A 219,125-nucleotide genomic window follows, 5' to 3' on the forward strand; every position below is an offset into this window, starting at 1 on the left:
GTTCATGCACATTTAATGGCCTATATTGGGGGCAAAGGCCCTCTGTGCTCAGGGGTTCCTGCAACGCACCCAAATCCCACAAACAGCACCTGTCATATGAATTTGGGGAAGTGGGTTAACCTTGCAAAAGAGTCATTTACCATCACATTCTCAGGGGGTTTTCACATAGTTAACAAACTCCCGCAACAGCTAGAAATCGGGAGGAAGAAAATGCTTCTAAAACCATGCGCTTAAAAGTAATTGGATTGTTAACAACAGTGACCCTTAAACACTCTCTCTTTCTTTATGTATATGTGTATATAATTTTTTGAAAGTTGTTGCTATAACACCTGGCGAACAATTCAATCCATTTTGCACTTCACAAAATCCCCACACATTAGGATATTTGATTTCCATTCCATCAGAAATCGGTATAAAAATATTTCAAGTGCTCTGCCAATATTAAGAGCACTCCTGTAGCCACACACACGCTGCAATTTTGAGTTATTGCTTCTCCTCACATATTTTTTTCATTTACAAGTATTTTGCTTTGCTGCTTTTCTTTTCCGTTATATTATCCAGGGCAATTTAACAATACTGGAGATCATCAAACTTTATGCCTTGGAATTTAGATGTCGTTATGATTCTGGCAGGGCACTTTCAAAATTATTAACTTTTCACCAATACTTTACAGCAGAGTAATGGATTTTCCATTGCTGGTCCCTCAGTGGACAGTGCCAGGCCTGTTAAAATATATTTCGTTACAGCAAACTGAATGGTTGACTGAAATGCAGGAGAAAAGTAAATCAAGCCAAGGTACATGAGAATGGAAAGTGAGCATCATTGTCCACCTGGAACGCAATCTCAACTCTCCCCAAAGTTGTGGTTTTATTATAAAGCAAGATTCTGGTCCTCATGTCTCACGGGGAACATGGCTGTAAGGAACATTTACACAGCTTTGTGTGAGGGTTTCCTTCAGAGATCCACAGTGGTTTATCTCTTGACCATGTTTCTGGTCCTCAATCAATCAAATGTTTATTCGGCTTTATGCCCATCATAAAGCACAACACACAAAACAAATAAAATAAAACAGCGGTCTCGTACAAGCCGCAAGTAATATAACACAATTCACAGCTCACAAGGACAAATATTGGCAATTCAAAAGAAAAATTTAAGATTAAGATTAAAAATTTAGACACTCCGCTAAAATCAATATCTGATGTCATTATCGAAAATTCTTATAACTATCAATAATCAGCTAACATTCCATTCCGTCTCTTGTACGAGAGGACGGCTGTTAGGAATTTAGCAACCTGTAGGGTAATATAAGGATCCACATCTTGAAGAGCCCAGGCAAGCTGTAGGTCTACTGGTTTGTCAGCCATAGGCTGGATTATGGAGTTTAGTATACTAGCACGAACTGAACTGTACATAGGGCAGATAAACATAACATGATGTAAAGATTCAGATGTTTTCATTTCACAAGTCCTCATTGTTTTGAAGAAAATGAGCATGCTGTCAGATGGAGAGGGAGGAAGCTTTGAGCCACGTTTGAGGCAAGATGTGTGCACTTTTCAGTGTATCTGGAGGCTAGGAGGACCATTCACCAAGAGACGACACTTAAAACTAGGGAGAGAAAAACTCAACAGTCCAAATTCTAGGAACATATACATAGTCTAAGAACAGGCCAATTGTCAGGGCCAGACCAGGGTTGCGGGCAGCCTATGCTTGAAAGCAGGACTGGGGAGAGGGGAGAAAATGTTCTACAACTAGGTTGCTTGCAAATAAGGACTCCCACTGCTGCAATGGGGCTTTCTCCTCTTCCCTTCTGCCACAAACCCTCCAAATTGGCGGTCTGTCTACCGACTCCCAGAGAAACTCTCTTTGCAACGTAGCCTGCATGCGCTGTAAAGGTAAAGGGACCCCTGACCATTAGGTCCATTAGGTCCAGTTGTGGCCGACTCTGGGGTTGCGGCACCCATCTCGCTTTACTGGCCGAGGGAGCCGGCATACAGCTTCCAGGTCACGTGGCCAGCATGACTAAGCCACTTCTGGCAAACCAGAGCAGCGCACGGAAATACCGTTTACCTTCCTGCTGGAGTGGTACCTACTTATCTACTTGCACTTGACGTGCTTTCGAACTGCTAGACTGGCAGGAGCTGGGACTGAGCAACGGGGGCTCACCCTGTCGCGGGGATTCGAACCGCCGACCTTCTGATCGGCAAATCCTAGGCTCAGTGGTTTAACCCACAGCGCCACCCACGTCCCATGCATGTGCTGAGACCATAGCAAATAGTTGTGGTTGTTGAGCCGTTCAAATGGCAACGTCATCGGATAAGCCATTTCATCCGAGCAGTGTTCCACAACAAACAGGAACCAGCTACTCACAGCTTACAACTCCAGAGAGCGATCCGCAACATCCAGCTTCCAAACACTCCAGCTTGTGTGTCTCTTTAGCAATTCCAGACGTCCAGTCATCCAGGACACGCAGGTCTTGCCGGGTCAGCGTCTGGCATCAACACACACACGGCACAGCTACCACTGATCACCTCCGGCCAGTCCTCGCCAACTCCTTTGCTAGAAATCTGGGAGACTGTTGACCCAGGCATCCACAACTTCAGAAACTTCAGAAACACTCTGCAACTGATCTGCTGCCCATAACCTATTGGTGTTTCACAAATTTGACCTGTTGCAGGACCTTAGCCAGACCTTAGCAGAGCATATGCAGAGTTCCAGAAAGCAATCAGTTACGGGCAGGATGGATGAGCAGGAGCCAGATGCTGCTACTAGTAACTTGGTTACTTAGATGTCTTTATTATTTACAGCAGACTCCACAAGTTACTATATACAAGAACAGAAAATGGATCTTAACTAGCTCCTTCTTAACAAACTCCAAATGACTCTCAGACTCCACACTGACCAACAAACTATCCAGTCAGTAAGGTCATAAGTCATCATGCCTGTGTGAGACCTCAACCAATGGTGGAGCTGTATCCAAGGTCTCATATCTCTAGGTGGAATAACTCCTCTCTGCTCAGTCATCCTTGGCTTTTGGCCAATGCTTAATTGACTCTGTGTGAAGCTGCACAGAATGGCACGTAGTCAAAAATCCCAACAGAACCTTCAGAATAGTGTGCAGAGGGAAGAGATGGGAGATTGTTCTGCCAAGAATCGTGAAATGCCTGCGCTGATTGCGTGATTGGAAGAGTGTGACATTGATTCCCACCCTTCGGATAGTCATGCATCCTACTTTGTAAAGGACAGTCCTCTGCACGACGGACTGTCAGGTCCAAGGCTGCTTCACAGACCAAGAACCTGGAGAAGACTTGCACCGATGGGCCTTGAACCTGCCCATCATGACTGAGCAGGCAGGTAGGTAACCTGGATTCCATTTCCATGTAAATTAGATATTTGCATCTATACACATGGATTAGCATATGTTGGCTTGCATGCGCTTTGGTGCGTGCCCTCTTTTGTCCTTGGGGGAAAAGTTTGCACAAGGGGAAAGCACCATTGCTCAGTGACGCAGAAGGCCCCAGAAGGCCTCAGTCCCTGGCATCTCTAGGTAGGGATGTCTGAAACCCTTGAGAGTCACTGTCAGTCAGTGAAGACAACACTGACCTCAATGGACCAATGGCTTGACTCAGAGCAATGCAGCTTCCTGTGTCCCTCGTTTGTAGAAACATTTACTCTTTTGGGGGAGGTGGGGATGTGCAGTCGTCCACCTTACAGTGAACCTGAGCAACCGCCATGAATCCCTTGCCAAACATAATCTGAAGATTCCTTCGTTTCAGGTGTATTTTTCTAGTAATGTGCAGAAATCCCTTCCGTAAGCGAAATCTGCAGTGGGGATCCAGAGTGACAGCAGGGCAGCGCTTTCTCCCTCCTTCCCGACTTGGGCTGATTTTATTCAATTTACCCGCAACTGCGCTCTGCTATTACCTTGTTCATCGTGCAGATCTATGCATTTTACCATAGGAGAAAAACACCTGCCTTGTGTTGCTGACGGATGGGCCTTTGATATGGAAGCAAAAAGCCTCAAATCACAGGTAATCACCTGCTTCAATTTAATCCTGTTGCACGCGGAGAGGAGATATCCTTCCCACCTCACTTCTCTCCTTTTCTTCTTCCCACTGAGTAAATCGGCAGAGGCTAATCAGGTATCTGGGGTGGCTAGTAAAAGGATTGAAGGCGTCTTTCACATTAGCTGAAGATGCCAGAGAGTGGCAAAGAAAGGAACAGCGTCAGGCAGTGAAGGCCAGTCCATTAGGCCACCAACCTTACTCATATCCAGTCCAGTGGGGGGGGGGGACTGCCTGACAATTGCCTCCTCCCAAATCTTATTGTTGCCCTTGTAGAACTGAGCAGGGAGAGAGGAGAAAGGCAGGACTAGAATTACCGTATTTTCCCATCTATAAGACGCCCCTGTTAACAGAGAAATCTGAGGGCTCCCTTGGACAAAAAACAAGGACACCACCCAGGAATACCAGAGCAAAACAGCGGCCAGTAGGCTTGGTCTTTATTGAAGACTGTTGCAACAGGACTCCCACCTGCCACAAGGTGAAACAAGATGGAAGCTCTGAACAGAAGAGAACCCAAACTTTTATTAGCTGCTAATCCCCATGTTACTCCCCCCCCCCAAACTACATCACTCATACATCACGGTTACATCATGAAAGGGGAGGTCTGGTGGCAGTAATCTAAGCATCCTGGACCCTGCCCCATGGTTCTCCTTGCCCTCCACCAAACACCCATCAAGTGTAACAAAATAGATATTTACATTTCCCTGTTTCCCAGCGAAGTTAATCACACCCTTTCGTCTTCATCTGGGTTTGTTTTTTCTGGAATGGCTACCTGTCTGGCAGTCAGGTATCAGGATGCCAGGGATTATCACTCAGGCAGAGGGGCTGCTGAGTAGCTGAGCTCACATGTCTATATGAATTTCCCTGTGAGCCAGTACATATATACATTTACCGGTGAATTGTTACATTTGGTATTGAGGCCCTTTGAATAGATAGGAAGAAACTGTGATGAAATGTTTTGTGGGGACAAATCACAAGAGTCACAAAAGCGATTGTGCTGGTTTTGGTAGTGGGCTATATGTGCATGATATCTGCTGGAGGGGCAACCCCCCAACCTATACATAAATTCCTGCAACACCCCCATGTATAAGACCTCACCCTATTTTGAGGGACTCAATTTTAAGAAAATGAGGGGAGATGACACAAAGTTGTTGTGCCCCTCCCCCCATGCAGCTGAAACACTCCCTAGATAATTTCCTGCACACAGCGGCGGCAGCCAGTTGGCCAGGGGGCAACTTCCCCTGATACCACTGCATGCAGGAAATGATCCAGGGAGTGCTTCCTGCACACAGCAGCATCAGGTGAAGTTGCGCTCATACCAGCCAGCGCCCCCAGATCACTCCTCACTCGCTGAGGCATCGGGGGAAGCTGCTTCTGCCCCCATGCCACTATCCGTGTATTGGATGACCCCAGTTTTTTGACATGGTTTTTGAGTCAAAACCTCATCCATTACATGGAAAAATATGGTAGTTGGGCATCCCTGTCATTGGATCTGGCGCCACCTACTGTTGGCCTCCTTGCCATCTGCCCTGCCAGTCCCACCTTTGGCCAGTGCCTTTTGCTTTTCCTACACAGCCAACTTCCCAAAATGCAGCTCTAATTTTATCTGAGAGCACTGACAGCCAATGTGGTGTAGAGGTTAGAGCGCTGGATCGCCACTTGGGAGAGACCAGGGTTCAAATCCACCCACAGCCATGATATAGCCAGGGAGTGTATGTGAATTTTCACCCATCGTTGGGTGAGCATCTTGGGTGGAAATAGAAACCTTAGCGAGAGAAACAGAATTAATAATAATAATAATAATAATAATAATAATAATAATAATAATAATAATAATAATAATTTATTTATACCTTGCCCATCTGACTGGGTCTCCCCAGCCACTCTGGGCGGCTTCCAGCAGAATATTAAAATACAATGATTCACCAAATATTAAAAGCTTCCCTAAACAGGGCTGCCTTCAGATGTCTTCTCAAAGTCCAATAGTTGTTTATTTCTTTGACATCTGATGAGAGGGCATTCCACAGGGCAGGTGCCACTACCGAGAAGGCCCTCTGCCTGGTTGCCTGTAACTTAGCTTCTCGCAGCAAGGGAACCGCCAGAAGACCCTCGGCGGTGGACCTCAGTGTCGGGGAAGAATGATGGGGGTGGAGACACTCCTTCAGGTATACTGGACCGAGGCTGTTTAGGGCTTTAAAGGTCAGCACCAACACTTTGAATTGTGCTTGGAAATGTACTGGGAGCCAATGTAAGTCTTTCAAGACTGGTTTTATGTGGTCTCGGCAGCTGCTCCCAGTCACCAGTCTAGTTGCCGCATTCTGGATTAGTTGTAGTTTCCGGGTCACCTTCAAATGTAGCCCCACGTACAGCACATTGCAGTAGTCCAAGTGGGAAACAACTAGAGCATGCACCACTCTGGCGAGACATTCTGCGGGCAGGTAGGGTCTCAGCTTGTATACCAGATGGAGCTGGTAGACAGCTGCCCTGGACACAGAATTGACCTGTGCTTTCATGGACAGCTGTGAGTCCAATGACTCCCAGACTGAGCACCTGGTCCTCCAGAGGCACAGTTGCCCCATTCAGGACCAGGGAGTCCCCCACACCCGCCCGCCCTGTCCCCCCAAAACAGTACTTCTGTCTTGTCAGGATTCAACCTCAATCTGATCAACCTTAGCAGTGATCGGGGAGGAATGACTACTGAGAGGAGCAGAGAGAGAAGAAATGCCATGGTGCACTTGCAGCAACACAACTGGATGCCTTCCTCTGCCCCAACTGCAACAAAACATGTCTCTCCTGCATTGGTCTCTACAGCCGCAACAGGTAATGTAACCTTCCAACAGTTTGACTTCATCTCCAAAGGGACACTCTTCCATGGCTCGAGTGACGGTTAGGCATTGGTAGGGGTATTGTTATACAGATTAAAAGGGGGGAGGGAGGAAGCGCCATCACCTTTCCCCCAAATCAAAGGGTAGTCTGGTAAAGGATTCTGGGGGCCGTGGCCTCATCCTAAGCCTATGGAGGTGTGGGCCTACGGCACGCCCCTGATCGGTGACTCCGGGGGAGCTCCTAGTTGATGTGCATCAGCAGGACACCCCCTACTGGTGGTTAACCCTTGCCGGTCTTCATCCAAGCGGGCTGAAGCCGGTTAGCTGATAGGACCAATGCCTAAGCCAATACCCCTCAATTCCTGTAATCAACAAAGTTGTGGCCTAATTTGACCCATTAACCTTAAATTCTGGTGTCTTGTGTCTTTATTTCCCGGGGGGGGGGGGGGGCCTCGCAAGGCAACAGCCATCTATACCTGTGTGAGGCATGTGCAATTTTGTGTATCCTGAGTCCATGAAGTTACCTAAGCACAGCCCCTGGGTGGCTCACGCCCTGCGTACACCAACCTTCCAGTTTATCATGGCCTCTCATGTCAAAAACATCAGAAGTTCTGTTGGGCAAATGAAGCTTATTTCCCTGGATTCTTCCCCAAAGCTATCATTTTGCTCTTTCTTCCCTTCAATGAGTCTCAGTGCAGTAATTCAAGCCACAGGTTCTCAACTGGTATCCTCCATTTTAAAAAAAAGATTGGAAATTACATTTAAATATCAGTACGGGAAATCTGATGAAGTCAACACACGTGTCTGGCTGAGATTCCAAAGGTTGGGCTGTATAATTTCATGATCGCATAATTCTATGCCATCAAGCTATCAAATACTGACACTCCTGAAGCAGTATATCTTTGCCTCTTTGGAGGGAAAACCCCCTCCCCATGAAAACCTAAGATTATTTAGCTAAAGAGACTTGTATTGCTTGTTTTAGCCACTGGAGCGTGTTCTGGGGGCATCACTCTGGTCCTTGCATGCAGGTAGAAACAGGATACATAATAAAGTACAGTGGTACCTCGGGTTAAGTACTTAATTCGTTCAGGAGGTCCGTTCTTTTTTATATAATAATATTTATTGAAAAAAGAGTTTTTTAAAATTACAAAGAAGACAAAATTACAAAGAAAAAGACAAAAATAGAAAAAAACCATCATTTTCAAATTCTCCACTTTCATTACCTTCTTTCCATGACCTCCTCCTCCTCCCATCTCTTGTATCTTGATTAATAATTGTCACAGCAAATCCTTTCCATAATTCATAATATTCTGTCATTACATTGCCTTACTCTATTTTCATCTTATTTTATAAAAAACCTTAAAACTTAATATTTAAATCTTATTTTTACCAGCTTCTCATAACCATTACCTTTTTACCTAATTCTTTAAACATTTTTACAAGAGCCAAGTAATTTCATTTCAACATTTTTCCAACGTTCATAAAACATTTCTAATTAAAAAAAAAGAGAATAAAAACAATCCAATCTTCTTCCAGCGTCCCCTCCCCCCGGTCTTGGGATTGTCGGTCCTTTTTATCCCATTAGTCTGGCACATTAACCTGGTGATCTTATATCCGAGGCCTTCAAATCTCTTCCATGTCCCTTCCGCAGCTCTTCTTCATATTTTCCTTTCACTCGTGGGAACTCCAGCTTGGTAGTGTTTTTGACCCTTTTCAACAAATCAGCCCCTTTCCCATAGTCCAGACTAGACTCCATGTAGTATTTTAAAACATGTTTCAAATTCCCTCCAAAATTGGAAGTCCCAACAGCTCCAAACCTCTGACTGCCCATTGCCAGGCTCGGAAAGTCCAAACATCCCTGCATAGGGGGGTCAGTCCAACCCCCCATTTCCAAATCAATCCAAACTTTGTCTTTCCAAATCTGGTTTTTTCCAAATTCATTTGTCAAATCCAAAGGCTCATTTTCCTGCTGGGCCAAAAGTCCCTCCATCTCTGGCGCCCAAGATTCTGCAGCATCCTCTTCTATCATCTGCTCTGTCAGGACACACTCCTGTTTAAGTTCCTGGGTAGGCTCCATATAATTTCCCACTACCTGTTCAAATGTTCTGGCCGCATTAGTCATCAAATCCGTCTTCTGACTTAACTGGTCCAATAGGGCATTTATTTTAGAGAAAGCACCCAACAGTGCTTCTGATAACATTGTCCTGCAAGGTCACAAGTCCTTTTTTTTTAAAAAAAAAGATATTTATTAAAGTTTCCAATTTTTTACAAACAAAGGAAAAAACAAACATAAAAATATTAAAAAAACTTAAATTTCACAACTTATTTTCTTGTGACTTATTTCCCTGACCTCCTCATACCTCCCCTTCTTGTATGCCCAGTTTGAGTTGTTTATACAGCAAATCCTTATCTCAACATCTTAAATTATTGTAGCTTTAAATTCTTGCTTACAAAAAGAAAGTCGTTTTATCATAGTTACAGCTTGAAACCACTTTATTTCAATCCAGCATCATTCAACATTCCTTAATTTTACAATATTTTTGTAGATAGTCCTTGAATTTTTTCCAATCTTCTTCTGCCGACTCTTCTCCCTGGTCCCGGATTATGCCAGTCATTTCTGCCAGTCCCATACAGTCAATCAGCTTCATCTGCCATTCTTCCAAAGTAGGTAGGTCTTGTGTCTTCCAATACTTTGCGATGAGTATTCTTGCTGCTGTTGTGGTGTACATGAAAAAAGTTCTATCCTTCTTTAGCACCAATTGGCCAACTATGCCCAGGAGAAAGGCCTCTGGTTTCTTCAGGAAGGTATATTTAAATACCTTTTTCAGTTCATTATATATCATCTCCCAGAAAGCCTTAATCCTTGGGCACGTCCACCAAAGGTGAAAGAATGTACCTTCAGTTTCTTTACATTTCCAACATTTATTATCGGGCAAATGATAGATTTTTGCAAGCTTGACTGGGGTCATGTACCACCTATATATCATTTTCATAATATTTTCTCTCAAGGCATTACATGCCGTAAATTTCATTCCGGTGGTCCACAACTGTTCCCAGTCAGCAAACATAATATTATGTCCAACATCTTGTGCCCATTTAATCATGACCAATTTAACTGTTTCATCCTGAGTATTCCATTTCAACAGCAAGTTATACATTTTTGACAAAATCTTAGCTTTAGGTTCTAACAGTTCTGTTTCCAATTTAGATTTTTCCACCTGGAAACCAATTCTTTTATCCTGGTTGTAAGCCTCCATTATCTGGTAATGGAGTACCAAATTAAAATAATTTTTTAAGTCCAATTCCTTTCTAATCGCCAGTTCTTATTTGAAGTCCAATTGTTCAATGTTTGAGTACTCACGGATGGTTACTTTAGATGCCAAATTTTCCCAGGAAAAAGGCAGCGCTCTCTGGCAACGGCTGTGCAGCTTCGCTCCACGGAAATAGCAGTTGACTCACAGCACTGCGCCACTTCCCCCTCTTCGCTTCGGAGCCCGTTAGTGGGTTCCTTTGCGGGTTGGGGGGGCACTAAAGGTGCCCGCCGAGTCCCACGGTCACAGGCTTCATCCGCCTGTGATTTCTGAAAGGGTCCCCGCTTCGCCGCAGCGGAAAAGACCCGTTTCGTGCGGAGCTGGTCCCTCCCTCCAGTTCAGAGGGAGTCCGCCATTGCCGATGGCGCCACCCCAGAAGTCGGAGGTCCGTTCTTAACCTGAAACTGTTCTTAACCTGAAGCACCACTTTAGCTAATGGGGCCTCCCACTGCAGCCACGCCGCTGGAGCACGATTTCTGTTCTCATCCTGAAGCAAAGTTCTTAACGTGAAGCACTATTTCTGGGTTAGCGGAGTCTGCAACCTGAAGCGTATGTAACCCAAGGTACCACTGTATTAAATATCTCATTGGACAAAATGAAATACCGTATTTTTTGCTCCATAAGACACACTTTTTCCTCTCTTAAAATCTAAGGGGAAATGTCTGTGCGTCTTATGGAGCGAATGTGTGGTCCCTGGGGCTGGCGGGGGGGTGGGGGGAACCCGGGCTTCCCTCACCAGCCCCGACAAGCTCTGGGAGCAGCGGAAAGGCTGCGCACAGCCTTCCCACTGCTCCCCGGGGCTGGCGGTGAGGGAAGCTCGGCTTTCCCCACCGCCAGCCCCACAAGCTTCAGGAGGCTTCCGGAGGCTTCAGGATGCCTTCTGCTGAAGCCTGGAGTGTGAGAGGGTCACCCCCTCGCTTTCCAGGCTTCAAAAATAGCTGCCTGAAGCCTCCGGAGCACAACAGTAGCTCCCGCTGCACTCCAGAGACTTCGGGTTCCTTTCGTGAAGGGTAGGTGCCCCTTCAACTAAGGCGCAGCGCCCCTTCAGCTAAGCGGGAGAAGAAATGGAAGGGCTCCGTTTCTCCTGCTGCTTCACTTAAGGGGCGCTGTGCAGAGAGGGGGAGAATTTTTTTTTCTTGTTCTCCCCCTCTAAAACAAGGTGCGTCCTATGGTCGGGTGCGTCCTATAGAGCGAAAAATACGGTGAGCTCATTTTGCCCAATATGATACAAGCAAAGGAGTGGGCCCCAATAAAAAAGACTAGGTTTTGTACCCAAAATGATCTCTTGCAGTGAACAATGTGAAAGAAAGTGGAATGGGGAATGATCTGACTACAAATCCCCTGATGCAGTGCAACTTCGACATGGGTGAGATAACTCAATTTGTTTCTAAGATTAAAGCAGGCATAGGCAAACTCGGCTCTCCAGATGTTTTGGGACTACAGCTCCCACGACCCCTAGCTAACAGGACCAGTGGTCAAGGATGATGGGAATTGTAATCCCAAAGCATCTGGAGGGCCGAGTTTGCCTATGCCTAGATTAAAGTCTTCCAGTCGCATGATGCAGTGTGACATTATGTAAAAAAAAAATTCCTTCGTAAGAATGCCTGAGAGCTTATCCACATTTACCTTTTATCCTGCTCTTTCCATGCAGAGGTCCACACTTTAACCTTCTGTGTCCAAACGCAACCCCCCCCCTCTTCCCCTCGGAAACCTGCTCTTTAAAGCTGAATTGGAACAAATGTCAATTCAGGTTTTCTACAGTGGTGGAAGTGATCCCACTCCTGCCACCACTAAGATGCAAAAGTCGATGGGACACCAAGAGGAGAAGGACTTTCTCTTTCTCATGACCCCCTGCAGCTGTCACCAAGGAAAAGAAGTCTATACTGCTCTGGCTCCTGCTGGAGTACGGGGTCAGGTTTAAGGTGCTGGTTTTGACCTTTGAAGCCCTATACAGCCTAGGACCCACGTACCTATAGTACCGCCTCTCCTGGTATGTCCCACGGAGGACCTTAAGGTCCACAAATGACAACACTTTGGAGGTCCCAAGTCGCAAGGTGGTTAGGTTGGTCTCAACTAGGGCCAGGGCCTTTTCAGTACTGGCCCTGACTTGGTGGAACGCTCTGTTCCAAGAGACTAGGGCCCTGCGGGACTTGACATCTTTCCGCAGGGCCTGCAAGATAGAGCTGTTCCGCCTGGCCTTTGGTTTGGACTCAGTCTGACCCTTGTGTTTCCCTCCCCTTATGGTCTTGATCTATCGGCTACTTTTAAGAAGAGGTTGCATTTTAAATTGCATTTTAACCTGTATTTTAAATTGGGTCCCCCCCTCCCTTCCCCTATTATGTTTTTACTGTGATTTTATTGGTGTTAGGCACCCTGAGCCCAGCTCTGGCCGGGGAGGGCGGGTATAAAATTATCATCATCATCATCATCATTAGTTTCCATCTAGCCCACCCCCCCATGCAGACCATTCCCCCTTTCAGCAACATCTGTAGATCTGGCACCCAACATCTGGAAACACCAGGCTAGGGAAGTCCATGCAAAGCGTAAAGAATCAAGGAATTACTGTGCTGTCTGAGACTCACGTTGACCAACATCTGATTGTCTTTGCCGGTTTATAATTCTCACTACAGGGACACTGCCAACCACCCAGACATATACACTGTCCAAATGAAATTATCTTTCCACCGAGCTGAGCAATTTCAGGTACCAGTATATCTTGCCTAGTAGTCTCAAGGATGATGTTGGCAAGGTTGGGGGGGGCAGTTTTCACTGATTAATAATATCTCCATCTGCAAATGGATTTCGACTCCTTGCAGATGGGTCCTTGGTTGGCTGTGAATTGATTTCACAGCTAGCTGGGGCGACCTCGCTTTGAAATGGTCACTGCCACTCCGTTGCGGGTGGGTCCTAAACTCAGGAGCAGCAGGCATATCACGGCAAACAAGTACCCAGGGCATCATTCTTCCAGATTAAAAGTGGAAACCTATTCCCACCCTGCAATCAAAGGAGTTTTTGCCATCGTAGATACCAATACAGAACTCATTCGCTGAAGGTGGCTCCTTACGTAGCCAACACGGAACCATCCATGGTCAAAAAGGAAGGATTGGCAGGCTTGCAGGGATAATGAGCTTTGCAAAAGTGTGTGCGTGCACACACACGCACAAAAACACACACAGAGCAGAAAAACAATTTGCAACTTCTCAAAACGAAACAGGGAAATGTACAAACATCTGAATGAAGATTAAGCATGCTTTGTGGTCATGGAATGCTGATTAATAATAATAATAATAATAATAATAATAATAATAATAATAATGCAATCTATGTTACCTAATACAAAATTATTAATTTGTTCAAATTATTGTCACCCAATAAATTAATAATATATGCAATGTATTTGTCATCTAATAGAGTCATACCTCGGGTTACAGAGGATTCAGGTTGTGCGTTTTCGGGTTACGGATGTGCCGAAACCCGGAAGTACAGCAACGGGTTACTTCTGGGTTTTGGCGCTCGCGCATGCACAAAAATACTAAATCGCGCTTTGCGCATGTGCAGAAGCGCCGAATCACAACCCGTGCGTGCGCAGATGCAGCACTGCGGGTTGCGAACGTGCATCCTGCACGGATCACGTTCGCAACCCGAGCATCCATTGTAAGTCACGTAATGCAAAATTATTAATTTATTCAGTTTGTCACTTAATAAAGAAATAATGTATGTGATTTATTTGTCATCTATTGCAAAGAATTGATAATAATAATTTGGTAAATTTTTTGGTCAACAAATAAACTGCTGCTGTTGTCCTGTTGCGTTTCATAGAATCGTAGTATTGTGGAGTTGGAAAGGATCCCGAGGTCATTTGGTCCAACCCCCTGCAATTCAGGAATCTTAGCTAAAGCATCCATGACAGATGGCCAGCCAACCTCTGCTTAAAAACCTCCAAGGAAGGAGAGCCCACCACCTCCCTAAGGAGACTGCTCCATAGTCAAGCAGCTCTTATTGTCAGAAAGTTCTTCCTGATGTTGACGCAGAATCTCCTTTCTTTTTTCTAACTTTTTTATTATAAATTTTATTAGTATTTTCCACAAAACAACACAAAAAATATCGAAAAAAATACACAAAACACAAAACCCACATCCAAAAAACAAAACAAATCCATATCTTACAAGTTAATAATACTAAAAAGAAACACTAAACACTAAAAAGAAAAACATTGACTTCCACCAATCCCACAGCACCTCCTTTATCTCTCATTGTGTCTTCCTGTTTTCCTGATCATCTCTAGCCTAGCATCTAGATATAAATCCCTCTTTCTTATCCTTTCACTTCACAAGGTTATTCCAGACTCAGCCAGATTTCTGTCCTCGAACCTTGGCTTTTGAGGTATTCATTTAAGACACTCCCATTCTTTTTTTACTTCACTTTTTGGTTTTGGTCTTCTTATGTCTGTCGATTTGGCTAATTCTAAATATTCTGAAAGCTTACATAACCACTCTCCCCTAGTGGGTAACTGATTCCCTTTCCAATACTTAGCCACCAGGATTCTTGCTGCAGACATCGCGTATAAGAAAAATTTTGTTTTGTCTTTTGGAATATCATCATTTAAAATTCCAAAAAGGAAGGCCTCTGGCCTTTTACTATAGGATATTCTTAGTATTCAGAATCTCCTTTTTTTTTGTAACTTGAATCCAGTGGTTTAGGTCCTAACCTCTGGAGCAGGAGCAAAACCACTGGTCCACCTAGCTCACTGCTGCTCACTCACACTGACTGGCAGCCCCTCTCCCAAATTCCAGGCAGGGGAAATTCCTATGTGGAGATGACAGGAACTGAACCGGGTACCTTCTGCATACAAAGCAGATGTTCTAGAACTGAGCACCAGCCCTTCCCAGTCCAGGAAGCCTGTTCCATCAGCTCTGTAAATAGGCCAGAGAATATTTTGTGCTGTTTGTCGGTGTCAATATTTTAAAATGGTAAACTGCCTTGGCAGAAAGGCAGTCTATAAATGGCAATAAATAAAAAGATTTTCCCCTCCTTTTTTTTCCCCTCCTTTTTTTTAAGACTGCAGCTTAAATTATTACTTTACAAACCCCTGCCCTGGTTAGCATCTCACAAAACATCCTTTAATGTGAGAGATGTTTCTGCTACATTAAATCAATCTGAAAAAAAGCCAAATCAACCATAACTCTTAAATGATGCATGGCAAGGTATTTCTTTAATTAGCCATAAACTTAATTGATTAGTCTTCTCTAGAAGAGGAATGGGAAATGGAAAACACACACACACAAACACACACACACTGGTGGAAAGCAACCTCGTAAACCTTTGAATGAAAGGGACTGTCTCCTTTTGATAAGTGCCAAATTAATCTTCATAAATGGCCATAATTACTAGAGACTGGGCCTCTGCCAAGTCCATCCATAATAAAAAAGAGTGAAATTATGCAATTGATTGTATCCACCGTCATCTCTCTGGGGTATTCAGACAAGCTTTGACCCTGGCGACAAAAACGAGGAACTAAAATGTTCATGTCGAGGAATGTGCTGCATGTATTAAAGCTTTGCTCTTTGTTTATACGCCGCCTCCCAACTCCCAGAGGACCTTCAGAGTGGCAATATACTCTTTTCTTCAGGGGGAGCTGGTGAGCCCATCAGAAGAGCGGAGGGGAAATTTAATTTGGATACTGATGACGTGAGCAGTCAGATAGGGGCTATCTGAGAGAGTGCAGGCAGGGATCGTCTGTGGGTTGGACAAGTGCCTGTGGTTAGAGACGGAGATTTATGATGAGAACCAGGAACCTGGGATTAGAGCTAAAGGCCTGGGATTGGTGATGTGCATTACAGCTAGGAATCTGGGAGCAGAACTAGGAACCTAGGATTGGAGCTAGGGGTTGGGGATTAGAGATAGGCATTTGGGGATTAGAGAGAGGGATCTAGGATTAGAGAGAAGAGATTTAGGATTAGAAATAGGAACCTGGGATTAGAGACAGGGACCTGGGATTAGTGATGGGGATTACAACCTCTGCTGTGGGAATACAGGGAGAAATTTATCCAACCACACACCTCTAATAGCAGTCATGTTCCCCAGCACCCATTTTACATGAGGGTTTTTGTCCCCAGGACTTGTGCTTCATCCTGGCCTCCCTGTAAAATCTATGTTTGTTGGCTCTGGCCTCACCCGCCACTGCCGTATGGCCCTTGGAAACCTTCCCAAAAGGAAACATGACCCTCAGGTTGAAAAAAGTTCCCCATCCCTGTTCAGGAATTATAGAGTGTTGACATATAAAACAGGCTTCCTCAACCTCAGCCCTCCAGATGTTTTTGGCCTACAACTCCCATGATCCCTAGCTAGCAGGACCAGTGGTCAGGGATGATGGGAACTGTAGTCTCAAAACATCTGGAGGGCCGAGGTTGGGGAAGCCTGATATAGAACCTGGATTATTCCTGCTTTAGGCCTCGTTTTTCTCGGGTATCATGCCAGGCAGTTCTGAACAAGTCCAGCAAGATTTTCCTTTTGGTCTGGTCCAGCAGATCATCTTCTTTTGTCTTTATGGATCTCAGCAAACTTGTAAAGCCACAATGCGCTTTCTTGGTGTTCAACAGCAGAAGGCGGAGCATCAAAAACTACAGAGGACAGAATACCTGCAGCATACTTTTTTATTCACCCTAGAACACAGGTTCCCCGCACATGGGCTTTTGTAAACATTTCCAAATGAAGGTACTTGAATTATAGAAAACCAAAGGCGCCTTTTCCATTCCAATGTTTGAATACTCTTAAAAATTAATCACCTCCTCACCAAAAATAAAAAAGTTGGAAAACCATTTGTTATTAGGTAAAGTTGACTCCCATTTGCCAGAACTCCGCAATTTCTGTGCAAAATATTGTTTTTTATGTGGTTGAAAATTAGGCCCTGTGAGAAATAGAGAACATTTGAGCGAGGTACATGCGAAATGAAATAAAGGCTCTTGCTTTCATTAGGTTAATTAAGAAGGCTAGGAAAATGAGTGAGGGAACCCAATAGTTTCTATGGCACACCCCTCTGCTGATAAGCTCAAGGCAGATTTACGTCAGGGGTGGAGAACCTGCGGCCCTTCAGAATGTTTGGGGCTACATCTCCTATCATCCCTGACCACTCTTCAAGCTGGCTGAAGCTGATGGGAGCTGGGGGTCCAACTTCAGGAGGGTCAAATGTTCCCTCTTCCTGATTTCTATACAAGAGCCTTGTCCTCCACAAGATGGGGTTTTAATGGAGAACCAGTTTGGCTAGCAGTCAGTGTAGATTCTTGGGCCTTGTTTTGGCACACAGACTGCCAAGGTCCCACCACAAAGAACTTCCATCCATCTTGGGCGTCTACTCCAAATTGGCTGTGCCCTTCAGAATGTCCATCCAACCTAGCTCAAATTACACTTTCAAATACTTATAGTTTCTACTCCCATCCGCGCCATCAGCTTTTAAATGGGAAAGTGACCTAAAAATGAGGGGACAGCAACAGATTTGCTTATTCACAGCACACAATATATCCCAAACACTTGAGTACATTTCAACTCCTACCTAAGAAAGGATAAATTCTCAAGGCGTGAGGCAACAGAAAAGAAAGGAAGAAAAAGGAAAGACTCTGATACCAGCTCAGTTTCCTGCCACAAAATGATTTAACGGATAGAAATGAGACAGCAACAGAAGGACCACCACGTTGCACAGCGAGGCCTGTTCATTACAGTAGTTTCATAACTTTTGCCGCGGAAAATACCACGTAGGTTGAAGTCGCTTCCCTTTTTGGACAACACAGGAATAAAAAAATTCCACACCACTTCATTCCCATATAACCAACACCAACAGAGACTTCTCACCCCCATCCACACCGACACTTCCGTTTTAAGAAAGGGGAACATTATTTCTGGGGAAATGGCAAGCAACCTTCTTTTGCTCATTTCCTTCAAAGTCATTCTTCAAAGAAATTAAACGTCTCCTTAGTAGGCAGTCATTCATCGCTTCTGTATCCAAAAGCTAATCGTCCCCAGCTTCAACAGACTGAAGGAAACAGCTTCGAATAAGTTCGCTGCATCTTCTGTGCATCTTCTGTGCCCAAGGGTAACACACTTGAAAAATTGAGCTTGCGCCATGTCTCTGGGCACTGGGCAAGACAAGGCCATCTTGCTAACATAAGGCACTTACCTACTTTTACAGGGGGAGGAAGAAAGAGGGCTGAGGCAAGAATGCAATGTTAACATGCAAGTTTAAAGAAAATGTTTCCTGGCGACCAATGGCCACTGTATTAGCATTTAAGACCTCTGAGATGGATGGTTCATCTGATGTCAAACGTCGGTCATAAAAGCTGCTCTTTCCTTGCAGATGTCAGGTCCGCACACTGGCGGGAGGTCTGTTAGTCCGGGATCTTTGGCGGTCGTATCTGACAGACACAATAAGGAAAAGGAGAAGGGTTGCTCCTTGAATAGCAACCAGCAGAAAAAAGTAGTAGTTTAAATGGCACCCATTAATGTTACCTATGGGGAAAAGGGAGAAAGAGAGAGACAAGGTAAGTTCATGCCATTACACGAAGTAATGCCATTCCACGTAGCTGGAACACAGAAACATTTTGCCAAAAGAGAAACACTAATGCTAGCTTTACAGTGAGGTTGGCTGGTTTTCCTGCGGGCAAATCACAGCTCATGTCAGGGGTCGGCAAGGCTCCACTCCTGTGGAGATCATCAGTGGGCCGGACTGGTGCAGCGCTGGAAATCGCTTCTGCGCATGCCCAGACACCGAAAATCACACCTGCGCAGAAGTGATTTCCAAAGAAAAAATGGTGCAGCCCAAACTATATGAATCAGAACCATGCGGAGATTTCTAGACCGCCCAGGAGCTGGATCCAGAACCCATTCGGGCTGGAACTGGCCTGCGGACCTTAGGTTGCCGACCTCTGTCTTATGTGCATTTAACACCCACGATTCCAAGCATATGCGCTCCGCTGCCGCTCTATCCCAGCCTTTTTCTTCTGCCTGCATCTCTCTCCGCCTTCTCTGTTTGCTTCCCTCCTCCTCCTTTCCGTCGGTCCAAAAACTACACCTGACCAGGCAAGTCCTGCCTGGCAAGCCTGCAAGGCTAACAGCTCTGGGAGTGGAGATGATGCAAGATTTCGAACCCACAATGATCTCACAAGGCTCTATGCTCCAGGTCCACTAGGGGCCTAAAGCTTCCCCATACCTCTGGCCCTTCCCCTCCTTGGCCACCTTATAGAAAGTGGGATGGCTAGCTGTGGGGCAGCTCTCCCCACCCCCCAATGCAGACTAGGCACGCTCCCCATTTCCACCTATGCAGGGTAGAGGGATGCATAGGTAACAGCTACAAAGGTGGCTGGTCTTCAGTCGCTCACGAGGAGAAAGGGAAGCCATGGAGACATGAGGAGGCCTCCCTGCAGGGCTCCCCTCGCCCCTTGCCAGCCAAGGAAAAAGCAATTTTAGCTATACATGATTTTCGTACATGCGCATAATCCTTGGACCCGAACCCCTGCGGATGACGCGGGTTGCCTGTATTCTTGGGAGCTGCTTGAGTTTCTAGAGAGCCCATGGGCTAAAGTATTTTCTTTCTGCAAAAGCTGTCCCTCAATAGGAAACTGTGTTTTTTAATCATACTGGAACAGTCTAGCAGTTTCCTTTTCTTGGAACCATGTGAAAACTTTCCTGAAATCTTGCTTTTCAATTAAGACACTTCAGTTCACCTGCACAGGGCTTGAACTCAGCTTTCCTTCAAAACTAGGGTTTAGTTTCCTAAATTAGGAAAGCTCATTGGTTGAAAATTACGCTTCTCTTAAGGAAACTTTGTTTGCTAATGTTGCATGTCCACACACGGCTCAACATGGACAGAGTCCAATAGACCTCAGGAGGACTACCCAACTGGTTCATTATAGTTATTACTTAGAACTGGGCAGGGACCAGGGTGGTGGGGCGTCAGAAAAAAATCTGTACTCATCAATCCTTGTTTGTGCATACATGTCAAGTTGAAATTACTTTAATTACGTAAAACGTAAGATTCAATTAAATGGATTTATAATTGCAAGCTCTAGGAAGAGCCCAAAGGGGCTTTGCACTTGACATGAAAAAACAACAGTGCAGTTCATCCGAAGAGGACGAGTCTTTTAAAAGTAGCAATTTCCCTTTTACAGGTCAGGATGTTAACGCCATGAAAATCTCCATTTTTTAAACTCCAGAAATAATTTAATTGTTTCATGGGGGCTGGGTTGGCACTTGAGTGTTTGTGGGTAAATTAAGTGGTGAGGGGGAGCTTAAGAAACACAGTGATTTGAGCCAACACAGTTAACACTGCGCTGCTGGGGCGTGTGGAGGAAATTGGATCAATCGGCCGGGGGAAATGATTCTGCCTGGGTTAGGCCTCCTGGCTCGGAGCCCTCTATGAGGCTCCACCAATGTCGCAACACAGCGGTCCTCAAAGTGGATGGTGGTGGGATTACTCGGGGGGGGGATTACCTGGGGGTGCTAAGAGGCAAGGGGGCAGCAGAAGGGTACTGGAGATGCCAGTGACTATCAGATTTTGAAAAGCTGGCATCAATGGATCACGTTCACCCATTTTGTTGAATTCATTAAGCTAGACAGTTTGGGTTGGATTTTGAATACCGTATTTTTCGCTCTATAAGATGCACCCGACCATAAGGCGCACCTAGTTTTTAGAGGGGGGAAACAAGAAAGCAACGCAAAGCCTCTTGAGAGAAGAGGCTTTGCGTGGCTATCCCTGAAGCCAGAAGAGCAAACTTCTGGGATAGCTGCGCAGCCTCTTCAGGGCAGCGGGATGAAGGCTCCCCACTCCCCTGAAGAGGCTGCGCGCGGCTAAGCCAGAAGCTAGAACAGCGAGAGGAAGCACTGTGCAGCGATCCCTCTCACTGTTCTGGCTTCTGGGATAGCCGTTCCCTTGGAAGCATCGCAACAGCACCTTCATTACATACTTTTAGGCGCATGGTGTCCTGTGGCATAAACAGCAGGAGGCCAGACAAGACTCTCCTGCTGGTCTTTGTTCACAGCCCTGCAGGTAGGAACAGAGCCACCGTAGCTCAGTGCTACTGAGACCCATCCAGCAGGGTCAGTCCAGAAGGATATTATAGCCAATGGTTCTGAAGGCCACTGAGAGATTGAGCAGCAGTGGCAGCAGCAGCGGCAGCAGCAGGACACTCCTCCTGTCCTTCCATATTGGACTACTTGGACTACTGCAATGCGCTCTACGTGGGGCTACCTTTGAAGGTGACCTGGAAACTGCAACTAATCCAGAATGCGGCAGCTAGACTGGTGACTGGGGGCGGCCGCCGAGACCATATAACACCGGTCTTGAAAGACCTACATTGGCTCCCGGTACGTTTTGGAGCACAAATCAAAGTATTGGTGCTGACCTTTAAAGCCCTAAACGACCTCGGCTCAGTATACCTGAAGGAGCATCTCCACCCCCATCGTTCTGCCTGGACACTGAGGTCCAGTGCCAAGGGCTTTCTGGCAGTTCCCTCACTGCGAGAAGTGAGGTTACAAGGAACCAGGCAGAGGGCCTTCTTGGTAGTGGTGCCCGCCCTGTGGAATGCCCTCCCATCATATGTCAAGGAAATAAACAACTATCTGACTTTTAGAAGACATCTGAAGGCAGCTCTGTTTAGGGAAGCTTTTAATGTTTGATGTCTGGGAATGGTTGTGTTTTTAATATTCTGTTGGGAGCTGCCCAGAGTGGCTGGGGAAACCTGGCCATTTGGGCGAGGTATGTATGTATGTATGTATGTATGTATGTATGTATAAATAAATTAATAAAATTAATAATAGCAATAATAATAATAAAGTTCATCCATCAGAATGACAGAGGCTGATTTGGCCTCCAACCAGGCCTGAACTCAGGCTAGCATGGATTCAGATAGTCCGTCTCATCTGGCAATATCTGAAGCTATTCCCCCACAACCCTCTCAGTCGCCTTTCCCCAGGAAGGAAGGAGGGATCCGCAACCAGAAGATAGTAGTTACAATCCCTTGGTTGGTCTATAACCAGCTAGTTTGCTCAGAGGGCACCCAAATAAAGGAGAACCCCAGTGTCAACTGCTTTGCTCAGCGAACAATTTCTCCAGAACAGCCTCTAACAGCACTCTAAAGATAGTAACAAACGAACCAGCGTTGTTATATGGGGTGGGGGGTAGAATTATTACAGGGTCGTTTTGGAATTTCTGTTGTAATCATTGCTCAGCTTTTAAAATGCCTCCTCTGGCGAAGGTTGCCAGTGAAAATTGCAGCTTTGAAAAAACAGCCGTGCCTAAGATAGGAAAGTCTTTAAAATTAACAGCTTTAGGAATAAGCACTCTGCTCTCTAACATGCTGGAACAAAAATAAACAAATAAATAAATAATAAACAAACACATGAATAACTTACCCAAATCTGTGTGATTACTCATCCAGCCAATCGCTGTAATAGACACCAAAGCCAGAAGCCCTGATCCAACAAAAGACCCAATTCCGGAAAAAAAGAAAAAGAGACCCATAATAGCACTCTGCATAGATTTGGGAGCAGCAGAATATGCAAATTCCAGACCTGGAACAAAAGAACAAAAGGGGAGAGGCATGAAGGCAAATTCTATCCATTATTTTGGGGAACCTTTTTTCACGAGTATAAAGGCCATGAAGACACGGGCTCAAAACCTGTGGACCCACAATTATTATTCATCACACATTATCTGTAATGTTTACAGCACATTCCAAGACAGTGAGCAACAGATATAATTAGAGGTTTATTTTTATCAGCCCCAGCAAGCATGGCCAACAACCAGGGGTGACTGGAGCTGTAGTTCAGTAAGCATCTGGAAGGCCAAAGGTTCCTCACACCTGATTTACATCATAAAAGGTTGAAATGCGCAATAAAACCACAACATTAGCAATACAGTCATACCTCCGCTTACGTATCCCTCTGGATATGTAAACTTCGGGATGCGAACGCGGCAAACACGGAAGTATTTTTCCGGGCTTCCACGCATACGCAGAAGCGCTCTATGTGCCGTGCACAAGTGCAGAAGCACTAAACCGTGCCGCACGCATGCGCAGAAGCAGTCCTCTGTTTGCGAATTCCTCGGAATGTGGCCGGACCTCCGGACCGGATCCCGTTCGCAACTGGAAGTACCACTGTACCATGAAGTCAGCAGCTGAAAATATATATCAGGTGATATAAGTAATAAAACTGCTGCTTTCCCCTTATGGGGGTACCCAAGAGCGCATATAGAGTCCTTTTGTAGGTTCTCTATTGGGAGGAGAAAATAACAGAGGCCAACCAGAGAATAGTGAGAAGCAAAGCAGCTAGTAAGCCTGATCTTTATTAAAGCTGTTGCAACAAGGTGCTCCATAGGAGAGAGGAGGAGGAGGACCCAGAGCCATGCTATGAGAAAAATCCAACCCTGCTTTGAGGGGCCTGGATTAGGTGGCCGTGTAAGGACCACCTGCCAGCAGAGTGATGGAGTATGCTCCCTCTTCCACAGGTGGGCAGGAGTGCGTCCCTGCCAGCTGCAGCTAGCGGAAACCCCATTGTGAAAAGGATCCATTGGATATGCTGAGCTTGTCCTACTGTCATCATGTGATGTGACAACATCAGGGCCAACCGAGGTCTGGTTTTTATGCCAGCACTAGGCTCACCCAGCGATGTGCCTCTGCCCCCAGCCTTCTGCCATGTGCAGCATGGCTGCAGATGTGGTGGTGGCTCTGATGCTCAATGAAGTCCCACTGAGCTGGTGGTGATAAGCTTGGATTGCTCCCTGAAGCAATTCTGGTACAGGGAGAGGCGCTCCGGGTCTTTGGGTTCCAAGCTCTTTACACCTTTAAAGGTTAAGCACCTTAAGGGACGCGGGTGGCGCTGTGGTCTAAATCACAGAGCCTAGGGCTTGCTGATCAGAAGGCTGGTGGTTCGAATCCCTGCGATGGGGTGAGCTCCCGTTGCTCGGTCCCTGCTCCTGCCAACCTAGCAGTTTGAAAGCACACCAGTGCAAGTAGATAAATAGGTACCGCTCCGGCAGGAAGGTAAATGGCGTTTCTGTGCGCTGCTCTGGTTTGCCAGAAGCAGCTTAGTCATGCTGGCCACATGACTTGGAAGCTGTCTGTGGACAAACACCGGCTCCCTCAACCAGTAAAGCGAGATGAACACTGCAACCCCACAACTGGACTTAACGGTCAGGGGTCCCTTTACCTTTACCAAGCACCTTGAATAGGCAGCCAGTGCATTTCTTTTAAGACTGGTGTAATATGACCAAGCCTCCAGTTAAAAACCCTGGCAAACACGTTCTGCAGTCGCTGAAGCTTCTGGGTCACCTTCAAGGGAAGCCCCATGTGTAAGGTGAAGGTAAAGGTCCCCTGGACAGTTAAGTCCAGTCAAAGGAGACTATGGATTGTGGCGCTCATCTCGCTTTCAGGCCGAGGGAGCCGGCGTTTGTCTACAGACAGCTTTCGGGGTCATGTGGCCAGCAGGACTAAACCGCTTCTGGTGTAACGGGACACCATGACGGAAACCAGAGTGTATGGAAACGCCATTTACCTTCCTGCCGCAGCGGTACCTATTTATCTACGTGCACTGGTGTGCTTTTGAACTGCTAGGTTGGCAAGAGCTGAGACAGAGCAATGGGAGCTTACCCCATCGCACTGACCTTCTGATTCACAAGACCAAGAAGCTCAGTGGTTTAGACCACAGCGCCACCCGAGCCTCATGCGTAACACATTTGCAGCAACCCTCCCTTTGGGTGGGAGGTGCCAGCCTTAACATCCTCGCCAATACAATGGGTGTGTTAATGACCTACCTTTGCAGGCCAGTTGTAAAGAACTAGATTGCTACTGTGAAGCATGTTAAACACTATGCTATAGAATGTAAAACTTAAGGACCAAAACACTTTGGTTTAAGGGTTTAAACCTCACATATTTACTCATGTGCCAAAAGCATGGAAGGGATAAGTTAAGGCAACTGCCTTAACTGCCATGTAGACATTGCTTCGATTATACACACTTACAACTCAGCCTCTGTGCACCTATTTCTCTTCCTTTGCAAGAAGGAATGCTCCTAGTAATATGCAGAATGCACAGCCCTCCATAGAGGCTTTTAAAACATCAGCCTGACCTTACGTCAGCCCCGAACCCCAACTTTTGTTCAACTTAGGGGTTTTTTTTTAGGGAAGGCTCATGCCATTGTTTCTGACAATTGGATAAGCTTGCTGGAGAAGTTGAGAGTCCAACGGCATCTTGGAAGGACACAGATTCCCCATCACTGCTCTGCAACTGCAGCAAAGATTATCCAGGTGCCTCTGACTTTGCAAACAGGATTGCAGACGAAAGACGATGCCTGCATTTCTAAAAGCCTCAGAAGTTGAGCTCGTATTGCTGGATAAAAGACTGCTATAAACAGAGCCTGGTTTCTACTCCGTACGAAATCTGGGCTCTTTGTGCAAAGGAAAGGACACGTGCGTTTCAAAGCAAGGAATGTGTCATAATTGCTGCAATTCAACTTATTATGCAAATTGAAGGGCTTAACGGAACAGCGCAATGGAGAGCCCCATCAAAACATTCAGCACTCCGCCATTCTCCCAGAATATCCAACCAAAGCATTCGACAATCTGCCACTCTCCCAGAATATCTGACTCCCATCTCCGAGGTGCTGAGCTTCTCATTATTTGCCTTTTAGCTCAGATAACCACCAGAAGATTGAAACAAAAGCTTTGTAGAGCAACTGGAAGAGGGGTGGACAAATGTCAAAAAGCAATTAAGAGCGGCAGGGAGTCTCCAGTTCAAACACGAACTCTTGTGTTTTATCCCAACACTCCGGCTGCAGAGGATTCGAAAGCGGAAGCATGTTGCATGCTGGAAGAAAACTTAAAATAACTACGCATGCTGCCAGACAGTTTTCCAAGCACAATTCAAAAGCACCAGTGCCTACTTTTAAAATCCACCCTGCAAAAAGGTGGGACAAGCTTTCTATTTCTGGGGTCGGCATTAGGGAGACGTTTCTGATTCTAAGAGCTGTTTGACAGTGGGACGGGCTCCCTCGGAAGGGGAACTCTCCTTTGTTTGAGGTTTTTATACAGAGGTGGGATGACCATATGCCGGTGATTCTTTAGCTGCGATTCCTGCATTTCAGGGAATTGGACGAGATGACCCCAGGGGGTCATTTCGAGTTTAACAGTTACACTCATACCTCGGGTTACAGCCGCTTCAGGTTGTGTTTTTTCAGGTTATGGACTGCCGAAACCTGGAAGTACCGGAACAGGTTACTTCCGGGTTTTGGGGGGTCACGCATGTGCAGATGCGCTAAATCACACTTTGCACATGCGCAGAAGTGCCAAATTGCAACCCACACGTGCGCGACCCCCAAAACCCGGAAGTAACCCGCATGGATCACGTTCGCAACCCGAGCGTCCACTGTATTTGATTCTATATGCTTCTTTAACACAGTGTTTTTCAAACACTGTTCCGCGGCACACTAGTATGCCGCGAGATGTTGCCTGGTGTGCCGTGGGGAAAATTGAAAAATTTGAAAGATTTTTTTTTTAAAAAGTCAAATTTTCGCCCACTAGGCGGGCGCCGGACTGTGTCCACCCTATTTTCCATCCGTCCTGGGTGGGGATCAGATCGGATGGGATCGGATGAGAACGGACAGGCGGTCCGCTCTCATCCGATTCCCCATAGAGAGCAGTGGGGCTCTGACATCTCCCTCTCCACACACAGTGCGGAGACGGAGCTGTCATCCGCCAGCTCAGCGGGGATCAGCGGATCAATACCCGCTGAGCAGAGAACGGTCCGCAACGTTCGATTCCAGCCAGAATATCAGCTTTGTGTTCAGCCAAACAGGCCCAGGTTGCGCACTGAATAAAGTATTTTATAATTTTTCATATTTCTGTTTACTTACTATTTCATAATAAAGTAATTATAAAATACTTTCTTTGTGTTTATTTGATTCCTATTCAAGAGAATTACTTTATATATAGTCGATATAGGCACAGAGTTAAATTTTTTAACATTTTCTAATGGTGGTGTGCCTCGTGATTTTTTTCATGAAACAAGTGTGCCTTTGCCCAAAAAAGGTTGAAAAACACTGCTTTAACAGAACCTCAAGGTCCACCACCAACAACATAGGAAACTGCCCTATACAGAGTCAGACCATTGCTTCCATTTGGCTCAGTACGGCCAGGAAATTCCCTGTGTTGCAAAAACAGAAAACTCTAAACAACCACAAGCAACATGCGGCTAATAATGATCTAACAAAATATTATTAACATTATACTGTTTCACAGTTCATAAGCAGAAAATATGTCATCCTTGCATAAAGTCACTAAGTAATCAGAGTCAAATAAATGGTCCATGCACAGAATCAGAAAGTGAGATCAGTCAGTATCAAAACATGCTGAGATGAAGGCAAATTGTCTTTCAACAGTCAAAATCCTACAGAAGTGCGGTGATGAGGGCTCCAAGTGTAGAACAGTTTTTCCGGATAACGAACTGTTTCAATAATGATTCTTCGTCAGCAAATAAGTTGCCCCTACAGGTACTTCAAATAGCAGTGGATCAGCAATCACTTAACTATGTAGTAAGCTGAGGGGATGGTTCAGAGAGAGGCCGGCTTTAAAAGGGATTTAGACAAAGTCATGGAGCGTAAGGCTATCGGTGGCCACAAGCCTCAATGGCTGTCTTCTGCTTCCGCCGTGGGAGGCAGTATGCCTCTGAATGCCACTTGCCTCGGAGAGGAAGTTGTTGCACCCAGATCTAAATAAAGGAAGGCCCTGCAACATCTACATCGTCTCGCATATAAAGATGATCAAGCATTGAAGATGGGAAGGTGTACCATGGGAACAGATTGGGCCACATGCTCCCTGTGGACTCTTTGTGCAGCGCCAAATGCCAGTTTTAGAGCCTTGCAATGACAAGCTTGAGATCTGGTTTCTTCCCATTTATTGTAGCTCATTGGGTGCAGAGGGCAGTCAGGAAATAGCAAGAGATCTGTTGTGAATGGCAAAGTGGCAAACTAGCTGCCTAAGCAACAGCTCCATCTCTATTTGCGATTCTCAGCAACCGGTATCCAGTGGTTGACTGTCTCCAGCCCTGCATCGCCATTGCGGTTTGTATTCACCGCCCATTAATAATAATAATAATAATAATAATAATAATAATAATAATAATTTATTTGTACCCCGCCCATCTGGCTGGGTTTCCTCAGCCACTCTAGGCAGCTTCCAACAAAGATTAAAGATACATTAAAATGTCACACATTAAAAACTTCCCTGGACAGGGCTGCCTTCAGATGTCTTCTAAATGTCAGGTAGTTGTTTATCTCTTTGACATCTGGTGGGAGGGCGTTCCACAGGGCGGGCGCCACTACCGAGAAGGCCCTCTGCCTGGTTCCCTGTAGCTTTGCTTCTCGCAATGAGGGAACTGCCAGAAGGCCCTCAGTGCTGGACCTCAGCGTCTGGGCAGAACGACGGGGGTGGAGATGCTCCTTCAGGTATACTGGACCCAAGTCATTTAGAGCTTTCAAGGTCAGCACCAACACTTTGAATTGTGCTTGGAAACGCACTGGGAGCCAATGTAGGTCTTTCAAGACCGGTGTTATGTGATCTCGGTGGCTGCTCCCAGTCACCAGTCTAGCTGTCACATTCTGGATTAGTTGTAGTTTCTGGGTCACCTTCAAAGGTAGCCCCATGTAGAGCGCATTGCAGTAGTCCAAGCGAGAGATAACTAGAGCATGCACCACTCTGGCAAGACAGTCCACGGGCAGGTAAGGTCTCAGCCTGCGTACCAGATGGAGCTGGTAAGACAGCTGCCCTGGATATAGAATTGACCTGCGCATCCATGGACAGCTGTGAGTAAGGGCATTAAGATGAGGAAACAAAACCTGGTTGGTTTTTCTCACAGCCTGATGGTGCTCAGATTGTGGTAACACGCAGGTGAGCTCTTCCACTGAAGGTTGGCTTTTCCATCCCTGCAGAATGCCTCCAGGCTAAAAGATGATAGGCCCATCAGTATTGGCATTTCGCCAGCTCTTGAAGACACACCAGTTTAGGCAAGGCTTCCTCTGAACTGGACCTTCCTAATTACTTATTTTATTTATTTATTTTCCGTATAATTTTTATTAGTTTTTCCTTTTATAACACAACAAATCCAACCTTGCAATAACAAAAAAAAATACTCTTTGCTCTGCCGAGCTTGTGACTTCCCTCTGTCCCTTCCCTCTGTCCCTCTGGTTTTTTTTTATTTTCAGATCTTTGTATCACACTTTAAATTATCAATTTCTGACCTTAATATCCTTGTAGTCAACTCTATCTCTTTGGTCTGAAAAGTTTTAAAGTTTATCGTTGCCGGATTTATTTCAGTCCCGCTAGTGTCCACATTTCTAAAATAATTCTTCATATACCAAATAAATTTATTCCAGTCTCTTCGAAATTTGCGACCAAAGACCCAATTACTTATTTTAATCACACTTTTAACTGTTCAATTGCTAAGCCTTTTAACAAGCTTGTTTTGTTGCAAATTTTAATCACAGATATTTTATATATTTTCTTGGAACTGTACCATTATGTATTTTAATTATTATGGATTTTATAGTGGCTTTAAAAAAAAATAAAAAACAAAAAAAATGGGAGGCATACATTTTCTCTCCCCTCCCTTGATTTCACCCTCACAACAACCCCTTAAGGTAGGCTAGGCTGAGAGACAGTGTCTAGTCCACAGTCAACCTGACCCTTTTGGTATGAATTGTGGGATAACCTGAACAAATCCCAAGGCCCTGGAAGGACAATTCTCGCTTTTTGAACTGGGATACAAAACAGAACCAAATGTTTGTCCAGAAACAACTTTAAAAAGACATGTGGTATAACTCTGCAGCATAATATACCCACCACATTGAAGTTTTTGTAAGCAGAAATATAAAAAATGTATAAACATTAAAAAGCAAAGCGACAGGGGCTGAAATTTCTGAGGACAGAACAGTTTTTTTCCACATTTTCTTTCTGTAGCGAAGAGGATCTAAAATCCTGACACCTAGTGGCTTCATTGTAGAACTACTGAGAGAAAAAGTTAACTTTTACAAGTTTCTGCCAGTATTCCCTCATGGAAGCAAATGAAGTGGCTTTTCTTCAGATGAGGCATCCAAGGAATTTTTAGGGAAGCCAAAATGCAATTCCATTGGCCGCATTTTGGGAAATGGGTAGGTGGGGAGAGCCACACATTCTCCTGGCCTTGAAATGTATTATTAATACCGCCATGGTGGTATGTGTTTACAGAAGTTAGCCTAATTCTACATTAATTGCTCCAGCTGCTTTTGCCCCTGCCCAATGGCTGCCGTGTGGCCCCCGGAAGGTCGCCCAGTAAGGAAAATGGCCCTCTGACTGAAAAATGGTTTCCAAGCCCCGATTTACGCAGCCCGAAGTGGTGTTAAATGCCTAGTGCAGATGGGGCCATCTACATTGCCAGATCTGCAGATCTGTCCCTCCAAAGGCCTGCTCAAAACAACACCCTGAGGTGTTGTCCTAAAAAGTCATCTCCTAAGAAGGTCGTCTCCTAAAAAGGTAGACCATGAAGAGCTTTGGGGCATGCGAGTAACAAGTTTCTGTGGCCACCAAGTTCATATCTGCTTTGATAATAAAGATTGTGCGGTGGTACATGACCCCAGTCAAGCTTGCAAAAATTTATCATTTGCCCAATAATAAATGTTGGAAATGTAAAGAAACTGAAGGTACATTCTTTCACCTTTGGTGGACGTGCCCAAAGATTAAGGCTTTCTGGGAAATGATATATAATATCTGAAAAAACCAGAGGCCTTTCTCTTGGGCATCGTCAGCCAATCGGTGTCAAAGAAGGATAGAACTTTCTTTTTGTATGCAACGACAGCAGCAAGAATACTTATTGCAAAGTATTGGAAGATGCAAGATTTGCCCACTTTGGAAGAATGGCAGATGAAGCTGATTGACTGTATGGGACTGGCAGAAATGACTGGCAGAATCCGTGACCAGGGAGAAGAGTCGGCAGAAGAAGACTGGAAAAAATTTAAGGACTATTTACAAAAATATTGTAAAATTAAGGAATGTTGAATGATGCTGGATCGAAATTAAGTGGTTTCTAGCTGTAATGGCAAAAGGAATTTGATAAAATGGTTTTCTTTTATTCAAAGTTATAATAATCTAAGATGTTGGAGAGAAAATAAGGTGTTTTCTTTTCTTTCTAAGCTGTAATGCTTTGAGATAAGGATTTGCTGTATAAATAATTTGAACTGGATATACAAGACGGGGAGGTATGAGGAGGTCGGGGAAATATGCTATGAGAAAATAAGTTGTGAAATTTGTGTGTTTTTGTTTTTTATGTTTGCTTTTTTCTTTTTGTTTGTAAAAAATTGGAAACTAATAAATATTTTTTTTAAATTTTTTTAAAAAAAAGATAATAAAGATTGTGCAAGGAGGTAACACGGCGGAGTATAAAAATCAAGATACACGTGGCAGAAAGCCCCGAAAGCGGTCTTCTCCCTGTCCCCCCCAACCCCCCGGGTTGAAGAAGGTGCACTGATACCAAACTTGGCTCACGTGGGGTGGGGGAGACAATAATCTGACTTGCTGGAGTCCCCAAGACAGTTGGATAGCGCCCTGTACGCCTCCTTCCAGCAACCCCTGTAGCCAAGCTGGTGCCAAACTGCATTTTGCTGCGCTTTCCTTTGGACAATGTCAATGAGGCCGAGGAGGGGGGGGCTTGTCATCCAGGCAGCCCAGGACCTCCAGATATACCCCCCAGGCTTGTGCCCCTGGGAGGTCACTTCAGTGCTGTGGTTTGACTTTGCCCCCGGTGGCATACTCCATTGAGATGTGTAATGGGTATGAGTTACTTGTGCGTAAACTGCCACCTTTCTGGGGCTTAATTGCCTTGGTTAAACCGTTCTGACTGCACAGCCCATCTCCGTGTGGCTGTCTCAGTCGCTGGCAGAATCTGTCTGTGGGCGTTTCCTAAACCTTTTCCAGCATAAAAGCTGTCTGACTCCCAGTTGCCTCCTCCTCTCACTGCGCGGAAGTCTTCTGCGCAGGGAGGGCGTGGGTAGTGGAGGGCCTGTGCTCTCCTCACTGATGTCCAGAGAAGAATCCCGGAGCTCTCCCTCCGCTTCCCCCATTTGCCCCCCTTTATCCCTGGTGTTGCGCTGATTTCCTTCCTCCTCTACCGAGCTGCTTCTCCCCCTGGTGCTGGGTCCTTCACCCGCAGAATCTGGGAGCCTCCCCTTCACCTCTCGCTCTGATGTCAGTTCCCTGACAAGATGGATGCCAAAGTTTTAATTCTATCCATGTTTAGCTGTTTGTTGTTTTAAGTTTTTAGCAATTCTTGCTTTTACCTGTAAGCTTTTATCTGCTTTTATCCTGTCAGTGGAAAAGGTGGGGTATAAAGGTATCATAATAATAAATTAAGTTTGTTTTTTTAATGAATATAACGAAGGCAGCCTTGTATCAGGTGTTATCTTGGCTTGGGGCGGAGGGTGCACCGTTGCCCCACACTCCCGGGCTGCTTCCTGGGGGGAGCCTCCCAAGAGCTGTCAAAAAGAACAGGGAAGGGGGGAATGCTGTTGGCAAAGCGGAGCAGCTCCCCCCAGGAAGCATCCCAGGAACGTGGGGCAATGGCGCGCAGCCCGCCCGCGACTCCCAAGCTGTCAAAATGAAGGAGGAAGAGGAGATTCCTGTTGGCAAAGTGGCGCAACTCCCCCCCCCCCGGCAGCTTTGGGAAAGCTTGGGAATCACGGGTGCACGGCGAACCGTTGTCCCACAACCCCAATGGCCCTCCTAGGAAGCTGTTTCAGCAGCACATCATAAGGTCGTGATTATAAGCCACACTGTAACTTTTCCAGATCGGAATTTGGAAAAAAGTGTGGCTTATAATTGGGCCAATATGGTACAGTGGTACCTCGGGATGCGAACGGGATCCGTTCCAGAGCCCTGTTCGCATCCTGAATGGAACGTAAGATGAGACGGCGCATCTGCGCATGCACGGGTCGCACCTTGCCGCTTCCATGCATGTGTGTGACGTCATTTTGAGTGTCTGCGCATGCGCGAGTGGTGAAACCCAGAAGTAACGCGCTCCGTTACTTCTGGGTTGCCGTGGAGTGCAACCCGAAAGCGCTCAACCTGAAGCACATTCAACCCGAGGTATGACCGTACTTATTTTAAAGGTGAAGATGTACTCAATCAAAGGGACATTGTTTTTATTCATCAACCAAACTAAACTTAAATGTTCAAGATTAACAACTAAACTTTACTTCGGGGGGGGGGCTTTAAAAACGAGGCACAGAATATCAATTTTTGGGGGCATTCTTTGTTTTTGGCTCATGGTGATTCTGGTGTCGAGTGTTGAGGGGGAGTAAAAAGGAAGAGAGAGGAGCAGAGAAAAGAGAGCAACAGTTATTAAATTCGACGTCTACGCAAAACAACATGCATGTGAAACGGAGGCACAAAGCTGGAGCTATTTCTTGCTTTGCTTTTGCTAATGAGCCCTGAATGTGTGTGAAACAGACCAGAAAATGAGATTTTACGGCCACGCTCCCTCCTCCCGTTTGTGCATTCCACGAAAAAGAAGGAGAGAGAAAAGAGAATAAAATCAATAGGAGCCTGTACTGCTGGACACTACATGAAACCGGCAGGGGACGGAAATACTCAAGGACACTTGCCTCTTGGGCTAGAGCAGCGAATTTCAAGCTACGCACTGGCAACATCTGCAGCCATGGAGCCATCTAGCCTTGTGCCATCTGCATTAACTGACAGTGGCTCCCAAAGTCAGCAAAAGTCGTTGCCATCACCTGATCTCTTTTAAAACAAAAACAAACCTGAGGCTGCCAGGGATTGACCCTTAGACCATGGGTAGGCAACCTAAGGCCCGTGGGCTGGATCTGGCCCCATCACCTTCTCAATCCAGCCTGTGGACGGTCCGGGAATCAGAGTGTTTTTACATGAGTAGAACGTGTGCTTTTATTTAAAATGAATCTCTGGGTTATTTGTGGGGCATAGGAATTTGTCCATTTATTATTTTTTTTCAAAATATAGTATGGCCCTGCACAAGGACTGAGGGACAGTGGACCGCCCCCCGCTGAAAAAGTTTGCTGACCCCTACCTTAGACCACTAAACACATGTTCCAGCATTGATCTACGGCCCCTCCTTCTTGCGAGGCTCCCCTATTCCTCCCTTCCTTCCAAAGGAGCCCAGGACGACACACAAGAGGACATGAAACCTCTTAAAAGCAGTTCTAATACAGTGGTACCTCGGGTTAAGTACTTAATTCGTTCCGGAGGTCCGTTCTTAACCAGAAACTGTTCTTAACCTGAAGCACCACTTTAGCTAATGGGGCCTCCTGCTGCCGCCGTGCCGCCAGAGCACGATTTCTGTTCTCATCCTGAAGCAAAGTTCTTAACCCGAGGTACTATTTCTGGGTTAGCGAAGTCTGTAACCTGAAGCGTATGTAACCCGAGGTACCACTGTACATTGTGCCAATGCAGGAAATCAACTCCTACAACATCCCTGCGAGGTGGTCACCTCACCCAACCTCTGCTTAAGCAGCTCTAGCGAAAGAGAGCCCACCAAAGACCATCATCCCACCATCAAAGCTACTTGTGTCCTATGGGCAATCTTGCTAAGAGATAGGCTAGATCTTTCTCTTCCTCTCCCCCACCCCCTTGTAAATTGAATCCATTGGTTCGGATCCAGCACTGCACTGTCAACTGCCAAGGGGCAGGGGCAGCCCCCCGAGATGTCAGGCTGAGAATCCCCTCTCCTCGCAGGTCTTACAACTTGAATGGGGTTTCCAGGGACCGAACCCTGGACCTTGATGACATCGCACAAAACAGGGCTTCAACGTTATCAACATTATTACAGTGGTACCTTGGGTTACAGATGCTTCAGGTTACAGACACTTCAGGTTACAGACTCCGCTAACCCAGAAATAGTACCTCAGGTTAAGAACTTTGCTTCAGGATGAGAACAGAAATTGTGTGGCAGCGGGAGGCCCCATTAGCTAAAGTGGTACCTCAGTTTCAGGTTAAGAATGGACCTCCAAAACAAATTAAGTTCTTAACCCGAGGTACCACTGTATTATTATTGTTGTTGTTGTTGTTGTTTACTATATTTGCATACTGCCCTTTATCCGAAGATGACAGGGCTCTTCACAACATAAAAAAATTGAGAACACCAATTACATAATAAAAACAAAAACAAAAAACCTCCTCAATATCCCCCTCTCCCACAAATGCGTTTAAAATAACTGCCAAGTGGGAAATGCTGCAAATACACAGAATGAGCTTTCTTCCCCCAACCAGCAATCCCTAAAAGCAGCTTCGTAAAAGTATGAAATGGAAACAAGAGCCCAGGGAAGGTGAGAGAGCTTTTAAATCAGGCGTGGGGAAGCTTTTCCAGTCTGAGGGCCACATTACTTTCTAAGCAAAGTTCCAAGGGCCGCATGCTGGCGGTGGGCGGGGCACAGGCAAAAGTGGGCGGGGCGTGAAATTTGAGCTCTGCATCTCGCACAGCAGGCTAGTTTTTATAACACCATTCTCGATCCCCCGTCCGGATAAGCAAGAGGCGTTCCCCAGAGCTGAGAGACACGTTTCCGGCCAGAGAAAACACATTCGATGTGGGAAGCTGGGAGAGAGTAGCCCATGTGGCCTGGGGAGAGTTTATTATTATTATTTTCTTGTTTTACAGAAGTAAGTGTAATGTCTCTCGTATTTTTTCCACGTAACATTTTTACAAATCCATTTCATTTGTTGGGACATTAGGAAGAAAAGGGGTGGAGGGGGGGAAATGGGTGGGGGTGGGGTCGGGTAGCGATGTTTCTATTATGCTTAATGTATGTAGGGTTTGGTGTCAGCGTTGCTTGTGCTGTTCACTTGTGTTCCTGCCAATCACAAACGAACAACCACACCCTAGGCCTGGGGAGAGTTTTGAGGGCCACACAGAGAGGAAGGCAGGGGTGGGGTGGGGTCTCCCCGTGGCCGGAGACTCCTCAGTCAACGGGATGAAATGGCCGTACAAGAAAGAGCCGCAAGACCTTTCCGCGCTCCCCTTCCCAAACTCACCCGAAATGCTTGCAAATATCTCGCTGAACCCAATCAGGAGGTATTGAGGGATCTGCCACCAGACCGACATATCGGCCGCATGATAGACTGCGTTCCCAATCGTCTGATTGATAGTACTGACCTTCACGATCTTCAGCCTGTTGCTTTCCAATATTCCTGGAAGAGAGGGGGAAATGCAATATGGAGCTTCACATTTATTACATTTTTTTTAAAAAATCCCACCCTTCCTCCTAGATCAGGGGTAAAAGGCAAAGGGACCCCTGACCATTAGGTCCAGTCATGGACGACTCTGGGGTTGCAGCGCTCATCTCGCTTTACAGGCCAAGGGAGCCGGTGTTTGTCCGCAGTTTTTCCGGGTCATGTGGCCAGCATGACTAAACCGCGTCTGGCGAACCAGAGCAGCGCATGGAAATGCCGTTTACCTTCCCACCTGAGCGGTACCTATTTATCTACTTGCACTTTGATGTGCTTTTGAACTGCTAGGTTGGCAGGAGCAGGGACTGAGCAATGGGAGCTCACTCTGTTGCGGGGATTTGAACCGCCAACCTTCTGATCGGCAAGCCCTAGGCTCTGTGGTTTAGACCACCGCGTCCCTCAGAGATTGGGGTGGGGAACCTTATTTTAGCCGGTGGGCTGCATACACTTCTGCGCAAACCTTCTGGGGCCCCCATCCTGGTAGTGGGCAGTACAAGAGGGGAAAGAGGGCAGGGCAATTAATGCAAATTTTACCTTTGCCTGGTAAAGGTAAAGGGACCCCTGACCATTAGGTCCAGTCATGACCGGCTCTGGGGATGCGGCGCTCATCTCGCTTTATTGGCCGAGGGAGCCGGCGTACAGCTTCCGGGTCATGTGGCCAGCATGACTAAGCCGCTTCTGGCGAACCAGAGCAGAGCACGGAAACGCCGTTTACCTTCCCGCCGGAGCAGTACCTATTTATCTACTTGCACTTTGACGTGCTTTTGAACTGCTAGGTTGGCAGGAGCAGGGACCGAGCAATGGGAGCTCACCCCGTCGCGGGGATTCGAACCGCCGACCTTCTGATCGGCAAGTCCTAGGCTCAGTGGTTTAACCCACAGCACCACCCGCGTCCCACCTTTGCCTGGTAGTTTCCACACACACACACACACACCCTTTCGCAGCTGAAGCACACATTCCAGCAAGGCAATAACACTTTAGGGGTGTGTGAAGCAGGGCTGGTGACAGGTGTGGTCTGGGGAGCATCCCAAGGGTCAGAAGAGAGATGTGGAGGTCCCCATTCGGCCCCTGAGCCCGAGGTTCCCCGCCTGTGCTTGGAGTGGTGAATGTCATTTCCCCCACTTCTATATTTTGTCCACCTAACAACCCTGCGAGGTAGGGCCAGAGCTTCATAGCCAAGTGGGGGGTGCAACCCGATTAACCTAACTTGCTTCAGCTGAGTAAATACAATTCAGACACAATGAATAAACGTTTTTAACACGAGAGCTCGCTGATCAGGTCCATCTAGTCCAGAATCCTGTTCTCACAAGGGTCAACAGGATGCCTGTGAGGAACCTACAAGCTGGATTTGAGCACAAAAGGACTCTCCCCCTCCTGCGGTTTACAGCCACCGATAATCAGGTGCGTTGTTGCCGCAGATTGTGGAGGCACAGTGTGATGGCCGGGGAATCTGATTCAGAGGCTGAACCTGAGGAATCCCAGCCTGCACAGGAGTCCCCACCTCCAGGGCAGGGGCTTGAATCTGAAGGGCCCTCACCTGTGCCAGATCCTCAGGAGCAGACACCGGATGAATCCGCTCTGGCTCCTGAGGGGCTGGAGGACCCATTGCCTGCAGGTGCTCCACTCTCAGCCCTGTCAGGGGAAGGTGAGGCTGCCTCTGGGTCCAGTAACCCTCCAGCCGCTCCTGAGCTGCAGAGGCTCAGGGCAGAGAGGCGGAGGGAACTAAGTTCTCTCAGGAGGAGTGCTCGCCTCCAGGCCAGGCCACGCGAGGCACCTGTGGACCGGGGCCGCCCTATGCCTCGGAGGAGATAAAGGCCAGCCCGCCCAGTCCCAGGTTGCGGGAGCAACATCGTTGGTAACCTGTTCCTGCCGGCACCCTGACCTGCTCGCCTGAGTTCCTGACCACGCCCGGCTCCTTGCTTTGGACCTCACTTCGCCCCTGACGGACAGCCTCCTTACCCTTACACCGCACGGTAACCCCCCGCCCCAGGACCAGCACACACAGCAGAGCCATTGTGCTTAACACTCATCAACAGCCCTCTCCTCCATAAATTTGTCTAATCCTCTTTTAAAGCCATCCACTTTGGTGGTCATTGCTGCCTCCTGGGGCAGAGAGTTCCAGAGTTTAACTATGCGCCACGTGAAGAAGTCCTTTCTGTCCTGAATTTCCCAACGTTCAACTTCATTGTTGTCCACAAGTCCCAGCGTTAAGAGGGAGAAAATCTTTTCTCCATCCACTTTCTCTGTGCCATCCGCAAGTTTATGAAGTTCTACCATCTCACATTTTCCTCACCTTCCCTCTAAACCAGCGGTTCTCAACCTGTGGGTCCCCAGATGTTGTTGGACTACAACTCCCATCATCCCTGACCACTGGTCATGCTGGCTAGAAATGATGGGAGTTGTAGTCCAACAACATCTGGGGACCCACAGGTTGAGAAACACTGCTCTAAACTAAAAAGTCCCAAACTCCGCAGCTTTTCTTCACAGGGGCATCACTTCACTCCCTTGATCATTTCTGAACCTTTGCCAACTCTACAGTATCCTTTCACAGGTGAGGAAACCAGAACTGTACGCCGTATTCCAAATGCAGACACACCACAGATTTATACACTGGTACCTCAGGTTTCATACGCTTCAGGTTACATATGCTTCAGGTTACATACGCTTCAGGTTTCAGACTCCGCTAACCCAGAAATAGTACCTCGGGTTAAGAACTTTGCTTCAGGATGAGAACAGAAATCATGCTCCGGCAGTGCGGCAGCAGTGGGAGGTCCCATTAGCTAAAGTGGTGCTTCAGGTTAAGAACAGTTTCAGGTTAAGAACGCACCTCCAGAATGTATTAAGTACTTAACCTGAGGTACCACTGTATAACGGCATTATGCTACTGGCAGTTTTATTTTCACTTCCTTTCCCCATGGAATTTGATTTATTTTTTAAAGTTGCTGCAGACTGCAAAGACTGACTTCTTCATGGATCCATCTATTATGACCCCAAGCTCTTGTTCCTGATCCACCAGCTCATGAGCGTTTAGGTGAAATTAAGATTTTGTTTGCCCTGACATGCACCGCTTTACACTTTTTTACACTGAATTGCATTTGCCACTCATTCATTCAGTTTGGAAAGGTATTTTTGTTTTATGGACCCTGAGCAATTTAGTGTCGTCAGCAAACTTGGCTCCTTCCTCACTGCTCACTCCAAACTCTTTAGAGCGTTTATGAAAACCTTTATGACCTTTTGCCTGCAGAATGTCCCGTGTTGAATCCCTGGGGTCTCCAGAAAGGGCTGGGAAAAACTCCTGGCTGATACCCTGGAGAGCTGCTGCCAAGTCAGTGTGGACAATACTGAGTTAGATTTATCCATGGTCTGACTCTGTGTTCCTATAAGAAGTTAGGCAAGTGAGCTGGCACCCTGGATCCGCTGCTTCTTCACAGTTTGAAAAGAACGGATCTGCTTGCCTTACAAGAGGATTAGCTGAACTAAGCAACCACAGCTTAAATTATGTTTTCTCACATCCACATGCAGAAAATACTGTAAGCACACCAAAGGAAACAAGAACAAAAACAGCCAGGAAAAGAAGCACATTTTTGGGAAATTCCAGTTTCCTGCACCACAGGATTCTGGAGTTATTGTATTCTCGTTTTATTAACCAGAATTACACAAATCCGTCCCTCGTCCCATGTGGATTAGCTTGCAGCTACTGATGCAAACAGACATCATTTGGAATAAAGGCCATCTCATTATGGCTAGCAGAACACACACCCACCCGGTACAAAGTCAAAGCAGAGCATCAACAGATGCTGGCGACCTGTATTATTTGGTGGGAGAAAAAACCCGAAATCCAGTGCTTGCTGGTTTTATGCAAATGCTGGACTACAGCGATTTTGCAAAAGCAAGAGATAAATCCCTTTTGATTCCTATGAATACTAAAACCCGCACAAAAATGAGGTTTGCCAGCTGTACAGCATGATTCAGAAGTCACTGGATAAAGTACCACAACCCTAAACCTGCTTACTGCGAGTAAAGCCCAATTGAATTCAACAGGACATACTTCCGAGGAGACGGCCTCAAAGGAGTGTGTCTGCCCAGCACAGAAGACCATGGGCTGTGGGCCTCGTGGGACCTGCCCCCTGCCTCTTCTACCTGGCTTCAGATGTGGCTCTACAGATTCATTGATTTACTGCAGCCTTGGAAGCTGAGGCGGCCAGAAGATCTTTGGGTTAGGGTATGCTGCTTTTGGTTGCTGTTATGGCCCCAGCTATTTGGAATGCTTTAAAATGCTTCTAATGCGCCAGAGTGGTGCATGCTCTAGTTATCTCCCACTTGAACTACTGCAATGCGCTCTATGTGGGGCTACCTTTGAAGGTGACCCGGAAACTGCAATTAATCCAGAATGCGGCAGCTAGACTGGTGACTGGGAGTGGCCGCCGGGACCATATAACACCGGCCCTGAGAGATCTGCATTGGCTCCCAGTATGTTTCCGAGCACAATTCAAAGTGTTGGTGCTGACCTTGAAAGCCCTAAACGGCCTTGGTCCTGTATACCTGAAGGAGCGTCTCCACCCCAATCGTTCAGCCCGGACACGGAGGTCCAGCGCCGACGGCCTTCCAGCGGTTCCCTCATTGTGAGAAGTGTGGTTACAAGGAACCAGACAGAGGGCCTTCTTGGTAGTGGCACCCGCCCTGTGGAACGCCCTCCCATCAGATGTCAAGGAAATAAGCAGCTATCCTATTTTTAAAGGACATCTGAAGGCAGTCCTGTTTAGGGAAGTTTTTAATATTTAATGCTGTATTGTTTTTAACACTCGATTGGGAGCCGCCCAGAGTGGCTGGGGAAACTCAGCCAGATGGGCAGGGTATAAATAAACTATTATTATTATTATTATTATTATTATTATTATTATTATTATTATTATTAATTGCTTGTGTTCAAATAAGGGCTCTTGGTGGGATGTTCCTGGGAGAAGAAGAGAGCAGGGGGTCCCCCAATCTCAGTGGTTTGGGGTGGGGGGAGGTATGGCGTGTGAGATGGACAAGGGGCACGGGGCACAGTGACTATGCCGTGTGCCAGCTCCTCCTCCAAGCTGGGAAATTGCAGTTGTCCTGTCAGCCAGCCCTCAGGTCTGTGACTGCTGTTGTTGTTGAATGTCAGGTTGGCCTCAGAATAAGATCTCCCCCACCCATTATGGATGAGGAAGCTGATCTGGGCAGGAAGAGGGTGATCTGTCAGTGGGCAACATTGACATCAGTCGCTTGTCATGGTCACATCATGAGAACGGGCCTTTTCTTAAATTGCTTCCCTGTTTGGGGGCTGTTCTCCCCAGAAAAGTTCAGCTGGCGTCTTCATGATACAACTTTAGGCACCAGGAGAAACTGTTCCTCTTTAGCCAGGCTGATTGACATCTGATGATCTTTTAAAATGTGTTGTGGAAGCGGGGATTGCTGGGCTGTTTTGGTTTTTATTGTGCATTTTCTGTTTTTTTTAATTGTAATTTTATGTTGCAAACTGCCCTGAGATCTACAGGTATAGTGCAGTATACAAATCTAATTAACTAACTAACTACCTAATTAAGTACAGTGGTACCTCGCAAGACGAATGCCTCGCAAGACAAAAAACTCGCTAGACGAAAGGTTTTTCCGTTTTCGATTTGCCTCGCAAGACGAATTTCCCTATGGGCTTGCTTCACAAGATGAAAACGTCTCGCGACTTTGTTTCCTTTGTCTAAAAACCGTTAAAACCAAGGGTGCTTAGCTTGAACAGCTGCAGTTGCGACTTGACTTCGAGGAGCAACTGTTAGCACGTGGTTTGGTAGCCTTTTCTCAGACTTTGCTCACTTTTGAAGCTTTTCCAAAACTTTTCCAGAACTTCTCTTGCATCCATTTGGTAAGTTAAACTTTTAAAACTTTTTTGGGAGGTTTTGGATTTTGGGTTGGGGTGTTTGGGATTCAAGGACTTGGTGTTGTGGGGGGGTTTGCGATAATCTGGGAGCTTGTGGGGCTTTTTTGGGAATTTTTATGATTTTCTGTGACCATTGAGCCAGTTTGTTTTTTTTCAAATTTTTTTCCTGAGTTTGAATTTCTGAGTGCTGGCTGGCTGGGGGAACAGTTGGAGAGGTTTCTGCAGGAATCTGGGAGCTTGTGGGGCTTTTTTGGGAATTTTTATGATTTTCTGTGACCATTGGGCCACTCTGCTTTTTTTAAAAAAAAAAAAAATCTGGATTTGAATTTCTGTGTGGTGGGTGGCTGGGGGAACAGTTGAGGAGGGGGTTCTTCAGCAAGAAGCAAAGAATGGAAGAGGAGCCTTCTTCGAGTGATCCCCCAGAGTCTTAGAAAATGTACTGTACACTTTGTTGATTTTTAAATGTTTTTCTGTCATGTTTATAAAGTTAATTTATTTTCCCTTCAATTTTTGAACTGCTCTTTACAGTATGTGTGACTTTAAAGAGCAGTTAATAAACTGTTGTTGTACCAAATTTGGCTTTGTTTAGACTTTTTTTGACCATAGGAACGCATTAATTGATTTTCAATGCATTCCTATGGGATTTCGTGATTCGCAAGACGAAAAATTCGCTAGACGACAAAACTTGCGGAACGAATTAATTTCGTCTTGCGGGGCACCACTGTAATTAATAACATACATGGTTAGAATTGCACTGTTAATCACTTTTTGTTTTGTTTCCAGTGGTGAGCTGCCTTATCACGAACCGGAAGACCCAGTTACAGTATCCTGGCGCATATATATTTGCAGTGTAAGGCAGGAGTGGTGAACCTCTGTCCCTCTAGGTGGTCTACAATTCCCATCATCCCATCCAACGGTCAGAGATGATGGAGACTGGAGTCCAACAACATCTGGGGGGGGGGGCGCAGGTTCCCGATTCCTGACGTAAAGAGTGTCTCCACTTTCATCCTTTTTTAAAAAATTAAAATAAAGCCAAAACCAAATCGCCATGCTGCAGATATCAACTACAGGAGGAAAACCAGCCTCCTTCAACATTGGTGCTGTGCTTCAAGAATAAAGAGGAAGCGGAGGCGAATTGCGTTTCACATTTCTATGCAGCTGGGGCAATGTCTGAAAAAGACAGTTCCCTTTCCCCCTCTTCAAATTTTATGCCAGTCATGTGAAGCAGGAAACACTGCTTGCACACTGGTAACATGTGCCGATCTGTGGCCACCACCTGGCAGCAGCAGGGGCAAATGGAGGCGGAGGAAGAGGAAGTGGAAAACCAGTAGCCCCGAACTGGAGAACAAGCAGGCAGCCTCCTCTGGCTTCTGAGATCGGCCAAGGGACTCCTAGGAGGCTGTCGCTGCTGCCTCAAGGCAATGGGGGAACCAACCTGAGCCTATCCATCAGCTAGAGCAGGCTTCCTCAACCTTGGCCCTCCAGATGTTTTGAGACTACAATTCCCATCATCCCTGACCACTGGTCCTGCTAGCTAAGGATCATGGGAGTTGTACGCCAAAAACATCTGGAGGGACGAGGTTGAGGAAGGCTGAGCTAGAGGAGATCGAGGGATCCTTGATACCACCTGATCCTTTCCTGAATCTCTGGCTCCAACATCCAGTTGTCCTGGAACTGCAGGAACAAAGCGTCACTCTGCCCCCTCCATCAGCCGAAGGAGCGAGAGGGACCCAGTGCTGCACAGACAAGAGAGCAATGACACTAGTCATGCAATAGCTATGTTCTACCTCCATGGTTGGAGGTATTATGCCTCTGAACACCAGTTGCTGAAAACCACAGGTAGGCAGAGTGCTGTTGCATGGGGACATCTGGTTGGCCACTGTGAGAAGGGGATGCTGGTCAAGCTAGGCCACATGGCTCCTGCTTTCATTATTATCTATTAAATCTGTTGGGTCATTTCATCTTGCCCAGGGCAACCCACAGGAACTTTATTGTTGTTTAGTTGTTTAGTCATGTCCAACTCTTCTTGACCCCATGGACCAGAGCACACCAGGTACGCCTGTCTTCCACTGCCTCCCGCAGTTTGGTCAGACTCATGCTACTAGCTTCGAGAACAATGTCCAACCATTTCGTCCTCTGTCGTCCCCTTCTCCTTGTGCTCCCAATCTTTCCCAACATCAGGGTCTTTTCCAGGGAGTCTTCTCTTCTCATAAGGTGGCCAAAGTACTGGAGCCTCAGCTTCAGGATCTGTCCTTCTAGTGAGCACTCAGGGCTGATTTCCTTCAGAATGGAGAGGTTTGATCTTTTTGCAGTCCATGGGACTCTCAAGAGTCTCCTCCAGCACCATAATTCAAAAGCATCAATTCTTCGGCGATCAGCCTTCTTTATGGTCCAGCTCTCACTTCCATACATCACTACTTTGAAAACCATAGTTTACAGCCCATCATACAGGAAACAAACCCCACGTAGATACATTAAAACCAAGAGGAAAGAGAAATATTTTAAAAACATCACACCCACTTCTAGAAGGCCATAGAGCAGGCTTCCTCAACCTTGGCCCTCCAGATGTTTTTGGCCTACAACTCCCATGATCCCTAGCTAGCAGGGCCAGTGATCAGGGATGCTGGGAATTGTAGTCTCAAAACATCTGGAGGGCCAAGGATTTAGATTTTTCTGTTTTCTCTTTTATGCTGGTTTTAACATATGCATTTGTTTGCTTGTATACTGTAAGTCACTTTGCATTATCTTGTTGGTGTTTAAAAACACCCAGATGATAATAATAATAAATGTTTCTGCCATTTGTGTCCAGGGCAGCTGTTTACCAGCTCCATCTGGTACGTAGGCTGAGACCCTATCTGCCTGCGGACTGTCTCGTCAGAGTGGTGCGTGCTCTGGTTATCTCCCGCTTGGACTACTGCAATGCACTCTACGTGGGGCTACCTTTGAAGGTGACTCGGAAACTACAACTAATCCAGAATGCAGCAGCTAGACTGGTGACTGGGAGCGGCCGCCGAGACCATATAACACCGGTCTTGAAAGACCTGCATTGGCTCCCAGTACGTTTCCGAGCACAATTCAAAGTGTTGGTGCTGACCTTTAAAGCCCTAAACGGCCGCGGTCCAGTATACCTGAAGGAGCGTCTCCACCCCCATCATTCTGCCCGGACGCTGAGGTCCAGCGCCGAGGGCCTTCTGGCGGTTCCCTCATTGCGAGAAGCAAAGCTACAGGGAACCAGGCAGAGGGCCTTCTCGGTAGTGGCGCCCGCCCTGTGGAACGCCCTTCCAGCAGATGTCAAAGCGATAAACAACTACCTGACATTCAGGAGACATCTTAAGGCAGCCCTGTTCAGGGAAGTTTTTAACGTGTGATATTTTATTGTATTTTTTGTTTTGATGGAAGCCGCCCAGAGTGGCTGGGGAGGCCCAGCCAGATGGGCGGGGTATAAATAATAAATTATTATTATTATTATTATTATTATTATTATTATTATTATTATTAGTTGAAAGTTTTTCTTTTCTCTCCATGCCTTCCTGAATTCAGCTGCACTCCTAACTATGTCTACTCAGCAGTAAGCCCTATTGAATTCAATGGGGCTTGCTCCCAGGTAAATGGGGTTAGGATTGCAGCCTTAATCTATTTTCTTTCTGCAGTTCTTAATTCTTGCTGGATTTTACTTTTTAATGCTGTTTTATGATCTGGTATCATGCTTTACATTCTATTTCTGGGCTCTGCTTGGGTATTCAGCAAATGTAGAGCCACTGAGAAATTCTGAAATGAAATGAACAAATTAATACTCTTTCCCTAGAAGTGAAGCAAACCCCAACAATGTCTTCTTTGTTGAATACTTTCCTTTCCTCACAAAGCCTTTCAAAATTAGTTTATTTTGTTTCTGTAGGGTTGTGATTGTTGTTTAAAAAAACTTCTGATGAGTGGTGTAGTCAATGGAAAGTTGGACTTCAGCTTGCAGAAGCCCGAATTCGAATTCCTGTCCAGGCACTAAGTTCCTTGTGCATGCACACCCACCCAGTATTTACTGCCCTGCCTCCTACGGAGGGATAAAAAAATATGTCCATGATGATAATTTCACCTGACACGCTACATCCTCTTTCCTCTTTCTTTTTTTTTTTTTTTTTAATAAATTTTTATTAGTTTTACAGAATTTTAAAAAACAAACAAACACTTAAAAAGACAAACATACACGTATAATTTCATGACATATTTTCATAAACCTCTTTTCTGGGACTTCCCCATACCCCCCCTTTCTGCATCCCAATGTCCATAATTTTATAGCAACTCCCAATTATTACTTTCCAACCTCTGTCATCTTAGTCATCTCTATATTCTGACCTTATATCACTGTATCCCTTTGTTCCTGAAAGCCACAACACTCTAACATTCATTAAGTTTATAATAGTCCTTAAGATAACTTTTGAATTTTCTCCATTCTTCTTCCGCCGTCTCTTTTCCTTGGTCACGGATTCTGCCTGTCATCTCGGCCAATGTCATATAGTCCATCACTTTCATCTGCCATTCTTCCAGAGTGGGTAGATCTTGTGTCTTCCAGTATTTTGCAATGAGTATTCTTGCTGCTGTTGTAGCATACATAAAGAATGTTCTGTCCCTCTTTGGCACCAATTGGCCGACAATGCCCAAGAGAAAGGCCTCTGGTTTTTTAGGAAAAGTACATTTGAGTACCTTTTTCATTTCATTATAGATCATTTCCCAGAAAGCCTTAATCTTCGGGCATGTCCACCAAAGGTGATAAAAGGTACCTTCAGTCTCTTTACATTTCCAACATTTGTTATCGGGCAGATGATAAATTTTTGCCAGTTTGACTGGGGTCATGTACCACCTGTATACCATTTTCATAATATTTTCCTTTAAGGCATTACACGCCGTAAATTTGATACCGGTGTTCCATAACCATTCCCAGTCATCTGACATGATGTTGTGACCAACATCCTGTGCCCACTTAATCATAGCTGATTTGACTGTTTCATCCTGTGTATTCCATTTCAGCAACAAGTTATACATTCTAGATAAATTCTTAGTACTGGGTTCTAACAATTCGGTTTCTAATTTTGATTTTTCCATCTGGAAGCCAATTTTCCTGTCCTGTTTGAAAAATTCCATTATTTGATGGTATTGAAACCAATTTTGTACCTTATGCTTCAGTTTCTCATAACTTTGCAATTTAAACTTATCTCCATCTTGTTCCAAGATTTTCCTCTTTCTTTTTTGGTTGTTCGAAGTAGCAATGCACTAAGTTTCAAGATACGATCGAAGACGCTTCTTTACCATTTAAAGTTTGGGATTAAATTTTTGCCGTAATTGTTTTAAAAGGCTGCAAACGGAGTTGATTTTCCAGCTGAGTAGTCTTAAATACCGCTGCTAAGAATTTACAATGTAAGCCACGAAAGTAAGCACCGCCAACGTTCATTAAATCTAATCAGTCGCATTCTCACACAATTTATAAGATATTCTGAAATAATCGAAAGCCTCTAATAGGTGTTGCAAATTGCATCGGGGAGGGCGGGCGCTCAGGGGATGTGGCGGCTGGGTGGGGTGGGTGGGGAAGGCAAAGGTGGCGCCGCTGGATTTTGCCTGAATAGAAGAACCCAAATGAAGTTGCTGCCCCGCGAGAAAACGTGTGCTACCGGATCGTTTGCCCAATCAATAAGCAGCCAAACTGATGTCGTGCTGGATTAGCACCCGGAGAAAAATGAGGCGGGATAAAATAATTTTGTTTGCTGAAGTTATACGGACCTCAGCAAGTTGTGTTGCCTAGGTACAGGGAATTGACTAAAATTAAAAGCACAAATTTCTTGTAGCAGAGGGATAAAAGAAATAAAAGAAACCCCCAAAAGATAAAAGTTCAAACGACTTTGCAGCAGGAACTTGGCTTGCCCACATATCAAAACGACCTTGTCCCTAATAAGGTAACTACCTCTTCTCATTGAGAGAGAAGCCTTAATGGCCCTATAAAGTGTCCCTCGCTCTGATATACTGGGAGGATTACAAACCCTCAAGATTAATTTATTTAACACTATAACGCTTTATCAATACGTTCCTTGTGGTGGGTACCAGGTGAAGGCATGAGCAGTCTATGAAGCACTGCGGAAAGGTGCTGAGCATGTGGAAATTATTCTCAGTAAGTAGATCATTTACACATCCTACAAAGGCATCATTGTTTTCTTCTTGACTAAGTTGCAGAATTAGAGAAGATTAAGGCACAGGACTGGTGAAACAAATACAGTGACACAGGTGTTGCTAGGGGTCTATGTATGGGCCCAAAATATTCCTAGGTGGGCAAAGAATTTGGGAGGAACCGAATTGGGGGGGGTGATCTTGGTTACTGGGTAGGTGGATGTTAACCTTTCTTGGAAGGGGAAATAAATGTTAACATGACTTTATCTGGAGATGATTGGAGTAATGGATAGGAGTAACGGAAGAGGAATTGAAATGATTTGGAGCAGGGTCTCCAAAGAGATAAAAGAAAGGACTTCTTTACATGGGATTTGAAGTGATGGACACCAACTTGGATGGCTTCAAAACAGAATTAGACAAATTCATGGAGCAATAAGGCTCTCAGTGGTTTACCAGCCAGTGTTGGGAGGAAGAAGGCCTCAGGACAACAGCTGCTGGGAACCCTAAGTGGGGAAAACACTTTTGTGCTTGTGGGATTCTCAGAGGCTTCTGGTCAGAAACCAAGACACAAAGTGTTGAACTTGATAGGCTTTTGGTCTGATGCTGGTGTGACGTATCACATCTTTTAATCCCATTTTCTAGATGTTCCGGGCAGCCGCCAAATGACCGTTCAACCAGCGGCACTCTCAGCCGTCCCTCCCCTCTCTCACCTGCAGCAAACGCAGAGCACATCACAAAGAACATGCCGACCGCAATCCTCTTCAGCGACGACGGGAGCAGGCCGTGCCTCTTCAAGATGGGGTCGACCACTTTGTCCTTCAAAGGTATTAATATGAGGATAAGCACAGCGTCAAACATGGTCAGCCAAGCTGCAGGGAACTGGGGGAGAAAGGGGAGGAGAGAGATGGAACAAAGTTGTAAGAGCATAATGAGAGCCCGGATCGCTGGATCAGGCCAGAAGGCCCATCTAAACAACTACCTGACATTTAGAAGACATCTGAAGGCAGCCCTGTTCAGGGAAGTTTTTAATGTGTGGTATTTTAATGTATTTTTAATCTTTGTTGGAAGCCACCAGAGTGGCTGGGGAAACCCAGCCAGATGGGCAGGGTACAAATAATAAATTGTTGTTGTTGTTCTGGTTATCTCTTGCTTGGACTACTGCAATGCGCTCTATGTGTGGCTACCTTTGAAGGTGACCCGGAAACTACAACTAATCCAGAATGCGGCAGCTAGACTGGTGACTGGGAGCTGCCGCCGAGACCATATAACACTGGGTCTTGAAAGACCTACATTGGCTCCCAGTACGTTTCCAAGCACAATTCAAAGTGTTGCTGCTGACCTTTAAAGCCCTAAACGGCCTCGGTCCAGTATACCTGAAGGAGCGTCTCCACCTCCATTGCTCTGCCCGGACACTGAGGTCCAGTGCCAAGGGCCTTCTGGCGGTTCCCTCACTGCGAGAAGCCAAGTTACAGGGAACCAGACAGAGGGCCTTCTCGGTAGTGGCACCTGCCCTGTGGAATGCCGTCCCACCAGATGTCAAAGAGAAAAATAACTACCAAACTTTTAGAAGACATCTGAAGGCAGCCCTGTTTATCGAAGCTTTTAAAGTTTAATAGGTTATTGTATTTTAGTGTTTTGTTGGAAGCTGCCCAGAGTGGCTGGGGAAACCCAGCCAGATGGGCGGGGTATAAATAATAAACTATTATTATATTGTTGTTGTTGTTATTACTATCACTATTATTATCATCTAGTCCTGCATCCTGATCTCACAGTGGCCAATCAGATGCCCAAAATGAGAAGTCCACGAGCAGGATCTGAGTATCTCTCCCCAATTTTGCTCCACATTCCACAGTAGAATGGAACCCACGGAGGTTCTCCTGGCTCCATCATTATATATCATTAAGTGCAAGGCAAGCCCCACCCCCTTTTACCAGGTCTTTGGCTTTTAATTATCTATGTTCTTCTGTTTACGAGAGGGTGGGGTGTTTTAACCAGCTTTTAAAAAAATGAATTGCCTTCTCGATTTTGCTCTGCTTTCCTTTTTTCATGGTTTTAATGCATCTATCTGTAAGGTTCTTTGAGTTACTTTGCTAAAAAAAAGAGAAAGGATGAATTTAATGAAATAATAATAATAATAGCACTAATATCTCTGCCCATTTTCAATGGTTCTCCAAAGGGAAAAGGAGGATGGACACTGTTCCTGTGTGTGTGTGTCATCGTTCTTAACAGTCCCGGAGGGGATCATAATTTTAATGGTTCCAGGACCAGAAGTGATTCAGAATCAGTTTCTGGACAGCCATAGATCATAAGGAACATTATACATTATCGCTACCAATTTAAGGGGAAGGAGGACACACCCCTCTGTACAGTGGAACGAGGGGCATTAATTTTCATCGTTAAGATTTCACTGCTTGACTCAGCCTGGAATCTCGTTAACGGAACAGGACTGTCACGCAAGGGGCTGAGATTCCATTAAGCCCTATTAATCACCAGAACACCTGTCTGCAGAATTATGGACTACGCCACTCACATCTGATAAACAAAGCCCTGTAAATTATTGAAATAAACACACACAAAGATGGCTTTTAAACAGCCATCAGAGCTTATATTAATGGCGGGTGGAACAGGAAGCAGTCAGTTATGCATTCCCTGCTGATCCCCCCCTTGGCTTCAGAAACCACACGTTCCCCTACATGGTTTTGCTTAACCGTTTTCTCATTGCTAGAAAGTCCCCCCCCCCCAAGTGTCTAAGGGTTTTGGATCTTGCACTGCTGTTATCACCATCATTTATCCCAAGCATAGGAACCTGTGTCCTTCCCAGATGTTGATGGACTCCAGCTCCCATCGTCCAAGCTGGCTGGAGATGATGGGAGTTGGGAATCCAACAACCTCCAGAGGGCTGCAGGTTCTCCGCCTCTGAGCCTGCTGCTGGAAATCTACCGTAATTTTTGCTCTATAAGACTCACTCCCCCCCCCCCCCGAAAAGTAAGGGGAACTGTGTGAGTGTCTTATGGAGCGAATGCAGGCTGCGCAGCTATCCCAGAAGCCAGAACAGCAAGAGGGATTTGCTGCTTTCACCGCGTAGCGATCCCTTTTGCTGTTCTGGCTTCTGAGATTCAGAATATTTTTTTTCTTGTTTTCCTCCTTCAAAAACTAGGTGCGTCTTGTGGTCTAGTGCCTCTTATAGAGCGAAAAATACGGTGCTTTAATACAGAACAACAAACCCCTGTGTTGCAAACTTAACACAACAAACAGCACAAGCAAAACGAAGACCAGTATACTAGATAGCACTGTAGTTCTTATTGCATAATATACATGATTTAGTACAACAAAAACAAAATGTGTACACTTGTAAATTCTCTAATATATTTGAAAACAAATGAACACATGTCTGTCAATCTTTGAAAGTCCGTAAAAGTATAATAAGTCTATGGTTGAAACAAAGCGATAGATGCTATCCTGTGGGCTGAGCGGTAAAACTTTTTTTAGGCGTTCATGGTGCCAAAGTAGTAAGTGAATAACAACGTAGGACAGTGATCCCGGATAATCTGACTGTTTCGCTGGAATCTTCTTCAGCACAACCCATAGATTAGAAAAATGCACAAGGAGCAGTGGTCATGAGGATACAGTCAGATTATCCATGTTCATTTGTTTTCAAATATATTAGGAAATCTACTTTAAAACACAAGAGCAAATGCACATTTGCACTAGCTCTTTGCACCATGAGAAACTCTGGGAACATACCAAGAAAAGCAGGCAGATGGGTCTGAGCACAACATCTCAAGTGGATTACTGTTTATTAACTTATTAATCATATGTATACACTGCTTTCCCTCAAACAAGCTCAATGTGGCATGCACATATTTTCTCACACCCAAGAGAATCTTACTGCCTAGATCAGAACCCAGAACCTGCAGTTCTACTAAGAATTCCTTGGTCCTTTTCACATGTATTACTGGCGCTCTAAGGAACATGAAACAAAACCCCAAAGGAAACCAGCCATGTCTGAAGTCTGCCCTAGTTCATAAAAGCTGATGCCACAGTAAAGCTGCCCCTGTCTGCGGTGTCAAAAGATTCTGAATTTGCATTCAGATCAAACCACCAAAACTTTAAATTTAATTAAGGCAGAACAAAATAGCACGTTGCATTTCACTTTAAAAAACAAAACAAAATGCAAAAAAATTCCCCAACTTTCATTATTAAGAACCCTAGGGCTATTTCGACAAAATGTGAGAAAGAAATGCCATTTAAATTATCAATCAGAATGCTGGGATTATTGCTCCATCATCTAGGCGCTGAATTCTGAACGATTTGAGTAAACACCTCAATTTTTTGAAGGCAGCACATTAAAGGCCAGAGATCCGGCCATTTTGGAAGACTGGCATTTGAGAGCACTTTCATGTTACTGCTTCCTTTTTTAAAACAACAACCCACTAGCATAGTATTGGCTGTTGGCTTTAAACATTTTGAGTTACACTTTATCTGCCCAAAAGAGAAAGCTTGATGAAAGAGTACATTTTTTGACTTGTGCATGAGAAAAAATAGCTTATATTTTTTAAAAAAACCAAACAAACCAAGGGGTGGAGCCAAACTGGCCCAATGAGACCTGCACATGTTTGTGGGGCACAGATTACTAGTTGACCATTTTTTTGGGGGGGTGGACAAAAAACAGGAGGGGGGATGGAAAGGAGTATTCTAGAAAATGGCCATTGCTGGCTGGCATCCTTAATAGGAGCAGTATTTTGTTGTACGCCTGATTTGTACTTGATTAATTATTGATTGTTCAACCCTGGGGTGGGTAACCTAAGGACCAGGGGCTGAATGTAGCCCCCAAAACATTACTCTCTGGCCCTTGGAGTTATTTACAGCTGCATTCCTCCATCCCAGGCTAGACCCCTCACCACCGCTGAGTGTTTTGCCTACCTGAAATGTGTCCTTGAAATTGTGACAATGCCTCTTGGTTTTCTATATGGGGGATAGGGAGGGGCTGCAAGTATGTGTAGGAACTAGCCTACCATACAGTATTAAAGTAAAAACAACATTCATTGCTTGGCCTATTTTTGTCTCTGGTCCTGTTCACCACTCGTATGCAACCCCCCTCCCAGGATGTCCAGAAGGAAATGTGTCTCTCAGGCTGAAAAACAGTCCCCACTCCTGTTGGACCTCCTAGCATCCAAGGCCCACAACAGATGCTCAACACGCAAGTTCTTGCAGAGGTTGGGCTCTATAGCTAGGAAAGAGCTGTAGTCCAGCCACATCTGGCAGGCCATAGGTTCCTCTCCCCTCCTTTAGTAGCAAAAACTCTGGGGCTGTACCTCACACACCATGACAGCCAGAACCCGTCATGGAAGTGGAAACCCCTGTCCATTTGGGCCTGAAAGAATCAGGTGTGACACCTTTCTCAGGGGTGGGGAGAGCACAATGCTAGGAGTTTGGTGGGTTGATGCAACTGCTTACGTGAATTTGGAAGTACCCATCGGGTTTAAAGGGATGCGGGTGACGCTGTGGGTTAAACCACAGAGCCTAGGACTTGCCGATCAAAAGGTCGGCAGTTCGAATCCCCGCAACGGGGTGAGCTCTCATTGCTTGGTCCCTACTCCTGCCAACCTAGCAGTTCGAAAGCACGTCAAAGTGCAAGTAGATAAACAGGTACCACTTCAGTGGGAGGTAAACAGCGTTTCTGTGTGCTGCTCTGGTTCTCCAGAAGCGGCTTAGTCATGCTGGCCACATGACCCAGAAGCTGTACGCCGGCTCCCTCGGCCAATAAAGCGAGAAGAGAACCGCAACCCCAGAGTCGGTCACGACTGGACCTAATTGTCAGGGGTCCCTTTACCTTTACCTTTCCCAGGTTTAAAACAAGTCCAATGAAGTAAAATAAAAAACCCAAACAGAATTTAAAGTCGAAATACAGGCCTAGGGGTTTGGTGGGTTGATGCTGGTTGCAACATCAGGCTTAAAACGAGTCTTAATAAAACCCCAGCCACTCAGAATTCAAAGTTGAAATACAAGCCTGAAACTTACACACTCAGAACTTTATTTACAACTTTGGAAGTTTTGCCCACCCACCTTGAAGTTCAGTGGCTCCTTGAGATACAGTTCTTCCAAATTGCTCAGAACTGCTGACATGTTAATATTAAGCAGGTTAGGTTTTTTGATCAAACGCCTCATTTATGAATACTGCATTAAAACCACCATACATTATGAATTTGGGTTATTAGGGTGATAGGGAGGTGAGCTGAACCATTTAGGAAGGGGGGACGAGCCTAGAACGAGGGGTCACCCACAGAGACAGCAGCCCCCCTGGCCCTTCCAACTTCTGTGCCTTCCCAACAAAACTGATTAATCATTCAGCAACCTGCAAGAACGGTGTGGGTACAAGGCTCCCTGTGTGTAACATGGGCACAATCCTGATGTGTGCCAGTGGAGTTTGAATTTCTACTTTATTAAAATGGGCACTACGCGGGGCTGCCCTTGAAGCTGTCCCAGAAACTCCAGCGGGTGCAGAATGCTGCAGCGAGGCTCCTCACGGGGTCTCTGCCATGGGAGCATATTCACCCAGTGCTTTTCCAGCTGCATTGGCTCCCGGTGGAGTACAGGGTCAGATTTAAGGTGCTGGTTTTGACTTTTAAAGCCTTTCACGGCCTAGGATCCTTGTACCTAGGGGATCGCCTCTCCTGGTATGCCCCACAGAGGACCTTAAGGTCCATAAATAGCAACACTCTAAAGGTCCCGGGCCCTAAGGAAGTTAGATTAGCCTCAACCAGAGCCAGGGTCTTCTCAACACTGGCTCCGATCTGGTGGAACGCTCTGTCTCTTGAGACCAGGACCCTGCGGGATCTGATCTCTTTCCGCAGGGCCTGTAAGACAGAGTTGTTCCACCTGGCCTTTGGCTCAGAATCAGTTTGATTCCCTCCCCCTTTTTCTTTTTCCTTTCTCCTCCTATGATTAGATTGCTCCCTAATTGTTTTAACATTGTATCTTAATCTTTAAATTTGTATTTTAATCAACTTGTTTTTATTATTGGTTGTTAGCCGTCTTGGCTGGGGAGGATGGGGTATAAATTATTATTATTATTATTATTATTATTATTATTATTATTATTATTATTATTATTACCACACATGCCAGTCCAGATATGTATAGAGAGAGAGATATGCAGAGATAAGCGATAGAGGTAAAGATATATCTGGGGAAGAGCCTGAGGGAATGATCCTAGACAATCCCATGGATGTCTGCCAGTGTCCATTTGCATGCATCCTGGAACCAAAAAGAGGCATCTGCTGAGCTTTCTCCTCACGGAGCTACCATTCCCAGAGTTCCCTGGGGAGAGGCACTCTACGTGGGGCTACCTTTGAAGGTTACTCGGAAACTACAACTAATCCCAAATGCGGCAGCTAGACTGATGACTGGGAGTGGCCGTCGGGACCACATAACACCAGTCCTAAAGGATCTTCACTGGCTCCCAGTATGTTTCCGAGTACAATTCAAAGTGTTGGTGCTGACCTTTACAGCCCTGAATGGCCTCGGTCCAGTATACCTGAAGGAGCATCTCCACCCCCATCGTTCTGCCCGGAAACTGGGGTCCAGCGCCGAGGGCCTTCTGGCGGTTCCCTCATTGCCAGAAGTGAGGTTACAGGGAGCCAGGCAGAGGGCCTTCTTGGTAGTGGCGCCCACCCTGTGGAACGCCCTCCCATCAGATGTCAAGGAAATAAACAACTATCTGATTTTAGAAGACATCTGTAGGCAGTCCTGTTTTGGTAAGTTTTTAAGGACTGATGTTTTTATTATGTTTTTATGTTGCAAGCCGCCCAGAGTGGCTGGGGAAACCCAGACAGACGGGTGGGGTATAAATATTATTATTAATTGTTAAATCACTCTGTCATTCTAGCTCTGTGAGGGTGATAAAGGTCTCCTAGCACTCTTAACAAACTGCAGTCCCCCCCCAAAAAAAAATTCTTTGGGGAAAGCCAGGGTGGTTATGATTCTGCTTTAAATGCATATTGCAGATGGGGCTTAATAGATAAGGGTTCTTTAAAAGGTAGGATGGTACCATTTATTAGAATCATAGAGTTGGAAGAGACCACAAGGGCCATCGAGTCCAACCCCCTGCCAAGCAGGAAACACCATCAGAGCACTCCTGACATATGGTTGTCAAGCCTCTGCTTAAAGACCTCCAAAGAAGGAGACTCCACCACACTCCTTGGCAGCAAATTCCACTGCCGAACAGCTCTTACTGTCAGGAAGTTCTTCCTAATGTTTAGGTGGAATCTTCTTTCTTGTAGTTTGGATCCATTGCTCCGTGTCCGCTTCTCTGGAGCAGCAGAAAACAACCTTTCTCCCTCCTCTATGTGACATCCTTTTATATATTTGAACAGTATGACTGAACACTCTCCTATGCTTTTTGAGAATCAGTAAATTAGTGTTGTCTCTTATCTCTGCCTACAGTTACAACAAAGGAGGAGGAGGTCACTCTGGAAGAGATCACATCTCGGGCCGCTAAATGGCAGAGCCTGCTCTCCTTTCTGTTTTGATTCTTCGCCATACTTCCCCCCGCCCAATCCCACCTGCATGCTATGAAACTGTAACCCAGGAAGCCAACCTGCAGGGAAACAGGGCTATCCACATGACCACTTACCGTATGGCTGTTTGAGGTGCTGTTTGAAAACTGGGGGATTCTCAAGTGCAGGCTTTGGAGGACATACGTTGTCTGCATCTGAAGTGAAAGAAAGGAAATTGTTTGTATTCTGCTGGAAGTCGGAACATGTGCCCCTCCAAGATGTCAATGGACTATACCAGGCATAGGAAAACTCCGGCCCTCCAGATGGTTTGGGACTATAGTTCCCAACATCCCTGACCACTGGTCCTGTTACCTAGGGATGATGGGAGTTGTAGTCCCAAAACATCTGGAGGGCTGGAGTTTGCCTATGCCTGGACTATACCTCATCCATCATCCCTGACCATTGGGCCATGATGGACGGAAGAGGAGGGCCCTGGAGTCTATGAACACCCAGAGTGCCACAGGCCCCCCATCCCTGACCAGGGTCCCATCAATGACTCTTTACAGAGTGCAGGGTCCCTGCCCCAAGCAGCTTACAGTCTATTGGCTGATGTCAACATGGGAAGCAAATACTTGCTTGTCCCTAGAAACACACACTTTTTCTCCTTGAAAGCAACTGATTTGCAAACAGACCCAGACGTCGTTGGGCTTCCCTGCAATCTATTTTGTGCTCTTGCCCCTTTTTGTACTTCTTTTAGACGCGGCAGCCATTTTGCGTCAAGCCACACTCCTGCGGCAGCCATTTTATGACTGGCACCCGCGACTCCATCTCAAAACGTCAAGGACTTTCGCCCTCTGCACTAACAGCCAAAGACTGTTTAGGTGGCAAATCTAGCCCCCTTGCTGCTCTTGACATACAGGAACCAAAAACCGAATTGGGCCCTGTTCACCAACCTGAAAATAGACCGTCCAGTAAGGTATGAGGGCCAGGAAGACTGGAATGATTTTGACCAGCGCTTTCACATCCTCAACTTTATCTTCCCTGAATGGCCCTCCATGGGATGATTTGGCCATCTCGAAGAGGCTTTGTTTGGGAGCTGGTTGATGAAGTACCCCTTGGGTGTCTCTGCTTGAAAGAAGGAAGAAGGGAGATGGATCCAAAAAGGACTGCAACACAGCAAAACTGGAAATTTTGGGAAACCTGTATAGTATGCTAGCAGCCCCATCCCCAGTGTTGCTTGGGAGTTCTAAGAAACAAACAGACAAAATCAGGGCAGTTTGGAAATCAGTGTTTACAACTATCATACAAAATTGGGTTTAAAATCAGTGCAGCTTTGAAAGGTTCAGTCTGCCATCTTGGCTCAAAAATGGCATCCAAACACTCCCAAAGCCAAAGATGTTTTCTAAGTTTTCTCCAATATGGGTGCACAGCATCTAAAAACTCCCTCTCTCTCTCTCTCTCTCTCTCTCTCTCTCTCTCTCTCTCTCTCTTTTGAGACAGAGACTCTGCAGCAGCAACCAGCTGACGTTCTTCTCCATCCAGTGTTTGCAGAATATTCCTCTTAAACCTATTTATGCTACTGCTGCCTTTTCAATCTTCCAAAGTGTGCTTTATTGCATGGCTGCTAATTGCTCATTCTTCTCAACATTATGTATTTTTTTTACAATTTATTACTTTATGGGTCGTTAATCTGCCTTCAATTATCTTAGACATAGGCAGGACATTCCTTTTGATAACAAGCAAACACTCATGCTTATTTAATCGGGCCACTAAGCTCGCCTAAGATTTCTTTCCCTTGGAGAGAACAATGTGTGTGTGTGAATGCATCCGTATGAATCAGTTTCCCAACACCCTGTCACATTCTAGGGTAGGTTTGGCCCTCTGGCTGCTGCTGAACTACAACTCCCATCAGGTCCCAGGAAGGACAGACCCCAACCTGGCCTTAAGAGATCTCCACATGGTCGCTACCGGACCCACACCAGTCACAAAACGCGCCTGGGGAATTTCGAACACTGCCTAGAAGGAGGAAATCTCAGCTACATACCTGTTGCTGGAGTATTCCTCAGGCCTCTTCCGGGAACAACACGAATAGGCCAGAATCTTAAACATGTCTGTGAAGGCGCTGCCGTCAGGGGGCTTTGTGATGAAGAAGCTCTGGCCACAGAGAAACACGACGAAGGACACCCCGATGCAAACAGCTGGGATGATGTAGCCGATGACAAAACTCACGTTCTGCTGGATGTACGCGATGCCTCCCAAGGATACGATGGCCCCCAAGTTTATGCTCCAATAAAACCAGTTGAAAAACCTTCGTGTGGCTTCGGGGCCCCGGTCTTTGACCTGCACGAGAGTTTGTTGTCGTTCTTAAATCTCCTCCGTAAAAAAGGCAACCTACAAGTCAATAACTATTTGCCAAAACAAAGGCCTAATCAAGAGCAATGCATTCCCATTCAGTTTTAATTGCATTCGTGATGCTTCTGAAAATCCAGGAGGGTCAGAGAAAGTGGTGGGGTTTTTTTGGGAGGGGGACTAGTTGTGTTTGTTGGTTACTATGTTGTGTAGGTTTGTGGTTTTATACAGGCAAGGCCCCATTTATACCTGTTCAACACGCGCTCAGTCATGCGCCGTCCCCGAAAGCAATCCCAAATCATCGCAAAAAGGGGCGGAACGGGGTGCTTGCAGGCTTGCGGCGGTGCTTCAAATATACGTGATTTCACTGAGCCGTGTGGTGCCTTGGGACATAACCCCACACTAAATGGGGGTTGCCTGTCTTGTAAAACATCCTGTGATCTTCAAACGGCGGGCAGTATAGAAAATAACAAGCAAGTCAGTATTAACTTGGTGATGTTTCTAGGAACCCACCCAAGATTAAGAATCTAAGGATGCATTCAGACTTGGGGTTCACTGCCTTAGTTTTCCTGGTGATCACACTAGTACTGTTGCCAAGCTTTCTAATGTACCTTTTGCACTGCCTTAACTATTTGCCTTATGAAACTGCAGCTGTCTGATTGATCTACAGAGCCACGGCACACTAAATTTCATCCACACCAGCAAGGCACCACAGCAGATGTCATCAGACATGTCACCTTCTCTTATGCCCATGTGTGCTTCTGTTCCCCATGAAAATGGGGGGAAGGATCTGCATGCCGGAAAATAAGTCCCCCAAATTTTGTCACATGCTGTGAGCCAAAACAGCAGGAAAGTTGCAGCACATGATTTTGCAGGGTTAACATGGGCGATGAGCTTCTGCTAGATTCCTAGAAGTGGATTTCACAATGTGTGAAAGATCACGTGAAACGTGGAAATGGTCAGGTAAGGAAATGTCAGGAGTAAAAGTGCTGTCTGAATGCAGTCTAAGAACAGCCCGGCTTTTCTAATTGGGTTTATCTGCCCCATCTGCAGAGAGATTAAAGTGCCATAACAGCAGGACTCCAACAGATACCACAGTCCTCTAAGCAGCCCCTTTCTAGTAGGGAATTGCTTCCGATGTTCAAAAGCACATATCTGGTGACTAGATTGAAATCTACAGCTTGATGAGCCTGATCACATGGTTGTCAACCACTGGTGTTTTTTGTTTTCCATCTAAGAACACCACCAATTGTTGGATAGCTTTTAAACCAGGGGCTGGGAGCCTGTTGCCTTCCCGATGTGTTCGACTCCAGCCAGCATGGCTAATGGTCAGCAATGATGGGAGCTGCATTCCAGCAACGCCTTGAGGGCTGCAGGTCCCCCCACTCTTGACCAAAGGCTTTTAAAACACATGACTTCCTCCAAAGAACCCTGAGAAGTGTCGTTTGAAGGTGCTGGGATTTGTAGCTCTGTGAGGGCCAACGGGTGTCTCCTAACAGTCTCAGCACCCATTCTGAACTACAGTTCCCAGGAATCTTTGGGAGAAGTGATGACAGCCCATTTGAAGGTGGCTACCATACCTTCTGAGAGCTGGACCATAAAGAAGACTGATCACTGAAGAATTGATGCTTTTGAATTATGGTGCTGGAGGAGACTCTGGAGAGTCCCATGGACTGCAAGAAGATCAAACCTCTCCATTCTGAAGGAAATCAGCCCTGAGTGCTCACTGGAAGGACAGATCCTGAAGCTGAGGCTCCAATAATTTGGCCACCTCATGAGAAGAGAAGACTCCCTGGAAAAGACCCTGATGTTGGGAAAGATGGAGGGCACAAGGAGAAGGGGATGACAGAGGATGAGATGGTTGGATAGTGTTCTCGAAACTACCAACATGAGTTTGGCCAAACTGTGGGAGGCAGTGGAAGACAGGAGTGCCTGGCGTGCTCTGGTCCAGGGGGTCACGAAGAGTCGGACACAACTAAATGACTAAACAAGAACAACAACAACCATACCTTCTATTCTCCACCCTAAACATACCCAACCATGGCTTCCAGGCACTTGGATAATCCTGGTCGCCTTCCTCTGTACATCTTCCAGCTTGTCAGTACCCTTCTTAAACTGTGGTGCCGAGAACTGAACACAGTACTCCAGATGTGGTCTGACCAAGGCAGAACTATTACATCCTCTGATCTGGACATTATACATCTCTTGATGCAGCCTAGATTAGCATTAGCGCTTTTCTTTTTGGACGCTGTATTAAGCTGTTGACATGCAGTTCGGTAACTGAACTTTCCTCCTTACAAAAACCCAAGTTGCGCACACACAGACTAGCAAGGCAGGGAGAAGAAAGCTAGATCAGAACATTTATCAGGAATTGGGACTTTTTCAGCCTGAGGGCTGCATGCTTTGCAGGTGACCATCTGGGGACAACATCCCAGTGGTGGGCAGAGGCAGAAGTGTGCCAAGTGCTGAACATAAATTTTACCTTTTGTACCGCTGTGGGTTAAACCACAGAGCCTAGGACTTGCCGATCAGAAGGTCGGCAGTTCGAATCCCCGTGACGGGGTGAGCTCACGTTGCTCGGTCCCTGCTCCTGCCAACCTAGCAGTTCGAAAGCACGTCAAAGTGCAAGTAGATAAATAGGTACCGCTCCGGCGGGAAGGTAAACGCCGTTTCCATGCGCTGCTCTGGTTTGCCAGAAGCGGCTCAGTCATGCTGGCCACATGACCCGGAAGCTGTACGCCGGCTCCTTCGGCCAGTAAAGCGAGATGAGCGCCGCAACCCCAGAGTTGGAGCTAACAGTCAGGGGTCCCTTTACCTTTTTTACCATAAGCTGGTTTCTATCCACACTGCCCCATCCCTCTCCATTCCCCATGCAGGCAATCAAGAGGCATGACCAGAATTTGGACACATCCCGGTCAGGCAAAAACACTCAAGGAGGGTGCAAAGCAAGGGGCAGTGAGCATGTGGCCTGAGGAGAGTATACCAAGGGCCCAAGGTTTCCCAACCCTATTCTAAGAGGAAAAATACAGGGGAGCGTTCAATCCCAAATCAGAACCTGCAGGAAGTCAGAGTGACAGTGATTTTGCAGGGTTTCAGACTGGAATCTCTCTCCCCTCCCAAACCTGGGGGTGGCAGGGAATGCATGCAGGTGCTCTACCACCCTTTGTTTCTGCCACCTCGGCGAAAGTAAGACCGCAGCGATTCCGGGAAGCCACTGAGGAGCAGCTGTGCAGCAACTCCCCGCGAGGAGGAACTGAGAGATGCAAAATATAGTTCCCTGCTGACCAGAGTTTATAGCGCTGCCGTAAATCTCCCAACATTTCACAGCTGAAACGAGGCTCAGACCTGCGTGCGCTTAAAGCAGCCGTATCTTTGCAAGAACCGCGCTAGCTGGGCATCTCACCCACCCCTCCCCAAATCCATGTTGTGAGGTGTCTGCACTGCCTGCTGTCCGGAATATGACTTGGCTATGCAATGGCTGGCTGGCTGGCTTATGAAGGTGGTTCTCTTAACAGGGGTTCAGATGAATGCCCCCCCATATGCAGGAACGAAGCATGAAAGCTACATGGGGCTTCACACCCTGAGTCACCCACCCTTCTCTCCCGTTGCTGGATGTGTGATTGTCACATCACATGTCTGTGTTTACATTCCATGCTTGGAAAGTGTGGGAAACAGAAGCCAGTCCTATCTCTTCCGTTGCATTGTACTTTTTTTTTTTTTACCTTTTCTCTCTCTTTTGGAGAAGATGTGAGAGGACGCCATGATTGCTTTGTCCTGTAAAAAGGTAAAGGTAAAGGGAACCTGACCATTAGGTCCAGTCGTGGCCGACTCTGGGGTTGCGGCGCTCATCTCGCTTTATTGGCCGAGGGAGCGGTGTGCAGCTTCCGGGTCATGTGGCCAGCATGACTAAGCCTCTTCTGGCAAACCAGAGCAGCGCATGGAAACGCCGTTTACCTTCCCGCCGGAGCGGTACCTATTTATCTACTTGCACTCTGATGTGCTTTCCAACTGCTAGGTTGGCAGGAGCAGGGACAGAGCAACGGGAGCTCACCCCGTTGTCGGGTCCTAGGCTTTCTGGTTTAACCCACAGCGCCACCCGTGTCCGCTTTGTCCTGTATATATTGCTTAATAAATTACTTAAATGCCACACCTCATAGCCTCAGCTTCCAGCTTTACTCTGCTGTTTGAGTGTGCACATATTTTTGGTTATGTGTTGCTGCTGCGCACCTGTTGGAGGAAGGACAGCAAGGAGGGAGCCAGTCTAGCTTCTCCAGGGAGGTAGTGCCAAAGTCTGGGAGCAGCCACCAAGAAGGCCCTCTCTCACAAGGGTCATCTAGTCCAACCCCCTAAAATGCAGGAATCATGGCGACAGAATCCCTGACAGATGGCCATTCAACCTCTGCTTAAAAACTTCCAACGAAGGAGCACCTTTGGAGGTGATCCATTCTACTGTCAAACAGCTCTTATGTTTGAAGATGGCTCTCATATCACCTCTTGGGCTTCTTCACAGTAAGCCTACCAAACTCCCCCATCCATTCCGCAAAAGGCTTGATTTCCAGACCCCTTCATCATCTTGGTCACCCACCACCCTCAAAGCAAGTTCCAGCTTGTCAGCATCCTTTCAAAATTCCTGGAACCTCCTTGCCCCAGACATTATAATGTAGGAGAGGGTGATAAATAGAAATTATGATGGAATATAATAAATAATAACAATAACAACAACAACAACAACAACAACAACAACAACAACAACAACAATAATAATAATAATAAATTTTATTTATATCCCGCCCTCCCCAGCCGAAGCCGGGCTCAGGGCGGCTAACAACAATCAACAACAACGGCAGCTGAAGATACTTTGCTAATGCGCCTTTGCACTGCATTCCTCTACTCAGCACATGCCCAAAATATGTCTGAGATTCACAGGCCATCTCTGTTTAGGATGAATCACCCCTTAAGACAACATTTGTTACAGGGATAGACATACACAGAGAGAGCCCAAGATGCCATTTTTAAACAGAGATGTATGCTTGGAACTGATGACTAACTGAAGTTCTTATGCCCAGTCATTGCACCAGTTGCTAAATTTCCTGAGTTTCCATCTTAGCAAGGAAAAAAAAAATGAAATGAAATGCAGAATTCAGAACGATCTTCCTGCTGAATCATCCCTGGGGATCTATTTTGCTCAAACCTTCAAGCTTTTCCAGTTATGCAATACTTGCATTTAGCAGAGCAACATGATATTAAGGCCAGGCCACGCTCCATAACAAGCATGACTTGCTTTTAATCGAATTAAAGTGTCCCGTTTCCTCCAGCTTGGCACCCGTGCCAAGGAGGCTGGGTGAAAAGCAAACCCGGGATGGTTGCTGGGTAGACGCCATTGCTTGTAGCACGGTTGTTGTTTATTTCTGCATTTAGCAACATTCATGGAAGAAGAGCCCTGTGTCACCCGGGTGATTACACCCAATTTTCCCCACTCATTGGTTCCAATGAATTGGGTTACAAAAATATGGTGGACAGGAGAAAGGGAAGGAAATAGAGAAGGCGCAAGCTGCATTTTTAAAGCAGTGCTTTTCAAACTTTGTTCTGAGACTCCTTACTGAGAAGATGAGCAACAGCAGTGCAGGCGAGCAGTTAAAAGTTAGGCAGTGTACACACTAAATCTTTAGAGCAGATTCGAAGCACATTCCCCCGCCCCTCAAAGGATTATGGGTGCTGTAGTTTACCTCTCACAGAACATGCTCTGGGTGCAGGAATTTGTTTAAAGTTCCAGAACTAAATTGCACTCAGCCCGTTTTACACAAAAGTTAGAATTATTCACTGCAACAGTTTAATCTTATGTAGGGTTTGCTCCTTAGCCTTTTATTGTCCTGAAATTATTCCACAGGGCAGCAAAGGTTTAGGATCCATTTTCCCTCTCCTAGATGGGCTACCTTCCCAGGTGGATGATGGTGATGATGATTTATTGAATTTATATACCGCCCTATACCTGGAGGTCTCAGGGCAGTTCACAGAAAAAAAATCAAAATACAGTGGTGCCTCGCAAGACGAAATTCGTTCCGCGAGTTTTGTCGTCTTGCGATTTTTTTCGTCTTGCGAAGCACGGTGTCGGGAAAGTTTTGGAAAAGCTTCAAAAATCACCAAAGTCTTTAAAAACCTCAAAAAAGGCTACCACACCGCGTTCTATGAGTTGCTCCTCGAAGTCAAGTCGCAACTGTATTAACGGTGTTAAGAAAAAGGAAACAAACTTGCAAGACGTTTCCGTCTTGCGAAGCAAGCCCATAGGGGAAATCGTCTTGCGAAGCAGCTCAAAAAACAAAAAACCCTTTCGTCTAGCGGGTTTTTTGTCTTGCGAGGCATTCGTCTTGCGAGGTACCACTGTATAAAACCATGAAATATATAATCAAAATAAAAATGACCACCCAATCACACACACACCATGAATGAGTCCCCTCTATGGCACATGCAGAAACCTCTTTCATGGCCAGGGGTCAGCAAACTTTTTCAGCAGGGGGCCGGTCCACTGCCCCTCAGACCTTGTGGGGGGCTGGACTATGCTTTGAAAAAACTAATGAACGAATTCCTATGCCCCACAAATAACCCAGAGATGCATTTTAAATAAAAGGACATATTCTACTCATGTAAAAACACGCTGATTCCCGGACCATCTGCTAGCCAGATTGAGAAGGCGATTGGGCCGGATCCGGCCCCCGGGCCTTAGTTTGCCCACCCATGTTCAAGACAGTTGGGCCCACTATTAGTCTTCTCCGCTCAATCTGCCAGAGCCTGTCTTCACATAAATAATAATAATGATGAACTAATTAATAACGAATTGATGCTTTTGAATTATGTTGCTGGAGGAGACTCTTGAGAGTCCCATGGACTGCAAGAAGCTCAAACCTCTCCATTCTTAAGGAAATCAGCCCTGAGCGCTCAGTGGAAGGACAGATCCTGAAGCTGAGGCTCCAAGACTTTGGCCACCTCATGAGAAGAGAAGACTCCCTGGAAAAGACCCTGATGTTGGGAAAGATGGAGGGCACAAGGAGAAGAGGACGACAGAGGACGAGATGGTGGGACAGTGTTCTTGAAGCTACCAACACGAGTCTGACCAAAATGCGGGAGGCAGTGGAAGACAGGAGTGCCTGGCGTGCTCTGGTCCATGGGGTCACGAAGAGTCGGACATGACTAAACAACAACAACAACAACAATTAATAATGAGACGAGTGCAGCGACCGTTCCCCATTCATTTCAGCGGTGCTGCAGAAGTTGCTGCCTGATTGGCCAGAGCTGAACATTCAGACTGGCATGTCTTATCTTTTAAGGACAGTTTCGCTTCCTCACAGGCGAATGGGCTAAATTCAGAATTGCAAGAGATGGGGGGGGGGGAATCAAAATGTGTCACACAGAAGAACAGGAAATGGACAGAGTGCAATGCTGCTCAAAAAAGGGAAGCAGGCGATGAAGAGGGCATCACAGTCCCAAGCCTATTTTTTGAGAACAAAGCTCTTTATCTGAGTCAACCCTTCACATCAGGACACATTCCTGGAAATGTAGGCAGGTGGAGATGTTCGAATATATTTATTTTATGTAACATGCCCCACGGACGCCATGACTAATGTACAATTTGTCCTGCCGCTTGTCAGGTAAAAGCAGTGATTTTTGTGTCCAGGAAACCTGGGTTCAAATCTCAAGCCGGCAAAGAAAGAAGCATTTTAACAGGCCAGATTGTCAGATGCTCCACACTGTTTTCTCTTTATGTTCTGTATTAGTTTTTTGTGTTTTTTTACATATTTATAGTCCCTTTTCTTTATTTTTATCTTATGTGCTTGCACACACATTTCCAGCATTAGAAAACTACAGTAAAATATTTTCAAAACCCCTAAGTCATACTGTGGTTAGGTATTTGAATTACAGTGGTACCTCGGGTTAAGTACTTAATTCGTTCTGGAGGTCTGTTCTTAATCTGAAACAGTTCTTAACCTGAAGCACCACTTTAGCTAATGGGGCCTCCTACTGCTGCTGTTCTGCCGGTGCACAATTTCTGTTCTCATCCTGAAGCAAAGTTCTTAACCTGAAGCACTATTTCTGGGTTAGTGGAGTCTGTAACCTGAAGCATATGTAACCCGAGGTACCACTGTATGTTGGTGGGGCAGGGGAGAACTCTGTAATATCCACACTAGTTGTAAGTCATTCCTTCTCCCAAGAAGATTCTGGGAATTGTAGTTCGATGAGAATGGCAAAGAGCCACCGCAGAATTCACAAGTCTCAGAAGCTACAAATTCCAGGATACTTTGCTGGAAGACACGACAGTTAAAGTGACCTTCAGAGAGAAGGATGGGAGGCTTATGCTATAATAGTAGTAGTAATAATAATAATAATAATAATAATAATAATAATAATAATAATAATTTATACCCCGCCCATCTGGCTGGGTTTCCCCACATAATCACATAAATCCACATTAGTTAATTTATGAGAGCGAAATTAAGTTTATTTGTTTTTTTTTATAACCCAACAGTGTTGCGCACATATAAAATGGCACATGAACGATGTTGAAAAGATTTAGCAGTTCTTCGCACATCTATCCCGAAAACTCCAGGGAACACCCAATCGATTAACCAACAGGGTTGGGAAGTGGAATTAAAGAAATGAAACACACACAGCAACAATGGAAATGGAGAAGTCAGGTCCTTAAAGTGTGATTTATGGTTGAAACTAAGAAGTGTGCGTACGGGGGACCGTATTTCAGCGGCAGAGCACGTGTGTCGAATGCACAAGGCTCCAGGTTCAATCTCTGGCATTTCTGACTAAATACAACAACAGATCATGTAGGAATTGATGGGGAAAGACCCTCATTTAGCGGTTCTTGTTTACCTGTAATCTCCCTTGAGTCTCTGTCAGGAGAAAAGGTGGGGAATAACAACAACAACAACAACTAGATCAGAGATGGGGAACCTACGTCCAGCCATGTCCCATTCTGAAAATCATGCCTGAATCAGCATACTGTTCCCAATGAAGTAGTTCTCTCGCGCTCTCTCTCTATATATATATGCAGGGCAGTTTAAACTAGTCTCAAAATGACAAGCACACAAATGAACTTCTGCAATCACATAAAAAGGTAAAGGGACCCCTGACCATTAGGTCCAGTCGTGGCCGACTCTGGGGTTGCGGCGCTCATCTCACTTTATTGGCCGAGGGAACCGGCGAACAGCTTCCGGGTCATGTGGCCAGCAGGACTAAGCCGCTTCTGGTGAACCAGAGCAGCGCACGGAAATACCGTTTACCTTCCCGCCGGAGCGGTACCTATTTATCTACTTGCACTTTGACATGCTTTCAAACTGCAATGTTGCCAGGAGCAGGGACTGAGCAATGGGAGCTCACCCCGTCGCAGGGATTCAAACCGCTGACCTTCTGATCAGCAAGTCCTAGGCTCTGTGGTTTAACCCACAGCACCACCCGCGTCCTGTATGTGCAATCACATACTGATCCCTCAATTCCTGAGACTGCAATAATGAAAGGGAACAATAGAAGATCCCCTCTCGGCCAGCCTTTCCCAGAGGTCCTCCAGATGGGAACTGGAGTTCAGCAACATCTGGGGGGCACCAGTTTGGGAAAGGCAGGTCTAGGCTTTGCTTGGAAGAGATTCAAGGTGATCCTTGCACAGCTACCAACAAATCAGCCTTGCAGGAACTCAAGTCTTTATTCCAAGGAAGAGTCATCAATGAAAATACATTTGGTTGCTCCTGGGAGGTGGAGAAGACCCTTTTGAACAAACCAAACCACAGTGCTGGTTTTTCATGAAACAAGGCAGGGAAAGAAAGGGTATATGAAAATCCAAGGATGAAAATTACGCCCTAAATTCTCCATGGTGCACTCCAGTAATAATCACTCGTGTTTGCATCCACCATTTTGAAGTTCTGATTAAAGTGACCACCGACATTATTTCTCTCTTGACACAAGCACCCATCTCCTGGGAATAGATGGGATTTTCAAAAACCTTTCACAGGTCAAACCTGTAGTGGAAGTTACTATGCCTCATTGATTAACAAGTGGTATTTGGGGCTCGGGGGCCAGAGCTATGCCAGAGCAATAAACTATTCTGGACACCAACAAAACAAATCAACTTTTGACTGTTCCAAGATGGAAGGGCAATGATCTAATTCGTGAGACTCAAGGTATCCTATGGGCATTTGATGTGCTAAGATGGGCAGAATTCCAACACAAAAATACAGAAAATAAAATGTCTGATTAGAAAGGGACCGAACCCACACACACATACTTGCACACCATGTATCAGCCATGACACTGATGTCCAAAAAGCATTATGCCACATGGTATGAAAACGGAGGAAGGCACATTATATTAAAAAGGCTATTGGCTTATCTAGCTCAGTACTGTCCACAAACACGGACAGCAGCTCTCTACGGCTTTCTACAGAAGGTGTTCCCACCCCTACCTGGAGCTGCTGGGAACTGAACCTAGGACCTTCTGCGTGCTAAGTAGGTGCTATACCTCATATGTGGTGGGACTGTAGGAAAAAATAATAATAATAGGGAAATGATATATAATGAGTTGAAGAAAATGCTCTGTGATGGGATGATGAGCTGCTTGTGCGTAAAATCGTAGTCCCTCAGAGTTTGTTCAAGTCCACAAACCTCTGTCTGTGACGGAGCCCCTCAGACATGGCTCCTCTAGTCACTCGCAGATTCCGACAGTGGCTGCTTTCGGAATCGCTTCCAACATAAAAGCTCCTTAACGGAAACACGTCTTCTGGACTCACGGCGTGACAGTTTCCGGCGAGGAGTGGGTCTCCCTATGGGAGGTCCAGAAACCTCCCCACTGTTCTCACTGGACGTGTCCCTGAGCCCTCCCTCTTGCTCGCTTTCCCTCAGAGACCCACCTCTCCCCCTGCTGGTTCCTGCTTCCGCTGCTGGGTCTCTCCCAACCTCCGTGAGCCCTTCCACCACCTGTCCCTCCGATGGCAGTTCCCTGACATGCTCCAACTAACATTTGTCAAAAACCTGAAACATTTTTGTTAGGGATTGTAGGAAAAGTCCTGCCAAGGGAACTGAAAAATATCTTTATGAATGCGGACAACAGCGGCAAGAGAGCCAGTGTGGTGTAGTGGTTAAGAGCGGTAGTCTCGTAATCTGGGGAACCGGATTCGCGTCTCCGCTCCTCCACATGCAGCTGCTGGGTGACCTTGGGCCAGTCACACTTCTCTGAAGTCTCTCAGCCCCACTCACCTCACAGAGTGTTTGTTGTGGGGGAGGAAGGGAAAGGAGAATGTTAGCCGCTTTGAGACTCCTGAAGGGGAGTGAAAGGTGGGATATCAAATCCAAACTCTTCTTCTTCTTCTTCTTCTTCTTCTTCTTAATAGCACAAGGATGGAAGAACAAGGAAATCCCAACCAAAGAACTGTGGCAAGAGAAATTGATGGACTACGCAGAATTGGCAAAACTGACACACAAACTACATGACAAGGATAACTGTGATTTTAAAGATGAATGGGAACCCTTTACAAAGTATTTAAAGAAACAACAAAATGAACTGGACTCCTTGGCAGGTTTGGCAAGATCTACCAGCTTGAGGGCGTCAGTTCCACTGTCCAACAGCTCTTACCAACAGATAGTTCTTCCCAATGTCTTGTTGGAATTTACCTTTCTTATACAGTGGTACCTCGGGTTACATACGCTTCAGGTTACAGACTCCGCTAACCCAGAAATAGTACCTCGGGTTAAGAACTTTACTTCAGGATGAGAACAGAAATCATGCTCCAGCGACGCGGCAGCAGCAGGAGGCCCCATTAGCTAATGTGGTGCTTCAGGTTAAGAACAGTTTCAGGTTAAGAATGGATCTCCGGAACGAATTAAGTACTTAACCCAAGGTACCACTGTAATTTGAACCCATTGGTCCAGGTCCTACCCTCTGGAGCAGCAGAAATCAAGCCTGATCCATCGGCACACCTTCCAGCACGGCCTTCGCTGATTCAAGATGTGATTATGTGCTCACTGCCCAATCTTTTGCATGTCTAGCAAAAAAATAAGCCACCTCAAATTCAGAGTTAACTTGCTCCTAGGCAAACATGTGCAGAAATGCAAGCAAAGAATGTTTTTGCTAGATCAGACGGGCCTTTAGTCTGAGCCATCAAGTTCCTGTGTTCATGGTTATCCTCTTATGCGTAGGGTTTCTGTGGACATGATTCGAAGGCTACTTCCCCTGAACAACTTACTGTACTTCAGTTGTGATGGGGCAGCTTTGTTTTAAATCTGGGTCAAACGGTTAAGTTCACACTGCACCTTCCTTCATAGGAAAGACTGCATGTTCAGTTGGATGAAAGACAGACCTCACTCACCCTGTCTTTCCCTTGTAAAAAACCCAAAAATTTTCTCATCTTTATCTCTTGAGAGTCCAATGCAGCAAGAGGAAAACCCAAGGCAATTGGGCGGCAAAGAGTAGAAAACAATGGGGTAGAAGAAACAGGTTAATATCCAATAGTTTATTATCCTATTAACTATCCACTCCTTCATTAAACTATTTCCTGTTTGCTTCCTGCTCAAGTCCCACTTCCCTCCCTGGGGATTCTCGAAAGCCACCCGGTTTATAATCCAGCTAGCATTCTTTTGTTTGAACTGTTATGTGCTCAGTATGCACCGTATTATTCAATCAAGATTATTTGGAGCATGTCATCTTCCTTTTCTTTCCCTGCCTCCCTTTCAATCACGGCCGTCTGAGGAGATCTGAGCAAATCAAAAACTTCCTCCTATCATTGCAAACACAAGTCCGTAGAACAAAGGCTTTGTGTCCTTTGTTGTGTGTGTTGCAAGACATACGCAACCACTGACTTTTCTGCTTGCTGAGATTCTGCTGGTGAAAGAGCATGATGGGGTTTTTTTTTTATTTGCACAGAGCCTTTTCCCAAACAGGAAGAAAATACCTATGTCTTACAAGTTGATGTGTGTACATGTACACATACAAGCTGGTTATGCAAAGGAAATTCCACTTGAAGTGTTGAGTGAATGTCACGTGGAGCCAAAGACCATAGGGATTAATTTGATGTGCCTCTCCCAACCTGGTGCTATCTATGTTTTATGCTACAACTCCCATTTTGACCTGTTGAAGTCCACAACATCCTGAGTCTGCCATATTAGCAAGCCCTGGTTTAGACTTGCATTTCTTGAGCAATGTGGGTCATGGGCTCACTGCCAGAAGGACACGTGAAAAGGATCTGAGGTCTGAGTAGACCCCAGGCTTCAAATGAGTCAACAGTGTGATGCAGCAGCCAAAAAAGCTAATGTTGTTCTAGGCTGCATCAACAGAAGCCTAATGTCCTGATCAAGGGAATTAACAGTCCTGCTCTACTCTGCCTTGGTCAGACCCCACTTGGAGTGCTGTGTCCTGTTCTGGGTACTGCAGTTTAAAAAGGATAGGGACAAGTTGGACCGTGTGCAGACAGAGGAGGGCAACCAAGATGACTAAGGGTCTGCAAGCCAAGCCTATTGAGGAGTTGGCTATGTTCAACCTGGAGAAGAGGAGAATGAGAGTCATCTTCAAATAACTACAGTGGATGCTCAGGTTGTGAATGTGATCCATGCAGGAGGCACGTTCACAACCCGCAGCGTTCGCAACCCACAGTGTCATGTCTGTGCATGCACGGGTTGAGATTCGGCGCTTCTGCGCATGCGCAACCGCCAAAACCCGGAAGTAACTTGTTCCAGTACTTTCGGGTTTCGACAGGTCCGTAATCCAAAAACACGCAACCTGAAGCATCTGTAACCTGAGGTATGACTGTACAGTGGTACCTCGGGTTACAGGTGCTTCAGGTTACAGACGCTTCAGGTTCATAGCTGTCAACCTTCCCTTTTTTTGGAGGGAAATTCCCTTATTCCAGCGCCGTTTCCCGCTGCTACCCCGGATTGTTAGATATCCAGCAGACTGTCCCTGGAACAAGTGAGGCTGTTGATCCCTTATTTTCGAGGCTGCTGATCCCTTATTTTCAAATCTGAAAGTTGACAGCTATGTTCAGGTTACAGACTCCGCTAACCCAGAAATAGTACCTCGGGTTAAGAACTTTGCTTCAGGATGAGAACAGAAATTGCGCAGCAGTGGGAGGCCCCATTAGCTAAAGTGGTACCTCAGGTTAAGAATGGTTTCAGGTTAAGAACAGACCTCCAGAAAGAATTAAGTTCTTAACCCATCCCAAGGTACCACTGTAAAGGGTTGTTACATAGAGGATAGAGCCAGCTCAGGAACCCCGGGAACAGCTTCAACTGGCCAGCTAAACCAGCAGAGGGGAGTCGATGGGTCTCAAACCCCTTGGTGACTTTGGGGATTGAGCAGACAAGACCAACAGCAGGTCCAAAGGTCAAAGAAGGCAGTTTCTGCATGTGCTGTAAAGGGAAGTGAGGGGCAGGTGGGGCTCATCTACCTGGGAAGGAAGCCCATGTAGGGGAAGGAAAACTGTGGTCATCATCAGGAGAAGAACAGGCTAAGGAGTAAACACAACACAAATCCAGAGTGCAGTCCCTAAGTTGGCTGGATGGCGCCTTGTACTCCTCCTTCCAGCGGTTTGACTTTGGAGGCACACTCCATTGTCTCTTGAGGCTGAGGGATGCCAACCAATACCTATTCTAATATTATCAAATAGATGACAACATTTTGCATCAAGTTTTCAAGATTAGGAGGATTAGCAGATTCCTGAAAGCTTGAAAAATCCTCGTACCCTGAGATGCCAGGGACTGAACCTGGAGCTTTTTGCACGTCAAGGGCTGGTCTATGGTCTTTCCCATGAGACCTGGAAAAGTGACAGCAAGGTGGAACCGGCAGCCCTGGGCTAGCCAAACTAATGACATGGGTCAACAGAAGCCAGATCCATACATACACCATCAGCAATATCGAGTCAGGAAATCCATCTAACGTAAGAACTAAAGACGAACCTTGCTAGATCAGGCCAGTGGCCCAGCTAGCCCAGAATCCTGTTCTCCCAGTAGCCAACCAGATGCTTCTGGGAAGCCTGCGAGTTCAACATCATGCTTCCTCAAACTTGGCTCCAGATGTTTTGAGACTACAATTCCCATCATCCCTGACCACTGGTCCTGCTAGCTAGGGATCATGGGAGTTGTAGGCTGAAAACATCTGGAGGGCCGAGTTTGAGGAAGCCTGTTCAACATGAACACAAGACACTCTCCCCTCCTGCAATGCTATTCAGATACCTCTGACACTGGAAGCAGAACATCCTCATTGTGGCTACTATCTTCTTTGCACTTTCTGCACACCATGTATAACTTTATAAACTTGTACGCATCTTGCTTGCCCTTTCTCTACACAAGGAAAGTCCAAAATGCTGCAACCTCTGCTCACAAGGGAACTTGCTCCATCTCCTCGATCATCTGTGCTTTGCTGGTGTCAACAGATATGACCTCACCGCAAGGCGCAAGTGGGGGACCTTTTTCACCCCAAAGCGTCACAGTATCTTCTGATGCCAGTGCAGAAGGTGACCAGAGCAACAAACGTCCCCCCTTCCATACAATAAGTGACTTCCTGCATACACTCTTATCTATCCAAACAAGCAAGAGGCGTGATCAGAGTTCAGGGGCCACATTCCAACTCCAGGCAAAAACATGAATGGAGAGCGCAGAGCAGGGCCAAGAACAGATGTGGCTAGGGAGGGCCTGAAGCAAGTTTCGGAGGACCATGCTTCATTCATCTTCCCTATAGCAAAGTGTAGCTTCCTTATCAACAGCAAAGACCAGCTTCCTTGGCAGATAGCCTCGCCTCACAAATACCCATTTGATCACTTCCATCTGCAAATCTGGGTTGTTACAGGTGCCCCATAATACTCATTACACATTTTTTTAGAAAGGTAAAAAATGACAGCACCCACACTTTGGAACTCCCTGCCTATCGACGTCAAGCAAGCTCCTTTTCTGTACCACAATTTTTTGGTGTCCGATATAACCACTTTGTCTGATACTTTTGACACATTTTTGGTGTCTGATATAACCGCTTTGTTCAGACACATAGAGGTGTCTTAATCTGCTTTTTCACCTTAATTATTTTTAATAAATTATTTTTATTTATCTAAACATCTTAAAACAGTCGCTCTTGAGTGAAATACTGAACTGCTTTATTCTCCAGGAAACGGCATTATTATTATTATTTGCAGCCTTGCGGCATGCAGCACAAATCTCTTGGAAACAAAAAAAAGGTAAATTAAAAATACTGGACCTGGTCGGCTCCGAAGGGCGTGATGTTGGCCTTGACGGAGCCCACGCTGACTCCCACGAGAACCAGTCCCACGAAGCTGGCCACCAGGCAATAGCGGTTGGCTCCCTGCAGCTGGCACGGGGTGTGGGTGATGTTGGGCAAAACAGGCACAGAGCAGTTCTCTACGATCCGCAGGGGCATCTCCCCGCAGAGCCACTGGCGGGTGGTGGAGTAAGCCATGGCAGGGAAGATCAGCATGCCCAGCAGGTAGACCGCCATACTGAACAGGATGGTGGGGAACTTGCCCAGCAGGGCGTCCGCCAACCAGCCCCCGAAGGGCGATACCAAGTAGGTGACGCCCATGAAGAGCAGCAAGGCCTGGCTGGCTTGGGTGCCCTCCCAGTTGTAGGGCACCCCATTGAGGAAAAGCACCAGGTTCGAGGTGATGCCGTAGAATGCCACTCGCTCCAGCATCTCCGCCAGCAGCACCGCAGCACAGGCCAGGCGCCGGCCACGGAAGGCGCTGGCGCTGGGGGAGCTGGGGGGCCCCCGGTGGTCGCCCCCTCCTAAGAGGGGGCTCCTCTCCATTGAATCTTCCATGGGGCGCCGGGAAATCTAAACAACACGGCCAAACTCCAGTGCAATGGAAACACCTTCCAGTCTAAGGGACTAAGCCCACTTACAGCTAGCCTGACCCCCCCCCCAAAAAAAAACCCTCCAACTTGCTCACACTCTCAGGGGCCTTCCAACCCCCTGACCCAACTGCTCCCCAAATCTGCTAATCCAGAACTCTGCAAGCCCAGATCTACCTAAACTGCCCAGAACCTGTCTCAGCTTTGGGGTTCCTGTGGAAGGCGGGGGGGGGGTTTCTTTTTTTTCTTTCAGGGCAGGGCTAACTTCTGGATCCCCCACTCCCCCCCCCGGCTCTCAGCTGTTCCCCATAAAACCCCTTCCTTGCTCCACCCACCCGACCCCAAACTACCCCACCCGGGATTCGAACTCGTGACTTCGCCCCGCTCAGGGCGCCTCCCTCGGCGCGGCTGCTCCGCTACCCCTGCCCTCCCCGCCGCGCCTGCCGAACCGAACCCCGCCGAACCCTCGCGCTCGGCGGCCCTTCCGAGCTCCGCGCTGCCCTCCCTCCCTCCGCCCGCCAACTTCTCTCGGCTGTTGGAATGCCCAGGTCCTCCTCCCCCTCCCGACCAGGGCTGGGGATTCGCGCTCGCTGATTGGCCGCGCCGCGCGGTCGCTCACAGAAGGGAGGCCCTTCCAGGTTCAGCCCTCACGTGGTTAGCCGCAGCAAAATAGAACGCTCCGGGGAGGGAGGAGGGGGAATATGCTAATTGAGGCAGGTGCGAGCGAACGGGGGCGTGGCTTGGCTCGCCCAATGCCCTTGCTTTTCATGGTGGGGTTTTTTTTGTCAATGACAACTCGCGGTCTTATCAATGGAATGAGCGTTGCCGCGTGAGTTACTGTCGCAATACCCTAGTCACGCTTTTTCTTCGAAGTGAACCAAGAGGGCTGGTTTGTTTTTTAAGTACTCATTTATTTACTTTTGTAAAATGTGACTTATAAATTAACGTGCATGCCGAGATACATTTGGGAAAGCAAAACAGAGAGCAGGTAATTGTTCTGAACTCTCAGGTGCGAGAACGTACTGCATTTGGAAAAAAATGCCAGTTGCTGTCGAAAAATAGCGGGAGGCTGTTCCTGAGTTTACACCTAGCTTGCAAGCTTGCCAAACACGTCTGGCTGGCTATTCTGAGCGCTTTTTGACTGGTTACCTGTTCACCCAGTTTTCTATTCAAATACTATTTCGTGGTTGGTTAAATGGGAAGGGAACCTGTAACCCTCAAGGTGTTGCTGAACTACAAACTTCCATCAGCTCTGGCCATGCTTACTGGGGCTGATTTGATTTGATTTACTATATTTCTATACCTCTTGATACACATGAATCACAAAACAGCTTACAAACAAACAACAATAACACAATAGAACATGTTTATTTCAAATTTATATTTTTGACTTTTGTATTGGGTAAGATTCTTATAAGGTGTGTGATCTTTGTTGTCTATATTGTGGTTTCTTCGGCTTGTAAACTGCCTTGTGCATAGTAATCTAGTAAGGCGGTATACAAATTAAAAGTGGGGAAAAATGAAGTGGAAACATAAATCATGCAGAATAATTAACAAATCGTCAGTAAAACAGTTACAGTATATAAAACACTATTAACAAAACAGGTAAAAAATAAGCTAAACAACACAACTACAGCAAAAGTCATATTATAGGATTCATAAAATACTACAGCATTCATAATATTTAAAACAATATTAACCACAATAACAAATAGCAATAAAAAAATAAACTAAGCAGAACCTCGGAAGGGCCAGAGTCTCCCCACAACTGCTCTATAGAGATCTGGCACCTTGCTCCCATATGGTTCATAATGCAAACCCATAAAGCGTCCCCTCTCTTCTGCGTAATAGCTCTGTCCAACACCGCCAAGCCCAAATCACCTTTTGAAAGATGGAAGCGGAACGGAATGTCCTGAATCTTGTTTCCAGGGAGTTCCCTGTGGGAGGCAACTACAAACGCCTCGCTGATTACCATAGAGCAGAGAAGAAAGGATGGCCGCGTGAGATGCCTAGAAGAGCCGGCAGCAGGTTTCCGGTACCCAACACGAGGGAACGAAGGCGAGAGGGACGTGGCCGGAAGTAGGGCAAGGGAGACAGCTGGGCTCAGCCAGGGCCATGCGGTTGCTCATGCTGGGGGCTCTGCGAGCCCACACCGGGAACGGCACCACCGCGAGGAGGATCCAGTAAGTGCTCCCCGCGCCTCGGGGAGGGGCTCGAGGCACCGGAGCTCCCGCAATAACGGGCAGGCAGGAGTTCGTTAGGTGAATTAGGCTTGCCGCATGCATTTATGTCGTATTTGAGGGTTGCAACATTTACAATAAACAAATTTTCCGGGAGACTCGCAGTGTCTTTTGCAGGCAGAGATCCGTCAGGTGAAGCTGTTGGTCTTTGCATCTCCACACAGACACCCCCACACAGAGTGGAAGTCTTCAACCTCAGATATGCAGATGACACAACCTTGATGGCAGAAAGTGAGGAGGAATTAAAGAACCCTTTAATGAGGGTGAAGGAGGCGAGTGCAAAATATGGTTTGAAACTCAACATAAAAAACAAACTAAGATCCTGGCCACTGGTCCCATCACCTCCTGGCAAATAGAAGGGGAAGAAATGGAGGCAGTGAGAGATTTTACTTTCTTGGGCTCCATGATCACTGCAGATGGTGACAGCAGCCGCGAAATTAAAAGACACTTGCTTTGTGGGAGAAAAGCAATGACAAACCTAGACAGCACCTTAAAAAGCAGAGACATCACCTTGCCAACAAAGGTCCGTATAGTTAAAGCTATGGTTTTCCCAGTAGTGATGTATGGAAGTGAGAGCTGGACCATAAAGAAGGCTGATCACCAAATAATTTATGCTTTTGAATTATGGTGCTGGAGGAGACTCTTGAGAGTCCCATGGACTGCAAGAAGATCAAACCTATCCATTCTGAAGGAAATCAGCCCTGAGTGCTCACTGGAAGGACAGATTCTGAAGCTGAGGCTCCAATACTTTGGCCACCTCATGAGAAGAGAAGACTCCCTGGAAAGATGGAGGGCACAAGGAGAAGGGGATGACAGAGGACAAAGATGGTTGGATAGTGTTCTCGAAGCTACCAACATGACCAATCTGCAGGAGGCACTGGAAGACAGGAGTGCCTGGCGTGCTCTGGTCCATGGGGGTCACGAAGAGTCGGACACGACTAAACAACAACAAAAGTAGAGGCAAGCAGAAGTCACAACTAAAGCATTCATGACAGGTGGCCATCCAGCCTCTGCTTAAAAACCTCCAAGGAAGAAGAGTCCACCACCTCTCATGGGAGCCTGTTCCACCATCAAACACCTCTTACTGTCAGAAAGACAGTGTAGATTTTTGCATCCTTTTATGTTACACATATGCTGTTTGCTTCTCTGCATCTACACACACACACACACACACACACACACTGAGTTTCAGTCTGTAATATTTTGCAGTTTTGTGATCAAGTAGCAGCTGATCTATGGAGTGTGTGTGTGTGTGTGTTTGTGTGTATTGTATTGTATGCACACCAGACATTTAAAGCACACAAACTCCCCTATAGTTTGCCGTTCATAGAGCTACTGTTCTAATCACCCTTAGCTAGCTGTAGTTTCTAGTACAGTAGTTCCAGGAGACTTGTCCATCCACTATACCACACTGGTATAAACTGCATTTCCGTGCGCTGCTCTGGTTCACCAGAAGTGGCTTAGTCATGCTGGCCACATGACCCAGAAACTGTCTATGGACAAACGCCGGCTCCCTCGGCCTATAGAGTGAGATGAGTGCCGCAACGCCAGAGTCGTCCGCAACTGGACCTAATGGTCAGGGGTACCTTTACCTTTATACCACACTGGATTCCACCCAAAGTTACTGAGATGGAGAGAAGCACCTTGTCTGTGCTGTTTGGCACTGTGGAAAGTTTCTAGCAGATATGTAATGTTAAACTCCGATCTTATTCCATTTTCTTCTGTGCCTGTAGGGATCACCTAAAAGCTGCTGGTCACTCATGTACCCTCGTGGATATCTCTTCCTGTAAATCCCCGTTGGCAGTTTCAAATCTCATTCCCTCCGAGAACTTTGAGGCAGCTCTGGGCATTCATCTTTATAAAGCAGGCAGACTTCTGCAAGGTACTGCGGTTTCTGATTTTGTGTGTATTTCGGGTGTTACTGCCATTGTTTTCCCATTTGGGAAAAAGCAAAATCTTCCTACAACCTTTTGCATATTTGTACCTGGTAGAAATTGTCTCCCCAACCTTGTGGCCTCCAAATGTTCTTGCATGACAGACCCCATCAATCCAGCTAGCGTTGTTTGTCATCAATGTTTGGATACCGACTGCCATTTTGAATCAAGATGGTGGACCAAAACATTGCTTTGGGGTGACTGCCCATTTGGGGACATAGTTTCAGCTACAGATATAGCCATCAAAGTTGGCATGAGAGTTCCCAAGATGGGGAAAGCAAACTTCACTATGGTGGAGGACGCCATTTTGAATCAAGAGGGTGGACCAAAACGTCACTTTAGCGTGACTGCACCCATTGGCATAGGCTTGGCCACCTCAGTAAGTGGTTGCCAAACTCAACATGAGATTTCTTGAGGTGGCAGTCTTTGTCGGCATTTGGACAACAGGAGCCAATTTGAATCAAGATGTAACTTTGGTGTGACATCGCTTGATATTTGGTGTAACAGGTCCAAACTCACAAATCAGTCTATGCATTTTAAAATTGCAATGTTTTATGGTTTCCACTAATTCCTTGGTAGTGCCAGGCACTACCCATTAGTAGAGTTATGAAGTGTGAGGATGAACTGTGACGTCTGTGTGGCATTGCAGCTAGAGTGTTGGACTAGGGCATGGGAGACGAGGGTTCGAATCACCACTTGGCCTTGAAGCTCCACTGGGCGACCTCAGGGACCATTCACATTCTCTCAGCCTAATCTCCCTCGCAGGATTCTTGTAAGAATAAAATAGAGAGGGTTGAAGAGTGTGTGCCATCTTGAGCTCCTTTGAGAAAAGGTGGGATATATAAATATAATAAATAAACAAACTTTGTGATATAGGATGCCTCCTACTGGGTGGGAAAACCATACAATAATTGGGCAAGCCTGGGTCAACTAGAGCAGTGTTTCCCAAACGTTTTTGGGCAACGGCACACCTGTTTACCGGAAAAAAATCTCGCGGCACACCACCATTAAAGCCCCGCCCCGTGACGTCAGCGCGCAGCGTCACGCCGGGAGGGAGGCACAAAAGTGAAAGTTTTTTCCCTCCCCCTTGCCGGGGTGGGAGGAGGCAGCAGAGCGAGGGACTGAGGGACGGCGGCAGCTGAGGCGGCCACCCCTCGACGCCGTCCCAAAAGCCGCCAAAAAGCCCTAAAAAAAGAGGAGCAGCACAAAAAACACACCACACACGGGGGGCGTGTTCTAATTCGCTTCTAACTCCGGGTTAGAGCGCAGCACGTGGAGGATGGGTGGGGAAAGAGAGAGGAGGCGCACTGATAGAACGCCAGGCACGGGGGCCGCCAGGGAGAGCCAGCGCGCGCCCCACCCCGGACGCTCGCGGCCACCGCCATCCCTCCCTCCCAGGGAAGGCGGGATTAGAGCAAGCGCCCGGGCAGCAAGAAGCGCGCGCGCGCCGGCCCTGCCCTGGATCCCTCAGAACCGCCAGTCTCTGGGAAAGTGGGCGTGGCTTCAGAACTCTCAGGCAGCAGCACCCGCCGCCCGGCAAGGCTTCCCATTGGGAGGCGCGAATGCTTTAGTGGGCGGGGATTGGTGCAAATATAGGCAGGGCGGGCTGAGAGGAGGAGCCGCCGCCGAGGAGCAGCGACACCAGCAGCGTTTCCTCTCCCCCCTCCCCTCCCGTGTCAACAAGCGGGGCGCCTGCGCCGGGGGTTTGCGCGTCAGGCAGGCAGCCAGCGAGAGCCCCGCGCTGGGCGGCCGCTGCTCGCCGCTGCCGCCCCGCGTCTCGCCGCCCGACTCGCCCGCCTCCCTCCCACGGCACACTAGGCAACGTCTGGCGGCACACTAGTGTGCCGCGGAACACCGGTTGGGAAACACTGAACTAGAGCATACATCACATGTCCTCCTTCTGATTTATTTTTAACAAGCATTTATCCAGAATTTAAAAGCAGCCGTGTTACTAATTAGTGACCATCCCATTGCTATTTGTTAGCTTAATGAGGTGTAAAACTGCTACTTAATTGTATTTGCTTCCCCACCTTCCAGAGCTTAAAAGAATGTAAAGCTTAATGCTTTGCCATCCTGATCGGTTGCAGGAAAAGAGTGTTGGCTGCTGGGGTTCATTCTGCTTTAATTGGCAGCGGGTGTGGCAGAGGGGCCAGATCTGAGGAGATGCTGGAGCTTTTGGGTTTTGGATGGAGAGAGTAGGGATCCCTCAGCAGCTAGAGAACTTTACTTGACTCTGGCTGCAATCCCACACACGCTTACTAAGGAGCAAGCCCTGTTGAAGCTGATAGGACTTATTTCTGATTTGCACATGGAGAGTTGCACTGTAAGATATGGAACCACAAAATGTACTTTCCACTCCAATTTTAGCTCATTGGTTGATTGGCAGACAGTACTGAGTGCTGGCTTCTGTCAGGGCAAACGGCATTCTAATTGCTGGTTCTAAATGTGTTTTGATGATGATATTCATTTATTTGCTGCCCATCTGACTGGGCTACCCCAGCCACTCTGGGCAACTTCCAACAAATTAAAACACAGTAAGACATCAAACATTAAAAACTTCCCTATAATGATGAATTTTAAGTATTGTTTTAAACTTTTTGTTTTTATGACTTTGTTTTTAAGAGTTATACTTTTAAACATAGTAAGCCACCTTGAATCCCATCTAGGGAGAAAGGTGGGATATAAATATATTGAACAACAACAACAGGAGTAATCAGGCTGGCTCATTTCATAGAAATCTCTTAGAAAGGTATCTGCATATTTTGTTTCGTTACTTTCTAAGAGGGCTAGAGACCCCCCTTTTTTAAATGAAATCTCAGCATCTGGGGGACACCAACGAAGGCCTTTCTGGGTGCCATGGCATCCGTGGCTGCTGGGTTGGCAAGCCACGGGGTACTTTTCTCATGGTTGCCAAAACTTACCTGCCATAAAAGAGATACTGGAAGGACACATGCCAAACACAGGATTTTTTTATATATGTATTTAAAATGGAATCTTTTCTTCATTATCGGAATGTAAAATTCTGATAGGGTGCCCAGACTTGTAATATGTATAATTTGACATTGGGCTTAAAATATAATTTAATCATTAGGCGGCCATTGCAAAGGCAGTGTAGGAAGACCAGAAGAAGAAGAAGAAGAAGTCTCAATTAAATTTAATCAAATTAACCCTTGCACCTCTGGGCTTTTTGCAGGCAGCGGGATTCCTTTTGGAATCATCTTTGGTGGAACCGACATCAATGAAGATGCCAAGTGTGACGAAAAGGCCAAAGTGATGGGGAGAGTGTTGGAGGAAGCCAGGTAGAGGAACGAGCCAGATTCGATTACTACCTTGGGTAGTAATATAGCCAGTCTGTGTTATTCCTTCTTTGCCCTTCTCCCCATCTCGGATATCTTATCCATATTTCTTGATTATGAGGATGTTGTTGTTTACATAGTGTCTTCCCTCCCTCAGCCTAAATTTACCGCCTTAATTTTTGCGCTGGCAGCAGCAGAACAAAGTGAGAGGGAAATAGAGGGAGGAAATGATAGTTTAAAATGGATAAAAGGGACCCCTGACCATTAGGTCCAATCGCGGACAACTCTGGGATTGCGGCGCTCATCTCACTTTACTAGCCGAGGGAGCCAGCGTTTGTCCTCAGACAGCTTCTGGGTTTACCTTCCCGCTGGAGTTTACCTTCCCGCTGGAGCAAAATACTCACTACAAACAGCTCTCTGTATGAGCACCTTGTGACAAACCATCACCCGATTTGGTTTAATTAATATTTAAGCCAAGGGGGATTTGAGGTTTGCTTAACCCAAATCTGTCCACTGCTTTCCAGCTGAAGAAACAGCGGAATTTGAGTGATGCCGCTCCTTAAACCGTCATGTGATAGGATGTTCAAAGATACATTTTTTTTTGAAGGCAAGGTTTTCTGAATTTTGGCTTCGTGTTGCTAAAATTAGCCGATTACCACAGGGTACCCTGAGTTTGCCGATGAAACAATGTTTGTGTTGCCATTTGGTAGCACATATCTTTGCAAGATGGGGTTTTCAGCTGCTGTGAGGACAGAATGCTGTAGCAGGCTATGTATCAAATGATCTTGAGAGTGTGTCTGACAACCGTCTAACCCCCGCGTTGACCTACTTGTCGGCAAAATGTGAACTGAATTTTGGAAGACTTAGGATGGGTAAAAGGAAGTCCGTCTTCATGGGGCACATGGCTAAACTCTGGAACTGGCTCCCCCAGGAAGGGGTGGTGACCATCAACTTGAATGGCTTTGAAAGAGGATTAGACATATTCATAGAGGAGAGACCCATTGATGGCTACTACTTCATGAGGGATGGGACGCGGGTGGCGCTGTGTGTTAAACCACAGAGCTTAGGACTTGCCGATCAGAAGGTTGGCGGTTCGAATCCCCGCGACAGGGTGAGCTCCCGTTGCTTGGTCCCTGCTCCTGCCAACCTAGCAGTTCGAAAGCACATCAACGTTGAAGTAGATAAATAGATACCGCTCTGGCGGGAAGGTAAACAGCGTTTCTGTGCACTGCTCTGGTTCGCCAGAAGCGGCTTAGTCATGCTGGCCACATGACCCGGAAGCTGTACGCCGGCTCCCTTAGCCAATAAAGCGAGATGAGTGCCACAAGTCCAGAGTCGGCCATGACTGGACCTAATAGTCAGGGGTCCCTTTACCTTTACCTTTACTTCATGATGGATACGTTGTACCTCCACAATTGGAGACAGCAATGCTTCTAAAATACCCATTGCTGGAAGCCACAGGAGGAGAGAGTGTTCATGCACTTGATTCCTGCTTGCTGATTTCCCACAGTCATCCAGCTGGCCACTGTGAGACCAGGAAACTAGATGAGCCACTGGTCTGATCCAGCAGGATCCACTTATGTATTCTGCCATCCCAGTGATACTTCCCCAAATGGGCTTCTGTCATGAACATTAACTGTTAAAAATATTCATAATTCGTTATAGCTTAACACGGCTAGTATAACTGTATGTTTTTGGAATAAATTTTTATAGCTTATGAAGCAATATCCCACAATCCCATGATTGGTGTTCTCAAATTCCCATTTAAAAAAAAGGTGGATAATGTTGCAAGAACTGTAGATATTTCAACAAATTCCACATTAATGGAGGCATTAAGTAAATTTATGTGTGGGTGCCTCGAGTAATGGTTATAAAACAGGCAAATGCAGTAAAAAACCTATGAAACCAATGGCTGCTGAAGACCTAAAGTCCAGAATTTGTGTGACAATAAATCGATGGTTCGCCATACCTAGTAAATTTGGACTTCTGGGCCACCGTACTGAAAAGGTTGGGAACCACAGCTAGAGGAGAGCAGGGCTCTGAAGTTGTTTCAGCAGCCACCAGACTGAGCCCTATTTCCATAGCTGTCAACCGTCCCTTATTTGGCGGGAAAGTCCCTTATCCCAGCGCTGTGTCCCGCCGCTTTCCCTTGTTGATGATGTCCCTTAAATTTCCCGGGTTTCAAAGGAAGTAGCTCCTCTCCCTCCCTGCCTGCCGGCCAGGGAGGAGGGAAGCTCCAACTGTGTTGCTTGGCTGCGTTGCTCACCCAATAAGGAGTCTAAGAACGACTGGGGGGTGGAGCTTGCATGCCTTGTGCCGATCAAATCAGCTGCGTTGCCTGGGGACTCGCCTTTGCTCAGCGCTTCCCAGCGGAGAGGTGACGGTGGTTTCCCTTGCTGCATCCCCTTTGCCGGGTTGCTGCGCTGTGGGAACCACCGCTTGAGGCTTCATTTGGCTGCTGGCTGGGCTTTCTGCCTTTGGCTCAGAGGGGCTCAGAAGTTGAACATACCTGTGCTTGCAAAATCCCTTGTTTTGGCTCCTGATCCCTTATTTTCAAGGCTGCTGGTCCCTTATTTTCAAGGCTGCTGGTCCCTTATTTTCAAATCTGTAAGTTGACAGCTATGCCTATTTCTACACAGACTGGCAGCAACTCTCTAGGCTTTCATGACATGTGTCTGTCTCGAAAAGCTGGGGATTAAACCTGGGACCTTCTGCACGCAGAGCATATGTTCTACCAGTGAGACACAGCCCTTTCCTTTCCAGTAACTGAGCGTGGGGTGCCAGTACAAACTACTGGCGGAACTGTGTGATTTACCTGCTACATATTCCGCCAGATTCTGTAAGGGTGAGGAGGTGGGAGCAGAAGCTCATTCTGCTTCATAAAAGAGCATGCCATTGTTCCGTTTTATTTTATTTTAATCAAACTCTTCTTAAATGTTGGTGATTCTCCCTGAGGGCATATTTTTTAATTTGACAGTCTTATCATCACTGGACAGGCCATGAGCCACAGTTTCCCTCCAACTCAAGGACGTGATAGACGGGAGATACAATTTGCACTGAAAAGAATTTGGAGCAAGGTGTTTGAGCGAAAGTCCATGTCTTTGGCTAGGTTTTTGATCATCTTTAAAGCTCTTGGGTTTTAGCATAGGCTGTCTAGTGTGACGATTAACCTCCTGAGAAAAGCCTGAGGCCAAGCAGCCTCTGCTTATTTCAGAACAATAGGCAAACCTTATAAGATCAGAGGAAGATGCTGCCTTGTACTGAATTTGCCCATTTTGCTCAGAATTGCCTGCACGGACTGGCAGGGTTTCCAGCAGGAAATCTTTCCCAGCCCCAGCGGCAGATGCCATTGGGAAATGAACCTGGGACTTCCTGCATGCAAGACAGGTGTTTTGCCCCTGAGCTATGGCCCTTGCCGTGCCATTACGCGAAGCACAAGCAAAATAAAAAGAGAAAGGTCAAAGCAGAATGCCAGCAGAAGGTAAAGAATATTTGAAAGAACGAGGAAGGTGAAAGAGAAGTCTGTATACAAGTGTGAGTGTCTAAAACAGAGCTTTCCAAACTTTTCATGTTGGTGACACACTTTTTAGATATGCATCATTTTGCATCACAGTAATTTAGTTTTTTGGGACGCGGGTGGTGCTGTGGGTTAAACCACAGAGCCTAGGACTTGTCGATCAGAAGGTCGGCAGTTCGAATCCCCACGACGGGGTGAGCTCCCATTGCTCAGTCCCTGCTCCTGCCAACCTAGCAGTTCGAAAGCACATCAAAGTGCAAGTAGATAAATAGGTACCGCTCCGGCAGGAAGGTAAATGGCGTTTCTGTGTGCTGCTCTGGTTCACCAGAAGCGGCTTAGTCCTGGTGGCCACATGACCCGGAAGCTGTACGCCGGCTCCCTCGGCCAATAAAGTGAGATGAGTGCTGCAACCCCAGAGTCGGTCACGGCTGGACCTAATAGTCAGGGGTCCCTTTACCTTTTTAATTCAGTTTTACTAGCAAACCGGAGGTTAAACTAAGCCCTTTCCAGCCCTGGGAGGAGCGTGGGAAGCGTTTGTGCAACACAACTACACACTACACACGACACACTAATGTGCCACGGCAAACAGTTTGGACAGCTCTGGTCTAAATCATTGGGTCCTGATTTGACCTCCCTTTATTCTTAATGCCTCTAGGTTTGCAGTGTCCTTCACAGAGTCAATGAAGGAAGCAGCTGCAGTGTATTGGGTACGTAATTATGGCGTTTTCAGTCATATCTCCAGAGCGTTGCCCTAAAATGTGGGTTTGTGGGGACTCTGTGGCCCTCAGCTGTTGCTGGACTACAACTCCCATCATCCTTGGGTGTTGGCCACCTGGTCAGATGGATGGGTGGCTCCTCGTGGAGAAAATGGTTGCTGCTGGTTGCTGGAAATAGAGCAATACCATGAAGACCACAGGTCCATCTAGAGTTGTCTACGTGGACTTGGAATCGTAGAAGTGGAGAGTTGGAAGGGGCCCCAAGAGCCATCTAGAGCAAGCCAAGGCGATCATGCCAGGGTGAACATGTCTGAGGCTGATGGCTCTTCAGGTACACAACATCAAACTGAGGTTTAGGGTTGCCTCTTGACTGGTCTACTGGCTTTTGTATGCAGTGGCTATAAAACATGCCTGACATAAAGAGGGATTTGGTTTAGAGAGCCCTAGAGAAGGCAGATTTACTTTCCATATAAATACAGTATTTGATAGCAATCACAGACAGGGCTTTAATTTATTTTGATACAGTTGAAAAACCCTACTCCAGATAAGTACACTCTTCCTCTATGATTCTCTGCCTTCAACACAAATTACGCCTCCTTTTGTTGGCAACCGTCCTCTATCCATCAAACTGCAACCTTCATTATTTCTTCTTGTTTTATTCCCCACCTCCCACTCCTTCCAAGAGGACACACACACACACACACACACCATCTTTCTCTGTGCAACAGACACTTGCTAGTGGATGCTATGAAATGTTGCTGGTATGTTAGCATTTATTTTTTAAGGCTGCTTTTGAGCTAAGCTGGTAACTGTGTCAAATCACAAAATTGGTTGATGGAGACCATAAATAGCAAGTAAAGTTATTTTTCAAGCTTCCCGTTCTCCCCTGCTCCTGAGCTTGCTCTGGCGCTCCTTTCTAGAAGGAGCCAAACCCATTTGAAATTCTCTTCTTTGGGATGCACTTACAGGGGGTCAACAAACCTTTCTGACCTGTGTGCAAACCAGAGGAGCCATCTTGGTTGCTGCACACACATACACAACACAACCAATCAGCCATTTCAACTTAATTTGTTGGGCGCAGCAGAATGCTTCTTTCGTGACTCATTTTAGCATGGGGGGCACCCTTTGGGTGGGTGGAAGGCCTCTGTGGGGCACATTCTGTGGGTACCAGGTTGGTGACCCCTGCAAAGTTTTCACTGTCAACATTCTGAAGCCAATGGTGAGCTACATTTTTGGAGGTCTGGTTGGCTTATTCTTTATATTTTATCTGAATATTTTATACCTCATCTTTAAGGGTAAAACCCTCGCAATTTTTAACTTTAAAAACAAAAGATCTATAGCACCTCTCAAGAGTGAAATCCTAGAAATCAATGTGCAATCGTAAAATATGAAAATATAACAAATGAAAATTATCTCTTGATTTGGTAGAACGTAGTCCCACATTCTTAAAAGTAGCCGCCAGATGTTTGGGGGATGGATAGGGAAAATATTAGAAAAATAGCAAAAGTACTTCGGAACAACCTCCACCACAGCCTCGGGGCCACTCTGGAAAAAGCCCTGCTCCTAACAATATCTGATGTCGTCACATTGACAATTGAAAAATGCTCTGAGCAGGAAGCCAGCATCTCCGTTGCAGAGGGAGGTAAAGAAAGCAACCATTTTAAAGTGCTGCATCTCAATCTCCTCCTGCAGGTGTTTTAGGGAGAGTGGTTTCTGAAACACAACCATTTCGTGTGTATATGTGTACTGTAAATATTTTCTTGCCTTTGCTTCACTCAGTTAAACTAACTTGCTTTCCCTTAATGCCTCTGTTTTTAAGCCTCGTGCCAGGAACAAAATATATGTTCAAGCTCAAGGTAAGTGTTCTAAGTTTCCTATTTCTGCAGAGATAAAGTATGTCATGGGTGTGGTTTATGAATCATGGCCATCTTCTTATTAGTTGTGTGTGTGTGTGTGTGTGTGTGTGTATGTGTGTGTGTGTGTGTGTGTGTGTGTGTGTGTATATATATATATATATATATATATAAAATGATTTTCAGTTTTATACATTTCAATAATTTTCCAGTCATTTTAACATTTCAAAACTTGACTTCCTTCCCCCTCTTTCTGCGGTTCCTTAAAATTATTTTTAATATTTTCTGCATATCCAAATTAACTTAATTTGATCATTTATTCATCTACTTTAAATATATACTCTTATCAAACTGCAGGTTATTACAATAATCCTGCCAACGTTTTTTGTGTTTTGTTTTTTTTTAATAATTTTTATTAACAGGCCAATCACATCACATTATCATATCACATTAGTTCCAAATTATACAGCCAAATTTTAAATTTTGTTGGGGGTGCCCATACATCAAGCTCCACTCGAGTCCAAAACAGCATCATTTATCTTACTGCTTTCATTAGATAGTCCTTTATTACTTCCTTTCTCTTCTTGTTGTTATCATAAATTCCTTTCTTTGCGATCTCTGATGATTTTCACAAGCAGGTTGAAAACTGGCATTCTATGTGGATTTTTGTACTCTTCCAAAAATCATATCGGTCAGGGACAGCCTCTGTACAACGCTTCCATACACAAGATTAGTCTCCGATCTGTCCTTTATTTTTCAAATAAATCAAATGAGTCTGGGGGCTCTGTCAGGTCAAACTTGCATTCCAACATTCCTTCTCATTCGAACAGTCCTGATTCTCCTCCCCCAGTCCTTCTTCCTCTGACAAGCCTGTCTTAGCGAGACGCCATATTTTAACTGCGTCATAAGAATTTTCCACTTTTCTCACTATTCTCCAGTCTTCTTTCCTGTTTTAATCCATCCCACATAGTTCTTAAAATCCTGCCTGTGATTCATAAAAATGCAACGATCTTGTTTCTATCTGGGGTGAAGGGTTATTTATGTCACATCATGCTGGGGGGAAAAAAAGAGTTTTTCCTCCACCCCACCCCCCTTCGTTCCAAACATACAGTCTCCTTGTGGTAAATCATCAGAAGATTTACTTATCCGTCCGTCACTCCTGGTCGCAGAGATCCATAAATCAGCAGTCTTATCTTCGAGCTTTACTTGATGTATGTGCTTTCAGCTTCGTTTCCAATCGTATTTTTCCAATTATAATTCCAGCTGAAGCAACCAGCATGCGCTGATTGGAATCGGCATCAGGAAGATCTGACTTCACCGAGGGCCTGTGCCAAGTGTTCGGCACCCCCATCACTCGTATCAGGGGGTGCATTGTGAACACCGCTGGCAGGGCAGAGCCCCCCCCCCACATCCTGGGGGGGGGGGCTTAGGAAGGCTGCATACTTCCCATAGCAGCCCCTTAGTACCTCGTATGGGTCAGAGAGATGTTATTGTCAGCCATCTTCCAACGCGCCACCTGGTGGCCCCCAATCCTGCCAACGTTCTTATCTGTTTACAGTTTGTTTGTAAATATTCAATAAACCATTTCCATTCTTTTATTAAAAAAAAGTTTGTTATCTTGATTTCTTATTTTTCTGGTAAGTTTCACCATTTCTGCATATTCCATAAGTTTTTGTATCCATTCTTCTTTCGCTGGGACTTCTTCCTTGCATTTTTGGGCAAGTAACATTCTTGCCGCTGTAGTCGCATATATTAATAACTTTCTGTACAGTTTGGGTAGTTCTGTCTATATAATTCCCAAAAGGAAAGCTTCTGGTTTTGGTTTTTTTACAAATGTTATTTTAAATGTCTTTTTCAATTCATTATATATCATTTCCCAGTAAGGTTTAACCTTGCTACAAGACCACCACATATTATGAAAAGAACCTTCTTTCTCTTTACATTTCCTACACTTATTTGATTTTGATTTATACATTTTTGCCAATTTACTTGGTGTTAGATACCATCGAGATATCATTTTCATATAATTTTCTCTTAGACCATAACATGCTGTAAATTTTATATCTGCATTCCATATTGTGGAATCATGGCCACCTTCACACCCCCTTGAGTGTTTTTGCCTGGGTGAGAAATGTCCTTGTACTCTTATTGTGCCTTTTGCTTGCTTGGATAGAGGCTAGAGAGGGGTTTGTAGATGCCTGAACAGTGGAACCTCTACTTACGGACATAATCCATTCCAGAGGTCCATCTGCTGGTTGAAATGGTACGCTAGAAAAGGCGTCTTGTGTGCGCGCGCTGCTTCTGTGCACACACAAATGGCAGAAGCCGCTTCTGCGCTTGCTTGAATCTCAGCTTCCAGGTTTGCCACGGACACAACTTGAAACATCCGTTACAAGGCGTATGTAAGTTGAAGTTCCACTGTAGAAACTAGCCCCTTGTATAAAGGTGAAGTTTGTGCCTGTTGCTCCACCCACATTTGCCTTTGGCCACGCTTACCGCTGGCATACATTGTGGCCCTTGCAAGGTTTCCCAGAGCAGAATTCAGCCCTCAGGGCTGAAAAGTGTTCTCCGCCCCTCTAGAGGATGCTGTAATAGCCGCTCACATAAAAGGTGTCATGAAGAGAGGAGGTGTTAAGGATGCCTCTGTTGATGGCTGGTATAGCATTTCTGATTTTAGTGACAATGAAATCCCCATCTTCATGCATTTGAAAGAGTAGCGATTGGCAAGGACAGCCAGCGTGGCTTCTTCCAGATGTGGCTGGATTGCAGCTGCCATCATCCTTGACCATTGGTCATGTTAGCTAGGGCTGATGGGAGTTGGGAGTGCAACAGGCTCTGGAGGGATACTGGTTCCCCAACTCTTATCTACAAGCCCCAGCACATTGAACAGTTTCTGGAAGGGAAGAGGAATGGATGAAGCTTGCCTGCCGTGGATTACTTTCCATGAACTATTTAATGCACGTCTGCTTGTTTTTATGATTATTATCAGGAATTGTGACCACCTGCAACGCTTCTTTCAACTGGAAGAGATTTCTGCAGTCTGAAGGTAAAAAGAAAGCAAACCAACCCCATTCCCAGTCTCCTTGCTCTGTCCTATCTGTCCTTGTGTCAGGGCAAGTGCTGGGAGCAGGTCAGCAAAGGTGTCAGCGAAGTTTTATTCGAAAAACGAAACAGCTCAGGCCTAGTGAGCACAGAACTCTTCCCAGTAGATCTTGTCCCAAGGAGGCAGTTGCAAGGACTGAAGGTCCCTGCCTTCCCACCACTCTCCAAGTCTCCTCGTCCCCCAAGTCCTTCCCAAACAGTCTGAGACTCTGCCACCTTGTCCGTCTCTTCTCCACCTTCTTCGTACCTCTTCAGGTTCTCAGAGACCAGTGGGGAGGGGAGCTGGTCGCAGCAGGAGAGGGAGACCCCCTGGCTTCTTCAGCAGCCTGTCTGATCTCTGCCTCTTTACAAAAATGCAAACGCAACACGCTGGCTAATAACTGTTAGTAAATATATAATCGGTATGACGTCATTCAAAATATACGAATAAGCCGCTTCTAAACAATATATATATATATCATACAACACATCTCACAAAATATACAAGTAACTGCAAGTTGTTATGTGTATCAGAGTCAAACCAAGATTCAGACAACCAATGAATAGCGAGGAATGCCAAACCATCTCTCAGTAATAATAATAATAATAATAATAATAATAATAATAATAATAATAATAATAATAAATTTATTATTTATACCCCGCCCATCCGGCTTAGTTTCCCCAGCCACTCTGGGTGGCTTCTAATCGAGTGTTAAAAACAATACAGCATTAAATATTAAAAACTTCCCTAAACAGGGCTGCCTTCAGATGTCTTTTAAAGATAGGATAGCTGCTTATTTCCTTCACATTTGAAGGGAGGGTGTTCCACAGGGTGGGCACCACTACCGAGAACGCCCTCTGTCTGGTTCCCTGTAACCTCGCAATGAGGGAACAGCCAGAAGGCCCTCGGCGATGGATCTCAGTGTCCGAGCTGAACGATGGGGGTGGAGACGCTCCTTCAGGTTTACTGGACCAAGGCCATTTAGGGCTTTAAAGGTCGGCACCAACACTTTGAATTGTGCTCGGAAACGTACTGGGAGCCAATGTAGGTCTTTCAAGACCGGTGTTATGTGGTCTCGGCGGCCACTCCCAGTCACCAGTCTAACTGCCGCATTCTGGATTAATTGCAGTTTCCGGGTCACCTTCAAAGGTAGCCCCACGTAGAGTGCATTCCAGTAGTCCAAGCGGGAGATAACTCAAAGGAAGACGTCTCACAAAAGTCTCAAAAGGACAGTGCATCCGGAATAGTTCAACTGTTTCGGAATGAAGTCTTCATCAGCGAATAATTATCAGTGAAATACACATACTAGTGAAGATCATACTAGTGGCTCCGTCTTCCTTTGAGACTTTTGAGAGACGTCTTCCTTTGAGAGACGGTTTGGTGTTCCTTGCTATTCATTGGTTGTTTGAATCTTCGTTTGACTCTGATACACATAACAACTTGCAGTTACTTGTATATTTTGTGAGATGTGTTGTATGATATACATATTGTTTTGAAGTGGCTTATTCATATATTTTGAATGACGACATACCGATTATATATTCACTAACAGTTATTAGCCAGCGTGTTTCGTTTGCATTTTTGTAGATTGTCACATTTTGCAACACAGGGGTATGTGTTTGTTCTGATCTCTGCCTCCTGGCACCCCTGCTCTCCAGCCTCCGCTTCTGCCACAGCCTTTTCCTGCTCACTAAAGTGTTCCTTCTTCGGCTTCTGACATTTCCTCCTCCCAGTCTTCTCCCTCTGACCACTCATTGTCACCCCACCACCAACAGCCGGCTCTGTACCTTCTTCCAGAGAAGCCAGCAGTGGTGTAGTGGTTAAGAGCAGTGGACTCGTAATCTGGTGAACCGGGTTCGCTTCCCTGCTCCTCCACATGCAGCTGCTGGGTGACCTTGGGCTAGTCACACTTCTCTGAAGTCTCTCAGCCTCACTCACCTCACAGAGTGTTTGTTGTGGGGGAGGAAGGGAAAGGAGAATGTTAGCCGCTTTGAGACTCCTTAAGGAGAGTGAAAGGCGGGATATCAAGTCCAAACTCCTCCTCCTCCTCCTCCTCCTCCTCCTCCTCCTCCTCCTCCTCCTCCTCTTCTTCTTCTTCTTCTTCTTCTCCTCCTCCTCCTCCTCCTCCTCCTCCTCCTCCTTCTTCCCCCTTGGACGTTGCCCAGCTGGTGTCTCCCACTACCCTTCTGCATCCAGTACAGGTGCCAAATCCTTGAATGCACAGGTGGTGACAGGGATAGAGCCAGTTGTGCAAAGTCCTGGACAGGAAACAGGGTCTCCAATCCCAGTGTGGTTCCTGGGCGACTCAAATGGCTCTAAATTTTGCTGTTACCCCTGTGTAGGCCAGCTAAATTGGCAAAACAAATTGAAAACTTGTTTCTGAATGGATCTTTTTAGGCCCCTAGTTAGAATTCCCTTCTTCTCCTTCTTTTCATCCTGAGTTTTCATAATTAATGTCCATAACTTTCATTTAAGTAGCGTAAAACAAAGCTCCTTTTGAGAGAGCCTGAATTGAAAGCTAAACAGAGGCCGTCTCTTCTGAGTCCGCGACAGCTCCAACTAGCAATGGCGGAAATTGATTTTTCTCCCTCTAAACCACAGTGAAAATAGTGTCGGGAGGGAGGGAGGGAGCGTGAGCTGGTGCCAGCTTTTCATCCAGCGATTTCTTAAAAAAATAGAAATGGTGTAGCTTTTTAAAAAAGCATAAATAGATAAAATCCTCCCTGAAATGTATGTGTCTGCAAACTGAAGGGAGTTCACTCACTAGTCTGAATAATCTCCACGCAACCTTTCCAAGAAGGCCTAGATGAAATAATGATTTCTGAGGGGGCGGAGAGGCGACGCGTCAGTATGAATCAATAGGGCTTGCTTGGTCCATGTTTCAGTCATTTATTGCCGCGGTAGTCAACATGGTGCCCTCCACATGTTGTTGGGCTTAGAACGCCTATCAGCCTTGTTTACAACAGCCAGTTGTGGCCTTAAAATCATAGAATTGCCGAGTTCAAAGGGACCAAGGGGGTCATCTAGTCTGACCCCTGCAGTGTAGGAATCTTTGGTGCTACGTGGGGCTCAAACCCACGACCCTGAGATTAAGAGCCTTATGCTATCCCAGGTCTTCCCTGGATGGTGGACAATAGGTGTGTAGTCCCAACAACATTTGCAAGGTTCTGTGTGAGCTACCCTCAATTTATAGTCTATGCTATGAGACTCTCCCTGGAGGCTGAGCTAACTTTAGAAGTAGGGGCAGAAAGTAGACACAGTGTTGGGGTGGCCGTGGAGATTTGTGCACATGTCCTGTTTGTGTGGGATGCAGGTGGCACTGTGGTCTAAACCACTGAGCCTAAGGCTTGCCAATCAGAAGGTCGGCAGTTTGAATCCCCGCGACAGGGTGAGCTCCCATTGCTCTGTCCCTGCTCCTGCCAACCTAGCAGTTTGAAAGCCCGTCAACAAGTAGGGCCCTAGTCTCTTGTGATAGAGTGTTCCACCAAGTCGGGGCCAGTACTGAAAAGGCCCTGGCCCTAGTTGAGACCAATCTAACCACCTTGCAACCTGGGACCTCCAAAGTGTTGTCATTTGTGGACCTTAAGGTCCTCCGTGGTGCATACCAGGAGAGGCGGTCCTGTAGGTACGTGGGTCCTAGGCTGCATAGGGCTTTAAAGGTCAAAACCAGCACCTTAAACTTATAGTGAGTTAAACCACTGATCCATCTAGCATAGGATGTTCTGCACCAGTGGTGGTGTTGGACTCCAACTCCCATCTGCCCCAGGGGCCCTGGCCGATGATCACAGATGACAGGAGCTCTAATCTAAAATTGGAAGGCCCCAGGTTCCTCAGCCCTGGTCTGCTGTGGTCATGATGCACAGGTTCTCCAGGGTTCCAGGCAGGAATTTTTCTCAGTGCTGCCTGGAGATTAAGCATGGGACCTTCTTCGTACAAAGCAAACACTCTCCTGCTGAGCCAAAGCTCTTCTGGAGGGGAAATTATATTAAGGCACAATCCAGGCACTAACTAACTTAGCTTTGACAAGTTGGCAGCATCTTTTTATTAAAGTAATCATATTTCCCTCCCAAATTTCTCTGCTTCCCTGAAGCCCTCCCGAGCCATCTAATGTACATGCATAAAACATTAAAGCCAAAACATTTTATTCCAATAAAACTAAGCCTTATAAAAATAATAAATTTCATAGCTGAGCACAGTGCTCGTATAATGTGAATCTAAATTGTTTAGGGCAGAAATGGGGACCTCCGGATGTTGTAGGACTCCAACTCCCATGACCCCCCAGCCAACATGGCCAAAGGGATGACCATTCCTTTGATCTCTCCCCCAACTCTCCTGCTTTAATTACCTTGTTATTTTAATGAGATTTTTTTTATAGTGCCTTTTAATTTGGATGATTTATCTCATGATGCTTGTGTCACTGGTTTTTATACTTGTGAACCCCAAGGGTCCTCTAGTCCAATGCAGGAATCTCAACTAAAGCATCCAAGACTAGTGGCCATCCAACCTCTGCTTAAAAAAACCCAATGAATGAAGTCCACCACCTCCCAAGGGAGTCCATTCCACTATCAAACAGCTCTTACTTTCAGAAAGTTCTTCCTGGTGTTTAGTTGAATCTCCTTTTGTGGACCTTGAAGTCATTGGTTCTTGTAATGGGTATGAGTTACTCGTGCGTAAACTGGTGCCTTTCTCGGCTAATTTGCCTTGTTAAACCTTTCTGACTGCACAGCCCTTTCTCATCGTGGCTGCCTCAGTTGCTGGCAGAATCCGTCAGTGGGCGTTTCTTGAACCTCTTCCAACATAAAAGTTGTTTGACACCCAGTCTCCTCCTCCTCTCACTGCGCGGGAGTCTTCTGCGCAGGGAAGGCATGGGTAGCGGAGGACCTGGGCTCTCCTCACTGATGTCCAGTGAAGAGTCCTGGAGCCCTCTCTCCACTTCCCCTGTCTGCCTCCCTTTATCCCTGGTGTTGCGCTGATTGGCTTCCCCCTCTCCTGAGCTGTTTCTCCCCCTGCTGCTGGGTCCTTCGCCAGCATCATCTGGGAGCCTCCCCTTCGCCTCTCGCTCCGATGTCAGTTCCCTGACAGTTCTTGTCCTCCCCTCTAGAGCAGGAGAAAACCTTAACAAGTCGATTAACAAGTTTCCATACCACAATGTAGTGGTCCTACGTGGCTTTAGTTGTTGTCCTTTACATTGGGCTTAAGCACACAGAATTTTAGCAGGCCAGATGCGATAATCCAGGCGTTGGGTCATAGTTCCCGGAGTGTGGCCGGGTGGGCAGGAATGGTGCAGCCGCCTAGATCTGGTCGATGTTGATGTGAAACTGCTGGGGATGCCGCCTTGAGTTTTGTCATGGAAAAACAGTGGAGCATAAACGGCAGCTCACAAAATGAAGGCTGGAATACTGGTTTATTTCAGCAAAGCCTCCTCACCCGAAACGACAACGAACTAGCGAATGATTCTCTTGCCATCAGCAGAGGATTGGCTAGGGTTGCGAGGGCGATTTTCAGTATTTCACTCTGGGGAAGTTTAAAGGAAAAACATTTTAGCAGCCCACTCATCAATCCCGGCTCACAGAGTGTGCAGCCTCCTTTCCATTACGAATGAACTGCGAGTGCTCAATTGCTTTATCACGGCGGCAAATGTGTGTCATTATTCAGAAGCAGTGTCCAATTCTTAAATTGAGCATTGTGAGGTTATTTCGTTCCCAGTAAATCATAGCGCGTGTCTGGGAACGAAAAGAATAAAAATGGATAATTTTCAGAAGCTGGATGATTTGTCTCTGGGGAGCTGTGCCTGGATGATGATTGGATCCCGAATCTGGCTGTTTTGTGTGATTAAAGGAACCGGCAACAGAAGAACGGAGAAAAGGGTACAGGGGTTTGTGGGGGTGGGGAGATCCCAAATGTGCATATATTACTTCCAGTGGCACCGCATACAGCAAAAATAAACACAGAGCTTTCTGAGGGCATGTTGGCCTTCTAAATTACTTATAGATGAAATGCATGATCATCAGATTCATGTGGCTTTTTTGTTTCCTGGCAGGTAGAGCAGCTGCTTTCATACCAGGCATCTCCAGGTAGCATTGGAACATTCTCCTTGTCTGAAACCCTGGAGAGACATTGGTAGTCAGTGTAGACCCAGGAGTGGGCAACCTGGGGCCCGGGATCTCAATTCAGCCCTCCATGTTTTTCTTTCAAGTCCTGGAGACTCATCTCAGGCCACGGCTCCACCGCAGTGGTGCCTCTTGCTCACCTGGGTGAGGGATGGAGAGAGGCAGGGGTTTGTATGCAGGTATAGATACCTTAGGGACGCGGGTGGCGCTGCTGTGGGTAAAACCTCAGCACCTAGGACTTGCCGATCATATGGTCGGCGGTTCGAATCCCCACGGCGGGGTGCACTCCCGCGGTTCGGTCCCAGCTCCTGCCCACCTAGCAATTTGAAAGCACTCTTAAGTGCAAGTAGATAAATAGGTACCGCTTTATAACGGGAAAGTAAACGGCGTTTCCGTGTGCCGCGCTGGTGCCGGCTCGCCAGAGCAGCTTCGTCACGCTGGCCACGTGACCTGGAAGTGTCTCCGGACAGCGCTGGCCCCCGGTCTCTTAAGCGAGATGGGCGTGCAACCCCAGAGTCGGTCACAACTGGCCTGTACGTGCAGGGATACCTTTACCTTTACCTTTATAGATACCTTAGACCAGTGTTTCCCAAACTTTTTTGGGCAATGGCACACCTGTTTACTGAAAAAAAATCTCGCGGCACACCACCATTAAAGCCCCGCCCCGTGACGTCAGCGCGCAGCGTCACGCCGGGAGGGACGCACGAAAGTGAAAGTTTTTTCCCTCCCCCCTCAGTCCCTCGCTCGGAATTCAGCTCGTTTGGGGCATCGCTCCGGCTGCTCCCTCTCCCGCCGCGCAGGAGCGATGCCTCTCTCTGGCTCTCCCTCCGCGCAGGCTGAGGGAGGGAGGGAGGTGCGCGTGTGACCCGTCTCTGCTGGGAGACCAAACCCAGCGAGGCAGAGTCGCGCGGAGGCGCCCAGGCAGCGCTGCCGGCTGCGAGGAGGAGCGCCAGGCAGCAGCAGGAGGCGCGGCCTCTCCTCGCCGCCGCCGCCCCGCCTCTCGCCGCCCGACTCGCCCGCCTCCCTCCAGGCATCTCGCGGCACACCAGCCGATGTCTCACGGCACACTCGTGTGCCGCGGAACACCGGTTGGGAAACACTGCCTTAGACTTCTGCATGGCGGCAATGTAGTTGGTGCTGGAATGAATTAGGTCAGTTTAAATGAAGTTCACTGAATTAGTTCAGCAATCTCTGAATGTCACCCGAAAGCAGCTCCTATTATTGCCATGAATTAAGTTCATTTGGGCGTAGAACCTGGAACGATCCTTTGTTTGTCTTCAAGTTCATTCTCCTTAAAGAACAACAACAGTTTGCAGCACCTAAAATGGTCACAGCAATCTGCCACAAGTATGACTTTTCCCAACCATGTAATGGAAGGACCTAAGTTTTAGAAGTGGAGGGAAATCTTATGAGAAATTGATCAAAAAGCTTATTTTGGTACTGCCGGGGGTGGGGAGTCTTTTGGAGCTTGAAAACACCAGAACATAAAACAACCGATATGGTCCAAGGTAGAATTCTCAGCAAGGTGCCCTCCTCTCACTTTTGTAGATGTTCAGTGAACACTTTGAAATGTTAGAAGGGAGATGAAAGGGCCTGTTTCTTTAAGGAGGAATGAAAGGCTCAGGGTTGTTCAAAGGGAACACAGGAACAGAGAGGTGATGTAACCCCTGCCATCAGGTTCAAGAGTTGTGTAGCTTCTGAAGAAGAGAAAACCCAGACAAGGAAAGCTTGGGATGCATCAGACCTGGGATAGCTTCCTTTAGAAAATCAACATGGTTTTGGAACGCTGCTGAAAATAATGAACTAAAACGGGAGAGTTTTATTTCTTGAGCAAGAAGATGGGTATGTTGGTGGACTCCAACTCCCAGAAGACCTGGGTAGCACGGCCACTGGTCAAGGATTATGGTTGTTGCGTTGAGGAACACAGGTTCCCTATTCAAACCTACAGTAACCCCCCAAAACTGCTGTGGCATGTGTCTTACGTTACATAGGACAGAGGTCTTCTACTGGTCCAGACTCAAGACCCAGCTCTGGCTCCCAATGTGCACCAAGGGATCCACTTTTACATGCTCACTTTTGATTTATAGTTAATGGTACTAAGGTACATTGTTAATCCTGAAATGGTGATTCACAAAGACCAATATGGCAGCAACCGCTTGCCGCAACCTATCTGGGATGGCCTTGCAACCCCCTGGTTCGTCCTAACCTGTGTTGAAGACCCATGACATAGCAGATACATCTCTGAAGGGCTGTTTGGTCCAAGTGCAGTTTAACTATGCAGAAGTGCAAGCAGGAGCCTTGGAGTGGGCCACCAACAGTCTTTATTTAATTATGAATGGCATGGAGAAAGTGGATTGAGAAGATGTTTTCCTCCCTCACTCATAAAACTAGAACCTATAGACATCAATGAAGCTGAATGTTGGAAGGTTCAGGACAGAGAAAAGAAATGACTTCTTCATGCAGCTCATGGACAACTCTGGATCTCGCTCCCCCATGAGACAGTGATGGCCACCAGCCTGGGTGGCTTCAGAAGAGGAGGAGAGGGTTATCAATGGCCACGATGGCTCTGCTCTACCTCCACAGCTGGATGTAAGTTCCCAAATGCCAGTTGCTGGAAGTTGCAGGAGGGGAGAACAGGTTGCTGCACTAGATGGACCATTGGCCTGATCCCGCAGCCTATTCTGATGTTCTTAAAGGTAAAGGTAAAGGTAAAGGACCCCTGACAGTTAAGTCCAGTCGCAGACAACTCTGGGGTTGCTGTGCTCATCTCGCTTTACAGGCTGAGGGAGCTGGCGTTTGTCCTCAAAGAGTTTTTCTGGGTTATGTGGCAGCATGACTAAGCCGCTTCTGGCGAAACCAGAGCAGCGCACGGAAACGCCGTTTACCTTCCCGCCGGAGCGGTACCTATTTATCTACTTGCACTTTTTGGCATGCTTTCAAACTGCTAGGTTGGCAGGAGCTGGGAGCTCACCCCACCACAGGGATTCGAACCGCCGACCTTCTGATCAGCAATCCCAAGAGGCTCAGTGGTTTAGACCATAACGTCACCCGCGTCCCAATGTTCTTAAGTGCCTCTAAATCTGTACAAGTGTGGACTCTCTGACTGATAAAGAACCCTGCATGGCCAGCATTCCTGATCACCTTCAGAACTTCTACTGGAACTTTACCCCAAGGCCTACCGACTGGTCAATCCATCGCAGTATTGCTGCTGTAAGTGTCAGCAGTTCTGCAGGTTCTCAGGCAGAATCCACCAACTTCCTATTCTTTTTCTTCATGCGCCAAGATGCCCAACGAACTTCAGAAAACCCAGTTGAAGGTGATGGGTTGATCTCCCCTACCATCTGGTATTTGTCACTAATGCACGAATCTTCCACTACAGGCGGCAACCATTTCACACGGGGGCTTCCTTCCTCCTGCATACATCAGCGGAGCACATATAAGCACACCCTGTCCTGCACACACACATTCACACTGTTCTGCCTTATTCTGGGTCATTGCCTGTACACAGAGAGAAGCTAGGGCTCTCAAACCACTGTTTTCTCCAGCAGCCACTTCCTGGGTCGATTGTTTAGGCAGCTGGGTACGTCTCTTGGTTTTTAAGAAACCTTGTATGTTCTCTTATCGGGAGTATGGTAAGGCAAGCCGCTGTGTAAAACCTCAAATGGGACAAAACATCTTGTATTTTCTTTTCTTTGAGCCGACAGGGAGAGAGAGACGAAGAAAACCCATATATATATGGGATTTATCTTAAGATAAGATAAATCTCTCCCCAGCAGTTCCATTTACTTGCAGCGAGTTTCTCTTTGATATCGCTAAGTTGCATGGAAGCCTGTAGGGCCCGCAGTCAGATTAACGATCTGTAAGGAGTGTTTTGTAAGAGTTTTATCTGTGATTTCTCAAACAGACTTTTTCTTTTTAAAAAAATAAAATAAAATTATTTGGCATGCATGCAGGGATGGCATTAAGAGAGTGCTGCTCCAAAGCCCTTTTTAAAAGGGGCGCTTCTGTTCTGCTCCGTACTTTCCGTTTAAAAAAAAAAAAAAGAGTAGAAAGTGTTATTTCGGCAGTCCTATAGGAATTATTCTTGATATACTATTTTGATTGTGTTTACAAAGCTTGGAGGATTACATCCAGGAAAAGTAAAAGTCTGCTTTTTCAGCGGGAACAGAGTAAGCCGTACAAATACTGCATGTCTTAATTCAGACTAAGAAAGCAAAGCAAATTCTACAGCGGGGATACGTGATCAGAGATTCAGGGCTGCCTCTGGAAATGGTATGTCTGCCTCAAGTTCTTCCCCACTTCCTGCAACACAGGTGTGGTGAACTTTTGGGCCAGGGGGTCAAATGTACCCCTCCACAACTCACGTATCTACCCTTTAGGACTCTCTGTCCTGGCTCTCGCTGGATAAAGAACTACAGAACTTCAGGCTACAGGAGGAGGAGGAGGAGTTTGGATTTGATATCCCGCCTTTCACTCCCCTTCAGGAGTCTCAAAGCGGCTAACAATCTCCTTTCCCTTCCTCCCCCACAACAAACACTCTGTGAGGTGAGTGGGGCTGAGAGACTTCAAAGAAGTGTGACTGGCCCAAGGTCACCCAGCAGCTGCATGTGGAGGAGCGGAGACGCGAACCCGGTTCCCCAGATTACGAGACTAACCCAGAAATAGTGCTTCAGGTTAAGAACTTTGCTTCAGGATGAGAACAGAAATCGTGCTCTGGCGGTGCGGCAGCCCCATTAGCTAAAGTGGTGCTTCAGGTTAAGAACAGTTTCAGGTTAAGTACGGACCTCCAGAACGAATTAAGTACTTAATCTGAGGTACCACTGTACTGTGTCTAGACAACACAAGGGTTAAAAAGCACAGTGGGTGATATGCCATCGGGTGATAAGCGTAGCTAAGCAATATGAGACATGGAGCCAGTGGTTGACATGACCCAAAGTCTTTGCTTTGAAAGAGTGGGGCAGGTACAGCTTTAGTGTGGCAAGCAAGGCAAAAGGTAAAGGATCCTTGGACTGTTCAGTCCAGTCAAAGGCGCCTATGGAGTTGTGGTGCTCATTTCGCGTTCAGGCCAAGGGAGTCAGTGTTTGTCCACAGACAGCTTTCCGGGTCATGTGGCCAGCAGGACTAAACCATTTCTGGCGCAACAGAACACCATGATGAAAGCCAGAGGGCATGGAAACACTGTTTATCTTCCCGCTGCAGCGGTACCAATTTATCTACTTGCACTGGCGTGCTTTCGAACTGCTAGGTTGGCAAGAGCTTGGGACCAAGCAACGGGAGTTCACCACGTCGCAGGGATTTGAACCGCCAACCTTCTGATCGGCAAGTCCAAGAGGCTCAGTGGTTTAGACCACAGCGATGGGCACTCCTTTGGGCAGATTGTACCATTACCCTCAGAGGCACGCTTAGCCTGTACAGTGGTACCTCGGGTTACAGGCGCTTCAGGTTACAGACTCCGCTAACCCAGAAATAGTACCTCAGGTTAAGAACTTTGATTCAGGATGAGAGCAGAAATTGTGTGGCAGCGGCGTAGCGGCAGTGGGAGGCCCCATTAGCTAAAGTGTTACCTCAGGTTAAGAACAGTTTCAGGTTAAGAACGGACCTCCAGAACGAATTAAGTTCTTAACCCGAGGTACCACTGTAGTAGAAACTGGGCTTTTAGTGTTGCAGATCCAGCTCTCTGAAATCAGTCACTAATCAAAATCTGGCAGGCACCTACTGAGTACATTTTGATTCTTTGTTTAGGAAAACTTTCCCTGGGGTGTAACCCACTTATTTGTGGAAGATCAGTTTTATATTTGATGAAATGCTTTCTTTGTTTTTGAAGTCTGTATGTATGTATGGTTTTAAAAAACCAGAATTCCCATGGGACTAGAATTCCCATCATCCCTGACCACTGGTCCTGTTAGCTAAGGATGATGGGAATTGTAGTCCCAAACATCTGGAGGGCCAGAGGTTGCCTATACCTGTCTTAGAGCATTATTCTGTGCTTTCTTTTTTTGCTCTGTATACCACTTTGATGGCTTTATGCCTTGAAGGGCTCCATAAATGTGTTTCTTACTATTAATGCCCCCCTTAGTTCCCCTCCCCCCAAAAAACTAAAAAGCCCCAAATGCTGTAACCTTTCCTCGTAGGGGGAGTTATTCCAGCCCCTTTAGCATTTTGGTTGTCCTTTTCTACACACACACATGTGTGTGTGTACACAGAGGAAAGTTATGTGAGTCTTTTCGGACCAGTTTTGTTAAGATTAGCCCGGGTGGCTGTCAAAATAGCTTGGGGGGGGGGCTTCAAGGGGAAGCACTTGCTAGGAACAGAATAATTTATTTGTTTGTTGCGTTTTTAAAACCCACCATTTTCTAGTTAATTTTAATTGAATGTTTTCAACATAAAAGTTGAAAGTTTTCTACAATAAAAGCCAAACCTGTCTAAAGACAAAGAATAACGACAAACCAAAACAAGGAGAAAGAAAAATCAAGAAACAGAGACAGAAAAGTTAGGAAAAGAAGACATCCACTTTGGGCTCCAGGGAGGGTCTCTTCACAAGCCATGGGTGATCTCCAGCTCTCTCCTGCCATTTATGGTGCCATGCTTATATGTGATTATGTGTGGGTCGATTGTGCAGACACCCAGGGTCAGATTTAGGTTTGATGAGGCCCTAAGCTACTGAAGGTAATGGGGCCCTTGATATGTCCAGCTGTCCTTTGTCAACAGCAAATTGTCACTGTTTTTTGTGTTGAATTTATGCTATATGGTAATTTATGGACCTAAGGTAAAGGTAAAGGGACCCCTGACCATTAGGTCCAGTCGTGGCTGACTCTGGGGTTGTGGTGCTCATCTCGCTTTATTGGCCGAGGGAGCCGGCGTACAGCTTCCGGGTCATGTGGCCAGCATGACTAAGCCGCCTCTGGCAAGCCAGAGCAGCGCACGGAAACACCGTTTACCTTCCCTCCGGAGCGGTACCTATTTATCTACTTGCACTTTTTGGCATGCTTTCAAACTGCTAGGTTGGCAAGAGCTGGGAGCTCACCCCGTTGCGGGGATTCGAACCGCCGACCTTCTGATCGGCAAGTCCTAGGCTCTGTGGTTTCACCCACAGTGCCACCCGCATCCCATTTAGGGACCTAATAGGTATCTAAAGCCATTTGTATGTAACAAAATATGTATTTTATCAAAGTAATTATTGAAAAAAAATTCTTTACATTTTTGGGGGGGCCCAAGAGAGTGGGGCCCTAAGCTATAGCTTGTTTGGCTTATACATAAATCCGGCACTGCATACACCTGTATAGAGGAGCTTGACTATACCCCAGAATCTTAAATGGCGAGAAGCCTACAGATGTGCAGGGGTTAATGCTGTTGACAGTCCAGATTAATTCAATGTGCATGGAGCCCAGCGGAGTCTCCATCCAAGCCGAATGCCTATAACATACGTATAATTAAAATTTCAAGCAGGGTGCTTTGGTGATAGGCATGGGCTGACCCTTCCTTTCTTGAGCAATTTCACACCTGCAAATTTGGATTGCGACTCACAGCAGGGCCCAAACGGAGGAAGGTGCAAGATGAGCGTCAAGCGTCACGGCGGACTTTGTCATCACAAGCAGAGTGCTTGCTTTCATTGTAGCTGTGCTGCCAGGGAGGACAAAGGAGAATGATCAGTGAATGTCAGGGCTGCAAGGGAGGTTAACTTGGAAGTTAGCTTTTCAGGTAAAGGTAAAGGGACCCCTGACCATTAGGTCCAGTCGTGGACGACTCTGGAGTTGAGGTGCTCATCTCACTTTATTGGCCGAGGGAGCTGGCGTACAGCTTCCGGGTCATGTGGCCAGAATGACTAAGCCGCTTCTGGTGAAACAGAGCAGCTCACAGAAACGCTGTTTACCTTCCCGCCAGAGTGGTACCTATTTATCTACTTGCACTTTGATGTGCTTTCAAACTGCTAGGCTGGCAGGAGCAGGGACCGAGCAACGGGAGCTCACCGCATCGCGGGGATTTGAACCGCTGACCTTCTGATCTGCAAGTCCTAGGCTCTGTGGTTTAACCCACAGCGCCACCCGCGTCCCAGCTTTTCAGGTAGAAACCATTAATGCAGCTGCAGCTCAGGGGATTAGATCTGTTCCAGATGTTCATTTGAAACTCCACCTATTCTGGTTTTGTAGAAGCTGAGCTACACCCATTCCGCGATCCACCAGCTGCACAGGAATGGCATGGAATATAAACTAAGAGCAGAATCCAGTCTTCCTAAAAGTCTCTCTTTTTTCCTAAGGCTAAGTTTCTGTGAATGTGACCTACATGTTTTGAAAGTATATTGTGATAAGCCACAGCACTTCTGGGGTGTGGAGAAGCCTGTCTACCTCCCTATTGCAGCGGCTCTTGCTTCTTGATGCTTCTGTTCAGAGGCCTTAACACCTGTGGTGGCTATTCTGGGGTAAAAAAATCACCAGTCCTTTGCCATCTCATGGGGGCGGGGAGGTGGGTTACCTCCTTGAACTGCAAGAAGAATAAAAAACTTTAAAATGGTTGCTAGTTAAAAGAAAGAGAAGGGAGCTTTCTTATGTTAATAGATGCTAGAGTCGTCTGTGCTAAAATACTGAGGGGAAGTGTCAGTATTGAAAGAATGGTTATTAAAAATTAAGGAATTTATCTGCTGTGAGCAAAATTGTGTAAAGGGAAGATAGCAAAAGAAAAGAAATAAATAAACCAGTTTGGAGACTGTGTTGGTATTTTTAAAATATTGAACTGCCATTAAGAATAGCTGTTCTCCTTTCTTATAAAAGAAATGCAGTTTTGAGCTTTAGAAATATTTTGATTACCTTTTTATTTCTTTTTTTGCTGTTTAGTCAAACATTTTGTAATTGTGTTTGGACTCGGAGAATGTGTGTGTGTGGGGGGATATATACCCTCAAACAAGAAAATTAAAATGTGAATCAAATACCTCCTTTAAAATCACCTTTTCGGTTGTCTGGAGCTTATATGATGGAGCCGGCCTATTCAGATGGAAGCCAAACGGAAATGTTGTGAAGATGAAAGCATTTTAAAATCCCCGGCTTGATTTTTAATTTTCAAAAGCGATATTGCTGGAACGTGCTACCAATCCCTGGTGACATTTAGGGAAACGAGCTTTCGGGAACTACTTCAGTAGCTCGGGGTGGTTGATATTCCTGCGTTTCATGGCTGTTTTGAAAAAGATCACAAAGGTTTTAGGAAATTAAGAGGCAGGAAACTTACTGGCAGAGGGTTATTTGCTGGGTTGTCTTTTTTTTTTTAGGACAACACAGGGAGAAAATGATGCAATGGGAGAGAGATGATCGGGGGGAGAGCTTTCCCAGTTTATCTAAGGAGGAGGAAACCTCCAGATGCTGCTGTACTACAACTCCCATCATCCCTGACCATTAGCCATGCAGGCAGGCATCTGAAGGGAATCAGCACAGCAACATCTGGAATGCCACAGGTTCCTCACCTGTGGAATTATCTGTAGCATTCCTGCCAAGGCCAGCAGAAAGTTTGGGGGAGACAGTGGAACAGCGCTAGTGCTTTTCCCCCCGGGGGTACGCAGACCCCTGAACGTTTTGTGAATCTAAGTTTGGCCTCATTGAGGGGCAGTATTTCAGTATGAGTAGGAACGTGAGAGTACCCCTAAACATTTTTTAATAATAATAATAATATATTATTTATACCCCACCCATCTGGCTGGGCTTCCCCAGCCACTCTGGGTGGCTTCCAACAAAATATTAAAATACAATAACCTATTAAACATTAAAAGCTTCCCTAAACAGGGCTGCCTTCAGATGTCTTCTAAAAGTTTGGTAGTTGTTGTTCTCTTTGACATCTGGTGGGAGGGCGTTCCACAGGGCGGGTACCACTACCCAGAAGGCCCTCTGCCTGGTTCCCTGTAGCTTTGCTTCTCGCAGTGAGGGAACCACCAGAAGGCCCTCGGCGCTGGACCTCAGTGTCCAGGCAGAACAATAGGGGTGGAGACGCTCCTTCAGGTATACTGGGCTGAGGCCATTTAGGGCTTTAAAGGTCAGCACCAACACTTTGAATTGTGCCTGGAAATGTACTGGGAGCCAATGTAGGTCTTTCAGGACTGGTGTTATGTGGTCTCGGCGGCCGCTCCTAGTCACCAGTCTAGCTGCCGCATTCTGGATTAGTTGTAGTTTCCGGGCCACCTTCAGAGGTAGCCCCACATAGAGCACATTGCAGTAATCCAAGTGGGAGATAACCAGAGCACACACCACTCTTGCAAGACAGTCAGCGGGCAGATAGGGTCTTGTCCTGCGTACCAGATGGAGCTGGTAGACAGCTGCCTTGGACACAGAATTGACCTGCGACTCCATGGACAGCTGCGAGTCCAAAATGACTCCCAGGCTGCGCACCTGGTCCTTCAGGGGCACAGTTACACCATTCAGGACCACACCTGCCCGCCTCCTGTCCCCCAAAAACAGTACTTCTGTCTTGTCAGGATTCAACCTCAATCTTTTTTTAGAAATGAAAAAAGCACTGAACAATGCTGTGCAGTGTGCCCCACCCATTAGCCCCACATGCAACCAGAGATGACCCGGCAGTTGCACCCCTGTAATGAACAGTGGAGGAAAGCCCATAGCTCAGGGGTAGATCGTCTGCTTTGCATGCAAGAAGGTCCCTGGCACAGGGCTTGGAATGTCCCTTACCCAGGAGAGCTGCTGTCTATCAGCATGGACAGCGCTGGGCTTGATGGACCAATGGTCTGGCTCAGCCTTATAAAGAAACTGGCTTTATACTACCAATGGCTACTAGCTGCAAGGGCTATGGTACCTCAGAGGTAGTAGGCCTCTGAATGCCTGTTGCTGGAAATCGCAGGCGGGAAGAATGCTGCTCTGCTCAGGTCCTGATTGTGGGCTGCGCATGGTCCTCTGGTTGGCCAGTGTGAGAACAGGATGATGGACTAGACGGGCCATTGGCCGAATCCAGCAGGGCTCTTCTTACATTCCCTAACTCTGTGTCAGGTGTGCGTGCAGGAGCCAGGCCCTGTGACCAATAGGACTGGGGCCTTCCTAAGTTTGTTCTGGAGAGGCAAGGCACGGCCACACAGGTGAGGCCGATTGGTAACTCACAGCACCTGGTGGCAAGAGCCGGGAAGGGATATAAGGTCAGCATTTTCCCTTCGGCTCTTTGCCACAGAACCCCTTCACTGCCTTGCTGTGTTTGGTTCCTTGACTCCTTGCTTCTTGATCCTCGGACCCTTGACTTCATGACCCCTTGCTTCTTGATCCTTGGACCCCTGACTTTGTGACTCCTGGCTTCTTGATCCTCGGACCCTTGACTTTGTAACTCATTGCTTCCTGACCCTCGGACCCTTGGCTTCTTCACTCCCGGCTCTCTGACCCTTGGACTCTTGGCTTCCCGACTCCTGGCTTCTGGACTCCCGTTCCTTCTCCCACCCTGCCATCTTGCCCCCGGTCCCGACGTCCCCAGCCGGGACTTTGATCGCCCGTGAACCAGACCATGACACTCTGAAGCTTATTCCAACCCCGCTCCTATCTCAACTGTTGCCTTCTCAAGCTGCCTCAGACTTTGCCATTCCCTTTATGTTCTGTCCCTTCTCTTTCGTCTTTAAACATGATGGGGTGTGTGTGTTATTTTATTTTTTGAATTTCATACCTCAACTGGACTGACATTGACTCGAGTGGCACTTTGAAAAACTTCCCTTGGCAGATTATTACTATTATTAATTTTTTTAAAAAAAGAATGCATTTGAAGCACGACGAAGAGCATAGATTGCTATCTTCAGTAGATTTCCCTCTCATGTTAACAACTGAAATGTCAGGTGTAGTGTTGAGGGAGCTGATTGGCAGGCAGTGGTGAAGGATTCGGAGAGGGATGTTTTTAATTTTCAGAGCTGTTCTGATTTTCAGGATGTGGAAGCTCTCTTGTTATCTCTGGCCACACACCCATAAAGCACATATAGTAGGGGTTGCCAACCTTTCACACATGGGCACCAGTGCTTTCCATGGAAGGCCCATGAAAGGTCTCCGTAAATAAGTCCTCAGAAATCTATGCTGCTCAGTTTCTGCTTCCATTGGCTCATCAGTGGAAGCCGTGGATCATACAATTGCTCTCCTTACTATTCTGAGCAGAAGAGAGGTGGAAAGAGCTTTTTTTCGTAAGTGAGCATGGCAGTGGCTGATTTAATTGCCTCCCTCCTCTCTGCCCCCTTCATTCATTGGGGAGAAAATCTACACCACTTTATGCTCCTCCCTGCTCTTTCAGATGCGGCAGCCGTTTGGTGCAATACCACAAAGACCCCTTTGGCAGCCATTTTGTGACTGGCACCCACAGCACTTCTGCAAAATTCCACATGTGCCTGCTAGCCCGACAAAGGTTGATGGCCCACCCTGTGGTTCCATCTTTGTCCTGTTCTGCCAGATCTTTAGGGCTCAGCAGAGCCAGTGTGGTGTAGTGGTTAAGAGCGGTGGACTCGTAATCTGGTGAACCGGGTTCGCCTCTCCGCTCCTCCACATGCAGCTGCTGGGTGACCTTGGGCTAGTCACACTTCTCTGAAGTCTCTCAGCCTCACTCACCTCACAGAGTGTTTGGGGGAGGAAGGGAAAGGAGAATGTTAGCCGCTTTGAGACTCCTTCGGGTAGTGATAAAGCAGGATATCAAATCCAAACTCTTCTTCAGCAGAGGAGTTGAGGTAGCAAAGCAGGTCAAGTCAGCTCTGGGAGCAGGTCATCAAAGTCCAGACAAGTCTCTCTAAGCATGTCAGGAGCCTGGGCAGTCCCAGTAGGCCCTACTGGCTGAGACTTGTCTCAGCCAAGCACTGGGGCTACCCAAGGCTTTGTCTATGCATCAGTTGGCCCTGTGTCCTTGAGGAACTGGCTGTGGTGACTTCAAGGCCCCATGTCTCATTCAACAGGATTAGGATGTCATTGGGTGCTCACTATCCAAGTCCAAGGATGGTGGGAAAGCTAAGAGGAAGGGTGGAACCATAACTTTCCTGATTTCTGTATTTCACATTTCCAGGCATGTTTAAGCTTTCTTGACATTCTTGATTATTATTATTAATACAGGGATTCTCCAGGACAGCAGCAGTCTGCGCCTCTTCCTCTTGATATGTGGTCTGAGAAGAGTCAAGGATCCTCTTTATTTAGTGGATGCTTTTGCAGGTTGGTACCCCCTTTCTTTCTTTTTTGCTTTGTAGCAAATGCAGGATTGGTTTTGATTCATTATGTTTCTGTGATTCTGTTCATTTAAAGGGATCCCAAAGAGGCTTACAAACGATAAATAATGATAGCATGATGGAACGTAATAGAACATCACAGACACAGCACAAAACATTTAGAATAATTAACAAATTGTCCGTGAAACAATGACACTCTGTTAAACTGTGTTAACAAAGCAATAACTAAAAAATAAATTCAGGTAGCTGCATTGATCTGACACAGCCGAAATAAATAAAAAATTGTGCAGTAGCACCTTATAGACCAACTAAGTTTGTTCTGGTATAAGCTTTCGTGTTTCTCTGTCTTGTGATTCCTGGTGTCAGATTTATGTCCATTTATCCTTTGGCGTAGGGTTTGTCCAGTTTGCCCAATACAGTGGTACCTCGGGTTAAGTACTTAATTCATTCCAGAAGTCTGTTCTTAACCTGAAACTGTTCTTAACCTGAAGCACCACTTTAGCTAATGGGGCCTCCTGCTGCCGCCGCACCGCCAGAGCATGATTTCTGTTCTCATCCTGAAACAAAGTTCTTAACCCGAAGTACTATTTCTGGGTTAGTGGAGTCTGTAACCTGAAGCGTATGTAACCAGAGGTACCACTGTATAGAGAGCTGAAGGGCACTGTTGGCATTTGATGGCATACACAATGTTAGAAGATGAGCAATTAAATAGGCCTGAGATAGTCTATAAGGTGCTACTGGACAATTTTAAATTTTTTTTTATTTCAACTAAAAAAAAAGCTAAGCATCACAATTAAAGCAAAATTCACGTTATATGATTAACAAATCAATACAGTGTTTATAATCTACAAGGCAATATCAACAAAGCAGCAGCCCAAAAACAAACTAGCACTGTTAAGTTCATACATACACTCTCCACACCCCCATGACCATAGTTGTCAACTTACAGATATAAAAATAAGGGACCAGCAGCCTTGAAAATAAGGGATCAGCAGCCAAAATAAGGGATTTTCAGAAAGCATGTATGTTCAACTTCTGAGCCCCTCCGAGCCAAAGGCAGAAAGCCCAGCCAGCAGCCAAACGAAGCCTCAAGCAGTGGTTCCCACAGCGCAGCAACCCGGCGAAGGGGATGCAGCAAGGAAAACCACCGTCACCTCTCTGCTTGGAAGCGCTGAGCAAAGGCGAGTCCCAAGGCAACACAGCTGATTTGATCGGCACAAGGCATACAAGCTCCACCCCCCCAGTCATTCTTAGACTCCTTATTGGGTGAGCAGTGCAGCCAAGCAACACAGTTGGAGCCTCCCTCCTCCCTGGCCAGCAGGCAGGGAGGGAGAGGAGCTGCTTCCTTTGAAACCCGGGAAATTTAAGGGACATCATCAATAAGGGACAGCAGCGGGACACGGCACTGGGATAAGGGACTTTCCCGTGGTTGACAGCTATGCCCATGACTCATAATCTTTCCCTCTATTCAGTCCGTTAAAGAGACACATACGCATTATATTCATGGCAGCAGCTCCCTTGTGAAAGGTTCCTTGGGCTGGAGGTGGAGCAGCGTCTCCTGATGGCAAACAGAGTCTCTCCAACCCCCACCCCCCATAGTTCTTCCTCTGGAAACAGCTCCTTTATGAAGGCTCCTAAGGTGGGGGGGCAAGGCAGGTGGGAAAAGCTATTACCTGCTGGCCAGCACCAAATCTTTCTCCTCCTGCCCTTGATAGTCCCACTTGGCTCAGTAGTTCCTGCCCCAGCCCTTCTCCAACCTGATGTCCTCCTGAGGTTGCTGGACTCCCATCAGCCCAAAGCAGTCTGCTAGTAGGGTCTGGTGGGATCTGAAACCTTGAAGGGCACCAGGTTGGGGGGAGGCTGGCACAACAAGAAATGAGGTCCAAGTGATCAGGTTGGGCAAGGCCATGGGATATTTTTTTAAAGGAAAGCTCAAGAAGTCTACTGAACACAGAATCAGGGGCAAGGACTGGATGGCAGTGTGTTTGCATATGTGTGTGTGTGTGTGAGAGAGAGAGAGACAGAGAGAGAGAGAGACAGAGAGAGAGAGAAGAAAGAGAGAAATGGAGGAGACAGGCTTCAGGGAGACAGCTCTGAGCACAAGCATTTACACTTGTACTGAAGAGAAACCACGAAAGTGACAAGGCTTCGGAACTGACCCTCAGCAAGAGAACATTGATTAAGCAGTGAATTTAATCATCAGACTAATCCAGTCTCTCTGCACTGAAGCTGAGCTGTAAATTCTGCTCACTAAATATGAACATGGGGTAGTAATCCACTTCGCTGCTACATAGGGCTGTCACCTGACTGAAGAAATCTTAGCAGGCTGGTTGTGTGAGGTTCAGTCAATTAATTGGCCAGATGTTCGTACTTTTGCAGATGAAGGAAGCAGAACCACTGGGGTGTGTGCGTGGAGAGGCATAGATAATGTGTGTGCGCTTGTCACTGCAGGCAGCATCCAGGAAGAGATGTTCTCATGTACGAGTGTGAGACAGGAGGGAAGATGCCTCTGCTAGAACTATACTAAAATAAGTAACAACTTGTTTATTAATTTATTGGGACAGAACATTGTTTTTCTTTAGAACTAGCAGCCTCGTGCCTGGTGTTGCTTAGGAATTCTTAAGGGACAAAAAAAAAAAAATTGGTATGGTTTTGGAATCTGGTTTTAAATCAATGCAGTTTTGACAGGTTCAGTCCTCCATCTTGATTCAAAATGGCATCCAATTTTATCCAAGCATAGATGAAAACTTGCTTCTTGAACCCAGGAAGCATAATGCAAAATACCAACTCTTATGAGATGTCCAAATGCATAAAGCAAATGAGCAAACAATTTTCCGAAATATATACAGTGGTGCCCCGCAAGACGAATGCCTCGCAAGACGAAAAACTCGCTAGACGAAAGAGTTTTCCGTTTTTTGAGTCGTTCCGCAAGACGAATTTCCCTATGGGCTTGCTTCGCAAGACGAAACGTCTTGCGAGTTCTTGCGAGTTTGTTTCCTTTTTCTTAAAGCCGCTAAGCCGTTAATAGCCGCTAAGCCGTTAATAGCCGCTAATAGCCGCTAATAGCCGTGCTTCGCAAGACGAAAAAACCGCAAGACAAAGAGACTCGCGGAACGGATTAATTTCGTCTTGCGAGGCACCACTGTAGTAGACTGTTGTTTTATTCACATGCAGCTTTGATTGATTGAATAATTCATTAAGATGTATATGATTTGATCAAGTAAGATTTCTTTAACTGAGCTACAGGAGGGCCAGAATACCATGGCTAGGAGAGAGAGCAAGTAGGTCCTGTATCTGAAGGAGCTCTGCACAATGTAAGGCAATTGGAAAAATCACAGTGTCTTGGCCTCAGTCCCCCAGCTGTGAATTGGGCATAATGGCTGTCGGGTTTGCCAGAATGATTGATACATCAGCACAACAGTGATTGCGAAGAGCTTTCCAGTATCGCGTCTGCTATGGAAATGCAGAGTTCAGCTCCTGTTACCCTGACCAGTGCTTCTGTGTTCATTGACTTTTCACGAGTGCCTCTCTCCAGAAACAGCAAAATAACTTTGTGGTTGATTAATTAATTAATTTTATTATTTTTTTAAAAAAAATAATATTTATTACTTTTTCAAAAAAAATTAAACACTAAAAGAAAAGAAAAAACACATACAATACAATACATTAAACTAACAGAACAATACAACAACAATAAAATAAATCAAACAATTTCACTATCCCATCTTTCATTCACTTATTTCCACGACCTCCTCACACCTCCCTTTTTGTATTCCACTTCTGTTAATTATTTCAGCAATTCCTTTCCATCTTCCCCTGTTTTCTATCCTATAATTATCTTAACTCATTCTAACCTTATTTTTTCCTTTAATACTCTATTAATCTATTTATACTTAATTCCTTAATTAATTAATTAATTTTAAGCCTGCTGCCCAGTAGGTTGGGGGCACCTTCCTTTTTTTTTTTTTAATGAGTCAAAATTTGCATAAACCAATTAACTGATGGATTGCCCGAGTTTCTCTTTACAATGCCCTAACCAGAACAATATGACGCTTATTTTCCTGTAACCAGAACTCTCTCCTGTTGTTTGATAGAATGGCACCGAGAGGAGCCCAGCACACACCTGATTATAATTGGACCCGCAGTAAGTTTCCCTGCTTTCTTTGTAAGCCTTCTTTCTAAATATAAATTCTTTGCGTGAATTTGTTTTCATGTGCTATGGCAGGCACGTGCTGTTAAGTCTATAGCCCCCCACTGAGAAGGAGTCATCCCTCAAAACTGCTGTGTGGGGCTTCCACCAGAATGTCTTGCTAGATTATGCCCCGTGGGTCAGATCTATCTGCCCTTAAGGTAGTGTTACCAGATGTCCCCTGTTCCTGGGGACAGTCCCCGGATTTGCAAATCTGTCCCCCGAAAACATGGCAGCGGCAGCCTCAGCAGCCCGGAGCCAGCCTGGTAGCACAGTTGGCTCTGGCTGGCTTCGGGAGCTGCTCGCTGCCTGCCATTTTTCCTCGCTGGAAGTTCCCATATGATCAGTGGCGTAGCGTGGGGGGTGCAGGGGGGGCCGGCCGCACCGGGCGCAACATCTGGGGGTTAGGGTTAGGGGGCGCAAATCCACGGGTTAAGGGGCGCAAATTACTTGCCTTGCCCCGGGTGCTGACAACCCACGCTACGCCACTGCATATGATGTGTATTGTGCGCAACACATCATATGGGGACTTCCAGAGAGGAAAAATGGTGGGCGCCACGGCAGTGGGCAACGAGTAGCTCCTGAAGCCAGCCAGAGCCAACTGTGCTAACAGGCTGACTCCGGGCTGCTGACTGCTACTGCCGCCGCCACTTCCAAAGGGGAACCAGGGACGTCCGGCGGTACAGATCTCCTGCCCCCTGCCCCCTTTGTTTTGAATGATCAGGGGAGGCTCGGGAGTCGTGGCCAGCTGGCTGTTGCCCAGTTTTTTAAAAACTCTGCGCATTTATGTTTCACAGGGTGCAAAAGAAGGGCTTTGCACGTTTATACAATATGCATGTGTGCTTGGGCCCAGGGTCTTTTGCCTCACCATCCCCACTACTGTCTCGCTGTTGCTACTCAGCTTCAAAAAAAAAGAAAGAAAAAAAAGAAGGGGGGGTCCCTGGATTCATTGAAAAAAATCTGATAACCATACCTTAAGGTCACACTAAACCAAGGATTGCCAACCTGGTGCTCATACGTGCCAATGTACCCACTAGTACCTCCTATGGCACCCGCATAAGGTGTCAGCAGGTGTCCCCTCAAAAACCCATAATGTTCCTTCTACTCACTTCCAGTTTGCACAATTGTATTTTTTGTTTTTAGGCCATCTGAAAATGTTAGAGTAAAATATAACCCACTAAACTGTCTCTACTCCTCATAGAATCTACTCCTCATAGAAGTTTTTTTTTAAAAAAAAAAGTTTAGTGGGGGTAGGATAGCCACAAGAGACCCAAAATCACCTGATGTAACCTCTGTGTTTCTTTTTAATATATATATATATATATATATATATATATATATATATATATATATGTAGGTTTTGGTGTCTTCGGGTGTCTTCCCGTGTAAGAGTTGGGGTGTCTAGGCGACGTTTCGACGAGGTCTCACTCGTCATCTTCAGGCTGGTGCTTTCGGCTTCTTGTTACTAGAACAAGAAGCCGAAAGCACCAGCCTGAAGATGACGAGTGAGACCTCGTCGAAACGTCGCCTAGACACCCCAACTCTTACACGGGAAGACACCCGAAGACACCAAAACCTACATTCCTGTACCCGTGAAAATCTACGAAAGCATATATATATATATATATATATATATATATATATATATATATATATATTATTTATAAAATTTTTAAATATAACAATAAAGGAAAAACATTCCATTCGAAATATACATCCAATTTTCATTTTTCCACTTTCAGACTTCCTTCGGTCTATCTGGAAATTTTTCATATTATCACAATTATTCACATTTCTTCCATCTATATTGTTTTTGTTGTTGTTTTTAACCAAATTAATCTTAACAATTATTATAAAACAATATTTCTTTCCATTATTATCACAGAGCTTCTTGAAAACCTACAAACGTAATTGGCCTTCACATATATTTTTAATATACTCTGTAAATTTATTCCAGTCTTCGGTAAATCTCTGGTCTCGCCGGTTCCGAATTCTCCCCATTAGCTTGTCTAATTCAGCGTATTCCATCAACTTCATTCTCCATTCTTCTTTCGTCGGGATTTCTTCCTGTTTCCATTTTTGTGCCACCAAAATTCTTGCCGCTGTTACTGCATATAAAAACAACTTCTCATCCTTCTTTTTTATGTCATTTCTTAGTATTCCTAACAGAAAAGTTTCTGGTTTCTTAACAAAGGTATATTTCAACATTTTTTTCCAATTCATTATAAATCATTTCCCAGAAACCTTTCATTTTTTTACATTCCCACCACATATGATAGAATGTTCCTTCTTTCTCCTGACATTTCCAAAATTTATTACTAACTTTATACATCTTTCCAAGTTTTACTGGTGTAAGATACCATCTGTATAACATTTTCATAACATTTTCTTTTAATGTAGTACATGCAGTAAATTTCATTCCTTCTTTCCACAATCTTATCCAATCATCAAATTGAATATTATAACCAAAGTCTTTGGCCCACTGAATCATTGCAATTTTAACCTCTTCATCCTTAGTATGCCACTCAAGTAATAATTTATACATTTTAGATAAAATTTTGACATCATTATTCACAATTTCTTTTTGAAATCTAGATTTTTCATCTTGAAAACCTCTCTCCAGCATCTCTTTTTTAAACATCGCATTCACTTGGAAGTAATGTAGCCAATCAAACACATATTCTTTAACTTCATCATATGGTTTCAATTTCCATTTATTTCCTTCTTTTGTAATTAAATTCTCATATGTAATCCAACTCCCCGTCATATTGATCTTCTTAACACTCATTACCTCCAATGGCGACAGCCAGAATGGAGTTTTAAACTCTAATAAATTTTTGTATCTATTCCATACTTCAATCAGCGGACCTTGGAAAATGTGATTTTCAAAACCTTTATGCACTCTTTTTTCCTCATACCATAAATATGTGTGCCAACCAAATCTATTATCATATCTGTCAGAGCTGCTTCAAGATCCTAGCTCACAGAGGATCACGCTAGCCAGCGGTCATTAAGTAAAAGTCTTTATTGAATTACAGTTTCCATTCTCACGCTGCTGTCTGCAACTCTACGTCTACTAGCTAGATCGGCGAGGCTCCGTCTGAGTCTCCGCCCCGTGCGCACCAACTTAATATCCTAGCTTTGCTCCACCTTTTCCTCCTGACTGTCCTCCTCTGGGTCCCTCTACCCCCCGGGGCTTCTTCCTTCCGGGACTCTTCTGACGCTGACCCGGACCCTTCTGCCTCCTTGCGCCGGGCTTTAGGACCTGGTTCCCTTTCGGGGCTGCTCACTGCGCCGCCTTCCTCTGCATTTGAACTTGGCGCGCGCGCCCAACCTTCCACTTTCCTCTTAACCGTTTCTTCGCTCCCCGATGGAGGTGTGGCCACTCCTGACTCCTGCCCTCCCTCCTGTGGTGAGCTGCCAGCGCTTCCCCCCTGGCTCCTTTCCTCTTCCCTGCTTCCTGGCGGTGACGCTGGTCCCGATTTCCAGCTGCTCCCCCCTGAGTCTCCTCTGGCTCTATCTTCCTGGGGTGCCTCCCTAGACTCCCCCCTTGCCCTGGCCACTGGTGCTCCTTTCTGTGAATCCTCTGATTCACTGGAAAGACTGGGAGATCTCGGGTCGTCGTCATCACTCATCCTTTCCTCTGTCTCCTCCCCTTCGCTCTCTGTTTCCTCCCTTGCCCGTGCCTCTGCACCTAAACCCCTGACATCCATCCCCCCCTCGAAGCCCCCCAGTCCCCCCTCCCCTCCTTCCGGTGCTGGAGCTGGGGGCTGCTGTTGCAAAGGGACGAACGTCGGATATCGGTCGCTTCCCGTGGCAGGCCTCCATCGGAACTCTTCCGGGTCTTCCTCTCTGCTCTCGTTGACGACAGTCACCTCCTCTTCCATCTCTGTGCCGCCGTGCTCGAAACCAGGGTCGTCCCCGAAAATGTCCATGTCCGTCTCTCCCGCACTTCCTCCAGGCGGCGTTGCTCGGCCGGAACAGTCCAGCCACTTCCTGCGGAACTGCTCCTCCGGCCTATCGTCCCACCAATACGAGGGTTCTGAGACAGATCCCGAGGGTGACCCCTCCGGGGAACGGACGTCTCGTGTTGGTTCCTCGTCCGAGTCGAACCCCCTGAACGTGCTGTCCGAAAGCGTGGGCGTGAAAAGCCAGTCGTCGAAAAAGTCTGCTGGCATAGGTCTATGTGGGAAGAGGGCATGAAACTCGTCTTTGAGCAGAGGTTCGTCTAAAGCGTAGCCCGGCACCCAGCTGTTCGCACTGGCCGGGGTGCCCTCCCTGGCGAGAAAGTATTCTACTCCTTCTTCCCCCCATCTGGAGTCCAAAATCTCCGTGACTTCGTTGATGCGCTCCTCCTGTGCCACTCCCGCGTGCCCCGTTCCTTCTCTGAGCGGACTCGGCGCCGTTCCGTGTTCCTGGAACCTGTGCGGTGCCTTGTAGGGAGTGAGCACCGATCTGTGGAACACCGGATGCATTCTGGAACCCTCCGGAAGCGCCAGCCTGAAAGCCACCGGGTTGACCTGCTCTTCGACTTGGTATGGCCCCAGTTGTTTATGCCCTAGTTTCTTCTTGGCCAACGACCTGGCCGGCACTGCGTGGGCTGCTAACCAGACCCAGTCTCCCACGTGGAGCTCTTCGCCAACCCTTCTGTGTTTGTCCGCTTGTACCTTGTATGCGTGTTTAGCCAGCTCCAGGTGGCGCCGCAGCTGATCGTGGACTTCCTGCAGCTCCGACGCGAACGCATCTGCTGACTGCGGCTCCCCTTCTCCCCTGCATTCCAGTCCCGGGAAGGTTCTAGGGTGCCGCCCGTTGTTGGCGAAGAACGGCGTGACGCCCGTGGACACGTGCTTCGTGTTGTTGTAGGCAAACTCTGCAAGCGGCAGGTAATCCACCCACGTCGCAGGCTGTTGGTTTGCATAACATCTCAGGTACTGCTGCATGATGGCATTGGCTCGCTCCGCTTGCCCGTTGGTCTGCGGGTGTCTCGCCGACGCCAGATTGATCTTGACGTTTAGGAAGCCCATCAGCTTCTGCCAGAAGTTCGAGATGAACTGCCGCCCGCGGTCGGACAGAATAGACCGTGGCAGACCGTGAACCTTGAACACGTGGTCTATGAACAGTTTGGCGGTTTGCTCTGCCGTGGCCACCTTAGCACACGGAATGAAATGCGCCATCTTGGAGAACAGGTCCACAACCACCAACACTGCCGTCTTGCCCCTTGAGCTGGGCAGATCCGTGACAAAGTCCAGAGCCACCCTTTCCCAAGGTTCGACCGGAGTTTGCAGCGGCTCCAACAGTCCAGCCGGCGGTTTGTGCACCGGCTTTGCCCTCTGGCAGGTGTCACACCTCGCCACGTAGTCTGCGACCTCCCTTCTCATTCCAGGCCACCAGAAATCCCTGGCTACTAATTCCACCGTCTTCTCCTTGCCAAAGTGCCCGGCCGTGGGTGCGTCGTGCAGCTGCTGTAGCACCTTGGCTCGAAGTTCGTCACCCGGCACGTAGATGGCCCCTTTACGGATGAGCAATCCATCTCGTAGCTGGAAACCGTCGGCCGCTGCCTTGCCCCCTCGCACCTCTGCCATCTTCGTTTGTGCGAAGGAGTCCCCCTGCAACGCTCGCCGCACCGCCTCTAGGTCCACGGTCGCCGCGGCGCACGCCCACACTGTCGGTGCAAAGATGTGCATGGCGGCCGCTGGTGTTGCGTCCTCCAGATACTGTGGCTTGCGGGAGAGAGCGTCTGCCATGATGTTGGTGTCCCCCGGGACATACTCTATTCGGAAGTCGAAGTCCGCAAAGAACTCAGCCCAACGTATCTGCCTCTGGTTCAGGAACTGTGCCGTGCGCCAGTGTTCCAGATTCTTGTGGTCCGTGCAAACCTGCACCGTGTGCTTGGCGCCGATCAGAAAGTGCCTCCACGCCTTGAACGCTGCATGAATGGCCAGCAACTCCCTGTCCCATATGGTGTAGTTCTGCTCGGACTTGCTGAGCTTCCTGGAGTAAAACGCTCCCGGCCGCCACACGCCCTGCGGGTCCTTCTGCAGCAGGACCGCCCCCACTGCTCTGTCCGAAGCGTCTGTCTCCACCCTCATCGGCATGCTGGGGTTGACATGAAGCAACTGCTCTTCCGACGCGAAGAGACGCTTGAGGGCCTGAAAGGACTGCTCCGCCTGCTCTGTCCAGATGAACTTCTTCTTCTTGGAGCTAAGGGTGTCAGTGATGGCCGCCGTCTGCATCGCGAAGCCCTTGATAAACTTGCGATAGAAGTTCGCAAAGCCGACAAACCGTTGGACCTCCTTCCGGTTGCGTGGGCTCTTCCAATCCAACACTGCTCGAACCTTGGCGCTGTCCATGGCGAGCCCCTTGTGAGACAGCTTGTAGCCCAGAAAATCCACCTCCGGCACGTCAAATTGGCACTTCTCCAGCTTGGCGTAGAGCCTGTGTTGCTTTAGCCTGCCCAGCACTTCCTTGACGTGCTTGTCATGTTCTTGCTGCGACTCCGAAAAGATCAGGATGTCATCCAAGAAACAGACGCACGTCTTGTAGAGAAGTCCCGCCAACACGTGATGCATAAATGCTTGAAAAACGTGAGCGCCATTTTGCAGTCCAAAAGGCATAACTCTGTATTCGTAGGTACCCAGTGGCGTGAACATGGCTGTCTTCCACTCATCACCCTCCCGCATGCGAATGAGGTTGTACGCCCCCCGCAGGTCCAACTTGGTGAACACCTTTCCCTTCCGTACCGTCGCCAGGAGGTCGTCGATGCGGGGCATGGGGAAGTCCGACGGCTTGGTCACACTGTTCAAAATCCTGTAATCCACTACGAGTCTTTTTTGGGGCGTGTCTCGCTTCTTAACAAAGAATACAGGACTGCCCCCCGCTGCCTTAGACTCCCGGATTAAACCGCGCTCCAAATTATGATCGATGAAGTCTTTGAGTTCCTGCAGTTCGTCCTCAGACATGGAATACAGCTTCCCTTTAGGCAGCGCCGCCCCCGGCAGCAGGTCGATTTTGCAGTCATATGGTCTGTGAGGGGGTAGCCTGTCCGCCTCCTTCTCGCAGAAAACTTCCAGAAATTCTGCGTACTTGTGGGGAATCGCTTGCAGCGTGCCTAGCAGCAGCTGTGACTCCTCTTCCTCTCCTTCCTGCCTGGGTACGATGCAGTGTTCAGCACAAAAGGAAGAGCCGAAGACCAGCTGCCTCTGGAACCAAGCCATCGTTGGGCTGTGCTTGTCCAGCCAACTCATGCCCAATACAATGGGCGTGTCAGACAGTTGAGTGACGTTGAAGCTGATGACTTCCCTGTGATTCCCAAGTCGCATCACCATTGGTGGCGTCTGCTTCACCACTTGCCCCCCTAGCAGCTCCCTGCCATCCACCGTGACAACCTGCAGGGGCAGTGTGGCCGGCAGCAACTGCACAGCGTGCCTGTCGACAAATTCCTGCCCTATAAAGTCCGCGTTGCTGCCGGAGTCGATGGTGATTGGCACGTCCATGGTGATTCCATTGGGCAGCTGGAGAGATGCTGTGAGCCTCACTACTGGTTTGGGCGGGAGGGGGTTCACTGGCTGTAAAATTTCTGGGGACTGCGTCACTAACACGTCTGGCTGGGCCCCAGTGCCTCTTCCTCCAGCCAGACATCGTCGTTTCCCTGCTGTGGTCCTCCCTGCTGCGTTGCTGCAGTCACCATTGCTGAGGCTGCAGTAAGCTTGTGGGGCCTCTGGGGACACTCTTTCGCCATATGCCCTGGCTGCTCACAGACGTAACACTTCCTGGTCCCTCTAGGAGGCTTCGCCTTCACTGCTGCCGGTGCTAGGGCTCTGGTTGCTGACTGAGCCCTTGCACCTCCAACCTCCATAGGTTCGGCTCCTCCTCCTGGCGGAGGCGTGGATTGCGCCCGCGCTGCTTCTCTGGGAAAGAAGGAGGGGCCCCCGGCTGGTTCGCGCCCTCCACGTCCTTCGTCCTTGCTCCACGGACGTCCTTCCAGCCTCACCCCCACTGCCAGTGCCCTCTGAACGACCTCCTGGGTGGTTCGGGGTCTCTCCCCCCTCGCTATCTCATCTTTAATCGAGTTGTGCAGTCCCTCCCAAAAGAGGTCTCTTACAGGAGCCGAATCTCTGTCCCATTCCAGGGCGCTGACCAAGGCGAAAAAGCGGGCGTGATACTGTCTGACGCTGGCCCTCCCTTGTCTCAGCCCATGCACCTCCTTCCGTGCAAGATCAATGTCAATACTTGATAAGAAACACCCATCCATCGCTTTAATAAAGGCATCCGCATTCTGGAGCGCCGGATCGTTATCTCTCCATAAATTGCGCAACCATGCTTTCGCCTCCCCATGCAGATGGGACATGATGAACCCCACTCTCTCCTGTTCATCTCTAAAGTCTTTATGCAACAGTTGCAGTGCGCACAGTACGTCGGCTCTAAAGTTGGGATACTGTTGCAGGTTCCCATCGAAGTGAGAGAGCAGCCCGCCTGTCCGTCTCGCCAACCCAATTCCCTCCTGCCGGGGTGTTTGCTTTGCCAGTACGTCTAACCTGACCTGGAGATCCCTGCAGGCGGCAGCTGCCTCGTCCTCTCTCTTCCTGGATGCGAGAACCTCGGCGTTCAGTTGTGCCACTGCTTTTCTGAGGTCCTCTATCTGCTGCTCAGCCGTCATGTCTCCTGCCGTTCGTGAGCTCGCTAGTGGGCGCCTGTTTCTCTCCCCTCCTCAAGGCTGCAGATGCCCACAATGTAGAGACGGAGCCTACTGTCAGAGCTGCTTCAAGATCCTAGCTCACAGAGGATCACGCTAGCCAGCGGTCATTAAGTAAAAGTCTTTATTGAATTACAGTTTCCATTCTCACGCTGCTGTCTGCAACTCTACGTCTACTAGCTAGATCGGCGAGGCTCCGTCTGAGTCTCCGCCCCGTGCGCACCAACTTAATATCCTAGCTTTGCTCCACCTTTTCCTCCTGACTGTCCTCCTCTGGGTCCCTCTACCCCCCGGGGCTTCTTCCTTCCGGGACTCTTCTGACGCTGACCCGGACCCTTCTGCCTCCTTGCGCCGGGCTTTAGGACCTGGTTCCCTTTCGGGGCTGCTCACTGCGCCGCCTTCCTCTGCATTTGAACTTGGCGCGCGCGCCCAACCTTCCACTTTCCTCTTAACCGTTTCTTCGCTCCCCGATGGAGGTGTGGCCACTCCTGACTCCTGCCCTCCCTCCTGTGGTGAGCTGCCAGCGCTTCCCCCCTGGCTCCTTTCCTCTTCCCTGCTTCCTGGCGGTGACGCTGGTCCCGATTTCCAGCTGCTCCCCCCTGAGTCTCCTCTGGCTCTATCTTCCTGGGGTGCCTCCCTAGACTCCCCCCTTGCCCTGGCCACTGGTGCTCCTTTCTGTGAATCCTCTGATTCACTGGAAAGACTGGGAGATCTCGGGTCGTCGTCATCACTCATCCTTTCCTCTGTCTCCTCCCCTTCGCTCTCTGTTTCCTCCCTTGCCCGTGCCTCTGCACCTAAACCCCTGACAATATCCTTCTAAATCCAGAAGTTCTGAATTTTCCAACTTTATCCATTCTTTCACCCAGCAAAGACATGCAGCCTCGAAATATAACTTTAGGTCTGGCAGGGCAAAGCCTCCTCTATCTTTTGCATCCATTAAAATCTTAAATTTTATTCTAGGCTTCTTGCCCTGCCAGACATATCTTGATAATACTCTTTGCCATTCTTTAAATATCGTCACACCTTTAATTATTGGTATTGATAGAAATAAAAACAACATTTTTGTTAGCACATTCATTTTTACCGTTGCAATCTGTCAGGGAACTGACATCAGAGCAGAGGGGGGAGGCGAGGCTTCCAGACTCTGCAGGAGAGGGAACGAGTAAGGGTAGAGAGAGAACGTCATCTGGGGAAGAAAGTCCAGGTGACACCAGGAAGAAGGGAGAGGGAGAGAGCATCTCGGAGGTGAGGCTCCGAGACTCTACCAGTGAAGTCAGTGAGGAGGGTGGAGGACCACCACTAGGCACGCCCACTCTGCGCAGAAGGCTTCCGCGCAGAGAGGCGAGGCGAAGGTTGTCCGTTAAGGAATTCTTATGCTGGAGGAAGTTTAGGAGACGCCCACTCACGGATTCTTCGAGCGACTGAGCAGCAGCACCCAAGCTGCTCAGTCAGGGAAAGACACAACCGCCCCTAAGCAGTTTGGAACAGCTAGAGGTTTACACACAAGCAACCCCAATTCCCGTGACAGCAATCCGTGAGTCTCTTACGTTGCTTGTGTGCAAGAGAACCGGGGTACAGTCATGAGTCAAACCGGAGGAGCCGGCGCAGGAGAGGGGGCCAAAGGAGGACAGAGTCTGGAAGAGAGAAACCGAGACTTGGAGCAGCAACTGGCTCTACTAGCGGCGCGGCTGGATGAAAGGAGGACACATGATGCCCAGGGGAAAATTACCCCCATCGCAAGAAAGGTACCGGGACTTGTGCAGAAGTTTGGGGGCAACCCCAGAGATTATAACGCTTTTAAGACAGAAGTGCAGTATGCGCTGGAGCTGCAGTACGATGACTTTGCCGACGATGGGGGAAGAGTCGCTTTCGTGGTGGGGCACCTGGAGGGGCGGGCCAGAGATTGGGTTCGACCCTTAATGGTGGCAGAGAACGCGGCCTTGAAGGACCTGAGAAAGTTCTTTAGCGCGATGGATCACATGTTCTCGAGCGATGTTGAACTGAGTGTGACGCGCAAAGAACTGATGGGGTGCAAACAAGGAAACCAGTCAGTGAGAGAGTACTGGTCGAGATTTGCTATGCTGATCCATAAACTTGGGTGGGATCTGAGTTCGGAACCATTACAAATGTTATTTGAGGAGGGCTTATCCCCTTGGGTGAGAGACGAACTTTCCCGCTCACCCCGCCCGGAATTGATGGACCAGCTGACCAAGTTGGCGCTCGCTGTGGGAGTCCGGCAAGAGACGCACGCTCTGGAAAGGCGGGATGGGAGAGCAGAGCGTTGGCATGACAACCGCATTCCAGACATGCCAGCGTCTACTGTGCCGCCCGAGGAGCCAATGGAGATTGGAGGAGCGAGCGCGTGCGGATTTTCAAACTCCAGCGAGGGGCGTAAGAAGGAGGGGAAAACCAGTAAGAGGTGTTTCCTATGCCAGCAGCCGGGACATTTTGCCAGAGCGTGCCCTCAGAAGAAGGCGTGGCAAGGAATGGTGGGGGCAGTGGGGAATGAGGAGGAAAAGAAGGAGGCACCGGGAAACGGCAATGCTTGGCTGCAGGAAGGCGGGCACAGCAGCCAGGCGAGCAATCAGTAGAAGTGCCCAAACCAGATCCTCCCCGAGCAGCCATCACCATAGAGGTGGTGCTAGAACTCCCAAACGGACACCCCATCAAGGTGAAGGCGCTGCTGGATTCAGGCAGCTCGTGCAACTTCTTTAGCAAGGATTTTGCGCTAGAACACCAACTACAGGTGGTGCCTCTAGAACATCCCCTGCAAGTAACCACGATTGATGGGAGAGAACTTTTGGGAGGGGAAGTAACCCACCAGACCCCTCCCATGAAAATGACAGTTTCCAGACACACTGAGACCATTGCCTTTCACGTAGCCACCTTAGCAGGACCACCTATCATACTGGGAATGAGTTGGCTGGCACTGCACGACCCAGTAGTAGGGTGGCACCAGCGGACAGTCACCTTTGGGTCAGCTCACTGCGTAGAGCATTGCCACGAAGGGGAAACCCCGAGGATGGCAGTAGCCAGGGTGGCAGGGATGGTGGTGGGAGAAAAGGGGAGAGTACCACCTCAGTATGCAGACCTGGAAGAAGTCTTCAGCGAGAGAGAGGCGGATAGACTACCCCCTCACCGGCCCTTTGACTGTCAGATCAACCTACTCCCAGGGGCTCAGTTACCAGTGGGTAAGCTGTACGCCATGTCAGACAGGGAGATGCAGGAGTTGCGGAAGTTCATTGACAAAAATCTGAAGAGGGGCTTTATACGTGAATCAAGGGCGGTGGGGGGCAGTCCAGTGTTCTTTGTGGACAAAAGAGACTCCAAAGAGCCCCGCTTGGTCGTAGATTACAGGTCCGTGAACCGGGTGTCGGAACTGGTGACCTTCCCAATGCCCAGGATTGATGACATTTTGGCCAGGGTAAGTAAAGGGAAGGTTTTTACCAAGTTGGACCTTCGAGGGGCGTACAATTTGATAAGGATGAGGGAGGGGGATGAATGGAAAACCACGATGTTCACCCCTCTGGGAGCCTTTGAGTATCTCATTATGCCCTTCAGATTACAATCGGGATCCAGCACATTTCAAGCTTTCATGCACCACGTGCTGGGGTCCCTGCTGTACAAGAATTGTGTGGCCTTCCTGGACGACGTACTTATCTACTCAGAGAACGAGAAGCAGCATGTGAAAGATGTCAGAGAAGTGCTGAAAAGGCTGCAGGAGCATCAGCTGTGGGTCAAACTGGAGAAGTGCCAATTCCATGCACGAGAGGTGGAGTTCCTGGGCTACAGGTTGTCAGACAAAGGTCTGGCAATGGACCCAGGCAAGGTGCAGGCCGTGCTAGAATGGAAGCCTCCCAAGAACCGGAAGGACGTGCAGAGGTTCTTGGGGTTTGCAAATTTTTACAGGAAGTTTATCAAGAACTTCGCCCATCTAACAGCACCCATAACGGATTGTCTCAGCAGCAAGAAGAAGTTCGAATGGACGGAGGAGGCCCAACGTTCCTTTGAAAAGCTTAAGAAGGCGTTCGCGTCGGAAGAGCAGCTCCTACACGTGGATCTGCGGAAGCTGATGAGGCTAGAGACGGACGCATCAGACAGAGCTGTAGGAGGCATATTGCTCCAGCAGGGAAATGAGGAGTGGAAAACGTGTGCCTTCTTTTTCAGGAAGCTTAACAAGTCAGAGCAAAACTACACAGTGTACGATCGAGAACTGCTGGCAATTCACGAGGCTTTTCGACGGTGGAGACATTTTCTTATAGGCGCACAGCACAAGGTCCAGGTGTGTACTGACCACAAGAACCTGGAATATTGGAGAACGGCGAGAGTGCTGAACCAGCGACAGGTGCGGTGGGCTCAGGAGTTTTCCAAGTTTAATTTTGAAATTAGGTACGTGCCTGGGAAGGAAAATGTCAGAGCAGACGCCCTCTCCCGCAAGCCCGAATACGAGGAAGGGGAGGGAAGTCCAGAGGCGTGTTATGTCATACCTGAGGACAAATGGGTGTGTGGGGGAGTGTTCGTAGGGAGGCAAGAGCTGGCCGGGTTGACGAGGGATGATCAGTATGCACAAACCAAAATCAGGGAAATTGGTATCACTGGGGAAACTCGGGGGGGGGGTTGAAGTAAAGGATGGGGCACTGTACTATAAGGGTGCATTGTACATACCTGAGGGGGATTTGAGGAGCAGAATACTCAAACAGCTGCATGACAACCCCACGGCAGGACATTTTGGCCAACATAAAACAATGCTACTGGTCACCAGGCAGTTTTGGTGGCCACGAGTGAGAGAAGATGTGAAGGAGTATGTACGCGGGTGCCAGTGCTGCCAGAGAGCGAAGGGGGAGAGGACAGCACCTGCGGGGTTACTGGAGCCCTTACCAACACCAGAGAGGCCATGGGAGGTGGTATCAATTGACTTTATTTACCCAAAGCCAGGGGGAAAACGGCAGTAATGGTGGTAGTGGACTTGATGACCAAAATGTGCCATTTTATTGCGTGCTCGCATGCGGTGACTGCAGAAGAAACAGCCAAGCTGTTTGTAGAGCATGTTTTCAGGTTGCATGGCGCCCCCTTGAGGATTTTATCCGACAGAGGCCGGCAATTCACATCCAGATTCTGGAGGAAGCTTATGAGTCTGCTGGACGTTGAGGTTGGTTTCTCAACGGCCCGGCATCCAGAAACCAACGGACAGGCAGAGAGAGCGAACAGCGTGCTGCAACAATATCTACGCTGCTACGTCAACGAGAGGGAGAAGGATTGGGTGGACAAATTAGCGCTGGCTGAGTTTGCATACAATAACGCAGAACAGGTGTCCACAGGGATGAGTCCGTTTATGGCAAATTACGGGTGTCACCCCAGGGCTTTCCCAGGGGAAGGGGAGGGAAGTTGGAGTGTTCCCGCAGCTGAAAAATTTGTGGAAGAGATGGAGGTTTTACACCAACAGCTTAAGTTAAACCTGGAAAGGGCCAAAGAAGAGTACAAGAGGCAGGCAGACAAGCACCGGAGGGAGGGAGAAAACATAAGAGTGGGGGACCAGGTGTGGTTATCCACCAAAGGGTTACCGTTCAAAGGAGGGTGCAAGAAGCTACGGCCAAAGAGACTGGGACCGTTCGAAGTAGCCCAGCAAGTTAATCCGGTGGCCTTTAGGCTCAAATTGCCATCTCACATGAAACTGCACCCCGTGTTCCACAGGTCCTTACTCTCACCGTTCAGGGAAGGGAGGGAATTTCTGGGTCAGCAAAATGAAACACCCTTGCATCCACAGATGGAGGAAAGGGAACTCAGTGGCCATGCAGCTGAAATTCTCGATTCCAGGTGGAAAGGGGGGCGGGTGGAGTATTTGGTGGCGTGGGAGGGGGAGCCAGCAGAGGAAAACGCATGGGTCCCAGCAGAAGAGATGAGGGATGAGTATCTGCAGGAGGAGTTTCATAGCAGGTACCCGAGAAAGCCCCAACCACCAGAGAGGTTCTGGGGGGAGCAATTTGGCACCACCGATGAGGAGGAAGAGTTTGCGGGTTTTCCCACCTCCGAAGAGGAGGGAGGGGATTTGTCCGAAGAAGAATCCGACTGGGGAGATTGGGGAGAGAGAAGAGACAGCAGCAAATGGAGAGGGGTGTTTGAATCATCAGATGGAGAGGAGAGTTCCTTCTGAGGGTTTCCTGCATCACCGTCAGAGGGAAGGACGGGGGGGTGGAGGGCCCTGGGAGGGAGGTGGATGTCAGGGAACTGACATCAGAGCAGAGGGGGGAGGCGAGGCTTCCAGACTCTGCAGGAGAGGGAACGAGTAAGGGTAGAGAGAGAACGTCATCTGGGGAAGAAAGTCCAGGTGACACCAGGAAGAAGGGAGAGGGAGAGAGCATCTCAGAGGTGAGGCTCCGAGACTCTACCAGTCAGTGAGGAGGGTGGAGGACCACCACTAGGCACGCCCACTCTGCGCAGAAGGCTTCCGCGCAGAGAGGCGAGGCGAAGGTTGTCCGTTAAGGAATTCTTATGCTGGAGGAAATTTAGGAGACACCCACTCACGGATTCTTCGAGCGACTGAACAGCAGCACCCAAGCTGCTCAGTCAGGGAAAGACACAACCGCCCCTAAGCAGTTTGGAACAGCTAGAGGTTTACACACAAGCAACCACAATTCCCGTGACACAATCCTTCCCCAAAATGACAACTTCATTCTTCCCCACACTTCCAGGTCCTTCCTAATCTTATTCCAAACTGGTACATAATTATTTTGAAAAAGATCAATACTCTTGGGCGTTAATATGATCCCAAGATATTTAACTTTCTTAACCACTTCCATATCTGTTTGTTGCTGAATTCTTTCTATTATCTCTTGATCCATATTTTTAACCATTATTTTCGTTTTACTCTTATTTAATTTGAAACCGGCAACTTGTCCAAATTGCTCTATCTCTTCTAACACTTCCTTAACACTTTTAATAGGGTCTTCTATTGTTATAACCAAATCATCAGCAAAGGCTTTTACCTTATATTCCTTACAACCAACTCTTACACCTTTTATCAGTTCATTACTTCTTAGTGCTCTCAACAAGACTTCCAGGACCGATATGAATAACAATGGTGATAAGGGACACCCTTGTCTTGTACCCTTGGTTATAGCAATATCTTCTGTCAATACCTTATTAACAATTAATTTTGCTCTTTGTTCAGAATATATTGCCTTTACACCATTCACAAATGATTGACCCATCTCCATAAATTCCAGATTCTTTAACGTAAACTCCCAAGAAATATTATCAAATGCCTTTTCCGCATCAACAAATATCAACATCGCTTGCTTATCTTTCTTGTTAGTCAGATATTCTATTATATTTATTATGTTTCTTATATTGTCTTTCATCTGCCTCCCTGGCAGAAATCCTGTTTGGTCCTTATGAATCAATTCCTTTAACATCTTTTTCATTCTATTTTCCAAAATGTTAGCAAATATTTTATAATCATTGTTCAGTAGGGAAATTGGCCTATAATTTTTAACTTGAGTTAAATCTGAATCCTGCTTGGGAGCAATCTCTGCGTTTCACGGTATGGAGTTGTCCTTCAATCAGCTTGACGAAGCGGCTACCCAAACATAAATGAAGGCACAACACATAGGCTAATAACTGTTAAATCGTATGTAATAGAATATCATTCAAATGGTAGAAATGAATCTATTGGAGTTCATATATGCAGTGTAACAGACTAGTGGCGCAGAACGTCAAGCAAGGTGTTCAAGATAGGTGTCAAAGGTCAGTCTCACAATGGTTATTCAACGGTTTCAACAAAAGATGACTCAAACGTCTAAAAAGTAAGGTTTTCGCTAATGTTTTTCAAAAGTTCCAATGTAAGACGTCCCAAAAGTCTCAAGGGCAGTGTTTCTGGAATGATACTACTGTTTCGTGATAGTCTACACCAGCTGAAAATACAATACAAAGCATACAACCAATGAATGATGACAGAACTGAGAGCCAGTGTGGTGTAGTGGTTAAGAGTGATAGACTTGTAATCTGGGGAACCGGGTTCACGTCTCTGCTCCTCCACATGCAGCTGCTGGGTGACCTTGGGCTAGTCACACTTCTTTGAAGTCTCTCAGCCTCACACACCTCACAGAGTGTTTGTTGTGGGGGAGGAAGGGAAAGGAGAATGTTAGCCACTTTGAGACTCCTTCGGGTAGTGATAAAGTGGAATATCAAATCCAAACTCTTCTACTTGCATGCACATTGTATATTGAAACAGAATATACAAAACAAGTTTGTTAACCTGTGGGACTCATTGCCCTTGGATGTTCCGAGTGCCGGTAACATCACTGAGTCCGCAAAAAGACCAAGCCACACGCTCACACATGACAAATTTTTATTTTGTAGTTTAAAAGCAAATGCAACAGTCCCAAACCGGATTGGAACCACAAGGCAGAGAGAGAGAGAGAGAAAAGAAAGAACATTTCATTTGTGCTGTTTCCTGTTTTAAAAATCAGACTCCCCCGCCCCAGCTGCAGTTTGGCTCCATCTGGGCTGTTTGCTCTTTTGAAATGTAGATCGTCCTTCTTGACCTCTGTACCAAGCAGGATCAAACATGTCCTATGACAGCTACCAACAGCTCATCTCTGTGTTCTGGCTATTTTGAAGCCATTCCTGCCGGTCTTGCATTTGCACATAATTAACAGATGTCAGCTGGTAGCAGACGACTGAGATTTCTGTCTGGCAAGAGTCTGCACAGAATTCCAGCTGACAATGGAAGTGGCCGGGGAGATAAGCCCCTGGTAAAACAGATTTACTGGAATCCAGCGAGAAACTTTGCAGTGCTAAGAAAGTTTGAAGTCGAGGGCAGTGGGGTGGGAAGAGAAGTAATGGAAAACAAATGCCCTTCAGGTTAAATTCTCCAGGGTAGGTTCTCCAATGCAGCAACTAATATCAGAGTTAATTCCCGCCCCTCCGGGGGGGATCTAAGGGGGCAGAAGAGGGAATTCTTTATACAGTGGTGCCCCACAAGACGAATGCCTCGCAAGACGGAAAACTCGCTAGACGAAAGAGTTTTCCGTTTTGGAGGTGCTTCGCAAAACGAATCTCCTATGGGCTTGCTTCGCAAGACGACAATGTCTTGCGAGTTCCTGCTGGTTTTTTTCTCCTTCCCCCCCTTTTTCTAAGCCGCTAAGCCGCTTATCAGCTGATCCGCTAAGCAGATAAGCCGCTAAAAGCCGCTAATAGCGCTAATAGCGCTAATCCTTCAATGGGCTTGCTTCGCAAGATGAAAAAAACCGCTAGACGAAGAGAATCACAAAATGGATTCTTTTCGTCTTGCGAGGCACCACTGTATCAATAATATAATTTTATATACAGTGGTACCTCTGGTACGTTCTGGACCCCTGTTCACATCCAGAAGCGAACGCAACCCATGTCCGCGGGTCACGATTTGCCGCTTCCGCGCATGCGTGTGACATCATTTTGGTCTGCGCATGCACAAGCGGCGAAACCCGGAAGTAACATGCTCCGTTACTTCCGGGTCGCCGCAGCACACAACCCAAAAATACTTATCCCGAAGCTACTTCAACCCGAAGTGTGACTGTATACTCAAGCACTCTGATGATAAATTCTCAATAGGCCAAATCCTGTGCGGTATATTTCGACACGGGCCGAGTGTGTTTCCACACAAAGATCTCCCTCAATTATGGTTTGCATTTCTATATATGAAATTCTGTGATTGTTTTTAATTGCAGAGGCTTTCTTTTTAAAAACAAGTAAATGTGAAGTCGCTTCGAGATATTTCATGGGAAGCGATGTAATAAAATGGGTTTAAATAAATAAATAAACTGACAGGCTCCCCCCACGCCCAATAAAACATGAAAGAAAAGGAAGACGCTTCGAGATATTTCATGGGAAGCGATGTAATAAAATGGGTTTAAATAAATAAATAAACTGACAGGCTCCCCCCACCCCCAATAAAACATGAAAGAAAAGGAAGACGGTTTTCCAGGCCAAGTTTGTATCAATGGCCACATTAAAGAAGAATAATTTGTTTATCCAGGATGGTTGTTTGCAACTGGAGGGGGAGGGCTTGAAGTGAATCCTCCTCTGAAGTTTTGCGTTTAAGAGAGCCCACGCCTATTGATTTGTCATGTTCGGTCATGTTTCTTTGATGCTGTATTAGGCCACTGATGCGATTTGTGCCTTCCAGTCTCCTGCCGCATTAGGAAGAGCGCTCTCTGCTTCTGAATCTGGCAACACTGCCTGCCATGGAAGGGTTTGGAGAGGGAAACCCAGCTGCTTGTGGAGGTTCATAGGAAGCTGCCTTACATTGCTCTGCATAGCTCAGTATTGCCTACACAAACTGGCAGCAGCTCTCCAGAGTTTCTGGCAGGGATGCTCTCCCCGCCCTACCTGGAGATGCCAGGGATTGAACCTGGGACCTTCTGCTTGCAAGTCAGAAGCTCTACCCCTGAGCCGTGGCACTTCCCCAAGACGGAGTTGTTCATGTTGCTTATTCATTTAAAAGTAAAGGGACCCCTGACCATTAGGTCCAGTCGTGGCCGACTCTGGGGTTGCTGTGCTCATCTTGCTTTATTGGCTGAGGGAGCCGGCGTACAGCTTCTGGGTCATGTGGCCAGCATGACTAAGCCGCTTCTGGCGAACCAGAGCAGCACACGGAAACGCCGTTTACCTTCCCGCCAGAGTGGTACCTATTTATCTACTTGTACATGACGTGCTTTCGAACTGCTAGGTTGGCAGGAGCAGGGACCAAACAACAGGAGCTCACCCCGTCGTGGGGATTCGAACCTCCGACCTTCTGATCGGCAAGTCCTAGGCTCAGTGGTTTAACCCACAGCGCCACCCGCGTCCCTGGAGCTTATTCATTTACATACTGCTTAATTGCCAAGGTGGCTTCTAAGATCAAAGCATTTAGAGCAGGAAAACAACTCAGTCAAATCATTAAACATCCACACTTTAAAATGTGCAGTAAAACAAGCCAGTTGAAACAGAAGGTACCAGTCCACTTGGCGGAGCTCAGGATTCCAGTTTAAAAAGAAAAGTGGATCTCGCAAGCATGAAGCCTGCTCATGCTTGCTCCCATCCACTGGGAAGTTAGGACACAGGGTGATTCTAAATACCAGTTTCTGGAAACCATCAGAGGGGAGAGACTTTCTCTTGTGCTCATCAGGTCCAGTTTGCATGCATATGGTTGGCCACTGCGAGAACAGGAGGCAGGCTTTGATGGGCCCTGATCCAGCAGGGCTTTTCTTACATTCTCAGGTTCTTTCTCCCTTCAGCGTCTGTTTTTGGATACAAGAGTGTGCATGTATTTATTCTTATGCAAACACACGCACACCATATCTTCCTGGGGATATCAACCCCGCTTGCAAGGTTTGGCAGCCTGATAGCCTGGAAACTGCACTGTTCGCCCCCTTCTGTCATTTATTCCCCCTGCCCTCCCCAGGCCTGAAATGCATCTCTGATGCAAAACGAATGCAATTTCCCCTCTCTTATTAACTTGTCTCTTAGAACCTTCAGCTCCTATATTTTCATTAGAACATTGAGTTGTCTTATTACCTTCCTGCTTTTCATTGTGCTGGTTATTCTTCTTTCTTTCTTTTTAATCTCTGTTTCTTTCCACTCTGATACACTGCAAGATTTGAAAGCGAACTGGGGTGGAAGAGAAAATTGGGAGCAAGTATAATGTGGTTTGTGTTTCCGATGCCTTCAGACGCAGCCTGTGAAAGATTTCAGGCACTTCACTTTACATCTGCTTCACTTTCCCCAGAAACAAACAGGCGCATCCCATCTTAGCCCCACAAATTTGGAAAATTTCTCAAAACATTTATATATCCTAAAGTTTAATTGCACACCTTCTTTTTTCTTTCATTTTTTGGGGGAAAGTTTCTGAAAATGCTTAAACTGCAGCAGCACAGGGATTGGTAAAAAAAAAGAAGAAGAAACCAAACCAAGTGAAACAGCTTTGTAGTGGATGAGATTATTTACTTATTTGTAAGGCATTTCTGCATGGTGATTTGACTCTGCCAAGGCATTTTGTGACTATTAAACACCAATGTTGTTCAAGAGAGCATCTGCAACAGAAGAAAACAGGCTTTGAAACCCTATCTGAATGAAATTTAAACTCATTAAAACCCTGGTGGAACAAGAATGTCTTGGGCTGCATTCCTGGGGGGCCATAAGATGAAGAAGAAGACAAAGAGTTTGGATTTGATATCCCGCTTTATCACTACCCGAAAGAGTCTCAAAGCGGCTAACATTCTCCTTTCCCTTCCTCCCCCACAACAAACACTCTGTGAGGTGAGTGGGGCTGAGAGACCTCAGAGAAGTGTGACTTCTCTGAAGCAGCTGCATGTGGAGGAGCGGGGAAGCGAACCCGGTTCACCAGATTATGAGTCCACCGCCCTTAACCACTACACCACACTGGCTCAGCCAGATGAATCAGTTCCTGTGCTCCCCAAGGCCCATGGGATCTCCCCAGGGAAGGAGAGAGAGAGAGCCACCATCTTGGAGGCAAATCTCACCTCCCTTTGCTTCTTCAGTGAGACACTGGATAGGTTCACAGCCAGTGCTCACCCATTGTAGAACAGGGTAGAAAGGAAATTACATGCCAGTGTTGGAGGTGCTGGGAAATACGAGCTCCCTCATTTCCTCCCACACCACCCTGGAGCAATAAATGTCTGTTAGAGATGGGTACAAACGAAGTAGGAAGGGACGCGGGTGGCGCTGTGGGATAAACCACAGAGCCTAGGACTTGCCGATCAGAAGGTCGGCGGGGTGAGCTCCCGTTGCTCGGTCCCTGCTCCTGCCAACCTAGCAGTTCGAAAGCACGTCAAAGTGCAAGTAGATCAATAGGTACTGCTCCATGCGCTGCTCTGGTTTGCCAGAAGCGGCTTAGTCATGCTGGCCCCATGACCTGGAAGCTGCATGCCAGCTCCCTCAGCCAATAAAGCAAGATGAGCACCGCAACCCCAGAGTCGGCCACGACTGGACTTAATGGTCAGGGGTCCCTTTACCTTTACCTTTACAAACGAAGTAAGAGGAAGCAGAAGAAATGCTTGTCAAATCTGAAAGTTCTTCACCTGTAGCTTTGGGATGGGCAAGGCTCTCGCATCCAATTTTAGGCTAAACCCCTAGACCTGGCATAATTTTGGGTTTTTTTTAAGGCCAGAACAAAAAAGAAAGGGGGGGAGTGCCCTCCTCCCTGCCAGCATGGGCCCAGCAGAACATTAAAAAAGGCAGATCCAGCCACCTTTGGTTCTCCTTGTCCACTGACTGTCAGGAGGTCCTACACACAAGTAGGAATCCGGCAGAGACACATGCCTTGCTGGCATGTTCTCTCCCTCCTGGTCATTCGTTTGGGAGCTTCAAAAGCTTTCTCCTGCTCAAACATCTCAGCGACTGATACCAAAAGGCATCATCACACTTCAGGATCAGCAGAGTAGAGGCAAAAAATGGGGTAGAAGAGTGAACTAAATTTTACTTTTACACTTACGCATTCCACCAGACAAGTGAGAAGCAGTATCAGAGTTCAAGCACACTTTCAATCCAGGCAAAAACATTCAAGGAAGGTTCAAAGCAGAGCCAGTGATCTAGGTGTGTGGTGTGGGGAAAGCCCCAAGGGCCAGATGAAGGGGCCCGGAGGGCCACATTTTGCCTGAGTCCTAGAGTTCCCCACCCCTGGTATCCAGCAAAACTGCAACCTCAGCCCATTAATATTTTCCCAATGTGGAGGATGATTTGCTATTCATAAGTTTCCTGTGTTTTATTTCCCCTGTCGTAGGTTGATCCACTGTTTGCAGAGGAAGTCAAAGAGAAAATTAAAAGGTAGGCTCCTAATTTGGAGATTTTTAAAAAAAATAAATAGAAAAATATATAGCTATATTTATTTCCCCCGAATTCTCTTTGCAAACAAATCTCTTTCCATGTTGCTCAGATTTACTTGAGAAGCTCGATTCCTACTGAGACCTCCTATGTTCACTTCAGTTTGAGGTGGCGATTTTACTGAAGCATACATTTTCTGGCTCAGAATTATGAGTGTTAAGGGCTCGTAACATTCACCTTGAATATAAGACAAGCATTATGACCCCATACCGTATTTTTCGCACCATAGGACGCACTTTTTCCCTCCTAAAAAGCAAGGGAAAATGTGTGTGCGTCCTATGGAGCGAATGCAGGCTTTCGCTGAAGCCTGGAGAGTGAGAGGGGTCGGTGCGCACCGACTCCTCTCGCTCTCCAGGCTTCAGGAAGCTATCTGCTAGCAGAGGGAGACCCAGCTCTCCCACCGCTAGCGGAGCGCTGCATTAATCCCGAAGCTTGGGGCGTGCGGAGCTCAGCACGCCCCAAGCTTCTGGGTGCCGGCAAGGTCTCCGCTAGCCCTGGGAGAGCCCCGCGACGTCGCACGGCTCTCCCAGGGCTAGCGGACCACTGCGCTAATCCCGAAGTTTGGGGCGTGCGGAGCTGAGCGCGCCCCAAGCTTCTGGGTGCCGGCAAGGTCTCCGCTAGCCCTGGGAGAGCCCCGCGATGTCGCGCGGCTCTCCCAGGGCTAGCGGACCACTGCGCTAATCCCGAAGCTTGGGGCGTGCGGAGCTCAGCACGCCCCAAGCTTCTGGGTGACGGCAAGGTCTCCGCTAGCCCTGGGAGAGCCCCGCGACGTCGCGCGGCTCTCCCAGGGCTAGCGGACCACTGCGCTAATCCCGAAGCTTGGGGCGTGCGGAGCTGAGCGCGCCCCAAGCTTCTGGGTGCCGGCAAGGTCTCCGCTAGCCCTGGGAGAGCCCCGCGACGTCGCGCGGCTCTCCCAGGGCTAGCGGACCACTGCGCTAATCCCGAAGCTTGGGGCGTGCGGAGCTCAGCACGCCCCAAGCTTCTGGGTGCCGGCAAGGTCTCCGCTAGCCCTGGGAGAGCCCCGCGACGTCGCGCGGCTCTCCCAGGGCTAGCGGACCACTGCGCTAATCCCGAAGCTTGGGGCGTGCGGAGCTCAGCACGCCCCAAGCTTCTGGGTGCCGGCAAGGTCTCCGCTAGCCCTGGGAGAGCCCCGCGACGTCGCGCGGCTCTCCCAGGGCTAGCGGACCACTGCGCTAATCCCGAAGTTTGGGGCGTGCGGAGCTGAGCGCGCCCCAAGCTTCTGGGTGCTGGCAAGGTCTCCGCTAGCCCTGGGAGAGCCCCGCGACGTCGCGCGGCTCTCCCAGGGCTAGCGGACCACTGCGCTAATCCCGAAGTTTGGGGCGTGCGGAGCTGAGCGCGCCCCAAGCTTCTGGGTGCTGGCAAGGTCTCCGCTAGCCCTGGGAGAGCCCCGCGACGTCGCACGGCTCTCCCAGGGCTAGCGGACCACTGCGCTAATCCCGAAGCTTGGGGCGTGCGGAGCTCAGCGCGCCCTAAGCTTCTGGGTGCTGGCAAGGTCTCCGCTAGCCCTGGGAGAGCCCCGCGACGTCGCGGGGCTCTCCCAGGGCTAGCGGAGACCTTGCCGGCGCCCAGAAGCTTGGGGCACGCTGAGCTCCGCACGCCCCAAGCTTCGGGATTAGCGCTCCGCTAGCCGTGTCTAGGCTGCGGATAGCAGCCTGCTTCCCGGAGCGTCGGGCGCCCTGAAAGCAGAGCTCCCGGCGCTTTGGGAACACATCCGCAGCATGGGGACCCTTGCAGGAGCTCCCCGCAAGCTTCCCCACGCTGCGGATAGCAGCCTGCCGCCCGGCGGGTGGGGCACCCTGAAGCAGAGCGCCCCTCGCGCCAGGCATACATCCGCAGCGTGGGGAGCCCTGCAGCAGTTCCCCACAAGGCTCCCCAAGCTGCGGATAGCAGCCTGCCGCCCGGCGGGTAGGGCGCCCTGAAGCAGAGCGCCCCGCGCGCTAGGCAGACATCAGCCAGCCCCACAAGCTCGGGGGACAGCAGGGAGGCGCAGCGCCACTATCCCGCTGTTCCTCGACCTGGTTCGGTTTCCCTGACCTGCTTTTGGGGGGGAAATAAAGGGAAATTTTTTTTCCTTTATTTCCCCCCAAAAAAACTAGGCGCGTCCTATGGTCCGGTGCGTCCAATCGTGCGAAAAATACGGTAATTCTTCTCTGGCTTGGATTTTCACCCAAGTTGGAAAAGGCAAAGCAGAATGCCAGCTGATAGATAACTCTAAAAAGAGCTCTGAAAAAGAGGCTTCTGAGCAAAATTAGCCATTTATAATCCAAAATTGAAATCCAAAATGTTTACGTTTCAGTTTATGGTGGGGGAGCTGCAGGGGAGGTTGGGAACATTTCAGGAGAAGGGAGATTAATCCTGTCTTACTGCTACATTGGAAGGTGTGTGTGTTAAGTATTTGTTTATTTTGATATAGCACCACCAAAGTATGTGGCACATTTTATGTAGATGTTACTGAATTTATTGGGAGGGGCCACAGATTAGCGCTAGAGCATCTGCTTTGTGCACAGAAATCCCCAGGTTTCATCCCCAGCTCAGCCTTAAATCTTTCTGCCATCCAATATCTCCAGACAACTCTGAAGTCCAGTGTCTGGAGGCCAACTAACAGACCCAACCATCTTTGCTTGGTAGGGCGGACGGGGTGCATTTGCTCCAGGAGATCTCTCAAGAAGACCTGCACGCTCTTGTGAAAATATGCTTTGCCGTTGTCAACAGTTCCATTTCGGAGGGGATGTCGGCCATGATCTTAGAGGTAATTGCATCTGAACATTGACCTTCATGTTGAACGTTCCCTTGCTCGGCTGGTTCCCTGTCTGCCTTCCAAAGCCCGCAAAACACAAGGGCTTCCTCTAAAACATTATGCAGGAACAGTTAGCAACTCACAGTTTCAGCCGGCCTGTGAAATTAACAAATGCTCAGCAGGTGAGGAATGGGAAGCTGTGGCCTTCGTCTTGTTGTTTGTCAGTCTCAATCAAAATCGTCAGTCGTCAGGAGCGATGGGAGCTGTTGTCCAGCAATATCTAGAGCAGGCATAGGCAAACTTAGCCCTCCAGCTGTTTTGGGACTTCAACTCCCATCACCCTAGCTAACAGGACCAGTGGCCAGAGATGGTGGGAGTTGTAGTCCCAAAACATCTGGAGGGCCGAGTTTGCCTATGCCTGATGCAGAGAGACAACCTCCTTCCTTATAGTCCATCTCAGGTGCCAAGATCAGCAAAGGGGGCCCTCTTGGTACTTCCAGCACCCTCAGAAGTCCAGGGGGTGGCTACAACCTAGGACAGAGCCTTCTCTGTGGCATCCCCAAAATTGTGACATTCCCTCTGTGTATAGATGCACCTGGCATCTTCATGATGTAGCTTTTGTTGGATGCTGAAGACACACCACTTTACCCTGGCATTTGACATCAGAGAGAGAGAGAGGGAGAGAGAAATGAACCTACCTTTGTTTTCTTGACAAAGATTTCTTTTAACTGATTTATTTGTAACTCACCCCAGTAAAAAGTAATGGACCCCTGACCATTAGGTCCAGTCGCGACCGACTCTGGGGTTGCTGCACTGATCTCGCTTTATTGGCCGAGGGAGCCGGCATACAGCTTCCAGGTCATGTGGCCAGCATGACTAAGCCATTTCTGGAGAACCAGAGCAGCACACGGAAACGCTGTTTACCTTCCCGCCGGAGCAGTACCTATTTATCTACTTGCACTTTTGACATGCTTTCGAACTACTAGGTTGGCAGGAGCAGGGACCGAGCAACGGGAGCTCACCCTGTCGCGGGGATTCGAACCGCCGACCTTCTGATCGTCAAGTCCTAGGCTCTGTGGTTTAACCCACAGCGCCACCCGCGCCCCATACTCACCCCAGTAACCTCATTCAAATTTGGGGCTCGCAAAATCAACAGGCCTCCCCTGTCCCAAAATTGTAGAGTTGGAAGGGATCCCAAGGGGATCCCACCTAGTCCAATCTTCTGCACTGCAATCATCACAGCTAATGCATCCATGATATTTGGCCATCCAATCTCTGTTCAGCCTTCCAAGGGAGTCCATTCCATTATTAAACAGCTCTTGCCGTCAGTGAAGGCACAGTGTTGGGTGCAGGGCCAGCAAGCAATTCTACTTGTGTGTCATAATGCCTGAACAATGCTTGTTATGTGTAATATTTCTACATCTATATTTACATAATAGTGGCCATGCTTTGCGTGATTTATTTTGGCTTGACTTTTCATCTCTCCTGCCCTGTTTTAGTAAGCAGAGCCCCGCCTTGTTTCTTGATAATCCTATCGCTAATTTTTTTTAATCATCTTACTGTAACGATGGACAGAAGCAAGGTATTCTTGCGTATTAAGAATTCATAGCAGCTCTCTTGGGAGACTGAGCGTCCCAGCTTTTTGAGAAAAGAGGAGTTTCTAGGCCTCACAATGATATCAAGTCACATTCACAAAGTAGGGTTGGTCCTAAAAAATGCCAAAGGCCACTGTAAAAAGATGTGTCTTCAGCAGCAGCTGGAAATGGTACAAATCTGCATAGTGAAAGGCCAGGAACAGGTCTATGGGGAAGGAGGTCCACAACTTAGTGGCAGGAGCAAACCAGCAGTAAATCACACTGAGCAAGTGGAGTTAACTCTTTATTATCAAGTAGAGTTATCTCCATAGGAATGTCAGGCCTAATGAGCACAGCAACTCTTCTTTGGTAGGTCTTGCCCCTATGAGGCAGTTGCGGAGGCTGAAGATGTGCACCTTCCCACAGCTGTCTAATTCTCCTCCTTTCCTGGGTTTTCCCCAAGCAATCTGATACTACCTGCCAGCCTTTGCTCTTCCCACTTCATGCCTCTCCTGGTCCTATGAGACCACGGGGAGGCGAGGTTGTTGCAGCAGGAGGGGGAGACACCCTGGTTCCTCTCAGCCTCTTGGCCAGCTTTCTGCCCTGCTTCTCCTTCTGGACTTCTCTATGCAACAGACTCTTCCTGCTCACTAAACCCTGTTACCTCTTCAGCTTCTGACACCTCCTCCTCCCCCCAGCCTTCTCTCTCTTCTCCCTCTGCCCATTCATTGTTGTCCCACCACCAAACCCCTGGCTATGGGCCTTCTCCCCTTGGCAGTTCCCCAGCTGGTTCCTCCCACCACTTCTCTGTGTCCAACCATTCCATGTCCCTTAGAGGCTGCTACAGAGAACGTTCTCTCCTCCCCCCCCCAAAAAAAAGAGACTTTGGAGCTTGGTAGAACAACCACAGGGTCTTCTTCCATCAGCCTTAGCACCCAAGAGGGTCTGTAGGAAAGGAGGTGTTTTTTCCGGGTATTTGGGGCCTAAGTCATTTGGGGCCATAGCTGTCAACCGTCCCTTATTTGGCAGGAAAGTCCCTTATCCCAGCGCCGTGTCCCGCTGCTGTCCCTTATTGATGATGTCCCTTAAATTTCCCGGGTTTCAAAGGAAGCAGCTCCTCTCCCTCCCTCCCTGCCGGCCAGGGAGGAGGGAGGCTCCAACTGTGTTGCTTGGCTGTGTTGCTCACCCAATAAGGAGTCTAAGAACGACTGGGGGGTGGAGCTTGCATGCCTTGTGCCGATCAAATCGGCCACGTTGCCTGGGGATTCACCTTTGCTCAGCGCTTCCCAGCGGAGAGGTGACGGTGGTTTTCCTTGCTGCATCCCCTTTGCCGGGTTGCTGTGCTGTGGGAACCACCGCTTGAGGCTTTGTTTCACTTCTGGTTGACTAAAATCCCTTATTTTGGCTGCTGATTCCTTATTTTCGAGGCTGCTGGTCCCTTATTTTCAAATCTGTAAGTTGACAGCTATGTTTGGGGCTTTAAACACTAATGAAAGCACCTTGACTTACACTTGAAAAGAAAAAAAAGTTTTTAAATTCAGGGGAAAAGAAAAAATGGGGTGGGGGTGGGGGGGAAAGCTCAAATCTCCAGTTTCTTTCAACACTTTCCTCTAATCAGCCTTCCAAAGGCCAAAGGGTCTCGAGGGTTCCCTACCTGAGAAGCTTGGAAATAAAATCTGGATCATCGCCGACAGGCCAGATCCCCTTGTGCTAAACTACCTTTCTCAGAAAAGAAGTGCAAAACATTCATGCACGGAGTGGGAATGGATGATGGAGAAAACAGAACTTCCCCCATTCCATAAGGAAAATAATTACTTTACGTTCCTGTTGGATCATGCCATAGTTGCAATTTCTGGCCACGCTTCTGATTTCCAATCAAGCTGTGTTGGTCCAAAAGTGGTCCAGGTGCAAGAACACCATTTTCTTGCCTACTCACTAAAAGATTCATCAACACCCCTAATGCCTTTCAACAGACCTTATCTGGATTGTCTCTCCAATCCGTTGCTGGGTTGAATGGGGCTGCAAAACCAGAAGGAGGGAGAGAATTTCTGCCTAGCCTTATTAAAAACAAATAGATAAATAAATCACCACCAGCTTCACATTCACCTTCTAGTAAAGGCTCTAAAATATAGGCACTTCAAAGTATTAGTATCACACAATATTTCAGAATTTATTGGGGGCAGGGAGGAGGTGACTAAGGTGTTCTATTTTGGCTAGATTTATTCATTCATTTTTGGGATGTGGGTGGCGCTGTGGGTTAAACCACAGAGCCTAGGACTTGCCGATCAGAAGGTCGGTGGTTCGAATCCCCGCGACAGGGTGAGCTCCCATTGCTCGGTCCCTGCTCCTGCCAACCTAGCAGTTTGAAAGCACGTCAAAGTGCAAGTATATAAGTAGGTACCGCTCCGGCGGGAAGGTAAACAGCATTTCCGTGCGCTGCTCTGGTTCGCCATGCTTAGTCATGCTGGCCACATGACCCGAAAGCTGTATGCCGGCTCCCTCGGCCAATAAAGCAGATGAGCGCCACAACCCCAGAGTCAGCCACGACTGGACCTAATGGTCAGGGGTCGCTTTACCTTTATTCATTCATTTCTAAGGTTGTTATAAGGGACAATTTGGCTCTGTACCACTTCCTTTTCTTTAGGGATCACCCTCCCTGAAGTAGGAAATTCATAAGTGGTGAAGCCGCCCATTTCTCAAGCCTTCTCATTACCATTTTGTGTTCTTTTTGGTAAAGGATTATTTTGTCCATTTTTCCCATGGGCGATACTCTTGGCCCTGACAGTGAAGTAGCACCATCTGCCTAGAAAGGAAAGAGAAGATAGCTCTTGAACAACAGTGCTATTTTAATAAGGAGAAAAAACAGCAACCCTACCTGAGATGGTCAACAGGAGGAATGACCATCTGTCAAAACCTTGTTTTCATTAACCAGGGCTGAAAAACTGCTCCAGAAAATGAAAGTGAAGCCTCAGACAGTTCTTGGACTCCACTGATTAAAAAAATAAATTCAGGACCATCTTGTTCAGCCAACACTACTTCCCTGGGTGGATTTGAGCTATGAGGGCATCCAACCTTGTATCAAGAGGGTTTGGTGGACTCATAAGAAGAGCTCTGCTGTGGGTTAGATCAAAAGCCCATCTAGGACTAGGACACTTCTTACAGTGGCCACCTCTCTTCTAAAAAACCCCACAAATTGTGGGTCAAGTGCAAGTGGATCAGAAAAGCATATTCATGGAAGCATAAATGTCAGCCAGGCAAAGAGACAGGTTTGTTTATGGTTGAGTCAGATCAGGAAGAACCTTCTTTGATAAATGGGGTGCAGCCAAGCTAAGACCTGAGCGTGACCTATCTGCCTCCAGGTTGTGTTTAAAGTGACTCACCACACGAGATGCTGGTCCACAGATTCAAGGGGTTCCTGGTTCAAATTCTGATGCAAATGCACACTCAGTGGGGAAAGAGATTCCCCAAAGACTCCATCCTGCTTCTGTTATGTACCCTCACTTTCCTTATTTTCAGTGCTATTTTTCTAGAAAAAGAGGTGGCAGTACTCACCATTAACCCCTCCCTCTTTGCGTGGCAAGTTCCTGCCTCTCCCCTGTGAAATAAAGACACATGAGACAATCATTTAAGGTTAATGGCTAAAATGGCCACAACTTGATTGGTTACAGGTAATGAGTGGTAAGGGGCGCGGGTGGCGCTGTGGGTAAAACCTCAGTGGCTAGGGCTTGCCGATCGAAAGGTCGGCGGTTCGAATCCCCGCGGCGGGGTGCGCTCCCGTTGCTCAGTCCAGCGCCTGCCAACCTAGCAGTTCGAAAGCACTCCCGGGTGCAAGTAGATAAATAGGGACCGCTTACAAGCGGGAAGGTAAACGGCGTTTCCGTGTGCGGCTCTGGTTCGCCAGAGCAGCTTCGTCACACTGGCCACGTGACCCGGAAGTGTCTCCGGGCAGCGCTGGCCCCGGGCCTCTTGAGTGAGATGGGCGCACAACCCTAGAGTCTGTCAAGACTGGCCCGTACGGGCAGGGGTACCTTTACCTTTACCTTTAATGAGTGGTATTGGTTTAGGCATTGGTCCTACTCGACTAACCAGCTTCAGCCTGTTCGCTTGAAGTCCAGGAAGGGTTAACCACCAGTAGGGGGAGTCCTGCTGATGCACATCAACTAGGGACTCCCCCGGGGTCACTGCTCGGGGGTGTGCCTTGGGCCCTCACCTCCATAGGTTTCGGACGGGGCGACGGCCCCCCGGAATCCTTTACCGGACTACCCTTCAACATGCGGGGGAGGTGATGGCTCTCCCCCCCTTCATCTACATAACAATACCCCTACCAGTGCCTAACCACCAATGCCGAGGAAGTTATGACGATTTGCTACGAGGTAGGAGAAAAACCAAGTGGCTGGTGCCAATTTGCCAAGTGGAAATAATTCCTACCAGGCCCCTTAACGGCGACCAACCGAAGTCCATAGCAAGGTCGAACGGAAAACCTAAAGGGAGGGAGGGTGGGAAACCCGATGAGCTGAGGCGGCAAAAGAGGGCAGTTCCTGGCCGTGCCAGTGTATATGCTCTAAGCCACGCCCCCCAGGCCAGCTGATTGGCTGGCCTGGGTATGACGCGGCCAGGGATTCCTTCAATCGTGGGGGTGCTGAGAGCCAGCCCCCACACATGTGGAGGGGGCGTGAAGCCCGCAACTCCACCTCCTCTCAATTTTGGAAGTGGCTTTCTCTTAGAATGGCAATGGCACCTGCCTGAGAGGTGCCAGAACTCACCTGAGAAGTGCTGAAACTGAGATCTGGCAATTTCCTCCTGAAAAAAAGCCCTGCTTGTTTTATGCATATCCTTTGTCACTCCCAAGTGTCTGGGCTGAAATTACCACTCACCCCATTCCCAGTTTTATGCTCCCCATTGGAAGACTGAAAATTTGTTGGTGTCCCGGCCCTCCCCGTCCAGTGAAGAACTCAGACTCACAAATCTGGTTCTGCGAGAGGCTTTGATTTTCAGATCAGATCAGTGCATTAGGCGAGTGTCAGCTTACAGAAATAAAGAGCAAGTGCAAGAGACGTTAAATGCATGGCGCTAAGCGTGAGCTAAAGCATTAATCCAACAAGCGCCACATGCCCTCACCTTCCTTGTGAAGATTGGGGCAGGCACAGCTATTTGTGCAGCAAGCGACTGGAGTCTCACCACTGTGCAATCCAACAGAGACACCAATTCCAGTAGGTTGGCTAAATGAGGTTTGTCCACTCCATCAGACATATCTTAGGTCTCTAGAACAGACACCTATCCCCCAACCCACTGGGAACCTAAAAGAAGTTTTTGCCTGGTTGCTCAGAAAGGGATCTGACCCGCAGACTGAAAATAATCCCTAGTCCTGCCTTAACGCCTCCCTTTGCTGAAAGGAATTCAGGCTGAGATGATGGCAGTTAGAACCATCACTGGAGCAAACTTCATAGAATCACCCTTCTCCCTTCCTAATAGTCAAAGAAATCATGGAATTCTAGAGCCTGCAATGCCATTTGTGGCTGTTCTGGCTGCCTCAGCATAGGCAGTGAAAAAATGCTTGAGCAAAGTCCCTCTGCTTACTGGCAAACACGTGCCATTGAAGTCAGTGGGGCTCACTTCTGCGTAGATAAGTTTAGCACCACACTGTTAGCCAATTAATCAATGAAACAGAGCCGTCCTTCCCACTAATGTGTTTGTGCGCCAGTGTGCAGGCAAGCTCAAGTAATCCACTTTTTCTGTTTTCTACCCATCCACCCCAAGAAAACCCCCAAACTTGTCATGCTTTCCTTCCGGGCCGATTACACCATAGGGAAATCACGTCCCCCACGATAATGACAGTAATTAAAAGCACATTCTCTCCTAAGTGCCAGTGAATCGGTATGGATTGAACAACCTGGAGAGTGGATTTCTTTCTGTTGTCTGACACCGCAGTAATTTGTACAAGATGAGCCATTAAGCGCTCAAAGGCACCACATGTTTTTCAGGATTTCTGAGGCTGGCGGCGGTAATTAAAATTTCAGGTCGGGCGGGGGGGGGGGTGTTCCACTTGACAAGTGCGCAAGCGGGCTCCGTGCGCTTCCCCAGAGATATCGAGGATTTACCTCATGCCATTCTATGCTCCGGTGGTTGCTGGAAATTTCTGTCCCTCATGAAGATTAACCTCTGGCAGATCCGCCAGTGCTCTCGAGCCCAAATAAACCCAGATGATGTATTCATAAGCACACAAGAAGACCCGTGCTGGATCAGACCAGTGGCCCATCAGTTCCATAATCCTGCTGTCACAGCAGCCAAACAGATTCCCCAACAAGAAGCCTGTGTTCAGAACCCTGCTCCACAATCTTCTGCAAATTTCCAGCTCTACCTAACTAACCCTAAGCCTTTTCTCCTCTGTGTGGTTCACTAGGCAATGGATTTAAATGTTCCAGTGATGGCAAGGAATATCCCAGGGAATGCTGCAATAATCGCGCACAAGACAACTGGGCTGCTATACTCAAACCCCCAGGTAAAAAAAAGAAGTAATGACCCAATGCACACTTGCATTGAGAGTCATGTTGTGTAACAACTAGAGCAGGGGTCAGCAACCTTTTTCAGCCATGGGCCGGTCCACCGTCCCTCAGACCATATGGTGGGCCAGACTATATTTTTTTTTTGGGGGGGGGTGAACAAATTCCTATGCCCCACAAATAACCCAGAGATGCATTTTAAATAAAAGGACACATTCTACTTATGTAAAAAAACACTGATTCCTGGACCATCCGCAGGCCGGATTGAGAAAGCGATTAGGCCGCATCTGGCCCATGGGCCTTAGGTTGCCTATCCCTGATCTAGAGTGTTGGACTAGGACCTGGGAGACCAGGGTTCAAATTCCCACTCAGCCATGAAGCTCTCTGGATGACCTTGAGCCCGTCACTCTCAGCCTGACCTACCTCAAAGGGTTGTCATTAGGATAAAATGGGGAGGAGAACTCCATGTGCCACCTTGAACTCCTTTCAGGAAATGTGGGGTATAAATGCAATCAATAATAATAATAATTAATAATAATTAATGCTGGAATTTAAACCTACATAGGTTGGGGTTATGGTATTCAGTAGTGAAGGATATGATCACCATTGATATCAAATGACACGTAATTCATGTTGGGTTCCCTCCTATTTGTATTGTGTTTCCTTTGCACTGAAGTGAATGACGTGGAATAATGTAATAATTACATAATAATTACCCATCTTCATTGTGACTAGCACTGTTCTGCTGTAATTCGGTTTCCAACAAAAACCGTTGTTCACCTCACTTTCTGTATTATTATGTAATTTATTTCATAAAGTTCCGCCACAACAGACAGCAAGCCAAATGACATATTTTCATCAGAAGCCGAACTGTAGCAGAATGGAAGTGCTGCTGTATGTGACAAACATGCCTCAGAATGGAAATCGACACCTTCTTACCTCCCTACTTTTAGGGGAAGAGAGTTCTGCATCCTTAAATCAGTTTCCCACAAGACCGCTGAGCAGTTCTACATCAGACACTCCAGGGTATTTGAGGAAACCTCAGATGGCGGGCAGCTTTGAAAACCTGGCCGCTGCCAGCAAATAAACCTGTGGCCAGGGAAACAGATTTGTGGGGAGGTCAAAGCAATACCAACTCCAGCAAGGGCAGGGTGGGTTTATTGCCAGTGGGGCAATAGCAGCTACTTATTGCCTTATTGGGTTTATTGCCAGTGGGTACTAGCAGCTACTTAAGAATGGTGATGGGAGAGATGGAAGTCTCTAGGGAAGACCTTGGACAATACCTTTTCACTTGAAAGGGGCCTGAAGGATAGATCACATTTTAAAGAATGGGGAAGGTGTGGTTCCAAAGTAGAACACCTTATATGCCTGCAGAAGGCACCAGGTACATCTCCAGGTAGGACTTTGCAAGATCCCCTGTCTGAAACCTAGAGAGCCCCTAGTGGTCAGCGCAGACAGTACTGGGCTGGATGGACCGATGATGATGATGATGATGATGATATATTAAATTTGTTATTCACTTTATCTTGCCCAAGGCAACCCACAGCAACCAAGCAATCAACAAACGAGCAACCACACAGAGAAACATTAAAACCAAAGGGAAACTGAAATGCGTTAAAAACAACTAAAAGGCCACAGAGATTTAAATGCCAAAGGCCTGGTTATAGAGTAAATCTTTTGCCTGTCGCTGAAATATATATAAGAATGGCACAGGTGAACCTCCCTGGGGAGTTGTTGTTGTTGTTTAGTCATGTCCGACTCTTCGTGACCCCATGGACCAGAGCACACCAGGCAATCCTGTCTTCCACTGCCTCCCGCAGTTTGGTCAAACTCATGCTGGTAGCTTCGAGAACACTGTCCAACCATCTTGTCCTCTGTCGTCCCCTTCTTCTTGTGCCCTCCATCTTTCCCAACATCAGGGTCTTTTCCAGGGAGTCTTCTCTTCTCATGAGGTGGCCAAAATATTGGAGCCTCAGCTTCAGGATCTGTCCTTCCAGTGAGCACTCAGGGCTGATGTCCTTCAGAATGGAGAGGTCTGATCTTCTTGCAGTCCATGGGACTCTCAAGAGTCTCCTCCAGTGCCATAATTCAAAAGCATTAATTCTTCAGTGATCAGCCAATCTTTATGGTCCAGCTCTCACTTCCATCACTACTGGGAAAACCATAGCAGTCCACAAATGGGGAGCCACCACAGAACAGGCCTGTTCTTGTGTCGCCACCCTCTAGATCTCTTGTGGAGGAGGCACACGAGGAAGACACTCTGTGCCACTGAGGCCACTCAAGCATGGATTCAGAAGTACCCCCCAAGCTATGTACCTGCAACCACATCAAGAGCAGGCAATATCCCATCCATCCAGTCTTGGTCCAAGGGGTCCAATATATAAGGCAGCTTCCTATGTTCTGATATTCCACAGCTCCCATCTGGTTAGCGTTTAGTATTCTAAAGGCAACTGGCACCCAGGTAGCAGCAAAACCCAACTATCACTTTGATTTTAAGTCCCCAGCATGTCTCCTTCGCACACAACCTATGCTTTTGAAGCTTCACCCTATATCCCAATTAACTGGTGGTCTTAATTAGGCTTGGAAAGGAGGGGCGTGTGAGAGTACTAATCCTGTTGATTCTATAAATTAAATTTTGGCCTCCAAAAATCAGCTAAGTGCAATAATAACGTGCTCCGCAAAGAAAAGAAAAATCCCAACGCCAACAGATTAAATAAAACTGCAGAGTGTAAAATGCATTTTTGTTCAGAGTGCCTATGATTAATGCATACTATTAAGTCAAGTCTGAGGAAGGTAGATTCTCTGTTTTCATTAGACTTTGGCAGTCGCGCTTCCCTTACCCCTGACCCTCCTTCCACCCCCTCTTCCGATAAAACGATTGTGCCTAACATTTTTCTCCCTGGAGAGTTCATTGTTCCCCGCGGTCTTCACAAATGAATCTCTTTGTTAACAAATGCAATTGGTTTTTCCGGGAAAAAGGTACTTGTATCAACGTGGAACTCACCTCCGCACCCCTGGTGTGCGTTGGAGAGACAGAACGGCTTGATCTCAGGCAGAGGTTGCTTATTGCCCATAGATCTTGAGTCTGCAAGTTCGGCTAGTCCTTCGTGGCCTCCATACTCGAATGTTCCTGAACATTAAACAACTTTGGATACTGGTCTCACACCTCCTTCATATATGCATGCCCCAAATGTGGGGAGAGACTGGATCCAGCTGGTGGGCCAGATCCTGATCTCCCCCACCCTCCCCTAGGTTTATTGTGGGGGTGACACTGGTGGAGAGATGCCATTGTGCAATTGATAGCCACAACAGAATCCTCCCTGACCACCAGCCCTGCCTTTTTATTTGAGGAAGAAGGATTCCGCGCTGAAAGAGTTTTAGACCATCCCTTGACCTTCGCTGGAAAGGAGAACCTGCCAAAGTTTGAAAAGCAAGTTCTGTTTCAGGGGTGGCAAACCTCAGGTCCTTGGTCCATATGTGGCCCTCCATGCTCTCTGTCTGGCCCTCAGGATTCTCCCCAGGCCACGCCCCTCACCGGCCTGCACTGCACCTTCTTGACTGTTTTTTGCCTCCCTGGAATGTGTTGTTTTATTCATTTGCATGTATCTGTGTGTGTCATTTTTTTCTGCACAAAAGCATACAGAAGCAAAGATTATGTGTTCTGAAAACTGTTATTCTTGCAGAACATATCCTATTATGATTCCATTCTTTGTAAGTATCCAATACATTTTAATCATCAGTGCTATTCTTTCTGCATTTGCTACCTTTTATCTCACCTGCGAAGAAATGTTAAAGCTATTGTATGTGATAATTCTGCTCCGTATATGTCATAAAAGGAGACCCTAATCTTTCAGATTGCCCCTGCGTTTGCCTCCTTCCCTCGCTGGGTCGTATTGTGCTTCCATTCTCTTTTTACTGTTGGCATCTTAGAAGAAAATGTTCTTGAACTTGTGATAATGGCTCTTCCTGGCTTGGATGGAGGACAGAGAAGCGTGTTTATAGACACATTGGACCAACCTGCCCCAACCTGGTGCCCTTCAGATGTTTTAGGCACAACTCACACAATCCCATCCAGCATAATCAGGCTGTCAGAAGCAGTCGCCCAAAACATCTCAAGGGAGCCAGGTTGGGCTCAGGCTTCTACGTGGCTGGAATTGAGCCAGCTTCAAAGTGGTAAGAGTTGAATTCATTAAACCCCCATTTTTCTCTCTGTTCCGTGGCAGGCAGCCCCTGGAAAGCCCTTCCCCTTAACCTGCTCTCTTCCATAGACCAGAGGCAGAACACCTGCTTTTCATGCAGGAGGCCCCAGGTTAGGTCCATGGCATCTTCAGGTAGGTCGGGAAACGCCACGGCCTCAAATCCTGAAGAACCACTTGCTGGTCCATGTAGACAATACTGCACTTGATGATCTGACAATCTGTAAGGCAGCTGTTCCTGTTCCCTTGCAACATGGCAAGTTTATAGAGTGTAATCTCCTTTGGATCCTTTTGGATATTGGCAGTGGGATAATAACAACAGCTGTTTCTCACCTTTTCAGGAGTTTGTCCAGCTGTCTAAAAGCCTGATCGGCGACCCATTTCTGCACAAAGAGATTGTGATGAAGGCAAAGGAGTATGTCACAAAGCACCACTCATGGGAACACGAAAGGAAAGCGTATCAGAACCTTGTGTTGATGCTTCAGTGACACACTTTGCATCAAGATACAGGAACCCAGCATGGATGGATCAAACCAGCCAAGCCAATCTGATTTTTGTGATTAATGACACTTACTGATTCCGCCCTCGCCTCTGTATCACCTGCTCTCTGTAGTACCAGTTGAAATGTAGCATACAGTGGACACTAGAATGATTGCGGGGCGGGGGGGGGGTTTCCATGAGAGTACAATATTCACAGATATGGATAATCAGTGATGTATCAATATGATACGTTTTCTTGGAATTATATGCATGCACACCTATGCGTAACACATTCAAATGCAAACACATGCACACTAGGAATGCCGTTGGATCGTGGAAATCATTCTCGATTTGACTTATGGGCCTAGTTCCAGAGAAAGCAAGTTAGGCATTAGTCCCATTGAAATGAGGAGGTTGAGTTAATTACAATTGTTTCATTCATGTCCTTTTAATTTCCATAGGACTTCAGTGGCCATGGTTCGTTTACTGACCCTTAATCAGTTTACATGTTTACTGACCCTTAATGAGTTTATCCATCGATTAGAAAGAGCATGTGTGTAAAAACACTTGTTTTAGAGGGGGGGGGGAGCAGAACTTTCCTCCCAGTGCTAATAACAGCAGGGGAGGAGTTAAACTCTAGTTCTGCAGTCTCAATAGTTATGACTCTTCCCCCACCACATCCACGGTTTCTGTTTTGTTTTTTTATGTGCCCTTAAGCTGGGCCATAACAAACACTTTAAAAGGGTGTCTCTCTTGGGTGTAACTGAACAGATGCCATACAGCAAAGACATACGGCTGCTTTGACTTTGCGCCTGCCAAGACATTCCACTAACAATGTTGGTTGGGGCAAGGGTGTCACTCTGACATGTCCACCGGGGGGGGGCGTATTTATATTGATCGATGTCCACATCTTGAGTTGGAGTTTATTTCTTCAAGTTGATGTTTACACCAACTTCACATTTCCTGGAAGCTGGTCGCTACCTCAGAATATATAATAATTGCAATACTGCATTTCTGTGGAACCTCATAAATCTCCTTCGTGTTTGGCCGTGGGAAGCTCATGCTCCATAGAAGGGAAGTGGCGAGTAATTTGCATTCAGTACTTTGTGCAAATTCCGGGTGCTTTATTTTATTATTTTTGTCCTCTGAATCGCACAGTCGTTGGCACCATTGAGCACATTGTAATAGGACTCTGCATTTGCAAAAGGGAATTAAAGGAGGGCTCTTGTGCCTACAGATCTGGAAAAAAGCAATTGTGATTCATTTCCCAGCGGTAGAAGTAATGCCTTTGTTTCTCCCTCCACTTTGCCATCGCCACCAACCCCCACCCCCCAAAAAAAATCTGGCTATGAGATATCTATCTATCTATAGCTATCTCTCTATCTCTCTATCTCTCTATCTATCTATCTATCTATCTATCTATCTATCTATCTATCTATCTGTTTTATGAAGCTTTAAGTACATCCTGTTAGGGAAACTATACAGTGGTGCCCCGCAAGACGAATGCCTCGCAAGACAGAAAACTCGCTAGACGAAAGAGTTTTCCGTTTTGGAGGTGCTTCGCAAAACGAATCTCCTATGGGCTTGCTTCGCAAGACGACAATGCCTTGCGAGTTCCTGCTGGTTTCCCCCCCCCCCTTTTCTAAGCCGCTAAGCCGCTTATCAGCTGATCCGATCAGCAGATAAGCCGCTAAAAGCCGCTAAAAGCGCTAATAGCGCTAATCCGCTAATCCGTCAATGGGCTTCCTTCACAAGACGAAAAAACCGCTAGACGAAGAGAATCACAGAACGGATTCTTTTCGTCTTGCGAGGCACCACTGTACTTGAAGACCCTGTATTGGAGGGAGTCAAGCACAATGAGTTATTCCTTGTGATTAGTAAAATGTGATTGGCAAGGGGGGACGTGACTGTGCACAGTGATTTCTGTAAAACTTGCGTTTCCATGGGCATCAAGGGACTTTATCATATCATGTAGGGTGGATTTGATTTAAATCGAGCCGATTCAAATCACGATTTAAATCACTCATCAGTAAGACTTGATTTAAAACGTTTTTTTGTTTTTTGTTTACAGAAAGACTCATTCCTGCTGGTATAATCTTAATGTTTACATCCAGATAAAGGTTTCATTTTTGGAATAATAAATTTTCAGAGTAGTTTTTACAATTATATCAAAAATTACTGATTTGGTTATACTATTAGAAATACATAGACAGATAATTATGAAATTATTGTGAGGTTTAATAAGTTAACTGTTTATATTTGGACCACTTTTCTGCTGTACTTTATTGGAAGGAGAAAAATAATATTTAGTAACAATTTAAACAATTTATTTAACTAAAACAATGACATTATAGCATATGTATCCATGTTTGTTAACTGATGTGGTTAAACGATATTTTTTAAAAAAACAACTTAGACTGAGTTGTAGCACACATGAAAAACTTAAAACAAATCCTTATTTCCTGATGAATAGCCTTTGGACTATAATGTAACTTAAATTGAAAACAATCTTTAGAAATATTTTTTCTTCCAAAAGCATTTTATTTAAAAAATCTGATTTAAATTTAAAAAATCCAATTTTTTAAATTTTTTTTTTACCCACCCTGGTATCATGGCACCTGAGCCTGGACTTGGTAGGAGCAAAAATGAGTGCTGTGGATCAGGGAACTGTTTTCCAACCAAGGGAATACAGCCATTGTCATGGACTGGTTGGACCCTGAGGAATGGTGGGAGGAACCAGCTAGGGAAGGGGAACCCCTCCCTGTCTCCCAGAAGCAGTAGAGGGAAGAAATGAGCGGAGCAGTGGCAGGCTCCACGCAGGCGCAGTCTCCAATTGCTTGGGGAAACAACCCTGGAGTGCAGGGAAGTTTGATGGCTTTGGAGATGCAGGGACTTCCAGTCTCAGCAACTGATTCATAGTGCAAGACCTACTGGGGATGAAATGCTGTGCTCATGAGGCGTGACACTCAGCCACGTCTGTGAAGATGGTTTTGCTAAGAAAGAGTCGACTCCAACTTGAGTGGCGTGATTTACTGCCGGCTGGCTTTTTGGCAGCCACTTGCAGGGACTACCAACTAGTGATGGGCATAGCCAGATTGAGAAAGTGGGCAAAGAGATGTGACCTTTGGCTTTTGCGGCATAGGCTGCATTCAAGCCAAACACATCTATCTACACCATGGGTAGGCAAACTAAGGCCCAGTGGCCGGATCTGGCCCAACTGCCTTCTAAATCCGGCCCACGGAGTGTCCGAGAATCAGCATGTTTTTACATGAGTAGAATGTGTCCTTTTATTTAAAATGCATCTCTGGGTTATTTGTGGTGCCTGCCTAGTGTTTTTACATGCGTAGAATGTGTGCTTTTATTTAAAATGCATCTCTGGGTTATTTGTGGGACATAGGAATTTGTTCATTCCCCCCCCCCAAATACAGTGGTACCTCGGGTTACATACGCTTCAGGTTACAGACTCCGTTAACCCAGAAATAGTACCTCGGGTTAAGAACTTTGCTTCAGGATAAGAACAGAAATCGCGCGGCGGCGGCACGGCAGCAGCAGGAGGCCCCATTAGCTAAAGTGGTGCTTCAGGTTAAGAACAGTTTCAGGTTAAGAACGGACCTCCGGAACTAATTAAGTACGTAACCAGAGGTACCACTGTATAGTCCGGTCCACCACATGGTCTGAGGGCTAGTGGACCAGCCCCCTGCTGGAAAAGTTTGCTGACATATCTTTTTCCACCCATGCAATCAAGATCACAGTTCAAGGGCACATTCCAGCCACAGAATGTGGGGGGCCAGCTGGAAAGAGTCCCTTGCCGCAGACAATTAGATGAGCCACATTTCTAACTTGGTATAAGGCAGCTTCTCGTGTCCCTCCAGCTAGCCTGACCTGTAGACGGGTACACCTACATGGCTGCACCGTGGCTCCACTCAGTGGCAAATGCTATAGACTAACTTAAGAGGTACACAGCCAGCAAGGCGGTCTGTGGTGGGTTCCATCAGGATCATCTACAGTGGTACCTCGCAAGACGAATGTCTCGCAAGACAAAAAACGCGCAAGACGAAAGAGTTTTCCGTTTTTTTAGTCGTTCCGCAAGACACATTTCCCTATGGGCTTGCTTCGCAAGACGAAACGTCTTGCGAGTTCTTGCGAGTTTGTTTCCTTTTTCTTAAAGCCGCTAAGCCGTTAATAGCCACTAATAGCCGTGCTTCGCAAGACGAAAAAACCGCAAGACGAAGAGACTCGCGGAACGGATTAATTTCGTCTTGCGAGGCACCACTGTATGTTGGGGTGGTCCCACTGGGACTGGCAGGGCAGAAGGCAGAGCTGATGACAGATAGAGCCAACTAATTCTAGTTTTGCCCCCATCCTGCTCCCTGCTGAGTTCTGCAAGGGCAGCACTGAGTCTAAGGTGGTGGAGGAAGCCGACAGTAAGGCCAGCCTCTGGAATGGGTGAAAGCAGGCAGGTGGGTGCCAGCTGAAGCAGACTGGTGTCGGTGGGACAGGGCCACATTTTCCCAAATGCACCAGCCTCCACTGCTTGACTGAAAAGATCGGTAGGATTCTGGCCTAATCAGAGCACAGTCTCTATTGTCTTTTATTTATGATTTTCAGTTACAGTATAGGCATTTCAATCATTCTAACATTTCAAAACTTGACTTCCTCTTTTTTCTGTGGTTCCTTAAATTTATTTTTTTACATTTCCTGCATATTCTAAATTAACTTATTCTTTTATTCATCTACTTTAAATATATGCTCTTATGAAACTGTAGGTTATTACAATAGTCCAGCCAATGTCCTTATCTGTTTGCAGTATGTTTGTAAATATTCAATAAACTATTTCCATTCTTTTATAAATCGTTTATTATCTTCATTTCTTATTTTTCTGGTAAGTTTCACCATTTCTGCATATTCCATACATTTTTGTATCCATTCTTCTTTCCATTTTTGGGCAAATAACATAGTCGCATACATGAATAAATTTCTATACAAAATAAAAAAATTCCTTCCAGTAGCACCTTAAAGACCAACTAAGTTAGTTCTTGGTATGAGCTTTTGTGTGCATGCACACTTCTTCAGATACACTGAAACAGAAGTTGCCAGATCCTTCTATATAGAGAGAAGGTGGGGAGGGGTATTACTCAGAAGGGTGGTGGGAATGGGAGATTGGCAGATAGCTGAGATGAGCCTGTTGACGACTCTTAACGACTGCAATAGGTCTTACAGGAAAAGGCAAGGGGTGAGAAGGTGAAAAATGGCTAAGTCATGTATAATGAGATAAGAATCCAATGTCTTTGTTCAGACCAGGTCTCTCCATGGTTTTAAGTTTGGTAATGAGTTGCAATTCAGCAGCTTCTCTTTCCAGTCTATTTCTGAAATTCCTTTGTAGTAAAACAGCTACTTTGAGATCTTGTATAGAATGTCCTGGGAGATTGAAGTGTTCTCCTACTGGTTTCTCTGTTTTGTGATTCTTGATGTCTATACAGTTTGGGTAGTTCTGTCCCTATAATTCCCAAAAGGAAGGCTGCTGGGTTTTTTTACAAATGTTATTTTAAACATTAACATTAAATGTTATTTTAAACATCTTTTTCAATTCAATATATATCATTTCCCAGTAAGCTCAAGCCTTACTGCAAGACCACCACATATGATAAAAAAAACCTTTGTTTTTGCATTTCGAACACTTACTTGATTTATACATTTTTTTCCAATTTACTTGGCGTTAGATACCATCTATATAACATTTTCATATAATTTTCTCTTAAACCATAGCATGGTGTAAATTTTATATCCATATTCCACGGTCGTTACGATGAGAGCCAGTGTGGTGTAGTGGTTAAGAGCGGTAGTCTCGTAATCTGGTGAACCGGGTTCGCATCTCCGCTCCTCCACATGCAGCTGCTGGGTGACCTTGGGCTAGTCACACTTCTTTGAAGTCTCTCAGCCCCACTCACCTCACAGAGTGTTTGTTGTGGGGGAGGAAGGGAAAGGAGAATGTTAGCCGCTTTGAGACTCCTTCGGGTAGTGATAAAGCAGGATATCAAATCCAAACTCCTCCTCTTCTTCTTCCATATCTGTAATATAACCAATATCTAATGCCCAATGTGTCATTGAAGATTTTACTTGCTCATCCTTTTGTCTCCCATTCCAATGATATCTAATACTTTTAAGACAGCACTTTGACATTACATTCCAACAGATCTCTCTCCAGTTGTGATATTTGTTCTATTTTAGATGCTTGTTGAGGACATGATTCTTTCAGTAAGACTTTCCGCAACCAATGCTGGTTGCTGGTTCCTTGCCCTGATTGCTGGCCTGCGTCCACAGGCAGTGGCGTAGCGTGGGTTGTCAGCACCCGGGGCAAGGCAAGTAATTTGCGCCCCCTAACCCGTGGATTTGCGCCCCCTAACCCTAACCCCCAGATGTTGCGCCCGGTGCGGCCGGCCCCCCCTGCACCCCCCACGCTACGCCACTGTCCACAGGCTCCATGTCACACCAGGTTGTTGGACCAGGGAACCTTTTGAATTTCCCAGAATGCCACTAATCACCCTGGGGCATCGTGGGAAATGAAAATCTCAAAAGCCAGACCAAGGAAGGCCTTTGTTCTCCCAGTTCATATCTCTATTGAAATTGATTTTATATTTGTGTGTGTGTGTGTCTCTGTGTGTAATTGTTGCTTTTCATTGTTTTACATGTAATCGTGCAGATTTTGTTTTGTTTTGAAATTATTTTTAGAGATAAAGTTGTTTTAACTGCTTTGATCTATGTAGTTGTTGTGACGTGGGTTTTGTGATTTCAGCTCTCTTGACATAATATGCTGGAGACAGTTCTCTAGTAACACTTCTTTATTAAGGCAAACAAGACTGAAGCCTGAGGAGGGGAAAGCTACATTTATAGGGACAGGGGACTAATTAGGAAGGATACATTTTGGAGGGAACAATATCAGGCAATCACAGTCCTGCCTTTTGGAGGAAACCAATAAGACAGAGGATCCAAATACAGCAGCTTAAATGAACCAATAGTAGCTGTACCCTTTGAAACCAAAAGGCAGTTACTTTACCCTAATGCAAATACAGACAATAATAATACAGATATAAAAACCTTTGACTCAATACACAACAGTTGTTCTGTATCTGTTTTCGTTGCACCATAAATTGCTCCAAGACGCTTCACAGGAAGCGATTCATAAATAATAATAATAATTTCCCAGGAAAGCTAAGCAGAAACCAGATTTAATTACGAGGCTAGCAGAGTGGGTAGAGATTGCCTCTCACAAGTGGGAACAGACAGCGAGCCCTACCCATAATTCCCTGCAACACTCAGGGCCTCTTGAATGAACAATACCAAGGTTGGAAAGGTTCCCTGGGGACAGGGAGTTTGAAAGCCACTGATTTACGGAGTTGATTATCGTCTTCTGTTTCTAACTACTGACAATTGCAGAAGCTTAATAACAAGAAAAAAGAGCTTGTCTCCTTAAGACTGGGCAGTAACTACCTTTTTTTCCCCTTGTGGCAGCTCATTGTTAATTTGGGATCGCTGAGCCATCCATTAAGACTTTAAATCACTCCAGTCAATTTTGGATTGGAAGTGGCATCCCTGAGGAGTGGTGCTTAATCCGCCAAGCCATCCAGACAGTCGTGCGCACATACACAAAAGTCAGTATGTAACAAGCCAGGCTCTGGCAGGTATCTGGCACCCTGGATCAATTGACAAGCACTCTGGGTTCGAAGGTGATGTAAAAGGAAGATGCTAATTGTGAGGAGTTTAAATTGCAGCTTAATTTATGGCAGGGAGGAGGTGAGATTCAAGGAAGATTGCGAGCATTCCTTTGCAGTGGGATAGGGGCTCAGAGCCAGCACTTGGCATCCTCCAGCATTGCCATAGGGCCTGCCCCATGTGCCTGCCCTGCCAACCCCCATGAGCTTTGTTTTTTGCAGGGGAGGGCAGGAAGGCCTGGGCCCAGCTCTCAAGGTTTCCATTTCCCACAATGCCCCAAAGTGACCTTCCATCAGAGGCATGCTGGGAAATCAAAATGGTGGCTAGGTTCAGCAATAGAGCTTTTTCCATCAGTGCAGATCTATGGGAGTAGGCGCTCGTGATCTTTGGCGGAGGAAGAGGGGGGCAGAGGGAGCGCACCGCCCCTGGCAGCGCGATCCCGGTGGGGTGCCATTACGGCTGCCCTCCTGCCCACGCTGGATGCCACGCCCCTGCAGGCAGCACATCACACCCCCAGCATGTGCACCACGCCCCATGGGCGGTGCGCCACACCCCCAGAACGCATGCCATGCCCCCGTGACGCATACCATGCCCCCTAGGACACGCACCAGCCACACCCCCGTCTGCTATCTGCCACTGCTCCTGATGTCAGCAGCAGGGAACCTGTGTGGTCATCCAGCTGTTATTGGCCAGCAGATTCTATCACCCCTCACACAAAGACATGTTGGCTAGGACTGATCGAAGTTCAAATCCAGAAATGTCTGGAAGACATTGTGTTGGCAAGGGAGAGAAATTTGGCTTGGTTTGCATTTGGTTTGCAGTAATTCACATTACCTGAAACAATCTTGTTCCAATGAGCACTTCCAAGGCATGAGCTGCTGCTTTGCAGTAGCTGCATCTAAGAGAGGAATGACCAAAAGGGCAAAAAGAGGAGCTGGCCTAGAAAGTTGCTTTGTGAGTGGGCTGGAGGCTGGAGGGGAGATGTTGGGAGACCCGGCAGGGACAGAGACATGCCTCCCTCTGTGCTTCAGCCACAGCAGTGACAGATTGGGGCATTAATGCTGTGAGCCCCTCCATCCTGTTCTCAAGTTGTAAATAAAGGTAAAGGAACCCCTGACCATTAGGCCCAGTCGTGGCCGACTCTGGGGTTGTGGCGCTCATCTCGCTTTATTGTCCAAAGGAGCCAGCGTACAGCTTCTGGGTCATATGGCCAGCAGGACTAAGCCACTTCTGGAGAACCAGAGCAGCGCATGGAAACGCCATTTACCTTCCCGCCAGAGCCGTACCTATTTATCTACTTGTACTTTGATGTGCTTTCAAACTGCTAGGTTGGCAGGAGCAGGGACCGAGCAACGGGAACTCACCCCGTTGTGGGGATTCATACCGCCAACCTTCTGATCGGCAAGTTCTAGGCTCTGTGGTTTAACCCGCAGCGCCATCCGCATCCCAAAATATATTTCTAAATAAATTCATATAATAATAATAAATAATAATAATAAATTTTATTTATATCCCGCCCTCCCCAGCCAAAGCCGGGCTCAGGGCGGCTAACAACAATCAAATAATCAGTCAAATAATCACACAATCTGAAAATATTTCATTATAAAAATTAATTAAATCAAATTGATGGCAACCAATTAAGCAAAATTCTGAGCAGGTTGCCAGAGGAGGGAGTCAGGCTGCGGCCTGACCAAAAGCCTGGCGGAACAACTCTGTCTTGCAGGCCCTGCGGAAAGATGTCAGGTCCCGCAGGGCCCTAGTCTCTTGTGACAGAGCATTCCACCAGTTTGGAGCCGCAGTGTCTTAAAAGGCACTGTAGTTTCCACTGACCTTCCTTCCAAGGAAACTGAGCCCTGGCTAAGTACACAACCCTACTGGCATGTGGAAGGAATGCGGCTCTCAGTCTGAAAAAACTTCCCTACCCTCAGTGTCACTGGAATTTAGTCTAAATGATTAGGATTATGTATTCTTTCTAAGGAGCAGGTGGGGCTTGTCCACCTGGGAAGCTAGCCCATCTAGGAGAAGGAAAACTCAGGTCCTAAAACTCTGCTGCCTTGCAGGATATCTTGGGTAGAAGAAAAGGCTAAGGCAGGGGTAGGCAACCTAAGGCCCGGGGGCTGGATGCGGCCCAATTACCTTCTCAATCCAGCCCGTGGACGGTCCGGGAAAACCACTTCCACCCTGCAGAGGAGGTGGGATTGCGGGCTTCATGGCCCCACCACGCCCAGCCCCGTGCGATTGGGGGGATTCCCGGCCGTGTCACATCCTGGCTGGCCAATCGGCTGGCTCTGGGGGCGTGGCCTGCCCTATTTAAGGCAGGACACGGCCAGGGATCTCCCTCTTTCCCCGCCTGCCAGCTGTTCCTGTTTTTCCCACCCTCCTACCCTATAAGATTTTCGTCCCTTGACCTTGTTATGAACCTTGGTTGGTCGCCATTGAGGGGCCTGGTAGGAATTTTTTTCACTTGGCAAACTGGCACCAGCCACTTGGTTTTTCACCTACCTCGTAGCAAATCATCACAGCTTTCTGGGTATTGACAGTTAGGTATTGGTATAGTTCTGTAGATGGAAGAGGGGAGGAAGCGCCATCACCTGCCCCGCAAATTGAAGGGTAGTCCGATAAAGGATTCCAGGGGCGTGGCCCTGTCCGAAGCCTAGGGAGGTCAGGGCCTAAGGCACACCCCCTAGCGGTGACCCCGGGGAGTTCCTAGTTGATGTGCATCAGCAGGCCTCCCCCTATTGGTGGTTAACTCTTCCTGGACTTCAAGCAGATGGGCTGAAGTCGGATATAGTCTGTTAGGACCAATGCCTAAGCCAATACCGCTCATCACCTGTAACCAATAAAGTTGTGGGCTTATTTAGCCCATTAACCTTAATAATTGTGCCATGTGTCTTTATTTCCACGGGGGGGGGGGGACTCGCCACGCAATCAGTGTGTTTTTACATGAGGAGAATGTGTGCTTTTATTTAAAAGACATCTCGGGGTTATTTGTGGGGCATAGGAATTCGTTCATATTTTTTTCCCAAAATATAGTCCAGCCCCCCCACATAGTCTGAGGGACGGCCCACAGCTGAAAAAGTTTGCTGACCCCTGGGCTAAGGAGTAAACCCTACACGAATCCAGAATGGAGTCCCTAAGATGGTTGGTTGGCGCCTTGTAGCAACTCCTGCAGCCAAGCTGGTTCCTAACATATTGCTCTGCTTTCCTTTGGGCCACATCAGTGAGGCTGAATGGGGGAGTATAGTTGTCTGGGCAGCCCAGGACCTCCATCTATGCTGCCCAGGCTTGCGCCCTAAGCAGGTCACTTCAGTGCTGCTAACGCAGCAGTTTGACTTCACCCTTGGAGGCACACTCCATTGTCTTTTGAAGCTGACGGATGCCAACCATGTACTCTTTCTGACACCAAACCTTTTCCTTTTATATGGTCTTTCTCTCTCTCTCTCTCTCTCTCTCTCTCTCTCTCTCTCTCTCTCTCACACACACACACACACACACACACACACACACACACACACAAGCATCGACTCTTGCCCATTTTCATTTGTGTGTGGGTACATCAGCACACATATTCTTCAACACAAGTCCAGCAATAATTCTAACCTCACTTGATAGAGGTCACCTCTTTCATTAGTCTGATTCCATCACATTTCATCAGCAGCCACAACCAAGGGGGGCGGGGGGAGAAGTCGCTGGCCTCGTATGACTTCAAAAGCTAATAATGAAAAGTTTTTGTGGCAGGGGTCAGCAAGGAGGCAAGCGCAAACCGAGCCCTGCTGATGGGGTAGCAAATGGGCAGGGGGTTTAGAAGTCTCATGTGCCCAGGCGCCTGATCCCTGCAACCTGAATAAGTGGTGCAATTGGAGCGGTTGCTGAAATAGAGCAGCTTGGCAGCATTTCTCAAAATCTGCATCACTGAGTTGTGGTCAAAGGTGTGTTGGTCCACATGCCCAAAAACTGGAAAGCATTAAGAACATCGGATGAGCCCTTCTGGTCTTGACCAGGCTAAAGGCCAATCCAGCCAAGCAGCCTTTTCTTCTCAGTGACCAGTCAGATGTCTCCAAAAAGCCCTCAAGCCGGGCATGAAGACGAAAGCTGCACAGGGAACAGGGATTCCTGCTGTGGACTTCCCATAGGTGCCTGGTGGGCCACTATGACAACAAGATTCTGGACTAGCTGCTCCACCGGCCTGATCCAGAAATACTTTTCTTATGTGACAAGTGGCATACTGTCTCAGAGCATCATGACCCACCTCTCTGGTCTGTGAAATTTAAGCAGGAGTTTTGAAACATTTCTTTCTAGTCATGAGGTCTAGCAACTTGCTTTTCTAGATGAAAACGGAGAGGCTTCTTGAAAACTCTGGTTATAATGTCATGCAGTGGTACCTCTAGTTACGAACTTAATTCGTTCCGGAGGTCCATTCATAACCTGAAACTGTTCTTAACCTGAGGTACTACTTTAGCTAATGGGGCCTCCCATTGCCGCCACACAATTTCCATTCTTATCCTGGGGCAAAGTTCTTAACCCGAGGTACTACTTCTGGATTAGCAGAGTTTGTAGCCTGAAGTGTTTGTAACGCGAAGCGTTTGTAACCTGAGGTACCACTGTACAGTGGTACCTCTAGTTACGAACTTAATTCGTTCTGGAGGTCAATTCATAACCTGAAACTGTTCTTAACTAGAGGTATGCTTTTGCTAATGGGGCCTCTTGCTGCCGCTGCGCTGCCGGCACACAATTTCCGTTCTCATCCTGGGGCAAAGTTCTCAACTCGAGGTAACTCTTCCAGGTTAGCAGAGTTTGTAACCTGAGGCATTTGTAAACTGAGGCATTCGTAACTCGAGGTACCACTGTATTCTGTATTTCCCTGTAAAAAGGCATTCTACACACATCCTGGTGCATTTTGATTCATTTCTTTTTTTAAAAAAAGTATTTTCCATAAATTTTGATTAGGAAACGAGCCTAACGTCGGAGTCCGCTTTTCCCTGCCTCTGCCATGCTTAAAACATATTCTGTTTGCTGCAAAAACATTGTTCCAGGTTGCTTGCCAGTCCACTAGCTCCCATCCTCCTGACTATTTTTAGCAAGGCCAAAAGTCCCCCATGGCGTTGTAATTATCCCAATCAGATACATCAAGAGACTGTACGGCTTGAGAACATTTTGCTTCGTTTGACACATGCAAATCAGATCCATTTGGCCTGGATGCTTTTCACTTGGGTGGGGTGAGGGGACATGGGAGGGGAAGAGAGAAAAACAGCACGGGTTTGCTACGTTCAGGTAGCAAATTTGGGAATCCCATCAAATGAGTGGGGGAGATTTATGCAATAGCTCTCCAGTCGAATTGGGGGGTCCTCCCCCCTCATTTTCTCTTTTTTAAATGTTTAATAAGTCCTATTGCTTCAGCCATCTATTTTATTTCATTTTATTGTGAGACCCACTTCTTCTGAATTTATGTTGTCCTGTCCTGTTCTTTTTGTTGTTGTTTAGTCGTTTAGTCGTGTCCGACTCTTCGTGACCCCCTGGACCAGAGCACGCCAGGCACTTCTGTCTTCCACTGCCTCCCGCAGTTTGGTCAAAACTCATGCTGGTGGCTTCGAGAACACTGTCCAACCATCTCGCCCTCTGTCGTGCCCTTCTCCTTGTGCCCTCCATCTTTCCCAACATCAGGGTCTTTTCCAGGGAGTCTTCTCTTCTCATGAGGTGGCCAAAGTATTGGAGCCTCAGGATCTGTCCTTCCAGTGAGCACTCAGGGCTGATTTCCTTCAGAATGGAGAGGTTTGATCTTCTTGCAGTCCATGGGACTCTCAAGAGTCTCCTCCAGCACCATAATTCAAAAGCATCAATTCTTCGGCGATCAGCCTTCTTTATGGTTCCATACATCACTACTGGGAAAACCATAGCTTTAACTATACGAACAGGATGTCTCTGCAGCTACTTAGTTGGAACATAAATGGCGGGAATTCTCCGGAAAAAAGAAGGAGGATATTTCATATCCTAAAAAAAGAACAATTGGATGTAATATGCCTTCAAGAAACACATGTGACTAGGCTCCATAGGAAAGTATTAATCAATAAAAGACTTGGCCAAGAATTTATCTCATCAGACAAAGTTAAAAAAAGAGGCGTTGTAATTTATGCAAAGGAGAACCTGTCACCAAAATTTCTATTCAAAGATGATCATGGAAGAATTCTCGCAATTGAAATCCAAACACAAGGGGGAAAGATTTTGATATTAGGAGTTTATGCGCCAAATGATGGAAAATCAGAATTCTGTAAGAAGCTGCATGAGACAATGATGGACTATTTGGACTATTCTAACATTATTGTGATGGGAGATATGAATGGGGTGGTGTCTACAAATATGGACAAATCCCAAAATCAAAACTTAACAACAGACGGCAGACTCCCTAAAACTTTTTTTGAAATGACAGACAATATGGACTTGATTGACATTTGGAGGACAAGGAACCCCTTGGGTAAAGAAGGAACCTTCTTCTCTGAGGCCCACTTGTCATGGACACGAATTGACCAAATTTGGATATCTAGAGGGCTGGCCCCGAAAACAAGAAAAGTGGAAATCTGCCCAAAAACCTGCTCCGACCATAATGCCTTAAAAATGGAATTGAGACTTTTCCCAACTGGATCCTTCAGATGGAGAATGAATGACACCTTGCTAAGAGATCAAGAGATTGTTAAGAAGGCCCAAAAAACGCTAAAGGACTACTTTGAAATAAATCTGAACACTACGGTGGAGAAAAGAACAATCTGGGATGCAAGTAAAGCTGTAATGAGAGGGTTTCTGATACAACAGAATACAATAAAGAGAAAATTTTGGAATGGAAAAAAGGAAAAAATTTTAGAGAAAATAAGTGAAGGAGAGAAAAAGTTGAGAACCAAACCGAAGTCAAAAGAGGTGCTAAGAGAGATCAAATTCCATCAAGCACAATATTCGAAACTGATCAATCAAGAGATTGAGTGGAAAATTAAACAAATGAAGCAGAGATCGTTTGAATCAGCAAATAAATGTGGAAAGTTGCTAGCTTGGCAGCTGAAAAAAAGACAAAAGTTAAATACGGTTACAAACTTGGAGATTCAAGGAAAAATAGTTCAGAAACCAGAAGAAATAAGAAAGTGCTTCCACAGATACTTCAAAGAGCTTTACGCACAGGGGCCTCAGAAAGAACCGGAAATAGATCAATTTTTGAGGATAAATGGACTACCTAAAATAAGCCAAGATAAAAGATCAATTCTTAACAGCAAAATAACTCAACAGGAAATTGAAGGAGCCATCCAGAACATGCAGCCGGGCAAATCTCCAGGCCCGGATGGACTTACCTCCAAATATTATAAGACTTTGAAAGACTTCTTGATACAACCGTTGTTGGAGGTTTGCAACCAGATCATGGAGGGGAGAAAGGCACCGGAAACGTGGAAAGAAGCATTCATCACATTGATTCCCAAGTCAGAAAGGGAAAAGACTCAGCTTAAGAACTACCGTCCCATCTCACTCCTGAATGTGGATTACAAAATATTTGCAGACATTTTAGCAAATAGACTTAAAAATGTACTAAATGAAGTAATTCACAAGGACCAAGCAGGCTTTCTCCCTGGTAGACATATGTCTGACAACACCAGGAACATTATTGATATATTGGAGTTGTTGCGAATTAGAAACACAAGGGCTGCTTTAATCTTTATTGATGCGGAGAAAGCATTTGACAACATTTCTTGGATGTTTATGAAGAAAAACTTGAAAGGGATGGGAGTGGGACGGGGGTTTGAAAATGGATTAGAAGCAATCTACTCAGAACAAAAAGCTAAACTGATAGTGAACAATGTGGTATCGGAGGAACTCCAAATTGAAAAAGGGACACGACAGGGGTGCCCTTTATCCCCTCTGCTATTTATTTCTGTTCTGGAGGTATTGCTGAATATGATCAGGGAGGACCAGTTGGTGCAGGGTATAGTGGTCGGAGCGAAAGAATACAAACTGAAAGCTTTTGCAGATGACCTAGTCATCACAGTACAGGAGCCAGAGTCTAGCACAAAAAGAGTTCTTGAACTTATTTTGGAGTTTGGTCGGGTGGCGGGATTCAAGCTAAACAAACAAAAAACTAAGGTTTTGGCCAAAAATTTGACGCCTACAGAGATAGAGGGGTACCAGAAAGAGACAGAGCTAAGTGTGGTTAAAAAAGTGAAATACCTGGGGGTATCTTTGTCCACCAAAAACTTAAATCTATTTAAAGATAATTATGAAAAATGTTGGTCGGAAATTAAAAAAGACTTGGATATTTGGTCAAGATTGAAACTTACCTTGTCAGGCCGAATCGCAGCTATAAAGATGTGTGTTTTGCCAAAAATGTTATTTTTATTTCAAACCCTCCAGGTCGTGGACAGAATGGAATGTTTTGGAAAATGGCAGAAGGATATCTCTAAGTTTGTCTGGCAGGGCAAAAAGCCCCGAATTAAATTCAAAATACTAACTGACTCAAAAGAAAGAGGGGGGTTTGCCCTGCCGGATTTAAGGTTGTACTATGAGGCTGCAGCCTTCTGCTGGTTGAAGGATTGGTTTCTGTTGGAAAACACCGATGTCCTAGATCTGGAAGGGTTTGACAATGTTTATGGTTGGCATGCATACTTGTGGTATGACAAGGCGAAGGTTCATAAACCCGAAAGTAAAGGCCTTCTGGGAAATGATACATAATGAGCTGAAAAAGGTATTCAGATATACCTTTTCTAAGAAACCAGAGGCCTTTCTTCTGGGCATGGTGGACCGGAAGGTGCCAAAGAAGGACAGAACCTTGTTTATGTATGCAACCACAGCAGCTAGGATTCTTATTGCAAAGTTCTGGAAGACACCAGATTTACCCACACTGGAGGACTGGCAGACGCAGCTGATGGACTACATGGAGTTGGCAGAAATGACTGGCAGAATTCGAGATCTGAGCGAAGAAACAATGGAGGAGGACTGGAAAAAATTTAAGGACTATTTGCAAAAATATTATAAGTTGTTTGAATGTTAAGATTGTGCACGATCAAGAAACGTTATGCTTCTGCAATTTATTTAAGTAAATGATAAAGTAAGTATTGATGGAAAAAAAAACGAGACAAATTAAGCGGAAAGCCAGGAACAGGCTATTTCCGCCACCCGAATGCCCCCCTGGACTCAGGCACGGGCACAACCCCCTCACAAGGGTTGACCAAACCATCGAGTCCCTGGATTCCTTTAATGGAATACCCATCACATAGGGATGGTGAGAGCATTCTCCTACCCCTATCACCTGAACCAGAGCCTATCTGCAACCTTACAAGTTGTGACGAGTTGCTATGCGGCAGGCGAAACCCAAATGGCACCAGCCAATCAGCCAAGTGGAGAAAAACCCTGCCGTGCCCCTGTCCCAACGACAGACAACACATGACAGCATAGCAAGGTCAAGTGCACAGCCCTAAATATAGGGAGAGGTGGGCGGGTGTTCCGATGCACGCACCGAAAGAGGAAGCTCTGGGTCACGTGCATAGGTATATAGGTCCCTTGATAATAATAATAATAATAATAATAATAATAATAATAATAATAATAATAATTATTTATTATTTATACCCCGCCCATCTATATTAAAAACTTCCCTGAACAGGGCTGGCTTAAGATGTCTTCTGAATGTCAGGTAATTATTTATCTCTTTGACATCTGATGGGAGGCCGTTCCACAGGGCGGGCGCCACTACCGAGAAGGCCCTCTGCCTGGTTCCCTGTAGCCTCACTTCTCGCAATGAGGGAACCACCAGAAGGCCCTCGGCGCTGGATCTCAGTGTCCGGGCTGAATGATGGGGGTGGAGATGCTCCTTCAGGTATACAGGACCGAGGCCGTTTAGGGCTTTAAAGGTCAGCACCAACACTTTGAATTGTGCTCGGAAACGTACTGGGAGCCAATGCAGATCTCTCAGAACCGGTGTTATGTGGTCCTGGCGGCCACTCCCAGTCACCAGTCTAGCTGCCGCATTTTGGATTAATTGCAGTTTTCGGGTCACCTTCAAAGGTAGCCCCACGTAGAGCGTGTTGCAGTAGTCCAAGCAGGAGATAACTAGAGCATGCACCACTCTGGCGAGACAGTTCGCGGGCAGGTAGGGTCTTAGCCTGCGTACCAGGTGGAGCTGGTAGACAGCTGCCCTGGACACAGAGTTAACCTGTGCCTCCATGGACAGCTGTGAGTCCAAAATGACTCCCAGGCTGCGCACCTGGTCCTTCAGGGGCACAGTTACCCCATTCAAGACCAGGGAATCCCCCACACCAACCCGCTCCCTGTCCCCCAAAAACAGTACTTCTGTCTTGTCAGGATTCAACCTCAATCTGTTAGCCGCCATCCATCCTCCAACCACCTCCAGGCACTCACACAGGACCTTCACCGCCTTCACTGGTTCTGATTTAAAGGAGAGGTAGAGCTGGGTGTCATCTGCATACTGATGAACACCCAGTCCAAACCCCCTGATGATCTCTCCCAGCGGCTTCATATAGATATTAAAAAACATGGGGGAGAGGACAGAACCCTGAGGCACCGCACAAGTGAGAGCCCAGGGGTCTGAACACTCATCCCCCACCAATACTTTCTGGACACGGCCCAGGATGAAGGAGCGGAACCACTGTATGACAGTGCCCCCAGCTCCCAGCCCCTCTAGACGGTCCAGAAGAATGTTATGGTTGATGGTGTCAAAGGCCGCTGAGAGATCCAGCAGAACTAGGAAACAGCTCTCACCTTTGTCCCTAGCCCGCCGGAGATCATCAACCAGTGCGACCAAGGCAGTTTCAGTCCCATGGTGAGGCCTGAATCACGATTGGAAGGGATCCAAATGGTCCGTTTAGTCTGTGTCCCATTGGCCTGATTAAATCAAGGGACCCACCAATCGGGTGTTGTGGCTACTCAATCGAACCCACCCACAACACAGGGTTTGGTTGCCAGGTCTCACAACAACACATGCCCTCTTTAAGGGAGGACCCGATTTATACTTTAAGGCTGAACTACAGTTACAGTGTGACTTCTGCAGCAGAGCTCTAACATGTGCCTTCAGACTATCCCTGGGTTCTGCTACAGTGATCTGTTGCCCCAAGTATCCGTATTTATTTATTTTTTAAGTTTCCAGTCTTCTCACAGGGGCCTACGCAGGCATTGCTGTCCTGCAGGCTCCACAGACAGTAAACTGCTAATGGCAGTCCTCTCTTGACCCTGTCCGAACACCGCTCTCTGATCGCGGAAGTGATTAACAGCTGGAAATAGCCTGGCAGGAGTTGCGACCCCATGGACTTGTGCTCTGATGTGATCCGAGAACATACATTTGCATCACAGCCGGGCCCTGAATGGCTGTTATTTCACCCTTCCGCCTTCCCTCCCCCTCCTGTGAGCTCTGTCCACTCTCTGCTCCCCCCTCCAGAGACCTGCACAGTGACAGCTGCGACGCCGCTCTGCCATCTAGTGCAACAAGGCAAAATAGAGAGGGAAAGGAAGACCAGTTGTAGAGTTATGCATGTCATGTGCCAAGATGCCAAAAAAGTTCAGGAGCAGTGGGGTGCCGGATGCAGGTTTAGCTTCCTAAGGTTTAATTTTTTAAATCACGTTCATGAAATTGTGTGAAACGCCTGCTGAAATCTCAGAAGCCAATGAGGGAATAGAATAAGGTCGGCAGTGAGTGAGGCTTTCCGCCTCGTATAGATCCTTTCCCCTCCCACTGTCTGCCAAACACAGAATCGATAACTTGCAAAATAAATGCTTTAGAGCAAGAGGAATGATGTGGATTTGCTCAATTTATACCTTGCTCTCTAATTCTGACGTTCATGTACGGGTGCTTAAGTAGCCATGATACACACACACACACACACACACACACACACACACACACACCACACGAGGCAAGGACAGCAGACTTGCAGGAGCTTCTGCAAAGTTTGTGGAAGCATAGACACGCACTCACAGAGAAAAAAAACAACTTAGGGAGGGAGTCTAATGGGGGAACCTTGCAAAACAGCCCAACAGCTTGGCTGTTTTGTTTTGAAGACAGATTTCCCCTTCCCAGCCCACAAAGAACAAAATATTTCCATGCCAGAAACGTACCTGAACAAAATCTCTCCTGGACTCTCCTGGGGTAAGGAGTTCTGCAAAGTGGACATCATAACCAAGAAAACCACACAGATAAGGACATACAAGAACATGTAAATGTCTTTCTTTACAAGGGACCCTGCCCAACTCTAGACTTTGCAGGAGTGTGGACAGGATACTATTTATTAGGGCTGTGCATGAATTCTAAATCTCAAGCCAAAACAGGGTGTTTTGGAGGAATTTGGAGTTTCTCTGAGGCTATGATCTCCCAGATCCTAGTCTGAGCACTCTAACCACTGCACCTTGCTCGCTCTTGCCTGGCTGGAGAACAAAGAGGTGGAAAGGTAAGACTTTGCATTCATTGCTCTGCCGACTTTTGCATTTAGCCCCACCCACCACTGCATGTGAGGGATGTGGGTGGCGCTGTGGGTTAAACCACAGAGCCTAGAGCTTGCCGATCAGAAGGTCAGCGGTTTGAATCCCCGCGACGGGGTGAGCTCCCATTGCTTGGTCCCTGCTCCTGCCAACCTAGCAGTTCAAAAGCACGTCCAAGTGCAAGTAGATAAATAGGTACCTCTCCAGTGGGAAGGTAAACGGTGTTTCCGTGTGCTGCTCTGGTTTGCCAGAAGTGGCTTAGTCATGCTGGCCACATGACCTGGAAGCTGTACGTTGGCTCCCTCGGCCAATAAAGCGAGATGAGCGCCGCAACCCCAGAGTCGTCTGTGACTGGACCTAACGGTCAGGGGTCCCTTTACCTTTACCAGTGCATGTGAGCCCCCAAAGGATACCCCAGAAGGGAATGTGACAGCTCAGTCGGTACAGCTTGAGACTCTTAATGTCACGTTTGTGGGTTTGAGTCTCACAAATGGGGCAAAAAGATTGCGGGGGGGGGGCTGGACTAGATGCCCCTCCAAGTCCCTTCCAGCTACACAACCCAACTCCAGCCATATGCTGTGCTTCTTTCTGCATGCACACAAAATGAGCTACTTCTCTTCTTAAATTGCCACCTGGTCTAACAATTAAATTACTGGGGATATTTAAATCTTGTCATTGATGGATAGGTTTGAAAACTGCCGGTTTTCTGTTGCCTGCCTCCCTCTTCCTCCCTCCCTCTGCTCCCCACCCCCTATTGCAGAAGGTGGGAAACCACCTACAATCAATAAATCAAATAAAGCCCTCGTCTTGCCTCCCTTTCAGGAGGAAAGTCAACCCGGTTGTTTATGACGGTTATTACATTATCTGCAGCAGTCAGGCGGGTGGCGGCAAGGGGGGGAGGGGAAAGCGAGGGGGACGTTCCAAAGGGAATTTAATGAAGTGGTTCCAAATATTGTATCAAAATAAATGAAGTGAATAATGAAAGCGCCCGTCCCAGGTCCCTTTGACGACAAATAACCATTGTGCGAGCTCTCGGAGATGGGAGAGATGGATGGGTGAATTTGAAGGCGCCACTGTGGCACATTGTAGAATGGGGAACAATAGGCAGCATTGAATGATGATGTATTTCAGACCAGTCTTTCTTCATGTCTGGGCAGAAAATGATGGAGGAGGAGGAGATGGCAGTTGGGAATGATGACCTTAGCCTTTTTTCATCACCACAGGCAATCTGGAATATGAAGCCAATAGAAAGATGAGTTAGGGGAAGCCTTCCTTGTTGGTGTCAGGGCTAGTCCACCCATGAGGCAGAGTGAAGCAGCCACCTTGGGCCCCAAAAGTGCTGCCCCCGCAGGCACCACAGCTGCCCCACTTCTATTGTCACCAGCAGAGAAGGGGGTTCTCTTTCCAAAATATGCTCCATGCTAAGCCACAGACCTCCCTGGTTTTGGTCTCTGGGCCTCCTTGAATGCTTTTGCCTGGCTAGGATCAGTCATTGAGATGTGAGCATGCTTGCTGGCATGGGCGATGGAGGTGTTCGTAGAAACGTCTGCTCTTTATTCAGCTCATAGTGGTGAGAAGGAATGGAAGTTCCCCCAGAATGTCTGCTTTATATACATTATTTACACAATGGGCCCCACGTGATTGGCTAATTCCGGGATTCACCTGTAGGCCAATCAGGTTGCGGATTCACTTCCACCTGGGGCTGGATTGGGTGGCTCCTGTGGACCAATCAGACTGCTGCGTTCTGAATCCTATTGCTTTAGGGCCAATCAGACTGCTGTATTTTGGATCCTATTCAACTCAGTACATAACAGTCTGGCTTTTTCATACAGCGGCAAGAGTCGCATTGTTGTTCCACCTGCTTTGGCCTCTGGCCCCATCTGTCATTGGCATGTGTCCCCGAGAGGTTGCCCATGAGCAAATGTGGCCCGTGGGCTGAAAAAGCATTCCCTGCCCTTGCTTTCATTCTGCCTGTTGACCAGTTGGCACCTGTCTGTCTCAGGAGACAATGTGGGACTGTGCCTATGGGGATGAAGTCAATCTGCTGGAGGTCACAGCGCAGGGGTGCCATCTTGCCCTCAGGTGTGTGTGTGTCGTCACATATTTGTATTGTGGCAGTGACCGCTGGCTCCTTTCCCTCCTCCTCTTCTACTGAATTTGGTCCAGTAACAGATATTTGAGCAGGGGTGTGATTTGCTGACAGGATCTTGCCCCTGTCAGCAATTGTACTGCAGTATTCTGCATTAACTGCAGTTTCCAGACCAAATGCTAACAAGTTCCCCACGTAGAATGCATCACAGTAACCCAGACTTTGGCACAGCTATCCCAGTCCAGGGACTGACCAAGATGTTGCTGTAGGGCAAAGTTGGAGGGCAGTAATTTGGGCCAGATTGTTTTATTTCAGGGAATGTTGATCCCTGGACTAGCCAGAAGAGGTTCTCCTCCCCTAAAAAAGAGAGAAAAACATGTTCCACCCTCGGCTGAGTTTTCTTTAGCCTAACCCTGTTCCACTTTGCTGTCAGCTCACCCCCCCCCCAATTTCCCCTCTGAAGCGATCACACTAAGAACCTTAGCAGAGCATTCCTGAAAATTCAGAAAAGGGGATTTTCCGACAAGCATTAGGAAAATTAAACTTCTCAAGAGCTGCCTCAATCTGGCAAGCTATTTTGAGCTTCCCCAAAGTACAGTGAGTGAAATTGTTGACCAGGGAGGGTTGTGGGGGGATCAGAGGAAGAAAAGTGTAATAAGCAAAAAATGAGGAATTAAGATCAGAAACCCTCGTCCCTGGGCTTCCGTGGGGCTGAGGTCTAATCGCTCCCCACTGCCCACACAGTGGTAGGTAGCACCTTCAGAGATCAATGCTCTGTGGCTGTATTAGAGAAAAGAAAGTCAAAAACCCTCTGGGTGAGCAGACTGGGAGCGAAGGCTGGGGCTTGGTCAATAACATCTCACAGCAAAGCGCCGAATCCGTGAATCTTTCAGGGCCTGTTCAGAAGGGAAGTCAACAGAACTAGGCCAAGGCAAAGTCATAAAACAACATGGTCCAAAGATGTGGGGGTGGGGAGAAGAATGGGGGAGATAGCTAGGTTGGCCATATTCTGAAGAGCAAAAACCCAGACACATTTGGGGGACACACCCCACCATCCCACATCTCTGTCGCTTGCCCCCTCACTGATGCCTTCCTCGCCCGCCTGCTCTCCGCCTCCCTCCCTCCCCTCTCTTATCTTTACTGTATTTGGCCTCCTGCTCATGAGACGCTGCATCTCCAGGTGATGGGAGTTTGAGTGGCCCTGGGAAGGCCATGCAACGCCTAGCAGCTGCCGGAAACAACATGAGGCCAAGCACGGCCCCATGAAGGCGCCCTCTTTGTCGTCCTTCCCAGGGGCGTGGTGCCATTCACCAGTGACCATGGGAGTGTGTGAAGACACACACCAGGCAGGGGCATAAGCGCAGTCACCTGGCCCTCGCCGCCACCAGGTGGGTGCTCGCATGTCGGACAGGTACAGAGGATGTTCTCTGGTACCTCCCATGCCTTGCCACTGGTGCTTCTACTGGCATGTGAAGACCTTGTTCCATCAGGCTTTGGGGAAATGACTTTTAATGGTGTTCTGTTTTGGTTGTGATTGTCTTTTTTTTTTTTTATATATAAAGTTTTATTGCTTTTTTCCAGGGTAAAAGAAAGGTATATCATCCATAGCACATCAAAAGCAGTTTTACAGAAAGGAAAAAAAGTTATAAAAGAAGAAAAAGAAAAGATTCACTTTTTCACATCCATTTTCATGATCGATCAGACTTCCCCACGTCCCCCATCCCCTGTTTTCTTCACAATAAAAATAAACAGCAAATTAATACCTTATTTCATATGTTTTTGTGTTTTCATTTAGTTATATAGTCCACAATTTATACATTTCGAAATCTTAACTTAATTTTCAACGTTTACCAAATTCAATACTGAAGCATGTTTTTCCAGAACATTTAGCAAATTCTCAACATTCATATAGCTTATAATATTTTTGTAAATAGTCCTTAAATTTTTTCCAGTCCTCTTCCACGGCGTCTTCTCCCATGTCTCGGATTCTGCCTGTCATTTCAGCTAATTCCATATAGTCCATCAGCTGCAAATGCCATTCTTCCAGCGTGGGTAACTCCTGTGCCTTCCAGTGTTTAGCTATAAGAATTCTTGCTGCTGTGGTTGCATATAAAAAGAAAGTTCTATCTTTTTTTAACACTCTCTGGCCCACAATGCCCAGGAGGAAGGCCTCTGGTTTCTTGTGAAAGGTGTATTTAAACACCTTTTTCAACTCGTTATAGATCATTTCCCAGAAGGCCTTCACCCTCGGGCATGTCCACCAGAGGTGAAAAAAGGTTCCCTCAGCTTCCTTACATTTCCAACATTTATTGTCAGACAAATGATATATCTTTGCAAGTTTGACTGGGGTCATGTACCACCTGTATACCATTTTCATAATGTTTTCCTTTAAGGCAGTACATGCCGTAAATTTCATACCGGTGGTCCATAACCTTTCCCAGTCTTCAGACATAATGTTGTACCCGATGTCTTGTGCCCATTTTATCATAGCTGATTTAACTATCTCATCTTGGGTGTTCCACTTAAGCAGCAAATTATACATTCTTGAAAGCACTTTCGTCTTAGGTTCAAGTAATTCTGTCTCTAATTTTGATTTTTCCACCTGGAAACCAATTTTTTTGTCTTTTTTAAAAATCTCTAAAATTTGGGCATAATGAAACCAATCTCGCACCTTTCCTTTCAGTTTTTCAAAACTCTGCAACCTCCAAGTGTCACCATCTCTTTCAATTATCTCACAATATTTCAACCAGCCAGTCTCCATATTACGAAATTTTACAGCCTTAGCCTCCACCGGTGATAGCCACCTCGGAGTCTTACTTTCGAATAAGTCTTTGTATTTAGTCCAGACAATGAGTAGAGCTTTCCTGACAATATGGTTTTTAAACAGTTTATGAGACTTTGCCTTGTCGTACCAGAGATATGCATGCCATCCAAAAGCATTACTATGCCCTTCCAGATCTAGGACATCAGTGTTTTCTAACAAGAACCAATCTTTCAACCAGCAGAGGGATGCAGCTTCATAGTACAGTCTTAAGTCCGGCAGGGCAAACCCCCCTCTTTCCTTTGCATCTGTTAATATTTTAAATTTTATTCGGGGCTTTTTGCCCTGCCAGACAAACTTCGCAATGTCCCTCTGCCACTTTCCAAAACATTCCACTCTGTCCACGATCTGAAGGGTTTGAAACAGAAACAACATTCTTGGCAATACATTCATCTTGACTGCAGCTATTCTGCCCGACAAGGTAAGTCTCAGTCTCGACCATATTTCTAAATCCTTTTTAATTTCCGACCAACATTTTACATAATTATCTTTAAACAGATTCAAATTTCTCCCAGTCAGGTTAACCCCCAGGTATTTCACTTTTGGAACAACATTTAATTCTGTTTCCTTCTGAAACCCATCTATTTCTGAAGGTGTCAGATTTTTAGCCAAAACCTTGGTTTTTTGTTTGTTCAGCTTAAATCCCGCCACCCGACCAAATTCAGAAATTAGTTCTAAGGCTCTTTTTGTACTAGCTTCTGGCTCCTGTAATGTCAAAACCAGGTCATCTGCAAAGGCCTTCAATTTGTATTGTTTTTCCCCGACCTGTATTCCTTCCACCCGCTGGTCCTTCCTAATCATATTCAGCAACACCTCCAGGACAGAAATAAATAACAAGGGTGATAAGGGGCACCCCTGTCGTGTCCCTTTTTCAATTTTAAACTCTTCAGTCACCACGTTGTTTACTATCAGTTTAGCTTTTTGCTCTGAATAGATTGCTTCAATACCATTTTGAAATGCCCTTCCCACTCCCATCCCTTCCAAATTTTTCTTCATAAATTTCCAAGATATGTTATCAAAGGCTTTCTCGGCATCTATAAATATCAAAACTGCCTTCGTGTTCAGATTTGTCTGTAATAACTCCAAAACATCAATGATATTCCTAGTGTTGTCAGACATATGCCTGCCAGGGAGAAAGCCTGCTTGATCTTTATGAATTACTTCATTTAAGACTTTTTTCAATCTGTTTGCCAAAATGTTAGTAAAAATTTTGTAATCCACATTTAGGAGTGAGATAGGGCGATAATTCCTGAGTTGAGTCTTTTCAGATTCTAATTTAGGAATCAAGGTGATGAATGCCTCTTTCCACGATTCGGGTGCCCCCTTTCCTTCCATAATTTGGTTACATACCTCCATTAATGGCTGAACCAAATATTCCTTCAATGTCTTGTAGTATTTGGAGGTAAGCCCATCTGGACCTGGAGATTTGCCTAATTGCATGTTCTGAATGGCACTTTCAATCTCCTGTTGTGTTATTTTGTAATTCAGGGCTGTTTGCTTGTCTTGTGTTAATTTTTGGAGGCCATAACTTCCTAGAAAATTATCTATCTCAGTCTCCACTTGGGGTCCTTGAGTAAACAATTTTCTAAAATATCTCTGGAAGCACTTTCTAATATCTTCTGGTTTCTGAATACATTCTCCCTCAACCTCTAGATTGGTAACAAAGTTCAACTTTTGTCTCTTTTTCAGCTGCCATGCCAGCAGCTTCCCACATTTATTTGCCGATTCGAATGATCTTTGTTTCATTTGTTTAATTTTCCATTCAACTTCTTGATTTATCAATTTTGCATATTGTGCTTGATGGAATTTTATTTCTCTTAAAACTTCTTTTGATTTTGGGTTTAGTCTCAACTTTTTCTCGCCATCTCTTATCTTCTCCAAGATCTTATCTTTTTTACCATTCCAGAGTTTTTTCTTGATAGAGTTTTGCTGTATCAGAAATCCTCTCATCACAGCTTTACTTGCGTCCCAGATTGTTTTCTTTTCCACCAAAGTATTCAAATTTATTTCGAAGTAATCTTTCAACGTTTTTTGGGCCTTCTTCACAATCTCCTGATCTCTAAACAAATAGTCATTCATTCTCCATCTGAAGGATCCAGCTGGTGTAAGTCTTAAATCTATTTTCAAGGCGTTGTGGTCGGAGCAAGTTTTAGGGCAGATCTCGACTTTTTTTATCTTAGGTGCCAGTCCTCTAGATGTCCAAATCTGGTCGATTCTTGTCCACGAAAGATGGGCCTCAGAGAAAAAAGTTCCCTCTTTACCTAGAGGGTTCTTTGTTCTCCAGATGTCAATCAAGTCCATATTGTCTGTAAGTTCAAAAAAGGTCTTTGGGAGTCTGCCATCTTTAGTCAAGTTCTGATTTTGGGACTTATCCATATATGTGGAGACAACTCCATTCATATCACCCATCAGGATGATATTAGTATAATCAATATAGTCCAACATTGTCTCATGTAGCTTCTTATAAAATTCCGATTTTCCATCGTTTGGTGCATAAATTCCTACAATCAAAAATTTCTCTCCTTGTGCTTGAATTTCAATCGCCAAAATTCTTCCTTGTTCATCTTTAAAGATCAATTTTGGTGCTAGGGCCTCCTTTGCATAAATCACTACTCCTCTTTTTTTTACTTTATCTGATGAGATAAATTCTTGGCCTAGTCTCTTGTTAATTAGTACTCTCCTATGGAGCCTAGTCACATGTGTTTCTTGAAGGCAAATAATATCTAATTGTTCTTTTCTCAAAATATGAAAAATCTTTTTCCTTCTTTCGGGAGAATTTGCGCCATTAATGTTCCAACTAAGAAGCTGTAGAGACATCTTGGACTAATTATTTACCTGCTGGGGTGTCTCCTTTTTCGTTTTTGTCTGGAGGTGGAACCGGATTCAATCCAGGCGGAGGAGGTGGCCAGGCACCTGCTATTCCTTTCCGAAGGTCTTCCCCGTGGTCGTTTAGGAACTTTTCTTGCTCCTCTGCTGTTCTGATTCTTACCCTCACCCCTTTCAAAGTAAAAGATAATCCTTGAGGGAATTCCCACCTGTATGGGATTGTGTTGTTTCTTAGTAAGCTTGCTAGGTCTTTATATGTAGCTCTTAAGTCCAGAAGTTGTTTTGGTATATCTCTAAAGATTTCTGCCTTTTTTCCCTGGATCACCAATGGATTTTTAAAATGCAAGCCGAGTATGGTTTCTTTTTCTTGCCTAGATCTGAAAATGATCAGGCAATCTCTTGGTTTATCCTTCTTAGCCACTCTTCCTAGTCTAAAAGCGGTGACAATTTTAAAGTCTTTTTCCTCTGCCACACCCCAGAATTTGGATAATTCTATTGTCAAAAAACCAGTCAAATCCTCCTTTTCTGATTCTGGGATGTTTCTAATTCTGAGGTTATTTTCCCTATTTTTCAGCTCTGCAAGGGACAGGTACACTTGTTGTTCAGTCACCTGTCTACTCAGTGGTCTGACTTCGCCTCTTAATTCCTCTATCCTCTTTTTATTTTCGTCTGCTTTTGTATTTGCTTCCTGTGCTAGTTTCCGATTTTCTGTTGCAGTCTTTTCAATATTATCTATGGCCTGAGAGTTTTTAGAAACTTGGTCTGTCAATTTGTTAATTGAGGCTGTTACCTGGTCAAGTTTAGCAGCTTGTTCATCAAACCTAAGTGCTTGTTCATCCGCTTTCTTGTTCAGTGCTGCCAGCTGTTCCAATATTTCTTTAGAGACAGAGTCTATCCCCCCAGCAGCCATCTCTCCAAGAGTAGGCTGTATAGCTTGTCCTTCCTGCAGACCTGTCACAATTGGGACAGATGATCTGCGTGGCTGCACAGGCAAAGTTAATTGCAAAAGTTCAGTTTGTTTTGCTTTTTTTCTTTCTGCAGCCCTTGTTTTTGCTGTGCCACTCATTCCACAGCTGTCCCAGTATCAAGGTCAAATTGTAAATCCCATGGGAAAATTAATTCCAGAAAAAGTAAACATCCAGGCAGGAAAATTCCAAGACTAGTAGCAGTTCTCAGAGACTATTAAATCCACAATCCAGCAGGGGGAGCTCCCTGAAAGTTAGGGAGAAGGATAGGAAATTTCCACCAAAAGTTCCCTTACACACAAAAGAAAAAATATTATCCAAAACGAGGGGGGGAACCCCTCTCCTTAAGTTTAAACTGCAGAGAATAAAAGTTCTTTACCAAGGTGCTTGCAACAGTTCCTTTTCCCGCTTACAAAGTAGCCCAATGTTCCTTCTAACTTTGTCTACAGTTACTGCAGACCGATGTTACTTGTATCCAGTCAGACCGAGAGCAGGGTTTCAAAAATTTGTAATCCACAAGGTAAAAGAAAGAGGAACATAAATTTGTCTCTTATAAAACTGTTATGTCCTTTCTTTAACTCTTAATCAATCAAGGTCGAATTTGCAGATAAATTCCAACTCTTTTAAGATTCCTTTCAGCGCTTCAGCTTTAAAGGGGCTTTGCTCAATACTTTAAACAGAGCCGGGAGACTGACTTCCTTTTTAGCGTCTCCCGCTTTCAGCCAAATTTCTCCAAATTTAGTTCGTAGAAAGCTTCAAATTTCCTACTCACGAGTAAGTTGTTTCAGTTCGATTGTTGAAGGAAGAAAGGTCAGCGCTGATCAGCAGCAGCCGCGCGGCTTCACTTCCGCGGAAAGAGCGATGGATCCACAGCACCGCTACCCCCTCCACGTTCAGAAACCCCTTACGGGGTCCCTTCTGCGTTTCGGAGGTCGCTCCTGGTGCCCGCCGAATCCCACGGCCACTGGCTCACTCTACCAGTGGTTTTTCTTCATGGGTCGTCGCTGTGCCGCAGCGCACGACCCTTTTCCGCGGAGCCCCTCTTCAGCAGCTGAAGAGGACCGCCATTGCTGAGCGCGCCGCCTCCGGAAGTCGTGATTGTCTATCTGTATGATATATGATATACGTTTTCCCCCCTATATTTTTAGCTGTTCTTATTTTAACTGTAATCCGCCTTGAGTCCCTGTCAGAAAAAAGTGGGACATGAATAAATATATACAGTGGTACCTTGGTTCTCAAACGCCTTAGTACTCAAGCAACTTGAAACCCAAACACTGCAAACCCGGAAGTAAGTGTTCCACTTTATGAACTTTTTTCGGAAGCCGAACATGCTCCCTTTTGAGTGCCACACTTCCGTTTTGAGTGTTACGCTGAGGTCTGTCTGTTGTTTTTGCTATTTATTTTGCGTTTTTGTTTCTGCGGCTCTTTTTGTGTGTATGTGTGACTGTGGAGCCCAGTTCAGCCACTGATTGATTGATTGATTGTGTGACTGTAGTTCATTGTTTATTGCTTTCCTTTTATGGATCAGTGGTCTCGTTAGATAGTAAAATTCATGTTAAATTGCTGTTTTAGGGGTTGTTTTTAAAAGTCTGAAAGGATTAATCCATTTTGCATTACTTTCTGTGGGGAAGCGTGCTTTGGTTTTGGAACACTTTGGTTTTGGAACGGACTTCTGGAACAGATTAAGTTTGAGAACCAAGGTACCACTGTAATGATGATGTTGATGATTTTTGAAAACATTGCTGTTTACCCAGGCATCTGACGACAGAAATATACTGTTCCTAGCAACCCTGGGATCACTGTTTGAGATTTTAAAAATAGAATATTCTTAACCGTAACTGGTTTTAGAATGTCTTGACTGTTTATGGAACGGTTTTGTTTTGTTTTGTTGTTTTTAAAATAAATTCTTTTATTATGGATGTGTTTGCAATCCTGGGTTCATTTGGGAGGAAGCATGGATATAAATTAAATATGCAAATGAGTAGTAACACTGACCCTGCAGAGTTGCAAGAGCACAACCAATTGAAAAAATGTTAATTATACAGAAGGTATTGGAGCTTGTCGTATCTACATCTGAGTTTTCACAAATTTTAAAAAACTTTGTGATTGGCCAAGGCATCCATTTGGGTCTTGGATGAGGTTCTAGCCAATGACAGGAAGTCAACTGCTTCTCCAAAGCCCCATTGTGCTGTGGGAGCAGAGAGGCTCAGTGGTAAATCTAACTGAGTGTGTAGCGAGTGTGTAGGCAGAGAGAGAGGTTCTCCATAAAGAATGACACATCCTCACCTGCTCTTTGAGTTGAATTGCAGCTGCATGAAAGAATGGAGACAAAAGAGGGCTGGTTCGACCTTGGGATGTTGATGGGCAGCAGGAAAGGAATGCCAAGTGCTAAGAGGGAAGGTATTGATTGGACGTGAATGGGATGAAGGATAACTGTCAGCTGCAAGGGGGAATTAATAGGTAAGGAGAAGAGAAGCACATGGGGAGGGTTGGAGGAAGCTGGCAAGTGGGCGGAAGACAATGAAAGAATGATGGAGGCGGTCCACGTGGGAAGAGAAAGTCACTGGGACATGGAAAGATGCCTTATTTGGTCCATCACAGGTGGCGCTGTGGGTTAAACCACAGAGCCTAGGACTTGCCAATCAGAAGGTCAGCGGTTCAAATCCCTGCAATGGGGTGAGCTCCCGTTGCTCGGTCCCTGCTCCAGCCAACCTAGCAGTTCAAAAGCATGTCAAAGTGCAAGTAGATAAATAGGTACTGCTCCAGTGGGAAGGTAAAGGGCATTTCTGTGCGCTGCTCTGGTTCGCCAGAAGCAGCTTAGTCATGCTGGCCCCATGACCAATAAAGCAAGATGAGCGCTGCAACTCCAGAGTCAGTCACGACTGGACCTAATGGTCAGGGGTCCCTTTACCTTTACCTAGCTCAGTACTGACTGGTGTCCAGGGTTTCATGATGGGGACAGTCTCAGACCTACATGGAGAGGCCCTTTAGCATTTCCATGTGCTCTAGGTCAGGAGGGCCCTTCCCCCACAAAATACCAAATCAAAATCTGATGTAGGAACATGTTGAGTCAGTCTAGCTCGGAATTGTCTGCACTGACTGACAGTGGCTCTCTGGGGTTTCAGGCAGGGGGCAGTCTCAGCTCTACCTAGAGATGCTGTTGGAGATTGGACCTGGGACCTTCTGCTTGATGCTCTGCGTTAAACCACTGAGCCTAGGGCTTGCTGATCAGAAGGTTGGGGGTTCAAATCCCTGCGATGGGGTGAGCTCCCGTTCCTTGGGCCCTGCTCCTGCCAACCTAGCAGCTTGAAAGCATGTCAAAGTGCAAGTAGATAAATAGGTACCGCTCCGGCGGGAAGGTAAACGGTGTTTCTGTGCGCTGCTCTGGTTCGCCAAAAGCGGCTTTGTTATGCTGGCCACATGACCCAGAAGCTGTACGCCGGCTCCCTCGGCCAATAAAGCGAAATGAGCGCCGCAACCCCAGAGTCGGTCACGACTGGACCTACCGCTCAGGGGTCCCTTTACCTTTATAGGAATGTAGGAAGCTGGTGATGCAGAGTTGGATCACTGTTCCATTCTCAGTATTGTCCTTACCAAGAGATGCCAGGAATTGAACACGGGACCTTTTGCATGTGAGGCATGCAAGCCTTGGCCCTTCCACAAGTGGGGGTGGATCTGTCTTGCAGGGGGTGCAAGGCATGACCCTGTCCACCATGACCACTTATCCTTTCTCAGGCTGCTTTAAGAAGCCTGTGTTGTGTGGAATTTGGCTGGGATGGAAGCAACCAAACAGGCATTAGCAGGGGCCTAGGAAGCACTGGTGCCTCTTCCCTGTCCATTAATATTCCACACCTGAGACAGTCCACTGGTTTCCCCAGCACACAACACTATGAACCAAAACCTGCTTAGATGAAAGGGTTCTTTGTCAATGGGGTTCCTAGCTCCCATCACCGCAAAGGCAAATGTGTAGGTGAGGCCAGACACAGCCTACCTTAGATGTTCCAGGCCACTTAAACAGCACTGCATTGACGGCCATTGCATAAACGTCATCCAGCAGTTTAAAAATGCGTTAATTGTGTCTTTGTACAATAACCAAGGGGCAAAATGCCCACGCTGAGCCAAAACAACTTTTCCTGCTTTGCGTTTGTGTCGTGCATATGAAAAGAGAAAAGAGATCCCCTCCTGGTTTCGGCACTTGCTGTAAAGGCCTTCACATCATTTCCACGCTGTTCTGACTTGCCATTTCCCCAGTGTCTGTCTTGCCCTTTGTTTGCAGACATTGCTGCTTAATCCTGTTGCCTGCACTGACTGCATGGGGTGGGATTGTGGACTAGATGGGCCCCTGGGTCAATATCAGCAGGTCTCTTCTCATGCTGGGATGTGTCTTGAATCATGCCTTTGGCTTCCCTCTACAGAGGACAGAAGTGTGTGTGTGTGTGTGTGTGTGTGTGTGTGTAGAAATGAGCCCACTGTACAAAGGTAACATTTATATTCATTACCCCACCCACTTTTGCCTCTGGCCTTGCCCAACCACTGGCATGTGGCCCTTGAAAGGTTGCCCAACGGGAATGTGGCCCTTAGGCTAAAAAAGATTCCCCTCCATTAGAGGCAGTGTGAATGTCCTAGTTGTTGAGTTTGACCATTCACTTTTTAATAGAAAGCTGCCATATACCAGGCTAGACCATCTGGTCTGCCTAGCATAGTGAGACAATGACTTCCCATCACAAGATCTTTCTGACTCGTGATTCCAGGGATTGAAGCTGGGACCTTGTGCACAGGATCAGTTGAAGACACGTTGCTGCCTGAAATTAAGGACAAAATGGCACCCAACCTGCACTTCATGCAAAGGAGCCATCTGGACTGGCAAACGAACTTTCTGCCATCAGTGGAAACAGCACAGCAACTTTCTGAGAGCAGCATACCAGCTTAGGGTGTGCAGGGGAGGCCATGTGACACATGCACGGTGCTCTGTCCTGCAATACTTTGCCTTTGTTGCCTGCCCCCCAGAATCTGCTGCCCGAAGCAGCTACCTGACTCTGCCTAATGGTTGAGCCGGCCAAAGTCATAGAGCAATGCAGTCCTCACTGGATGACAATGCACATCTGTACCAACATCATGTGATCCACGGGGAGGGATGGGGGAGAAATTTGGTTCAGCTCACATTCAAAGGTGTGTGTGTGCGCAAACTGAAATGCAGCAGCCCTTCAAAATGTGCACTTCTCTGAAGTTTGCAATACACTTCTCCAGTCAAATAATGCACACAATTACATGTATATTTGGCAAAGTGTGCTTAAGAAGGCATATTTTGGCGAAGATAACATTAAAAAAAATTATATTAGGGGAATATTCTTGGGAAACTGTATATATTGGGAGACATTTGCACTAAATTGCTGATGAATTTTCATGAGGATTAAGAAAAAATCGCAAACCAGTGTGGAAATGAACTGAATTTAAGATTGGAATAATGGGAATCCGAGACAAACTGAAGCTGATAGATTCACCCGTTGATGGACGCTAGGAGATGACCGCCCACTAGTACTTAAAATGCTGATCCATCCTTTTCTTAAAAACTAAATAATGTCTAGTCAGAACATTTCAGAGCCTGAAGTGGGCAAATTCACATGGCGATCCCCACCCTGGTTTAAAAACAACTGATTAATTAGCTGCAAAAAAGTTTTGCTTTTTAAAGAAATGATGCGCAATTCTGCCACCTGCCATTGCATCTCATCTTTGCCCAATGGTAGGACCGGAATAAGTCAAGCAATTTTGTCAAGCAGTTTATTCTACAGCTGGTTTGTCAGTTTGTTCTCTCTCCTCCACGCCCAAAGATGATTGTATCTGAAGTCCACCTGGTAGCTTAAACCCATTGCTTGGATGCTCACGCGCTGCTTTGCTTCATCTGTGTTCCATCCATTATCTAAACGAAGTGTGAAAGTCTCTTCTGCAGCTACTTACCACAGCACTGTGAGCATGCAGAGTTCATTCATCTTCATAGTCAGCTAGCTGGGAAAAATAACTCCTGTTCTTAAATTGCATCTTTTGGCTGCCCCGATGTTCGTTTTCTGGATCAATGCAGATTATTATTAACTGGCAATTATTTTTGCATTTGGTAGAGAGAAATAATCTCTACAAGGAAGAGGCAGATCACTGGCAGAGGAAGGTGCACCCAGACGGTATTATATAAATTCTCTAGGGCTGCATTTCTAAAGCATTAAAAATTAACTCCACCTCATTCTGACTTCATTTAGACATGCATATTCATTATTTGATGACTGTAACGTCAGGTGACAACTTTCGCAAAGGTATATGAGACAAAAATTTCTGAACTTAGAAGCTTCCTAATCAAGTAGAGGGCTAGGTTGTAACTTTCCTTCCTGAAATAATAATAATAATAATAATAATAATAATAATAATAATAATAATAATAATAATAAATATTTTTTATTATTTGTACCCCACCCATCTGGCTGGGTTGCCACAGCCACTTTGGGTGGCTTCCAACAAATGTAAAAATATAATAAAACATCAAACATTAAAAACTTCCCTATAACAGGGCTGCCTTCAGATGTCTTCTAAAAGTTGTATAGTTATTTATCTCCTTGACTCTGATGGGAAGGTGTTCCACAGGGCGGGCGCGACTACTGAAAAGGCCCTCTGCGTGAAAAGGCCCACTTCTTGTAGCTAGGGAACCGCCAGAAGGCCCTCAGAGATAGACCTCAGTGTCCAAGCTGAACAATGGGGGTGGAGATGCTCCTTCAGTTATACAGAGCTGAGGCTGTTTAGGGCTTTAAAGGTCAGCACCAACACTTTGAATTGTGCTCGGAAACGTACTGGGAACCAATGTAGTTCTTTTAGTAGAACTGGTGTTACGTGGTCCCAGTGGCTGCTCCCAGTCACCAATCTAGCTGCCGTATTCTGGATTAGGTGTAGTTTCCAAGTCACCTTCAAAGGTAGCCCCATGTAGAGTGCATTGCAGTGTTCAAACTAGTCTGGCAAGAGAGTGCGCAGGCAGGTAGGGTCTCAGCTGGCGTGGTGGAGCTGGCAGAGTGCAATGGAGCTGTCTCAGGTGGAGCTGGTAGACAGCCGCCCTGCACATAGAATTAACCTGTGCCTCCATGGACAGCAGTGAGTCCAAAATGACTCCCAGGCTGCGCAACTCATCCTTCAGGAGCACAGTTACCTAGTTCAGGAGCAGGGAGTCCCGCACACCTGCACCTCAGTGATGTCAAGAAAAGCCACTTCCGAGCTGGGGAGGAGGTGGGGTTGCGGGCTTCACGCCCACCCCCACGTGCACGGGGGTTGGACACAACCCCTGCAAGATCTAGGGAATCCTAGGCTGCGTCATCTGCGTCATGGCCTGCCCTATTTGAGGCCGGCACGGCCGAGGCTCGTCCTCTTTCACTGCTTCAGCTGACTCGGTTTCCCATCCCCCCTCCCTTTAGGCAGGCTTCTTGGAGATTGCTATGGACTTCAGTTGGTCGCCGTTAAGGGGCCTGGTAGGAATTTTTTCCAATTGGCCAATTGGCTCCAGCCATTTGGTTTTTCACCTACCTCGTAGCAACTCGTCACAACTTCTCAGTATTGGCGGTTAGGCATTGGTAAGGGTAGGGTTAAGTAGATGAGAGGGGGGGAGGGAGCGCCATCGCCTCCCCCCACAGTCTAGGGGAGTCCGGTAAAGGACTCCGGGGGGCGTAGCCCTGTCCGAAGCCTATGGAGGTGTGGGCCTAAGGCATGCCCCCGAGCAGTGACCCCGGGGGAGCTCCTAGTTGACGTGCATCAGCAGGACTCCCCCTCCTGGTGGTTAACCCTTTCCGGTCTTCATGCAATCGGGCTGAAGCCGGATAGTCGATACGACCAATGCCTAAGCCAATACTGCTCATTCCTGTAATCAATAAAGTTGTAGCCTATTTCGCCCATTAACCTAATTTATGGTGTCCTGTGTCTTTATTTCTACTGGGGGAGGCGGGAACTCGCCACGCAATTGGGCACTTTTAAGTCCCAGAGTCAGGACTTCAAAGCATCATTGCAAAGAACCCTTCACTGTACTTTAAAACGCCCAACAGCCGCATCCCTACAGCTGGCTCTTTATTCCATCGTCACAGATGTTTCCTTACCTGTTCTTTTTTCACTTTTTATGTGCTCTTTCGCACAACATGAAAGCCAGTCCTGGAAATCTAGGGGGATGTTGCAGAAGTTTAGCACTCACCTCCATGTTAATTGCTTCCAAAAAAACAATCCTTTTGCAACCCTGATGACTTGTGGGCATTTTGTGTTGATGGAATCTGGAGCAATATACCAACATTCAGTTCCCACCATTTAAAATTTAGCACAGCATGGCGGTATATTGATGAAAAAGCCACAGTTTCAAAACACAACAAGATACTGCAATGTAAAAGGAATGTTAGAAAAATCGGGACAGAAGGGCTGACATTATAACAAGTAAAACTCTCGCAATAAACCCCATGTCTGAATGCAGCCTGCTTGAACCACATCTGATGCCACATATGGGGAAAAAGGTCTTATGGGGTAAATTAGAAGCCCTGGCAGGTCAGGTTCGTACTACAGGCCAGATGAGATTGCATGATATAAAATACCTGTTTTTGCATTGGAGTTTGCAGATTAGTATTGGTTTCCTGCGCAACCTCCCCACAAAATGGAATCTTGTTTGCTATTTTTTTCCAAAAAATTTATTTTCCCATGTAAGTTGCCTTCCATCAGAATATTTCCCAAACATCTTTTTTTAAGAACCACTGAGCACAGGTAACAGTTGCTGCTTGGGACCTTTACTCAAAGTGCTCCTCAGGGTTCCATTGAAACCAAATCATCCACCATTTTAATTGTTCACAAATGGTTGTAGGTCTTTTGTTTTGTCCCAGTTTGCCAAATTAAAGGCAGAAAGGTGAGTGGAAAACAAAAAGAAAGCAAGAAAGCAAAAGGGTTTCTAGTGTACTGTTATGCATTTTCATGTAGCCGTTCCATATAGTTCCTTAGTTCTTTACATCCCCCCAGGTCCATGTCCTGACAAACCCACTTGATATCATCCTCACTGCTGGTCAAGATAGAGTTGACGGTAGGGCACCCGCCATCTGAGGAGATGGTGGTGAAAGTGGTGAACTTGACTCGCTTCCGCTTGGAGGTTGGCGAGGCGGTCTGTTCGCTCTTCTGCTCCTTCCCTTCGGGGGTGGCAGTGGGGTCCGAGGACCGGAAGACTTGGCCGTTGAGATTCTTCTGGGTGTTGGCATCCAGGAGGTACTTGCTCTCCTCCAAGTCTATGCCTTGGTCAATGGCCGTGATGCACTCCTCTTGCTGGGTGGAAAAATTGAGGTGGTTCTCCAGCAGTTCTGTCCTATTGCTTAGTCCTACCCAGTCATGAGAGTGGCTCAGGCCTTCTTGCTCTTCAAAGGGAGCCTGCTTGTGCCTATACTTCAAAGCAAAGGTGATGCAGTTGATAAGGAAGACTAGAATGGCCAAGCAAAAGACACCTAGCAAAGCATACATCCCAATCTCTAAGTCACTTAGGCCCCTGGGTGTCTCCACAAGGTCGCTCTCTTCCAGATCTCCATTGCTCATTGGCAAGTCCACCTGTGCTGGCAAGCTGGTGAAGTCTATTGGGATGTTTTGCATATGGCTGTCATCATCTAGAAGGCTCTCGCGGTCCTCCTTTTTACTAAGAATTGACTTTTGTGTGCTGGCCCCCCGGGTTTCTTCCTGGCCCATCGACGAGCTGTAATAAGGCCCATCTTGTCGAGACCTCTCCTGAAGGGTTGTCTTCTGACGCCTGTCGCTGGTGTGGTTTTCCAAGTGCACGCCGGCCCCAACCGGCTTGCTGTCACTGGTGTTGGGGTTGGCATCATTTTGACCAAACTTGACCTTGATGTTCCCAGTCCCGACAGCCATGACGCTCTTCCGTTTAGATTTCTGGCATGATTCGCTGATCACCATCTCCACTTTCACCAACAGCCCCTGGCCTTCTGACTCAGCAACAACCAGGGGCCATTTGAATTTGGGGCTCTGGAGAACGGAGACCACCTTCTCATCTACAGACGTGGCCACCAGAGAGAAGTCCTTGACATCATATAGGTCCAAGGGCATGACTGCCCCATCACTGAACTGGATCCAGCAACTTATAGCGGCTTCCTGTAAGGAAAATGATGACAACATCATCATTGTGAGTAACCCATCAGAGTTAAAAACCACAGGGGTTGCTATGATACAAGGAGACAACATAAGAGGTGTTTCAAGTTATGCATGGTGGGAATAGAGAAAAGTTTTTCTTCCTATCTCATAACACTAGGACTCGGGGACCTCCAATGAAGCGGAATGTTGGAAGATTCAGGACAGGCAAGAGAAAGTACTTCTCCACCCAACACTTAGTTAAACCATGGAACTTAATCCAACAAAAGGTAGCTACTGCAGAAGCTATTGTGAAGGAACCAGAAAGCTTTCCTGAGGTCATACATCAAGACAACATATATTTGTAGAAAGACCATTTGAAATGAAATTCAAACAGAAATAGATTTCCATCTAGGACTTAGTACAGGAAGGTGCCTTATGCCAGGTGTTTCTATCTAGTTCAGTATTGTCCACTCCAACTGGCAGAATCTCTTAAGGGTCTCAGAAAGAAGTAGAACCATGTTTTTAGCTGGAGATGCCAGGGATTGAAGCTGGGTCCTTCTGCATGTAAAGCAGGGTCTCAACCACTGACGTCACTTGAGCATCAGGGTGACACCATCTGATTGCTAAGTATGTATGGTTTCAGAAAACTGACCTGGCGGGCCCAAACTGGCACAACCGGCAAGCCAAAATTGACCTGCAGGCCAGAAGTTCTCCACAAATGCCACACATGGTCATCACAAAGCTCACACTGAGCAAACTGAACCTTTTTTTCCTTTTTTGGTTCACGGTGGAGAAATATAGAGCAGACCCCTTTCCCTATTGCTGAGCGTCCCCTCCCCCCCAAGGTGCTTCAGTAGCAGATCAAAGAAGCAATCTCTCCAGCCTGGAGACGCAGCTATGGAGGAAATTTAATTCCACACCGAGCCATTCGTTTTTATTTCAATTCTATGAGAAACAAGGGCTACGTTTTAAATAGTCATAGGTAATAAGATTTGTTTTCCACAGAAGTGGTAAGAGACTTGTATCCCCCCTGAGGTCTCTGGCGCATGCTTTGAAACACTAATAAATTGCATGTCAAACAGCATCACAGGTGATTGGATCATTTACTACTGCTCTGTATTCAAACTGGGAGGGGGCGCGCACAAGTAATTACTTATTATATTTATGATTTCTAAAAACCACTTTATATAAAAGATAAAGTCTCCTTGCAAAGCACACAGGGCATGATGGAATGCAGGCCTTGGACCTAGTGGTAGCCAGGAAGAAAAGCATCAGAGTCCTGAGGCTCCCAGGATTGAAAGTGGGTTTCTAAAAGCTCTTGGCCCAAGTTCAGGGTTCTTGTTTTATCTATCTTTATTTCACTTATTTACCACCTTTTTTCTTCACATGGTTCTTCTCCCCATTTGAATCAGGAACAGTTCATTCAGGACTGTGAGCCCAATTTTCTGGAACTCCCTCCTGGCTGAGATGAGACAAGCCCCTCTCCCTGCTGAACTTTGGGCACTTGCAAGCTGTTAAGTTGTGGGCGACATATTAGACGACACAGCGATTCTTCAAACAGCTCTTTTTATTCACAGGCCAGAACAGAACTGAAATGAAGGGTTCAACCAGCCTGCTTATATAGAGCTCCACTAGAACGCAACAGTAACCATTTTCTGTAACTATCCAATCACTGAAAGTCACCTTTGATCCCTTATTTGCATATGTGGACCTGAACTATCTACAGTATCCCCCTGCTGGCCCAGGGTGAGTACTTCAGTACATAACACAAGTTGTATTATGTCTGTTTACTGAACTTAAGTTTATTTTGTTTGTTTGTTTGCTTTAAGCTCCATATTATCTTGATTGATGAGCTGTTTTATTGTCTGGGCCATGCCCAAGACAATTTGCTGCCTGAGGCAAAGGACAAAATGGCGCACGTATGCACCCATTCCATATACAGGAGCAAATCTTGCCACAGGGCATGGCACGGGCAGATCAGCAGGGTGCTTATAAAGCTGGAAGGCAAGGTACATGACACACAGCTCTCTCCTCCAATAGAAGGGGATGGTTAGGGAACTGAGGAGTAGGAGTTGAACAGCACCACTGCCTCCCAGCAGATTCTGCCTGAGGCAGTCACCTCACTCAGCCCAATGGCAGGACTGGTCCTGCTGTGTATACAACTTTGTGACCATCTATGGAGAAAACCAATCTCTCAGTGGACCAGATTGGGATGGACCAGAGCTCAGGGGCAAAGCATCCCCTGGGCATGCAGAAAGTCCCAGGTCAGCATCTCCAGTTAGGCTTTCTGCCTGAAACCATGAAGGGCTGAAACCCTGAGCTAGATGGGCCAAAGGTCAGATTCAGTATAAGGCAGCTTCCTAGATAATAAATAGATAAACCTTGACAAGTTCCTGACAATGCTGACACTGTGTGGAGGCTCTTACTGTATGCTCAACATCCCTCCCGCTTTCCCCTCACCAACTGCTTTGCAAACCCAATATTGACCTTGGACACAGCAGAAGGATCATTTACAAGCTCCCTGAGCTGTTTTCTAGTTTTTGGTCAGCCACCTGGTTTTATTTCTTACCCTGACCCCCACTGCACTGAAAGGATGGATTCGGATATGACTCAATTTCCTCAGGAAGTGAAATGCACAGCTGGCTGGGGGCTTAGTGCCACCCAAGCCTGCTCCTTTTGAGCTGATTTCAAGGTAGCGATTTTAGCTCTGCTGGTCAGCAAAGGATGAACTGCTTGTCCTGGCTTTCTAGCCGTGTGTCGCTTGATTGCTGAACGCTACAAAGAGAAAGAGAGAGAATGTGCATTGGGGAAGGGGGAGAACTTCATTCTGAGTGCTCTACCAAGGCCTAAGCCTTAGCCTACCTCTTCCCAACCCCACCAAAACCATCTGAAAGAGAGATGAATGAGCATCATATTCCCAGTATTCAACGTCTAATTTGCCAACAGCTAAATGATATCGAGCGTCAGAACAACATGGCCACAATAAGGAAATTTTGCCCATGGTACGACCATTTTCCATACTCCCACTTTGATTCTCTGGCACCCTATCTGTATAACCTAGCAACTCCAAAATATAGACGTGCTTTTGGGGCCACTAGGTGGCGCATCGGAAGATGGCTGACAATAACATCTCTCCGACCCACACGAGGTAATTTGGAGGCTATGATAGCCTCCCTAACCCCCCCCCCCCGGATTGTGGGGGGGACGGCCCTTGCCTGCTGTGCCCTATACCACCCCTGAATTTGTGGGGGTGGGGGCACTAGGCACAAAGCCTTCCTGTGGGATTTCCGGCTCTCCTGGACACCGTCCCTGATTCGCGCCGCTAGTTGCAATGATCTTTAAAAGAAACAATTTGGACGAGATTAATTGCACATGCTTCAAGGAAAAAGGGGAGTAAAGACTGCTGACAGAAGAGATCTCTGATAACAAGACAAGAATAAAATATGAGAAGATACGTCAAGATACGGTATGACAAATGGGGGAGGGGGGAGAAAACCTGCCTTCCTTTTTTTATGTGATTTAACAAGAATCCCCTCCCCTAATGAGTCAGAAACTAAGGACTTAAGCTGTGGATTTAAGGCTGTGTGGAGATAAACTTTTGATCCAAAGCAATGTTTCAAGATGAAGCTGGAAAGCTAAGAGTTTTGGAATGATGCAGTTAAAAATGCCGTCGCCATTTTGGGAGGCATTGTTGGAGCTCTTGGGTCTGGGAGGAGAAAGAGAGAAATAGAGTTGTTTACATATCGTGGATCAACTCCTCGGTGGGACTTAAGAGCGACAAATGCCAAAATTTATGATGGAAAGAGTGATGTTATCTACGAAGGAGATATATGGAAACCATCTGGACTTAGTGGAGGAACGGGAAATCCACATAGGATTATTATACTTGCTATCGGCTTAAGGAGACCAACAGAAGAGATCGTAAAGGAAAAAGAGAAATTATATGAATAAGATATGATGTGGAAACACCAAGATAAGACTGGATAGAATTATGAACTTTGTTTGGACTGATTGGGACTGATTTGGACATTAACACAGTAATAAGAAGATGATCTGAATCCCCCTTTGGATCTTGAAGTATGGGTTCCCCCAACAAAATTTAAAAATTTGGCTTTGTAATTTGGAATTTATATGATGTGATTTAATTTGATGTGATTGGCCAGTTAATAAAAATTATTTAAAAAACAAAAACAAAATATAGACGTGCTTTTATCCTAGCAAGATTGAATGTATTGCCCTCGGCTGTACTTGAGGGACAATTCCAACAGATTCCATACGAAAAACGCTTATGCCCATGCGGAGATGGCAGCACCGAATCAGTGGTGCATGCCCTCCTCTCAAGCACTCTACAAAGACTTGAGGAACGAGATTACCACCCCTCTTTTATTGTCTGTTCCAGGTCGCCCAACCACTGCCACAGTGTCTTTTCTCCTGGCAGATCAAGAGAAGCAGATGACTGCAATGGTTGCAAGGTTTCTAGCTGGGGCGATCAGAATAAGGTCCACTATTTGACTGCTGATTCAGGACCCTGAACTCTGTTTTATATAATCAACTTTTAATTTTGTTCTCTGCATATCACAATGTTTTTTGTTGCTATGGCCAACGGCTGACGCAAATAAAGTTTCATTCTTCATTCTTCTACCCAGTATTTGCTTTGATAAAAGGGTTTCAGGGGGTGGAACACAACTTGAGGGTCAGCAACTGGCAGTTCTTGGGCCGAATGAATGCACACAAAGCCAATCTCATACACAAAAGAAGTCTGTAAATAGGAATGGGAGAACCTCTCAACTTTGTTTGTCCCCAGTCTCCTGTTTTTCCATGCATCAGCTCAGTTGTGCACACTGCTGCCTCACTTTGAGTTTATTATTTTTTAAGTCCTCATGAAAATTCACCAGCATTTTAGTGTGATTTTCTCCTAATGTACAATTTGTGTGCAATTTTGTCCAACATACACCCCCCCCCGAAAAAATATAACTACTTTTTATGTTACTTTTGCTAATGATGGAGGCAGCTGCCCCTGCTCACCCTGCCTGCCAACCTCACCTACCGGGAGCCCAATTTGAATAAAATATGGGGGGCAGGTAATCCCCACCCTGCATAATTGATCAGTCCCCTTTACACCTCAACTACGTCCTTGCTTCCCCCCCCCAGCTTGCCCCAAGCCCTACCCCCATTTTAAAGGGGAGCAGGTGCTTCACAGCGTGGTCTTGGTGAAATGGATTATAGTTCTATCTAAGTTATAAGCTTTTATTTATTAATGTGCATATTTGCCCATTGTATGCAAATCTGCATTCTCCTTTGTCTTTTTTGTTGGTGGACTACAACTCCCATCATGCCTAGCTAGCAGGATCAGCAGCCAGAGAAGATGGAAGTTATAGCCCAACAACATCTGCGGCCCCAAGGTTGAGAAAGTCGGCTCTGAATGGTTCCTCCAGCCTCCATGCGTTCCAAATGTTCTTCAGATGAAAACAAGGATATTTTTCACTCCCCTGCAACTGACCCTCCTCGATTTCACATTTTGCATGGTCTCCCTCACAGAGCATTTCCTATAAAAAGAAGAGCAAGTACCGCCACCACTGTCAGGGACCGTGCTGAGGAGGGCTGCACTGAGGAGGAATGGTGGGAGCCACCTGCTCCTGCTCCTGAATCTTCCCAGGAGCAGGAGGACAGCATAGATTTGGAACAGTGGTTTGCAGAGGGGCACAGTTCAGAAGGCAGAAGCTGGGAAATACTGGATGGTGAGCGGTTAGCAGAAGAAACACTAGAAGAGAGAGAGGCTTAACAGATTCACAGTCTCTGGATAGCATCCACCCCCCTTCTCCAAAGTCACAGAGAGCTCAGAAAGTGTCAGAACAGAAAGCACAGAGGGTACAAGCTCAGATTACAAGACGTAGGAGTAACGTAGATTAACAGGGATGGAGGGGGGAGCGTCCCTTAATTGGGAGCACCGCCACTTCTATGAGATGTGTTCTTTGTTCTCTTGCTATTAAAGATAAAGGCGTTCCTTTCATTTGATCTCTTATCTACTGCCGGGGGGGGGGAGGAAGCCGATCCCCTGAAGTCTGACCACTTCACCAACAGGACACACCACACATGCCCTCCCCCATTTGGAGAAAACCGCTTAATCCCCATTTCATTTCATTAGATTATTGGGTAGATATACAAAAAGAAAAACACTCACTGATAAATAAATTTTAGAAAGGGGCAAAATTAGATGTGAATGCACAAAGCATTAATAATAATAATAATAATAATAATAATAATAATAATAATAACAACAACAACAACAACAACAACAACAACAACAACAACAACAACAACAACAACAACTCCTTGCGCTCAGCTCTGCTCCTCCTTTCTTCCTACCCAGGGCAGGCCTGTCCTCTGCCTGTCTCTCAGAGCTGGCCATGTCAAGTGAGTCTGGGCCTCAACGGTAGCAGCCTCTCCTCCTTCTTCATGACTGTCCAGCAGCTGCTACGAGCCATTGTTTGGAACAGGTGCCAGCTCATCCTCCTCCCTGAGCTTGGCAGCAGTTGGCACTAGCAGGGACATTCTGAGATCATATCAGAAAGCCCGGGTGGCTTTCCAAATTCTTGGACTCTCTACTTGGAGGGTATATGCTTGGCTGGCTGGGAATTGCCCAAGTACAGTAGGCCTCAGAAATGGCGGCTTGTCGCTAGGCAAACGAGGCTTCCTACCTGTTTTGGCACCTGGAGGATTTCCTGTGCTACCGCTGTGGCAAAGATGGCCTTGTTGCTTCCTGGGCTCAGTTGTAAGGAGAGGGAAAGTCCAGTCACCAGCTGGACCCCCAGGTCAGTAATCGTCACCTTCTCGTCGAGGACAGTCACAGTCTTTTCAGCCAAGATGGCATCAGAAAGCGGAGACAGAATCTGTTCAGGAAAACCGAGGCAACCCCGTCAGAACCCGCAAGGAGAGTCATACTTCTTAAAACCTTATACACACACACACACACACACACACACACACACACACACACACACATAGTATAAAACATTTCAGTCCCGACTTTCCTTGATGGATTTATTTATTTATTAGCACACTATCAATAAATATTCCCTGGGCGGCTTATGACAAGCATGCCTAGTACAGCTAACAACAACAGTAAGTAGAAAAATGACTGGACAAACAAATTAAAGGTAGCAGCAAAATCTATCAAATAATAAGCACCAAGTAAGCAATTATGGGAACGCGGGTGGCACTGTGGGTTAAACAACAGAGCCTAGGGCTTGCCGATCAGAAGGTCGGTGGTTTGAATCCCCGTGATGGGGTGAGCTCCCATTGCTCGGTCCCTGCTCCTGCCAACCTAGGAGTTTGAAAGCACAAAGTGCAAGTAGATCAATAGGTACAGCTCTGGCGGGAAGGTAAACGGTGTTTCCGTGCGCTGCTCTGGTTCACCAGAAGCGGCTTAGTCATGCTGGCCACATGACCCGGAAGCTGTACGCTGGCTACCTTGGCAAGTAAAGCGAGATGAGCGCCGCAACCCCAGAGTTGGCCACGACTGGACCTAGTGGTCAGGAGTCCCTTTACCTTTAAGCAATTATGGAAGAGCAGCAGCAGCAACAACAACAACAACAACCACCACCACAACAACCACAACTTAAATAGTAGGAATGGAAATCAATAATTGTAAAGGGCAAGGCCTTCCTTCTTTGAAGGAAGCTTTCACACAAGAGGTAACACGGCATCCATCAAATGGTTGAGTTGACCGTAGGGTAGAAGTCAACCCTCCAGAGACTAATTCCAAGCCATTCACCATGCTGGGCAGGGGTTGATGGGAGTTGTAGCACAATGACACCTAGAGAGCATCATGTTGCCTCTAGGGACCAGCTGTGAAAAAGGCCCTCCTGAGAATGGGAACCCTGACAAAGACAACTCTTGAGGGTATCCTGAAACGGAATGAAACTGCAAGGCTGCAGTTAGGGATAGAAGAGAACTGAATTCAGTTCACATTTGCTTGAAAATTTGTACCTTCCAGGCTAATAGTACATGTATTGAAAAAACAATCAGCCCTTGAGTTTCACACTTCTATGAATTTCATGGTAATGTTTTTTTGGTCAAAATATGTTTGAAAACACACTTTAAAATGACGTTATTTTAGGATAATATAATTTAGAAATGTGTAGCATGAGGTAAAATACCTATTTGGATACAGATTTTGTGATCATGTGCTATTTCAATGCATAGTTATTGGTATTTTTAATACATATATTACATTGTTTTATGTAGACAGCTTAGAAGATTTTGCCCCTTAAGCAGGATATAAACTTTGTAACATAAATAAGCCTTTTTAAACAAACAGATTTTTTTTTAAAAAAATTGCAGTTTGAAACAAAACTAGGATGGAACAGACTTATGAATGAACACAAGCAAATCTGACTTATTTAATATTCTGTTGTTGTTGTTGTTGTTGTTGTTGTTGTTGTTGTTGTTGTTGTTGTTCTTGTTCTTGTTCTTGTTCTTGTTCTTGTTCTTGTTGTTATCCTGCCTTTTCCCCAGATCAATCAATAAAATTATCAGCTCAAATGGCAGTAGATAGTTCTATCTATCTATCATCTATCTATCTATCTATCATCTATCTATCTATCATCTATCTATCTATCTATCTATCTATCTATCTATCTATCTATCTATCTATCTATATCTATCTATCTATCTATCTATCTATCTATCTCTATCTATCTATCTATCTATCTATCTATCTATCTATCTATCTATCTATCTATCATCTATCTATCATCTATCTCTATCTATCTATCTATCATCTATATCTATATCTATATCTATATCTATATCTATATCTATATCTATATCTATATCTATATCTATATCTATATCTATATCTAATCTATCTGAACAGACATTTCTGTTAATTCCAATGTGAAGCATCATTTTTAAAAAAATATTCTCCCCCCCCCTTTCCTGTTATGTAGGGTGGAATGACTCTTCTATTATAGTTCCTGTCGCAACATATATCTACATCATCCTTCTTGGCTGAAAAAGATTGTTTCCCCCATATGCTAATTTAACCCACAGATTCATTGATTAATTGACTAAAAACGTCATACAATTATTCAATTACATTTCCTTCAATCAAAATTAGTGATTGAAAACAAACAATGGGGACAAATTATGGGCAGCTAAACAGAACCCCTCATTATGTTTTCCTCTCCCTTCCCTCCTGTCTCCCTCTGTTACCCATCCCTACTGTCTGACCTTAGATTGCAAACCCATCGGGGCAGTGACCTATCTATCTATATTTTTTTATTTTTGCTTGCGTTACAGAAGACTCTGAAAAGAAGACAAGCAAGGCTTATGAAAAGTGAATTAAACAAGATGGATGTGAGCTGAGCTATCACTCTCTAAGATCTTGGCATTTCAAAAGCAGCTGACTTTGACGATTTCTCGAGTGACAGGCTATACATATTCTTTCAAGTGGACAGGCCAACTAGCCTTCCCTGCCTGCCTCCCTCCCTCTCGCTTCCAGTTCCCTTCCCAGATATACATTCTCTATATTTATGGACAGTCACAGAAGGCAAGATGAGACTCTCAGCTTTTGCAACATATAAATATAGATTGCTACCAAGGGCTGCAGTCTCCCCACTTCCTAAAGGCTACCTGTTGAGGAAAAGCAATTTGGTAAGGATAAGGGGCTAGTGGTCTGTGGAGCAGGGCAGCATCACTCACCTGTCTTCTGAGCACTGAGCATCACTGCTGGTTCCTGAGAGGGAGAGGGGCAGGAAGGGCAGCGTGGTGCAGGTGCAGCAGCAGAGCCAATCCGACGCTCCTGCCACCATGCTTACACCACGCTGAGCTCCTTGCATCTTGCCTTTCCCCCTCTCAGGAACTGGCAGTGGCTCTCTGTGTTTGGAAGGCCTGTGCTTCCTGCTCATTGCAATGGGAAGGGCCAAGCCCTACCACAAGGCAGAGTGAGACAGCTTCCATAGCCAGCAAATGCTGAGGGATGGAAATTGGCTGGAAAGGTGTGCCATGTGGTCTGCCCTGCCGCTCCTAAACTAGCTGGCTGCCCTTGCATGGCTGGCACACCTATGAGGTGATCTGAGGTGACCCGCCTCACACTGCATGTTCGGGGGGGGGGGGAGAGATCCTGATGCGGGCTTGGTGGTTTCCAGTTCCGCTTGGGGTAAGCTGAAGATGCAGCCAAAAGCCAAAGCCAAGGAGAGCAGCAGTTTTGGCTCATGGAATGCCCCTATTTTTCTAAGACTCTCAGGCATGTCCAAAGTCCATTTCGGGGGCCTAATCCGGCCCACCAGTCGGTTTAATCCAGCCCCTGTGGCAGTTGATATCCTGGGGTAAAATCCTAAAAAAAAACTCAACAACATCAATCCTAAAAAAAGAGTTGGCCCTTTGGTCGTCCCTTGACTCCATCAAATCTGGCCCTCTTTGGAAAAAAGTTTGGACACCACTGGATCAAGAGGGAACACTCCTGCAAAATGTCTGCATTTCTGCTGGTCTCCTCCCACCCCACCAGGGCACGGGCCCAGATCAGTGAGGAGGAAGTCTTGGTGGCCCACCTTGTCTCCAGTGCCAAAAGGTCTTGGGCCAGTCCTGGCTACTGGGATATGGCCAAGGCAGTTGCCTATTGCCTAATAAGCACCTTGGGAAGTTCTCTGTCATAAAAAGTGGGTTTTTTCAAAATATAATATAGAAAGTTTTCATTAAAAAAGAAAATATTGGGGGGGAAATACAAACTGGGCGTACCCCACCTCTTTTCCCCGATCTATAGCACTGAAACGAAGAGAGACTGAAAGCTGCTAATATCAATATGAAGGGAAATGTTAACACAACCATATATTATGGAATGTGGCAGGTACACTTTGTCCTGTAGAGCCTTTGTTCGTTTACTGGATGAACGGAAACCAGTCTGCCATGAAAGTCTCTTTCTCTTTTGCCCTCTAGCCACACAATACCAGCTTTAGGTCAGTTTTTCAGAAAGCGCTATGTCCTAAATTACCTTCTACAGTTTTTGTACTTTTAAACCCTTCGTTTCTTTCCAGTTTCCAGCTGTCAATATATTCTTGCTCCCATAAACCGATAACCAATTAAATGTGTATATAATGACCCTTGGCTTTCTCCACTGAATATACCCAACAATACTATTTCAGGAGGTCCCCCCCCCAGTTTTCTCAATATTTTTGTTATTTCTACAAAGATCTCTTCCTAGAACTGGGAAACTTTGGGACAGTCCTACCACATATGTGTGAAACAACCATGAGCTGTACACCCCTTCCAGAAAGTAGGTGAGTGGGGTTTATCCATTTTAGCTATTTTTGTAGAAGTTAAATGCCAGGATAGCCAGTGTGGCATAGTGGTTAGAGCGTAGGACTAGTATTTGGGAAACCCGAGTTCCATTTCCCACTTAGGCATGGAAGCTCACTGGGTAATCTTGGGCCAGTTACCACCTCCCAGCCTAACCTACCTCAGTGGGATGTTGTGAGGATGAAACGGAGGGGAAGAGAACTATGTATGCCTCAAAGTCCTTGGAGAAAAGGTGTGATATAAATGCAATAAGTGATGATAATTGTGATGGTCTGGGACTCGGGCTGGGAACCAGAGGAGTCTCAGTCTGCACCGGATCCTTTGCCTCAGGCATCATCTGAACCAAGTCTGGGGCCTGATTCTGAAGAGTCCCAGTCTACACAGGTTCCCCTGCAACAAACACCAGCTGGGCCAAGTCAGGGGCCTGAGCCTGCCCTGGCTCCAGATGTGGGGATGACCTCGTTGCCTTCAGCTGGACCATCACTTACAGCTGCTCCACTACTGGTTGGGTCAGGGGAGGCTGAGGTGGCCCCTGGGTCTAGTAACCCACCAATGTCTCCCGAGCTGCAGAGACTAAGGTCTGAGAGATGGAGGGACCTGAGTACTCGCAGGAGGAGTGCTCACCTTTGGGCGAAACAGGGAGGTGAGTCGCTGGGGGATCAGGACCGGCCGTTACCCCAACAAAGATAAAAGGCTGTCGGACCCCGCCCCAGGTTGTGGGAGCAACATTGCTGTATGCCAGACCCTGCCTGAGATCCTGTACCTGTCCTTGCCTGGTTTCCTGCCTTGTGTCCTGACTTGGCCCTGTCAGACTGACTCGTTGCAGAACCTTTGGATTATGGACCAGACCTGGACCGTGGTTCTAGGGTTACCCCCGGGCCCAGCACAATGATCATGATGCTGATACCTTATGTATTATTTTCAAATAGTTTTTGAAAGACATTTTGCATCATCAAGCTGGTCTAGGCGAATATTTGATCTGATCCAGAATGGCTGCTCTCCTGCTCTTTCCCAGCATTCCTTTCCTCCTACCTGAATCGTCGTCATCCCCAGCTCTTGTCCAACCAGCACCTGCCCGTCTTGCAGCTTTGCGATCCTCGGCTCTTCCACTTGTATGAAATCGCTCACCAGCTCAGTGATGTCGACTTGCCAGTCTGAACCCAGCAGGTAGGCCATCTGTCCGCCAGGATCTGAGGGTTCGGCTACAAACTGTGTGAGCACCCGCACCATGGCGTGCTGGTACTGGAGGGTGCAACCTCTTCCCTTCCGCTCATCCTCTTCTTCGTCATCGCTGTCCCTAGCTGGCCTGTCAAGGCAAAAAAAAGCAGAGGGGTTGGGCAAAGAAGAGCGCCTTAAGGTTGTCTTAAAATCCTCCCATTGATAGGGACATAGGAAGCTGTCTTGTAACAGGTCTAAGATATTCGCCTAACTGGCCCGACACCATCCTCTTTAAAGAAGGGTCTTTGGCTGCAAGTGCCTGTTCCCAAGCAGGGGAACACACTGAGGACCCCAGCAGGATTGGATCCTCTACTCAGCAGCTGGTGAGTGGAGGATTCAATCCTGCAAGGGGCTGCTCTACCAGCATGTTCCCTGCAGAGAATGCAGTGGCAATGTAGCACCCAGCAGGATTAAACCTGCTCTCTTCAGTGTGGTCAGAGAGTGCCCTTCTCCCAAGTCTATATTTAATTAGGGTTTATAACCCCTGGGTCTGGATCTGCTGGATCTGGGTTGGGTACTCTTTGGGTCAACTTGGGCTGGGAAAAAAAAATCCCCGGATAGGGTCCCAGATCAGGCCAGGGAGGTTCTGCAGAGCCCTAATGGCAACCATCTGAATAGAGCGCATGGCCTGCATCTAGACCCGATAGAACAACCTCAGTCAAAAGCCCACCTCTTATTTGAGACGATGGGGATCCGCCACCCCTTGATCTGATTTAACTCTGTGTCAGAGACCTCGATCTGCAGAGGGAGGCGGGGCACCCACACGGTCATCTCCAGGGGGGCACTCAGATGCTGGTACATGAAATGGACACGGACGTTTGATTTCCCTTTCATTTCCTTCCCGTTGACAAAGACGTAGTCGCATCTGTCGGAGACCTGGGAACAAGAGGAGAGGTGGGTGAAGGAAAGCAACAACAATGAAGTCCCTAGGTGAAATCATCAAATCTGTATCTCGCTGGCAGTAGTCAGAGGAGCAGGGGGAAGGAGCTGATCTCCTGATATCTCCTGCAGCTATTCTGGATGGGGGTGTGGTGGTATCTGGGACTGGCAGGATGCTGATGAGTGCACACCGGGGGGAGAGGGGCTGGAGTCTGATTTGGGAGAGGGGGCCAGGACTTCTACTGACCAGGAGGCAAGAATTAGAGGCGCGGGAAGCTTCAGAGCTGGAGGGTGGAGCATAGGATGGGTCAGAAGAAGAGGAGGAAGAAGCAGGTCAGGCAAGTTAAGGAAAAGGTACTTCCCCACCCTCTCCCGCACCACTGTCTCCCAGAACCAGGAAGAGGATGAGCAGAGGAAGCTTCCACACAGGTGTACTCACCGGCTGTGTGCATACAGCCTGTCAGAGGAGGCAGAGGAGGGGCAGTGGTTGTTGCAATTGCTTCATAGAATGCAGATATGGGAATAGCTGCCTGGACACTAGACTGTTGGGCGTGGTATTCAGATCTGTCGAAACAACTATAAGTGTCATGGACTGGCTGGATGCAGAGGAGTGGAGGGAGGAACCAGCTGGAGAACCCCCCAGGGCACCCCCAGAGGAAGAAGAACAAGGGGATTAGAGGTGGGACAATGATGAGTGGTCAGAGGGAGAAGAGGGAGAAGACTGGGAGGAGGAGGTGTCGGAAGCTGAAGGGGCAACAGGTTTTAGTGAGCAGGAAGAGGCAGTGGCAGAAGGCAGTCTAGAATCAAGGTAGGAAGGGAGTGGGGCAGGCTGCTGAAAAAGCCAGGAAGCCTCCCCCTTCTGCTGCGACCAGCTCTGCAACCCCCTGGTCTCCCAGAAGACAAAGAGAAATGAAGAGAGACAAGATGACAAAGCCTTAGGCTACTAGGGAAAGACCATTGGGTAAGCAGGGACCTTCAGCCTTCAAAACAGCTTCATTAGGGCAAGACCTACTGGGAAGAGTTGCCGTGATCTCCATGCCTGAGCTGCAGCATCTGCCCAGCACTGACCTGACTACCATCCTGCTCCACTCCAGCTCCATCCAGGTGCATGGATCCTGGTATTGGAAGGATTGCTCCACTCCACCACACCCACCAGTACTGCTCATTGGTTGAAAGCTAAGAGTGAAGGGATGGGTCTTAAGTGTTTCATGCAGTGCCTTCGGTCCATCATGGGAATGGGGCAGAAACAGCCAGATTCCAGTTGCTATCACCCCCTCCCCCTTTTCTTGCATCCAGCTTGCATCCTGCATCCTAAATATAAATCAGGACAAATGACAGGTATGCTGTTCACGGTTCTGGTTGCTGCACGTCCGAAGATCAGACAAGTGGTCTATCTAGCTCAGCATTGTCTGCACTGATTGCCAGGGTCCTCTTTCAACCCTGTCTTGAGATGCTAAGGATTGAACCTGGAATCTTCTCCGTTCAATGCTGTGCCTCTTCCTGGTATTCTTGGTGCTTCCACCCTTCCATTCCATTCATGACGTCACATGATTTTATGAGCTTCTGTCAGTCTGGTTCATAAATCACACTTTCCCCTGAAGCTTTTCGCCCACATCTCGGTGAAATGACACAAACCCGTTTGTTATAGGTTGTTAAAATATAGGCGCAAAATGCACGTTCAAATAATTTATTAACTCCCACTTTGGAGTGGTGATGATCTGAAGGAATGATCTATTAAAACCCTGAACTCTTTTTTTCACAATCCATTACCAGCCAGGCCTTCTGTTCCATTATGATGGTGTATTTAATATTTCTGCCTCCCGAATATGCATGATCTTGCACTTATCTGAATTTAATGCCATTTTCTACTTTTCTGTTTAAATGCAGAGTGGATCTAAATCTTATCGAAACATCAGAAACTGCTGTGGCATAATTTACATTCAAGCATTATTTTTTCTGCCTCTCCCAAAGAGAAAGACCTGCCCAGCATGCTGAAGAGTAAATCAGTGTTCAGATGCCTTTGATTGCAGCTAACCACAGAGCCAGAGTTGTATATTGAATCCTTAGAGCTTTTGAAAAGTATTAGGGTTGATATAGCTCAGAGGGAGAACCGTGTTAGCCTGTTGCAGCAAAAACATCCTCTATTCTGCCTTGACTCAGACTCCACCTGGAGTCTTGTATCCAGTTCTGGGCACCACAATTTAAGAAGGATATCGACAAGCTGGAACGTATGCAGAAAAGTGGGGTCAAGATGATCAAGGGTCTGGAAACCAAGCCTGATGAGGAACAGTTGAGGGAGTTGGGTATGTTTATGCTGGAAAAGAGGAGACTGAGAGGAGATATGATAGCCATCTTCAAATACCTGAATGATTGTCACATGGAAAATGGAGCAAGCTTGTTTGGAGCCAAACCAATGGATTCTGATTAAAAGAAAGGAGAGTCCAACTGAACATTAGGAAGTAAAAGCTGTTCAACAGTGGAACGGACTCCCATGGCAGGTGATGGACGCTCCTTTATTGGAGTTTTTTAGGCAGAGGTTGGGTGGCCATCTGTCAGGGATTCTTTAACTGTGACTCCTGCACAGCAGGGGGTTGGACCACCATTTACAATTTCTTCCCCAGTATTCAGAATGTTACAAGCTGCTGAGCTGAAGTACAGAATATACATACGTAGACAAAGAGAACATCACGAAACATTCCTACCCACATACAGTGGAATTTGAATTGTTTATTTTCCCCATCAATCATCGTCATAATCTATTGAATTTATATCTCACCCTTCCTCCCAAAGGAGTCTAGGGAGGCAAGTACATCAACATTTCCAAAACAAAACAGCTAAGCAGTTAATCATTCTAAAAGCAATTATGATAAATAATGTCTAAAAGCAGTTACAGTTAAAAATGTTCCTTAAGTTGTTGTATTGAAAAACATTAAAAGCAGTATCATCCTCTTCTCCAAGTGTTGCCTGTAACAGCATTCTTCTGCCACCAAAATGCCTGGGTAAATGGGAATGTTTTCAAATTCCTCCCGAAAGTTAATAATAATGGAAACAGGTGCACCTCACCAGGGAAGGCATTCCAGCTACAGGGTAAAGGTAAAGGTAAAGGGACCCCTGACCATTAGGTCCAGTCATGGCCGACTCTGGGGTTGCGGCGCTCATCTCGCTTTATTGGCCAGGGAGCTGGCGTACAGCTTCTGGGTCATGTGGCCTGCATAACTAAGCTGCTTCTGGTGAACCAGAGCTGTGCACGGAAATGCCATTTACCTTCCCGTCGGAGCGGTACCTATTTATCTACTTGCACTTTGATGTGCTTTCAAACTGCTAGGTTGGCAGGAGCAGGGACTGAGCAATGGGAGCTCACCCCATTGCAGGGATTTGAACTGCTGACCTTCAGATTGGCAAGCCCTACGCTCTGTGGTTTAACCCACAGCGCCACCTGCGTCCCTCCAGCTACAGGGTACCACCACTGAAAAGGCCCTGTCAAGGATTGAGGCCCACTTGGAGCCTTTGGTGGTGACAGCACACCCACATGGTTTTAAGGTCTTGAGGGACAAAGAGTCCAAAGAGTTAAAAGAAATACCACAAGTAAGAAAATGAACCTGATGATCGACTAGAAATCATGCAGAGTTATATCACAAATTGAACATAATTCCCATTCAGCTTACGAGGCACTGGAACTACTTTCAGGTACCGTTCAGATATTTTTGAATAAATGCAGTGCTTTTCATTCAATCTAGAATCATAGTATTGGAGAGTTGGATGAGCTATTTAACTAGATCATTCCAAACACTGTCCACCATCCCTTTCGATCCAAATGGGACAAATGTAGGGGTAATTAAAAGTTTTAGAAACCCAACATCTGTACCCTAAAGTAAGGGAACTGCTGGATTCTGAAGGCAGTAGGCTTTAACAACGTAGACCTATTGAAATAATGGACCTTCTTCCATTTCATTGGGTCCACTATGTGTAAATATATATAATATCTCTGCTCCAGCCCCTCATTTCACCACCAGACATCTTCTGTCCTCCTTGGGCTGCGGGTCCTCAGGAAAGTCCTTTAGCAGCAAATGTGCTTCTCCAAGATCCTCATTTGATTTCTGGACAAAGAGAATGCAAAACCACAGCAATGCCACTGAAATCATTAGGATGCTGTTCCTTTGCTAGATGTTTCACAGACCACTATCCTGTAATTGTCTTTCAAACAAATATGCTGACATCTATAGAGGGCATCTCTGGGCTCCCAAAGGCATTTCAGATAGGAACGTTCTGGAAGGGGAGTAGAGGGTGGGGTGGGGTGGGGGCAGAGAGTTACCTTTCAAGCAGTATGTTTTCCTTTGTGTAGGGATGATTGCTGGGTGCGGAGCACACTCCCCGCCCACAGACAGCCTCAGCTGCCTGCACGTGTGACCTTGGGGTGCGGGGCACACTCCCCCTCACAGATAAAGCCACAGCTGTCTGAACATCTTGCCCTCTGTCTAACCTTTTGCGGTCTCAGTCGTCTGCCGTGTCCTGTATGTGACCTTTGTCTTTGAGACTTTTGTCTCCTTCGTCATACACTGTGCAAGGGGAAAATGACGCGGTGGAAACAGGTGCCAAAATAACTTTGTACCACCCCACGATCTTGGGACTGGAAGATGTGTAAAGGTCACAGCCCAAAATATATCTGGCTAGGTTTGCATATTGTGTCAATAAAAGGAGCCTCCACAGAGCTGGCCGGCAGCTTGCTTGCAGCTCACCTGTGCACAGCTCACCTGCATTACCAAATCCTGCCTCATGTCCCTCACTTCATCGACAGGACAAAATCATAGGCAATGGGCCACTGCTATATTCTTTGCATGTGGAGGAGGGGTGGAGAATCTCCCTGGACTCCACACCTCTCATCAGCTCACCTTTAACATAAAATATGCATTTTTGAGTGTAGTTCCTGCACACTGAAAATGCATTACAAGATCTGGAGAAGTATATAATATGACTGGAATTGTGTTCTAGTTCCCACGTGAGTTTGGGAGGGACAGGTTGGATAGCCATGTGTGTGGGATGCTCTGAGCTTGGATCTCTTCTACTCAGCAGAGCGGTTGACTAGATGACTCATAAGTTCCCCTCTGGTAACAAGTAACATAAGGCTCATTATGCATTGTTAGTATAGTGGATTTTATTCTCCCTGTTCTGACCCTTGTCTCTTAAAACTGATGAACTTCTCAGGAAGGTTTATAAGAGAATCTCTATCTCTCACACATGCTTGTTCATCTAAATCTAATCTGGAGAAAGCAGGGCAGAAAGAGGTTAGGAGCTGCCTATCAAATTCCCAGCAAAAGGGGAGGGGGGAACCCACAGTTACGGGGTGCAGTTATGAATTATGGATGGATGGATGAACTTTGCTGTTGCCGCATGCCTGAATGAAGCAAAAATAACTGTCTGCTATGAACAGGGATCAAAATTCTGATTTATGTCAGGTGCGGCTTTACAGAAGACAGTTGTGGGAGCTTCAGAGATCATGCATCTGGTCACACAGAGGGCAAATGGAGGCGAGAGACAAGATGTTGGGTGGCGGTGGCAGCGGAATGGCCTTGCAAGCCACTGAAATCTCTTTGTGGAAGACGGAGAGGTGCTTCTACATGACTTGTTCATTGAGCATTCCTCCTGATTTCTTTGCAGGGAGATTAGACAAATGCCACTTATTCAATGAGCATTTGTTCCCATTTGTTTCTGGGGAGTTTAGTGGATGTTCATCGAAGGAAGTGTTTACCACACACTTTTCCGGTGCAATTCCACATCACTTTTCTTATTGCAAGAAGGTCTGGTCTTTGGGGAAGTCTGTTCCCCAAGACTTCCCATTCAGTTGGAATTGCACAACCTGAATTTGCCAGTATGTGGCTGAATCCCACTCCAAAATCTTGCCCTTGTGTGGAAATACCTTGAAACTTGGCGCAACACTTATGCATTCACCACTGGAATAGAGGAAGCTGCTTCATACCAAGTCAGCCTAATTGTTCGTCTAGCTCAGGACTGTCCACTCTAATGGGCAGCAGCTCTCTGATGTCTCAAACAGAGGTCTTTTCCTGTTCCTCTGAAGTGGACATGGTAGGGGTTGGTTTTGTGACAGCATCTTTTCGTGAACGGGCCATTCCATATCAACCAGCACTGAGAGAACACTGTTCTTTCTATGGTTTTGCTTTTTTCCCCTTTTTAAAAAATGTGTGTGCAGTGCTCAGCTGCATGCGGGAAATTAATTTTTTACATTATCTTTGATCTCATGCATTGTTACGAAGAAAAATCCTATTAAATTGAGTGTGTATGATATCATTGGGCACTTGACCTCTGGTCTTTCAGCAGTCAATCAAAAGACAATGAGGTTGGTGAAAAGTGTGTGGTGTCCCCCAGCCTCTTTCAGGTCTTTGACTTCAGCCGGATGTTATTTCATTATTGCACACTTTCCGCTTCTTGTATTGGCTGAAACCGATGGCCAAATGAAATAAAATGCTGGAGATTTGTGACCAGATTGCCCATCTCTTTACATTTTTGTAAAAACTGCCCAAGGAGAGAAGCAATTATGATTGAGACCATGGTGTGGTTGTGCATATTAACTCTCAACCCTGCTCCCCACCACTGTTTTTCTAATGAAAAATTTCCTCCGGGCAGGAACTACCTAGGAACATTTAATTCTCCTTGCAGCTGCCCCATGTGGTAAACCATGAGAACTGCAGTATTTTCCTGAGCAGTGAAGGACCTTGAGACTTTAGACAGTCCCTGTCTATCTGGGCTTGCCATTGGGCCCTCACAGACTGGAATATTTTCCTGTTTGGGCAGAGACTTGGCCAGAGCAGTGGTGACCTAACACATTCAAAGTATCTTGGGACTCCACCAAGCCTGCTGATATCTAGTCATGACATCAAGAGCCATGTACAAAAGGGAGATAAGGATTGTCACTCACCTCTGAACTCTGGAAAAGTGGGGGACAATGGCTAATATAGTATTTTTAGTTTATGGTTTCCAGATCACTATAAATTCCTGGCTCCAGTAAGTGTTAGAATTTCATCAAGGCTTGAGATGTCTAACTGGGTGCCAGAAAATTCTAATCCCTGGACTCAGAAAGTGTTAAAAACTAAATAAGCCAGGCCAGTTTCCTGTGCTCAGCTAATCACTTGACTTGATGGGCTGTTACCAAAGCAAGAAAGAGGGGGCTCTGGGCCAGATGGCAAATGGGTGGGGCCACTCCTCCATTTCTCAGAAGGACAAAGCCTGAGTTTTTGAGGACAGGTTTGGTATGTATCACGTGACCTAGAAGTAAAGTAGCAAGCAGCAGTATCAGAGCAACGTTTGAGAGCAACGTTTGAATCCAAGGCTGCTGCCCTGGAAGAAACAAGACCTTTTTTGGCGTGTTAATGCTGTGAACCCCTCCATCGTAGCTTCAGGTGGTTGTTGTTGTTTAGTCATTTAGTCATGTCCGACTCTTCGTGACTCCATGGACCAGAGCACGCCAGGCACTTCTGTCTTCCACTGCCTCCCGCAGTTTGGTCAAACTCATACTGGTAGCTTCGCGAACAGTATCCAACCACCTCATCCTCTGTCGTCCCCTTCTCCTTGTGCCCTCCATCTTTCCCAACATCAGGGTCTTTTCCAGGGAGTCTTCTCTTCTCATGAGGTGGCCAAAGTATTGGAGCCTCAGCATCACGATCTGTCCTTCCAGTGAGCACTCAGGGCTGATTTCCTTAAGAATGGAGAGGTTTGATCTTCTTGCAGTCCAGGGACTCTCAAGAGTCTCCTCCAGCACCATAATTCAAAAGCATCAATTCTTCGGCGACCAGCCTTCTTTATGGTCCAGGTGGTATATATGTGGAAATAAACCATATATCCTAAAGACACCATAGTCTCCGCTGTGCCTTATTTCCAAAAGGAAACACAAACCCTGAGCAATCTCACATGCCTTGGAGATTGGGGCGGCGAGCAACAAGAGCATAGACCAGGGGTAGTCAAAGTGGTGGCCTCCATTTGCTTGTGGACTACAACTCCCATTCCTGACTACTGGCCATGCTGCCTGGGGCAGATGGGAGGTGCCGTCCCACAACAACTAGAGTGCAGTATCTTGACTGCCCTGGTATGGACCTATCTTCCGTGAAATTATCTAATGCCTTTCCAAATCCGTGCATGTATTGCTTCTCCGCACCGCTGCCTTTAGCAAACCATTGTGTAAACATATCATTCATGGAGGCTTCATATTATGGGCTTCTTGAGTTATTGCTGATTACGCTGCTGCTGCTGCTGCTTCCACCCGATACCCTGCATTTCAGAAGTGCTTCTTGTGCTTGGGGATTTTAATCTCAATGCCTGGTTCCTGAGGTAATCCTTTTTCCCGGCAGTGCAGAAGCTCTCTCGGCATTCATAATGTACACTTCAACAACAGCTCTTCCCCTTTGGCAGGCTTACAAGAGAGAGAGAGAGAGACTGATTTAGCAGGGCATTAAGTGCTCAGAGCCCATAAGTAGAAGTCACAGCATTTAGCCCAGGTGAGTTATGTTAATGGGAAGTCGGCGCTGTCACTAGCTGGGCAGGGAACTTCAAGAAGGAAGTGGGAGAACACCCAAAGACAAGTGCATCCAAGTTACTTGCTTGGCCTTTCATAGAATCATAGAATCATAGAGTTGGAAGAGACCACAAGGGCCATCGAGTCCAACCCCCTGCCAAGCAGGAAACACCATCAGAGCACTCCTGGCATATGGTTGTCAAGCCTCTGCTTAAAGACCTCCAAAGTAGGAGACTCCACCACACTCCTTGGCAGCAAATTCCACTGTCAAACAGCTCTTACTGTCAGGAAGTTCTTCCTAATGTTGAGGTGGAATCTTCTTTCTTGTAGTTTGGATCCATTGCTCCATGTCCACTTCTCTGGAGCAGCAGAAAACAACCTTTCTCCCTCCTCTATGTGACATCCTTTTATATATTTGAACATGGCTATCATATCACCCCTTAACCTCCTCTTCTCCAGGCTAAACATGCCCAGCTCCCTTAGCCGTTCCTCATAAGGCATCGTTTCCAGGCCTTTGACCATTTTGGTTGCCCTCCTCTGGACACGTTCCAGTTTGTCAGTGTCCTTCTTGAATTGTGGTGCCCAGAACTGGACACAGTACTCCAGGTGAGGTCTGACCAGAGCAGAATACAGTGGCACTATTACTTCCCTTGATCTAGATGCTATACTCCTATTGATGCAGCCCAGAATTGCATTGGCTTTTTTAGCTGCCGCGTCACACTTTGAGGAGAAGTTATTGCATTTGGGGCGTTTTCATTTAGGAAAATAAAGATGACCAAAGGCAGACGTGGGAAAAGTTGATAAAATTGCAAGTGGGAGCCTGCCTGAAACCCTGGAAGAGCCACTGTCTGTCAGTGTAGACAGTACTGAACTAGATGGACCAATGATCTGACTGAATATAGGGCAGCTTCCTATGTTTTGGGTGCTGAAATGTCAAAAGTATTAGTGCCAGTTGTAAATCTAGGGCATGGGGTAGGGGCGAACGCCTGTCTTGTTCTCACCTGCCAAGGAAGTACAGTGGTACCTCAGATTACATACGCTTCAGGTTACATACACTTCAGGTTACATACGCTTCAGGTTACAGACTCCGCTAACCCAGAATAGGTTAAGAACTTTGCTTCAGGATGAGAACAGAAATTGTGCTCCGGTGGCGCGGCGGCAGCGGGAGGCTCCATTAGCTAAAGTGGTGCTTCAGGTTAAGAACAGTTTCAGGTTAAGAAGGGACCTTCTGAACGAATTAAGTACATAACCCGAGGTACCACGGTATTTATTTCCCAGATCCCTGCAACATCCTCCAGTTTTGTCAGCAGTAGCAAAAAGAAGAATCCAATTAAAGTAGATGTGGCACTGGGGTGGATAGAAAGATTTAAACCACGCTGATCAATGTCTTGGTGGGGAGGCAAATTGCAGCCTCCTCAGGCATCAGAGTGGTCGTTGAATGAACAGGAAGAAGAGATAATCTCATTTCCTCAGATGCTAAGTATGGATCAGCTGAGGAGGGGTGTTTGTGTGCCGTGTGTGTGTGTGTGTGTGTGTGTGTGTGTGAGAGAGAGAGAGAGAGAGAGAGAGAGAGAGAGAGAGAGAGAGGAGGGTTAGCCACATTCACTTTTGGTCGCCCACCACTTGCATGCTCTCCGTGGAAAATATGTCCAAATTTTGACCCACAAAAGGTTAGCCAACTCTGCTCTATGGGGAGAGTATTCCATAGGTGGGGCACCACCACTGAGAAGGCCCTACCCATCACCACCACCACCACCTCTCCTGGTGGTGGAACAATGAGAGGAACCTCCCTTCCAGATCTAAGAGCAGGTTCAGGCTGATACAGTGAATTTAGTTCCTATAGTCATTCGGGTCCCCAAGTCGGTTACGAGGCATGAAAAGAAGAAGTGTGGATTCACACATGCCTGATTACCCAACCACCACGTGATGCCTTGCATGGGTGAACAAGGCAAGGTTGATTCACTGTGGCAGGCAGGACTTTGAATGGTGGTTCTGGTCATTTCCCTTCCTCCTGTGGAAATCAGCTGGGAATTAATTGGGGGGGGGGAGAGAAAGGTGACAAGAGAGAAGGAAAAGCCACTCAGCCCTGCCTCCCACTAAATTCTGGAGGAGCCTTTGCTTTAAATCCCCCCCCCCTGTATTTTTGTGTGGCAAGCATCCATACATTTTGCCTCATTGAAAGGTAATACCTGGATGGAGTAGGAAATGGCACATATTAAAAGGACTCATTCTAGGCAAACATCCAGTTTGAGCTGCCAGCATTGATGCCTCTGGAATGGAAGTTCTGGATCAACCACTATGTTATCTCCATGGGTAGATGGGACTTAATGAGAGATCATTAAAAAACAACAACAACAAAACCCCACAACATCTCCAGCAAAACCCTCTCTGGTTTTCTGCTGATACACACCAGAAATATATTATGTGTAGCAGTCCTTTAGATATTTAAGAACATATGAAGTGCTTTGGTTCATCAGACCAAGCTGTCCAGCTTCCTGTTCCCATAGTTGGGGTGATCTGCAATCCAGACTTGCTTGAGGCTGAGTGGCAGTTGCTTTCAGAGAAAGGGGAGAAGGCCTGGAGAATGCCAGTGGCAGGGATCCACACCTGAGAGCAAGGAAGAGGCTATTGCTCCTTTGTGGTTCTTGGCTGGAGAAAGGGAGGCAATTCCTCTCCCCATCCTTTCAGTGGATAGATTCTCTAGCACCAGGTGAGGGCATGAACCACCAGCCATAGAGGAGTGGGGAGACAGGGGTCCCATCACCAGTCACTTGGTGCAGGCTCTGCTGTTGCCAAACACTCTTGGAGAAGCGCACACTTCCAAGTGCACCAGTCTCACAGGGAGAGTCTTGCGAGTGCCACATTTCACCTTGAAAAGCTGGAGGGAAAGGTATGGCTGTCTGCTGAGACCTCTTTTGCAGTTCTCAGCTGGTCTCTGGCCCTGGAAGCTGTTCTCAAACTGTCTGGCTGTGCCTGCAGTGATCTGCACTTGTAGGCTGGCTGGTACCATTGTAAAGGTAAAGGGACCCCTGCCCATTAGGTCCAGTCGCAGACAACTCTGGGGTTGTGGCACTCATCTCGTTTTACTGGCCAAGGGAGCCAGCGTTTGTCCGCAGACAGCTTCCGGGTCATGTGGCCAGCATGCCGACCCAGAGCAGCACACAGAAATGCCATTTACCTTCCTGCCTGTGTGGTGCCTATTTATCTACTTGCACTTTGATGTGCTTTCAAACTGCTAGGTTGGCAGGAGCAGGGACCGAACAACAGGAGCTCACCCCGTTGCGGGGATTCGAACTGCCGACCTTCTGACTGGCCAGCCCTAGGATCTGTGGTTTAACCCACAACGCTACCCGCATCCTGGTACCATTGTAAGACTTGAATAAATCTTTCTTTTTTGACTTGCACACAAGAGCCTCTTGTTGCAGCATTTGGGATGGGGACCCTGACAATAATGGCCAGCTAAATGCCTCTGGGAAGCCTGCAAGCAGGACATGAGTGCAACAGCACTCTCCCCACTTGTTCCTAGCAACTGTGATGCAGAGGCACTTCGGACAACAGAGGTAGAACATAGCAACCCTGGCTGGTAGCCATTGATAGCCCTGTCCCCTCTGAATTTTGTCTAATCCTCATTTAATGCGATCCACGTTGGTGGCCATCGCTACCTCTTTAAAGAGCAAATCCCACAGTTATTTGGGAGACAGGTGTCATGCATTGAAGGGCTTGGACTAGATCAGGCACCCCCAAACTTGGCTCTCCAGCTGTTTTGGGACTACAACTCCCATCATCCCTAGCTAACAGGACCAGTGGTCAGGGATGATGGGAACTGTAGTCCCAAAACAACTGGAGAGCCGAGTTTGGGTGTGCCTGGACTAGATGACCCTTGGGGTCTCTTCC

At 46.8% G+C, this 219,125-nt stretch overlaps 3 protein-coding genes and 2 long non-coding RNA genes across 8 annotated transcripts in view; 2 read left to right on the plus strand and 3 right to left on the minus strand.

The window, feature by feature from the left end:
* Window positions 1-16,832: 16,832 nt before the first annotated feature.
* On the minus strand, window positions 16,833-76,512 carry SLC15A4 (solute carrier family 15 member 4). 2 transcript variants are annotated; one of them, XM_081174930.1, is made up of 8 exons: window positions 75,575-76,512; window positions 59,043-59,338; window positions 57,952-58,123; window positions 57,136-57,213; window positions 49,211-49,379; window positions 36,263-36,418; window positions 22,597-22,755; window positions 16,833-18,696 (listed from the first exon to the last, which is right to left on the minus strand). In XM_081174930.1, the coding sequence occupies exons 1-8, from the start codon at window positions 76,151-76,153 to the stop codon at window positions 18,548-18,550; spliced, it is 1,758 nt and encodes a 585-aa protein (XP_081031056.1). In that variant the 5' UTR covers window positions 76,154-76,512; the 3' UTR covers window positions 16,833-18,547. The 2 variants fall into 2 exon arrangements, with proteins under 2 accessions (XP_081031056.1, XP_081031055.1); XM_081174929.1 differs by having other exon boundaries at window positions 57,952-58,126.
* A 1,718-nt stretch (window positions 76,513-78,230) lies between these two features.
* Window positions 78,231-155,726, plus strand: GLT1D1 (glycosyltransferase 1 domain containing 1). 2 transcript variants are annotated; one of them, XM_081175085.1, is made up of 12 exons: window positions 78,231-78,368; window positions 80,159-80,307; window positions 83,553-83,658; window positions 87,828-87,879; window positions 89,708-89,744; window positions 92,731-92,787; window positions 111,977-112,072; window positions 116,181-116,230; window positions 138,727-138,770; window positions 141,477-141,597; window positions 149,560-149,658; window positions 154,197-155,726. In XM_081175085.1, exons 1-12 carry the CDS (start codon window positions 78,301-78,303, stop codon window positions 154,341-154,343), a joined length of 1,026 nt encoding a protein of 341 aa, XP_081031211.1. In that variant the 5' UTR covers window positions 78,231-78,300; the 3' UTR covers window positions 154,344-155,726. The 2 variants fall into 2 exon arrangements, with proteins under 2 accessions (XP_081031211.1, XP_081031212.1); XM_081175086.1 differs by lacking the exon at window positions 92,731-92,787.
* Window positions 155,727-156,645: 919 nt separating this feature from the next.
* On the minus strand, window positions 156,646-159,264 carry LOC308576073. The gene is made up of 2 exons (XR_014003054.1): window positions 157,729-159,264; window positions 156,646-157,657 (listed from the first exon to the last, which is right to left on the minus strand). It is a non-coding gene; the product is annotated as an uncharacterized lncRNA (long non-coding RNA).
* A 15,136-nt stretch (window positions 159,265-174,400) lies between these two features.
* On the plus strand, window positions 174,401-197,725 carry LOC308576120. Its single transcript, XR_014003106.1, has 3 exons — window positions 174,401-174,467; window positions 194,893-195,061; window positions 197,715-197,725. It is a non-coding gene; the product is annotated as an uncharacterized lncRNA (long non-coding RNA).
* The window catches only part of LOC308575781 (transmembrane protein 132D-like), a 465,450-nt gene continuing 438,384 nt past the window's right edge, over window positions 192,060-219,125 (minus strand). For both annotated transcript variants that reach the window (XM_081174743.1, XM_081174742.1), the window contains 4 exons: window positions 206,502-206,707; window positions 205,646-205,919; window positions 200,014-200,205; window positions 192,060-193,336 (listed from right to left, as the gene is read on the minus strand). In XM_081174743.1, the coding sequence (XP_081030869.1) occupies window positions 192,152-193,336; window positions 200,014-200,205; window positions 205,646-205,919; window positions 206,502-206,707 (1,857 nt within the window). In that variant the 3' untranslated portion in view covers window positions 192,060-192,151. The remainder of the gene's footprint in view (window positions 193,337-200,013; window positions 200,206-205,645; window positions 205,920-206,501; window positions 206,708-219,125) is intronic.

The sequence above is a fragment of the Podarcis bocagei genome (genome assembly GCF_964188305.1).
Source record: "Podarcis bocagei genome assembly, chromosome: 16".
NCBI lineage: Eukaryota > Metazoa > Chordata > Lepidosauria > Squamata > Lacertidae > Podarcis > Podarcis bocagei.

What these genes read in the sequence shown, in the direction of transcription:
- GLT1D1 (XM_081175085.1), top strand. Translation starts at nt 78,301, where the DNA reads ATGCGGTTGCTCATGCTGGGGGCTCTGCGAGCCCACACCGGGAACGGC. An exon ending in TTTAGTGGATGCTTTTGCAG is followed by an intron (nt 112,073 to 116,180) that starts GTTGGTACCCCC and finishes GTTGTTTGATAG; the next exon opens with AATGGCACCGAGAGGAGCCC. An exon ending in TGATTATAATTGGACCCGCA is followed by an intron (nt 116,231 to 138,726) that starts GTAAGTTTCCCT and finishes CCCCTGTCGTAG; the next exon opens with GTTGATCCACTGTTTGCAGA.
- SLC15A4 (XM_081174929.1), bottom strand. Translation starts at nt 76,153, where the DNA reads ATGGAAGATTCAATGGAGAGGAGCCCCCTCTTAGGAGGGGGCGACCAC. An exon ending in GTGCTCTGCGTTTGCTGCAG is followed by an intron (nt 36,419 to 49,210) that starts GTGAGAGAGGGG and finishes CCTCTCTTCCAG; the next exon opens with GAATATTGGAAAGCAACAGG. An exon ending in GAGTAATCACACAGATTTGG is followed by an intron (nt 18,697 to 22,596) that starts GTAAGTTATTCA and finishes TTTTCCCCATAG; the next exon opens with GTAACATTAATGGGTGCCAT.